The sequence below is a fragment of the Rattus norvegicus genome, chromosome 1 (genome assembly GCF_036323735.1).
Source record: "Rattus norvegicus strain BN/NHsdMcwi chromosome 1, GRCr8, whole genome shotgun sequence".
In the NCBI taxonomy this organism is placed as follows: Eukaryota; Metazoa; Chordata; class Mammalia; order Rodentia; family Muridae; genus Rattus; species Rattus norvegicus.
In genome coordinates, this window is record NC_086019.1 from 253,647,694 (window position 1) to 253,930,721 (window position 283,028).

The 283,028-nt window shown below is 47.1% G+C and overlaps 9 protein-coding genes, 1 long non-coding RNA gene, 2 other non-coding genes and 1 pseudogene across 42 annotated transcripts; 8 read left to right on the forward strand and 5 right to left on the reverse strand.

Annotated features, from left to right (window-relative positions):
* Positions 1-23,223: 23,223 nt before the first annotated feature.
* Positions 23,224-23,485, reverse strand: Tmem258-ps1 (transmembrane protein 258, pseudogene 1; annotated as a pseudogene).
* Positions 23,486-40,588: 17,103 nt separating this feature from the next.
* On the reverse strand, positions 40,589-58,633 carry LOC120100041 (uncharacterized). Its single transcript, XR_005499701.2, has 3 exons — positions 58,505-58,633; positions 41,750-41,917; positions 40,589-41,141 (listed from the first exon to the last, which is right to left on the reverse strand). It is a non-coding gene; the product is annotated as an uncharacterized LOC120100041 (long non-coding RNA).
* Positions 58,634-62,521: 3,888 nt separating this feature from the next.
* LOC120100110 (5S ribosomal RNA) lies at positions 62,522-62,640 on the forward strand. The gene has a single exon (XR_005499910.1). It is a non-coding gene; the product is annotated as a 5S ribosomal RNA (ribosomal RNA).
* Positions 62,641-84,285: 21,645 nt separating this feature from the next.
* Slf2 (SMC5-SMC6 complex localization factor 2) lies at positions 84,286-146,884 on the forward strand. Of its 7 annotated transcripts, none has more exons than XM_017589590.3 (20): positions 84,286-84,619; positions 87,475-87,518; positions 88,158-88,891; positions 91,358-91,412; positions 95,804-96,771; positions 97,764-97,834; positions 102,252-102,374; positions 103,148-103,315; positions 105,800-105,902; positions 115,891-115,966; positions 122,052-122,196; positions 128,367-128,469; positions 128,898-129,074; positions 130,477-130,574; positions 134,928-135,015; positions 136,442-136,573; positions 136,913-136,990; positions 138,142-138,228; positions 141,760-141,828; positions 143,418-146,875. In XM_017589590.3, exons 1-20 carry the CDS (start codon positions 84,480-84,482, stop codon positions 143,445-143,447), a joined length of 3,489 nt encoding a protein of 1,162 aa, XP_017445079.1. In that variant the 5' UTR covers positions 84,286-84,479; the 3' UTR covers positions 143,448-146,875. The 7 variants fall into 7 exon arrangements, with proteins under 7 accessions (XP_017445079.1, XP_038944008.1, XP_063127836.1 ...); XM_006231550.5 differs by having other exon boundaries at positions 84,288-84,619; positions 143,412-146,875; XM_006231551.5 differs by having other exon boundaries at positions 84,289-84,619; positions 122,055-122,196; positions 143,412-146,875.
* On the forward strand, positions 99,478-99,584 carry Rnu6-588 (RNA, U6 small nuclear 588). The gene has a single exon (XR_005499966.1). It is a non-coding gene; the product is annotated as a U6 spliceosomal RNA (small nuclear RNA).
* On the reverse strand, positions 117,049-122,056 carry LOC134484062 (large ribosomal subunit protein eL21-like). The gene has a single exon (XM_063280436.1). The coding sequence runs from the start codon at positions 119,884-119,886 to the stop codon at positions 119,404-119,406; it is 483 nt and encodes a 160-aa protein (XP_063136506.1). The 5' UTR covers positions 119,887-122,056; the 3' UTR covers positions 117,049-119,403.
* A 4,974-nt stretch (positions 146,885-151,858) lies between the features above and the next one.
* Sema4g (semaphorin 4G) lies at positions 151,859-166,811 on the forward strand. Of its 3 annotated transcripts, XR_351089.5 has the most exons (16): positions 151,859-152,473; positions 155,325-155,811; positions 155,902-156,050; positions 156,281-156,343; positions 159,406-159,504; positions 159,617-159,710; positions 159,856-159,969; positions 160,230-160,393; positions 160,468-160,637; positions 160,903-161,047; positions 161,165-161,387; positions 161,618-161,733; positions 161,826-161,986; positions 162,127-162,188; positions 164,533-165,584; positions 165,712-166,811. XR_351089.5 is itself a non-coding variant. In XM_006231528.5 (15 exons), the coding sequence occupies exons 2-15, from the start codon at positions 155,688-155,690 to the stop codon at positions 165,360-165,362; spliced, it is 2,514 nt and encodes an 837-aa protein (XP_006231590.1). In that variant the 5' UTR covers positions 151,859-152,473; positions 155,325-155,687; the 3' UTR covers positions 165,363-166,811. The 3 variants fall into 3 exon arrangements, 2 of the variants coding, with proteins under 2 accessions (XP_006231590.1, NP_001101996.1); XM_006231528.5 differs by having other exon boundaries at positions 164,533-166,811; NM_001108526.1 differs by lacking the exon at positions 151,859-152,473 and having other exon boundaries at positions 155,323-155,811; positions 164,533-166,809.
* A 1,504-nt stretch (positions 166,812-168,315) lies between these two features.
* On the reverse strand, positions 168,316-169,748 carry Mrpl43 (mitochondrial ribosomal protein L43). Its single transcript, NM_001399464.1, is given in 3 exon segments — positions 168,316-169,278; positions 169,391-169,497; positions 169,591-169,748. Coding segments are annotated over 3 exon segments (471 nt in total). The 5' UTR covers positions 169,722-169,748; the 3' UTR covers positions 168,316-169,045.
* Positions 169,381-176,265, forward strand: Twnk (twinkle mtDNA helicase). Of its 5 annotated transcripts, none has more exons than XM_008760430.4 (6): positions 169,381-169,514; positions 172,943-173,183; positions 173,572-173,679; positions 173,940-174,081; positions 175,114-175,424; positions 176,074-176,265. In XM_008760430.4, exons 2-6 carry the CDS (start codon positions 173,062-173,064, stop codon positions 176,084-176,086), a joined length of 696 nt encoding a protein of 231 aa, XP_008758652.1. In that variant the 5' UTR covers positions 169,381-169,514; positions 172,943-173,061; the 3' UTR covers positions 176,087-176,265.
* A 114-nt stretch (positions 176,266-176,379) lies between these two features.
* Positions 176,380-189,921, forward strand: Lzts2 (leucine zipper tumor suppressor 2). 7 transcript variants are annotated; one of them, XM_063270009.1, is made up of 6 exons: positions 176,380-177,731; positions 178,622-178,761; positions 184,406-184,855; positions 186,404-187,066; positions 187,527-187,784; positions 188,654-189,921. In XM_063270009.1, exons 3-6 carry the CDS (start codon positions 184,448-184,450, stop codon positions 189,335-189,337), a joined length of 2,013 nt encoding a protein of 670 aa, XP_063126079.1. In that variant the 5' UTR covers positions 176,380-177,731; positions 178,622-178,761; positions 184,406-184,447; the 3' UTR covers positions 189,338-189,921. The 7 variants fall into 7 exon arrangements, with proteins under 7 accessions (XP_063126079.1, XP_017444998.1, XP_017444997.1 ...); XM_017589509.3 differs by having other exon boundaries at positions 178,622-178,751; XM_017589508.3 differs by lacking the exon at positions 176,380-177,731 and having other exon boundaries at positions 178,588-178,761.
* Pdzd7 (PDZ domain containing 7) lies at positions 189,761-209,226 on the reverse strand. 7 transcript variants are annotated; one of them, XM_006231449.5, is made up of 17 exons: positions 209,093-209,223; positions 207,950-208,430; positions 202,970-203,110; positions 202,585-202,759; positions 200,966-201,142; positions 200,561-200,708; positions 199,710-199,770; positions 198,965-199,363; positions 198,281-198,478; positions 196,293-196,343; positions 195,711-195,886; positions 192,938-193,029; positions 192,732-192,823; positions 192,484-192,555; positions 191,438-192,064; positions 191,162-191,262; positions 189,761-190,805 (listed from the first exon to the last, which is right to left on the reverse strand). In XM_006231449.5, exons 2-17 carry the CDS (start codon positions 208,173-208,175, stop codon positions 190,446-190,448), a joined length of 3,096 nt encoding a protein of 1,031 aa, XP_006231511.1. In that variant the 5' UTR covers positions 208,176-208,430; positions 209,093-209,223; the 3' UTR covers positions 189,761-190,445. The 7 variants fall into 7 exon arrangements, 4 of the variants coding, with proteins under 4 accessions (XP_006231511.1, NP_001099832.2, XP_038964984.1 ...); NM_001106362.2 differs by lacking the exon at positions 209,093-209,223 and having other exon boundaries at positions 189,766-190,805; positions 207,950-208,306; XM_039109056.2 differs by lacking the exons at positions 189,761-190,805; positions 191,162-191,262 and having other exon boundaries at positions 191,885-192,060; positions 209,093-209,226.
* A 15-nt stretch (positions 209,227-209,241) lies between these two features.
* Sfxn3 (sideroflexin 3) lies at positions 209,242-218,526 on the forward strand. Of its 6 annotated transcripts, none has more exons than XM_039089867.2 (11): positions 209,242-209,562; positions 211,675-211,838; positions 212,324-212,494; positions 212,791-212,889; positions 213,188-213,263; positions 213,419-213,504; positions 214,480-214,607; positions 214,784-214,833; positions 216,035-216,084; positions 216,698-216,745; positions 216,947-218,526. In XM_039089867.2, exons 1-11 carry the CDS (start codon positions 209,554-209,556, stop codon positions 217,041-217,043), a joined length of 978 nt encoding a protein of 325 aa, XP_038945795.1. In that variant the 5' UTR covers positions 209,242-209,553; the 3' UTR covers positions 217,044-218,526.
* Positions 218,527-240,945: 22,419 nt separating this feature from the next.
* Kazald1 (Kazal-type serine peptidase inhibitor domain 1) lies at positions 240,946-244,518 on the forward strand. 2 transcript variants are annotated; one of them, NM_001033064.1, is made up of 5 exons: positions 241,105-241,207; positions 241,665-242,193; positions 243,261-243,421; positions 243,507-243,654; positions 243,837-244,518. In NM_001033064.1, the coding sequence occupies exons 2-5, from the start codon at positions 241,683-241,685 to the stop codon at positions 243,929-243,931; spliced, it is 915 nt and encodes a 304-aa protein (NP_001028236.1). In that variant the 5' UTR covers positions 241,105-241,207; positions 241,665-241,682; the 3' UTR covers positions 243,932-244,518. The 2 variants fall into 2 exon arrangements, with proteins under 2 accessions (XP_038964996.1, NP_001028236.1); XM_039109068.2 differs by lacking the exon at positions 243,507-243,654 and having other exon boundaries at positions 240,946-241,207; positions 243,837-244,231.
* The last annotated feature ends 38,510 nt before the right edge of the window (positions 244,519-283,028 follow it).

Genomic DNA, 283,028 nt, shown 5'->3' on the forward strand with positions numbered 1-283,028 from the left:
TTTAACCTTCCAGGATCTGATGTACAGCTGCAAGCAGGGTCTGGAAGCAGACTAAAGGGACACACACACACACACACACACACACACACACACACACCTGCCCTGGCTGGGGCAGTGTCTTCCAGATACTTCCTCCCCACCAGCATACCTTGTACTACAGCAGTTTACCTATCTCCTTATTGTGTCACTCACCAATGTCCCTATTCTCCTGCCTGTTGCTTCCCTTCTTGGCCTCCAGTCTCTGAAGAAAAAAAAAGTCCTTCAAAGTCTTTGGCTGTACTAAGACATCTGTAAAAGAATTCTGGAAGTTCACTCCAATCTAAGCATATCTATTTATTACCCTTCCCATAAAGGTACTATTACATTATGAATGAAAATGGAAGGCATTTTGAGCTTTTTAGAAGATATGCACTCAGCATTAGAATGCCTGCAGAGCTTCCAAACATCCAGCACAGAACTTCTGCTGATCATCTGATGCTCAACAAGAGGATTCCTGAAAGCTGACAGGACACTGGGTTAGACTGAGGCTTAGTGGGTTTATCAGATGCTGCCCTAGCCAGACATAACAGGTACTTGATCTTAGAAACCTGCTTTTGCCTAACCAACATCAAACTGAAAGCAAAAGGCATTTTCATGAACATCCTCAGAGTCTCTTGTCTTCTTATTTACTTCTGGTCTCCCTCCCACTGACATAGACAGTGGAGGTCATACTGTTTACAACAGCTGTTTCCAGGGAGAACTTACCTTCCTAGAGTATTGGTTTCATCTTGAAATCAGCCTGAAAGCCCCCAAACAGGCTCTGGAGTTTCTGCCAGCTGCTTAGTCTAACCATAACCATTTCCCCATCCAAACACCAAAAGGATCCAGTCTCCAGCTTCGATTTGCTTTCCCTAAAATTCTGTCTGCTAGTCCTGTCCCATCTTATTGGCATAGATTCCCAAGTGAGGCAACCAAATATAACAGTTTAATAGAGAGAAAAAAGTGCCCCAAGCTAAGCAAACAGTTGGGGGACAAAGGCATGAAAGTATCCAAGAATGGCTAGAGTATCAGGTGCCTGGAGAGGAACAAGGAGAGAGAATGTCAGATGAAGCTTAAAAGCAGTTTAGTTGGTACCCAGGACACTGGTGAGAATGTCAAAATGGCACCTGCCATTTAAAGAAAGCGGAGTCACCTACAGTCACATCCTGCCCATGTACACAGCATACACTGAGCCAATCTTTCTTACTTTCTCACAAAGCAGAGGTAGGCAGTACAGAGAATATGATGCCGTTTCCAAGAAGTGGCAAAGCCCCATGAAGGCCCAGAGAGGAACCCCTGATTTTCATTGGTTCAGTAAAGAATATATCCATTCTATAAGGTGCTCAAGGCTAAAGCCCAACTCTTCCCAGACGCCAATCTTTTTCATCCCACATTCATTTACTCCACCGGCAAAATCAGTCTCCATTAAAAACAAGCCCAGAGTTGGGAGTTGGTGGTGCATGCCTTTAACGCCAGCACTTGGGAGGCATAGGCAGTCAGATCTACAGAACAAGTTCCAGGACAGTCAGGGCTACATAGTGAGACCCTGTCTGGGGGGGGGGAGGCCCAGAATATGTCCATTTCCTACTCTCTGCTCTGTACCATACTGTCCAAGCCACCAGAACTTGCAAAGAAATAAAAGAAGAAGGAAGGAAGGAAGGAAGGAAGGAAGGAAGGAAGGGAGGAAGGGAGGAAGGGAGGAAGGGAGGGAGGAAGGGAGGAAGGAAGGGAGGAAGGAAGGAAGGAAGGGAGGAAGGAAGGAAGGGAGGAAGGAAGGAAGGGAGGAAGGAAGGAAGGAAGGGATGAAGGAAGGAAGGAAGGAAGGGAGGAAGGGAGGAAGGAAGGAAGGGAAGGAAAAAGCCCTAGTTGGTCTTCCATCCCCCATGTTCACCTCCCAGTGCAGCCAGAGCGACCCTCCCAACTGCACTCAGACCATGACTCTGCTCTCTCAAACCCCTCAGCTTCTTCTCTGTCCCACTCAGAGTGAACCCCGACTGAGCTCCAGGCTCTCCACTCTAGCTGTTCACCAATGCTCCACCTTCACAGCCACCAAAGGTCACCTCCTATTGCAGGCCTCTCAGCTCGCTGCTCTCTCAGCTGGCCTTGGGGCTGTGCGTCAGTCATACCAAACATGTACCTCCTGTCTGCCAAAGACACACTTGACTGCCTGGAAAATTCTTCCCCGGATAAGCCCATGACTGACTCTCTCATTTCCTGTTTTCTACCCTAGTGTTACCCATCAGAGAGACTTCCTAGTCTCCTTAAATAAATAAAACCGCACACAGAGACCGGGGATGTAGTTTGATAGTTGAGTTCTTGCCTAATACACATAACCAAAGGTTTAATCTGCTGTACTGAGATAAATAAAGCAGTTATACAATGCTACATGTTCCCTATCTGCTTCTAGGTTTCCTCAGATTGTTTCAGTAGGACCTGGGAGGTCAGATTTTTGTTTCTTTGCTTTTGAGACACCAGTGGCCTTAAATTCTCCCAGTAAACCGCCTTTGCCTCGAAGTCACAGACCCCACCTGCCTCCTGAATGCTGGGATTAAAGGTGTGCAGCACCACACCCACCAGGCTACAGTATGTTTGTCTATCTCCTATCATCTGCAAATAGCATACAAGCACAAGGGGATACGGCAGCTTTGCGCTTATTATAGGACAGTTGTACGCTGGGGTGCTGAGGACAGTGTTTGACGCACAATGGCTGTTTGACAAACGTGACAGAAAAACAAGAATGAGGGAGCGTGGTAAAATGGTGCATAAACAAGAGCCTTGAAATAAAGGGGCAGGCGCAAGGACTGGGTGAGAGAAGGGAGAGAATGGCCAAAGGAGGAGTGGTTGCGTTGCTAAAAAGAAGGTTCCAGAAGATAGTTGCTGCTCCGGCCGCAGCCCAGTGGTTTGAGACTGATAAGTACCAAACTTCTCAAATAACTGTTCTACACAACTCAAAGCACCAATCACAGTTCCTGTGGGAGCCACTGGGGTGCACCACTCCTTCCACGGAAGGCTAGCCATGCAGGAACCTGTGTAGCTCTTGTGGCACTGACAGAGTGCCACATCCGCTCCTGAGCATACATGGGGTTCTGAGAGTCCCATTCGATAATGAAGACCTCATGTCTCTGGCTACAGAGCATACACCTCGAGTTAGAAACAGGTGGGAAAAGGAAGAGAGTGACCAAAGAGGGAGTAGCTGAGATGCTAAAAGAAGGTTCCAGAAGACAGCACCTTTAATCGCAGCACTGAGGAGGCAGAGGCAGGCCGATCTCTGTGAGTTCAAGACCAGCCTGGTGTACAGAGTGAGTTCCAGGACATGCAGATCCTGTCAAGAGGAAGAGGAGAAAGAAGAGGAGGAAGGGGAAGAGGAGGAAGAAAGAAGAGTAGTTTTTCTCTCAGCAGGGCTGTTACTGGGTCGTGGAGGAATGAGGGTCTCCACCTGGACTGTGGGCTGGAATGATGAGGGTGCCAGAGCCATAAGAAGCCCCTCCAATGTGTTACTGTGCAGGGACTGCCTGTCTGTACGTGAGGCCCACTCGACCAGGCAGAGATTAGCAGAGCTAAGGGGGGGGGGAACCCCATAGAGCCGTGGCAATGTAATTCAAGCCTCTGGATCCAGCTGGATCTGAAATGGGGCCTACTTTGGGGGTGTCTATGGCCAGAAGCTAATACAGCTTCCATTCGGGGGGCTTAAACAAATGTATCTGGGTCTGTCATTTGCAACCATGAAGCTCGGGCCATGAAGTTCTGGGAACATGAAACCCTGTTAAGGGTTTTAGAATTTTCTTCCCCTACAAGCAAAGAGAGAAGAGCTGCATGTGTCTGCTCTTTGGAAGAGTGATCTGCCAATAACATGGACTGGGACATAAGGAGGGACCACGGACGGAGAAAGAGTATGTGAAAGTGTTAATGCAGTGAAGCCAGAAGGGATGGGTACAACCGGAACATTGAGATGAGCTCTCCAAGGAAGCTGGGGTGGAGATAAGACACGGACGGCTAAATGTACTTTTATTTGTTTATTTATTTATTTATTATTTTAATTTTTATTTTTAAGTGTGAGTGCCTATATGTACATTATGTGACAGCAGAGGCACTGGACTTCCTGGAGCTGGAGTTATAAGCAGTTGTGAGCTACCTGATGGGTGTACTGGAAACCAGGGTCCTCCACAAGAAAAGCAAGTGCTCTCAACTGCTGGGCCATCTCTCCAGGCCCTGATGAGCTTACATTATATGAAATAGAAGGCGAGTTTAATGGTTTGTATATGCTTGGCCCAGGGAGTGGCACTATCAGAAGGTGTCGCCTTGTTAAAGTAGGTGTGTCACTGTGTGCTTGGGCTTTAAGACCCTCATCCTGGCTGCCTGGAAACCAATATTTTAGCAGCCTTCAGATGAAGATGTGGAATTCTCAGCTCCTCCTGCACCATGCCTGCCTGGACGTTGCCATGTTCCCGCCTTGATGATACTGGACTGAACCTCGGAAAGCCAGTTCAAATTAAACGTTGCCCTTATGGGAGTTGCCTTGGTCATGATGTCTGCTCACAGCACTAAAACCCTAACTGAGACAGCAGGAAACTTTAATGTATGCGTATATATGAAAGCAAAATAACGCTCATTGCTCTGAAAGAGAGCAGTGTTGGTGAGGACAAAGCAAGAGTTAGACTTGCATGTACTTTTTTAAAGTCTAGTTTTGAGTCTATTAAAATAAATAAAATGAAAATCAAGAGACAACCAGATCCTTGACACAGAAGCATAAAGAAGTCAAATGTAGTTCTTTTGATTCCTCAGAGGTTGAAAGGCCATTGGGCTTGTTTCAAGGACACATCTGGTGACCTTCTGAGAGCACAGACCTCTGACTGTGTTCTCAAAGGGTAGAGGGCAGTGGTTCTCAACCTTCCTAATACTGAGACCCTTTAATAGGGTTCCTCATGTTGTGGGGACCAGCAGTAATAAAATTATTTTCTTTGCTACTTCATAATTGTCATTTTGCTACTGTTGTGAATCATGTATTTTCTGGTAGTCTTAGGCAGCCTCTGTGACAGGGTCTTTTGACCCCCCCAAAGGGGTCACCACCACAAGTTGAGAACCGCTGGTGTAGGGTAAGGAGCTACAGGACATAGGGAGATGAATGTAAGGGATCTTTAGAAAAGTGGGAAGGGAGCCCAGGATTGACCAGTTTATGTGGTCAGTGAGCTCAGGAAATGGGCTTTTCTGCAGCTTAGGACTATGTGGACAAACTTGCAGACATGGATATGAGGGATGGGTGGAAAGAAGCTTGAATGAATGATGTGAGGTGTATAGCCAAGTGGGTAGGACCTACAGAATATTGCTGGGGGAGGAAAGGCAGCACATTAAGGGGATAGACTATTAGGAGATACATAATTTTCTCTCAGATGAGGAGAACAAAGCCTTGAAGAAGGCAGAGGATTATGGGAATTCTCTTGTAGAGATTGGGAAGGAAATCTGCAAGGGCAGAAGAACCATGAGTCTGATAGCTTGCTGAGGTACCATCCTTGATGACACAACGTCTACCCTCCCAAGATTATATTTCATTCCCTTCCCATGCCCTGCCCCCACCCTCCCACCATGTCCCCATCCTTTATGTGACCCCCTTAATGAATTGAATCCCAGCATCATCTTGGACCTATCATTGTCCAATGGTCACTGGGACTGTCCATTGCCAAGAGCCCAGACGTGGCCTCTGCTCCCATGTGTAGAAGAAGAATTTCACATAGAATTTCCCATCCATACATGTTACCCTAGAAGCAGAGCAGAAACCATGTGTAAGTGCCAAGCCAAGGGTGGAAGAGACTCAGAAGTTGACCCACAAGGTCAGTACAGGTGTTAACAAGTTCCTTCCTCTCTATATCCCTCCAATTCCTTAGAAGCTGACAACTTCTAGGTCTTCCTCCCACTTTCCCATTTTAGTCTTTAGTCATTGTACATTGTGGATGTTCTAGCAATTTCTTTGGCCAGAAGTAGTTCTGGTATGTCCTGGTGGCTTCACACAGGTCAGGTAAGCCAAGTGCTCTAAAGGACAGAAGGAGACTGAATTGTTCATTCCCATTTTCCAGCCACTTTTTCCTACCTCACTCCTTATGTCTGCCTAGAGGTCTTTGGGATCAAGAACATAAGTATTAAGGAAAATGAGAGTGGCCTGAAGGGACCTTTAAGGTACAAAGTAGGGTCTATAGGGAGGAGGACAAAGGAAGCAGCTCTTTGGGGCCAACTGCATTTCCACCCTCTCCCCACTACTTGCCTGCCCATAATACCCTAATTAGCTAGTCCCTCTGGTCCCTGTTAGCCAGGCCGGCTGAGCGCCCAACTCCCTGGGGACAAGCCTGCTAACCCGGAGACTAATCAGTCCTTGGCTACTTAAGTGCATAAGAATGTTTAACTCTCTCTGTCTCTCTCTCTCTGTCTCTCTCTCTCTCTCTCTCTCTCTCACACACACACACACACACACACACACACACACACGTCAAGAGCCCCACTGCATACATTAGGGTTAGTATGGGTTAATACCAAGTTCTCCCAATGTAAAACACCCAAACTTTGAGTGGTGGAAGGCTTGAAGAGAAGTCAAAGTTTGAGGGTTCCTCTCCAATTTGGGGTTTTCTTTCAAGCTTGTGGGACCAAGATGTGTAACAAAGGATGGAGCCATGACTGGGGTGCTCTATGGTACCCCAAGCCCTTAGACTTGTGCCTCTCGGGCCCTAACGTATAGCCAATATTTATCCAGACCCAGAACCTCCTTCCCCATCTCAGTCCCCTTCCCAGTCTATCTCCCCACCCCCTAACCCCCGACACCAGCACTGTCAGCCCAAACACATGATAAATTGCCCTGTCAACAGAATTCATTCAGGGACCAATTAATTCCACAGAAATGAACCAGGAGCCATCAGTTGCTGAAAAACTCAGAGTGCAAAGAGCAGAGGGAGGGGGTGCAGGCAGGGGGTGGGTGGCAGGGGAGGGGATGGGGAGGCTGGGGAAGTTAGTCTGACAGAAATTGGTCATTTAATGCTTAAGTGCACGCTAGACAGCCCTGTCATCGCCCGCGGCCCCCGCGCGGGATTAATTATCAGAGGAGGAGAGGGCAGCCTGGCCTAGCCCAGCCGTCTGTCACCAATGAAGGCTGGAGTCACCCAGGCCTTGGGCCACCCTGGGTCCACTTCCAAGTCTCTAGATTTCCTGATTCTCCAGCTTCCAGGCCCCTCCTATCTCACTCAAGGCCCAATCACATTCAGTCATGGCCTTGCCCTCAGCTGGCCCAACCAGAAAGACCTTCTTAACCACTTAACTGAGTTAGACACCAGAACTCCTTCTACCTCTATGTTGTTATCCTCAGCCATCTTAGGTGACTGTGTGTAACCCAAAGCACAATCGTCCCATTCATTGATCCTAATCCGAGGGAATGGTACCATCCATTCATCTACACAAGTCAGCATTCTGCCAGTCATCTTGACTCCTTCCTCTCACTCATCCCTCTTATCCAATCAGAAGTCAAATCTTAGGAGTCCAGTGCCCTCCCTACCAATCTAACAAATCTATTTCACTTCCTTCTAGCTCTCTTCTACCACAGGCTGAACCCTCGTGGCCTCTGCCTAAAATCCAGACTTAGAAATACTCATCAAAAATGCAAGTAATATCCTGCCAAGTCCTTCTACCACACGGACACACACGCGCACGCGCGCATGCACACATATTAATCCTCTTTGGTATACTACCATGAGCCTGCACATCTCATCCTAACCTTTAAACAACTTACAACCATGTGCACTAGTTTCCTTCACCAGCCAAACACATCTCTAGCAAGCTTTCCTGTGCTTTCTGCCTCCAGCCCCACTGACCTTCCCCGATGGCATTTGTAAGCCCTGTTCTCCTAGCATGAAATACTCCTTCCGCCCTTGGACCCTTCCCCCACACACACCATTCAGTGAACTAACTCCTAGCTATTTTTCCAAACTCTGATTAAACGTCTCGTAGGCAGGAAGCCTTTTTCTGAGCCCTTTGGTTGCACTTTTAAAGCTCTTCAAACTTCCATGATTCATTCATGCACTCGTTGGTCACCCTAGTAACTGTACATCTGTTCTTTCTTTTATGTGTAGGTGTGTGTGTCTATATGACTATGTGCCTTGTATAGGTAGGTGCCTACAGAAGCCAGACGAGAGCATCATATCGCGTGGATCTGGAGTTACGGGTGGTTGCAAGTGCCTAGTGCAGGTGCTGGGAACAGAATTTGGGTTCTCTGGAAGAGCAAGCAAGCCTTGGTCCCGTAGAGCAATCTCTTTGGCATCTTGTTTAGTCTTCTTACCAAAATGTTAAGTTGCGTGAGAATGAGGTCCATGTCTTTATTCTCAGAACCTAGCACTTAATAGATATTAGAAGACACTTAGATGAATAAATCTTTGACCCTGCCTTGGTTCAGCCTCCAGTCTGACTTCAGAGTCTGGCACCTCTGAATCAGGAGTTTATTTGTAACCCTGGACAACCTAGGGAGCTAGAGAGATGAGAACATTTTGGAGACTTTTCAGCCAACTTGTGATTCCATGACACATTGATCCAAACAGTTGTGTTGAATAGGATCAGACTGATTGGGGAGGAAGTTATAGTCTCAGGTTAAAGGGCCAGGGTTGGAGGTAGATGGGTTGGGGGTAGTCAAATTGAGGGTAGTCAGGTTGGGGATTCTTCTTCCTAGAAGAGCAAAAATAGGGTCTGTGTAGCACTGACTCTACTCAGACCCTCTGTCAGCTGAAACTATGTGTTGTCAGGGGACACAGTTGAAATGTTCCTAAACTGATGACAGAGTTATCAAATGTTGAGCTCATGGGACTTGAATACTAACTGGGTGACAGAAGGGAGGTGTAATTTATTAAGGAGATGAGTACACAGGCTGTGTTTGGCCTTCTCCCTACCTATTTCTTAGGATGATCAAATGTGAAGTGTTATTTGAAAAGCTAATTCTGGCTACTAGACAGAGTGGTTGAAGGGAGACCATTAGGAGGCTAGCACATCATGGGTGTTGTGATTAACATCTGAAATGACCCCCATAGGCTGGTGTGTGTGTGTGTCTGTGTGTGTCTGTGTGTGTGTCTATGTGTGTGTGTGTGTCTGTGTGTGTGTCTATGTGTGTGTGTGTCTGTGTGTTTGTCTATCTGTGTGTGTGTGTGAGAGTGAGTGTGTGTGTGTTCAGGAGGCTGTGGAAATTTTAGCAGTGGGACTTAGCTAGTACAAGTAGATGACAAGGGGGTGATTCCTTAGTTCCTTGCTCTGGTCTAGCGCTTTGCTTCCTGATCTATGATGTGAGCAGCCCTCAGCATGTTTTTGCCATCGTGAAGCATGGTGAGCTGCCAGAATTTCCAACCCGTGATGGACTAAATGCCCCTGAAGCTGTGAGTTAAAGTGAATCTCTTCTCCCCTAAGTTGTTCCTGTGGAGTTTTGTGGACACAGTGGCACAGAAGTGATCTATACAATGAGCAAGGAGGGGAGAGAGAGGGGGGAGAGAGAGAGAGAGAGAGAGAGAGAGAGAGAGAGAGAGAGAGAGAGAGAGAAATAAAATTGAAGTTGGCCTGAGATGGAGAAGAGGGGTAGAGCAGATTGAAGTACCTGGATGGGCTCTGACACCAAATATCTGGGTCCAAGAAGGTCTTAGGGCAGACTCACTGGAGTAACATGGCTGGGCTCTTGGTTACCAGTTAGACGAAGATGAAGACAAAGATGAAGAAATGAGGCACAGCAACAGTGACTACCTCCAAGGCTGTGTTCCGTGAGACTGGATCCTGGTAGAGCCATCCACAGAGATTAAAAAAAGAAGGGCTGACTAGGGACTGGAGAAAAATGAGCACAACTTTGTGTATTGAGAATGCCATGCCTGAGTTGGATGTGCCTGGGTGAGATGCCACATAAACAGAGTTACAGGAAAGCAGCTCGGGGAATTGGGAGATACATTCTCCTGCCCCAGTCTTCTACTCATTACATTTGTATTTCGGTGTGATTGGTCCCTGTAGTTCTTCAACTGAATAATAGTAAAATACCAAAGCACAATAATCCCATGATACAGCAAAGATGTTTCCCCATAAAGGGGAAAGTGAAAGTGCAGGGGTAATGATATATTCTAGAAAAAAGATAACCATGCGATAATTTACTAGTATTAACAGGGAAATGATGGGCCAGTGCGCTACAAGCAAACAACTGACAGCGTCATGGTGTAGTTCAGTGATGACGTGCTTGCTGATACAAAGACATGATGAACAATACAGGCAGTACTAATGTCACCTGATGAGAGTCTCAATGACAGTGGAAGGAAGGGGTTGGATACATTAGACCAAGGCCCCAGAATCCTAGAAGAAAGCATTGGTAACTTTGGAAAGATGCTTTCTCGGGATGCAACAAAGGCCTAAAAGTAGTTGCTGGAAGGATTCTGCATCCTGGGACAGAAAGAGCTGAGCCAAGGAGAGGAGAGGAGGTAAGAAATGATGGCAGCATTGAAAGACAGGACACAGCACTGTGCGCTGACTGGGATGGAGGCGGGGCTTAAGTCAGAAGGACCATCTCTGCTGACCAGCATCTAAACATCCTTGACGGGCAGCCACTGAGAGATAAAAGAAAGGGAAAATCAGAGTCAGTATTTGTAAGATCCTTGTAATCATCAAATTGACTAGAAGAAGAAAGAAAATCCAGCTCTCATCACAAACATGCTTGAAAACTGACATTTACCGAACCTACCACGCCATCAACTGTGTTAAGTGCTCTTCCTGACTCAGTAATGATAAATACCCGGTAAGGAGAGTTTTATCATTTCCACTTTACAGATGAGGATAAAGGCACCCAGAGAGATGAACCTATTTTCTCAAATTACATAGCAAGAAAGGAGTAGCACCTCTTGGACATTGTTTGCTTTAGGAAGTGTGTGATCAACCAGCATTAGTAAAATCAGGGGGGACGTTGAGCCACAATATAAATATATAACATATTCTTATACATAAATGTTATTAAAGGGCAAATGTTGAGATAGATAAGTTGTATATGATAGAAACCATTTATCTAAAAAGGAGAAATATGAATATACTTATTTACTTACAATTTATGAATTGAAGATCTAAACAAAAAAATTTTTAATTATTATTAGGGAAGCGAAGATACAAGGAGGAGAGAGGACAGCGTAGAAGAGAGAGATCACCGGGTGCGGCTTATTTTATAGATCTGGATTTAAAAGAATGGAAATACTTTACGTGATGGCACAATAAAAATCAAGCAAATAAATAAATAAATAAACTCCAAAGCAAAATGAAATAAATGAACCTAACTGTCTATTGAGTTGGTGTCATCATCACGTAGAGAGAAACTATTTCAAGTAATTTAAAATCCAATAATTGACTCCACATACATCCCTGGTGGGGTATGCAGGGATAAAGCAAATACGTAACGATATTGATGTTCTTGGAGGCTTTGGGTGTGGGAGACAGAAACCGACAAAACCTGATGATAGCGAGGATTTATAAAATATACACAGACTTGGATTTGATTGGGGGTGATCAGTAGTAACTTATGACGCTCGTACTTCAGCCTTAGAAGTATCTCTTTTAGCGTCGGCTCCACGGCGAGGAAGGAGCAGAACAATCTAGCAGCAATAAAGACCTCCACTTTCAAGACTGTAGTCTTTAAATGAAGGAGCAAGAACTATCTAGGGGACGTGGAAGATTCCAGGTCTAAAGCAAAAGACGGACAAGATGGTTTTGGAAGTCTTGTCTCATCAGAAAGCAAAAAAAAACTTTTAGGAAGCACTAGGGTGGCGTCTAAAGGACTTACTCGCCAATTAAAGGCTCCCATTGGCCGAAATGAGGCAGGTGAGCATCGCCAAGAGCATTAACTGCAACTAATTGGAACACAGCTTCAGTAGTTAAATCTGAGTACATAATTATACTCAAAAGAAAGACTCTGTCGATCTCCCTTGAAGGATGGTAGAGAAGCAACTCCTAGCTTGGAACGCTGGTGAGGAAAGAAAGGACCACGAATCTTCATTGCCCTTCTTATAGGAATGGTGTCTCCAGTCAACAGCAGGTGAGAAGCTGCTCTTTGCAAAGGTTTTTCAACAGGTGAAAATTAAGCAGACAGAATTAGAACATCATCGCTTCGTACTTCCCAGTGAAACGACGGTGCTAACAGCTACCACTCAGCGCTGGGAATTCTGGGAAAAGAGAAACGAGAGACCATCAAGTTTCTTCTGCTGGAAGAAGAAACGCAAGACAAAATAGTTCTTCTGAAAAATCAGACCTTCTTTAATCGATTCAAGCCTCCAGGTGCAGCCACTGAATTACAGGAAATTCTATGGAAAAAGGAACCATAAGGATACAATTTCAAAACTCCAGAGGATGACGGTACACATAACCTGGCTTGTCCTTTTAGCAGAAACGAGGCAAATGGATAGATTAAAACATAGTAACGAGATATGGAAATTCCTCACCTTATTTTTGCATCCTGTCAGTGGTCGGGGTTGTTGATATGAAGTAATAAATATATAAGCCCTGCTTTAGTTGGGCACTATGAAGTACAAGCTGGGCTAGCGGTGTTACTTAAATGTTTTTATTTTAGAGATAAAACTGAAATCTTTACAGATTAAATGATACAGTGTCTAGAATCTGTTATAATGAGGGACTAGAACTTACTGAATAAATATATGGAATGGAAGTGGTCACAGTAGTCAGGTGTGGCTGTTCATGCCCATAATCCAAGCCCTTAAGAGGTGGAGATAAGAAGGCCAAGAGTTCAAACTCTTACTTGGCTACATAGTGAATTCAGGGCTAGCCTGGGCTTCATGATCCCTGCCTCAAAGCCAAAAGGAAAAAAATATAATCTAACTGGTTATAAGTTAATAATTGTTGGCTCTGGGATCACTGTACTATTCACTGGCTTTTATATATGCTTGAAGTTTTCAAAGACAACTTTTAAAACTCAGGCTATACTGAAATGAGCTGTTAAAATTTGGGGTATTCAGGCTGGAACTCAGTGATGGAGACCTTATCTAAGATGCTTAATGACCTAGGTTCAAATAGAAAGGGAGGGAGGGAGGAGAGAAAGAAGGAGGAAGCAAGGAGAAAGGAGAAAGGAGAGAGGTAAGGAAGGAGGGAGGAAGGGAAGCAAGGAAGGAAGGAAAAAGAAATTGGAGATAGACAACTTTCCAACATTGACTTTCAGAAAGTTGGCGGCTGCATCAGTTGATCAACCCTCAGAGCCAGAGACACTGAAGAGGTGGGGCAAGAGGAAAGATCCCTAGATGCTGACTGTGATGTCTCCTACACATTTGGGTCTTCCTCTGATCACTCTCCAATTATATACAGTAACTAGCAAGTCCCGTAGACAAAAAAAAAAACTCTCAAAGCAATCTTTACCTGCCTTACTTCTTTACATCCATAGTCAGAAAAGGATACAAATGATTTAAAAGGAATTTCTAGCATTAATGATAAAATCTAAAATTAAATACTGTAAAAGAAAGAGTTTGAAAGAATAAAGACCATTCAGGAAAAAAAAAGACTTTTAAAAATATGATATATATCATCAGGTAAAAGAAACTCACAGCCATGAAACAAACACAGGGCATAGTTTTGACTTTTGGTAGATTTAATATTTATTCAGAGAGGGTCTGGAGAGATGGCTCAGTGGTTAGGAGCACTAGCTGCTCTTCCAATGGACCTGGGCTCGAGTCCCAGCAAGCACATGGTGGCTCACAACCATCTGTAATTCCAGTCCTGGAGGAATCCTATGCCTCTTTCAACCTCCAAGGGCACCAGACATGCACATGGTATGCAGGAATACACAGGGACGGAACACCCATATGCACTAAATAAATAAATAAATAAATAAATAAATAAATAAATAATACTTTAAGAAGATCTATTCAGAAAAGAATGGTACCCTTTAAATTTCATGTGATCTATGTCAAAATTTTAAAAATAGAAAATTTTCAAAGTAGAAATCAAAAAATAATTTCTTAAAAGGAGAACAAGTAGACACAGAGATGAAAAGTGGGAAAAAGAAAAGAATTTAACTGTGGATGAGGAGACAATCAGTTGGTAAAGCCTTTGCCTCACAAGCACTAGAACATGCGTTTGATCTCAGTTGAACTCATGTAAAAAGAGTCTAAGTATTGTGGGGAACACTTATAACCCCATTACTGGGAAGGCAGAGGCCTACAAGTTGTGTAACCTAACCTTCTTGTAAGTTCCAGACCAGTAAGTCCCTGTCTGAAACAGCAACAAAGAAGAAGGACATTGCCTGAGGAAGAATGCATGAACTTGTGCTCGGTCTCCACACATGCACACATAAATGTTCCTCCATTAACATATGCACACACACACACACATACACACACAAACACACACACACACACATTAAACTAGAGTATAAACACAGAAAGTCTTGAACATATAACAAAAATATGTCAGGAAGAAAAACGAAAAATAGACGTGAGAAAATAAAATAGTAATTCCAGAGAATCTTCAGAAGTGAATGTATTTCTAAATTGAAAGGGCCAAAGAAAGCGAGTACAACAGATTTACAAATTCTTGCACTAAAGTATATTAGAATGAAATTGCAGAACATCAAAGAATAAATAGAAGCTTCCAGAATAAGAAGGAAGAAAAATAAGCTGGGTGTGGTGGCACATCCCTTTAATCCCAGAACTCTGGAGGTAGAGGCAGGTGGGTCTTTAAATTTGAGGCTAGCCTAGTCTACAGATGAAGTTTCAGAACAGCCAGGGCTGCACAGAGAAACCTTGTCTCAGAAATGGGGTTGGGGGAGGGGAGACTTCCATATGACAGTTTCAAATAAGAATGGCTTAAGGCTTCAATAACAACAACAGAAGGTATAATAAGGAAATAATGCCTTCAAAGTTCCTAGGATGTTTCTTTGGCCTTTGGTAAATATCAAGTGAAAGCTTCTTGGGAAACATTTCAAATTTAAAATTTTATACCCAGCCAAAATATCAATCAACAGTGAAACTAGCATAATGTCACTAACATATACCCAAAGTCTCCCCAAAGTTAGCTCTCATGAATGTTCTCTTGAAAATCTACTGGAGACAGTCCATCATTGACAGGGAATGGGTTTTCAGGCATAGTAGTGCACACTTGGAATCTCAATACCCGGGAGGCTGCCTAGGCAGATAGAAAGTTCACTTGGCTTAGACTACAGAGAAACTTTGTTACAAAAGAAAAAAATAAGAATTGATTAACCAAGAAAGAAGACTACTTAGGACCCAGTAAACAAATGACCTAACATAGGAGAGAGGTTATTTTTTTTAAGATTTGTTTTTTTATTTTTTATTTTATGAGTGTTTTGTCTTATGTAAGCACAATAGTGGTGTGCAGTACCTTTTGAGCCTGGAAAAGAGTAACCCCAAGAATTGTCACGTGCACTGAAGAACACATGTTTGTGGTGTATTATTATGTAAGTGATATTTAAAGGGTTGACTACCAAAGGCCATCAGGAACAAGGCAGAAGCAAGGGTGAAAAGGATGTTAAGAGTTAGAGGGTTGGAGTTGAGAACTGTACCTCTGAAACTGGAGTTACAGACAGTTGGGAGCCATCAGGTAAGTGCTGGGAACCACACTTGAGTCCTCAGCTAGAGTAACAAATGTTCTTAGCAACTGAGCCATTTCTCAACCCTTCTTTGAGTTGTTATGTATTTGGTTTTCTTGTTTGAAGTATTTTTTCTGCAGTGTAAAAGTCCTAGTTTCTCCAGTGAGATCTCAAAGTGGAATGTCTGTACATTCTAATTATTAATACCAAGGTTTTCTCTCTCAAATGTGTCCTGGTTTACGGTTATAAATTCTATAATTGCCTTAATCGTAAGAGGATGTTTAGAAACCTCACTACTGTCCTCCCTGGGGCTTGCTCTAACAAAGGGGTTTCAAGAGCTAGAAAGACAATCCAATGGACAAGAGAGTACATGCTGTTATTCCAGAGGACCTGGGCTCGATTCCCATCACCCGCATGGCTGCCCACAACTGTTACTCCAGATCCAGGTTATCTGATACCTCAGTCTGGCTTCCCAGACCACCAGGAACACACATGATGGCCAGACATTTGTGCAAACAAACACTTACACATGTATTTTTTGTTGTTTTTTGAGACAAGGTTTCTCAAGCCCTGGCTGTCCTGGAACTCACTCAGTAGACCAAGTAGACCTCTAACTCAGAGATCCTCCTGCTTCTGCCTCCCTAGTGCTGGGATTAAGGCATTTGCCACCATGCCTGGCTATAAATAAATCAATTTTTAAGGGAGGGGTTCTCATCTCTGAACACAGCAAGATATGGGGACCTTTCCTATTTCAGGACTGCTGCCCTATTGAAACCGTCTGGGATGTGTTTTGAATGAACTCAGTCTTTTCCCTGTGACCTTCAGCTCTACTTATGCACCTCTGATCTTCGTCTACCTGCAGGACTCCACATCTGCCCTCCCCACACATCATTTGCTCCTGTAGAACCATTTTTCTGGCTCGCTGAGATCATTTCAATCTAAGTTGTGTCATTCAGTCTATTAGAATCCTGTTGCTCTCGGCGTCATGTGAAAGTGCAGTGAACTGAACATCTACATCTTCATTTAGTCGCTGAGAGAAAACATCACGTGGCCGGGCCTGAATCCCAAGCTCAAACAGCTCCTACCAGCAAGACACAAGACACATCGTTATCCCTCTTCGAATTAGTTAAAGTCTTCTAGGCAGGGCTATCATGCAGCCCACACGCCTCAGATCTACCAGGACAACATGACAACAGACATATTTCTGCCCAGTTGAAAGAAAAACAGACACAAAAGAGGAAACCCCAAATTCTTTGTCCGCCATCAATATTTATTCATCTGTTATCCGCATCAATCATAGGATGTGATAATTCTTCCTTTGGTGTTTATCAGTGGAGGAACCATTCTGGCTTCAGCCAGACATCACATCACCCTTACCTGAGGATGATTCTGAGCTTCTGATCGATCATTTTGCCTTTGCCTCCAGTACCCAGTTTAAGCAGTAAACAGATGACTTCTTGCATGCTAGGCAAGCACTGTACCAACCGACCTGCATCTCTAGCCCCACATGGTTCCTGACGCACTACCAAATCTATTGGCAAGGTAACTTGGGATTCTTCTTATACACCACTGTGCTTAGAATATCAAATTGAGTGAGACGGGAGGATGCACATGCTGTGCCTACTTTTCCATAAACAATAATCATTTCAAGAATTCTTCCAGGAATCAACATCTTGATGATCCTATGTTCATGTGTTAGAGTTTGCATCTCTAAAGGCTGGTTGAAGATTTAGGTCCCAGACAACGGTACTAACGGGAGATGGTGAGAATTTGAGGGCTAGGATCCAGTTGGAGAAACTAAGTCTCAGGAAGCAAACCTTTGGAGAGTATTTTGAGGCTCAGCTCTTTCCTCTACTCTCCTTTTGCTTCCTGATTCCCACAATGTAAAGTGTATTCTTGCTTCACTTCCTACATGCTCCTCACCATGATGTTTTGCCTCACTGTGGCCCAGAAACAGTGGAACCAAGTGACCATGAACTGTGAGCCAATACTTGCCTCCTTTCCAGTTAAGTTTTTTAGATATTGCGTCACACCAATGAAAAGGTAGAACCATCTGTGCTGGCTGTGATGACTTTCCCATAAGATCCTTCCCATGAGTATGATGACTACTCTGTAGGATTCTTCCCATCATCCATGGGTCCCCAAAGGTCCCTGTTGCCAGACTTTCAGTATCATAGGCCTGAACTTTTTTTTTTTTGAGACAAGCTTTCTCTGGCTGTCCTGGAACTCCCTTTGTCTCACAAAGATCCTCCTGCCTCTACCTCCCAACTGCCAGGGTTAAAGGTCTCTGCCCCACCACACCCAGCTATGTCTGTGATTTGAAATCATTCACCTGAACACTCTGTAAACATAGAGAAAAGTTAAAGGGCTCTCTGTCTCGGTTAACCCTACACAATAACCTTCTGTAAAAGTAACTTACATTCACCAGATGTAACTGTCATCCCAAGGGCTTCCTGTTGAATAAGCTCATGTTTTCTAGTTCTTTCTGAACTCTGGCTGTCTGGTTTCAAGTCAGCTGTCCTGGCTCAAAACTCCTCTTCAAGCAGACTGATTCAAACTGGCTTCTCTCAGCTTCTTACTGAATTGCTCTGCTTGGCCTTATACTAACTTTGCCAATCTGTTCTCATCTTCTGGCTCCTTCTTATTCTCCGGCTCATTCTGTCTTCACCTGTGTCTAGCTTGTTCTCTCTGCAACCTGTCTCCATAAAACTGTCCCAGTAAACCTGCCTCTCGTTGCTCTCCATGAACTGAACTGATTGCACCAAATGGGACACGACTGAACTCACCTCAACTGCCCTGACTCTGCACTTAACTGAACTGCACTACACTGCCTAAACTCAACTGAATTGTGCTCCCTGAAATCCCCTCCATTCCTGACCCACTGTGCGCTGCTCTTAGGGAGCCTCTCTTTCCTGACTGCTCTGTGTGAGAGTTGGGTGTATCCTATCACTGATCCATTCTGTCAAATCTTTCTCTGGTTAGTCGTCTTATCTGCCCCTCAGTTAGACATCACTTTCAAACATGGCTGCTCCCTTCTACAAACTAACTTTACCTTCATTGTTTGGAATTAAAGGTGTGTGCTAAGAGTTTAATATCCTAAGTACACCAATATGCAGGAGGAATCGCGAGCCACATTTCCAATAGGTTTGGTTTGGTGTGGAACATGTATGGGGCTTGAGATGCAGCTCAGTCGTTAGAGTGCTTGGCTAGCATGCATGATGCCCTGTGATTACTGTTTAAACTAGGTGCGGGATACACACAGCTGTAATCCCAGCAAGCCAAAGGCGGAGGCAAAAGATCAGAAGTTCGAAATCATTTTCAGTCACATAGCAAGCAGCTACAGCCAAGCCTGGGTTATGTGAGATTCTGACTCAAAATAACAAGAATTGTTTGTGGACAAGTGAGTGTGAGCCCAGAGTGTGGCCAATTCTGAGGTCCTATTCCTGCCAACCATATTCACCAATTGGTACCCAGGAAGCCATGTGTTACACACTTCATATCCTTATGTAAGTCTTTGTGTATTGGGGCCAGTGAGATGGGTAAAGGCACCTGACAACTTGAGTTCAATTCCCAGAATCCACATGGTGGAAGGAGAGAACTGATTCCCATAAGTTGTCTTCTGACTTTCACATGGCTAGCACGTGTACACACACACACACACACACACACACACACACACACACACACACACACACGTTTTAAAAAAGAAGAAGGAGGAGGAGGAGGAGGAGGAGGAGGAGGAGGAGGAGGAGGAGAAGAAGAAGAAGAAGAAGAAGAAGAAGAAGAAGAAGAAGAAGAAGAAGAAGAAGAAGAAGAAGAAGAAGAAGAAGAAGAAGAAGCAGCTGTCTCTTTCTGGGGTTTAGTTACATCTCAAGAAGACAGCCCAGGGATTTGAGCTGACACACACACCGTGTTAACATTCTTCCCATTTGTAATAATGGAAAACAGACTCCCAGTTAGTACCTGCACACAGGACATCAATCTGGAGGAATAGATTTAAAGAAGGAAATGTCTCCACGTCAATAGATGATTGGAGAAAACAAAACATGGCTTAAATGTACAACAGGACGCTGCTCAGTTACAGAGGGAAAGGACACTGGGATACACACCTCTACAGGGATGAACCCTGATGGCTCCGGTGCAAAGGACAAGCACGAGTCCGTGCATACAAAGTTCATAGAGTACAAAAATTCAGACAGAGAGTGGAGCAGGGATTATCAGGCGCTGGGGGGAGGAACGGAGTGACAGTGTTTACTAGGTATGACATTCTTATTAGTGGTGATTAAAACATTTTAGATAGTTGTTGTGGTTGCACAACACACTGAATAATCAATGCTTCTGAACTGCACATTTAAAAGTTACTAAAATGTGGGCTGGAGAGATGGCTCAGTGGTCACCAGCTCCCAGAGAACCGCGGTTAGATTCCCAGCACCCACGTGGTGGCACACAGCCATCTGTAACTAGTTTCATGGGCTCTTCTGGCCTCTAAGGGTACCAGGCATGCAGATGGCGCACATGATGCACAGACATGCATGTAAGTAAAACATATATTTTTCATATAAATTATATGTGTGCTTTTAAAAACTAAAATACTACATTTCTTCTCTTTTATTTACCACAATGACATAATAAAAGGAAAGTTATTTTTTAATTATATTTAGCACTGAGAGTCTGTAAATAAGGAAAAAAATTCAAGGAGAATGTCTTTATCTTATTAAAAGAATTTAATTTCATCGGGGTGGTAATGGCACACGACTTTAAAACCAGCACTCTGAGACAGGAACAGGTGGCTCTCTTGAGTTCAAGGTCATCCTGGTCTACAAAGTGAGTTTCAGCACAGCCAGGATTACATAGAGAAACTCTGTCTTAAATTTTCTTAAATTAGTTTCCTTGAAAAAATGCATCTACGTAAACACACATATACATAACCATTGCTCTTTAATTCAGCAGTATACTTTGGCAAGCCCTCTAGGTACGGTCTGTCTGTACTTCTCTTCATGGCTGCTGTGGAGTCTTAACCAGGGTAGGTGCGGGTGCACATGGGGCTGGAGAGCATCCTCTGCTCCAGTCAGGCATCCCCCAACCTTGGTCATTTCTTCATTCCTCTCATAGTAGACTTAAAATCTCAGCCAGTCTGACCTCACTGGAAAACTTACCACACAGCCACATTAGTCACGGTGGCATCCTGCCATTCCTTTCTTAGATATAGGCATGCAGATTCAGAAATATTCCTTACACTAATGTTTATAAGAGGAGAAAGCATAGGTAAGAGCCCACTGACAAATATGACTCAATCCTTACATTAGTAATATTTACTACAGAGCTGTATTCACTGACATGAAAAAGTTTCCCTAATATGTTACTAAGTGAGAAATAAAGATTCCAAAATCCTGTATGTTGTATCACTCTATTTTTGTTTTTTTATTTTAATATTTTAACTTTTTATTGATACTTTGAGAATTTCCCATCATGCATCCTAATCTCACTCATTTCCCCGACCCAGAGTACAGATGTCCTAAAGATGTCTGGTATCTCTCCATTTTTTGTCAGTTGACCACCCTGTTCTCAGTTACACAGTAGCCAACTGAAGTCCAGAGATGGGAAATAGTTTGCCTACTGGCAACAGTAAGTTTCCCCCAAAATAGACAGCTGTCTGGTATATAAATGAATGAATGAACGTGAATAGGGTTAAAGTTCATGGAGAGGCAATGTGAGACTAGAGGTAGCCGGTTCATCTTCTTGGAGGCACCAAAAGGAAATTGATTAAAGTACTTCCTATTAACCGCTCACAGATCTTCTGCAGTCAATACACAATGGAGTGTGCCCTCACCGCGCCCCAAATCCTCTGCCTTCACTCCACCAACTCTCCTCTCTTCCCCAGGCTGGTTCAGGAGGCAGTGAGGAAAGCATTGATCCCCTCGTGCCTACCTGAGTCCCTCCTAGAGGACCTGGAGTTCCTTCCCAAAGCCCTCCTCCCAGAAGTCCTTCAAGCAGGAAAACAGTTATGGCTGCCTCCCTCCTGCCCAGTTAGAGTCACACCAGCTATGGCAACCCTTGGGAGTCTGGTCAGTTATTCCATATCAGACAAGAGCTATCACTCCACACCTTTTTACAGAGACCCTTGGCCTTGCATCCTCTTACCCTGGCTCGGATCCCTAACCTCAACACGCTCAGCTTCGCGGCTCCTAGGACCTCAGGTCCCAGGTCTAGCTCCTCCCCTGAGATTCTCTGTCATTATCTTTGGATAGTAAGGCTTGTGCATCATCATTAATGGGCTAAACAGCGAGGTCAGCGAGGCAGGTAGCAGTAAACGCGCCAATTACGGCCGCGCCTCCATCCCAGCGCCTTCGCTCCCAATCCATCTCCCCTCATCACCGGGTGGTGCTGAGCCGGCCCTGCCTTCATTACATTAATCAGGCTAATTCTAACTTAGACTCTACATTCTAATCAAAAGGCAGTGGGGGGAGAGGGAAAAGCTGTCCTCCCAAGGAATAGGGTTGACAGCAAGGCATAGCCATGGACTCCTGACAACCTGGCCTGCGGGGCCCGATCTTTTTTAGGGTCTGTTCCCTCTGCCAGGGCCTTTGCACCTAAGATTGCTTTTGATTTCTTGATTCCAAGCAAGGCTGAGACTCTGTATTCAGAAGGAGTCAAGGAAAAATCCTGTTCTATCTCTCTAAACAAAGCAAACACAGCATATACGCTTTCCCCTGTACCGTTGGCAAGGCTGTACCATTGGCAAGGCTGTGCGCACTGGAACTCTAAGAAAGAACCGTCAGTATTCATATCGCAGAGTATGTGAGTAACACATCAGAGTCGTGCAACTTACAACTGCTCTAACAGGGCAAAGAGGCTCTGCAGGCCACCTCCAATAAAACCAAGTGCCTGGGGACAGTGAGGAGACCGTGAAGGAGAGAGACAGAGGCCACAGAGCTTATTTAGAGGTCAACAGAGATCAACAGGGCCAGCCTCCACCCACTTCTCCATCAGCCCTAACACCCTTCCCTGCCCCTCCCCACCCAGTTCTGCCCTCAACCTGTGCTGAGCAGCCCCCTTGCTTCGTATTTTCAGAATCACCGTGTTAGGGTGGAGCTCTGGATAGCTCAGACTGTCACTACAACGAAATTCCTGTGGCCAGGCTCTGTGTGTGTGTGTGTGTGTGTGTGTGTGTGTGTGTGTGTGTGTGTGTGTGTGTGTGTGTGTACATATTATATATAATTTATATAAATTTGTTTATTTATTTCTGAGACAGGGTTTCTCTGTGTAGCTCTGGTTGTCTTGAAACTTGCTTTGTAGACCAGACTGGCCTGGGATTCAGAGATCTGCATGCCTTTGCCTCCTAAGCGTTGGGATTAAAGGTGTGCACCACTAAACCCACATGCCCAGCTATTCTTTCTTTCTCTCTTTCTTCCTTTCTTTCTTTCTTTTCTTTCCTTTTTTCTTTTTTCTTTTTCTTTTTTTTTTTTATTTTTCTTTTTTGGTGGGGAGGGGAGGTGTTGTTTTTGTTTGTTGGTTTTTTTTTTGTCACATATCTGCCTTTATTGTAAACAGCAGGTGGGACATGTAGCAATGGTAAAAATCTAATTTACAAAAGCAGAGACTTGGTGAGCAGCCTGGTAGGTGCCCTTGGTGACTCATACGTGGACACCAAACCAGAGCGGGAGGAAGAGGACTCCAAAGCCCATGAGAGTGAGGCCACCAAGGAGATGAGGAGCTCTTTGTAAATATCGCACATATACTTGGTAGAGGTGGCCTCATGAACGAAGAACCAGGCAGTGAAGAACATGCCGATGGCCAGAAGTACCACAGTCAGGTGAGGGAAGACAGCCGGGTTCACTGGGCTGGTATACCTACTCATGGCCTCGAGCTCCATTTTGCCCCGCACAGGATAAACCACTGGTCTTTGTTGGTTTTTGAGACAGGGTTCCTCTATGTAGCCCTGACTGTCCTGGAACTCATTCTGTAGACCAGGCTGAACTCAGAGATCTGCCTCCCAAATTTGGAGTTCTGGAATTAAAGATATGCATGTGCCTTAGTTGGAGGCTAAAAGAAGAAGAAGCAGGACTCTGGCAAAGGTTACTGTTACAATGGTGGCAGCACACTAGGGAAGAAGCAGTCATGTGGTAAGGCAAGAAGCCAGAGTGAAGGGAGGGCCTGTTCTTTTTATAACAAGCCTCCAGCAAGAGCCAACAGAGGGTTCTGGGAGAACTCCTTTGATCTGCTTACTAGTCTGTTCTTAGGGCACTGTCCCTGGGGCTGGAGAGATGGCTCAGCAGTTAAGAACACTGTCTGTTCTTCCAAAGGACATGGGTTCTATTCCTGGCACCCAGATGGTAGCTCACAGCTGTCTGTAACTCCAGCTCCAGGGGATCTTATTCCCTTTTCTAATCTACTCAAAAACGAGGCATGCATGTAGTACATGTACATACATATAGGATATAGGCAAAACACATAAAATAATATACATATTACATATAATATACATGAAATTTATTGGACTGATTTACAGGCCAACTAATCCAACAATGGCCAGCTATGACTGAAAAGCCCAAGAATCTGGTAGTCCCACAGAGCCCGGTGTCTCAGCTGCTCTTCTCTTCTGTATGAGGTGGAATCCTGAAGAAGTAGGCTCCATCAAAGGATGTGCTAGAAAAGTGAGTGCAAGCCGACAAGGAGAGCATCCCTCTCCTTCCTCCGTTTCCCTTACATATATAGGCCTCCAGCAGAAGGTACCCCAGATAAAAGTGTGCCTCAGGATCTGGATTAATGTGTGTGTTGATTCAGATTAAAAGCGTGTGTCATCTCACCTCAAGATCTGGATCAAAAACGTGTGTCTTCCAGCCTCAAGATCTGGGTCCCAGGTGTGACTTCTCTTTCTGGATTGCAATTCATTCCAGATTTAGTCAGGTTGACAACTGAGGGTAGCTATCACAGATTCCCTCTGAGTTTTTTAATCAATTTATTTATTATTATTTTGCTGCTGTAACAGATATCTGCCTGTTAATCACCACATGATTAGTGACTTACGACAGCCCCCATTCATTATCTTTCAGTGTGGAGCCAAAGATATAGCTAGGCCTCACCAAACTCAAGTCAGAATGTCAACAAGGCTAGTCTTTCTAGAAGGTTTTAAGAGAGAACTCATTCTCTGGTTCTTCAAAGCTCCAGGGGCCACCAGCCTCCCTCAGCTCATGGCTCCTTCTCCATTTCCAAAGCCAGTGAAGAAGCATCACAGGCCCCGAGACTCTGACTCTCCTGTCCCTATTTATAAGGGTTTCCGTGCACACGGTGACCCTCAGCAACCTTAATTCCCCCAGCTTTAAAGGTAATTGCAGGTTCTCAGGACTAGGCTATTGGCAGACCATTATTCTGCCTCTCACAAACGCTAACGTGGAGTTTGTCTCCCAGTGCAATCCATTTTATACTTTCAGGACAACCCTTCCTCCATCCAGTCCTTCTGTTCTTTATCTTCTTTTTTTAAACATTTATTTATTTATTTATTTTTATGTATGAGTACACTGTTGCTGTCTTCAGACACATCAGAAGAGAGTATTGGATCCTATTAAGATGGTTGTGAGCCACCATGTGGTTGCTGGGAATTGAACTCAGAACCTCTGGAAGAACAGTCAGTGCTCTTAACCACTGAGCCATCTCTCCAGCCCCTGTTCTTTATCTTCAATTGCCTAAATAGTACAGTCATCTTACCCTAGTCTGTCCTGCTCTAGTTCACTTATTTCTTAAATGTTTTAAAATTAATATATATTAATGTATTCATTATATAATGTATTACATATATTAATTTATATATTATTATATTTTGCGCATACACAGATATTTATACATACATATAGTGGTGCACGCCTTTGATCCTGACACTTGGGAGGCAGATTTCTGTCAGTTCAAGGCCAGCCTGGTCTGTATAGTGAGTTCTAGGACAACCAAGACTACATAGAAAGACCAGTCTCAAAAGTTTAACTTAATTAAGTGTATGTGTGTATTAGGGGTATGTAGATGTGACTGCATTGCTCAGACGGGACAGAGAGGACATGGGATCTTCTAGAGATGGAGTCACAGGCAGTTGTGAGCCACTTGACGTAGGAGCCGAGAACCAAACTCAGGTCCTCTGCAAGAGCAATGCATGCTCTTGATGACTGAGTTGTTTTTCCGGCCCCTCCAATCTACTTTTATGTGTCTGTCTCAGTATAGCAGTTCAGTGGGTCTCCCGACTCCTCCTCCCAGCCTACCTCAAGTGCCAGTACAACTGGCCCAGGAAAAGGTATGCCAAGGCTCTGACATCTACTTTCCAATGGGGACCTGACTCAGTAGGTAGAGGCCCAGATCCCTATCCTGTAAAGGGACAGTTCTGAGGTTCAGCCTGCATGCTTCCTCGGAGCATGTCTGCAATTGTGCTTCAGCTGTCTGAGGCGGCAACCAGCTCTCGTCTGTTTTGTTCTTTACCCCTGCTCCCTGGAGACACCTCCCAAAGACTCTGCCTTTACCCAAGTCCAAGTCTTCAGCTCTGACTTTACGGAGAACCAAGTGGAGAGTGATTGCTAAAATTGGGCCAATCGCTAGCCTTCTTGGAGACAAGTCACCAGCGCCTGGTCACAGGTTAAAGTACTAATAATGACTTGGTATTCCAAGCCCTGAACAGCCCAACTCACTTTGCAATCCCATCCTCACCCTACACACCACCAGCTGCGCCAGATTCCAGTATGAACTTGACCATCCTCAGGCCTTCATGCATACTGGGAATTCGGAGCTCCACCTCCTGCCATCCGGAACTGATTCAAGATCTCAGCAAACTCCAACCATAGAGCTCTATGGGAGTTACAACTGAGCCTAGCTCCCAGCTGTGCCACGCTCCTGTTTTCAGGTTGCCTCTGTGCTGTCTGATTCTGCAGCATCTTTCCTGGTCTCCTTTTCTTCTACTGCTCGAATATCCACGACTGGTCCAGGGTTCTGCCCTTGACGCCTCCTTTTATTTGTTTGTCTTCGAAACAAAGCCTCAGGTGGTCCAAGCTAGCCTAGAACTTGTTCTGTAGCTAAGGATGACCAGATGACCGTGAATGCCTTTATTTATTTATTTAGGGTCCTGGAAAGATGGTTCATCGGTTAACAGCACATGACTGTTCTTCCGTAGAAGAGTTCCAATTCCCAGCAACCACGGTGGCTCACAACCATCTGTAATGGGTTCTAGCGCCCTCTTCTGGCCTGCAGGTGTACATGCAGATAGAGCACTCCTACATAAAATAAAAATCATCAAAAAATTATTTACTTATTTTTATTATATGTGCATTGGTGGTTTTCGTGAATGTATGTCTGTGTGAGGGTGTCAGATATGGGAGTTACAGACAATTGTAAGCTGCCGTGTGGGTGCTGGGAATTTACCCAGGGCCTCTGGAAGAACCACTGAGCCATCTCTCCAGCCTTCGACCATGACCTTCTGATCTACCTGTTTCTACCTCTCAAGTGCTGGGATTATAGGCCTGTGCTACCACAACCCACTCACCCCCTCTTTTGTGAGGAGACAGAGATTAAAGCTAGGGCTTTGTGTGTACAAAGCAAGCAGGCTACAAGCTCAGCCTCTTTCTCTCTCTTTACTTCCTTTAAAGAGTTATGTAACATTTTAATTGTTATTTTTTTTAGTGTGTATGCATACCTGCATGAGTGTGTGTATATTAGAGCAAGGTGCCTTCAGAGGCCAGCAGAGGGCATCAGATTCCCTGGAAGTGGAGTTGCAGGCAGTCATAAATCACCCGGTGTGGGTTCTAGGCCCTGAACCCAGTTGTCTGCAAGAGCAATAAATGTTTTTAACCACTGAGCCATCTCTGCAGCCCCTCTTTTCTTCTTTAAATGTTTTTTAACATTGACGGACAGACTGACTGATTGTGTGCATGTCATAGTATGCATGTGGAGGTCAGAGGACAGCTCTCCAGAATTGGTTCTCTCCTTCCCCTGTATGGGTCCTGGGGATTGAACTCTGGTCATCAGACTTGGTAGCAAATGCTTTTACCCACCAAGCCATTTCTGTCCCTTTCTTTTCACCCTCTGACCCCCAGAAGTTCACAGTCCTCCTTCCTCAGCCTCTTCAGGAATACAGACATGTACTACCATGTACTGCGCTGGATGTGCTTGGGTTTGGGGCTTGGTTTGGGTTGGCTTTGGGCTTTTGCTTGGACTTTAGTTTTCGATTTGTTTGTTTTGTTTGCAGAGCTAGGGAAGGAACCCAGGGCCTCATATATGTCAGGCGTGAGCTCTGCCACAGAGCTACATGCCCGCCTTCCTTTTATTCCTTGGTCGGCACACACTCCCACACTCCTGATGCCAGCCGTGCTCTTGTGTTTCCACGCTGGTTCTCTCTGCCGAACTCCAGCCCTGTATTTAGCTGCTCAGTGGACACATCAACCCTAACGTCCTAGTAACTTAGACGACCCGTGTTCAAGACTGAGTTGTACTCAGCCTCCTGCCTGCTCTCAAGCCAGTGAGCTCCTTTAAGGAACCACTGACTGCTTCTCTGTTTAGAAACTCTAACATGCGTTTCATCCTTCTCCCCTTCCCAAATCCTGCTCATTCTATTTAATCTAGCCCCTCTTGCCTCTTAGCTCAGCCCACAGTTTCCTCTCCCCTGCATCCTCGAGAGATCTTGCCTCTGGCCTTGCTCCCCCAACCCTGCTCCACACATCAGCTCAACCCATCTTTTTAACATGCATATCTTAGAGTTATTTCCTATTTAAAGTTCACCTTTTTTTCAGCACCATCAAGAGCAGCGGTTCTCAAACTGTGGGTCACAACCCCCTTGGAACCCAGTGACCCTTTCACAGGAGTTACCTAAGGCCACTGGAAAACACAGGTTTTTCTTTTCGTAACAGTAGCAAAGTTCCAGTTATGAAGTAGCAACGAAAATAATTTTATGGTTGGCAGGTCACCACAACAGGAGGAACTATATCAAAGGGTCACAGCACTAGGAAGGTTGAGAACCATTGATCCAGAGTCTTGTCTGCTCCAGGATCTGCCCTCCTGAAAACCCCAGCTTCCTCTCAGGCTACATATACTGTTGGATCTGGCCACAGTGCCTACCTATCCTGTAGCCCATGTCCATAAATCCCTTCTCTGCACAGAAATTGTAGTGTCTTTGAAGCATCTCTTCTGAGAGCTTCCAGAATGGTGCCACCAGAGTAATCCGTACAGTCTATGGCATTATTTACCAGTCTCTTCTGTGGCACTTCGGACTTGCACATAAGGACCCCGACTCCTTCGTCTTCCTGCAGCTTTATGCCTGGTGCTGTCAGCAGTGCATTCAGTAGTATCTGTGCAGCTCCCTGACAGAGGGAAGCTCTTACCCACACGACGACACACATATAGTCACTCTGTTACTCATAGCTCCATGGGCTGTGACAGCCACCCTCTCGCACACCCCGGTTGCGGCATACGAGGAGTCTCTGACAGCCAATCACACGCCTCCAGCGTCGCATTCCTACAACAGATACCAGCCTTCACCCACATACCCACCTCCACATCAACCCACAGTCACACCCACGCAAACATGCCTCGTTACAAACTCCCACATAGCCAAATACACAAGCACACAGAGCCCTGCATCCACTGCTCCAAACACCTCGAGGGCACACTTCGTCTCCAATTGTGAGCAATTGCTGTTGGTTTTTATTAATCTGCAGACTCTGTGTTTGCCAGTCCTTCTGTCTCCCCCTCTCCCATTTCCTCTCTCTCTCTCTCTCTCTCTCTCTCTCTCTCTCTCTCTCTCTCTCTCTGTCTCCCTCTTTCTGCTCCAAGGCAGGTGAGCGCATCAATTTTCTCCTCGTCTGTGGCAGTTAAATTAAATGGAATCGGCCTGATTGCTGAAAATCAAAGGGAAGGCTGATAAAGCAATTAAATCCCTCTAATTCCTCGTCCTGAAAGGTGCAGTGGCTCTGAAGCTAATTAACTTCATAATGAAAATCCTTCTTCACCCTCTCAGGTTCTTCTCCCCGGGACTTCTCTCCTCTCCTTCTGGGGAAGAGCTGGCTACTGAGGAAGCGCTGGATCAGCAGCATTGAAAGTCAGAACCCTGGAGAGGTCTCCAAGGCCCTCTTCTGCTCCTGTATTCTCTGCTCGCCCCATCCTCACTTACCTGCCCCTAAACGCCTAGCACCCCTTTTCCTATACCTCGCTTGCCTCTTAAGATTCCATTCATTTCTAGCGTCACACCCAAGGCACCCAAAACTACCCCGACACCAACTCCACCCCTATTCTCAACCTACCTCCCCACCAGTCCTGCCCTTGCCCCAAACGCCGAGCCTCTTACATCAGCCAATCCCAGCCTAACACCCAGCCTCAACCAACTGAAGCCCATTCTCCCACCAGCCTGTGCTACTCTACCAACCATAACTCTGAGCACCTCTTATCTGGCAGGAGCTATAGAGAGGAGCAAACCTCAAGCCCTACCAGAAGGATTTCTTAGCCCAGAGGCAAAAACAGACTCACAGAAATGATAATCACTGTATGAGCTACTGGGGGCTTCCAAAGAGAAACTGTTCATTTATTCAGGGTAATATTACAAAAGGCCATAAACTCAGCGTCTTAGAAACAAAAATTGAGGGCTAGGGTTATAGCTCAATTGGTAGGGCATTTGCCTAGCATACACAAAGACTCGGGTTCAATTCCCAGCGCCATTTAAAAAAAAAACCCTAGGTGTGGTGGTAGTACATGCCTGAAATTGGTGGATGTAGGAGAATCAGGACAAGGTTAACCTAGTCTATATCAAATGTTTGAAGCCAGCCTGAGCAATGTGAGACCCCATCTAAACAAACAAACAAACACACCCTTAAAAAAAAAAAAAAGGCAAGACTGGAGAAATGGTTCAGAGGTTAAGAGCTCTGCTCTTCCAGAGGTCCTGAGTTCAATTCCCAGCAACCACACGGTGGCTCACAACCATCTATAATGTGATATGGTGCCCTCTTCTGACTTGCAGGCATATGTGCAGGAGGAACACTGCAAACACAATGGATAAATCTTTTTAAAAAGTAAATAAATAAAGCAGAAATTGATTCCTCATGGTTGTGAAAGCTGAAAGTTCATGCTCGAGGAACCAGCAGCTTGTGGCTAGTAAGGGTCTGTTTTTTCATAACTGGTAACGTCTTGCTGTGTCCTAAAATGGTGGGAGGGGCCAGCTAAGCGGGAGTTCCTCTCCTGAAGGTTTTCCCAAAGGAGCTCTACCTGCTCACACAATCTCTATAGGGGTCAAGATTCCCACATGAATGCCAGAAGGCACTCATATACAGTCGGACCAATGCACAAGACCAGCAGAGGGGCCGTGGAGGCTTCTGGAGGCACCTGGGGAGTCTACCACATGGGAGTCCCTAGAGTCAGGTCATTGGGTCCTCTGGGCTGATAGGAAGAAGGAGATGGTGTCAAGGGGAAGAATGGAAAAATCTGGGAGCTGGAGGGAGTGAGGCTGAAGAGGGCTTGGAAGTTGGTTTGGAAAGGAATCATGAGGCCCGAGAGGCCTCGCTGAGGAGAAAACAGGGGCCAGCCAGAGCCAGGTCATTGAGAGCTTCAAGGGCCCTACCCAGGAGCCTTGGTTTCCTTCAGTACCGGGAGTTAGAGAAGGATTCGTAAGTAGGAGCAGGGCAGCGGAGAATCAGGCCACCTCACAGGCAGTCAGGAGAGTCCATAGCGCACTGAAGGAGTAGAGCAGAAAGGAACTGGGAGGGGGGTTGGGGGGGAGGCAGTTATTCACCACAGCAACCTCCGACGATCTATCACATCTCTGTTGATTAATACAAAGAGAACTGGAACTCCCAAATCTGCACTCCCTGACCCAGAGCCTGAGATCCGCCACTGATCCAACATTTCCACGCGATGTCTCCCTGTCTCACCCAACATATTCAAAACCAAACGCAACATATTCAAAACTCAACCTTGGTCCTGATCCTTCTCCACCAAGTAATGAACAGGACCGTGTTTCTACTAAAGACCGAGGCTTCAGTCCTGTCTCTCTCTTCTCTTCTGCTAACCCCCACCCCCGCCCCCACTCCTTCCAGTCAGTTTCCGTTCCTCTTCATTCTGTCTTCCCTCCAGTTTCCCTCCCTCTTCCATTGCACAACCCCAGTCATTACCTTTCATTGTCTCACTCTGTGGGTTTTTTTAAAACTGATCTTCCTGCTTAGGTCCCGACCATCTCTCACCCACCCTTCAGAATCATCTGAAGAGGGGAATATGCCCACAGCAGTCACCTGCTTAATACCTCCCCTTCAAGATGGCCCATGCACACAGTTTCCTTGAAGAGTGAACTCTTCAGTCAGCAGGCAGGGCCCGCAGCCTTCAGCTACAGCAGCAGATTCTTACACTGGAACTCACAAAATGCTGTCTGGACCCATGGTCCTCTATCTCTACCTGGAATGGTCTCTCCAAACTCCACTGCATCTGGTCTCCTCCACGGTCACACTCAGCGCACAGCATTCTACTCTCTCTTGGTCAGTGTGGTGACATACACCTTTAGTCCCAGCATTTAGGAGGTAGAGGCAAGCAGATCTCTGTGAGTTCAAACCCAGCCTAGTCTAAAATCCCTTGCCAGCTGGGCTACATAGTGAGATTCTGTCTAAATAACAAATTAACAAGCAAATGAAAATGTAAAACTCTGGCGGCTGGAGAGAGGCCTCAGCGGTTAAGAGCACTGACTGCTCTTCCAGAGGTCCTGAGTTCAATTCTCAGCAAGCACATGGTGGTTCATAACTATCTATAATGAGGTCTGGCACCCTCTTCTGGTGTGCAGGCATACATTCAAGCAGAACGCTGTATATAATAAATAAATAAATAAATAAATAAATAAATAAATAAATAAATAAACCTACCTACCTTTAAAAAAATGTAAAACTCCACCATCTCTCAAGATTCTCTAAGACCTTTTTTTAACTTTGTAAACTTTATTTTTATTTTATGTATGTGTGTATTTTGCTTACATATGTATCTGCAATACCATGTACAGTGTGCCCAGGGAGGTCAGAAGAGGGTGTCTAATCCCCTGGGACCGGAGTCACAGTATTGAGCCAGTATGAGGCTGCTGGGAATCGAACCCCTGTCCTGCGGCAGATCAACCAGTGCTCGTAAACTCTAAGTCATCTCTTCCACTCCAATTGTTTCTTTAAAAGTTTTGCTTGAGTCAAGTATGACAGTGCATGCCTATAATCCCAACACTCCAAACGCTAAGGCAAGAGGATCCAGGGTTACTTGAATGACACAGAAGGTTCTAGGCCAGCCCGGGGAGCATGTTAAGACACCTGTCTCCAAAAACGAGCGATTTGGGGGTTTGGTTTGGTTTGGTTGGGTTTTTTTTTTTTTGTTTTTTGTTTTTATTGGTTTGTTGTTTGGTTTTTGGTTTTGGGTTTGTTTTGTTTTGTTTGTTTTTTGTTTTGGTTTGTTTTTTGTTGTTTGTTGTTTGTTTTTTGGTTTGGGGGTTTTTTTGTTTTGGTTTGGGGATTTGTTGTTGTTTGTTTGTTTGTTTTGCTTTCAGTTTTTTCGTGCCTTTTAAGCATTCTAGTTGAGCAAGTATTTGTTTGTAGAAAAAAATGCTTTAGGCTGGGATATAACTCAATTGCAGAGCACTTTCTTAGTATGTGCAAGGTCCTAGATCTGATCTCCAGTGAAATGGGACAAGAAGAAGAGAGGAATATATTTGGTGTTTGTTTCATTCTCCTTTTGTAAGAAAGAAAATTTTTTTATTATTTTTATTTATTTGAGTACACACTAGCTGTCTTCAGACGCACCAGAAGAGAGCATTGGATCCTATTTACAGATGGTTGTGAGCCACCATGTGGTTGCTGGGAATTGAACTCAGGTCCTCTGGAAGAGCAGTCGGAGCTCTTAACCTCTGAGCCATCTCTCCAGCTCCCAAAAGAAAATGTTTTAATGCAGCTGAGAACCCTCTTCTTCGAGGCTCTCAGCTCCCTTGCTGGTCCTCTCTCCCACCTCCAGGGTGAATGCCATCCTTACTCGCTTGCACACCTGTCTCCCTTACATAGTGAGGCCTTCCTGACGAGGACCTATAAGCACCATGTTCATGTTGCCTGGTACAGTGTTTGGCTCATCAAATGTGCCCTATGTTTTTCTTTTCCATTTGGTGCTGGGGTTCAAATCCAGGGCCTTTGGGAATTCTAGACCAGCCTCTACGACTGAGATACACTGCTATCCCATACCCACACACCCATGGCTACTGTGGGGGGGGGGGAGTTAATGAACAAGTGGCTTGAGAAGAAACTTGGAGTTTCTTTAAATCACAGCATCCTGTGGGGATTAGAGTGTTGGGGATACTTGCCCTTAGAGAAGAGGCCAGCAGCCACTGTGCCCACCCCAGCCCTGTCACACTCCCAGCCAACACCACTAGATCTTCCTGCCTCCTGATGGCTTGAAGGAATGATAAGAGGACTTCTCAAACATAGAGGGCTATCCTGGGGGCCTATGTCCCCACCCTAGCCCACCCCTGATATGCACCTCTAGGGACCCTCAGAAGTCAGACACAAGGAGAGGAAAGCACAGGGGTGAGAGAGTATGAGCAGGAGAGATGAAAAGAGGGAGAGAGGCAGGGAGGGAGGGAACATAAGAAATGAAAAGACTGAAAGACTGTCCAGGGCAAGGTACCACGAAGCCACAGAAGGAAAATGGGAACAGTGGCAGCGAGACCCAAAGGGAGATAGGCAGTAAGACCGTGAGGCTAACACAGTAGTCTCAGCACACAAAGCCAGGGCTGGAGGAGTTGTGGGATATGGATCATGAGGAGGCGGGAGAGGAAAGAGGGCTCCCAACCCTCTGCAGGTGCCAGCCCCTATTTCCAGAGCCAGCGGGCATCACCCAGCAGGGGGTAGATGAGGCTGCAAAGTGAGTGATGGGCGCTGATTTGGGCCCAGATTCTTTGCTTGTGGGGGCTGGCACAGCTTTAAGACTAGAAAGGCCCTGGGTAAGCAAATCAAGCAGGACTGGTGATGGGAAAGAGGCAGGTTATCTCTGTGGGAAAGGCCCTGGCACTTTTCTATGAAGCACAGGGCCTAGAACTGAGTTAACCAGTGATTTGTACCTAAAGCCAGGAGATCTGAGTAGGGACACCGTGTAAAGCCTAAAGAAAGTGCTTAACTATACATTCCGGCACACATACACACAGCATTCCCCCAGACCAGCGTTCTCACCTAGAACCTTTAGGAGATGGCTGGCTTCCCACACTCAGGAATACTGTTTGAGCATGCACTGTTGTGTACAACAATCTGAAACCTTTGAACACTCAGCCATCGCCCTGCACAGCCCTCACCTTGTGCCCCCACCCCCCAGATCCACTATATACACACAGCCACATCTGCCTCATCCCTACCTAAGCTTAGACCCATTCACACCCAGAATCACAGCCTCTCCAGACCCAAGACATTGCCACCAGCACCACTCAGACCCTCACAGCTGCTCAAAGTGAAAGGGGATCTGCACAGACGTAACTTGTCACACAGGCACATGACAGTTTCCAAGACATTCTCCCATGGACCCACAAGGAGACACACACACACACACACACACACACACACACACACACACACACACGAAGTTTAGCAAAAGTGACAGGATAGCCAGCCCCAGAGGTCTGGATCTTAGTTTTGAAAAGTACAAAAGTCACCACTGGGTTACTGAAGTCACAGGGTTAGCAGCATGAAGCGGTGATAGTGAAGGAGTCCGGGGCTCTTGGGGATAGTCCTTCTGTCCCCTTTGACTCAGGCCCCACCCACACTGTCTTCAGAAGTCTTCTACCCTGCCAGGGTCCGGTCCCCCCTTAGTCTGTACAGTCACCCCCTCCCTGGCCCCTTTCCTGTCAGCTCATTCTCTTTCCATCTGCAGCCTTTCTTCTCCCCCCCCCAAAGTCCCCCATCCCCACCCCTCCAGCCTTGGTGATAAAAGAGCCAGATTGGAGCGGGTGCCATGCAGCTTCATTCCCCACCATATGGGCCCAAAAGCCAAATCGTCAGCTAAGCGATTAAATCAAGTATGTCGAACAAAATGTTATGAACTGACATTATGGGTATATAATTTTATGCCATTTGTTGCCATCTGTTTATCTAAACGGCCCCCATTCCACACAGACGTACAGACTCACACCTTTCCTCCTACCCTGCATTCAGCAAATCCCCCACCCAACCAGGGCCAGAGGTCAGGGACAAGAAGACATGGCCACAGAAGTTAAAGAAGTGAGATGTTTAGGATTCTTGAGAATCCAATCGAATTGAGGGGGAGGAGGGCAGGTTCCCTGATTGTCTGGGGTAGAAGAGTGGGGGTCATTACTACTCGCTGACCTGAGGGGCAAGGCCCGTATATAGGTAGGGGTCGACATGTCAGAGGTTATGACCATAGAGACTACGACTGGGACCCCAGCTCGAGACTGTGGACAGAAGCCAGGGAATGTCATTGGCAAGCATCCAGCATGGCACGTGACACCTGTGTGGGAGTGTGTGTGTACAGGGCTGGCACAAGAGTAGCAGCTGTGCGGAGCCAAGGCTGTGGTCATTTCTCTGCCCTGCTTGCTCCGGACCGAGATTCCACCCAATACCAAAGCACAGCTAGGGGTCCCAAGAAACTTCAGCCAGATTCTTTAACTGCTCACCATGAGACCACAGGACAGGTGTCATGCCCCAAAACAGGCAGCACTTCCTGTACTCCCAGCCCCAAGTAGCTTTAATTAAATGGCCCCCTGATGACAGGTCTGTATTCTCTGTGAGCTTGAATTCCTAGTCACGGATATTCCACCACTTTCTCCTTCCAACTTCTCTGTCCTCCACTGGAGTTTTTTTGCTTATCTATCCTGGGTCTAACACCCCCTCTGTCCTAAGTGTCTTTGACCGCCTGGACTTCTCGTTGGGTTTCGTCGTTTCTCAGTCTGCTTCTGACTGACTCTATGTTGGTGTCTGGCTTGGTGCAGACACAGGCCTTAGAGGGGGTGAGGAGCCACGATAAAGTAAAATGTTACACACAGGGACACAAGTGGTGAGCGATCAGGTGGTTCTGGGGGCATTAAAAGTCGTGGAGCTGTGCCAAGAGTGAAAAGGAGGGGTGGCTGTGAACCAGGAAGTGTGAGGAAGGTGCTGGAACCTCACTGTCCATATTGAACTTGCCCAAAGAGATGGAGGATAAAATCTCGAGCTTACACCACATACCACACACACACACACACACACACACACACACACACACACACACACACACACACACGCAGAGCGGATCTCTGATGCACATCCATACCCACTCTGGAAGACCCATATAAGGACCCCCACAGCGATACCTTCCAGATTCACACTTCAGAGCCAAGGACAGAGTCACCAGTAAAAAGTAGCTCTGCTCTCTGACCCAAGCCCTGCCTCTCCAGGTCCGCCTTACAGGGAGGGCTATGTGCTGGTGTGTGAGCCCAGGCCTCCTGAACTCAGCCTCCACTTCCACACACAGGACCACAGGGTTACCCGGCATCAACAGAGACCTAAGTGTCCATCACCGCTATGGGAAGAGATTGGCATCAACCGGGAGAAAGCCAAAAGTGAGAGACAGAAGGCCAAGAATAAAGCAGATTCAGGCAAGAGAGGCCTGAGGCTGCACCCAAAGACTGAAAGAGAAAGAGTTGAGGAAGCAGAGGCACTGGCCAAAGGACAGAAGAACGAGAGAGACAAAGAGAAGAAAGAGACTCAAAGGCCAACCGGGAGAAAGAAGAACCGCAAGCCGTGCGAGGGACGCTGCGGGCGGGCGAGCGGGAGGGCGGGCGGGGGCGCCCGGGACGCGGGAGCCGGGCCTGCGCGGGTGGCGGCAGCGGCGGAGGCTGGAAAAGCTCATTTTGCCGGTAATTTACTCTCCTGCTTTTGGGCCGCTCCGCCTGCCGCTGCCGCCCGCCCGGGCTGCCTGTTCCAATATTAGATATAAACAAGTAAACTGTGTAATGGATCACATTAAGCAGGCCTTGCGTCTTGAGGCAGGATTTAATTTGCATGGCAGATTAGCTTGTCTTCCCAGCAAGGCACCCCGGGGCACCCCGAGCTGTAATAGGATCCCGCCTCTTAGAGCCCATTAAGTCAATTGAGAGCGCCTCCTAATCTCCCTCCCCGCCCTGCACCAGAATCCCCTCCTGCCGGACTGGGAGGGACTTGTGGTGGCCAGACCCCATCTTGTCACCCTGGGTGGTGCTCCATCACAGGCCCCACCTCGCCCTTAAAGTGACAACCCCAAATCCTATCCGCTGCCCCTTTCTAACCTCGTGCCTTGGCGCCTAACCTCCGAGAAGTTTCCCTCATCACATTCCCAACATACTTGAGCGAAGGGACCACTCTCCTCTCACTTGGTCCACACTCCTCCAAACCTGCCCAAACTTCAAGCCAGCACCCCGACTTTCTTCCTCCCCTCCCTCTCCCCCATCCCCCATCCCCGCCCCCGCATGGCTTCTAAACCTTCCACCAAAGAAAAACAAAAACAAAAACAAAAAACTTCTGAACTGATGTCAAAGTCTACAGTATGTCCTATCCTGCTCTTCGATTTCTCACAGAGCGTCTATCTGTTCGAGGAGGCGCCTTTGCCTCCAGCGATAGTTAGCTGTCAAGATGGAGGTCAGAGGAGGACTCTGAACCTGCTTGGAAGCCAATGCACGAGTCACAGTTTGGTTCCAAGCTGGGGCTAAAGCGAGTTGTGATGATAGCCCTCATCGGGGGCGGGAGGGGGGCGAAGGGCCTTTAAAGTTTAGAAGTAGGGCCCACACTTGACCATGAATCCTCAAAGGAATCCTTTTAAATCAACCCCACTTTGAAGATATGGCTACTAGCACTCGGAGGAGGGAAATGACTCGCTCGAGGTCACACAGATGGGAACGGACAATTCGGGACTCAACCAAGTCTCGAGACCCTAGTGCAGAACATTGTGATACACAGTGGTACAGGAATCAGCCCCGGGAGTCCAGAGAAGAACGGGCAAGTCTGAAGGACTGCATCAGGGTCTACACCAAGATCAAGCCGTCCACGGATGCCCCACTGTACAGCAAACCCACCCTTCCTACTGGATGGACTGGGCAAACAGCGCACCCCATGGACTCGGTTAACAAGAGATGCTTCTGAGTGGACTTATTGGACCAAACAGCTTGGGACTGGAGGCGTCAAAGGTGATTTGTGGTAGATGTCGAGAAGAACTTCCAGTCTGTGGGTGTACCCCACTGTCCCCACCCCTTAGTGCTAGAGAGATGCTGAGATGGATGGGCTGGGCTGAAGAGTAGGCTATGGAGACTAAGAGCAGGGAGTGATAGCCCAGGGTGTGTGGGATGGAGCCAGGCTCCAGGAGAAGGGTCAGCACGGCTCTGCTTGGCTCACAAAGGGTCCTTGTTGTGGGTAATGGGACTCCCCTGGCAGCTTTATTTGCTGTCAGTGGCTTTTATTAAAGTCTCCAGTTTCAGACCCTCCAACCTCCAACCATTGTATGCACTCCCCGTGGGCCCTGCCCCCCAGCCCCCAGTCCCTGGCTAAGCTGACTCCAAAAAGCCTCCTGCCCTGCCCTGCCCTGCCCTGCCCTGTCCTGCCCTGCCCTGCCTCCCACCTCTACCTCCCAGGGTGAGAGCAGAAAAGCTGTCCACTCAGAGGGAACATCTCAGCCTTTACCCTCAATACCGAAACTGTCTCCAGTCACCGTCTGTTGGGCTGGTACTAAAGGTAGAGGTGGCCGGAGAGAACTCACAGTGATATACTCATGCGTGCACATGTATGTGTGTCCTTGAGGGGTTGCGCACCCATGTGTTTCCTCAGCCTGAGTCTGCACGAAGTATGCTAGAATGTATACTGCTCAGGAATTGAGAAGGAAGTGAGCAGAGACGCTACAGTTTGATTCTCTTAGCATTTAGGGAGACCTGCTAGACATCTTGATTGGAGGAACCCACCAGACCCCAGATCAGTTCTGGAATAGAAACATTAAGGGTGTTCCAGTCCAGACTGCCATCTGGATCCCGTCTCCTGCTCCTTTCTTTCCTGTCATAGGGGTAGAAGGAAGCAGGAGGAGGTAGCCCCAGCCTTGACCTTGGGTAGGTAGGCTAGGCGTCTCAGATACACTGAACATCTGCCGGAAGTCTCCCAGCACTTCACCCAGACCCAGGAATGTAGTGTAGAACCCCAGGCTTGAATTCCCAGCCCAGAACCCAGGCAGCTGTGGGAGGCCTGGTCCTCAGTCTTCTAGACAATACACCTGGGATTTGAGAGTGAAGAGCCTTAGGCCAGGCTCTTCAGCAAAACCTCCTGAAGCAGAAGTTTGGGATGTACATGAGTCGTTGGTCCCAGAAAGTCTTTACAAAGCTGGAGAAACAGAAAAGTAACATGGAGGGAGACCCAAACAGTCCCAGGTGAGGCCTGGGGTGGGGGTGGGGTTAGAGTGGGGGTTGGGAGAGGTCTCGGGTCCCTACTGAGTTCCACTCTGCAGAACCAGATAGGGAGATGGCTATTTCTCTTTGTACCCCGCTATATGAGATATGAGGTGGACATTGTGCAAAGTCTCTTACTGTGTGTGCTGTGTGCTGCGAACCGTGGGCAATCTTGTAAGAATGTGCACGTGCATGCATGCACATCCGTGTGACTGTGAGTGTGTAGGTGGGAGTTTTGAGTGTTTGGAATGAGTCAGGATGTCAATTTGCACACTAGTGTGTGTCTCTTCTGGGGGGGTCCCGCTCCGGGAGGATCAGTGCTGTGTGTTTAAGTGGAAGGTATCTGTTTTGGAAGGTGAATACATGTGCTGTCAGCTGTCAGTTGTACATACGTTGGAGTGTGTCAGAGAGGGGGAGGGCCAGAGGATCTACAGCCCTCCCCAGGGTCTTCTAAGCTCCTGGCTCGACTTGTGCCAGGCCATTTGGGGAGCGCCCGTGCTTTATGGTGCGCGGGTGAAAAATGGAAATGCTAATAAGTAAGTCGTTAAGTTGTCTTGCAAAAATGTTAGATGATAAATTGGGTAATGTTATTGTTGAAATGAAATATGTAAAATAAATGAGTTATTTATTTCTAATAAATATTTTGTTTACGATATATTTGTAGGGATGTTAATTATTTTCCCCCTCAATCGGGGCAACTTATAAATTCTAATAAAGTGCAGGCTGTGGTGAGAACAGTGAGGGTAGTGTTGGCTCCTCCAGGCTGGGCTGGTCTTCCCCCTTGATAGATGTCATCAGGACTCTGCTGTCCCTGGCTTCTCCTCCGCAGAGCATAAGGGGGGGACAAAGAAGGAAGCCAGACTAGGTGAGGAACTCCTGTGAAGGAGCACTTGGGCTGCTGAGGCAGGAGGATAGTGAGTTTTAAAGACTGCCTATGTTACATAACAAGACCTTGTCTCAAAAAAAAAAAGAAAGAAAGAAAAGAAAAGAAAAAGAAGAAGGGGATGGAGAAGGAAGGAGAGGGACAGAGAAGCAAGACCGGGAAGAAGATATATAAACAGGGTCTCCATGAACAGATGATTAAATATCCCCAGGCTGGGTCCTGCTCCTTGACTAGTTGATCAGGCTCTGGGCTGTTCTGTCAGCATGGGAACAAGCCTCCTGCAAACAACAGTAAATACCAACAGAAATCAAACAGTAATCCATGTCACTTACACCTACCTGTCAACAGCACTGAGCCCTCACACTAGACTAGGTGCCCTCAGTGACCCTCACTCTCCCTTGTCCCTGTCGGGGATGCCCAAAGAGGCAGACACTTCATCCACACTGTTTCAGACCCCCACCTCTTCCCAATTAAACTTTCTCTTGTCTTCCTTGGAGGAAGCCTACCCTCCCCCTTGGTCCCGCCTCTCCTCCCTCAGCCCTTTTCTTTCCACCCCTCCGCCCGCCCCCCCATGCCAGACTGTCTAGGACTGAAGGTGTCGGTGGCTTCTTCAGGGTAATCCTAGCTGAGCCCCTTGGAGAGCCATCTGACCAGAAATCTAGCAAGACCCAGGCCTGGCCCCTAAGGCTGGCCCTTGGGCATGGGGGTGGGGTTGCACATTCTCCTTCAGAACAAGCTGGCCCCTGCAGGCATTATCTCCCTGTGGGTAATAAAACTGCTGAGGCAGGACCACCTGGTGGGCAGGGACAAGCAGCACAGGGACCCGGTGGAGGACTGTTCTGTCCCTGCCCTAGGGGCCATCCAACTTTCCCTCCAGTCTGCTCACCCAACTCCTGGGGCTCTTCAGTGAGTTCCCACGATGAGCCTCTAGGCTGACCGGATAGACTCAACCACTTAGAATGTCTTCCTCTGGGGTAGGGAAGACTTGGTGTTCCTGAGCGTTCTTTAAAGTTGGGCCGGGGATTCATGCTTCCTAGACTGAAGTCCCCAATGTCTGTCAGAAAGGAAGACCTGTCACTCTCTGCCCACCTACCTCTGTACAGCCTGTGTACATGTATGTGCACATGCAAATGTATGTGCCAGGAGCCAGGTTTGTGGGAGGATAGAGAGACCTTTGACCTTGATAAAGAGAAGGGAAAATAACGTCAATCAACAGGCACATGTCACACACATGGCCACATTCACAACTCCCACGCGCAGAGACAGGCTTGTACACAGGACAGCTTTGTGAGTAAGAGTACCAGTGTAGTATGCATTCAGTCACAAAGCCCCAGTCCCATATAACCAAAAGTCCTACAGATGCTCCTTGTGGAGAAACTTGAAACAGGTCCAGGAGTTGGGATGACCAAACGAAAAGGATATGAAATCATTGCCAATCCACCGACATAGAGGTAGGGGGTGTTGACACTGTGAGAGGGCGCCCCCTGCTGGACAGAATAGCCATGTGCGTTCCCTACCTCAACCTTTTTCCCTTAACTTCATCCCACTTAATACTGAAAGCATTTGTGTACTCAGTATACAAGTCCACCACACAATGGATGAGGTCCAAGCAGGCGCCATAACTCTAGGTTCTTTTCAAAATATGTAAAATGTTTGACCATCATGTGTTTAAACTGTATAAATAATCCACTGGGTTTTAATAGGACTCTTTTCTATGGATCGGCAACAAAGCATGAAATGTGGTATTTTCACCATGAGTAGCTGGGAAATTAGTCACCTCTGTCCATGAAGCTCCATGGCCAGAGACCCCCATGCCATCTTGCCTCTGCCTTCATTCCACCTCAAGCTACCCTGGGTTCTTCAGAATGCTACCCCTTCAGCTTCTGCCTTCCTTGGCTCTTAGAAGAGGGAAATTCCACGTAGCCCCTGACTGAGAGCAAAGGTAGGGAGCCTGTACTCCATTTCACACAGTCTCCGTCTGAGTTCAGAGCTCCTCGCGTCCTGAGTTCCAGGAAATCCTGGCCCCAAGTTTCAGATGAGCAGTTAGGGAAGTTCATCTGGGACAGGAGTGTTTGTTGGTTTAAGAATAGAAAGATTAAGGGGTTGGGGATTTAGCTCAGTGATAGAGCGCTTGCCTAGCAAGCGCAAGGCCCTGGGTTCAGTCCCCAGCTCCGGAAAAAAAGAAAAGGAAAAAAAAAAGAATAGAAAGATTAAACTAGTCGCCATTTTCTCCAGACAACCTAGGCTGTGGCACACCTAAGTCTAGGCACGGACAAGAATAAGACCCATGAACCTATAGAGGAGGCTTCTCAGCTCACTACCTCAGCTGACAGCAGAAGGTGCTGAGACAGGGGAACCACACTTGGATACAGGGGAGGTGGGCTCTGGGACCTAGAGAAGGCAGCCATCAAAGGCGGGCGCTCAGTAGATGTTACAGATGAAAGACTCAGAGAGGAAAGGTATGGGCCAGAAACTATCCAATGTCCAGGAAAGGCTTTCCAATCTACCTCCAGACATCTCCTGACTCCTGATCCTTGGCCCCACCTACCACCAAGCCCTACAACCCCAAAACATCTCTTCCCTGCCTCAGGGTCCTGTCTGGAAAATTGAACAGCCCATGCCAGTGACCAAGGACCTAGGAACAGAGCTAGTTGGCCCTGAGGCAATCAGTCAAAGCCTGGTGAAACTCAGCCTCCAAGTTGGGCATGGGCCATGGGGGAGGGGAGGTGGGCCTCCTTCCATCACCAAACCACTGTCCACGTGCTCCACATGGAGCAGGGCCCCTTCCTTTTCTGCCCCCCTGCCCCTAGCCCTAGTTGAATAAAACTCAGGGGGTTAGGGGAGCTATTCATGGAACCAGAGAATGTGTGAGCTGCCTAGCAGCCCCCTCTCATTAGGGGACCCCCGTCAGGTGGCGCTCATTAACTTCAAGTTGTCTCTTGTTTTAAAACTTGAGTGAGGGGGCAGGGTGGCGGGCACATTGTCTGGCTACTGCCCCAAAGAGATTAGGCACCCAGGGGGAGGGGGCAGGCAAAGGCCCTTTAATTAGTTACTTTGAAAGGTTCCCTGTCCTCTTTCTCTCAAGGTCCCCCTCCTAACACCCCCCACCACGGCTGGGCCCAGCTTCGAGGGGGGACAGTCTTTTCTGCTTGGTAGAGCTGCCTGGTCACTGGGCTTAAATCCGTAGTCTTTGTTCCTGCCTGGACAATGGGCCCAGGACATCAACCACAGAGGCCAGAGAAGAAGCAGGACCATCTCCTATGAGGTTGGACCGGGCTGAGGCACTGTATCCTGGCACCAGGGCACAGCAGGAGCTGGACATCATGGACCCTTTCTTGGCAGACAGGAAAAGAACAGGCGGGACGGTCGGACACACACACACACACACACACACACACACACACACACACACTCTTCAGTCTCAATGCCTAGCTTTGGCACAGAGTAATAGGACAGCCCTCAAGCCAGGGTCTTTTACATAAGGATTTTCCACGCAGGGCAGGATGGGGGTTCCTAGAACCAAGTTTGAAAATGGGGAAGTCCTCTTCCTTTCTATAAAACAGAAGCAATGGCCTGAGTCCGGCAGAGCTGTGTTCCAATTTTTCTCTGCTATCCCTTAAAAGGAGCTGCCCCAGCCTCTATTTCCCTCCCCATTAAATGAGAGCACTAGAGGCAGACACAGTGGCACACACCAGTAGTCCTAGCATACGGGATGCTAAGGGAAGGGTAGTGAGGCGAGGCTGGCCTGGAATATATAGTGATTTCCAGGACAAACAAACCAGGGGCTAGGAAGATGGCTCAGCAGGTGAAGGCACTTACCACTAAGCCTGACAACCTGATTTTGATCCCCAGTTTCGGGCTAGAAGAAGACCAATTCCTGTGAGTTGTCCTCTGACCTCCACGTGTCCACTGTGGCACATGACAAGGCCATCACGCAAAAAAAAAATGTAAATAAAACAAACAAACAAAAAAAACAGACAAGGGCGTGGGGTGTAGCTTAGTCAGCAGAGTAGCTGGCCCCTGGCACTCGGGAAGCCCGGGGTTCCATTGCCAGCACGGCATAAACCCAGATGTGGTAGCACACACCTGAGATCCTAGGACTCAGCGGTTGGAGGAAGAATCATTGGAAAGTCGAGGTCCTCAGCCTCAGTGTACATTTGAGAGTAGCGTGGGTGAAACGAAACTCTGTCTCAAAAACAACGTCAGTAGCAGCAGTTTTAAAAGATGTAGAGGAGGGGTTGGGGATTTAGCTCAGTGGTAGAGCGCTTGCCTAGGAAGCGCAAGGCCCTGGGTTCGGTCCCCAGCTCCGGAAAAAAAAGAACCAAAAAAAAAAAAAAAAAGATGTAGAGGAAATCACACCTTCCTCTTAGGTCCTGAATAAGCCGTGTAAAGGCATCTAGCCCAGTGACAACATTAATATTGGATCGCATCCATGTTTTCCCCATGTATGGTTCCCTAGCAGCCAGATTTTGACCCCATACCCTTGGCTTTAAGGGGCCACCTTATGGGACCCATTCTGCTTCTAGGCACTGGTGGCAAGCATGTACTAGACAGGCAAAATGCCACATTTGGAAAGGTTTGCAGGACAGGAGTAAAGGGGAAGGAGGAAGCAAGAGGGGGGTGAGCCAACAGAGGGGTGGATTGAACAGGAGAGTATTTCTGCCTGGTCAGGAGTTGTCTGGGGAGGGGTGAGGCTGAGTTGCAGGAAGAGACGGTGAATTGCCTGGGTCAGCAGATTAATGGTACTAACGAAGTTTCCAAGAGCATGGTGTGTTGGGGGGTTGGGGGCGCCCATGTGGAAAGGCACATGACAGGGGTTGATCAGGCTGTAGATGAAACAGAGAGAGCTTCCTGGGCAGCGGAGGTAGGAAATGCCAAACCCAATTATGCCCCAACCCTTCTGGCCTCCAGATCCCTCCTTCAGAGAGCCTGGAAGAGGCTGTGACCTCTCTCTGTGGGTGTGTGCTCTCCCTGACGCGCACACTACATAGATAACGTAGATAATAGATAACGCTGCTCAGGAGAGTCGGTTATGTTCTGTGTGCGCAGGGGCAGACGAGTAAGGGCAGACATCCGATAGGGAGGGATAGCCTCAGGATGTTGCTAGCGTTAGCTTGTGTGCTATCTGCGCGCGCACACACACACACACACACACACACACACACACACACACACACTTTCATATCCACATCATTTGCCTCTTCATTGTTATCCTCGTATTCCCCCCACCCCCACCCCCACCCTCCACCCCCCCACCCTCCCACCCCCACACTCCCCACCCCCCACCCCCCCGCTAAGCTAAGTGTCTTTGTCTGGCCAACCCCTGTGTCACAATGGAGGTAGCAGAAGAAATTGAGGAGTGGGGAGTCTCTCCTCCACACATCTACTTGGGGCCCAGCCCTAGGTTTTGTTCTGTCAAGCCATTTAGGTGACTAATTCTCCAAGCAGATAACTGAAAATCTATCAGCCTCTGGTTAATGGGAGTGTACCCTACTTTCGGGGAAGCCCTCGCTTACGGAAATCATCAATTATGCACTGGTTCCTTTCAACTGCCCAAGTTTGTTGAATGAATAAGTGTGGCAGGCTGGGCACCTGCTCCAGTCTAAAGACTCCACAAAGGATATCAAAGAAGCAGATCAAAGGGTGAACAAACATCCCTTACAGGACCTGGGGAAGCCCTTGGTTAAAAATCAACAGTTGAGAAGCGATTGAACATAAGATAAGGGCCTGAACTCATAACAGCAGCCGAGAGCAGTGGCCTGCACTCCGGGGTCCTTAGGGACGATCAGGTGAAATGGTGAACCACAGGCACATGAAGGCTTGGAACTGACTACCTCATGAAGAAGAGCAACTCCCTTACAAGGGGTGTGGGTGTGTGTGTGTGTGTGTGTGCGCGCCGTCAGCATCGGGACCTCCAGACACAGGACAGAATTCACATCCTCTGCCACGTGCTGAGTGGTGTTGTTATACTTATTAGCAGTTGTGTCTTATCATAAAGTTACTTTTCCTTAAATATGTAAGAAAGGCCGCTAATCTTAAGAGTGAGTTCTAGCCAGCCTATTCTCCTGGGAAATGAGTTCCAGTTTTATAGCAGAAGAGTGTAAGACAAGTGCATGATCGAAGAGCCCCAGACATGAACAGGAGGCCCTGTTGGAAGTTCATCTATGACACAAGGAGCTACCACCATACTGCTAGGATCCACACAGTGTCCTTTTGTGGGATCAAACTCCAAAGGTACCTCCATGGTCCCCTTTGGAGAATCTAGGCTACTCCCCTTCAACACCACTCTCACAGATTCAGTCACTGGGGCTCCTGACTCTAAGATGGCTCCCTCTTCCCATGACTCCCCCCATAGCTACCCTGTGCCCCCACCTCAGTATGTCCATGAGGGAGACAGCTCCTCTTGGGGCCAGCAAGCTTTTGTTAACGTTATGTGAGCCTCTAGTGACAAGGGCCCTGAAACCCAACTCGGGCCAAACTCATAAAAGGGGTCACTGTCTCTTTAATTAAAGTTACCTGTTTGGAGGTTAAAGACAAACCCGTTTGATGGTGCAGGTGTGTAGAGGTGGGGGTGGGGGAGAAGAGTGGAAAGGGCTGGAGGGAAATGGAATTCTATCCTTGGAGGGAAGCAAGGAGGGGCCTCTGGAGGGGCAGACTGGCTGACTGGACTGGAAGGTCTGATGGGAGAGCTGAGGGTCCCTGGTGTCGGGAGGACCAGGAGGGAGGAAAGCAAGCAGGAGCAGGGAGCCTAGGGGCCCCAGGGCAGCTGGCTCTGAGGCTCCTCAAGCATGCATGCAGTCCAGGCCCAGTGCCAAGCCTGTGCGTACCATGGCGCATACTGTGTGCCCTCAGCCACCCCGCCCAACATTATGCCTCGCTGACCACTCCCCTTGCCCGCTCTGGGATTCCCCCCTCTCCCACCCCAAAAGTTCTCCTTTAAATGAGGGCCCAGGGCCTAATCCCATCTCCACACAGAAGCAACTCCATCACAGTTTAACATAAAAAGATCAGCTGGTATCGACCCGTAATTTGGACCCATGCCACGCTATTGGCAGGAAGACAGAATAAGTTAGGGTGGCCATGTTTCAAAAATTCTCTGTGTGCACTCAATCACAGCCCAGGGAAGGCGGGCGGGTGCGTAATAACCCAGCCGCTCTCTCCATTTCCCCTGTAGATCAATGCTAATACCGGGAGGCCCCGGAAGATGGATGGAACCGACAGGAACCTTGAAATCCCGACACGGGGGCTGGTGCCTCAACCGATAAAGGATTTCATTGCCACTGGGGCAGGGACATCAAAACCCTTGGGGTTGTGAGGGGACAGTCTGGTGGGGGACAAAGAAGCTAGAGAGGGGGCAGCCTCTCTCACTCACTCACGCTTACCCCATCACTTTCAAGCAAGCACACCAGCACTGGATACGCCTTGGCTCCCCACTGCCTGCCCAAAGCGCTAACACCTCAAGAAGTCCTTGGCTCTGAGGGGGCACTCATGAGGGGTCTCAGACTCACTCACACACACAGGTAGATCTGCTGCAGTGAGACACATTCACTCAGAAGCATCCACACCTGTCAAGGAGAGACACCGAAACGGCAAATGCCCCCACGCTACCGCCTTTTCTTTCTTCCTTCCATCCCTGCCTTCTTTGTGTTTCCTTCTGGTGTTGTTCAGAAAACTGCTGGTGGATGAGAAAGTGGAGGCCTTTCTAAGAAGTAAACTAGGAAAACCAAGGCATCCGGGCAAAAGCTATCACATGCTGAGGTGAGGGCAGGGGTGCCAGCTCCACCGGACATCTCAGTTGCAGACCTCTGGACCTGTTTCCCCATCTGTAAACTCAGAGGTTTGGCTGAGTCGTTTCCTTGCCCACTCCTCTCGGCCTTCCTCTTTCATTTTAAAAAGTTTCATCCTGTAACCCCAGGCTAGCCTGGAGCTCCCTATGTAGTCCAGGCTAACCTCAAACTTCTGGTGATCCTCCTGCCTCAGCCTCCTGAGTGAAGGGATTATAGGATCATGGTCATATGTCAACACTGCCAACTTCGAACATTTCTAAGGCCTTCCAGATCTGACTTTGTCTATACAGACACAAATACAATATCACCCACAAATACAGGCAACCCCAAAGCTGGCAACTTTTTTTTTTCCGGAGCTGAGGACCAAACCCAGGGCCCTGCGCTTGCTAGGCAAGCGCTCTACCACTAAATCCCCAACCTCGGTTTTAATTTTTTTTAAGTGGTAGATTAAAACATAAAAGTTGTACCTATTAATGTGGGGTATTAATGTTCAGTACAAGCATTGCTGTAAAAATGTTTAAATGCACGTTTATTTCCTCAAAAAGTTATCATTTCTATATGATGAAAAGGTGTAAAAATTGTTCTAGTTTTTTTAATGGAACATATATATGTGTGTGTATATACGTATATTTACTGCTACACTCATTAACTTTTTAGAATGGCCTGAAGACACACGTGAATGTGCACACACACACACACACACACACACACACACACACACACACACACACAGTGGAGAGAGGGGATCCTTTTCCACAAGAGATGCTGGCTCCCTACCTTTCCCAGAGAAAGATGCCAATCCACCTCCACCCCTCAAGCCTTCTAGGCATCCGCCATCTGGGACAAAGAATCGGGAGCATGTAAGAGATACAAAGAATTGTCAAGAGTTGGAGAGAGAGGGAGGAGCCGAGGCTGAGACTGGTGCCCGACATTGGTGTCTCTGACTTGCTGTCTGATTTCCTTCCACCCTCTGCAGGACAGGAGCCATTTGTATGGCCTGGCACTGACATCTTGTGGCCACTCCTGAGGATTGCAGGCATCTCAATGAGGCCCTTGGTCACTGAGAGGGGAGCATGGTCACAGTTTGGTCAGGGCTGCAGGTCCCATCCCTAAGGGCTTTACCCCATGCTTAGCTCAGAAAACACACAGGGGCCTGGCAAGGACCTCCGGAGGGTCAGGTGACAGAACTGGAAGCTACAGTGAGGAAAGGCTTCACTTGGTAACAAAAGGGGCGGGCGGGAGGGAATGCTTATGGGAACTTCAATCTACGGCAGAGACAGAAACTGTGTCCTTCCGTAGCTGCCACGGAGCCAGGAGCGGAAGCTGAGGGAGTAGATGCGGCTTCCTCTGGGCAACCCCGCCAGAAAGAGAAGACTCAGCCCTGGCCTCATCCATGACCAGACTGCAGGGGAGTATTTACCCCACTTTCAGCCTTAACCTGTTGCAAAGTGAGACAGGAAGGCATGGCTTTCTCCTGGCAGTGCCTCTATTCCCGAGGAACAAAAAGACTCAGCTCCTTGCCAGTGCCTCATCCCTCTCTAAGAATAATGGAAGCCCCTGGCCATCACGGCCTTCCGCTCAAAGCACTAGTCTAGAAATCTAAAAGGAAGCTGGCTTCTATCATCAGCCTAAGGCTGATGAGAAGGTCGAGGCGGAAAGCTGGAGTACGAAGGTTCCCGGGAACCAGCCTCCTCCATTCAGTGGAGATCTAAAGTAGGGACACACAGAGGTAGCCATGATTGAAGCAAGGTCTGACTAGGGACTCCAGAAGTCATGCTTCCTCCTATTCCCCAGAGCCCCTACTGCCTCTGGAACCAAGGCTCAGGCACCTAAAAAGGTGACAAGCCATACCCAGGCAGAGGCCATGAGTTCCCGGCCACAGAACCCTGGAGGTGCTGGGGTGATGAGTTTGTTGTAAATTACAGACTCATTAAGAGAAGGTGTGAAGGGCTCAGTAACAGCTTTCGGGGGGCCACGTTTTCGATTTCTTGTTCAGTTTGTTTATTGCAATTGTTCCTGTCTCATAAGCTTATTGCAAAACCAATAAAAATGATCTATTCAGAGAGGGGAACTGCTCTTTTGACTAGTAAGCTGCCACTTAGCAGTAGACCCCACCCTTCCCCCTTCCCAATGGCTGCAGCCCTAGCCTGGTTGACCAGCTGTCTCCTGCCTCAGGGTCAGCAGAGGGTGCCAGATTCCTGCTCACCAGAAACTGTTTCCACCTGCCATGCAGCCACCCTGGGCTAACCTCGGGCCTCCAACCTGGCCCCATCACACCAATGACTGTGTACCCCAGCCCTGCAGCTCAGCTCAGTTACATGGGGGTGGGAGGTCAGAACAGGATCCAAGGACAGTCACGGGAGCTTAGAATTTCAAGTGGAATTTTGCTGCTTCCACACTGTGCCTCGGTGAACCTGTGCCGTTAGCATGAGCTTCAGTGCCATGAGCAGCCTTGGAAGCTAGTAGGGTTAGCTAGTAGGGTTCCGATGCTCCCTAAAATCAGAAGTTCCAGCTTTGACCTTGACAGAACCAAAGTCACAATTAAGGTAACGGATATAGAAACCTTCATCTCAGGGCTGGAGAGATGGTTCAGTGGTAAGAGCGCTGACTGCTTGTTCTTCCACAGGTCCTGAGTTCAATCCCAGCAACCACATGGTGGCTCACAACCATCTGCAATAGGATCTGATGCCCTCTTCTGGTATGTCTGAAGACAGTGACAGTGTACTCACACATATGAAATAAATCTTTAAAAAAAGAAAGAAAGAAAGAAAGAAAGAAGGAAGGAAGGAAGGAAAGAAAGAAAGAAAGAAAGAGAAAAAGAAAGAAAGAAAGAAGGAAACCTTCATCTGAGCCAGGCCGTAGTAAAGTAGGCCTTTAATCCCAGTTCTCAGGAGGCAAAGGCAACCTGGTCTACAGAGCAAGTTCAGGACACCCAGGGCTACACAGAGAAACAGAGAAAGCCTGTCTCAAAAAAAAAAAAAAAATCCAAACAAACAAACAGAAGAAAGAAACCTCCGTCCTAAGGTAATTGGTTCTCCCAGCTTCAGAAATGACATCTGTTGCAGTTGGTGACTATAATAGTCAGACACATCTCAGATTTCCCTGTATTGACGGTGGGGGTCGGGAGCGCCAGGGTACAGGAGGCTCAGAGAAAACCCAACAGACCTCTCCACCGCCTCACACAGAACTCTACTATGTCAGAGTGGGAGACTTGTACGTCCCCCCCCCCTCCATTCTGCTCTGTCTCAAGTTCAGAATCAAGGTCAGACCTGAAGTGACTTGGCCAAGGTCCCACAGTCAGTGGCAGAGTTAGGAGGGGACCCAAGGTAACCAACTTTTGCCTTGTTGTTCTTTACAAAACTCTGCTGTCTTCTACACCCTGCTTAGGTCAAAGAGTACGGTGTCTTTCCCCAGTCCCTGCAGCCACCACAGCCCCCGGACTGACCTTCCCTCCCACCAAGGAAGGACAAGCTTCTCACTAAAGCAAGATTGGTCTCTTTCCCCAAGGCCAATGCACTGTCTCTCTCCCAGGGCCTGGAAGAGGGAACAAACCTTGGGAGAAGCATTTGGACCGTCTCTACTACTCCAAGGAGATAGTAGACGTTGACCATTCTTTATCTCTCTGGTGGAGGAGGACATGGGGTGAAGGGGAGGCAATAGGCCACTGTTCTCAAAAAGCGAAGCATCTCAAGGACGTGGTATATCTTCAGAGTCCCAATAACATTGTCCCTTGACCTCTGTGGATTTGTTCATACCAACAAACACTTCAAATGGCCCTACTATGTTTCAGTGCTCATCTCAGCACATTACTTACCCATTTGTTAATTTCATCTTATGTGAACTGAAGCTGGGCGTGGTGCCACATGCCTGTAATAGCATCATAAGGAGGCAGAAGCAGGAGCATCAGGAGTTCAATACATGCCTTAACTACATGGAAAGTCCTAGGCCAACCCTGGGCTCCATGGCAACACCATGTCTCAAAAATAACTACTGTATGCACATTAAACCATTCAGTCCCCTGGAACTCAGTGTGGGGGGCAGTGGGGCAGGGACAGAGGACGATGGTGGGCCGCCTGTTCTATCTCTCTCTGCCTTATTCCCTGAGACAGGTCTCTCACTGACGCTCCACAGCTGGGCTGGTGGCCAGAAAGCCCTAGTTAAGACCAGAGGGGTTAAGAGTGCTTTCTACTCTTGTAGGGGACCTGAGTTCAATTTCTAGCACCCACGTGATGGTTCTACTTCAGCGGATGGGATGCCTCTGGATGTCTTCACGTGATGTCTTCAGCTGCCCTCCGCAGACACAAACATGGTACACACATGCATGTAGGTGAAACATTCACACACTCCTGCCTTGGCCATCTTCCTGTCTCTTTTCCCCACACACATACCTGAAGTGCTGGGGAGGCTTTTCATGTGGGCTCTGCGTATTTGAAATCATCAGTCTCTCCAACCCAATCTGCACCCCCCCACACACACACACCAAACCTTAGATTTTATGTGGCTCTTGTCCGTGTACCTCTAATACATCTGTATCTCTTCCGTTGGTGTTTAATGTTGGTTTACTTCCTAGACTAAAATATTGACCCTGCAGGGATGGGGTGAGGGAAATTCCCTCTGCCTCTTTATTAGCATGGTGGAGAAGAGACAGAGTGATTGGTTTTCAATTCCTGCTCAACCAGATCCTAGCTGTTAAGGCCTGGGGCGAGCTGTTTAGGCTCTCTGTGAGTCGGTGGGGCTAATAACAGTATCTGCTTAAAAGAGCAAGAGGCTTTAGTAACTCAATCAAATGATATAGCATTACTTAATAAATTAATATTTATCTCAATCCTCCTGTCTCAGTCTCCCTACTGATCAGGTTTCAGCAGAGTGCCCCCCCAACCCCTGTGCCCTTTTGAAATTTCTAGACTGTATAAAAGAATTGGGGCTCGGGGCTCCTGGTGGATGATGGAGTGAGCTACCCAAGAGTCAGGGAGGAAATGCTGACCGCTGATATGTTAAAAGGCAAGTAAAAATGTCTCAGGTAACAGCCCTCTCAAGAATGTGTGACATCCTGGGACCACAGGTCTCTGGGCAGGCCTGTAAACCACGACCTCTCCTTGAGCCAGATGAGGCAGATAAGGGAGTTTGTTTACTTTGCTAAGGGCTAATGTGGATTTCCTGTCTAGATGCAAAGTGCCCCAGAAAAGAACTGAAGTTCAGAGTTAATTCTCTGTCCTGCTAAGCCTCCAGAGAGCTGGTGGGAAGATATCTGCGTAGCAGGCTTTGGGAGGACACATTCCCATCGCCTGGGAACCTTCTCTTCACAGCCAGTACAAGGACTGGGGGCTGCCAGTGATAGGGAAGAAGGAAGATTCTGAACATTCCAGAGAGATACAATGTCTTTTGAGTCAGCACAATTCTTGTTTACCATAATCTGGGTCACCTCTGCCCTTGGCTTCTTCGAAACCCACATTTCCTACTTGAGATAGGCAGCCTGGACCTCAGATACCTCCCATTCCATTCCCATTTAGAGGAGGTTTTCTGCTTGGTTCTGGAAGCCAGGGGTGAGGGGATGTGGTGCCAAGAACCCACGGCCTCCTGGCTCCCTCCCACACAGCAGCCTGCACTGACGTCTCTGAGAAGGCCTTTGATTAAAGAGACAAGTGACTTTGCCCATTCTATTGATCAGAATAAATTACTAGGAACTAATTTATGGGCCTCCCCACTGCCGATGACATGGTGGATTGTGCGCTATTGGTCAGTAAATTGGATTGTCAGGCTAGATTATTGGTTCGTATACAGTTATCTCTCATAGCAATATCAGGCAGCTCAGGTAGAGGAGTGAAATCCTTTCTCTGCTGCCAGACGCCAAGATGTCAGGCAGGAGGCCTTCTCCTTGGCTGCCGGGGAGGGGCGGGGTGGGGCGGGGAGGGAGGGAAGAGGAGGAGAGGGGAGGAGAGTTGAGCGAGGCCTCTGTGCAGGATGCTTATTAATTAGTGCAGCATCACAGCATTAAAAGAACATTAGTGTGGAATCGTCTGCAGAGTGATGGGAAAATGACATTGTGGGCCTCCTCCTGATTCTCCAGCTACGGCTCTGCTGGGTAGAAGCAGGGAGGGGGTTGATGAGCAGACAGGGGGATGGGAAAGATAAAGGGTGAGGGGCAAAAAGGGCCACGGGGAGGGGAAGGGAGAGGAAAGGCCATATTTGCTGGGAGTTGCAAGCAGAGCGGATCTGCTAAGTGCCAGCGTCGCTGAGCCACGCTGGGGAAATGGAGCTGCCGTTCTGCTCAGTACATCACAGCCAACGATGAAAAGTTCTAGAGCTGGGATTTCTCAGGCAATTTGGCCAGTGATGCATGGGGCAGTAGATCCTCGCGCACTCTTCCGTGCTTCTGCCAAGCCAGCAATAACAAAAACTTATTTTTTGCCAGGGAAACGGGTATGAGTCAGGCAGCCCATCAGGAGTAAGGGGGGCTTTACCACGCCACTGCGATTTGTACCGCTCCACTGTTTCCCCGAGCTCTAAAGACCTGCCAGGAGGAGACAAAGGCGAGACAATTTCGAGTTCATAGTCCTGTGTCCTCGAAGCATAACAGCGTGCCATAGATGGGGACTTTCTGGGCCCGTAGGTTGCAAAGTCAGCGGTCTTTCCTTCAAGCCCACTGAGGAGGGAGAAAGTGGGGTGAGGGGGGTGAGCGGAGAGCTGGGGTGCGGCTACAGATTCCCCGGTAAAGGTTCACCCCCCAGCTCCAACCTCACAGGAGCGTGGCAGAAGGAGCCCAGAGTGCAAGAACGACCGGAAGAGGATGACAAGCAGGAAGGAATTTGGAGTATCAATCTAGCCATGATTGATGAAAGCATTACGATTTCTAGTTAAGACCATCTGTGCCCTCTCGTCACCACGGACTGCCAGGGTCTTTCCCACCCACCCAGACCCCTGAGCTATCCAGTCCCTGAAGGGCGGGATTGGAAACCCCACTTAGTTCTCTCTCTCTCTCTCTCTCTCTCTCTCTCTCTCTCTCTCTCTCTCTCTCTCTCTCTCTCTCTGTGTGTGTGTGTGTGTGTGTGTGTGTGTGTGTGTGTATGTGTGTGTGTGCATGAGCCCTGAGGAGGCCTGTACCTCCTCTGAGGCATGATGGGGAACACAAGCAACCTGTTCCCTGAGCTTCAAGCCTCAGGGCAAACGGTCCTGACTTTAACTATCCCTCATCTGACACTGCCAGTGACCCAGCAAGTAAACTCCTGTGGGGCAGGGACCCAGGGTTCCCAGCTTGCTTGAGACACCCCCTGAAAACCGCCCGGAGGAAGACTCATTATTATCTACAAAGGCATCACTATCATTCCTCTTCTTGGTGCTGTTGAGCATGCTGGTTTGAGTTTTGAGAAGAGACTCACACCTTGAACCAAAATACTCTTCAGTTTCCAAAAAGATAGAGGCTTCAAAGGTGAAACCTGCTGGCTAAGCCCTCTGGGTGTCTTTTATGCCTCCCCCCTGGTTACTCTGCTTTCTGAAAGTTAAACTGTGGAGCCTGCCTGATGGGATGGCTCACTGGGTAACTCGCTCTTGCTGCCAAGCCCGATGACCTGAGTTTGTTCCCCACACAGTAGAAGAGGACCAATTCCCACAAGTTGTTCTCTGACTTCTACATACATATGCACTGAGTACCTCCTCAAGACCCGTGTGCGTGAACACACACACACACACACACACACACACACACGTGCACATTAAACAAATACATTGATGTAAGTTTTTTGTTTTTTGTTTTTAAATTCAATTGTGGCCCTCAGTATCTCCAATATGAGTTCCTAGCCTAATTGTTCTCCTATTCTACCCTCTGGCGACAAACATGAAGCCAAAGAGGAAAGATCGTCTATGTCAGAAGAAACAGGAATAGATCCAGACTGGGACAACACCCCGTCCTCTTGCCTGACTCTGCTATATCTCAGCTTTCATTACAGCAGCCATACGGAAATGAGTTCACCAGGGCCCAGAGCACCCCAGCCTCCATGATGGAAGATTTTTACAAAGCTTGGAGAAAGAAAAGTAGGCCCACTGGCCGCTCTATAAATTAGAGACTCATTAAGAAGAGGCAGGAAGGGCTTTGGAGGCCTGAGCCTTTCGATTTCTTGTTGGGATAGTTTATTGCTATTGTTTCTATTTCATACGTTTATTGCAAAACCAATAAAAATTATCTATTAAGAGCAGGAACCTCATCTTTTGACTTCTTGGTGGAGGTTTCTACAGAATAAACTTTAACTGGTCCAGCATAGCTGCGGGAGAGAAGCAAACTCTGTGGAGCCACACCCTTCCAGAGGCCAGCCAGGCACAGAGCAGGAGTGTCCAGACCAGGGCTGAGGGAGGGGACAGACTGGGGAGGCCACACAATCAAGACTCTTCTACAGAGCCCCTGTCGGCCGGATATGTATTTACATCTGTTGCTTGGTGATCGCAACTCAACTCCGGATCTTCACAGTCCTACTCCCTCAGGAGAGGAAACCTCACTTGGAAGGAGGAGGTGGCCAAATGCTTAATTTATGGAACTCTTCTTGAAATGAAATTTTGTAGGGATGTTTCCAAACCAGATGAATAAGAAGATGTCCAAGGTTCCAGGAGGAAGTGAGAGCCGAGAGCTAGCGTCTGTTGTATCTTGCTCTGCCTTGCCAGGCTCTACGCTCCCACCCTTGCTTGGTTTACTTTCACACCCTTCATTAAGACCTTTATTTATTATTGGTGTGGATGTGTGTAGGCATGAACATATGGAGGTCGCAAGACAACTCTGTAGGGACGGTCCTCTTCCTCCACCTTTGTGTGAGTCCCAGGTAATAAACTGGTTCACCAGGGGTGTGAGTGCCTTTACCTGCTGGGTCATCTTGCTGGTCCCTGTACCTCCAATTTTTAAGAAAAAAAAATGTATTCTCTTGGGCTAGGGATGTAGTTCAGTTGGTAGAGAGCTTATGTAATATTCATAGAGGCTGAGTTTGATCCCCAGCGCTATATGAGCATACATGGTGGGGTGGCCTGAATCCCAGCACTTGGGAGGCTCAGGCAGGAGGATCAGAAGTTCAAGGTCATTCTTGATTAGGTAGGGAATTTGAGGACAGGGATATAGGAGACCTTGTGTCAAAATAAAAGTAAGACCTTTTTAAAATGTGTATGTTCTCTCCATGTTATTAAAAGGGACACTGAAGATGGCTGCATAAGAGATGTAACAAAAGACAATAGAACCCCCAGCCTGGGAACACTGGTTCTAGAAGTAGTGGCCACCTCTCTGTTGAAGGAAGGATAGGGCATAGGTATTGTCCCTGTGGGCCTCTAAGGATACCCTGGAAAAGGTTCACAATCAATTGAGGGGAAACCCACCCAACCATGACTCAAGTTCGAAGTGGCCTGCAGAGTTCCCAACACCCCTAAATCTAGTGTGAAAAAACCACAGAGGCCTTCAATAACTGCTCTGTCAGGTCACAGGATGGTGACTAATGGGCCTAGAGGAGGAGACTGTGAAAAACACTCTAGGAAATAAATTTGGGTGATTAAATTTCAAGGCAGTTCATGGAACAGCAACCTGAGGCCTAAACTAAGCCATCAAGTTACTAAGAGAATCAAGATTTCACTTCAACCACACAGCTGCCTGGGAACCAGACCTGAGCCTGCAGATTATTAGTGGGACATGAGAAAGGTCCTCCCACCAAACTCCTGGTAAACCGACACCTTCCAAACCTCCCTTCCAAAAGACCTGCTAGCAATAAGCCAAGTCCTTACCGCCTTCCATGGTTACCATGGTTACCGTGTCACCTTTAAAGTAAAAAAAAATTAAATAAATAAATAAACAGACAAATAAATAAATAAATAAAGTAAAAACGACTGCTCACCCGTGTAAGACAGTTAAAAGTGGGGAAGGAGGCTCCAAGTGGGCACATCCAGAGCCACATGCAAATTTCTGAGATACTCCCAGGTTACTAAAACAGCAGAGGAGGCCCACATTCTTCGACTTCTCTTCTGTTTCAACTGAATGCCTTGTACTCTGATTGGATCTAACCCCCCCCCCAAACAGTCATGGTCTAGCGGCAGGGATGTAATCCACCCCCACCCTCACTACAGCCCCAAGTGCTGTTAAGCCTTGCAAGTAAACATCGCCTGCCCTGCCCCAAGCTGAGAGTCCCACATCTGACGCTGTCCCCATCCAGTTTATAGCCCAGGGTGCTTCACTTTAAGTTATTTGCTGCTTTGTGAATAAAGCCAGGTGGGGAGAGCTGGAGCCCCAGCAGCCCCTGCGCTGGAAGGGCCCCAGCAGCCTCTGCGTGGACCGGTCCAGGCAGGAAGACCTTATCAACTGCAGCTGTTTCCATCTTTCTCTTTCTCAATTTTCTTCCTCTCTTGAGAGTTCACCTCTCTCTGCCCTGGCCCCACCAGCTGTTTCATGCAAATCCTGCTGAGACAGCTGCTAGCCCGGTCCTGCTAAATTTGCAGGGGCCCTGGAGCCCCCTCGGCTGTCTTGGCCCAAAGCTGGGCAAATCTCTGGCGTCCAGACAAGGTTGAGATTGTTCAGAAAGTACTTCAATAGGAAACCGGGAAGGGAAGGGGTGGGAGAGAGACAAAACCCCTGAATTACAAAAGGAGAGAAACAGACAGTGCACAGAGCACAGATTTTTTTTCTTCTTCTGAATAACTCTCATCGAGTCCCCGAAAAGTTTGCTGCAAGAAAAAGGAGGCTAGACTCCAAGAGTGGTGGCCCAGAACTGATATCCTGGTTACTCGGAAGGCCGAGGCAGGAGGAACACAAATTGAAGACCTGTCTGGGCTGAAGACTGAGTTCAAGGACAACGGCCTGGGAAAGAAACTTTTTCACAAGACATCAAAGAGGACTGGGATTATAGCTCAGCCATAAAGCAATGGCCTGGCACACACAAGGCACTCGGTTCAGTCTCCACCGCCAACCTCCACCTCTGCCCTACCCCAGAAAAGGAGGGAGGAAAGGAAGGAAAGAAGGAAGGAAGGAGGGAGGGAGGGAGGGGAGGAAGGAAGGAAGGAAGGAAGGAAGGAAGGAAGGAAGGAAGGAAGGAAGGAAGGAAAAACATAAGGGTAGGAAAGGAGAAAAAAGAAAGGTAAGGGGTTGGGGATTTAGCTCAGTGGTAGAGCGCTTGCCTAGCAAGCGCAAGGCCCTGGGTTCGGTCTCCAGCTCCAAAAAAAAGAAAAGAAAAGAAAAAAAAAAGAAAGAAAGTGGATGTGTCAAAGTGGCAACCAAGGCCCATTAGGGGAGAATTGGTGGAGAAATTTAAAATCTCTGGCCTGGCTAAGGGATCACCCCCCAAAGAGCAGGTCCACCTTAAGCCATGCTAAAGAGATAGGTGGAGTAATTTACTCTTTCAATAAAATAACAACATACTTTTCTTCCCCAGAATCCCTAACCACTACCACAGTAGCTTATGCAGGGCCACAATCATGAGGCTGTGTTAGCTTGCCTGCCTTTTGAAATTATTCAGGGGGACGGGGAAAGTATATTTTCTTTTCTTCTTTCTCCGTTCTAAGCATGCTTTCCCTAAGACTCTGGGTTTCCTTACTCTAAAGCCTCCTAGCGAGTGGCTGTCTGGCTGACCTCTGCTTGCCTTCAGGAGCACGGCCTCCACCCTCCCCCTTCTCTCCTCTGTTCTCCTCTTCCTGGCAACTGCTGAGATTACAGCTTGCCTGCCCGGGGCTTCTCTTTTGTCCTCAAGCTACTGTCTGAGTCTGTTCTAAGTGATTTTATTAAGAACCTTAAGAGAGAGACCCCCAAGTTCCCTGGTTGTCATCTGGCAACCCAGATGAGACTCCCCATAATTCCCAGTAACAGATATTTTTTGGATACCCAGAATTCCTTGCTCCCCACTTTCAGTTGTTTGCGGCTTGACTACAGAGCATGCTCATACTTTAGCTTCAGCTAGAGGTCAACTCGATTGCTAGAACCTGCCATGCAGGCTCTTCTGAGGATCTGGCCCCAGGTCTGGGATTTGCTACAAGCCTGCTCTGTAGCCTGGGTGGGAGTATTCTCCAGGCCTCTGTAGAGAAAGGTACTTCTTTGTCCCCTTTCTCTACAGGCTTCTGTGTGTCTCTTCCGGAGTTCAGTGAACCTAATCCAACTACGCTGGCCCCAAGGATTTGTGTACATTTCCTTCCAATTAAGACCTTGGGTTCACGGTCTGCTTGGGTGCTCTAAAGGCAGCCCCTCTAATGCCTGTGCTGTCCCATTCAAATGCCCACTGAGCCAGACCGAGCTTCCTATATTCTGCCAGTCTCCTGGACTCTAGTATTTACTCGCTGCTAACAAGAATCCAAAGCCCTCCTCTCAGAGAAGCTACAGAACAGTGAGGCATGCCGGGTAATACTCTTGTCATCTCTGGATAGAGGCTCAGTCAAGTTCTACTTCCACATGGCTCTTATTTCTAGGAAACACCTTGGCTGGCCAACCAGCACCTCGGTCTCCTTTAGCAAAATGTTCCCCAAACCTGTCACCTGTACATTCCCAGACAACTAGATTCTACGAAGCCAACTTTAGAGTCAAACCGTGGTTTCTCTCATGTCTTAGCTGAATAGCCCCAGTCAAACCATTTTGAGGGAATGAATGTTAACCAGATTCCCAATAAGCAGACAGGGAGATGGGCCACAGATAGAGAATAAAGATAAGATGGCCAACTTCTGGCTTCTTCTTGACCTTCGACGAAGGCTTGGCTGGGTTGTTTGTTTGTTTGTTTCTTTCTTTCTTTCTCTCTTTCTCTCTTTCTTTCTTTCTAGGCCTCCTTGCTGGCAGATTGATCTAATAAGTTCAAGGCCAGACCAGGATATGTTTGCCCAAAAGTTGTACCAGGCTCCCTGGCTTTGTTTAAATTGAACAAACCTAACTTAGAAGACAAAGATCCCCTCAAAGACCATTTAAAGTCCCCAACCCTTGAGGAGAGACCAGATTTCAGGATTCCCCCCTCCCCTTCTTTTCAGTGGCTCTTCCTGTGTGCCATATTGTCTGTTTCTTTGTTCCTAACAAAGACTTTTTCAACCGCTGATGTATGTTGTGTCTGAGATTTTTCTTGCTGCCACCTGTTACATTCCAGAGTTTTTCTGCCTTTTTATATGGGGGGTGGGGGTGAGATAGGATTTCTCTGTGTGTTCCTCGATATCCTAGACCAGACTGACCTCGAAAAGTGGACCCTATCAAGACCTCCAGATGGTAACAATTTAACCTAAACTGCTTATAAGAAAATGTTTCCAGTTATTTTGTGTGCGGGAGTCAGAACAAATCTCAGAAGCCATTTCTTTCCTTTCTCCAGTGGGTTCCTGTGATCAAACCTGGGGTGTCTGGCTTGGTGGTGAGCTGCTTTACACACTGAGCCATCCTGATGCCCCTGAACTAATATTTTAATGAAATGTGATTAAGTGTTCTGTCTTCCTCATAATTGATGTGGGAACTTAAATGCCATCTTGAAAAATCACCTAGCATTTTGCCTTACACATAACAGGAAGATTAAAAAAAAAGTTGATATAAATAATTTTTTTTTTTTTTGGAAACAGGGTTTCTTTGTGTAACAGCCCTTGCTGTCCTAGAATTCTCTTTATAGACCAGGCTGGCCTCAAAGTCAAAGATCCACCTGTCTCTGCCTCTGGAAAGCCGAGATTAAAGGTGTGTGCCACCAAACCTGGCCATAAATCTTTCTTAAACAAACTGGTGTCCACTGAAACTCGCTTATATTCTGTTTCCTGTAAACTCTGCCACCACAGAGCAAAGGCGATATCTTCATAGAATCATTGAGATCCAAGTGGTAGTCTCATGATAAGTCAGTAAATTCAGTGTTTCAAACTTGATTAATACTCTTTCACCCCTAGGACCGGGGCTGTTTCTTGTTGCCCATAAGATGCTTTCTGTCTATGGCCATACCACCTTGAGTGTGCCCGATCTCGTCTGATCTTGGAAGCTAAGCAGGGTCGGGCCTGGTTAGTACTTGGATGGGAGACCGCCTGGGAATATCGGGTGCTGTAGGCTTTTTGGACTCCCTTTAGGGGTTGGGGATTTAGCTCAGTGGTAGAGCGCTTGCCTAGCAAGCACAAGGCCCTGGGTTCGGTCCCCAGCTCCAAAAAAAAGAAAAAGAAAAAAAAAAAAAAAAAGATGTTTTCTGAGCGTAAGGTGGAAGATGTCAGACCTTGAACCAGAGAAAATTCTCTAAGTTCATGTAAAGGCTGAAGACGATTTTTCTTCTCTTCCAGCGACTATCTTGAGAGTTCACAGGGAGGCAAGTCCAGACCCTTGTCCAGAGAACCTTCCCAGATGGCTTGGCCACCATCCATATAGCATACTCGGTTTCCTCTAGAAGGAACATCCGGGATTTGCTGCCTGTTCTCCCGTTTGGAACTGATCTACACTGGGCACGGGGTTTACACATAGTGAAATTTAGGATCTACTCGTTTTGCTGCTGGGTGGGAGGTACAGGATTCAGTGGGTCACTGGAGATTTGCGTGTCTCTCCCAGGCTGGGGAGAAACAGCAGTGGCCTAGCAACCAGGGAATCTGCCTAGCAACCAGGGTGAGAGGCAGCCCCTGCTGGAATTGTTTGGAATGGCTGACAAATAAGCAGAGGGGAAGACTCTCCTGGATTTTGTCAAGCTGGGAGTCTGAAGCCAAGAGGAGAAGGGAGATCTCTGGGGATCCAAAGAGCTGTGGGGGAGGCGGGGCAAACATAGAATCCGCAAGTCTGGAGAGGTTACAGCCCCAAGCTAGAAAAAGCCGCAGTCTTTTCCTCGGTGTGCTTAGCAAAAAGGTGGCCTTCCCTCTGCTACCGGGAGGGAGGTGGCATCCGGCGTGGATACAGAAGAAGAGTCTCCATCTCCTCTGTGCTCTGCTTTGCGAGGGCACTTACGACGTGTTCACGTGCGCCGCTGACCTGGAATTGTTCGACTCGGAAAAAGCACACATCCTTGGAAAGTGTAGAGACCTACATTCCTTACAATGAGCCCACAGGCAGCTTAAAGGACTTTCCAAACAGTCTGTCTGGTGAGGAACCATTAAGAACTCGAGACGGCTCTGGCTTCAATCATTTTGCCCATTCCTCCCAATCCATCCCAGGACAAGGGGCTGGACATGCCCCACTGTGAACTCTCAAGACGCTCCCCTGAAGAGAAAAATTGTCATCAGCCTTTGACCTGATTAATAATTAAAACCGCTGAGTTTGAACTGCCCCTAACAGTGAGGTGCTCCAAAACCCCAGAAAACCTTAACAAATAACCAAGCTGCTGGGGGGAGAGGAAGCTCTTTTCACTAGACAAACTGACAATTAGCCGCTATTGAAAATCCCCCTCCAGCCTTAGCATATTGGTTCTCCTTTGAAAGTGGCTCGGCATGGGGTAGAATTTTTGGCCTTGAGTTGGGAACTACTGTGCATAAAATCAAAGAATGGAAGCCAGCAGTTGAGAGAATAGAGGCTATTTGGGGATTAGTGATTTCGGGAGTTAGACTTCTAATAACTTGGTGAGTGGTGGGTTAGGAATGTCCTCCAGGAGCATCAGGCCGTCAACTCGGTGGGACATGTCCTCACGTTGAACTGGAAAGCGTGAGTCACTCACTACCCCAGAGATCCGAAATACAAAATGGCAGGAAATAGTTGCAACTCAGCGGCACCACATGTCAAGCAGCATTCTCTAACAGCTGCGGGCCACGTCTCAACGCTTGCAGTCTTGGGGTTACGTGTGAGACCCCCAAGTTGGGCTCCAAGTTTTCTCCCCAAAGAGCCACAAATATAGAGCATCCCCCCCATTAGGGAACACACTGATGGAGAACAAAGGAGAGGGGATGAGATGGGAGAAGGGGAAGGAGGGAGCAGGCATCCAAACTGCTCATTTTCCCCTAGGAAGCATAAGGCCCAGCCACTACGGTGGGTGAGCAAAGCAAATTGGTAATGGGTGATCCAGATTGCATTGCGGAGTCTTGCCTGCTTTCCAGGCACTTACTGAACTTTTATAACTCTTTTGGGGGTAAGGCAGAAAAACCCCTCCTTTCTTATTGACCAGTTGGGGAGAGGGAGTCTAAGCTGGCTGGCCCTCGTCTGTTGCTTCTCCACAAGGCAGCTCGCCCAGAGATTCTTTTTAATAAATGTATTAAGGGAGGAGGGGGCTAGAAAAATCAGCGTGTGATTAACAGTTGCAGAAGCTTCGAAACTGCAAATGCCCAATCTAGAAAGCACTAGAAAATCTGCTTTGTTTTGTTTTTTTGTTTTGTTTTGTTCCCAGAGAGAGGGAAAGCAGAAGGCAGGGACCACAAAGACCACTCATCGTCCTTCCTGATGGTGAACTTCCTTTTTATTCTCATTTATCTTGATTGAAATACTGCTTAGAACAGTAAAACAAAAGTTCTCAAGTCTAAGACTTAAAAAAAATAAGATAGCATAGGCCATCCCAAAAGGGGCCCTTGTCCTCTCGTGGCCAAATATGTATTCACCTTGCCAAAGGAGGAACTATTTTACCCTACACAGAGCAGCGGGTCTGACTTTGAAATTGAATAAGGGCAGTTACTAACGACTCTTCTATCTACCTTCCTGTGCTCAGCCTACCCGTGAGACTCATGTATGCGGCTGCAGGTATCCAAAGCTCATTCCTTTCCATGGTCGTGTGATATCCCACAGTACAATAGATATACCACTGTTTACCCTGCTTCTATTGGGACAGTAGTTTTTGCTTACTGCATAAAGCTGCTGTGAGTGTTCTTGTAGTATCTTGTGGTGGATATCATTACTCATTCCTTATATATATATAATATATACATATATATTATATATATATATATACACACACACACACATATTCATGAAGTAAGTACTCAGCAAATATCTTTGGAAATAATAAAAGAATACTGATAGAAAAATCAATTTTACCAGAATTAATGTATATATTTGATGTGATTTTAATTGGATAACAAGAAGATTTTTATTGGGAGGAGACAATGAATTAAATGATCTCAACGTTACATAGCAGAATAAGTGCTTGAGAAAGGCAAATAAAAATCTGGGGGGTGGGGGGGAGAGAAGAGTGAGACTTGTCTGCCCAGACATCAGACTGAACTGTAAAACCTCTGTAATTAAATCAATTTGGTATTGGCATGGGAACAGATAAATGGATCTGTGGAATAAAACAGAGAGCCCAGAAATAGAGCAAGTATACATATGAGAATTTACTATATGACAAAGTTGGTATTTCAATTCCATGAAAAAGAATGGATTATTTAATAAATGGTGCCAAGTCAACTTCCATCTAGGAGAAAATAAAACTGGATTCCTATTTTATACTACTTACAAGTATGAACTCTGTATAGATTGAAGACAAATGGGAAAAAATAAGACAATAACAATCTTAAAAATTTAGGAAGCTTCAAGCTCAATACAGAGACAGGGAGGGGTACTTAATCAACCAGGATGGGAAAGCCAGAAGCTATAAAAAATAGACATGTTTTACCTTGTAACATTTTTTTTAAAGTTTTGTATGGTTAAAAAAAATAAATAAGGGGGTTGGGGATTTAGCTCAGTGGTAGAGCGCTTGCCTAGCAAGCGTAAGGCCCTGGGTTCGGTCCCCAGCTCCGAAAAAAAAGAAAAGAAAAAAAAATAAATAAAAACAATAGACAAGGGACTGGAGAGATAGCTCAGTGGTTAAGAGCCCTGGGTGCTCTTCCAGAGGTACTGGGTTTGATTCCCAGCATCCACATGGTGGCTCACAACCATCTGTAACTCCACTTCCAAGACATCTGATGCGTTCTGGCTTCTGTGGACAATGAATGCACACGTTGCACAGACCAACATACAGGTGAAATGTCCATACACATAAAGTAAAATAAGATAATGTTTTAGACAAACAAACGACAAACTTGTAAGGAGAGATGGGTAGTTAAAAGCAATAAGGAAGGAGGTTTTCTAAGTAGAAAAAAGGCAAACAAACAACACAGTTGACAAACGAGTATCAGGCAGCAGCAGCAGCAGCAGCAGCAGCAGCAGCAGCAGCAGCAGCGGGCGCAGCCTGAGAGAGCACACAGGTGATCGTGGCACACAGGAGGAGGAGCTCACAACTATTAATCCTCATGGAAATACGAATCAAAACAAGATGCTATTTCATCCGTTTCGGACTGAAATTAAAGCGAGGGGTGTTTCGTTGCCAGAAGGGACACGCAGTTCTCACACCGATAGTAGACATGCTCATTTCTATCGCCCTCTGTGAACTGGCAACAGCTTCAGAAAGTGAAAGCATGTATTCTTTTGATCCATCGATCCCACTCTTAGGTACCTAGAAATGAAAACACTGGTGTGAAAGTATATGTGTGTACATATGTACCTCAGTGTCTTGCATGCACACATGCACACACACACACACACACACACACATATGCACAATCAGTGTTAGTTGTATTAGTCATTTTTCTCACAACCAGGGCGACTGAACACCAATAGAGACTACGTAATCTGCTAACTAACGTTAAAAGAAAGTCCCCTTTAAAGATTTATCATTTTTTGTGTATGGGTGTTTTGCCTACGTGTTTGTGTACTGGGTGTACACAGCACCCACAGAGGCCAGAAGTGGGTGTCAGGTGCCCTGGAACTAGAATGCAGATGGTTATGAACTGTTGCTTGGATGCTGGGAGCTGAGGTCTTAACTGCTGCACCACCTCTGCAGTCCCCAGGATGCCATCTTTAACATCCAGAGATTTCTATGGTGTAAATCCTCCCATCATGCCTCGTGTCCCTGAAAACAAAACAAAACAAAACAACAGATTGAGACTAGATGTGACAATCAGTCCTAGGGTACTGAGACTCCAACACACCCATCCTGTGACTAAATTATACCCCAGCTGCATATGTGTTGGTCAGGCATTGAGAAGAATGAGCTAGTCCCTCAGAAGTCTTCTTGGTGACATCTCGAGGGGTCTGTTGAGTGAAAAAAGGCACAAAACATATACTGATAAAATTTGTATTTGTGTGCATATTCTCTTTGCACATACTTATGTGAATTGAGGAGGAGCTAAGAGAAAAGTTACAAAGAAGGCCATAGTTATGTATTACACAGGTGTTGTATACATTAAATTTTTTGTCTCAGAGAAGGTCTCTCTAGACAGCCCTCGATGGCCTGGAACTGGCTATACAGACTGTCACTAAGATCCGCCTCTGGGGTGCTGGTATTGAAGGCATGCACCACCGTACTCGTCTTATATAGAAATGTTGTGAGCTACGAAAGAGGGAAATAAACTATGTTGAGCCTCTTTCATCCGCCCAGTTCCTTATCAGCCTGTGATCGGCAGGCACTTCAGAATATAGGAACATGTGAGACATGGTTCCACACGTTGGTTCAGCTAGAAATATAAGAGCAAATTCTAGGAAATGTATTACCTGCAATTTGGTGTGAAGTAAATAGCAATATAGGGACAGATAAAATAAAGGTGGACATTTTGCAAACACTAAGCACACTGCTCCTCCTCAAGCCTCCTTTGCCCCAGGCTCGCTGTCAGGACGGACACACACACATACCCCGCTTCCAGAAAAACAGCTCTGGATCCAGCCCGCTTTCTTCTCACGAAGGAATGACCTTGCAGGCCTCTTTAGCTCCCTGTACCCTGCCTGCCCCTAAACATGTCTTTCGGCTGTTACTGCTTTGCCAGTAACTGATTGACTGCTAGTCACCATGGAAACGGGTAGAAAATGTGAAGGACAAAAACAGGAAGGCACACTGAGTAAAGAATTGTCCAGGTGGTGCAAGGCTTGGTCCTGGGGACTGGTTCTTCCTTTCTAGCATGGCTCCTGGAAGGTTTCTGTGGGTACTACCCCTCTCTGTCTCAGAGCCCCATGTTCCTCCCCATCTTCTCTCTCCTTAGGTGGTCTAGGGGAAGATCCATTATTTCAAGAGGGTTCAGTTCTTCTAGGCCTCTCTTTTACTGGGCTTTTCTCTTGGGATAGCACGTGGGAGAAAAAAAAGAAGAAGAAGAAGAAGGCAGACAGCAATCTGTGCCTCTGAGCCAGGGGCTATTAGCTAAATCCCTGTAAATCCCAGTTGGCCCCAGCAGCCTTTCTCCAGGAAGTCCCAGTCCCTGATGAATGCCCCACCCAGAGAAGCCTCTCAGCTGGTTAAAATTCCTCCTACCAATGAATAGCTCCATCATTTGAAAACTCTACTCTCCTCACTACTAGTAGGGGCTCACTGCCGGGGCTTAGCATTCAGTCACAAAACTGGTGAGCATCCTTGGCCAGAGAAAGGCTAGCTTACCTCCAAGTTTTTATTATTAATTATTTGTAATTATTGTTTATTGTTGTTGTTATTTATCTTTGTTTTGCTTAGCCTGTTTTTGAGACATGGCCTTATTATGTAGCCTTAGCTGGCCTGCGACTCACTCCGTAGAGCAGGCTGGCCTCAAACTCAGAGAACCACCTTCCTCTGCCTCCTGAGTGCTCCGATTAAAAGGCCTGTGCTGCCATACTGGGCTGTCTTGTTTTTAAGTCTTATTTATTTTTCTCTTATGTGTACGGGTGTTTTGCTTGTATACATGTCCTACACGCATTCAGTGCCCACGCAGGCAAAAAGATGGCATTGGGTCACCTGAAACCGGAGTTACAGATGGCTGTGAGCTGCCGTGTGGGTGCTGGGACCCGAGCTAGGGTCTTAGTGCTGATTCATCTCTCCAGTCCCCGATTTTGTTTTTGAGACAGAGTCTCATATAACTCAGGCTAACTTCACACTTAAGATGCTGTCAGGACTGGTCTTGAACTCCTAATTCTCTTGCCTCCACTTCAAGAGTGCTGGGATTAGAAGCAAGTACTATGATGCCTGGTGTTACCTCGAATTTAATCATGGCACTGTGTTTGGGGGTTGGGGGATGCACACAGTGTTTCACATGGGCTCCTGGGATTAAATTCAGGTCATCACGTTTTGAAGACAAACGCTTTTACCTCATGAGTCATCTCTCTGGCCCCCAGACTCACCTTTTTTTTTTAAACTGTCTGTGTTGCATATATTTCATTGGTTATTTCCAAAATGTACATTTATTTAGCTCCTTTAGGCATTTATATAAAGTACTAAATTGCACCAAAAAATATCCAGAAGGATTGTTGCTGTGGTCCCCACGCCACCCCCACCCTGCCTCGACAGGGTTTCCCAGTGTAGCCTTGGCTGCCCTAGAACTCTGGAGCCCAGGCTAACCTCAAACTCAAGAGCTCTTCCTGCCTCTGTTCCCCAAGTGCTGAAATTTAAGGTGTGCACACCTCCGCCTGGCAGAAGGATTGTTTACAGAGACAAAAGACAAGGTGTCCTTAGTAGGCCCAAGGCAGTGTCAATTCCATGGGATCGGAATATGGAAAAGTAAAACAGGGAAGGTTGTTTTCCCTTCCCACTTTCCTTTCTTTGTCTTCTTTTGAGATGGGGGTCTCTACGGTGCTTGGCATGCCAAACAATCCTCCTGCCTCTGCTTCCTGAGTAGTTGCAACTATGGGCAATTTTTTTTTCAACTCAGAGTTTATAGTCTTACTAACCAGAATGCCAACTGAACCCAGACGGACTGGGCTGAGGGTGGTGATGGAGCAGCGGTGAGGCCAGAGGTCAGAGGTCAGAGGCGGCTAGGGAGACAGTGTGAGAAAAAGATGCCATCCCTGGAGAAATAGTGTGAAAAAACGATGCCATCCCTGCACTTGAAGCCTGAAACGGAGGTTAAGACCACACATAGAACCTCGCCGTAGAGTGGGCTATTCCTGGGCAAGGCCTAACTACCCAACTGCTGGCCATTTGCTTTTATTTTAATCTTCAGTGTTCCTGCCTACAAATATTCATCATAAACATATCAGAAGTCAGAGAAATAGGCAGAGTTAAAGTAGCCCTCCCAGCCCTCAGAGCCGTAACTCAATGATGTCCGAATACGTGCATCCAGATTGGTTTCTCTGTAGAAATGGCCACCTTTATATGCACACATTTGTAAACTGTAAATTGTTACAAATTTCCTATAGTAAAACTGTGACCACTTAGAGCAGCGGTTCTCAGTCTGTGAGTTGCAACCCCTTTAGGGGTTAACGACCCTTTCACAGGGGTTACCTGAGACCATCGGATAACACAGATATTCACAGTATAATTCACAGCAGCAGCAAAGTTACAGTTACAAAGTACCAGTGAAATCATTTTACGGTTGGAAGTCACCAAAACATGAGGAACTGTATTAAAGGGTCGGAGGGCTGAGAGCCGCTGTTGTAGAGTCTAAGCAGTCTGATGCCTGCAGTTAACTGTGCTCCATCATCTCACCTATGTATGCATTAAACATGCTAAGTGGGGCTGGAGAGATGGCTCTGAGGTTTAGAGCACTGACTGCTCTTCCAGAGGACCCAGGTTCCCAGCACCCACATGGTGGCTCAGCAACTCCAGTTCCAGGGGCTATGACATCCTCCTCTGTTCTCCACTGACACTACATGTATTCGGTACACAGACATATATGCAGGCAAAACACCCATAACTATAAAATAAAAAGAAATATGTCTTTTTAGAAATTCTAAACAATAAACAAGCAAAATGCTCGAGTTTCCACTTTTCCTCGAGTGGTGACCTCAGCGAACTCTTAGAGGATGCATTCTCTCAGAACGATTGCTGTTCTTCCTCCAAATGGTAGCCTGTCTGGTGCAAGCCTGGGTTTATCCCCAGCATCACAAATAAGCAACAGCAAAAGCTGTGGCTCCTCCCACCTTTCTTGGTGCCTAACGTATGTGCAAAGTGGACACTGTACCAAAGCACACGATATACATTACCCTGGAGTTTGGCTGCTGCCGTGTCTGTGTTTGGAGTTTTGGTCTTTGTTTTTTTTTTTCCCCCCTCACATAAGATATCTTGGACATCTGTCCCTGTCAATATATAAGCCTTATTGTGACTGGCAGGTGTGGAACCTCTCCAGAGGAAAACAGGATTCTTCCGACGACGTCAGAGCCTGTAGCCTCGGATTAGGATCCTGGGGGAGTTTTTATGCTTTAGTAAATGTGCATTACAACCACCAGTGAGAGGGTTTCTTCAGATGCTGAACTGGACTCACAAGCAACCGAACCGCCTTCAGTCCTTCACGGAAAGAGGTAAGATGAAAATTGACTACTTGATCATTTATTCAGAGACATCAGAGATGTTTTAACACAAGAGCCATGAGTTCTGACACCACAATTAGAAGTGAAGGTTAAAAAACAAAACAAAAAAAAACACAGGAACAAAGAAAATTTACCAGTACAAATTCTTCCTTTGTTACCTCTGTTAAAAAGGTATTTAAACACTCGTTATTTAACTCTTACCTAACGTGATACATTTGCTTAATTACTAAATCTATCACATTATAGAATAGACAGCGTTCTTTGTTCTTTGCATGCTATCATCTTTGGGTTCTCTCTGAATCTTGCTACTTTAACTTTTTTTTTTTTTTTTGGCAAATATTCTGCATGGGCTTGAAAAGAATGTAAACTAAAACTGCAATTTTGTCTACTCTTCTCACTGAAGGAGGAAATCAGAAGAGTTTGTAACCTAGCTACAGTTAACATCTCAGGCTAGGGTAGTAGCTCAAGGGAAGAACCTTCACTCAGCTGGCATGTGTGAGGCCCGGGGCTCTGTCCTCAGCACTGCAGAGAGAGAGAGAGAGAGAGAGAGAGAGAGAGAGAGAGAGAGAGAGAGAGAGAGAGAGAGAGAGAGAGAGAGAGATCAAGGAGAGAGGGGAAGTGAGAGGAAAGGAGGAGGAAAAGAAGGAAGGAAATATTTTAAGATAAGTGGTTTCTCTAGATTCCACATCCACAGTTCAAGTCTCTTGTGCTTTTTGCACATAACACTTTAGGTCACTTCTAGAGGATCTGTAATACCTAATACAGTGTAAATGCTATATAATTAGTTGTAATATAGTTTAGAAGATGGCAAAAAGTCTGCATACATTTCCTCAAATATTTTCAATCCTCATAGAATTGATATTGTTATTTATCTTTATCTGATGCATATAAAGTGTTTCGCCTTCATGTAAGTATGGGGGTACTGTATGCATAACTGATGCTCAAAGAGGCCAGAGAGTGTTTTAGGCCCTCTAGAACTGGAGTTACAGCTGGTTATGAGCCACCATGAGAATGCTAGGCAGAACAGTCTGTGCTCTTAACCTCCGTCCCAACTTCATACAGTTGAACCAACTGAAATGGATGGCCCACTAAATATTGGACAACCTGAAATTCACCTTGTCGAAATCATCAAAGCCCTTTTAAAACAGAACTTTCTTCAACAGTAAAAAAAATGTTTAAATTTGTCAATCCAAGGTGCTGGAGAGTCGGCTCAGTGGTTAAGAGCTCCTGATGCTTGTGGTGGCTATTTCTGGTTGTCAACTTGACTACATCTGGAATGAACTACAATCTAGAAATGGAGGGCACACCTGTGATCCAGATCTTGAGGCTGGAAGATACAGGCTTCTGATCTGGATCTTGACATAGAGATCTTGAGGCATAGTGTCCATGAAGAGCTTAGGCCCAGGCAAGGTAGTACATGCTTTTAATCTCAGGAGACTGAGGCAAGCAGATCTCTGAGTTCAAGGTTAGCCTGGGACAAAGCAAGTCCCAGATCCAGGCGTGGTGGTACATACCTTCTACCAGAGGCCTACACAGGGACATTGGAAGAAGGAAGATTCACTTTTCAACTGCTTGCACTTACTTGTCAGCACATCTTCTACAGAAGAGCAGTTGAAACACCTAGCTTCATGGGACTGAGCAACTGCTAGATTCTTGGACGTCCCCATTCACAGTTACCCATTATTGGGGTAGTTGGACTGCAGACTATAGGTCATTACAATAAATTTCCTAATATATTGAGACATTCCATAAGTTCTGTGACTCTAGAGAAGCCCGACACTGCTCTTCTGGCTGACCCAGGGTCAATTCCCCACTCTCACATGGTTGGCTCACAGCCAGTTGGGAGAGACACCGAAGTCCTTTTCTGACCTTCTTGGATACTAAGGAAGCATTTACATGGTACACAGACACACATGTAGATATAATACCTGTGCACATTTTAAAAACTGGCAACGTTTGTAAATACTACAAAGTTGGAAGTAACAGCTGATTCCTCTCTTTTAGTCCAACCCTGGAGGGCAAAGTGGAGGTGCTGTCAACTAGGCTGTGTGCAAACAAATTCTGACTTAGGGTGGTTCTACTTCGTGGTTTTAGACTTTATGACAATGTCAAAGCAACACACATTCAGTGTTCACTGGGATTTTGACCTTTTCCCAGCCTAGCAAAATGCTACACGATACTCTCTGGCAGGAGCTGGGCAGGGGCTGTAAGCTGCAGCTCCTCATCAGCCAAAAGACACAAGCAGTGCTCTACACTGGACTGTGTTGCTAGACTGTGATGTATGAAATGCATTTCCCACTTTCTTTTTTTTAAGATTTTATTTTTATTTTATATAAGTGAGTACCCTGTCACTCTCTTCAGACACACCAGAAGAGGAAATCAGATTGTGTTGCAGATGGTTGTGAGCCACCATGTGGTTGCTGGGAATTGAACTCAGGACCTCTGGAAGAGCAGTCAGTGTTCTTAACCACTGAGCCATCTCTCCATCCCCATTTCCCACTTTCACTGGTTTCAATTCACCGAGTTTAGCAGGCTATGCCACCTCTGTCAGTCAAAGACATTACTTGTAGACACCACCCTTGTACATATAGAATATTTTAGTAATTATTACATGCCTGATCTTAAAGATAATACACAACATAGAAGGGAACTTCACTATGTGCATACTTTGGTACACTGTCTCTTCCCCCTTTTTCTCAAGGTATCTTTTATGTATCAGCACACTTGTACCTTCCCCGGTGTTTTTAATGGTTGTATGGCTGACGTTGTTCCATGAGGAACTTAACGATAGTCCTTTGATGGACATTTGAATGATTTCCAGCCAGCAGTTAGGAGTACTACCGCTACAGGCGGCTTTCCGTCACATGTGAACTTCATGGCTGCATTCCACCTTGCTCCAGCCTCTCCTACAGCGATCCTCATGCAAACCTTTCTTTCACTCTGCTGCAGACGGAGGTATTCAACCTGACTCCTTCCCTTTAGTGACTGCCACTTGTCCTTTGACGTCATCTACATCTAAGCATCACTGTCCCTAAGCTCTCCTGCCTGATGATCAATACGGGGGAGTGAAGGGGGGAACACCAGTTTTAAGTCGTCCATGCTGTCACTCCACAATGTAAGCAGGGACAGCAAAACTCATGAAGTATGATTTACCTAGTAGGCCCTGGCTCTGGTTTCTGTCCATTTTGGGCAAGGGTAATGGAAATACCTATTTTGCAGAGTTCACCAACCCAAATTCTACCTCTAATACTTGGGAGATATCAGATTGATTCTTCCTCCCATAATATGCCTGCCTGTTGAGCCTGAGAGTGCTGTATTTTCAGAGAAATCTTAGTGACTGAGCACCCTAGATGTGGGATCCCCATTGAACAGGCCTATGTCCTTCCCGTCAGTTCTGTTGGCTCTAACCATGTCTCAAGCCAAGAAGTCTCTCTTAACTACTGTGCAGCTAGATGCTGCAGTGTTCTATGACCAACAGACAGCCTGAAAATGTCGGAGCCCAGTCCTGAAGGGGGCTACTCCTGAGCGAGCCACACCTAACCTCCAAGTACCTGTGACCAAGGCTGGCAGAGGTAAAATACTCAGGAGGCAGAACTTCTGGAACTCCGTGTAGAACCAGCATGTGTCCAGGTGGGGGAGGGCGTCACAAAGAAGCCAATTCTTGAGACCAATTTCATGAGAATTCAGTCTCAACATGAGGTGTGGGTGCAAGTATGCCAAGGGTTTGTACGTCTGCGGACACCTGTTGTTTCCCCATTTGCTCTGCTGAACCAGAGAAGCTCAGAAGCCCCCAGGCTGATCCCTTGACTTTCACACCTGTCCATGTCTAAGTGTTTTGTTGTGATTGAAGCCAGCAGCCAGGGCCTCTAGAAAATCAGGCGTAGCATTTCTTGGCTCTGCTCTATCACACAAAAATCAAGCTAATTTTTCTGCTACTGGCAGCTCAGAAGGCTGCTTTCTGCCTAGGTCCTAAGAACACAAAGTCAAAATTTTGTGCTTGGAAGGGTTCTGAAAGAGAACGTTGTGGTAAGGAATGTGTGAACCTCTGACATGGGAAACTGGATTTTGGAGGAACATTAGCCCAGATGCTTGGAGCTTGCCGCCTCTCGAGAGTTCAGACTCGAAGCCTGCTTCAAGGGTGAAGGCAGACTTGGTGAGTGGGATGGAGAACTGGGTTGGGGACAGTCCAGAGTGGCTGAGCAGGGTTTTTCAAATACAAAAAATGTTCCCAAGTTCCTTTGATACAGTGTGTTTTCCTGTGCCTCTAACTGTCCCTGATAGAAGCTAAGTGACCGGGATGGAGGGTCAAGGGAAATAGGCAAAGAACAAAATCATCACTGTCAAGAACCCCAGCCAAGAGTAAGTGACTCCTGGGTGACTCCTGGACCTTCAGCTGGGGAGGCCCAGGTGTTTCCTAGACTAGCACAGCTTCTGCCTTGGGTACATCTTCCTGCCAAGTGTCATCCATAATGATATAAATAAATGATAGCTATTAGTAACTAGTTAATAACAGTGATCATCCGAATGAAGATTTATTGAGCACTTACTAGATGCTGCCAGGCGCTATTACGAGCCCTTTATGTGTATTAACTCAATTAATACAAACCAATGAAACTGGGACTACTGTTATGTTCATTTCATGAGCGAGATCTCTGGGGCATGAAGGGGTTAAGTGACTTCCAGAGTAAGGAAGGTGTTTCAAACCCAGGGAGGCTGGCTTCAGAGTGTACACTCCTAGACTCTCTGCCATTTTGTCTCTTGAGACAATCAGAGGGCCCTGTCCTCCTGAAGCTTTCAATCTGGAGAAACTATTTCAGTGTAAGGTCACACACAGCACAGTGAACCCAGTGCTTGTAAGACTTGAGCAAGGAACAACCAGGTCTCTTTTGAGATAGGACAGGTCGAAGCCAAATGGCTTGAACAAAAGACCAGAAGCAGGAGTGAGGGTGGCATGCTCAAAGGTGTTCAACACCATTCCTGTGAGTGGCTCAATCTGAGGAGCGCCAGGAAGAATGGTGGTCTCCACAGAAGATAGCAAGGGATCAGATGGTATGAGACCTGGCGAGGCAAATCTTAAAAGCTGGCAGGGAGGTAGGAGAGCCATGACTTGTATGATATTTCATTTTGTTTTCTTGAGCGTGATAACCGTACGTGATGAATTCTTGTACCTGAAAGGCATGGTCAGATGGCTTAGTAGATAGTGGAGGCTTCAGTGTGGAAAGTGGGTTAAAGCAAATCGAGAGCCAAGGAGGCCACTGTGAAGCTGTTACAAGAAACTCTGAGGACTGGTTGACCTGTCGTGGTGCACTAAGAGGCAGGATTTTTGAGTATTCAAAATCTGGATTCTTCTAAAGCAAATTAAAATATTAAACCATTTAAAAGAACACAGGCAAAATATAGAAATATGTAATTAACAAAAATATTAGTTTCCCCCAAATATATACATAGATATAAAACCAAATAATTAAGGTTAATGTAAAATAAAATAGTGAAACATTGGTGGCTACACCTGGAAAAGTGATACTCTGATATGTTTCTGGGGAATAGTAAATTAATCCAGCCATTTATGAAAAGTGGTTTGGAAGCATACTGTAAACTTGAAATACACTACCCCACCATAGTCTAGTAACCCACAGAGGTTCTTGTACATAGACAGAAAGACAGGTGGACAGACAGAAGCATGGTCTGTCATGGACAAATAAAAACGCAGACTACTGATATATAATTAAAATATATTTTTCTTTTCTTTTTTTCGGAGCTGGGGGCCGAACCCAGGGCCTTGTGCTTGCTAAGCAAACGCTCTACCACTGAGCTAAATCCCCAACCCCTAAAATATATTTTTAAAGATGTACAGAAAGTAACCCTAAATATTCTTGTTCACTAAAAATACACGAAAGAGAGCCTTTCGGTTGACATCAAAGCCACAACAGTGGGAAAGAAGGGAACTGAAAGGGGGTAGCAGTTTAAAAACAAACAAAAAGACCAGAAAAGAAGTAGCTAGAGAAATGATTAACAGTTGAGAATGAAAACTAGTGGCTGTGTGTGTATATTGTTATATACACACATTATATTATTCTGTGTGTATCTATAGATTGTACACTTGTAAAGAACAAGAGGCGTCTATAAAGGTACTTGAGGTGCCAAGTCAGTAAGACTTGCTGACTGGTAACACAGTAAGGCTAAGACAGGAAGGCTAGGCAGTCATGTCCGTGTTAACCACAACACATCCTGTGCATATTAACTAGCTGCCTGGCTGTGTACTGTGTAACTAGTCAGTTTCCCTTTCAATGTTTTGCTACTGATACATGGCAAGAAATGCCATCATACATTCATTGTTATGAATGTTCCAGTCTATCTGTAAAATGGGGTCAGAGAACGGGAACATTTTGTATTTTTGATGGATATCGGTCAGTGGTCCTTGTAGATGACCATAGGTGTTGGTGCATATGGTACATTCTTTAAACAAGAACTCTTGGGGTTGGGGATTTAGCTCAGTGGTAGAGCGCTTGGCTAGGAAGCGCAAGGCCCTGGGTTCGGTCCCCAGCTCCGAAAAAAAAAAAAGAACCAAAAAAAAAAAAAAAAAAAAAAAAAGAACTCTTGAGGAACGGGGATGTAGAATGCTCGTAGCATAGAAAACCCTGTGGATTCCAAGTACAAACCTGGTGTGGGAATGCATGTCACCTTTGTTTACATAGGAGTTCAAGGCCAGCCTGGGATGCATGAGACCTTATCTTTAAAAAACAATTCTTGAGTAAGAATCTTGCCTACTCTCTGGAGCGTTCCTCCAGGAACCAAAAGCACTCATTATTTCTTCTTCTTTTGGCCTGGGCTAAACAGCGAGGTGTATGTGGAAGGGTGAACATGATCTCCTAGAAATAAACAAGTATCGGGGTATATACGAAACCACTGCTAATTGCCTGCTTTGACAGCACGCCTGTCAAGTCTCACTCACGGTGAGTTCCCCAGGGTTTGGTGCTGAGAGGAGAGGCACCAGACCCACATTCCCATGCAGAAATTATGCTCTGGAGACACCGCCCTCATTTAGTTAGGAATGTGCCCTCCAATGCCCTCTGTCCCACCTCCTTCCACTCTGAGGCTGAATACCAGTTACCATTTATCATCATGTTGATAGGGACACTGGAAAAGGACACCTTTTCTAATTTGTAGGAATGTGGCGAGTAAATGGCTCAGAATTCAGAAACTGCTTAGAACAGGATCTGATCCACAACAGGTCCAATGAGTGCTTGCTGTGGGAATCACCAGTGTTAAGGAATATTCTAGGACTCCACGTTTCTATAAGAGGTAGAAAAATAGATCTGATTTGATTTTTTCTTAATTCCTTTTATTTTATTTATTTATTTAATATTTTTTCTTTTGAGACAGAGTCTCACTATGTAGTTCTAGCTGTCCTGGAAATCATTTTGTAGAGCAAGGTGGCCTTGAACTTACAAAGCTCTGCCTGCTTCTATCTCTATAATGCTGAGATTAAAGGCAGCCATCCAGAAAATGTCTTCATTACTTACCTAGTCCCTGCAGGGCTAAGTGTAAGAACCTTGACTGTGCTATATAAAACAAAATCTAGACGTTCGTATAGGATCCCTTGGATTTTAAATATTTCTGCATGTCTTTAAAAAAATCACCTGGGGCTTGATAAAGTAATATAGGACTACAATTCTAACCCTCATGATCCTGAGTTTTAAGTCCTAGCACCCACACCAAAGCTCATAACCATCTGTAATTTCAATTCCAGGTGATTTAGGGCTCTTCTGGCCTCTACATATGTGTGGTGCAGACATACATACAGGCAAAATACCCATACACCCACACACACAAATAAACCTAAACACACACACACACACACACACACACACACACACACACACACACACACACACAATTCCCAACATCACAGTTAGTGAGTTGAATTCAGGTAAGAGCATTGCAAAAGACTGAGATCGAATTATTATCCCAGAAAGTTCTCAACAGCTCCAGAGGAGTCAAGTTCTTCATGAAGGACAGCCTGAACAGGGGATAGATATAAGATCTCTTTCTGCCTGTCATTTTCCCTTCTCACCCATACCTTTCCTCCAGTCACTAGATTGCTTAAGACCCAGGACAGGTTACGTCAGCCTCCCCTCTGTCTAGAAGCTGTTACAGTATAGGAAGGAAAAGACACACTAACAGAAAACAAGACAGAATCAGTGTCTCCCAGTATATCCAGTGAATGTACTGTCAGCAAGTCAGCATTAACTCCAGGAAAGACAATCTGTGACTCAAATCAGTTCTGAGCTCATATGCCATGTGCACTGTACCAGCATTCTCTATGTCCCCATCCTCGGGTCATCGTTACTGTTTTAAGGTAGTCTGTGACTCATCACTCGGTTTCAAAACCCTCTGATGGCTCGCTAAGCATGTGTGAGGAATGCCTGACTGCAGGCTGTAGTCTCTAAAACCAATTAGTTCCCAATTTCTTTACATAGGTATATATTACAAAGGGAAAAAGGCCCATAGAAAACGTGTGTGTGTGTGTGTGTGTGTGTGTGTGTGCGCGCACGCGGTGGGCTATCTAGTAAGTGTTAGATGTCAAAAATCACATGTACGTTTTGAAACATTCCATGGTAGAATAAGATGAAGTTCGGGTCCTTGGCTTCAGACTTTGCTGTTTTACTTCTCAATTCCTAGGAAGTTTGGATTGCTTGGCATTGTATTAAACTTTGCATCTTCCAGGTAGCCAGCCCCTGAACCCAAACTGGTGCGTTTCCAACGCATTGCTCAGTACCACTGAGTGCAACATCTGTTTGTAAAGGTGGTTTCTCTCTTCCTTCCCTTCTTTCTTTCTTCCTTCCTTTCTTTCTTTCCTTCCTTTCTTCCTTTCTTTTTCTTTTTCTTTTGACTGAGTCTTGAGCCATGGTGAGCTCACCTTCCCTTCTTGAGACCCTCCTGTGGTCTGTTTTTCCTCTGTCAGGCTTTCAAGTTAATTATTTCCTGTTTCTCGGAGTCTGTTCCTTATCCCACCTCTCGGACCACCCTCTACACACTGCTACCCCCATCCACTCCCCAGCACATGGGCCTTTGTCTCTTGGCCTGCCCTAGGAGTACCCCCTGAGAGCCTTGGAGTTAATGTTGAAGAAGAGTAATCTCGACACAAAAGCATGCCACTCCTGTAAAAGCCAGAAGTTGCTTCGCATGTTTCCAGCTTTTTAGCAAGTCTTTGCTATGTACAGAGAGTCTCTTTATTCTCTTAACGTCTGAGTCCTGAGGTACTATGTGAGGTCACTTGCCCACAAAGTTTAGCAAGTCTTCATGACTGTTTGAGGTCTCTGGTATCCCTTATACAGTAAGCCTCTCAGGACTCCCACCCTGAGCCTGCCTGTCCTAGGGAAGTTGTTCCATTGTTTATGCAACAGTGTTTCCCTCAGTATCTCTCCCATTCCCTCTCATCAATACCAGAGCCTGATGGCTTTCTGTGGGCTGAGTTGTACCTCAAAATACATAAGCTACTGGGTGGGCAGGGCTAGAGATTTGGTTTAGAGCACTGGCTGTTCTTCCAGAGTTCAAGTCCCAGAACCCACATGGTGGCTGACAACTGTCTGTAACTCCAGGTCTATGGGACCCAGTGCTGCCTTCTAGCCTCTGTAAGCACCAACCTTATAAGTGATGCACAGACAAACTTGTGGACACAATACCCACATGTATAGTCCATAATTTTTAAAAAGCCACTCCAGGATCCCGGGACTTTGCTTCCTTTACCCATGCTCAGAAATCTCACCAAAGTAGCCTTTTACAGTGTGGCCTTCCTTTCTCCAAAGTCTTCTTCCAATACTGCCTGGGGATTTGTTTTAGCTCTCTCATGTCTTGCTGGTGCTGTTTATCATCATGTCTCTATCAGTACCTCAGGTTTTCTCTCCTGTCTTGTCACCCCAGGAGAGCACACATAAGCTCTTCTGGCAGCTTTTATAGTCTACGGTTTCCAGCCACCTATTTCCAGTCCACTAGGAAGTAAAGGAGGAAAAAACAAAAGAGCTCTCACAGAGCTGGGAAGAGCTTGCTTGCTTCACGTATATGAGACCCAGAACTCCAGTCTCGGTTCCTCGAAGAGGTACTGAATACAGGTTAGAATATAAGAGCTTGTGTATAGTGTATTGTATACATTTAAACTGAAAACACGAGTCTAAACACAGAGCAGAGGTTCAGTTCTCTCTGAGGGAAAGGAGAGTCTCAGGCAGCAGCCATTCTCTGTTCACTGTATCTCAGCCTGCAACCCAAATTTGATTGTTTTTCCTGTTCAGCCTAAGCAAAGAGAAGCCTTGATGGTTATTGAGGATTTAGGTAACTACTTCCCAGTTAAGAAGAGATTTTTTTTTAAATTGTGCTTTCATTATGACTCCATCTCTGTTTATCGATCAAGGGATTTCTTGCCTCACTTAACTCCATAATCTGCTGATCAGATTTAAGAAAATGTGAAAACTCTTGTTTGGCAGCAGGAGCAGAGACCTAACAGTGATACCTGGGAGGGAGAGACTCAGATACTGTAATCCAAGAAAAGTGACTAATTGATGATGCAGAACAGTTTTATGCTTTATTTATTTATTTATTTAATGAAGCGAATCAGATTACAAGTTCTGTGGATGTACTCTGTTATAAGACTGGGAGTTCCTAGTGTAGAAATATCCAACACAAAGTACTAAGTCAACAAAGGGATAGGAATTAACGCACATTAAAAGGCATAAACATATGTCTGTCATCATTCAGTGTATTTTTTGGCACTTACTGTATTCCTTTTAAATGCAAGGAATAATACATAAAAGCAGTCCAGCAAATTCTCAGTTATGAGATGCCCTTGATTTTGGTGTTTCTCTTCTTACATTGTTACTACCCAGTACGTAGCTAGCTGCGTTCTAGAGAGATCTGCGTTTACTCCTTACCTCCTGCCTGCCAGCCTATTGGTCACTTTATTCTCATTAATTCTTCCTCTTGAGGGAAACCAGGGAGGAGAAAAGAGGTGAACTTCAGGTCAGTCTAGCGTGCTTAGCAACAGAAGCAATTCGATCTCAGTACAATAAATTTGGAAGACCTGTTCAATTTTTTTTGAGTGTCATTTAGGAATTTGCTTTATCCAACTGAAGGAACATTCCTCTCAGTTAAAGCCTGGACGTTTTTGAGATTGATAAGATTTTTTTTTTTTTTTTTTTTTGTCTCTGGGAGATTTTATTTAGTTCCTTTGAGGCAGGATCTTGCTACACAGTCAAGACTGGACTCAATATCTATTTCTCAATATCTATTTCTCTCTTTAAAAATTATGTGTCTTTTATTACATTCATTTCATGTGTTTATATGCTGAGAGAAGTCATAGGATAACTCACTGAATGGAATCAGTTCTCTCCTTCAGCCATGTGGTCCCAAGTCATAAAAGCAAGTTCCTTTACACCTTGAACTATCAGCACAGCCACAGCCGCCATCTCTTGACCCTTCTACCTCAGCCTCCCAAGTGCTAGGAATACAGGCCTTCCCTAAAGCAACTGGCCAGTTACTGCAGGAAACCTGAAGACCAAAGGAAAGAGAACCATTTATACCAATTACATGAGAGAATCTAAACATTGCCGGGTTTTATTACTTAAAATTACCCAGAGAAGTGAGTAATTATACCCATTCTATACACATGGAAAGTGAGTTTTAAATTATTCTGACCAGTTTCTCAGTCTGCAAAGAAAATTTAGTCTAGGGCTGGAGAGCTAGCTCAGAGGTTAAGAGCATTAGTTACTCTTCCAGAGGTCCTGAGTTCAATTCCCAGCAACCCCATGGTGGCTCACAACCATCTGATGCTCTCTTGTCAACCAGGCATACATGCAAATTGAGCATCATATACATAAATAAATAAAATTTAAAAAAGAAACCCAACCTAACAGCCTTTAAAGCCCAAGTCCTTTACAAATATGGAGGGGGGGGGGGCGGAGAGGCTATTTGTAGGGACTTCATGGGAGACCCTTTACAGATATAACGCTTTTACAAAATAAAAAAAAAAATGTCTAATTCAAAGACTGAGTGCCCCCTCCCTTTAAAAAAAAAAAAGATGTAACAACGATATCACAGTATAAAAGATCCCTCACAGAACGGTCACATTGTAAAAGTAGGAACATAGATGAAATGGTGACAGGATCATGGCCTTTTGGCCTAAGATGCTAAAGTGACTACATTTTAGCGCAGCTGTACTTCTGTAGCACAATCGTGACAAGTGTTGGCCATCCTCACGCAGACAGCTGCAGGCTCGGATTTTCTTCTGCAAACCTCACTCCTAGCCCTCGATCAGGCAGGCGGGTGTCGCCAGCTGTCGTTGCACCCGCCACAGCCTCTTCTTTCCCACTCCCACGCACCCGCCAAGGCCGACGCGGCCCCGACCAGGAGGCGCGCGCCCCAGGCGCACGTGACGGGCCTGGGGAGGGCAGTTTTCATTCTCCCCTCCCCCTTCCAAAAAACCCGCCCCCTCCTAGCAGGCCGAGGCTTTCTATTGCGCTACCACCAGAGTGACCTCTACGTCAGCCAATTGAGACACGGCACCTCAAGTAAGGCCCGCCCCCTGATGGTCCTCAGGTTCCTTCCCGCTCACACCGGAGTCACTTCCGAAGAGAGAACCGCCATGAAGAGAGTAGGGGGTGCCGCCCACCTCTGCACCGACAGCCTCCCCGAGTCCCAGCAGCAAGACGGCAACCACGCAACCAGCTTCTCCAGCCACAGCTCATGCCGCCGTCGCCAGCGGCGCCGACATGACAAGGCGCTGCATGCCCGCTAGGCCAGGTTTCCCCTCATCCCCAGCCCCGGGGTCGTCGCCCCCGCGCTGCCATCTGAGACCCGGTAGTACCACCCCTGCTGCAGCGGGAAAAAGAACAGAGAGTCCTGGGGACAGGTACCGTGCAGAGGGCTTGAGAAGGGGCCGGGTCGCGGGGGCACGGGTATAAGGGAGGACTGCGGACGGCTGGTCTTCAGTTCCCGCCATCCTCAGCGAGCTCAGGCCTTGATGTTCTGGGGCCTGCAAGCCCTTGCCCCGCCTCCGCGCGGTGGCTTCTGGGAGTTGAAGTCTCCTTTTCTGTAGTTGGGGTGTTGCTTTTGGTCTAAGTGACCACCAGCCTAGATGGCTGCGGGAGAGGCAGCTTTAGGTAGAAGGTTGTATTTCTCCTTTTCGAAGCGCTTACCCTGGGGCCCTCCCTACTTGAAGCCTCTAGATCGTTCTGATCCTAGTGGTTTCTACAGAGTTTAATTATGTAAGATGTGATAAGGAAAACCCACGAATTACTTAATAGTACAGTGTACACTACCATTGATTCTAAAAAACATTTTTGGAATGCGCCTGTTTTCTCTTTGAGTGACTTTCTCCCTCACCAACAGACCTTTTTTTCCCTTTTTCCTTTTCCTTTCCTTTTTTTTTTTTTTTTAATATATAGTAAAGATTTTTTGGGAGCTATGTAATGATGGAGAATTTAATCAAATGACATCCTCTGACAATAAAACATTCAGATTATCTACGAACTTGGTACTGTCTTTTTATTTTTAATTTTAAGAAGTGGTAACAGACATTTAAAAGCAAATTTATGTTTTAGTACTGTAGCACAGACTCACAATCCTCTATCTTAATTCTGAAAGCCAGAGAGCTGTGGAAAGCAAATGTTTTCATTAATTTTCTGCCACAGCATACTTGGCAGCCCAGGCCAGGCTGACCAGAAATAATTAATATAAGGTTGTGGGTGGTCTTTATTCTACTGAGTGTTGATAAGCTTTGCTGGAGAAATATTACTATTTTGACTACAGGTTGCAGCACCAGATCCTGCTGGGGGCTGTACATAATACACTCAAGTTATTTCCTCTCCGAAATCCAATAAATTGAAATTCCTAACACATTTGTCCCCAGAACTTCCAGATAAAGGTTTGTGAAGCTGTCATAATTTTTTTTGAACCAGTTATACATAAGTAATGGACATTTCTGTGTGCTTGAACTTAGAAAACAGTTATTTTACCTCTTCAGAATTCATTTATATTTCATGGTTTACCCAAAGCCATTTTTTTCCTTTCAGATGCATTGAAGAGTGGCATTAGGTTTAGTACTTTGGGGAAGGAATATGGTGTTAATATTTAGTAAAAAGATATGAGTGGATCTTGGTTTTTATTTGCTGCTTCTGGGTTCTTTTGCCCCTCTCCACTACCAGTAATAGGGCATCATTTGTCCCCCCTTTGCAGGTTAGCATGTCTTCATTCGCTCAGTGGTGGAGTTACTTTACCTAATGTAATTTGCTTTCTGTAAACAAATGCATGTATTCTCCCATAAGCTGTCACTCATATTTCTTATAATCATTCACATTCTCTCAGCATACCCGTGGCGTCTAGGTAAACAGTAAAGATGTGCATTGCTCTTCTAATGTGACCAGTAAAACGTACAGATAGAAAAGGAGGTCAGCCTTGGGTTTGGGTTGCTTGGGTTTTCCCACAGAGTACTGGCCTCAGCGGGAGAGACAACAGTAGCCTTGTGCTTGTTTGTTCTCTTTCAAAAAAAATGGATACATTTCAGGAAAAAAATTTATTTACTCTTTTTTTTCTTCATGTAACATCTCAGCGTGCATGAACAGATCAGAGTATAGGTTCTGGTAATAATTGTATGCCCGCATTTGGGCATACAACCTGTACACATTATTAAAGCTGTTTGGTTTGGGTTTTTGCTTGTTAACTGTCTGATTCCCTTTTTATTTTACTTAGGCAGTGTGCTGCTTTTGTAAAAATATAAGTATTTTACTTATTTTTATTTTATGTAAATGAATGTTTTTGGCTGCATGTGTATGTGCACCATGTGTGTGTCTGATGAGAGGAGACCAGAAGATGGCATTACATATCCCTGGAAACTCGAGTTAGTCATTCGTGAATAGCCATGTAGGTGCTTCTTTGCAAGAGCCACAAGTGTTGTTAACCTTACTGAGCCATCTCCTCAGCCCCTTGAACTCTTTGCTTGTTTTTGTCCATTTTGTTTGTTTTGATTTGTTTTTCAAGACAGGGTCTCGTTGTGTAGCCCTTACTAGGCCTAGAATTCACTCTGTAGACCAGACTAGTCCTGAATTCACATAGACACACCTGCCTTGTCTCCTGAGTGCTGGAATTAAAAGGTGTGTGCCCCTGCACCTAGCTAATCTGAAGGAATCTTAGATTGAAAAAAAAAATTGAAACACAATTGTGGCTCCTTCTATTTTTGCTGTTAGTTTATAAAGAGATTAGTGTAAGATTCGTGAATGAACCTTTCTGCTTTTGCCTTGCACATTCCTTTTCAGATTTAATTGTTCATTATCCCATCTGCTGTTCTACTCCTGTTGCAAGTCTCTGTTAAGGTCTCTGATCTCTTACTTACCAGGTTTCTGTTTGAATGGTGTATCTCTCTAGTCATTGTTTATAACAAATACAATCAGATGTTTCTCCCCGGCATCTTCCGCCTTAGCTTGTTGTAGCCATACACAGGAGTCAGCACCCTGGATTCACACTTCATTTCGGCATTTTAGTACTCTAGATTTCATAAGTCTCAATTATGTTTATAAACTTAGTAAAAAATGGTTATATGTTTTAATTTCCTTGTGGTTTAGCAAACTAATGTTTTTAGAACCTGATTAGTTAAATTAGACGTTGGAATTCAGCCCACATTAAGTAAATCTAATTCACTACTTAATCTAAAACATTGAGGTTTTAATACTTGGTTTTGTGATGTCATATTAGTTGTGCTTTTATTTTCAGGAATCAATCAATCATAGATTTCTTCAAGCCAGCTTCAAAACAAGGTATGCATGTTAATGTATTTTTGATGGGTTGTTTTAGAGGTGAAGAGCCTCCAAACTTGATTGTGCTGTTCAGAATTGAGAAATGTCTTATAATGAAAATGTGCTAACAGTAAACCATCTCTTCTACGTTCTTTTTTTTTTTTTTAAGATTTATTCATTTATTATATATAAGTACACTGTAGCTGTCTTCAGATACACCAGAAGAGGGCATCGGATCTCTTTACAGATGATTGTGAGCCACCATGTGGTTGCTGGGAATTGAACTCAGGACCTCTGGAAGAGCAGTCAGGTGCTCTTAACCACTGAGCCATCTCTCCAGCCCTCTTCTACATTCTTAACATTAAAAATATTCCAGCTTATAGTCATTATGTCTATTCTCTGGTAAAGTAGCTCACAAATAAAGCCACAGGGAGCTTAGATGACATAGCAGAAGGGATTCATGAAACTTCATAAAAGATAAACCTATTTCTTAATTTCTCTCTTCCCCCCAAAATATTTTATCACCACTTACTAATTGGCTTGAATTTTTAGTAGCTTCAATACAGTTAAAAGTTAATAGTTAGTATAAATAATAATGGACACATCAGTTTGTTTTTAATAATGTATGATTTATATGTGTTTTAATTGTGGCTGTTTTAGACAAACATATGTTGGATTCCCAAAAATCAGACATCAAATACAGAGGAAATGGATTATCCATCACTGGGACAGAGCAATTTGAAAGGAAATTATCTTCACCAAAAAAACCTAAACCCAAAAGGATGTCATCAGAAGAAAGTCCTATTTTAGAAGCTTTCATGAAAGGCGGGAAAGAGCACCACAAAGACCGTGGCGTCCATGAGTCACGTCGGCCATGTATGTCTCTAAGCACCAAATATTTACCCAAAGGAGCGGGCATCTATGCTCCTTCCTCTTACCGATTGCCCAAAGAGATCAAGGCACGGAAGAAAAAACACCGGTCTCCTGAGAGAAGGAAGTCACTGTTCATTCATGAAAGTAACAGGGAGAAGAATGACAGAGATCGAGGCAAGAACAGTGAAGACTCCAGAAAGCAAGTCCCAGCCACAGAAGGTGACATCTTCAAGAACAGCTCCAGAAGTGTTAGTAGCAGAAGCAGCCTATCTAGACACCATCCAGGAGAAAGCCCACTGGGGGCTAGGTTCCAGTTGTCATTAGCTTCTTACTGCCGAGAACGAGAACAGAAGAAGTTGAGAAAGGAACAAATGGAGCAGAGAATCAACTCAGAAAATTCTTTCTCAGAAGCAAGCAACCTTTCCTTAAAGTCCTCTGGTGTAGGGAAAAAATGTAAGCCAAGGCATGAGCACAGCAAACACAATGAGGCTGTACCTGGGAAGAGTAATCTCTCCAATCTGGTATGTATAGTGATTACTGAGGTGGCTTTGTTACTACTGTACTGTGCTTAGACCTAAGTCTAAAGATACTTAGTAACCCATAACTTTTTTTTTTTTTTTTGATTCTTTTTTTCGGAGCTGGGGACCGAACCCAGGGCCTTGCGCTTCCTAGGTAAGCGCTCTACCATTGAGCTAAATCCCCAGCCCCAACCCATAACATTTAAGGGAATAACCAAGTGCTGGGATTAAAGCCTTGCACCACTACTGCTCAGCTGAATTCAGTCTTTACCATAATTTTTACAGACTAGGGGCAAAGATTTTTTTTCTTAACAATTTTTTTAATGATTCCTCTTCATTTTTTATATGCATTGGTGTTTTGCCTGCATGTTTGTCTGTGTGAGGGTGTCAGATACCCTGGAACTGGAATTACAGACAGTTGTGAGTGCCATGTGGTTTCTGTGAATTGAACCCAGGTCCTCTGGAAGAGCAGCCAGTGCTCTTACCCTCTGAGCTATCTCTCTGGTTCCACAAAGATCTTTTCTAATGAAACGTTAGAAAAGAATGAAACATTCTTTCAGGCAAGTGTTGTAATTTTTTTAAAGATTTGCCAAAAGGAGGTACTTAGGAATGGCAAATATAAAAGAGTAGGAAACAACTTAGAACAGTGCTTCTCAAAATGTCCTCAGAGCAGTATTAGCAGTGGCCCTTGGATTTGTCTAATATGCTCTCTGTCCCAGGAAGAAACAGAGGAGTCAGAGCACAGCCATCTTTCAGTTAAAAGGTCTCCAGATAACTGCCCTCGAAAAGTTCAAGAACCACTGTTTCAGATTATATGTAAATCTTCAATTTATTTACTTTATTTGAACCTATATGTAGAGGCCAAAAGAAGCCACCAGATCCCCTGGAGTTAGGATCACAGGTGGTTGTGAGCTGTGCCATGTGTGTGCCAGGAATTAATCTCAAGTTCTACAAGGGCACAATAACTCTTAACCCATGAACTTTTTCTCCCGCCTCATATGTAAATCTTAGGTAATTGATTAGGTATGGGTCTTAGAAACATACCTGATGACTTAGAAAATTGCACATAGTTTTTAATCCTATCATATTTTTCTCTTGAGTATACAGAATCAGATTAGCATTAACATCAGCTTCTTACTGCCGAGAGCGAGAACAGAAGTTCTCAAGTTGTTAATTTCAAATTTTATCTACCTAAAGAACAAGTAAGGTCAGATATAAAAAAGTACATACTTATAATTCTAGCACTTGAGAGGCTAAGGTAAAGGATTCTGAGTTAGAGATAACCCTGGCCTACATAGCCTAATCCTGTCTCAAAATCAAAAAGCACCAAGCTGGGAGTGCACCTAACTGGTTGAGTGCTTGCCAAGCATGTGAGAAGCCTTGGGTTGAGTCCCCAGCACTGCAAAGACGTGCTATATTGATTAAGCTACTATGAAAATTTCAAGGGCTAGAGAGATGGCTCAGCAGTTAAGAGCGCTGACTGCTCCTCCAGAGGTCCTGAGTTCAAATCCCAACAACCATGTGGTGGCTTGCAACCATCTGTAATGGGATCTGATGCCCCCTTCTGGTGTGTGTCTGAAGACAGCTACTGTGCACTCATATAAATAAAAATAAATAGTATTTTTAAAAAGAAAAAGGAAAATTTCAAATCAGGTAAATGAAAAATAAACTATAACATTCTAGGTGTGAAAAAAAGAAGTCTCAGAATTATATATTACTAGACAGTATTTGTAAATCTAGAGGCCTATTTGTAATAAAATTGTACCTTCTGAAGTTGCTGATGATAATAGATGTAATATTTGGCCCATATACCAGTAGTCTTTTTCTATTGTATTAATTTTTTTTTTTTTTGGTTCTTTTTTTCGGAGCTGGGGACCGAACCCAGGGCCTTGCGCTTCCTAAGTAAGCGCTCTACCACTGAGCTAAATCCCCAGCCCCTTATTAATTTTTTTTAAAAGATTTATGTGAGCACACTGTCACTATCTTGAGACACACCAGAAGAGAGCATCAGATCCCATTACAGATGGCTGTGAGCCACCATGTGGTTGCTGGGAATTGAACTCAGGACCTCTGGAAGAGCAGTCAGTGCTCTTAACCCCTGAGCCATCTCTCCAGCCCTACTGTATTAATTTTTGAGTTATAAATCACTGTTAGTTTATGAAACAGGGACTTCATTTTTGTGATTTTTTTTTTAAATGATAAGATGGCCTCATGAGTATGTGGTGTGGGGTATATATGTATGTGTATCTCCCTAATACTAGGTATTGCATTTGGGCCTTATGTGTCTAGGGAAGAACTCTACCCTGAGTCATAGCTCCAGCCCATACCCTTCATTTTAAGATTAAACTTTGTTTTTAAAGCTACCTCTGGATATAAGTGCTTGCTTTATTCATCTAGAAATCTGTTCAAGTGTAAGTTCATATTCTTTACTTCTCAGAATTCCTAATTTTCTTCTCCTTTTCCTCTTAGGAAAATGGACATCTCTCAAGAAAAAGATCATCTTCAGATTCGTGGGAACTTTCAGGTAGGTAGCATCAGACTTAAACAGAATTTCTAAGTGAGTTTGTATCTTTTTCATACCAGTTTTTAAAAAAAAATTTGTTCAAATATTCAGTTTCCTTCCTAGAATTAAATGTCTCTAATAGTTAAGCGTTTGATTAAAAACTACATCCCAAAAGAGTAATGTTCAGAGCTGGGTGTGGTGGCACACACCTGTAAGCTCAAGCAGTTGAGACAGGAGACTCTAGAGACTGAAGTCAGCCTGAACTACATAGAATAATACCTGACCTCAAAAAATAAACGCTTAATTTACTCTGCATAATCTGTTTTCTTGACCTCTCTGCCTTCTTCAGGAGTTCCTAATAGTGTGTTTTAACACTGCATTCTTTATACTGATATCTAGTATTTCACCTCTGAATCTTTGTCTATATCAAGAAACATAATCTTGATATTAGGCATGGTAGCACAAATCCACATCCTAACACTCAGTAGGCTGAGGGAAGAGGACTGCAGGTTTGGGGCTTGCTTGGGACAGTGGGATGCTGTCCTAGAACATATGAGCAAAAACATAATCTTGTAGTATTGGTGTACTGTTAAAGATGCTTTGCATTAAGTTAAAGCAAGATCCAAAGACTCCAAATACAAAGGTGCTTTTACATCTCAAGGACATCTCCAAGGTTTAATTGATACTTTAATCACAAATAGCTCTTAGCTCAGGAATTCTTTTTGGTTGGTTGTTTTGTTTTGTTTTGTTTGAGACAGGGTCTCTCTTTATAGCCCTGGCTGTCCTGGAACCCTGTGTACCCCAGGGTGGCCTCAAAGTCAACAAAATATATATGCCTCTGCTTGTCTCCCCAGTGCTGGGGTTAAAGGCATGCACAATCTCAATCAGCTAACTCAGTTCTTTAAGGTATCTTTTCTTAATCAAATAACAATATTAAATTGAACACCTCAAGAGAGCCTAGGAGAGCCTGGTTTATTGTTGTTCAAGAGTCTGGGAGCACCATTCATGTGTTAAATCTCTCTTGCCCACAGAAAGATTTGAAGCAACTTGAGGTTGTATAAAAAGATTTAAAGTAGGGATCCAGAACTAAAATATTAAAAATTGGGCTGGAGAGATGGCTCAGAGGTTGAGCGCTGACTGCTCTTCCAGAGGTCCTGAGTTCAATTCCCAGCAACCACATGGTGGCTCACAACCATCCGTAATGGAATCCGATGCCCTCTTCTGCTGTGTCTGAAGACAGCTACAGTGTACTCACATACATAAAATAAATAAATCTTTTAAAAAAAATATTAAAAATTAACACTGCAGAATGTTATTCCTGAGGAAAGGAAAGGCTTCTAGAAATAATCTTATTCATCTAGTGTGTCAGCATTTTCTGCCATAACCTCATATGAGAAATGAACTTCACGGATTATTCCTACATTTGGGAAGATGTAGTGAACACAGCAATAGTTAATACTTAATGTAAACTTACTGGGTTCCTTGTGTCATTTATGTGATAATTTAAAATCCCTCTGTATGTGGTAATATGTGCCTGTAATTTAGGCATGAATTTCCATGCCTAAAATTTAGGCTGCATAGCAAGACCCTGTCTCAGAAACAAGATTAAGGGGCTAGAGAAATGGCTTAATTGATAAAGCGCTTGTTGCACAAGGACCATAGTTCAGATCTGTATTATCTGTGTATAAAACATGGCAGTGCTCACCTATAATCAAAGTACTGTGAAACAAATATCCAGCCGATAGACTGTCTAGGAAGTATAAAAGAACTGAAAATTTTGCCATTCCTTTACTTCCTAGAAAGTTTAGGAGTCTCAGACTTGGGCTGGGGGGAGAGAGGAGCACCACATTTAGCTAGCTTCATTTTTAAAATTGCATTTTCCAGAGTATATGTTCATAAAAGTAACCCCTAAGGTTATTTATTTTGAGGGCCTTTTGTTTTATGTTTTGAGACAAGGTTTCACTATATAGCCATGGCTACTCTAGCAATTTATATAGACTAGACTGGCCTTGAACTCATGGAGATATATCTGACTGTGTCTCCTGCCGCCATGCTGAGCACTTAGTAGGTAGAGGCAGGAAGGTCAGGAGTACAAGGTCACTCTCAGCTACATAATGAGTTCCAGACCAACCTGGAGTTCATAGGACCCTGTTTACCCCTCCTCCCCATCCCAAAACAAGCAGGCTTGAAAACAATTTCTTTGTCTTCCTGACCCTTAAGCATGGGCTAGACAAGTATTTCATATATGCCTCCAGTCTTCATGAATTTTAAATGAATGATTAAAGTATGAGTTAATGATTTTTTTTTTCAAGACAGAATGTCTTGTCTAGCAGTCCCTATATAGACCAAGCTGGCCTTGAATTTAGAGATGGGCCTGCCTCTGCCTCCCAAATGCTGGGACTAAAGTCATATGCCACCACAACAGTCTCAGTGAATTTGTTTTTAGCATAATGTAAATTTTAAAGACTGATTAAGCACATATAAGTGCTGGGCAAGTGTAGCATACGGCCTGTAACCCAAGTGCTCTAGAGGAAGAGACAGCATCCCCAGAGTACATAGGCAAACTAGGCTAGGTTAATTGGTAAGATCCATGTTCAGCTAGAGACCCTGCTTAAGTAAATGAAGTGGAGGGCGATAAAGGATGACACCCAATGGGCTGGAGAGATGGCTCAGCGGTTAAGAGCACCCGACTGTTCTTCCAGAGGTCCTGAGTTCAATTCCCAGCAACCACATGGTGGCTCACAACCATCTGTAAAGAGATCCGATGCCCTCTTCTGGTGAGTCTGAAGACAGCTACAGTGTACTTATATATAATAAATGAATAAAAAAAATATTAAAAAAAGAAAAAAAGGATGACACCCAACAGCAACTTCCAGCCTCTACTCAAACACTCATATAAACCAGAACTCAAAAAACATAGCTTTGTTTGTTTGGGGGGATTAATGGGGGCTGGAGAGATGGCTCAGCAGCAAAGAGCAGTGACTTCTCTTCCCGAGGTCCTGAATTCAATTCCCAGCAACCACATGGTGGGTCACAACCATCCGTGATGGGATCTGATATCCTCTTCTGGTGTGTCTGAAGACAGCAACTGGTGTACTCATATACATACATTTAAAAAAAAAAAAAGCTCAGACTTGGGCAGTTCATGGGGTGTCAAGACAGGATTTCTCTGTGTAGCCGTAGCTGTCCTAGAAATTGTTCTATGGACCAGGTTGGCCTTGAACTCAAGAGATCTGCCTGCCTCTGCCTCCCAAGAGCTGGTATTAAAGGATTAAAGGCATGCACCACCACTACCCAGAAAATATATAGTTATTAAAATGTTTCTGGTTGTATTCATTAATAAATACAACATCTGTAACAAAGTACCCTAGCTAGGATAGCTTAAAACAACAGAAATTATTACCTCATAGTTCTAGAAAGCTGACATCTAAAATCAGAGCATTGGTAAGGCCCCTCTGATAACTCTAGGGAAAGAACATCTTTACATCTTACAGATTTGGGCGTTTGTTAATCTTCAGCATTCTTTGACTTGTAACTGTACCGCTCAGGCACATGGTGTCATCCTGTAGTGCTGAAGGTCAGTACTTGAACATATTTGTGAAGACACAGTTAGTTAAACCCATCACAGCTGAAAACTAGAGACATGTAAGAATTAGTGATGGTCACTAGATGGAAATACTTATTGATTTGTTTTGGGTTTTTTGTTTGTTTTTTGGTTTTGGTTTTGGTTGGTTAGTTGGCTAAGGTTGTTGTTGTATTGAGACTGTATTGTCCAACCTTCCTATCCTCTTCTGGGCCAGGCTAGCCTTATATTCATGATCCTCCTGCCTCAGACTCCTGACTGCTGGATAGGTATGCACCACCATGCAAGATAGAATTTATTTTTTTTATTTATTTAGAGATAGGATCTCTCTATGTAGCTTTGACTGTCCTGGAACTCTTTATGTAGACCAGGCCAGCTTTGAATTAAGTAAGATCCTCTTGCCTCTCTGCAGGGTACTAGGATTAAAGGCATGTGTTACCACCACCCAGCCCGATGAGTTTTTTTTTTAATGTTATTTATCTGCCTCTTTATTCCTATATTTGCTTATCATCTAAAACCTCTACACCTATGGATATTAAAGTATTTCTAGAACCAGGTAGTCCAGTGTGTGGTGTCTAATGTTTTAGGGAGTGATACCTTTCATAAGATAGTAATCTAATAGACTAGCAATAAAACTGAGCATAAGTCATTAGCTTTAAATTTCTTGGACATCATTGTCAGTTGGTGTAAATTCTTTTGTTTTCATTACATAAATAGTGGATAATCTCAACCTAACCTTAGAATTTAAACATTTCTTCAGAGTGTTCTGTGAATAACCTTGATGTAGACAGAAGAGTATACTCACTGATGTGACAAAAATTAATTTTAGGCTCTAAACAGAATAAATTCTCCGACAAAAGAAAAAGGAACTCTGTGGACTCAGACCTGAAAAGCACAAAAGAACCTGTCATACCTAAAGCAAAAGAGTCCTTCCTAGAGAAGCGCCCAGACACATCCCATCCGAGAGAAAAGTTTATAAGACACATCGCACTGAAGACTCCTGGTGGTGTTCTGCGCTTGGAAGATATAGCTAAGGAACCTGATGACGAAACAGATCGCTCTTCTGCAGACTTGGCACCTTCAAATTCTGGCCACCATTCTTCCAAGAATAGTGACCAAGTCCACGCAGCAAGTACCAAAGACACCAAAACACAGAAGCCCCACTTGCCTTTACCTCAGGAAAAATCCACAGCTAAAAGAGCTAGCAACCTTCAGAAAAGTAAACCGGCTGGTTCTGTGACATCAAAAGAGACAAAGCTACCTTTACTTTCCCATGTTCCAAGTGCTGTTTCCTCTCGAGTACCGCTAAATGCTAAAAATTGCACTCTTCCAGTTCTTAAAAAAGATAAAGAGCGTTCCTCCTCGAAAGAACGTTCTGGGCATTCTGCAGAATCCTCCAAACACAAGGAACACAAAGCAAAGACTATCAAGGCTGTTTCTAATGAATCTTCAGGGAAAAGTTCTGGGGGATCCTTGCATTCAGAGTACGCCCCTCCAACAGCATCTCCTCCGGCTGCCTTGGAAGTTGTGCCGTGTGTCCCAAGCCCAGCAGCTCCTTCAGATAAAGAGAGTTCAGGAAATTCCAATGCAGGTAGCAGTGCACTGAAAAGGAAATTCAGGGGTGATTTTGATAGTGATGAAGAAAGTTTAGGTTACAACTTAGAGAGTGATGAGGAAGAGGAAACACTAAAATCACTGGAAGAAATAATGGCTCTGAACTTCAGTCAGACTCCTACAGCTTCAGGAAAGCCTCCTGCGTTTTCCAAGGGGCTTAGACCCCAGTCGTCAGACTACATGGTAAGTGGTTCTGTGATAACGTGTCTTCACTTGATGGGGGAAAGATGGATTAATTAAAGAAGATAGATTGTTAACTTACTTTAAAATTCAGTGCTTACTACAACTCATATTAGACTGACATGAGTGTGAATTCTTGTTTGGTAATGAGTTCCCCGTATCTTCAATTTTATATTTGTTAATCAGTGGTCTCCAAACTTTTTTGATCACATGTACTTTTTTATTAAAAGGAAACTTTTAAGCATGTACCCCAGTATATATATGTGACTTATATATTCTATACATGTACCACTATAATACTGTGAACTTTTGAAATAAAGTATATACAGAAAACAGAAATAGAAGGAAAAAGAAAACTTAAGTATTTCCTGTGGCAGTTACATAGAAGTTACTATAGATTAAGTTCTACTGGAGTTTCTATAGAAGTTCCATATAAATAGAAGTTCTATTATTTTCTTCCTGCACCCCAATGGATCACCTTGCACACCCCCTGCTTTGGAGACCACTGCTGTAAATGAAGGTAGAGTGTAGAAATGTTGTTAATTGTGGTGTGCAATTTTATTTATAAAGTGCTTCATTCTATCTTGGGAGTAAACTGTATTAATTTTAAGATTTCTGTAAAGTTTGGTGGGGAAGGTGTAATATTCCATAGTAAAACCTAAAAATTAGTAGTAGTTTGACTTCACTAAAATAGAATGCAGAAGCAAAGATAGGGTCACCACAGAGCCCTTGGGTGTTTGCATTCAGATCCTAAGGCTAGCAGGGTTTATTGGCAGTGTCTCTCCTCCTAATGGATATTGAGGTCAAATTGCCTGCAGCATAGAGCGCTAGACTTAAAGCATGATGATGAAATTTTTCCTTTAAGAAGGGTGTCATCCAGACCCAGGTTACTGACATAGAAAATAGTCATTAGTACTCTGAACAACTTTAAAATATCCCAGTTCTTCTACTAAGGTAAGTTATAAAGTATTTTTTCAACTTTCTTTTTGTTTTAGGAATATGCTCAGAGTGGAACTTATACAAACACCTTAGAGCGACTGGTAAAGGAGAAGGAAGACACACAGAGGTTAGTTTAATCTGTTAACATGGAACAAACTGCTCTACTGTGTGGTTGGCTTTAACTTACCTTAGAATGGTGTATAAGTGTATATGGGGCTGGGGATTTAGCTCAGTGGTAAAGTGATTGCCAAGCAAGCACAAAGCTGTGACTTTGGTCCCCAGTACACCAAAAATCCCAAGAGAACTGGAAATTAACATGCATTTTGTAGGAGTGCCATTATTCTAATTCTCTTGTCAACTGTTTTAGAAATAAGGTGTGTTTTCTTGTTCAAGAGACATCAAAAGATACAGGTTTTTACAGTATGCTGTGTTTTACATTATTAATGTAAATTCCTCTTTGTTACAACAGTATCTTACTGATATCCTTGATGCAAAGCATGAGTAGAATATATTTTCATTATGTGTGTGCACGGACAGTGTGTGCATGAGAGTGCTAGTGCATGTTTGCTACGGCATGCATGTGAAGACCTGAGGAGCCTTGGGTGTCAGTCCTCACCTTCTGTTGTGTTTGAGGCAGGCTCCTCACTGCTATGTATGCTAGCCTTAACTGACCTATAAGCTACATCAGAGAGGCTCCCTTCTCTGCCTCTCATTTCCCTGTGGGAGCACTGGGATTACAGACGCTTGTGCTATGCATCCAGTGCCCTATTTTTAGTGATAGGATCTTGCTGTATACCTGTGGCTGGCCTCAAACTTTCAGAATCCTGCCTGCCTATGCTTACTGGGTTTTGGAACTAAAGGTATGCACTAATACACCGGGTGTATGCATACAGCTTTATGTGGGTTCTGAGACTTCACACTCAGGACCTGATTCTCGTGTAACGAGAGCTTTATGCACTGAGCCATCACCACAGCCTTACATCTTATTCTTGGTAGTACAGGTTAAATTAGCACACTGACATCACCACCACCTAGCTAGCTCCAGAGTTCTCAAACTGAACTCCATGCCTATTCCCATTCTGCTCTGCCTCCTTGCCTTTGGCAAACCACCATTTTTATTTTTCTTCCTGTTCCTATGAAGTTGACTCTTAGGTATTTCATGTGAGATCATTTCTTGGTTTCCTTATTATATCTAAAGTATTGTAATTAGCATATCTTCGTTGTTTGTAGTGAAGGTTGGGTCAGAATTTCCTTCTTGATGTTGACTGTCCCATCTTGTATACATACCACATTTTGTTCTTTTATCAATTAATGGCCACTTGGGCAGTACCTACTTTGCAACTGTTGTAGAAAAAAATCCTATGATGATTTGTGCATCTTTCAGTTATTTTGAGTCTGGACCCATACCAGGACTTAGTGAACTTGAGGTAATTGTTGGGGTTTGGGACAGCCACCAAACTGCCTTCTGCAGCAAGGGTAATATTTTCCATTACCATCTGCAGTGCATGAGGATCTCTCTTCTCCACATTCTTTCCAGCACTTGCTATTCATTCATATTCATAATCTCCACCTTCTCTCCCTCCCCATGGCCATCTTAAAGAACATGAAATGGTATGGTTTCTTATCATCGTTTTGATTGACATTTTTAATACATTTTTGTGTGGTTTTAGGCCTCTTGATAATTTTGGAGTAATGTCTATTGAGAGCCCTTGCCTGTTTTTTATTAGTTTTTATTGTTAGCACAAAAGTAGGACCTTGATTTTTATGTTTGTGCTCACTTTGGCAGCACACATAGGAAAATTGGAACAATACCAGGAAGATTAGCTTGACCCCTGTGCAAGGATGACAAGCAGACTCATGACGCGTTCCATAATTTTAAAAAATTAGCAGCATTTAACTCAAAAAACTCAGTTTTCATAGAATATGGATCTAAACTAAGCAAGGAACCATAGTTATTCATTGTTATAAATGATTTCACTTAAGGAAGTAAACGTTTTAAAATCCAACCTTTTCTTTAATGTTTACCAGTTTCAGACATTTTATACTATTTTCTTGGGCTGGGGAAGGGTTATTTGCTTAATTAAGCATGATTTCAGTATACTGCTATGGTTGGCCTCAAAGATTGGATTCTTCTGCTCCCAGCCTCTCCAATTTTAGGATTACAGGTATTTGCTACCATGCCCAACATTAAGAACAAGTTTTGAAACCAAGATAATCATACATGTTTTTTGTGTCATTTTACTCTTTGGAGGAAATAGTTCAAAATGATAAGCAGCCCACTTTATACACACCAAAAAAATTAAGGGTCATGATTTTCCTAATGACATTTATGTGACAAGCTGAATATATTGGCCATTGTTGTAATTCAGGAACTTGGGAGATTGAGTCAGAAAGAGTGCCATGAGTCTATCTCAGTAAGTAAATGGCCAGAGAGATGGTTCAGTGGGTAACAGCACTTGCTGAGCTTAACATCCAGAGTTAATCCCTAAGACTCCAATGGGAAAGGAAAGAACTGCCCCTTGTGTTACCTCTGACCACATACACACATACACACACGGAAGTTGATGCAGTTTTGTTTGTTTACTTTTGTTTTTTTGAGGTAGGGTCTCACTATGTAGTTCTGTCTATACTAGAACTCACTGTGTAAATCAGGCTGAACTCAAACTCACAGAGATCTACCTGCCTCTGCCTCCTGAGTTCTGGGGTGAAAGGCATACTCCACTATGCTTGGCTTAAATATAATTTTAAAAATTAAAGCAAATAAAAATTTTAAACAATGGGCCTAAGGATATGGCTCACTGGCTGAGAATGTTTGCTGTGCTTCAAAAGGACCTGAGTTTGTTTCCCAAAACCCAAGTCTGGTATCTCACAACCACCTGTGACTGTAGCTCCAGGAGCTTCAACACCCTCTTCTGGCTTCCATGTAAACACACACATATGTGGGGCACACATAATACACGTAAATTAAGCTTTGAGTCAAAAAATTATGTATGTGGTTGCAGACTTACTGTTAATGATACCAGAACAACATGTCTACTCATGTACTAGCCCAGAAAACTTCATTTAAAGTTTAGTTGTTGACTGGAGCAGGTGAGATGGCTCAGTGGGAAAAGCACTTGCCACCAAAACCTGATGACATGAGTTCAATCTTGAGAATCCCCGTGGAAGAAGGAGAAACATTCCTATAGGTTTCTGGCCTTCAAGCATGCACAGTGACACGTAGTTGCCAACTACCAACATGCTGTTTCTTTAGAAAGTTGTTTAGGAAGCTAGAGAAATGGCTCTTTGGTAAAGAATGCTTGCTGTTCTTGCAGGAGACTACAGTTGAGTTGCCAGCACCCACATTGGACAACTCACAACAGTTTATAGCAATAAACAGAGCGATCTGAAATCTTTTTCTAGCCACCACAGTCACACCTACATGAATATAAAAAAAAAATTAATTGTTAAGTAACTTTAAAAGGAAGATTAGATAACTGAATTACACAGAAGTTACAAATCTAACTTGTTAAACATATAACTATAGGAAATCTTCAGATGTTTATGTTAAAAGTTTTTCCCTCTGAATTTAGAGAAATTGTTTAAAATTAAGCCTTGCTACATGTGAAAATACACACACCAACACTTAAATTGAGGCATGAAGATTTCCGGTGTCAGGCCAGCTTAGAATACATCAAAAGACCTATTTCAACACACACACACACACAATGATATTGAGTGTTCTCAGACCAAAGTAATATTTGGTGTGATGATTGACCCGTTGTTAGTGAGAAAACAGTGAGTTTCTTGACCACTTATTTTCCTTTAATCTCACTAAGAGGTTGTGGTTTGGCATTCCATAGTAAGTGTTATATTTGGTGGTGATAATAATCATGTGACCATGATGAAAAAAAACCCCTAATTAACATTATCAGGGTATTGGTCTACAAGATATCAGTGAATATTAAAGATTAGAGAAGATAACCAAATTTGATCATTATTTATCATTTGATTTTTCTATTTCTGGTTTGGATAGGTCATTCTTAAATTTCTAGTTGTAAAGAAATATCCAAAGGGCTGGAGAGATGGCTCAGTGATTAAGAGCACCGGTTGCTCTTCCAGAGGGCCCATGTTTGAGTCTCAGCACCCACATGATTGCTCACAGTCATTTTTGACTCTTCTGCCAGGAGATCCAACACCCTCTTCTGGCCTCTGTGGGTACTGCACAAATATGCATTTAGGCAAAACACATGCATATAAAATAGAACTTTTAAAAAACTTTAATGTATTTTGGAGATATGATCTACCCTATATTATAACATAATTTGTTATATATAACAGTACTTGGTAATTGTTTTCCTTTTAGATCACAGCAGTTGTTTTTAAATAAATCATAAGCCTAGCCTGGTGTGCATGCCTTTATTCCCAATACTCAGAAGGTGGGTGAATCTCCGAATTTAAGGCGAGGCTGGTCTATATAGAGAGTTCCAGAACTACATAGAAAGACTCTGTCTCAAGAATGAATGAATGAGGATTATTTATATGGCATTCTTTTCAATTTTCAGGCTAGATGAACTACAGAAGCAGCTACAGGAAGACATAAGACAGGGCCGTGGCATTAAATCTCCTATCAGAATTGGCGACCAGGACAGTACAGATGATGAGGATGGCCTCTCAGAAGAACACAGGTAGCGTCTTTTTACACTATCTATAATCTTCTAGTACTTTTTAACCATTTTTCAAATTTGGTATTTATAAAACAGCTGGATCTTTGACTGGCTGTTCAATGACTGATACACACTTGAATTTTGTTGAAAGGCAAACATTAAAACCAAATTACATCCTAAGTCTTAACACTGAGAGACTCAGTGGTTTTCATTACTGAACATATGAAATGTGTAGCCATAAGGAGGACTGCAAAACATTCTATCTGTCTCAGTCAATCCCCCCACCTCCCTCTCTTTCTGAGACAGGATTTTTCTATGTAAGAGCACTGACTGGCCTGGAATTCTCTGTAGACCAGGCTGGACTGGAACTCACAGAGATCCACCTGCTGCTGCCTCTAGAATGCTGAGATCAAAGTTGTGTACCTGGCTAAAATACTCTTCAGTCAGTCTTACAGTCTGACTTAATACTTTACCTACTGAGCCATCTCCGTACCCTGAGTTAATCAATCTTTAAAATTTATAGTATACCAAAAAGATGTTCATTGGTTCTATCGCATTAGCACATGCCATTAATTCCAGCACCCAGGAGGCAGAGAGAGGCAGATCTCTGTGAGTTCGAGGCCAACCTAGTCTACAGAACAAGTTTCAGGACAGCCAGGACTTTACAGAGAAACCAAAAAAGTACACACAAAATGCTGTTTTGTAAGAGTTTGCCAAGTGTTATGTATTCATCTTTTAAGTACAGAATCATATATGTCCTAACTCTTTAATATTCAATGATCCTTGTATTTCAGGGAATTTCTAAAGAAATTTTCAGTTACAGTTGATGCTATTCCTGATCATCATCCAGGTGAAGAAATATTTAATTTCCTCAATTCTGGAAAAATTTTCAATCAGTATACCTTAGATTTAAGAGACTCTGGTTTTATCGGAGAAAGTGCTGTGGAAAAGCTTATTCTCAAGTAAGTAAATCATAAATATTTGGATTTTTTTTCCTGTATAAATATTTGTTCTAAGGGCTGGAATAGCTCAATGGTTAATAACACTTAACTGCTCTTGCAAAGGACCCAGGTTCAATTCCCAGCATCTACATGGTAGCTCAGAACTATACATAACTCTAGTTCCAGAGGTTCTGACCTTTGTGGACACCAGACATATATGTAGTACACATACATGCATGCAGGTATAGTAGTCAGGGTACACTAGAGCAGTGTAACCTGAGTCATGACCCCTTTAGGGATTGCCTAAGGCCATTGGATAACAGATATTTACAATACATAAAGTTGTAAAACTACAGTTAGGAAGAATATATAAGAATAATTTTATGGTTGGGATCACCACAACATGAGGCACTGTATTAAACGGTCACAGCACTAGGAAGGTTGAGAACCATTGAACCATACAAAGTGAATTTGTATATATAGAAAGAGGGGATTTAGTAGAATGGTTTACAGGCTATGGTCCAGGTACTCTGGCAGTGGCCAGAAGAAAGGCCAGAAGTCCAGTTATTCAGTCAAAGAGGTTGGATGTCTCAGCTGGTCTTTAGTATACTCTGGAATCCTGAAGAAGTAAACTCTAATGCCAGTGAATGAATGAACTTCCTAGGAAAACGAGCCAAAGCAGGGGCAGGGGCAGGTAATCATTCATCTTCTATGTCCTTTATATAGGCTGGAGGTAGGGAGTGCCTGAACCTTTAATCCCAGCACTGGGAAAGCAGAAACAGGCAGATCTCTTGAGTTTTGAGGCCAGGTCTACAGAGCGAGGTGCAGGTCAGGCAGGGTTGCAAAGAGAAACCCTGTCTCAAAAAACATAAGAAAAAGAAATGGGTCTTCCTACTTCAAATGGTTTTGTTAAGGGGAAAAAAAAATCCCAAACAGGTGTAGAGAGATGGCTCAGCAGCTAAGAGCATTGGCTGTTCTTTCAGAGAACCCAGGTTCAATTCCCAGTACCCATGTGGTAGCTCATGACTGTCTGAATTCCAGTTCTAGGGGATCTGGCACCTCTATGTAGACATATACATGTAGGCAAAACACCAATGCACATGAAAATAAATCTTTAAAAAGAAATGAAAAGAAAAAACCCTTATGGGTGTGCCCACCTATTTGCATTTTATAGTCAGACTGACAATCAAGAATATCCATCATGGAAGCAAAATACCCATATACATAAAATAAAATCTGATTTTCAAAAGTTGCTCTTAAAAGTTTGTGACTGGGGCCCAGTAAGACTCTGCTGCTGCCTTAGATGAATGTGGACTGTCTGGGACTGTGGCCTGGTTGGTGAGTGATTATGTAGAGTATCCAGAGCCCTGTTTTGCTTCTTACACCACATGAACCAAAAGTGGTAGCCTACGGCTGGGTAAGTAAAGGTGAAAACTTTCCAAGTTGTCTTCAGTTTGCAAGTTTTAAGCCTGCTGGGCCATAAGAGATATTATCTCAAAGTGGAGAACTGATTATGTAAAATCCAGCCATGGCAGTTCACAGCTGTAATCCTAGAATTGCTGGGGCAGGAAGATCGCAAGTTTGGTGTCACTCTGAGCCTACAGAGCAGGACCTTTTCTCCAAAAACATATTCCCAGTACCACAAAAGGAAAGGGTCACCGGTGACAACAGTAATAACAGTGGCTGTCAGAAGCTGGAGTTTGACCAAGGTTTGTTTTGGTTTTTTTTTTTTTTTTTTTTTTTTTTTTGGTTCTTTTTTTCGGAGCTGGGGACCGAACCCCGGGCCTTGCACTTCCTAGGCAAGCGCTCTACCACTGAGCTGGGGACCGAACCCAGGGCCTTGCGCTTCCTAGGCAAGCGCTCTACCACTGAGCTAAATCCCCAACCCCTGTTTGTTTTATTCATGGCTAGAGAGTCCTGGCTCTGGTCTCTTGTTTTGCTGTGTTTTTCCTCCACTAGTACTGTCTACTGCTCCATTGTATTGCAGTGCTCGCTTCCCGCTCAGATTCGCAGAAAGCACATAGAGCTGGAGCTTGCCTTTGCTTGTGGCTGATTGGGTGAACTGTCAGCAGTAGCACATATAGCAAGTGATTTTGCGCAGCTAAAAATCAGAACTTCAGTACCACTGAGAAAGACAAAAAGAGATATTGGGATAGATAGTTCTTAGGCTCGCTCTGTCCAATGCCTGACTAGGATAATTGTTCTGAGTGTGTGGCATTTCAAGTCTGTAAAGACCATGTGGACTCTGGTGCTGAGTTTTAGGAAAGTTCACCCCTAAAATGGCAAAAGCTCGTGTCCTCAGACTTGGTAGTCTGAGCACTGCATACAAATGTGCCTCTGCCCACAGAGGAGTCAGATGGGCATCAGTTACGTGGGAACCTGCTCCATGTTAGTGTGGAATCCACCCCATCAGCTGAAGTTTGCTTCCTCATTTCTCTGATTATGCCCAGTGTGTGTGCAAGAGGTTTTTTCCATGGGTAACCATCACTGATTTTCTGTTTCCAGATCAGGAAAAACAGATCAGATTTTTTTGACAACACAAGGCTTCCTTACCACTGCATACCACTACGTCCAATGTCCTGTACCTGTGTTAAAGTGGCTGTTTCGGGTAAGAGAATTGTTTGGGGCTTATAGTGGGTACCTACTGTATTTCCTACTCAGTAAACTCCTAGGGTCTAGCAAAATAGCTCAGGAGTGAAGGCGTTTACCACCAAGCCTCACTACCTGAGTTCAGTGCCCCGGCCCTACACGGTAGAAGCAAAGAACCACCTCAAGAAAGCTGCACTCCGGCTTCTAGAGATGATGCGCACCCCATGCACACTATTAAGTGGATAAATGAATTGTTCTCACTTTAAGCAGAAAAAAAAATCCATATTAAACCCATGGTTCCTAGGGGAATAAAATGAGGCAGGAAGAGCCAGTGCTCCTTCTCAAGTTACAGCAGTGCTTGTGCCTGTGTCCCTATTCACACGTATCTACGTGGGAGTCTGTGCATGTGATGCAGGCCTGTGGAGGCCAGAGGTGTCAGGTTCCTTGAAGCTGGCATTGTAGTGACTGAGTCACCAGACATGTGTGCCAGGCACTGAATTCTAGTTCTCTATAAGAGCAGTACAAGCTCTCACTCTGAACCACTCAGCCATGTCGGCAGCCCCATGTATGTTTTTATGCAAACTCAGCTGGCTGTTTCTCTTCCATGTCCATATTAATGCTTAATTCATTTATATGTCCTTGTTTCTGTTTAAATGATGTAGATTTTATATAGTGCTTTGGTGTTCCTCTAGATATGTTAGACATGAGTGTAGGTGTTTATTGCTCTGGGCATATCGAGAAGACAGTAATTTAGTATATAATACAGTGGATTTTGGCCCTCTCTAGGGCTCTTGATGTTACGCTAGGTTCCCTGTTAGTAGTGCCCAGTTAAGGTAGTATTCTCCTTCCAAGGACACAGTTCATGGCAAGTTTTGTTGCTTGTTTGTTTGGTTTTGGATTTTGAAGACAGGGTTTCTCTGTATAGCCCTGGCCAGCCTGGAACGCTGTAGACCAGGTTGTCCTCCACCTCAAAAAGATCCAGGTGTCTCTGCCTCCCAAGTGCTGGGGCTGCAGGCATGTGCCACCACTGCCCAACTCCTGTCAAGTTTTTCTTAAAACTACTGGAGTGTTCTATTTTAATAAAATTCTGGATTTATAGAAAATAGTGGTTAAACCTTTTTTAAGTATAAAAGGATATTTTGTACTATGCAAAAATCTGCCCTGTAGGCAGGGGAGATGTTTTTGTGTAAAATGCTTACTGCACAAGTACAAGGGGCCTAAGTTCAGATTCTGAGGACCCATCTGCAGGCTCGGAGTGGCAACACATCTTGGCAACTCCTGTATATAGCTGAAAGTATATATGGGAAGATCATAGGGGCTCACTGGCCAGTGATTGTAGCTCCAGGTTCAGGAAGACCCTTTCTTAAAGAGTAAGATGAAATGGGCTAGGCAAGATGTCCAGTTGGAAAGGGTGCTTGTCACCAAGCCTGACAATCCAGATTCCGTCTCCAGGAACCAGATGGTAGGAGACAGCAGACTCCTGAGGTTGTCCTCTGACCTCCACTGGCTTGCTATGGATGTGTTCTCTTCCACAGCCAATAAGTAAATACGGTCATAGTGATACAGGAAGACTACCAGTGTTTACCTTCGCCTTAGCAGGGGCCTATGTGAGTGATTATGCCTTCATGTACATATATACAATAGTCTTGCCCTAGAAATCCTGTCTCCTTTTAAACAGTCTCATTATATAGCCCTTACTGGCCTGGAACTCACTGTGTAGACCAGGCCTCAAAGATCTACCAGCCTGTTCTTAGATGGTCTGGGTAGGATGACTCAGCAGATAAGAGCGCCAGCTGCTTTTGCAGAGGACCCAGGTTTTATTGGTATCAGAAAACTCTATTACATGTTGTCTTAGTCAGTGGTATTTTGCTGTGATGAGATACCATAACTACAGCAACTCTTATAAAGGAAAATGTTTAACTGAGGCTTACTTATAGTTGAAAGTCTGGTGTGGAAGTGGCAGCATGCAGGCAGCTAGAATGCTGGAGAGGTAGCCAAGAGTTCTACACCTGGATTGGCAGGCAGCAAGGAGAAGTGACCCGGGCCTGGCTGGAGCATGTGAAACCTCAAAGCCCACCCCCACTGACACATTTTCTCCAACGAAGCCACATGTCACACCTAATAGTGCTACTCTCTATGAGCCTGTGAGGATCATCATACTTGTGAACTAAGATTTAGGGCAAAATATGGCATTTCTACTCTTGACTTTGGGAGTATATCAGGAAACCTGTTTAAAAGACTTTAGAGACAATCTTCATTATTGTCATGTGGTTTACTTTCTAGTATTCTTTCATTATTGTCATGTGGCGGCAGGTGGAGGGTGTTTTGGGTTTTGTTTTTTCCAGACTGGTTCTCTGTATAACAGCCCTGACTGTCCTGGAATTCTCTCTGTAGACCAGGCTGGCCTCAAACTCACAGAGATCTGCCCCTGCCCCTGCCCCTGCCCCTGCCCCTGCCCCTGCCCCTGCCCCCCAAGTGCTGGGATTGATTAAAGGTGACACCATGCCCAACTAGTGGTTGGCATTTTTAGTGTCACTGTGCAAGGTACTAGATGAAACACCACAAGAAGCCTACTTTCTAACACAGAAGAGGTAGGAAAATGTAGGAATGTACAGTAGTTTTTTTTTTTTTTTTTTTTTTTTTTTCTAAAGAGTCAAGTACTGTGAAGAAAAGTGAGGGAGGCCAGCATGGGCGTGGGAAGTAGAAGAGGTAAGAGGGATTCTTGTTTTACCTTAATGTGGTGGATTGGGGTTTTTCTTTTGTTTTCTTGGCTTTTTTGAGACAGGGCTTCTCTCTGTGGCCCTGGCTGTCCTGGAACTTCCTCTATAGACTAAGCTGGCCTCCATCCACCTGCCTCAGCCTCCCACCACCACCCTGCAGTGAGATATTTCTATTAAGGTGAAATCAAAAGAATGAAGTTGGTTGGGACTGGAGAGATGGCTCAGTGGTTAAGAGCACCTGACTGCTCTTCCAGAGGTCCTGAGTTCAATTCCCGGCAACCACATGGTGGCTCACAACCATCTGTAAAGAGATCCAGTGCCCTCTTCTAGTGTGTCAGAAGACAGCTACAGTGTACTTATATATAATAAATGAATAAATCTTAAAAAAAAAAATGAAGTTGGTTGAATGGGCCCCCACTTGTCCCCATATAAAAAGATATAGGTTCCAAGTAAGGTGTTTTCAGCACAACTCCTACCAAAGAAATTGATGAGTAAGCTTCATGCTGTGTGGGAGAGGAACTTTGTCCACAGTAACAGTGGTAGTAGAAAGACCACGGAGCAGCACTTGCTGGAAATGGTTAACAATTTTGATCTGCTGGTATTAATTATCTTTTGTATTGCTCCCACAAGAAACTTCATCTGCCTCAAGTTATTTTAAAGTAACTCATTCTCCTCCTCCTCCTCCTCCTCCTCCTCCTCCTCCTCCTCCTCCTCCTCCTCCTCCTCCTCCTCCTCAGTCTTTCCCGTCGGTCTCCTTGATGCCTGGGTGCTAGCCCTGAACAGGCTTTAGCTTGCTAGTGTCACCTTACAGTGTGCCTCTCATCAAAATAACTGTACATATCTGAAGATAACTCTGTCTGCCCAGCAGTTTTCAGCGACACTTCTACACATCTACCTCGCCTGCATATTTGTATTTCTAATTTTATTTATTTATTTATTATTTTTTGGTTCTTTTTTTCCGGAGCTGGGGACCGAACCCAGGGCCTTGCGCTTCCTAGGCAAGCACTCTACCACTGAGCTAAATCCCCAACCCCCGTATTTCTAATTTTAAACTTGACTGTCATACTGGGGTTTCTGTAGTCCCTGATTACATATTTTTCTTTATTTTTATGTCGTTGATGTGGACTGTCGCACATAACAAAAATACCTTTTTGCTAAGCAGATTTTTATACCTTTCTGAATCATTCTTTGAAATTAAGGTACTTTCTCTGTGTAAGCCATATTTTCTCATCTCTAGAAAAACCTTGACTTTTACTATTGGCAAATTAGATAAATTTTAATGTTAATAATTCTAACTGTATTGGATTTTTTTTTTTTTTTTTGAAGACAAGGGTCAGGTTGTATAGCTCAGTGCTGGGTTATACATTTGTGCCACCATACTCCACCTAGCTTTGTTTGCTAAAATGTAATAAAAATGAGCTGAGCCAGGCATACTGTTTTGTACTTCTAATAATGGCGACTGCAGAGCCTGAGGCAGGAACATCTCAAGTTCAAAACCTTTTCATGCTGTCTAAAGAGTTTGAAACCAGCCTGAGCTAAACATTGTGAGATCCTGAAGGAAGGAAGGAAGGAAAGAAGGGAGGGAGGGAGGGAGGGAGGGAGGAAGGAAGGAAGGAAGGAAGGAAAGAAGGAAGGAAGGGTGCGGTGTGAAGAGGTGACCTAGTGGTTAAGAGCACTGCCTGTTCTTCCAGAGGATAAAAGAAAAAAATTAAAAATTTGCTTTTTATTTATAGAGGCAGGGTCTTATTCGCTCTGGCTGTCCAGGAATTCTATATATATATAGACAGGCTGCCCTCAAACTACAGGTCCAACTTTCTCTGCCTTATGAGGACTGAGATTAAAGGCATGTTCCATCCCTGCCCAGCTTGGCTTTTTTTGTAGTATCATGTATGTTCAAATGTCGTAGAAAGAGTTCACTACTTAAGTTTTATTTTTTTGTTTTTTTCATTTCAGAGAGAATGTTTTGTTGTATAAGATTCAAGTTATAAAAAGCAGACTAAATTTATTCCAAGTCTTTATTTCCACCTGCTATTGACATTGTGGTCAATGTTTTCTCGGTGGTTGTCTGCATACAAAATTAATTAATGACTTGCCTAGAAAGCATATTTGATCCAGCCTTGAATAAATTGAACATAGTGCCACATGCCTGTAATTCCTGTGTTCAGTACCCAGAATCATGTTCATTGAGCATAGAGCATGTGCCTCTCATCCCAGCACTTTGAAGAGGTAAAGAGTCAGAATTACAAGGTCATGCTTAGATACAGGCCAGTTGTAATTATCTGAAACCCTGTCTCAAAACAAACAAATTGACTATGAGCCGGGTCTGATGGAATATGTCTGTGATCCCAGTTACCCCCGGGGTCAGGCAGGAGGTCATAAGTTCAAGCCAATTGAAAATGAATGTGAGCTGGAGATGCAGTTTGGAGTACTTTACTAAATGGATAGGTCCTGTCCTAGGTTCAGTCCCCAATACTGCAAAAGAAAAAAAACCAAGTCAGTAAGCATAAATGGAACAAGTCCATTTGCTCTGTAGATTATTCTGATAATAAATAAGTGAGTATCTTCCTTTCAATATACAACTATCGTCCTTTTTAATAGCTTTGTTGTATTTTTTTGGTTTCTATATTTTGATTTGTTTAAACCAGCCTCTAACCATAGGCAGTCTTATTGTATATGTGCTTTTCTTTTTTAAATTCACTTTATATCCAGATCACCGCATCCCTTCCCCCATCCCCTACTCCCACTCTCCTCTGAGAGGTGGAAGTCCCTCTGGGTATCCTCCCACCCTGGTACATGAGATCTCTGGGGTCCTAGACACATTCTCTCTCACTGAGGCCAGAAGGCAGCCAGCTAGAACATATCTCACAGACAGGCAACAGGTTTTGGGATAGCCCTCATTCCAGTTGTTAGGGACCCACATGAAGGCCAAGCTGCACATCTGCTACATATGGGCAGGGGGCCTACGTCCAGCCTGTGTATGCCCTTTGGTTGATGGTTCACTCTCTGAGAACCCCAAGGGTCCAAGTTAGTTGAGACTGTTTGCCTTCCTATAGAGTTCCTTCAGGACCCTCTTCAGGACTCCCCTTCAGGGCCCTCAATCCTTCCTCCTATTCCTTCCTAAGAGTCCTCAAGCTCTATCCATTGTTTGGCTGTGGGTGTCTGAATCAGCTTCTGGGTGGAGCCTCTCAGAGGACAGCCTTACTAGACTTCTATCTACACACGTAACAGAGTATTATTAATACTGTCAGGGATTGGTGCTTGCCCAAGGGAGGGATCTCCAGTTGGGCCGGTTATTGGCTGTCCATTCTCTCAGTCTCTGCTCCATCCCCGTCCCTGAATTTGTTGTAAACAGGGTAAATTTTGAGCCGAAAGTTTTGTGAGTAGGTTGGATTCCCTCTCACTCACTCCACTGAGGTTCCTGACTACAGGAGTTGGACTCTTCTTTCTCCAATGTTGTGAGTCACAGCTAAGGTCATCCTCATTGGTTCTAAAGCACCTCTCCTATCCCAGGTCTCTGGCACCTCCTCGAGATGCACCCCACATCTCCACCTATGTAGAACATGTCTTTGAGTATTACATTCTCCTGGTAGGAGAGCTTAACACAGATACAGCCAAGACGTTCTTAAAGTAGATTATTTTTTACATTAAGCTATGTATCTGGCTGAGCAGAATTTGGGTTATTCCTTATAGTTTAGATTTAAATTTATTGTGGTTAGTCTGTGGTTCTGGGTAGAAGAAAAGGATAGCAGTTGAAGTAGTGTATGTTCTACAAACATTTTTACAGTTGGGTTTTTTGTTTTTGTTTTAGTGTGTGTGTGTGTGTGTGTGTGTGTGTGTGTGTGTGTGTGTGTGTCTCCATGCGTGTCCATGCGCGCGTGCCTTCTGGGTTCCAAAGAACCAGTTAGGCCCTTGTGAATTTTCTGAGACAGGAGTTTCACTACATAGACTAAGCTGCCCTCAGTACTGGTCCTGAGAATGTGTACCACCATCCTCATCCAATTTTTTTAGCTTGGATTATTTGTCTTGGGATTTAAATTCCTATATTTTGTTAAAAGGTTGACTAGATCAATGGTTCTCAACCTGTGGGTTATGACCCCTTTAGGGGTCCTTTTCACAGAAGTCGTTGCCTATGACCATCTGCATATCATATTTACATTCAGATTCCTAACAGCAAAATCATAGTTATAAAGTAGCAAGAAAATAATCGTATGATTGGGAATCACCACAACATGGGGAACTGTATTAAGTGATCGCAGCATTAGGAAGATTGAGAAGCACTGGACTAGATAAAAGTACAATGATTTCACCTAAGTATCAATAGACTTTAAATTTTTACTGAGTTACTAGTCATTCTGAACGTAAGACTCTTCGCTTTTCTAATACCCTGATTATTAGAATAAAACAGTACCTTGGCTGGTGGCAACCAAGGAATGCCACAGTCACATTATGCACCATACCTAGTGCAGGAGGAGGAGGAGCAAAAGGCTATTTCAGATTGGGGGCATCAGACAGAGAGGGAATGAGAGAGGGAGTGCCCCTTGATACCCAGAAGGACTTTGGGAGCAATAGTAGAAATGCTCCAAATGTATTGTACCTGGCAGCCATTGGGCGATGGCATAAGCTCCTGCCGTTGGAAGACAGGTTAGAGGAGCACCCAGTTTATACTACTAATGAACATTGATTGTTCTATCTTTTGTGCGGGGTTGGGAGTGGGTGTTTAAACACTGGCTGTCCTAGAGCTTACTCTGTAGATTGGGCTAGCTTTGAACTCAAGAGGTCTGCTGGTCTCTGCCTCCAGAGTGCTGTTTAAATGAGTACGCCACTATCATCTGGCTTTCCTATCCTGTCCTTGAAGGCAGCTAATACCTAATTACTGTTCTTCCTTTGTCTCTGGTGACAAATAAACATCTTTGGTACCTTAGTTGTGCCTGGGGAGATGGTTTAGTGGGTAAAGTGCTTCCTTCACAAGCATGCGGACTTGAGTTCAGATCCCAGCAGTCACCTAAAAGCTGTGCAGAGTGGTGTATGTCTGTGATCCCAACAGTGTCAGCAGGAGGGCAGGGGCCAGTAGATAGCTGACTACTCAATCTAGGGGGATAGTGAGCTCCTGGTTCAGTGAGAGCGCGAGCCTGGCCTCTCACTAGGATGATTTCAGCATGCGAATTTGAACTAGAAAACACGAGACCCTGTCTCAAAAAGTAAATGACTGCGTGCTGTTTCATGAGTGTAGGTGCAGTGTGACCAACCAGCTGACCTGCTTCAATGCCTTCTCTAGTGATGGGATGATCTCCTAAAACTGTAAGCCAAGATAAGCCCTTCCTTAAAAGAAAATTGGAAGGTGGCTAGGTATGGCAGTTCTACCTATAAACATATCCTTAGGAGATGGAAGCAGGAGGCTCAAGAGTTAATCAGTTTTAGATGCATAGCTAGCTGGAGTCCAGCTGGGGCTATATGTACCCAGATTCTTCAAGTCCCCTCACCTAATTAAAAATGTATGGGTATATTATTTATCTGTAAGTCAGTTTCTATTTTGTGTATGAGTGCTTACATGTAGTGACAACTGTAAAAAAGGAAACCATCTCATTGGAGCTGACTTAACAAGTTCAGAGTTTAGTCCATCGTGGCAGGAAGCATGACAGCTGTCTGGAGAAGAAACACTTCTCCATCTGAATTGGAAATTCTATATTTAGATTGGCAGGCAGCTGGAAGAGAATGACTCTGGAGCTGACTTGAGCTTCTGAAACCTCAAAACGCACCCCCAATGACACACTTCATCCAAAAGGCACCTCCTAACTACACTATTCCCTATAGGCCTTTGGGGTCCATTTTCATTAAAATCACCATATTCAGCAAGTTATAGGAATTCACCTCTTTCAGCCTTACTAGTATCGTGATTAAATACACATAATACCGCACCTGGCTTCTTTTTTTTTAAACATAAGTTCTAGAGATTGAACTCAGGTTCTCTTCTTGAACAGCAAACACCTTACCAATTATGATCATCATAGAAGCACTCTTTATTTATTCTTTTTCTATTAGGTCAGATGGGCATGTGTATGCATGTGTTGGCTTGGGATTAACAAGCGTGTCATCAGTTGCTCTCCACTTTATGTTTTTTGAGACAGAGTCTTTACACTATTATCTAGTGTGAGCTCCAGGATTTCTTCTGTCTCTGTTTCCCCAAAGCTGGGAATTAGAAACGCACGCGCGCGCACACACACACACACACACACACACACACACACACACACACACACACACACCTACCAGGCTGAAAGACAGCCCACTGGTTAAGAGCACTGGGTGCTCTTCTACAGGACGCAGATTCAATTCCCAGCGTATACATGGCAAAACACAACAACCTGTGGCTGGCCCAGGAGATCTGATGCACTCTTGGCTTTCATGGGAACTGCATGTGTGTCATACACAGACATAAATGCAAATACTCATACACAGGAAAATAAAGTCTTTTGAGATGATGTTTCACTATATAGCCCTAGATGGCCTGAACTCTGTAAACCAGGCTAGCCTCCACTCAGAAGAGATCTGCCTACCTTTGCTTCCCAAATTCTGGGATTAAAGACATGCACACCATGACCAGCCATACTTGGGTTTTTGTTGGATACTAAGGATGGAGCTCAGGTCCTCATACTTGTTACTAACACGGTAACAACTCAGTCATCTTCCAAGCCCCTCCTTTACATTTAATTTTGAGTGGTGCTGTTGTTTCAAGTGTTATTTACTTATTAATTACAGGTAGAAGTTGTAAAAATAGGAAACAACAGAAACCAGGTAGCCTGTTAGAATGGAAAGAGGCTTGCAACTAGACCTGTGCTCAACCCCCTGTTTATCTACTTTTGTATACCCATTGGTAAGGGGTTGGTCTGCTTGCTTGCCCATGTAATGAAAGCCCTTTTTAGTGGAGTGTATGAGAAACCCTTTGGGGAGTGGGATGTCGCTGCTTTGCCCGGGCTGGACTTGAATTCACAATTTTCCTGTGTTAGGCACCTAAGGAGCTAGAATTAAAAATATTTAAAACTGCATGTGGTGGCGCATGCCTTTAATCCCAGCACTTGGGAGGCAGAGGCAACCAGATCCTGATCTACAAGACAGGACAGCCAGAGCTACACAGAGAAACTCTGTTTTGAAAAACCCAAAATGGAAGGAAGGAAGGAAAGAAGGAAGAAAAAAGAAAAGGAAAGTTCTCATGACAAGACTCAAAATAGCTTCACATGGACCTAGCAAATACTAAACTTTCCTTTCTAATACCTATTTTGTTTTTGACAGATGATGTCGGTTCACACAGATTGTATTGTGTCAGTGCAGATTTTAAGTACATTGATGGAAATCACTATTAGAAATGGTGAGTATGAGTTTCGGAGTATGCACTGTTGCTTGTTACATACTCTCATTTGGTTGATGTTAAAGTTGTGATTTTGTTTGCTTTGATTTTTGTTGGTACTTGGGATTGAACACAATATTAACAGATGACAACCCTTCATCTTTAACACGTGAAGACTGGAGAAATGGATCAATGGTTAAGGACCCGGGTTCAATTCCACATGGCAGTTCACAACTCTCTGAAACTCAAGTTGCTGGGGGTTCATGGCACCAGGCACTCATGTGGTTCTAACCCTCAAAAAATATATAACGGGTTATTTTATAGGGCCAGTAGAAATAGTTGAAAATATATCTATGTGTTAAACTACCCAATTAAATTATTATTATTTATACTTAAGTTTTCTTATTGTTTAACATAGTCTTGTGTAGTTATCCTCAAACTAATTTTGTCACCTGAGTTGGCTTGAATTCTTAATCCTCTTCCCATCATGCCTCCAAGTGCTGCTGGGATTGTAAGGATACACTACTGGGCTCAGCTTCAGCCAACTGATGTTAATTGGCATTAATTGGATGAGCCAAGCATATTTAAGCCACCACATTCCATTCCCTGGCCCTCATAGACTTCTTTAAACACATGAGTCTATGGGGGCCATACCTAAACATAGCATAATTCAAATTGCATTTAGTCCAGCGCCCAAAGTCCCCATAGTCTATAGCAGTCTCAACAATGTTAAAAGTCCAAAGTGATTCATCCAGTCACTTAACTGTAATCCCCAAAGCAAGACAGGAACCCAGCAGGACAAACTCCAGACTCTGCATCTCCATGGCTGATGTCAAAGTGGTCTTCAGATCTCCAGCTCCTTTTTCATCTTTGTGGACTGCAACAAACTTCTTTCTCCTGGACTCATTCCACTCCCCGACAGCAGCCTTCCTTGGCAGATGTCCCACGGCTCTGAAATCTCTAACATCTTGGGGTCCCCAAGGCAACTTCAGCTTCACAGCTTCTTGTTTCAATGTCTGGGATCCACACATGATCTTCTGGGCTCTTCCAGAGGGCTGGCCATCACTTCTCCAGCTCTGCCCTCTGTAGCGCTCTAAGTCAGGTTGATCCACTCCACTGCTGCTGCTGTCCTTGGTGATCATCCCATGGTACTGGCATCTCCAATACTCTGGGGTCTTTAACTGCATCTAGGCTTCACCAGTAGCCTCTCATAGGCTCCCTTCATGGTGCCAAGCCTCAACTCCTCTGCATGACCCCTTTAGTCCTGGGCCACCTACTGCAACTCAGGCTGCACCTTCACCAATGGCCTTCCATGGCCTCTCTCAATCCTCAGCTGGTCTTCACGACGCCTCATGCCTTCAAAACCAGTATCACCTGGGTGACTCTTAACATTACCAAGTCCAGCTGCAGCATGAGGTAAATCTTGGAATATGAACACAACTTCTTTGTGCTCTCAAAAAACACTTCCCAGAGTTTACTTCAGTGTTGTTGTAAAAATATAAAAATAATATAAGTATTGTTTTACCTCGCTAGATCCAGCACCGCGGTGCCCCGAGATATCTGCTAGATATCTTGGCGGAAATACATCCCAACTCCATGGAGGCCCAGTGTCTCCTGCCACCTCACACTTTCCTACACTCAAACCGTCACATAAAAGAACACACAGCACAATAATCTTAGATCCAATTGGTAAGATATAATTGCCCACCTAAACATACATAGCCCAGTACCATCCATCTCTTAAGAACATTAATAACAACCTGTAAATACACAGAGCAGAATCTTAACATCCCCTGCCATGGCTTCTTTCCCTCTCCCTCTTGTCTCTTCCTCCTTTCTGTCCCAGTCTCCTCCCCTTCCTTCAAATCTCTTTGCGGCCCATCCTTCCTTCTCATCCAGTGACAGGCCTCCTTCTATCTTGTGCCTGCCTCACCTATGACATCATCCTACATTTCACCCTTTTTGTCTAATTAAAAAAAAAAAACTTTTCTCTCAAATATAAGCTGAGCACAACTATTATCATTTTGTAATTAAGAGCACAAACTATATCTAACACCCAGTCCAACACTATATCAGTTAAACAGAGCATTTAGTTATCCATTCCAGGTTAAGAAGGGCTTAAAATCTGTATTATAATCCAATAAAATATGTATATTTAGAGTTAAACAGCCTGATAGACTATGAGACTATAATGTCTTCAACCCCGTCAGAAATCTGGGAATGACCAAATATCTATACACATAGAAAGCCTAACATGGCTTCCAGAACTGAGAGGTTGTAGAGACAAAACTCCACTAGCACAGTCCACTGTTAGCAACACGTAAGCACAAGTCTTCAGCCTTCTGGCCCAAAATCAACTGACAGACTCTTGAAATGCAGATTTCGAAGGGCTGATCACCCTGTTTTGGCAGGGTTTATCAGTCAACTATTCTGCATAATTTGTCCTTTCCTGGACAGTATTAGTCTGCAGATGAAACAGGCAGTTTTGTCCAGTGGCTGCCTAGTCACAAAGTATCACCTCACCTGGAGGTAGAGATGTTCACATTCTTCATTAAATCCGCCAAAGGGGAACTGTTAGGAGCAGATATGTCTCAACAAAAGATAAATAACTTGGGGTTGGGTAGAGCGCTTGCCTAGCAAACGCAAGGCCCTGGTTCAGTCCCCAGCTTCCAAAAAAAAAGATAAATAACTCTTAAAGTCTCAAATTTTGTGAATACCTGACATTTTAAAAAAACATCTATCTATATAAGGTAATCTGAACTGTTGTCTCCATATCCTAAATTTTATCTTGAAAGTACTCTCCCAAACTCAGAACCATGACTTTGCTATTTGAATCTTAACTCACAGGTGTAATCATCTCAGAAGTTTGTAATGACAACAACAGAAGGACTGGCTTGTACTTTTAAACTTTTTTGACAAATAAATTCTGTACCCAAACAAAGATATGATTTAAGCTTAGTTACCAAATGAGATTATGGCTGTACAATTCAATCTAGCTAATTCCTCCCTGTTAAATTGCAACCAATTTTAAATTCCTCATAAAAACTTTAGAATAACCACTTTCAGCCCCCCCCCCCCCCCAAAGTCCAGGGAATTGGGGCGACGACTCCTCCATAACTTCTTCAAGCTGTACATGGGCGTTGAGATATCCTTGGGGGTAGGAGGTAGGAAGAATGAAGCAAATTCTGTAGCTGATGTGTCCTGACTGAACCCAGCTGAAAGTCCTTGGGATCAGGAATCCAAGTAGGCACATTCTGCAAAATACAACTCTCAAGACAAAAGTTTAGAATTGAGATATCTTTTTGTTTGATTCTCCTGAATCAGTTTTTCAGGCGGTCTATCAAATCTTATTGGTATGACTCTGTGAGGTTTCCAGAGCCTAATCACACTTTTTTTTTTTTTTTTTTTTTTTTTTTTTTTTTTTTTGCAGTCCGGGTCCTTTATTTCCTTTGTGTCCATTAGGCCATGAGTCCGTATGGACTGGGCTCCAGCAGCTCAGGCTCCTTCCCGTTAGTCCTCACAAAGTGCGCTTCTCTGGGTGGCGCCGGCTGGCACTTCAGCTGAACCCAGGTGCCCTTCTCTTTGGCTTCCTCTTTCTTCTGATCGTTCTCCTTCACCCGATTCAGGAAGCTGTCTCTGCTCTTCGACTGCTTGATGTGCTCAATCCGCACATTGATCATCTTGGCCAGAATCTTGCCTTTAACTTGCTTGTTTACAATGATGCCCACGGCATGCTGGGTGACATTGTAGACTCTTCCAGTTTTGCCGTGGTAACACTTCTGGGGCATTCCTTTTTGAACAGTGCCCATTCCCTTGATGTCTACAATATCACCCTTCTTGTAGATTCGCATGTATGTGGCCAAAGGAACGACTCCATGTTTCCTAAAAGGTCTAGAGAACATATACCGAGTACCCCTCCTCTTTCCTTTTGTGTTCGTCATTTTGGCGACTTACTGGAAGATGGCTGCCCCGGCGGAAAGGCCCTAAGCACACTTTTTAAAAACACAAAGACAAAATCTTTCTTCCAAAATACTGTGTTCCTTAGTATGAAACCAGAAAAGTTTGTATCTTGAACTCTCTCCCAGAGTAATAATATAACCATAAAACTCAAAGTCACACCCATTATGAAGACTAAACAATTTTTTAAAAAGGAAGTAAGCTAAACAATGAGCCTGATAGGCTTTTGTACTCTGTGTTATCAGGAAATGAACCCAAAATTCCCGTGGAGCCCACATTAAGAGAATCTGAGCTTCCTGTTGTGGCAAATATCAAAAGTAACCACAAACCCTCGCTAGCCGGCATCAACCATATGGCCTTTAGCAGGGTAATTCATAAAACAAACCAAATACCTTCTATCAATTCCAATATCAATAAGCAACATATCAAACCAGGACTTTTGCCCAAAATATCTCAATCTGTTAAGCTCTCTACCCGGAGCCACATTTTTTCTTTAACCTTAATAACTTCTACAATATATGCCTGCATTCACTCTCCCTGGTGTTACAGACATTCATCACAACTCTCTACTTGGAGGTAGTGACTAATTTTTCCCTATCTGAGTTCTGAACCGTGGATGAAAATCCCCACCTGATTCAGGTAATCTCTTTACTCTCTTCTTTCTAAAAACAAACTTACTCACCTTTTAATACCTGTGATTAAGAGATAGCTTGTCTAACTAGGATTTCAACCCAAAATTCCCGTGAAGCCCACGTTAAAAAGAATATGAGTATCCTGAAAGACTTTCTAAACAACTTTCTTTAAAAAGCAGCTTTTAATCTCTAACTCTCTGAGCTGCCATTACTTAATACACAGTAGGGGACCTACAGCCTGCCAGCCCAGGCGGCTTCCTCATGAAGTTGGGCGCCATCTGTTGTTGTAAAAATATAAAAATAAATAAAGTAGGGTTGTCTTTTATCCCGCTAGGTCCGGCACCGTGGTACCCCAAGGTATGTGCCAGATATCTTGGCGGAAACACATTCCAACTCTGAGGCGGCCCAGTGTCTCCTGCTGCTGCACACTTTGTTACACTCAAATCGTCATATAAAAGAACACATGGGGTTGGGGATTTAGCTCAGTGGTAGAGCACTTGCCTAGCAAGTGCAAGGCCCTGGGTTCGGTCCCCAGCTCTGAAAAAAAGGAAAAAAAACCACACACACACACACACACACACACACATCTTTGACCCAATTGATAAGATTGCCCACCTAAACATATAAAGATACCATCCATCCCTTAGGAACATTGATAACAACCTGTAAATACACAGAGCAGAATCTTAACGTCACCTGCCATATTGTCCTGCCACAGCTTCTCTCTTTCCCTCTCTCCTGTCTCTACCTTTCTGTCCTAGTCTCCTCCTCTTCCTTCAAACTTCTCTCCCGCCCTTCCTTCCAATGACAGGTTCGTCATCCAATGACAGGCCTCCTTCTATCTTGTGCCTGCCTCACCTGTGACATCATCCTACACCTCAGTGATAGTGGTCTCTTCTTAATCACCACTAATTTCTTAGCTACAGCTAACCAGCATCCATTGTCCCAGTAGTCTCTTCTATTCTGGACTCTAAAGCCAGAGCCTCATGGCTAAAGCTGCCAAGTTCTGCTGTTTGCTGAGGCTGCAACATGCCCCTCACCACATCCCTGCATTCTGTTATCAGCTTTCCATTTTTCAATTCCCTCACTGCCTAACCTTGGCTGTCCTGGAACTTGCTCTGTACATAGACCTTGAACTCAGAAAACTGTATGGCTCTGGGATTAAAGGTGTGAACCACCATTCGTGGACCTAAACTTAGCTGGGTGAGGTCTTGCCCCAAAGTCAACTCCCTTAATCTGCAATCTCCTTGAACATAGGATTCAGCTCCATTCTACTTCTTGGTGCCCTTTAATACTTGAACCATATATTTTGTATTTCTTCTTTCTCAGATTGCTCCTTTTCATTAAAGTAAGAGTGCCACTCTAATAGTGCCACTCTAATAGTGCCACTCTAATAGTGCCACTCTAATAGTGCCACTCCCTAGGACAAGCGTATTCAACTACCTCAGATGGATTTTCACTATTCAATGTGGCTTTAAGACTGTATGGTTTGAATAAAAATAATTCCTTGTGTTAAGCAGATACGTTCAGTGACTCTCCCGTTTGGCCCTGGATCCCATCACTGTCTGATATAGCAGCTGTATTCTTCAACATGGGTGTTGGTTTTGGAGCTTTGTTTCCTCTGGAGACTCTTCAGCCAGACTTTAATGAGGACAGTCTAATGTAAGTTTTCTTCACATTGTAAATACCAAAAAGATCTTTTGGGTATTTTTTGTTTTTGTTTTTTTGAGATAGTATCTTAATCTGTAGTCCTCCCTGTCCCGGAACATGCTCTGTAGAACAGGTTGGCTTGAATTAACAGAAACCTACCTGCCTCTGCGCCCCTCTGCCCCTCTCTGTGCCCCTCTCTGTGCCCCTCTGTGTCCCTCTGCCTCTGCAGTGCTGAGATTAAAGGTGTATGCCACAAAGCTGGGCTCAGAAAGATTTGTAATGGTTGCTATTCTTTCATTGTCATTATAATTGATTTAATAAATTCAGTATTCATTCTCAACTTAATAAATTCAAAGCTGAAATCAGTCTTGAAATAGCCTACATTCTTAGTACCTGCACTAATGTAAAAGTCACCATCATGTTTAATGAGGAAATAGTAGAAACAATCCTATAAGGAGTTTTAAAGGCTTCTCGTTGTTATTTAACCTTGTTTTGCTAGGCCAGCAAGATATAGTTCCCATGCAAGCCTGATAACCTTGCCCCAATAGATAACCTATACCTACGAGTATTACCTGACTCCCAAAGCTGTCTATATCAGGGCCTTGGCACATATATCCAGACTCACTCACTGCCCACCTACATACCCTACTGCACTCTCAATAAATTTAATTTTTTAAAAAATCATATGTAGATATTTATTGGTCAAAGCAGTTAGTAAGAGAGTAGGAAAGCCATAAAAATTGGAAAGAACTTGGTAAAAAAATAACTTGATAAATGATTCAGTCTATGCATAAAGGCCTAAGAACCAGCTGAGAGACTATGACAAATAGACTTTGTATGGATACGAGGGTATAAAATTTAGAAAGCCAAGCCAATAAATAACCTTTCTGTATCTGATCAGGAACTAGTTAAAAGTATGCCACAGAAAGGGACTTTCTTAGTGACAGGAGGGGAAAACTTTCTAGAAATAAACCTAACTAGAAATGTGTATATATAAATCACTAAAGGCAAAACGATGGCAAAGGAAAGTCTGCTGTGCATTCCAACATGGGTGCTCAGGTCTGGGGCAGAGCGTCAGCAGGGTTTGAGGTTACTGGAAGGAATTGGACTGTGCAACTGATTGGAAATGCATAAAAATCAGAATTATGAGGGAAAACTGTCCTCAGCAGATTTTTACCAAATGGGAAAAATATTTCCCAATGATAAAGGTCTAAAGAAGTCACAAATACACACCGGTGCTTAGTATATACTAAAGTTGTAGCTTAGGAGAGGGTGTTTTCCAGGGCCTTCAAAAGCTCAGTAGCCATTTAGGGGGGAAATGGACTCATTCCTCAAGTTGACAGATCATGGATTTCAACATACTCAGTGAAAGTAAGTAATAGAAGAAACTGCAGAATTGTTTTATTCTAGAAGAGAAGATGGTTTTATGTGTAAAGTAAAACCCTCTATGAAAGGAAATGAGAATTTGATTACATTTTTTGAGGTTTTGATGGCAAAGATGATTTTAAGTAATGTCAAAGAAAACTTTCAAAATGGAGGGGAACAAAAAGATATGGAGTGTGGACACAAGTAAGAGCAAGAACCAGACTGGTCACAGACAAGGGCCAAAAGTAAATACCAGCATTCACTCTAAGATGGGCAGAAGAATGAACTGACTGCAGGAAATGAAGGAAAAGCAAATCTTTTTTTTTTTTTTTTTTTTTTTTTTTTTTGGTTCTTTTTTTCGGAGCTGGGGACCGAACCCAGGGCCTTGCGCTTCCTAGGTAAGCGCTCTACCACTGAGCTAAATCCCCAGCCCCAGGAAAAGCAAATCTTAAATTACAAGCACGCACTCATCTTTGCTCATAAGGAAAACACAAATTATTATAACATGGTGTGTCCAAAATTAAATTTATTTCTGCATGTTTTTTTTCCCCACCAAAAGTGGACCCCCTTGTTACTTAGGTGAACTTCATATCAAAAAATTTGTTCAACAGCAAAATTGGACATACTCCAATAATTTAAATAGAAGAAACAGTGCCTTCCTCACCTATCCAAAAATCTCCTTATATTATTAGAACTTTCTATTTGTGGTTTGAAACAATAGGGCTTGATCAAATCCTCCTGCCTTTGACTCCTGAGTTATGGGGTTGTAGGTATGTCCCACTACACCCAACCACCTAAATACCTCTTTCCACGCACCCACCAACCCCCCACTAACCTCCGTAGACAGGGTTTTACTCTGAGGACACTGGCTGACCTTGAACTTGCTGGGTTGACCAACTGACCTTGAAATCACACAAGATTTGTTGGTCTCTTTGTTTCCCAAGTGCTGGGTTCAAAGGCATGCACCATCACCACACCCAGGTAACTACCTATTTAAAAATACTTAATCCTTCCAAATAATACAAACAATTAAAGTGCTGAAGTGATGTTAAGAGTCTGTACTGCTCTTATAGAGGATCGAAGTTTGGTTTCCAGGACCCATGGTCATTGACTGACAGCTGTAACTCCAGCTCAAAGGGAATCGATGTATCTCATTCCTGTGACATATTTACACAGGGATACACTCATCCGCACAACAATAAATACATATATAAACATTTTAAATATCAACTACATTGTTTTTAGTAAACTGAACAGTATGTAGTAATTTTATATATCATATACATATGAATTTTTAATTAATTGTAGTAAGCATGTACAATAGTACAATTGAATAATTGCATTAATATAAAAACGTGAATAATACTTAGCCATGTAATTTGGAGGGGTTTCTAGAGATCTGGCTCTGTGGTTAGGAGCACTTGCTGCTCTTACAGAGTTCCTAGGTTGAGTTGCCAACCTTACGTGAAGCTCTTTACAGCCACTGCTCCAGCTCCACACGATCTAGTGCTCTCTTCTTGACTTTGGGCACTGCGCCCACATATACACGTAACTAAAAACAACTTCAAAAGTACAGTCTTGATTGTTTGACTGTGGTTGAGGAACTAGACAACGGTTCGTCGTGGTTGGGGAGATGGAAGCAGGTGAAAAGCATGCAGTGTAATGAAGAGCCAGCATGGCGCTCAGAGGACTTTGAAAAGCTGGCTGTTCTGCCTGAGCCTTCTACATACAAACTTAAAACCTGAGTCCTGAGAGCATTCTACCCCGAGCACTGATGGATACACCTTTAATCCCAGCACTTGGGAGACAGGCAGCCTGGTCTACAGAGCTAGCTCCAGGATAGCCAGGGCTAACCTGGGGGATGGGAGAGGATATATCTGCCATTTTCAATTAATTGTCTCATAGCTATTTCTTCTCTAGCATTTTTCTCCAAAATTCTTCACTGTTAGAAGAAATGTCTGTGCATATACATCATATATTTGAGTTTACAGTGTTACTGATCTATTTTTATTTTTCCTATTCTTCCCCGTCTCGAGACAAGAATCATTGTTACCTCAGTCTAAGCTCACACTGAGGTATTCCAACGTAAACTTAAGAGCTGGAATTACTAGGCCAATGACCAATTTTTTATGTTGTCCTCTAGCCTTTTGTTGTTACCAAATTGATCTGCCTATTTTTCCCATCATTGCATCACTGGGAAGTCTTATATTGTACCTGCTGTATGTCAGACAGCTGAGGGTTTGATACAGTATCTTTCTTTTTTCTTTTCTCTTTTTTTTTTTTAAGATTTATTTATTTATTTAATGTATATGATTACACTGTAGCTGTCTTCAGACACCAGAAAAAGGCATCGGATCCCATTACAGATGGTTGTGAGCCACCATGTGGTTGCTGGGAATTGAACTCAGGACCTCTGGAAGAGCAGGCAGTGCTCTTAACCGCTGAGCCATCTCTCCAGCCCCAGTATCTTTCTTTAGTTAACTACAGATATTACTAGTAGTTCATTCCCATTTTACAAGTGAGTTAGGAATAGAAAAATGAAGCAATTCTTGAAAGTTATATAGAGTTGGGGAGGTGTTTAAGTCCAGCTTAGATAAATAGTAATTTCCGGGATAGCCACTGCTATAGTTAACCCTGTTTGCTTTCTGGTTGTTTTGTTTATTCTTTTTTGTTTCTCTCTTTTTAAAGTTAACATGGTGCTTCATGTTTGTAATCCTAGCATGTGAGAGAGTAAGGCAGGGGGATCACCACAAAGTATAGAGACTAGCCTGAACTACAGAATAAAACTATCTCAAAACCAAAAAGTGCTCCAAAGCCCAAGGACTGTGGCAGATAGAGGACAGGAGTGTGAGAACTAGAGCTTGGGAAGAACCACTGAATCGCTGTCTTCTGGGCTTGCTGTGGTTGTCGTAGCTGTAAACGTAGCAGTGCTCTTGCCTGTGCAGGACTCACAAGGACCTGCCTCTCCTGGGGAGTGGTAGGCAGTGTATGATTGCAAGGAGACTCCTCTCCTTTGTCATCTTACTCTGTGTGGCCGCTGGTAACGGCTTTGCCCAGGAAGTAAACCCTGACTCATGCACATGCAAGTAGCCTCTATTAAATAAAGTTAATGGGTCACAGAAGAAAAGAAAGAGAAATTGTTTACACTAGGGTGTGGAAGGGGATTAAAGGTACATTGCTAACAGGTAAGTGGCATTGTGAAAGGATGAATGAACGTCCTATTCTGACACCAGATATGTTGAGTTTGCCACCTACACAGAGGCCTGAATTAGAGGTCTGATCTCCTGGAGCTGGAGTAAGAGGTCGTTGTGAGCCACCTACTATGGGTGCTGGGAAACAAACTCCAGTCCTTTCTTAGAGCAGTATGCACCGAGCCATCACTCCAGTCCAACTTAAGACTTCGAAGTAGCATTATACAAGGATGGTGGATGAAAACATTGGCCATTTGATGATCAATTTGATCTCTAGACTCTCTGGATGGAACTTAATTTTTAAACCTCTAATCACAGATTAAGTTATGGTTATCTTCATGAGTCACCTTATCTGCATGAAGAGAGTTTCATTTGTTAAGAGCACTTGTCGGGACCTAGTCACAAAGACAAGATACATGTTCTCAAAGCACAGGGTCATGTTCACATTTGCTTTTTATACATAAAATGTTCATGGAAGGAAGGACTGAAGCCAGTCCTTTCACAGTAGTAGCTGTGGAAAGAGGAAGCAAGTGGCTAAAAGAACCCACTTGGGAGGTCAAAACTTTTAATACATTTTAATGGGTTTTTTCTTTCTTTCTTTCTTTTTTTTTTTTTTTTCCTAGCCCAATGAATGTTGTTGGGTAGTGATGGTGGTTGTTGAGGGTTTTTTTGTTTTTGTTTTTTAGCAAAAATATGTCACATAGTCAAATGCAGAGTCTACAGAGATGGCTCAGTGGTTAAGAAAGAGCACATAATCTTATAAAAGACCTGAGTTTGGTTCCCTATAGTCTGCAATTTTATCTCCAGGAGTTTCTATGCCCCTTCTGGCCTTCATTGGCATTGTACCTGTGTGAACAAACCCACACATACACAAATAACTAAAATAAAAAAGCCATGTTCATGCATTTTCTTTTTTTAGGAACCTTTACTAAATTCAGATGTGTAAAATTAGTACGTGTGTGTACTCAAAAGTGTATGTATTATTCTTTGTGTACACATGCACATTAAGTGTGCCTGGACCTACTCCTCTGTGCATGTGCATGCAGAGGCCAGAGCAGGAGCTTTAGTATCTTCCTCTGTAACTTCCCATTGTGTTGCCTTAAGGAACCACTGAACCAGAAGCTCATCCTTGAGCTAGGCTGGCTAGTGAGCTCCTGGCATATGCCTGTTCTCATCTCTCAGTGTTGGAATTTCAAACACGGCATGCCTGGATTTTTACATGGTTGTTGGAGATTTGAACTCAGGTCTTCTTGCATAGCACTGACCCATCTCCTATACTTGTTTCCCTATATCACTTTGGTAGTTTATTTAGGTCACTCATAGGATCTGTAGTAATCATAAGGTTATTACTGTTATATTCACGCAGTTTTACATAGTTTTCTGACACCCAGAACATTAAGGAACATAACCTTTTCAAATGACAACTAAGCTAGGTACAGTGACATGCATCTGTAATCCCAGTTTCTCCAGAGGCTGAGGCAGGGCGAATGTAAGTTTGGGCCTTGCCTGGGCTGCATTGTTAGAACATGACTCAGTGTAGCTGTGCAGAGTTTCCTACAGTGAGTATTGACTCCATACTGCTTTCTCAATGATCCTGAAATACATGCTTTATTTTCTTCTCAATAGTTCTGAAACACAGAAAACACTGGGGGGAAAAGGAAGTGAAGATTCATCTTATAATCCAGTATTTTCAGCTCTTCCTGAAACCAACATTTTAAATGTGGTTAAGGTAGGAGAGAATTTGTATATACTTAGCAAGGGGCCAGAACCAGTTTTGTGGTTAATTGTTTGAAACTCCACTGGTTTCTTACCAGGTGAAATGTCTTTGCAATTATTTTTCCATTATACATGCATTTTTCTCTTATTTTTGTTTTAATACAACAAAAGTGACCTTCGGGTCAGAATTTTACAGTTAAAGTGTTAGAATGTAGTTTAGTAACCAAGTAATTGCAGCGTGCAACATTTTAGTTGCTGAATTCAGTCAATAATACTGAAAATGGAGAAGAAAATGCTAATCCTTTCATTGTTTTATTTATGTTTTATTCGTGCCTTTTGTAGACATCTGATACTTGTTATCTGTGTGATCCTTTTTTGAATTTCTGTCAAGAATATAATCTAACTCCTGAGGTAATTTTGTTCTTTGTCCATTTCTGGCAGTTCCTAGGCTTATGTACATCTATACATCCAGAAGGTTACCAAGATGGAGAAATAATGTTGCTGATTTTAATGCTGTTTAAAATGAGTTTGGAAAAAGAGCTTAAACAGATTCCATTAGTAGACTTTCAGAGCCTCCTGATAAATCTCATGAAAAATATCAGAGATTGGAACACAAAGGTAATGTCTCTCAAAATTTAGATGTTGCAGCCAAGATGGTGGTGTGGTGCATACCTTAGATTCTAGCACTTAGGAGTAAAGACAGGAAGTTGAAGAGCTAATGGGGTCACCTTCAGCTACACGGTGGCTACAGGACGATCTACAAAGCCCTGGGTGTTAGGGTCTTGTACTGCATCACAGTGTTTTCATATGCATTCAGAATTCAGGGATTCTAAGCTCAGTTAAGAACGATAGTGAGGAAGGCCCTGTTGGCCAGAACTGTTTCCCATTAAATTAATAACTGGGTTCTTTTTGTTTGTTTGTTTGTTTTTTTGTTTTCTAAAAGCAGCTATTTTTGTTTTTCAAGACAGTTTCTCTCTGTGTAGCCCTAGCTGTCCTGGATCTGATCTAAAGACCAGGCTGGACTTGGAACTCACAGAGATCCACCTGTCTCTTCGTCCCAAGTGCTGGGATTGAAGGTGTGACCCACTACCACCCATCAAGTAACTGTCATTGCAACATTTTTGGAGGGATTTACTGTGTCTCAGCATTTACAGGTTCTAGCAACCCAATCAATACCTTTGTCCATGTTGGGCTGCCTTATCATTCACTGTAGATGTGGTAACACTTCAGGTTCTAATTAACTATTTCAAATTAAGATAAAGGGTGGCCAGGGAGGCATGACTAGCATAGCAGGGCTACAGTGATATCATCTGAGGCCTTCAAGGATGGCCTTTCTGAAACAGCCTCTAAGCATGACCGACATGATTGCCATACCTGCAGCCAGGATTGAGTTGGACATAATTAGCCATGTGGGGGCTGCACATAGATAATTTATTAGGCCTTTTTGTAGGTACATTTTTAGACCAAGGTTTGGTTACACTAGAGCCCAGAAAAGTGCTGACCAGGCTCCAGAGATTACCAGGAGATAACGTATCTTGTCTGACTACATCCAGTGCTTACTTCCCTTATCATTAGCTTATTTTGAAGCAGCTGTTGTTTCTCATAATTAAGAGAGAGTTCGGTGGTTGCATACTTGCCCAGCAGGTATAAGGCTGGGCTTTGTCACTAGAAGAAAAGAAAAATACTATAACAGGATCCAAGAGTGCAAGAATTTTCAGGTCATGAACATATCTGGTCTTGTGTATATGTTATTATATACACATGGGAAAACTGGGATTAGAATACTTAATTCTTTCAAGAAATACTACCAAGTACAAACGAAGACAAGGTTTGGCAACAACATGGGAGTGACATGGCGTGCTAGTAGAACATACTACCAGTTTACAGTATTATGTATTATGGTCACTGTAGTAGGTTCTAAATGACCTGTGTTTTTAAAACTCAGAAATCTTTTTTAGTGATTTATATTAAGGCAAGAAGTTATGTAGATCTGATTCTGAGCTGGTTCTCTTTTTTTCAGGTTCATGAACTCTGTTTGGGCATAAATGAACTTTCCAGCCATCCCCATAACCTTCTGTGGTTGGTACAGCTAGTCCCTAACTGGACATCTCGTGGAAGGTATTGAAAAGTGAGATAAATGTTAAACTGTTTTATAATGCTGACCCTAGTTAAATGAGTTCTTACTTTGAGTCAGGTTCTTACTATGTAGCCCAGTCTGGCCTCAAACTCAACAGTCTTTCTTCCTCAGCCTCCCACGAATGTTAAGTTTACCAGCCTAGGCTACCATGTGCACCTTGGGACTTTTGTTTCTATTCATCATCTTTTCTTTTTTTTTTTTAAGATTGATTGATTTGATTGATTGATTGATTGATTGATTGATTTTTGGTATGTGAGTACAGTGTAGCTGTCCTCAGACACACCAGAAGAGGGTATCAAATCCCTTTACAGATGGTTGTGAGCCACCACGTGGTTACTGAGAATTGAACTCAGGACCTCTGGAAGAATAGTCAGTGCTCTTAACCTCTGAACCATTTCTCCAGCCCCTATTCATCATTTCTTTGAATGTTCTTTTATTGAGGGAAAGGTGTAGAAATCCTGATTGTGATGGTTTGTATATGCTCAGCCCAGAGAACGGCACTATTAGGAGATATGGCCTTGTTGGAGTAGGTGTGTGTGAGTGAGTGGGCTTTAAGACCCTCATCCACTAGCAGCCTTCAGACGAAGATGTAGAACTCTGAGCTCTGCCTGCACCATGCCTGCCTGAATACTGTCATGCTCCCACCTTACTGATAATGAACTGATCCTCTGAACCTGTAAGCCAGCCCCAATTAAATGTTGTCCTTTATAGGACTTGACTTGGTCATGGTATATATTCACAGCTGTAAAACCCTAATAAAGGAAGACAGAAGTTGGTACCAGGAACTGGGGTATTGCTGTGATAGGCCTGTCCATGCTTTTGTTTGGAAGAATGTGGACTTTGGGACTTTGGATATGAAAAGCAGTAGAATGCTTTAAGTGGGGCTTAATGGGCCATCCTAGTAAGAATAAGGAAGACTTTGTTTCTGGGGGTGATTTGAACTGTGGAAGCCTAGTTTTAGAGATTTCAGAGAAGAATTTTAGTATATGGCCAAGAGACTGTTCTTGTGGCTGAGGAATTCTTTGGTGAAGAATGTGGCTGCTTTTTGCCATTGTCCAAAGAATCTACCCGAGGCTGAAGTGAAGAGACTCAGATTTATTGCATTAACAAAGGAAGTCTCAGAAATGCCCATCATAGACTTTTTTCTCTGGTTCAGTCTCATACAAAGCATTTTAAACAAGCATGGCAAGCTAAGAAAGGAAAGATATAAAGTACCAAGGAGTAAAATGGAGCTGAATCCTGTGTTCAAGGATATTAAATTGAATTAAGGCAGTAATGACCTTGGGGCAAGATTCTACACAGCTAAGTTTAGATCTAGACGTGGAAGTATGTCGCGCGCCCAATGTCCCGCCAGCAAGAACGACGCGCGGCAACAGGATTCTTCTGCGAGCAAGCCTTTACTGTGTTACAGCTCTTCTCAGTGTTACAGCTCTTCTGAACAGGGACTCCGAGCAGCAAAATCGCTCGGCTTATATAGACAACATTATGCTAATTATCTCTCAGGGATTGGTGGGGCTTGGATCACCCCACTACTTGTCCTCCAGGGATTGGCGGAGAATGAATCACCTCATTAGCATATTAACGGTCAACTGACACCTGGTGCATAAACTGCACATGTGCAGTACCGCTGTTCACCACTAGAGGGAGCCCTAGCAAGGGGACAAGCCTGCACATGCGCAGTAAGTCGTTTATATCCAGACAAGGCTGGATGTTGGCGCCATCTTTGTTTCGCCGCGCCGCTCTCTACAGTAGTACAAGCCTTTAATCCCAGGATACAAAGACAAGATCTCTGATTTTAAGGCCAGCCTAGAACAGAACAAATTCTAGGTGAAGAAAAACTTAAATCTAGGTTTGGTTGACCACAGCTTTAATCCCAGTGCTTAGGAGACAGGCCTATAGATCTCTGAGTTCAAAGTCAGTCTGCAGAGCAAGTTCTAGAACAGACAAGCTTAGGCAGTGAGAGAGTTGGAAAACAGAAAGTGATAATGTAATAGAACAAGGAAGCCATGTTCCAGCCCCAAAAAGCAGCAGAACTTTGCAGCTTTGGCCATGTGGTTTTGGCTTTAGAGTCCAGAATAGAAGAGACTACTTGGGACAATGGATGTTGGTTAGCTGTAGCTAAGAAATTAGTGGTGATTAAGAAGAGACCAGTATCACTGAAGTAAACTCTGGGAAGTGTTTTTTGAGAGCACAAAGAAGTTGTGTTCATATTCCAAGATTTACCTCATGCTGCAGCTGGACTTGGTAATGTTAAGAGTCACCCAGGTGGTACTGGTTTTGAAGGCATGAGGCGTCGTGAAGACCAGCTGAGGATTGAGAGAGGCCATGGAAGGCCATTGGTGAAGGTGCAGCCTGAGTTGCAGTAGGTGGCCCAAGACTAAAGGGGTCATGCAGAGGAGTTGAGGCTTGGCACCATGAAGGGAGCCTATGAGAGGCTACTGGTGAAGCCTAGATGCAGTTAAAGACCCCAGAGTATTGGAGATGCCAGTACCATGGGATGATCACCAAGGACAGCAGCAGCAGTGGAGTGGATCAACCTGACTTAGAGCGCTACAGAGGGCAGAGCTGGAGAAGTGATGGCCAGCCCTCTGGAAGAGCCCAGAAGATCATGTGTGGATCCCAGACATTGAAACAAGAAGCTGTGAAGCTGAAGTTGCCTTGGGGACCCCAAGATGTTAGAGATTTCAGAGCCGTGGGACATCTGCCAAGGAAGGCTGCTGTCGGGGAGTGGAATGAGTCCAGGAGAAAGAAGTTTGTTGCAGTCCACAAAGATGAAAAAGGAGCTGGAGATCTGAAGACCACTTTGACATCAGCCATGGAGATGCAGAGTCTGGAGTTTGTCCTGCTGGGTTCCTGTCTTGCTTTGGGGATTACAGTTAAGTGACTGGATGAATCACTTTGGACTTTTAACATTGTTGAGACTGCTATAGACTATGGGGACTTTGGGCGCTGGACTAAATGCAATTTGAATTATGCTATGTTTAGGTATGGCCCCCATAAACTCATGTGTTTGAGCAAGCCTATGGAGCCAGAGTGTAGAAAGGGACGGTTTGTATATGCTCAGCCCAGGGAGTGGCACTACTAGGAGGTGCGGCCTTGTTGGAATAGGTGTGTTATTGCGGGTGTGGGTTTTAAAACCCTCATTGTCTAGCAGCCTTCAGATAAAGAGGTAGCACTCTCAACTCTGCTTGCACCTTGCCTGCCTGTTGTTGCCATGCTCCCACCTTGATGATAATGAACCTGTAAGCCAGCCCCAGTTAAATGTTGTCCTTTGTAAGACTTGACTTAGTTGTGGTGTCTGTTCGCAGTAGTAAAACCCTAAGTAAGGAACTGATTATTTCAGTTCACAACATGATTATTGTTGTCTTGATACTTTTAGTATATAAATCAGTATTGACCGGTGCTTCTCAACTTTCCAAATGCAGTGACCACTTAATACAGTTTCTATTTCTGGTGACCCCCACCATAAAATTATTTTTGTTGCTACTTCATAACTAAATTTTTACTGTTATGAATTGTTATGCAAATGTCGGATATGCAGGCTCTCTGATCCGTGATCCCTGTGAAAGGGGTGGTAAACCACAGGTTGAAAACTGCTGGTAGATGATCCATAACACAAAAATGAATTCACTTTTATCCTTTAATAAGATTATTTATTTCAAATAGGTTGGTTTTCTCTCAGTAAGTCAACAAGATTAGCAACAGAGGCTCTTAGTGAGCTTTAGGCAGTTTCTTTCGTGGTGGTGGTGGTGGTGGTGGTGGTGGTGGTGGTGGTGGTGGTGGTGGTGATGATAGTGGTAGTGGTAGTGGTGGTAGTGGTGGTGGTGGTGTTTGGTGGTGTTTGGTGGAGGGAGCTGGAGGAAAGTTGAAATAGTTTCTTTGAGTAGCTCTGTCTATCCTAGAACTCTGTCCTCCAACTGGGCTGGCCTCAGATTTGAGATACCCGCCTGCCCTGCCTCCCAAATGCTAGGATTAAGGTCGTTAGCCATCACACTCAACTTTCTTTTCTGTTTGTTCTCAGTAGCTCAAGCTAAGTCTAGACTCGGCCTGCGGTGGCAGCTGCTCTTGCGCTCCTGGTGTTCCCGTGAGCACCAAGATCACAGGCATGCACCACACCACTTGTGCCTGCTAGCCAGCCATGCTACCAACTGAACTGTAGCCCCTCCAGAGGCAGTTCTAACTTGGTGTGTATGTTTCCTACATGAGTATACTGCAGCTCTTAATAGTTGTTTCTTCTATAACCCTGGGAGATGAAGACTTCTCTGGACTTAACTACGTGCCTGTCAGCGGTATTGCTTAAACACACTATAAATGCTTTTCATTTCTAATTCCAGGCAGCTGAGGCAGTGCCTCAGTCTGGTGATTATTTCAAAGCTTTTGGATGAAAAACATGAAGATATTCCTAATGCCAATAATCTTCAGGTAAAAATAAATATATTTTTGTTTCTAATGGGAGAGTTAGTGAGATGTTGGGAAAAATAAATTTATGAATTCTGAATCAGATGTCCTGATTAGCTGGGTGTGGTGGCTCATGCTTTTAATCCTAGCACTATGAAGGCAGAACTAGCCAGACCTCCAAGTTCGAGGGCAACCTGGTCTACAGAATTCTAGGACAGTCAGTGCCACACAGAGAAACCTGCCTCAAAAATGTCCTTATTAAATTCAGCTTTCAAGCATGATACTGTTGTTATAATCTTTAGCATGATACCTAATAAAAAAGTTTCAGTTTATTTTTTTTAATCTGTAATGGAGATGGTATAGCCGCTACCCTATAGGACAGTTATAGACTGATGAATTAATCTGTAAATAAACTATTTAGCAGTTATGACATTGAGAATTTATCTACTGTCCCAAGATTAGCAGTGTGATGATCGATTAGAAGTTTCCGAGCTGTTAACCACATCTTATACCTGTTTATACAGGTGGCCTTTATAGATCCCAGAGCTTAATGTGGTTTGCCACCACTTGTCAGTAGAGATGTATATGAATATGCAGAAGTAGATCATACAGAAATTTCACTCAGTTCTGGTGACTTTGCAAAGAGTGGTAGCAGCGATAGCGCTACCTATCGTTGGATCTGAAAAATTACAAAACTTCATCTGGGTATGTCTGTATTGTTTGAATTGCAATTCACTGTAAGGTAATAGGTTATGTCCTAGAAATAAATGAAGATATCCTAATGCCAATATTCTTCATGTATGATACTCTACTCTTGGAAACGTAATCTAGTCATATAAATCAACGTATAAGAATATGCACAGGATGCTATGGGATAAAACTGACTCCCACCCTAGTCAGGTGGACATGGATATGATTATGGCTCCATTCCTGAACCATTAGGATAATTAAAAGACCTCAGTGCATTAGTGATTATTTATAGCCATTAAAGGATCCAGGATAGCATTTCTGCTGTTGGTTTTACTAACATCTGTCTTGACTATTACATTTTTCTTTTAAATCTGTATAAAAGAGAACCAAATGAATACCCATCAGGCTTAGTGCTCAGTGTCAGCCAGACTGCCACTCACTAATAGCCCAGTCAGCCTTAAACTCGCAGTGATAACTTCCTGTTTCAGCCTCAAGGGTTGAGATTGCAAGTCTGAGCCACCACATTGGATAGTGCTTCCTTTTTAGAACTCAGTGACCGCTACTATAATGTCATTTGATCTTGTCCTGGGCATTTATGTCCCGTTTCTAAATGTAACATAAAATACCTTAAACATTTAAGGACTTTAAAGTAAACAGAAAAATGGGTAATCATAGAACTATCAAGCCAGGAAAAGGAGCGGGAATGAGAGTGGGCACACTGGAATTAGCTCAAGAGTTGACTGGTCTCTTCTCTTCATAGATCCCAGTCCTACATCGCTATCTAGTACAGATGAAGCCTTCTGATTTGTTGAAGAAAATGATCTTGAAGAAAAAGGCCGAACAGCCCAATGAAACCATCGATGACAGTCTTCATTTAGACCTTGAAAAGCAGGTATCCAGAACAGAAGCTCGGAGTATAATACAAAGGGCATCCAGTAAATCCTGTTTTATAGTTTATTGCTTTCTGACACTTGTTAAAACAGAGTGAGAGTTGGGGTGTGAGGGTTGTTGTTACTAATGTAATACGCTCTACTGCAGACCAGGGCTAAGCAGCTGTAAAAAGAAAGCACTTAGTTTAGAAATCAGAAAGTCTGGTTTAAATACACAGCTTTCCTTCCTCCCAGACTAAGTGAAATCCTTTCTTTCCTGAGTAGCTTTGCTACTCTGTAAACTGGGATGGTATTTCTACTAGCCTTTTCATGGGTAGTAATTTCCTTCTTCTCTCTAACAGGCATATTACCTGACCTACATTCTTCTCCATTTAATTGGGGAAGTTAGTTGTTCTCATTCTTTTTCTTCTGGACAACGGGTAGGTAATATTTAGTATTATTATAAGTAGGTGATTTCACTTGTGAAATGGATGAGCATGTGTGTATTAGAAGAAAACTTACAAGTTAACTGGTTTTGCTCTAGAAGTCAGAGTGTGCTCTGGAAACTGGAGAGTCATGGTACCCTTCAACTATTTCTTAGTGACAAGAATTATTTGTCAGAGATGGCTCAGCGGTTAAGATGGAGATAATTTTTTTTTAAGATTTATTTATTTTATGTACATGAGTACACTGTAGCTGTCTTCAGACATACCAGAAGAGGGCATCAGATCCCATTACAGATGGTTGTGAGCCACCATGTGGTTGCTGGGAATTGAACTCAAGACCTCTGGAAGAGCAGTCAGTGCTCTTAACTGCTGAGCATCTCTCCAGCTTGAGCCTTGCCTGTTCTCCATAATGAGTTCCAAGATAGCCAGGGCTATATAGTGAGACCCTTCTTAAATAATGCAGTTAAAAGCATAAGAGACTGGCAAGGTGTTTTAGCAGGTAAAGGGCTTGCTAAATAAGCAAGCCTGATAACCTGAGTTCACATCTTAGAATCCATGGAAAGGGAGGAGAGAACCAACTTATAAAGTTGTCTTCTGACCTCAACCCATGCACCATGGTATACACACACATGCACACACATACATTCCTTCATGGAAGTGTGCACACATGAGTGCACATGCCCTTGAAGACCCCAAATCCATTGAAGCTATAGTTAACATGATTATAAGATGCCTAACATGGATTCTAGAATCAAAATCTACTGAACCATCTCTCCAAACGCAGTAAAGGGCAAGCATGCAGGTATTCTTCTGAGGGAAGAGCAGAGAGCACTGGCACAGGCCTGTAGCTGCACTGTTCTCTGCAGTCAGGAGGTGGAGAAAAGGGATAATGAATTAAATTGTGAGCACACGAGTGCTAAAGCCCATGCGACAGTCAGTGCTCATTCCACCTTATGAGGGCTCAAGTTTAAATTAACTAGCAGTGAATCATAACCATTATGTTCTTATGGAAGTCAACACCTTTCATAGATGGGACTCTGTTAAGTAAGTTTTAAGCAATTTAGTTTTTCTTTAACTGCATAGTTTGTTGATTTGCAAGACTTCAGAATTGTTTTCATCTATTGCATTTGTTTTGTTTCGTGTAGAAACACTTCGTGCTGCTTTGTGGGGCTTTGGAAAAGCATGTTAAGTGTGATATTAGGGAAGATGCAAGACTTTTCTACAGAACTAAAGTAAGTATATTATTTGTGGTAGGTGTGTAGGCATACACGTGATGTGGTGCACATGGGAGGCCTTGGGACAGTTATGAGCATCAATCACTGCTTTCTTTTTTTTTTTTTTGTTTTTGTTTTTGTTTTTTGTTTTTGTTTTTCACTTTTATTAACAAAGTTTGTTGCTCCAACTTCTCAGGATTTGCTTGATCACACCTAGAATCACTGCTTTCTTTATACCTGATTTAAAACACAGTCCATTGGCCTTAGAGCTTCCAGTCATTACAGATGTGTGCTGCGACAGCTGGTCTACCCTGATTCTGTGATTCACACTCCAGTCTCAGGCTTACACACACTTTGTCCACTGAGTGCCCAGTCAGTATATTGATGGTGATCCCAGCACTTGGGAGACTCTCTTGGAGTGGGGCGAGGGAAATTGTCTCTGTGTGTGTGTGTGTGTGTGTGTGTGTGTGTGTGTGTGTGTGAGAGAGAGAGAGAGAGAGAGAGAGAGAGAGAATAGCTTAAAGCCTACTTAATTGGAAACTCAGCCAGATATGCTTATTTCAGAAGAACATAAAAGGCCTTTTTAAAGTAAGGACAGTTTCATTATATGGCCTAGGCTTGGTTTAAGCTCCTTCTTGTTGTTGTTTTTGAGGCAGGGTCTCACTTTGTAACCCTGCTGACCTGGAATTCGTTGTATAGAGCAGGCTGTCTCTGAACTCACACAAATCCACATGCCTCTGCCTTCCAAGTATTTATCACAGGTTTCTACTACTGTGCCTGACTTTCCTCGAGCTTTTTTGTTTTGTTTTGTTTTTTAACATTCATTCCTTCATTTCCTGGGTGGGGGTGGGTATGCACAAATTCCAGTGTATGCATATTGGTTGGGGTATATCAGTCACAGGAAAACTTGTAGGTCTTGGTCCTTTTATTCAGCCATGTGGATCCTGAGAGCCAAACGTGGTTATTAGACGTCATGGCAAATACCTTTAATTGTTGCTGTCTTGCCTCAGGCTCCTGAGTATCAGGTAAGTCACTCACCGCTCTGAGTTAGGAGGTGGGTAGCGAGTCAGCCTCTGCTGAGTGCTTTGCCAGCTCTGTTGAAAGCACAGGTAACAAGTAATCTCAAGGCAAATATATTCTTTACTTTACTCTTTGTTCTAAAATTTCAGACACTCAAAGAAAATTTCTTTAGCACTATAGGGACTTTTGTCTTTGTCATTATACAAGTTAAAGCCCTTACACAGGGTATAGTCAAGTGCCTGCTGTACTAGCATGAGCACCCACATAAATAGGGGTGGAGCCTGGTGCTGGGGCAGGGGCAGAGACAAGCGGGGCCCTGCTCACCAGTCAGCATCTAACCAGTCTGTGGATGCTGTGAGTGCTGTTGTCTCAAAGACTGTGGTTGAGAATGATGAGGACACACTGCTCCACACACATTTGGTCTCAGACACAAAGCCCAAGTGTCAGAAGTATATTCTGGAGTGTGACACGTTGGCAGCCTACACACGCAGCGCTGTTGGCTGTTGCTGACAGACATCCTCGCAGGGACCACTAAGGCTTAGATGTCATTCTTTTTTTTCCGTATTTAGGAGATTGGTGTGTTTGCCACATTGCTCATGCAGGGGTCATAGGACAACTCACAAGAATGGGTTCACTATTTCCATGATGTGGGTTCCACAAGTGGAACTCAGGCCACCAGACTTTTACTCAGCAAGTGCTTTTATCCACTGAGCCATCTCACTGACCTGGGTTTTGTTAAAGCTGTCCCGGCAAGGCTGGCCCAGAGCCTCTCTTAGAGAGAAGCAACTGGCCCTGTAAACTGCTGCAGACATGGTCTTCTTGAAATCGGTTAGTAGCTTCCTGCTTCTCCAGACCTTCTGTAGACAAGTTATTATTCTGTAGACATTGTTATTAAGACAGTTTTCTAAACTTTACATAGTGAGAAAAAGTGGAAATTTTAACTTTGGTTTTGAGGCAGGGTTTCTCTGTGTAGCACTGGCTATCTCAAGAATTCCTCTGTAGACCAGGCTTGCCTCAAACTCAAGAGATCCACTTGACTCTGCCTCCTTGTCTTCCTGACTTATGGCCAGGAATGGTGGATCACTTCTTTCAAATCAGCATTTGGGAGACAGGTAAACAGTTCTCAGTGAGTTCAAGACCAGCCTGGTCTACATTAACCAGTTTTAGGCCACAGACCTACATAGTGAAAATATGTCTCATTTTTTCTGGCTATTTTAACTAGCTTATTCTAGGTGAGGTAGAGCATGCCTGCAATCCCAGCACTTAACAAGTGGAGGTAATAGGGGAAGCCAGTCAGCCACAGCTACGTGGGGAAATGTCTTTGAAGGCAGATTTGTGGTTCTCTGGACCATCTTTAGTAACAGGAAATCAGGCATGGTAGTGCATTGCTATAGCCCCTGTACTCAGGAGGCTAAAACTGCTTTAAATTAAATGTTAGCTGGGCTGGCGATGGCTCAGCAGGTAAGAACACTGACTTCAATTCCAGACGTCCTGAGTTCAATTCCCAGCAACCACATGGTGGCTCACAAGTATCTGTGTGTGATAGATACAGATTCCATCTGTAATGGGATCCGATGCCCTCTTCTGGTGTGTGTACAGTATACCCGTATACATTAAATAAATAATTTTTTTTTCTTTTTTTCGGAGCCGGGGACGGAACCCAGGGCCTTGCGCTTGCTAGGCAAGCGCCCTACCACTGAGCTAAATCCCCAACCCCAATAATTTTTTTTAAATGTAATGTTAACCAAGGCTACATAGAACAACCCTATCTCATAAAATAATTTTTAAAAAGGAAATTTAGTACTGGAGAGGTGGCTTACTGTTAAGAGAACTGACTGACCTTCCAGAGGACCGGATTAGATTTCTAGCACTAACATGGTGGCTCACAAGTATCTGTATGTGATAGATAACTCCAGTTCTAGGAGATCTGAAGCTCTTTTCTGGCCTCAGTGAGCAATGAACAGATGTACTTGGGGGTAAAACTCCCATACACATAAAATAAAAGAAAATTAAGGATGAGTGAGATGGCTCAAACCTTTAATCCTAGCACTAAGGAGGCAGGAGAAGGTTGATATCTTGAGTTTGAGGCCAGCCTAATCTATATACAGAGTTCCAGAATAGCCACAATTATATTGAGAGACTGTCTCAAAAAGCAAACAAGAAAATTAAGTAATATTTCACATTTTAGATTATAAAAAATATAAATTATGGTAATAAAGAAAATATCATTTTGACAGCCTCCCCAAAAAGATGCTGCCTTTTACTGACAGCAATCAAACAGAATTGTTGGGTACAGGCCTGTGATAGCTCTGGGATATGTGTGGGTTTGTATTTAACTTTGCTGTTTTGTTTGGTTGGAGCAGGGTCTCCCGCAGCTGAGACTGCCCTTGGACTTGCAGTCCTGCTGAGTGCCAGTGCACAGCCTGCACCTCCACAGTAGGGCTGCCACTGCTTTATGTCATGCTAGATTGATTGTACTTAAGTGCAGATACTTTGATCTGATACCTCTTTCTCTTTGTTATTTTTAAGGTAAAAGACTTGGTTGCCAGGATACATGGAAAATGGCAGGAAATAATCCAGAACTGTCGGCCTACTCAGGTATCATTTTATTTATTTACGTTTTATTTATTATGAAAACTCCTGCATGATGTATGATTTGTGTCTGAATTTTAGAGTTTGTTTTCTTTCTGTCCATTATTTTCAGAAATGGCTTGCACACATCTAAAAGTGTCACAGAGAATCAAACACAGGAGCTGTCTCACGAGTACTTCTAATAGTTGTTAAGATAAACACACAGGGCACATTTCACCACACTTTTTCTGTAGTCGCTCCCTGTTCCTCCACCACCTTAAGGCCTCTGCTCCCCTTAAGATGCCTGTCTGTCTTCTGTGGAGGTTTTCCTCTTGTGGATATTTCCTGCATGTGAATAAATGATGTGGTCTTTCGTGATCAGCCTCTCTTACCGGACAGTGACAAATCTATATTGTAATGTGTATACCCTTTCTGTTGCTAAATGACATAACATTTCATTTATCCACTTACAAAATGAGCACAAGGTGGTCCTGCTTTCTGACCATTAATAATGATTTCCCCATGAACATTTATGTACAAGTATGTGTGAGTGAGGAAAACATCTTGAGCATATTCTCTGGTAGAATCCTTTTTTTTACCGAATGTCAGTGGTGTTTTGCTTACAGGGTGGTCTGTAGCCAGGTGTAGTAGAGCGCAGTGTTACCTCTTCCTCCACTGCTAGCGTTAGAGGCGTGCACCACCGCCATTCACTCTGAACTGAGGAGCAAAGCCAGGGCCCTGTGCATGCTTGGAGGACTCCTATCAGCTGAGCTTGGGGATGTCCTCGAGCTCTCTGCAGTGTGGAGCCTTTTGTTGTTGTTTATTAAGTATTTTATTTTGTGTGTGCGGATGGTTTATGTTCATGTTTGCCTGTGCCACTTCTATGCCCAGTAACCTTGGTGGCCAGAGTAGTATGTCAGGTCTCCTAAGATGGGAGTGAAGACATTTGTTGACTGTCACTCAGTGCTGGGAGTTAAATTCAGATCCTCTGGGAGAGTAGTCAGTGCTCTTAATTACTGACTCATCTGTCCAGTTCCTTCAGTAAAATTTTAAGGCTAATTTGCTGTGCCAGTGTGGCATTAATAGCAAAACTTGATCATCAGTCTAACACATTAATCTTCTTAAATACATCCCCTTGTGGGTGTGCCCATGAGAGAAAATACCCTCTACTTGTATTATACTTGTATTATGCATTTTTACTGGTAGGTCACAATATAAAGGTTATAAAATCAGAAGAAATTTTCAGCTGCACATGGTTGCTTCATGCTTTGAGTCCTAGCACTTGAAAGGCAGATGCAGGCAGGTGTCTGTGAGTTCAGGGTCAGCCAAAGCTACATAGTAAGACCCTGTCCCAAGAAAGAAGAAAGAAAGAAAGAAAGAAAGGAAGGAAGGAAGGAAGGAAGGAAGGAAGGAAGGTAGGTTTGTTTTCAGAGAGATAGAGAGATAGATAGATAGATAGATAGATAGATAGATAGATAGATAGATAGATAGATAGATTTTATCAACTTTCATTATCAAATCCTGCTGTCCAGTGATTAGTAGTTTTAGAAGGATTAATTTATAATCTAATTAAAATTTTCCTTTTTTCTTTTTTTCCCCCCTTCTCTAAGGGGCAGCTTCATGACTTCTGGGTGCCAGATTCTTAACAGAAGTTACAGCAGCAAAAATACAAAACGAGAAGGGCCTTTCCAAGGGGATTACTGTGGGATCCAGCAGATGCTAAGGAACACGGCTGTGTGCATATGCAGTGTGAGGCTGGTGATGAAGACTTTCCCGTTTCTGAAGGAGATACGAAGTGCCATCTGCAGCTGCCTGTAGAGGAAAGGGGGGAGGGTGGAAGCAGCTGGTAGCTGCGGACCCAGCCTGCCCCTCCTAGCACCTCCACCTCCTGCTAAGTCTTCAGCAGTTATCGTGTAAGGGGCTGCATAGCACTTGGATCATCAGAAAGTCAGGAAGAAAAGTGCGGGCCAGCCTGAGATGGACGCAGAACGGAAGGTTCAGCTGCTTTTCATTTTCCTTTTGGTTATTCTAGGGTGGAAAGGGAAGGCTCAGAACAGAGCCCTATAATTAGAAGTGTTGGTCTCTTCTAAAAACCCATAAACCATAGGCAGTTTCAGCCCATATATATCCTTTAGTATTCAAGATTATAAATCTGAGATTTTTAAATATATTTAAAATCAAGGAACAGACATCTGGTATATTGTCAGACTGCCCTTAGAGGAAGAGATTAAGCTACAACATAGTGACTGTTTTTAAAATGCCAGAACATTCACAGGCAGTTTGTTTAGGGTTTCTTGTAATGCATATATTTTTAAATACTGGTTTAATCATAAAATCTCAGCTAAGCTAGAATTCTGGCCATTGGTAACTATATTACAGAAGTCTCTATATAAAGGCTTAACAATCTGGAAGTTTCCAAAATCCTTGTTTCCACAAGTATATAATTTAGCAGAGGCCTTGATGGTGTTTATTTTGGGGACGTGTGTGTGTGTGTGTGTGTGTGTGTGTGTGTGTGTGTGTGTGTACAGGTGCACGTGTATGCGTGCTCATGGCACACTCAAGTCTGTATCTTGAAGTTGTTGCACTTGAAAACCACAGCTGCTCTAAATTCTTTGAAACACTGGAAAGCCATCCTTTAGTTTAGATGTAGAGGTTAGCAGAGGCGCACATGCTAGGTTGAGCCTTACTCCCTTTGAAGACTTTGGTAGCGACACTCCTGCCGACTGCTGTCAGTTTGCAGAGTTTGCTTCCTAAAAAGGATGCCAACTGCTTATTCTTTGAATGTTGGCTGGAGCGGCTTGCTGTCTCCTGAGCATGCTAATGTCTGTGTGGGTCCAGGGGAGAGGGGTGGAGAAGGGAACTGGGCTCAGTGTTATGGTTTGAGAGGAGAAAATAAGTTCTGAGAGCTAACTTTCTACCTCTAAACTGAGGCTTAGGAATAAAAACCATTTTATCTTAAATCCATCATTTAAAATAGCGTTAGCAACTTTAGAGCTCGTGTCAAGCATTGGGCAGTTAGAGATTCTATAGGGAAAACTACACAAATCACATTTTCAAGAATTAAGGCTGATCCAGGCTCCAAGAGTCAGACCAACAAAAGTTTTATTCTGTGTTGAGTTTACTGGTAAGAATATTGTCTTGATGCTACCTCTCAAGGGTATTGTTACAAATGCCACTATGGTTAAAGAGATAGATACGAAGAGTTATATTTGACTGAAGCTTGAAACTCTGGCATCTATCTGCCCAACAGTGGGGCTTTCACTCTGTAATTTAATACCTTGTAGATACATTATTTGTGTGTAATTTTATAAGTGTTCATATTTTTCTCATTTTGCATTGTGTAAAGTGTACAAAATCTCAAAGTATAAAAATCTGCTTATATTGCTTGTAATTACAGTGTGTAAATATTTTCTATTGTGTACATTGACGGGGACAAGTGGGTTATTCAGGTTTTTAAGTGATCCTTTTATATTGCAGTTTCAACCAATAACCACCCATCAAATTTAAAACCACTTTGATACATTCTTATTTAGCAGTTCCAATAAGAATAAAATCTCTATTTTCAATTGTCTTTCTCCATTAGAGAAAATTACTTTATCTGTCCCTTTAAAATAAATGGCCAGACATCAGTTCAGGCCTTTGTATTTATGACTCTGGTAGCAGTCTTCAGTCTCCAGGTCATAGTCCAGTCAGTATTTACATTTAGGTTCTCGTAGAAATGTTGTGATTCTATTTTAGCACAAGTAGCTCATGGTTTCTCCCAAATCAAGTATTTTCCATCTCCTTCTGAGTCCCCATGCGTTGTCTCCCTCTGCCTGTTGTTGCCCAGAAAATGGGACGGTGAGGAGGGAGGAGATGCTTGTTGCACAGAGACTGTCAGGCCATGTGTGGGACTTGGCAAACAAAGCTTGCACTGAGTGGTGGTGTGTTTGGCAATATTACTGTGCCAAAAATAATCCTTGTCTACTTTTCTGGATGTGTATGTCAAACTTTTTACCCTTACTGCAAGCTGAAAATTAAAGTTCTTGTGTTTATGCTTTTGTGTGTAACTGCCTTTTCTGACCTGCTTTTCTTGTTACCTGAAAATACAGTTCTGTAATTCGTGTTAAATGAAGAGGCTTTTTGTGCACAAAATCACCTGTGTAGCACTGAAGTCAGTGTTTGTGCATTGTTTTGTCTGTGTCCTGATGGCAACGGTGCCTTTGTCACCTTTCAGAAGGTTGGCTTTTTTTTTTTTTTAATGCAAGTAGTAGCTTGCTTTTGACTTCACAAAAAAAAGAAAGAAAGAAAAAGAAAGAAAGAAAGAAAGAAAGAAAGAAAGAAAGAAAGAAAGAAAGAAAGAAGGAAAGAAAGAAGGAAAGAAAGAAGGAAAGAAAGAAAGAGGAACAAAGAAATATATACATATCTCCCTGGTAATGATAGATAAGATAGTTACCACCCAGGCGCTGTTGAAGCATTTGGGGGTTTTTTGTTTGTTTTTTGTTTTGTATTTTTTTCTCCCCCTCTCCCTCCAATCAGAATAGATAGAGTTGGTGGGGTCAGTAATAATGTGTGGAGTCTTGAAACCAGGAGGATTTTTAAATTTAAAACCTGACTCATTGACAAGCAGCTGAGTTGGAGGACTTACTTGGCTTGTCTCTCAGGAGGCAGGGGTAAGGTATAGTTGGGTGCGAGAGTCAGCAAAATTCGATCTTTTGAGGACGCCTACTCTATGGTGCAGGTGCACCTCATCTGTGCCTCAGTTTCCCCGGGGCATTCTTGTCAGCCAGTTAATCTACTAGCTCTTAGGCAGTAAATGCAATGGTTTTTTCTTTCCTTTAAAATTTTATACTGTCTTGTTTAAAAGTCTTCTGAATGTATGTGTATGTGTTATTAAAACTTTTTCTCAGCTTAAACGTGTCTTGTAACATTTGATTGAGTAGTAGAGGTGGTTGAGTATCGAAAATACCCTGTTTGAAGCTTTTTTCCCTTTAGCTTGATGCCTTTTTTGTATCTGTGGAAAACAAAGCCACAGTTCTCCACAGTTCATGTTTACATAACGCAATTAATAAATTTACTGTGTACTTTACAGTCAGGAATTTAATCATCTCATTCTTTTTTTTTTTTTTTTTTTTTTTTTTTTTTTTTTTTTTGGTTCTTTTTTTCGGAGCTGGGGACCGAACCCAGGGCCTTGCGCTTCCTAGGCAAGCGCTCTACCACTGAGCTAAATCCCCAGCCCCTAATCATCTCATTCTTACCTCATTCTACACATCCATTTGGCTGCTCTTACCCACCTCCATGTTAGGGTTTAGTAGTGAACAACGCAAAATCATGACTCTTACCTGCTGGTATCCGGGAAAAACAGACAGGATAGGAAAAAATACCCTTGACCTGGGTGTCTCACAAAAATCCAGAACCCAGAATCAAGGAAGGTGATGTCACGAAGTGCAGGAGGGTTCCAAGCCACCTGTGACCTGGCAGGCAGGCAGGCCTGCGCCATGCCAGTCATGGAAAGGAGAGACTTAGGACCTCCTAGTGGACTTAGGTGTAGCTGCCAGAGCCATGGTGCTACGGCTGTTTTCTCCTCTATGGCAGACTAGGTTGGAAAGGTGGATGCCGAAATACTAGGAATAGTCACTGTTAAGGAAAGGACCTAGGCTTGCCTCAGACCTCAAGATTCACAAAACTGGCCATTTGGCCTTTGTTGGCATCTGAGTCTCTTCTATCTGTTGAAAGAAATAACTCACGTTTTGTGAGGAGCCACATGCATGGCAGCCCCTCGGCAAAATGCCTGGCATGGAACATGAACAGAACAAAGGAAGACAAGGAATGTCGTGATCGCCTTTATCCCAGCACTCAGGGAGGCAGAGGCAGACAGAGCTCTGAGTTCCAGGACAGCCAGGGCTTCATGGAGAAACCCTGTCGCAAATAGATAGTAATTTTTTTTTAAGGCAAACTTAATGGAGCTGTAGAAGATAGTTCAACAGTTACTGTGGCTGCTCTTCCAGGTGACCTGGGTTCAATTCCCATCACCCATGTGAGGCTAACAACCGTAACTAGTTCCAAGGGCTCCTATGCCCTCTTCTAGCCATTACGGGCAAAAACACCCATGCACATAAAATATTAAGTTAATTTTTAAAAGAAAATTGACCAGAAGCAGGCACCTGTGGGTGTGCTTCTAAATCAGGCCTTATCTCCCAGCACCTATAGCTGGAGAGTACTGTCCCTTCAGACTCTGGGGACTTTGGGTGCTTCCCTGTTGCTACTACCAAAAATACATTAAATAAATAAACCAAGCATGCTGGCCTAGTGTAATAACTCATACCTATGATTCCAGCACATGGCAGGCAGAAGGATCACAGATTTGAGGCCATCCTTACCTACAGTGTGAGACATCGTTTTAACCACCACGCATGCGTGGTGGTGGTAGATGGGTTCCCAGCATCTGCAGACCAGACCTGACACTGCCATCTAGCTAACCAGGGCTGGAGTCGGGAGAAGGCAAACCAGAAGGTCCAGCTTTGGTTCTCACTTCAAGACAAGTGGCTAGGATTCTGGAAAACTTAACAAGCCAAACAGGCTTCTAGGGCACAGTAAGACTACAGCATTGTTGGACAGGTGTCATTCGCTACCTTGTGGCCAAAAGCTCACACTCTCCATAAGGAATGTGCTGGGCAACCAGAGGTGACAAAGTAGAAGCAAAGACCACCGCAGCGAACAGGAGACAGGACATCTTGACTAGGCCAGGATTCTTGTGCCTTGGGGACCTCTGTCTGAGATCTTTCCTCTTCCTGGGTCACCAACACAACATAACTTTTGTGTGCATTCCTAGAGCCAAACCAGCCCTGACACGAGTGTCAGACACTCAGATGCTTTATCTGACAGCAGAACTGGGGAAGACAGGTTGGCAAAAGTGAAGTTTGTGTTCTCCAAACGATATTATTCTGGCACAGCTGCCCTGTGAAGCAACTGGCAGTGACTTGGAGGACAGGTAACACCCATTTAACAAATGTTCTGCCTTGTGTCCCAGGGAAGAAAGTCAAGAGTGTGTTAGAACTAATTTTTTAAATTTTGTTTTGTTTTACTTTTTAGATGAAATCTTAAAGCCCAGGCTGGTCTTGTTATATAGCAGAGGGTGACCTTGAACTGATCCTCCTGCCTCCACAGCTGAGATCAGGTGTGTCCACCAAACCTGTTTAAATTAGTGCTGGCTTATTTGTTTTGGCTTCAAATCTTATCTCTTTCACAGAAAAGAATTTTCCTTTTATCAGCGTGTTGCACTGAGTAAGGGTTGTCTGTTAAGGGAGTCTCCTATAGAAAGGTGGGATGCTGAGATCACGTGGGAGGAGAACAGAAGGGAATAGATTGTGTACCGAGTCTGTCTTGCCAGCAGACTTGACATGAACGCCCATGGCAGTTTCACAAGTGCCGTCCTAGAACTTGGCTTCGAAACCACACAGTTTACTTATTTCAAAAGAACCCCAATGCTGTTGTGTTTAGCATCCCTTGGACCTGGAAACCTGTCTCGGGTAAAGAAAGAATGAAGAAAGGATATAGACACTCAGAAGAGCTGGGATTGGGTAGGCTGTGCTCACTCTTAAGATTTATTTATTTGGGCTGAAGAGATGGCTCAGTGGTTAAGAACAATGACTGCTCTTCCACAGGTCCTGAGTTCAACTCCCAGCAACCACATGGTGGCTCACAACCATCTGTAAAGAGATCTAATGCCCTCTTCTGGTGTGTCTGAGGACAACTACAGTGTACTTATACATAATAAATGAATGAATCTTTTTTTTAAAAGATTTATTTATTTATTATAAGTACACTGTAGCTGTCTCCAGATACACCAGAAGAGGGCATCAGATATCTTTTTTTTTTTTTTTTTTTGGTTCTTTTTTTTTTCGGAGCTGGGGACCGAACCCAGGGCCTTGCGCTTCCTAGGTAAGCGCTCTACCACTGAGCTAAATCCCCAGCCCCGGCATCAGATATCTTTACAGATGGTTGTGAGCCACCATGTGGTTGCTGGGAATTGAACTCAGGACCTCTGGAAGAGCAGTCATTGTTCTTAACCACTGAGCCATCTCTCCAGCCTGGCTGTGCTCACTCTTATGGAGCAGCGCCAGGCACCAACAACTGGATCCTCAGTGGGTGTATCATGCTCAGGACAGAGGGGAGTACGATCATCTCTGTAGGCAGCCTCTGTTGGGGAGCAAACTCAGATCCCAGTCATGCAGGAGGAGGGAACTGCAGTTGCTCGCTCTTGCACACACCAGTCAATTATTCTTAGTTGCACACACACTATTGTACTTGCACAAGCTCCCAACATCTGCTCTGGACCAGCTGAAGGCTCAGGTCACCCAAGGGCATCTGAGGTATTCGGGGGTCCTTGATACACCGTGCCCGTGCCAAATGGTGCACAATCACTGAGGACTTGGTCTGCACTTTACACATTCACTGAAGGCTTCCTCAGCTCCCTCCAGCTCAGTGAGCTGCAGAACCTGCCACACTGGCCTACTTGCTTCCTCCTGAGGGATGTGCAGTCAGCATTGCAAGTGCTGACTTGGGGAGCCAGGCTTCTTAGCCTAGTGGTCCCTATAGTTTCTCCACAATTCGAGGTACCAAGGCTGGCAGTCTTCTGTCCTCTTCCTTCCAACCTACCCTACTTTCTGGAAAAGCCTACAGGTGTCCTTTAGCCATGGCTTGATTCAACTTGTACTGAAGCTCTCAGCTTTTCTGAAGTTTTTCTAAGCCATTAGCTGACTGCCACTAAGAACCTCCCCCACCCCGTCCCCACCCCTCCCGTCTCACCAGATCAAACCCACCAACCTTTTGTATGCCACCTCTCTTCCACCAAACAAGCCTGCCTATTCTAGTCATTTTCCCAGGCTTGCCTGGCCAGCCCTTCTTAGACTTCTCCAATCCTGTCCTCCATAAGCTTAACAGAGTTCAAGGCAAGTTCCAATCTGCTTAGAACCTGTTTTCCCAGCTATAAAAATGAAACTACTACTTCCTCAAAATGAAATGGGGGCACAGAAAAAGAAGTGAACCGGAGCAGTCTATAAAGTGTGTACTTGGCTTGGGCAGGTGAGATGGTCTGTCAGATAAAAGGTGTCTTGTCACCAAGCCTGACAACCTCTGAGTTTGATACCTAGGCCCCATGTGATGGAAAGAGAACAGACTCCCTGCAATTTATCCTCCCAGATATCACACAAGGTGGCATTGTACATGCATACATGCACCTTCACACAAAATAAATATAATAAACATTTAAAAAGTGTGTGCACTTTTTAATATAAGCATTTCTCCCAGTCTCCCCTGCTGCACCACACACTATCCTGTTTGCAGAGTGCCAGGAGACATTCCAACGGAGGTGGGAGTGTGATGTGGGCCCTTCTGTCTAGCAGTCTGCAGCCACACACACAGTGCAAACTCTGAGACTGTATGGGATCGAGTGCCAAACTGTATGAGCTTTGGGGAATCCTGGAAGAGAAATGAAGTTTCTTCCCAGGCTCTCATCAGTTTCAGATGCTACTAGAAGCCAACTCAAACTCCTAGGCACACTCAAGAGTCTTACTTTGGTCTTCCTTGCCCATCATTATTGTCATGGATATTTATTTATTTATTTGTTTGTTTGTTTGTTTGTTTGTTTATTGAAAGGTGGAGAGCTCGCGGCCAGAGGTCAGGTTTCACTAGGATGTATAGCTGAATACACTGTTGCTTTTGTTTTTCTTTTTCTGTGGTGCTGAGGATGAAACCAGAGTGTCCTACATGCTAGGGAAGCACTGTGCCCTTGAGCCCCAACCCCAGCCCTAGATTCACTCTAACAGCCCTTGGAAAGGAGGAGTTTTCAGGGAAGACCATCCTAAAGGACTTAGGGAAGGAGGCTGAACCTGGCAAGCACGGACTATTTGGTGGCCTGGGAACACTGAAAGTTTGGAAATAAGATGACGGATGGAAAATGAGAACACAGTCCCTGAGGTGAGCCCGGGTTTGGACTAAGATTTGTTGAGTGATCACGGGTAACGGCATGGCTTACTTGTGCATAAGAGCATTCTCTGTGTGCTGTTCTTTCACCCCTCCAGATCCCCATCTCACCCACTCAGACCTCAAGCTGAATAGCCTGGAGGGAGTGGGGAGCGAGGACTCACACCTTGAACTGGGAACCGAGAGCTACGCAGAAATCTGATACTGTCGTCCCCAACCGCACATAGACCAAAGGCAGGAGGGCATGGCAAACATGTTTTGCAAGAAGTGAGGTGCAGGTTAGAGAGCAGAGTACAAGACTCCAGGACCCAAGGTTTACGCGTCCCTGCAGTAGGTAAATGGGAGGGGTCTTAGGACCAGAGCAGACCTGCAGGACCAGCCTGTTTTAGGGCGCACACGGTGGTGAGCCCCCCCCACCAGGGGGCGGGCGATACCCAGACAGACTGAGCCTGGAAGAAAGGGGACGCCAGGAGCAGTGGGCCTCGAGCATCTCCCACAAATCGGGTCTATTGTGCGTGTTGGGGGGCGCAAAGGAGGGCGGACGCCCTTCCCCGCCCCCGCCTCCGGCCCGCCTCCGGCCCCCGCCCCACCCTCGGCTCCGCCTCCACCCCGCCTCGCTCCGGCCGCGGCCCCTTCCTCCCGCAGCTGGTGCCGTGGGGCCGCGGAGCCGCACATCGCTGTCTTCATGGGCCCGGATCCCAGCGCAAAGGTGAGGGAGGCGGGGAGTGCGGGCGGTGGCAGGGCCGGGGGCTGCGGCCGGGCAAAACCTTGTCCACGTCCATTCCATCCTCCAAGCTAGGCTAGGCCTTTTTCACCGCCGAGACCCCAATCCTGCATAAAAGGTTCTAAAGGGGCACGGGCGAGGCCTCGGGTCGTGTAGGGCGCAAACCGGCCTTCGCGGAGTCCGGAGACCCCAGTGGGGCAGGATCCGCGTGGAGAACAGTGTTCCCCTGGATCTGGGTCATGTCTCCTGGCGTCCGGCGGGATCGAAGGAGAGCTTGTCCTCGAGCCGCAGCAGTAGATACTGAGGTTAGATCTGATCAAAGGAGAGAACCGCGGACTGTCCAGGATGGTGGAGGGAGGGGAACACGAGGGAGAGGCGTCCTCAAACCTGAAGACACCTCCATCCTACTGGACAGAGGCAAATACCGCTAACCCCAGGTAGACATCAGGGATGAAGGTTGAGAGCCTATTGATCCTATTGGGGGGATCCTCCCCTCCCCAGTTTTCTCCACCCTAGGATCTAACAGAAGATGAACAGAGTTCAGTGGGCAAGCCCTGGGAAGGAACCCAAACTTGGAATGAAGTGTGGGGTGTGAACTGGAGACCTTGAACCCTCAGTGCTGGGGGGGGGGGGGTGTGTGGCATGCTCCACCCCCTGGCCATTAACCTGGCCTCCCAACAGGTTAAGTGGGGCTGAACGCTTCAGCCCAGTTTTCCAGATCTAGAAATGCAATCAATCTGTAGGGGAAAGAGGGCTGCTAAGGTAGCATTTCGCTAAATTCGAGGACCTCCTCCTCCCTGGGTTAGTTAGGCAGGCATTCTCCTTTATAGGCACTTACCCCAGGTCAGAACACACACACACACACACACACACACACACACACACACACACACACACACTGGGGGTGGGGGCACAGACCAGAGAGAGAGAGAGAGAGAGAGAGAGAGAGAGAGAGAAGAGAAGAGAAGAGAAGAGAAGAGAAGAGAAGAGAAGAGAAGAGAAGAGAAGAGAAGAGGAGAACTGGCCTTATGACCAGGATTCTCAGGAAAGGAGAAAGAATTCTGCTGTGCCTCTCACCCCAGTAGACGCTGTCAGCCACCAAGCCTGCAGCAAAAGTCAGATCCCTGTATGCATTTCGTGAATACTTATCTGTGCCTGCATGTAATTGTGTTTGAGGACTCAGGATACATGTGTGCGCTATGCCTGGCTCACTATCAACAATTGTGTGTGTGTGTGTGTGTGTGTGTGTGTGTGTGTGTGTGTGTGTACAAGACCCTCCTGTTGAATAGGAAGCCAGCTATCTGACCCTGAGCCAGCTATGTTCACCTCTGAGGTTATATGATTCACTAAATAGATGACAGGTAAACACAACTTTATATGGCCCCTTGTGTGCCCTTGGGTACATGTGTGCACACACTTGTGCTCGCGCATGACTCCTATAAATGCATGTGTTCTCAGCCCTACTTGAACATGTGTGCACACTGTGTGCAACTGTGTCCCAGTCTTTGAGACCCACGTGACTCAAAATAAATGCATGCGTGTGCCATTCTCTCCACACTGAGTGCTTCCTCTGACCTAGGATGTGTTCCTCCTGCCCTGACCCGGACACTGACTTCCCTAGCCATAGGGCTCACCCTTCAGTGCTGAGCAAATAGGAGGCCCCAATGTAAACAGGTGTGCTTCACGGTGAGGGTGGGGCTTCGGCAGCATGAAACTTCCTGTCACCCTAGCCCTCAAAATAAGAACTTGATGCCCTTTCTGTGGCTCAAAGACTCTCTCTCTCTCTCTCTCTCTCTCTCTCTCTCTCTCTCTCTCTCTCTCTCTCTCTTTCGATCCCCCCACCCCCCGCCCAGTGCTAACCTTTACCTCTTGAACAAAACCTCCAAATTCTTGCTATTCCTCTGACCAGCTCCAGTTTCCTCCCCTCTCTTTATGGCCAGATGGTTAATATTTGACCCAGAAGGAAAAGGAGAGGCCAACAACACCCTCTGACCCTGCCTATGGCTGTCTGATGACATTGGGTAGATCAGGCATCCTCCACACCTCACCCAGCTGAGGAAATCTGCGGAAGTCCCCTGGAGATAAGGGGGAGGTCTATCAGTCACCCTCACCTCATGAAAGGTGGCCACGAGTTTCAGGATCCTGTGGCTCACCGGCTCCCTATTGCCTAAGTCTTAACTGGTCTTTCACACCGCAGTCTCCCGCACAGATCTGTGTAGCTCAGGGACCCAAATACCTGCACCTCACCCCCAGCCCCTCATGCCTGTGCTTCCTGCCAGCAGGTAGGTCTAGCAGGTAGGGACTCGAGTAGATGCCCAGGCAGAGAGTGCAGTGTGGACTCGCACGGGCAAGGCAGAGATGTGTACCCCTTAGAGAAAAATGCCAGAGAGAAGTGTCTAATTAAAGAGAAATTCCAGAGGGAGCTCTTAGGCCAAGGGAAAGAAAAAACAAAGGGAAAACAGAACAAAATCAACAAAGGCCCATTAACTGACTGCCCAGGCCTTCAGCAGACGGCTCCCCCGCAGGCAGCATTGTTGGAGCAGTCTCCTGACTGCAAGAGAGCAGTTCCCATGGTAGAGGTTAGAGCTGGTCTAGGGTCTTTTGAAGACAGTGAGTTTGCCACAGCCTTCGGCATCAGAGCAGAGCTGGGCGGAATGCTGTCAGTCTTCCCTGGTGTGGGGGTTCTGTGAACGTCTGGCCTCTGTCTTTCAGTGCCACCTGAAGTCTGGGCAGTACTGTCCATCTCATGCCCACACACGGATCAAAGGCTTTTCATTTTGGAAGGTTTGTTTGTTTGTTTGTTTATTGTTTTGGTTTGTTTTTTTTCCTCCTTCAGAGAACAGAGAACTGGAACTTGCCCTGAAGTTGGGGGCAAGGTGACCCCTTCAGTACCCTACAATTCTGCTGGGATCCTACAATTCCCACTCTCCATGGATTTGATACAGAAAGGCACGTGACCCACCCCTCCCTCCGACTTCTCACCTGTGATTCCATGGCCACACAACCCTGTGGCTCCATGTCCCCGCCATTCCAGGATCCTCCATGGCCCCATGACTACTTGACCCCCATGACCTCATGACCCCTCACCTCCATGTGATCACACCCTGGACTTTGAACCCAGTGACTGATCTTCCCCTCCCCTCCTGTGACTCTTCCGGGCTGCCCTTGGGGTCTTGTTGGTCTGAACTTCCCCAGGAAGATGTGGGGGAGGCTCTGGCCCCTCCTCTTCAGCTTCCTCACAGCAACAGCAGTGCCTGGACCCTCACTGCGGAGACCATCCCGAGAGCTAGATGCCACCCCACGGATGACCATCTCCTATGAAGGTTAGACCCCCAACCTGGAAAGATTATGGCTGCCAGAGCTGGGGACAGGAAGTAGCCCCCAGGGGGGCTCACTGCCTCTCTTCTTCCTAGAGCTCTCCTGGATCAGGCACTTCAAGGGCCAAGCCCAGAACTATTCAACACTGCTGCTGGAGGAGGCTTCCCAAAGGCTGTTGGTGGGAGCTCGAGGTGCCCTGTTCTCTCTCAGTGCCCGTGACATAGGAGATGGGACTCACAAAGAGGTCAGCCCCTGGCATCTGGGCCAACCACAGGGTCTCCAGCTTCCTGGGACCTCAGTTACCTGGACACCTGCCCCTCAGCCTTCCAACCTCAGGACAGCACTGTCCTTTCTAGCCCAGGGCTCCTTTTGAAATCCACCACACTTCCCCCGTACTCTGGAGCAACACTGTTTGATTCTCCGGGTGGTGGATATTGAGGTCAACTTAGCAGTCTGTCCCTTTACTCTCACTAGATCCACTGGGAGGCCTCCCCAGAGATGCAAAGCAAGTGTCATCAGAAAGGGAAAAACAACCAGGTATGTGATCTCCCTGTCCCCAGTTCTCCTTTCTTCCTCCTCAACCAGGGGTGCCAGAATTAGAGGGACACAGGTAGAGCGGGACAGATGTGCATCCAAGTGTACAACCACAATGAGTGGTGTGAGCGGCTGGCCTAGGGTAACCCTTCTACCCCAAATATCCATGGTCTACAGCTTAGCCTGTACAGTAACTTAATCCTCTTCCCAGGGCATCTCAAATTATAATCGTAACCGTAAGTAACTGCTGTAAGTGACAACTAGATCTGGTTGTAAAATAATCTGATAAAACATTGTTGTACGGGGTTGGGGATTTAGCTCAGTGGTAGAGCGCTTGCCTAGGAAGCACAAGGCCCTGGGTTCGGTCCCCAGCTCCGAAAAAACAAAACAAAAAAAAAAACATTGTTGTACACATTTCAGTCAGTCTAAGTACCTGGTGTTCTTGGAAAGACAGTAGTCAAATATTAGTCCTTTCTAGCTAAAAGGCAGAGTGTCTGTAAGAGGCTGGGGGACCATGTCTGGTTAAGTAACAACCATTTAGAGAGTGTTTTAGGTTTTTTGCATCTACTTTTTTTTTTTTTTTTTGGAGTTTTTGAGACAGTGTCTTACTGTGTAGCCTTGACTGGCCTGCAACTCACTCTGTAGACCAGACTGGCCTCCAACTCACAGAAATTTGCCTGCCTATGCCTCCCAAGTGCTGGGGTTAAAGGTGTGTAACACCACTCCTGCTTGGAGAGATGTCTAAGAATACACATTCTTGGACCAGCGACATGGCTCAGCCTAGGCACACACATAAACACACAAAATAAACAGATAGAAAAATAAAAATGCATATTCTAAGCTAGTTATAGTGGCATATGCCTATAATTCCAGGCCTTGGGAGTTTGCAGATAGATAGACAGATAGATAGATAGATAGATGTGTGTGTGTGTGTGTGTGTGTGTGTGTGTGTGTGTGTGTGTGTGTGTCTGGTGTGAAACCAAAAGGGCACATTCATACTGGACATGATGGTAGCATGTGCCTATGATCCCAGCAGTTGGGAGTTAGAGGTAAGAAGATTAGAAGTTCAAGGAAAGCCTTGGCCTCAAACAAGTTTGAGGCTAGCCTGGGCTATAAGAGATTTTTATTTCAAACCAAAAGCAATATACATCCAAGGCCCACCAATGTAGAAATTCTGACTCAACAAGTCTGTGGTGTGTCCCTCTAAAATTTTCTATGAGAGCCTCCCTCAGTGCATTGTGGGTAATAGACAGAGCTAGTGGGGTAGGTGAACCAAGGTCATAAAGTCTCATAAATGTCCAGTGAAGGGTTGGACTTCATTGTGACACCGATACTCATACTGCTGGGTGCCTTCGAGGCCCTCATTGTGAATCACAGGTTCCGGATCAGTTGGTCTGAAAAGGCCCCCAGATGCTGCTACTCTAGAGAGCCAAGTAAAGCTGCTATCTCTGGTTCCCAGGCCACTCTGAGCAGCAAGGTATCGGAGAACATTTCTCAAAGCATTGTCCTGAAGGATATTCATTTTCAAAAGAGGGACTGAAGTGGTCTGGCGCGTTTGGAAAGGGAGACATTTCTACCCCACAGTGCACAGCGACATCCTTAAGGCTGTGAAAAGTCACCCAGTAGAGATAGCCTGCAGCCCAGTCTCCCTGACTACACAGTTCTCCCCAATCTGCCTTTTTTCTGTCTTAGAGAGCTACTCCAGGAATGTCTGACTCACCCCACATGCCAGATGAGTTAAAATAGACTGAGTCTAGAGGCAGGAAGGAGGGTTGAAGTTGGGGGCATGCTAGGGCTGAGGAAAAGACCTGAGCAGACCAGTACAAGGAACAAACATAGGTGACAGAGCAAGTAACAGCATATAAGAAGATAAGAAGTCTTCCATGGATTCTACCTCTGGATGAGCAGGATGATCAGAGAGAGTTGGACAGCAACCTAGGGCACCTGAGGGACAGAGGAAGCCAGTGTGGCTGGCATAGATAGCGTGAGCAGACGGGGAAGACCAGGGGCACGTGGTGAGAGCATTGGTAAGTTGCAGCCATGCCATGGTCTGTTGTACATCTGGGATGCTTTGGAGAGTCAACTGAATGGGCGCAAGAGGGCATTGACAGATGGACTATCTCTGGAGGGAAACTTTAGACGTGGTGTCTACAGTCCCCTTCTCCAGCCACCTAGGAGACAGGAACACATGACAGGCTGTCGACAACAGATCCCCTTGTCTGTTTGAATTTTACACTCTGAGTACCTTTCACTTATACTTGCCGAGTAAATAGTTGTTATAAAGAGTAGCGTAGCAGGTTAGGAGGGGGTCAGGTGGCTGCTAGGCTGAGGTAATGGTTGTCTAGACCGGATGAGAATAGTGAAGTGGACAAGTTCAAGAACCACTTGGCACAGTGACTCATGGAGAAGGACTGAGTGTGAGGAAGAGAGAGTGGGCCACAGTAAAGATGCTTCCGGATCAGAGCAAGGTGGATGGAGGCAGAGGAGGGAAAGACGAGATAAACAGGTTTAAGAGTTAAGGTTTGGGTCAGGGAAAAGGGGACTTTCCTTTAGGACAACATGAAATTAGCATTGCTTGTGAGATAATAGAAAGAGGATTTGTGGGAGCTCCAGGGTTAGGGGGGAGCATTGCTCAAAAGTAACTTTTTCCCAGTGCGCATTAGTGTTTTGCCCTACATGTCTATCTGTGTGAGGGGGTCATGTCTTGGGGTGACAGGCGGTTGTGATCTGGTAACTGAGACTGGTTCCTCTGGAAGAACAGTCAATGTTCTTAACTGCTGAGCCATCTCTCCAGCTCCTCACAAGTAATACTTGAGCTCATGTCAAGCCCCCATTCTCCTGAAACGCTCTTCTATCTTTGAACTCTGACAGAGCCTGAAAGTTAGGTGGAGGGGATTGCAAGAGGCAGAGGCAGGAGACGCAGGAAGAGTGGTGTCAGGTAACCAGAGGCATCTTGGAAAGTGTATGCTATAGGTGGGGGCAGGAATCAGACTACAAAGCTAGACTAATGGAGGTGGCTTATATCTGGGCGGACGAGTTACTTCTCTGCCTCCCTCTGTCTGTAGACGGAGTGTTTCAACCATGTGCGATTTCTACAGCGGCTCAATGCCTCCCACTTCTATGCATGTGGGACCCACGCCTTCCAGCCCCTCTGTGCAGCCATTGTGAGTATCCCTGCCCCTAGCCCTGACTCCTAACCCCAGACTGGCCTGACGTTGAGCTGCAGCCCTTGCCTGTCCTCAGGACCACTGACCCATTGGGACCCTTATTCTCCAGGATGCTGAGGCCTTCATCTTGCCTACTAGCTTCGAGGAGGGAAAGGAGAAATGTCCTTACGACCCAGCCCGTGGCTTCACGGGCCTTATCATTGGTGAGCAGACACTCCTGCAGTCAGTCCTCAGCCGCAAGACTCTATGATCTGAATGTGAATCCTGTTGCTAGGACTTGCCATTTGTGCATGCCATGTTTCCTATTGCACACAACATGTATCTCATGCCTGGATGTCTCTGCCCCAGATGGAGGCCTCTACACAGCCACGCGGTATGAATTCCGGAGCATTCCTGATATCCGCCGGAGCCGCCACCCACACTCTCTGAGAACCGAGGAGGCACCCATGCACTGGCTCAATGGTTAGGAGATTGAGGTGCAGGATGACGGGTTGGGGGGAGTCTATTTCTTACTGTTTGTTCGTTTGGGCAGCTGACCATCCCATTTCCAAGCCTGCAGGTGAGCCTGTCCATTCCACACGTGTATTTTGGAAGACGGTTGGGGGGGGGGGGGCTGTGAGGAGGCGGGGTGTGTGGCTGTGAGGGGGCGAGGCTTGGGGCGAGGTTGTGGGAGAGAGCTTGACCTGTTTCATAAGCCACCTAAATAAATACTCAACCCACAGATGCTGAGTTTGTGTTCTCTGTGCTGGTGCGGGAGAGCAAGACCAGTGTAGTGGGTGACGATGACAAGATTTACTACTTCTTCATGGAGCGTGAGGAAGGTTCCAGCAGCTTCACTCAGAGTCGCAGCAGCCACCGTGTGGCTAGAGTAGCCCGTGTGTGCAAGGTGCATATGATGCAGTCAGGGTATGGGAGAGAGGCTAGACCTCTGATCCTGATCCTGTGTCCCTATCTCCCCAGGGAGATCTGGGAGGGAAGAAGATCCTACAGAAGAAGTGGACATCCTTCCTGAAGGCTCGCCTCATCTGCCACATCCCACAGTATGAGACACTTCGTGGGGTCTGCAGCCTGGATGCTGATACGTCATCCCACACACACTTCTATGCAGTCTTCACACTGACGACACAGTGGTAAGCACAGACGTGGGAAAGGAAAGGAACTGAGGAGTCTTAAGGACCGGAGCTGACATCATTGATAAGCTGGGGAGAGGGAGGGCTGGCTGCAAAATGAGGTCAGGCATGTCAAGCTATCATAGGGCCAGAGGGCATTGTGGTCCACTCATGCACAAGACAGGCCCATAGGCCTACAGTGGAGATGAACCATGGTAAAGTGGTTCCAGATGGAGCACAGGGTTGGGGCAGGCTCTACTTAGTCCTCCACTATTTCCATTCCTAGGAAGACTCTGGAGGCTTCAGCCATCTGCCGCTATGACCTGGCTGAGATTCAGGCTGTCTTCACAGGCCCTTTTATGGAGTACCAGGATGGTGCCCGGCGCTGGGGCCGCTACGAGGGTGGAGTCCCTGAACCCAGGCCTGGCTCGGTGAGCATCCAGGCCTGGACCCTGTGATGAATAGACAAAGCTGGGAGTGGGGTTCGGCCTTGTAAGAGGGAGGCAGGTGGTGGAGTCCTGAGTCTCATCACCAATCCCCCCACCCAGTGCATCACAGATTCATTGCGCAGCCGAGGCTACAACTCATCTCAAGACTTGCCATCCCTCGTTCTGGACTTTGTGAAGTTGCACCCACTGATGGCTCGGCCTGTGGTACCCACACGTGGGCGGCCCCTGCTGCTGAAGCGCAATGTACGCTACACACATCTCACAGGAACACACGTCAGCATACCTGCTGGACCCACCTATGACCTGCTCTTTCTAGGCACAGGTGCTTCTGACCCAAATCCCTGATCCTTAATGGCCTTGGTTACTGACGCTTCTGAACTCAGTAGTTCCTGCCACATTGGCTTGGAGTGCCCCGTGTCCTGAGGGACCACTGCTGGTGGCCGGTTCCTTGTCTCTAACCTTATGATTCCTGAGTTGTTCCCATAGGCCTCCTGTCGGGTACTGAGACTGTCGGGTACCACACTGTTCTGACCTTTGCCCTTTCTACATCAGCTGATGGCTGGATCCACAAGGCCGTAGTCCTGGGCTCTGGGATGCACATTATCGAAGAGATACAAGTGTTCAGGGAGTCCCAGTCTGTGGACAATCTAGTTATCTCACCGATGCAGGTAGTCTGGCCTCAATATGCTAACAGAAAAGGGGACTGGGGAGCTGGGCAGAGACTCAGGGGTTGCTGACCGACTGTCTTCTCTGGTTTCAGCACAGCCTCTATGTGGGGGCTGCGAGTGGAGTCATCCAGTTTCCTCTGTCCAGTTGCTCACGCTACCGTTCCTGCTATGACTGCATCCTGGCACGGGACCCCTACTGTGGCTGGGACTCCAGCACCCATGCCTGCATGGTGGCCACCACCATAGCCAACAGGTCCCATGGGACAGGTTGGGAATAGGGATGGGGTACATGGGTCTTAAGTGGAAGAAGAAAGCCCACCAGCCCGTAAGGTATTATTAGTAATCCTGATGCCCAACTCCCGTTGTTCGTGAATCTTGATTTTCTGTCTGCAGGACAGCATTGATACAGGACATAGAGAGAGGAAATCGAGGCTGTGAGGGCAGCAGGGATGCAGGTAGGTGGAACTCAGGGACTTGTGCGGATGTTTTAGAGTTGCTGTGCTTGGGTCGTTTTGGTGAGGATGACCCAGCACAGGGTGCTTGACGGATATTTATTTCTCAAGTACAGTGTAAGCAAGGAAATGGGCGCAAGACTAGGAGACAGGTGGGGGCGTGGCTCATTGGTAGAGAACTCTCCTTGTCTTTCATGTGTAAAGGCTCTGGGATTGCTCTCTAGAACCACACACCACACCACACACAGACACACACACACACCACACACACACACACACACACACACACACACACACACACACGGGGGGGAGGAGTTAATGAGTTCATTATGGTCATGTGATCATATCTAAAGTGTATGCCTACATGGGGGAGGTGTAAGCACAAACAACTGTGATTATTAATCATTTCGACTACAAGATGCAGACGGTTAATGTGTTTCTCTCCAAACAAAATCATGTGGCAGAGCCGATATCTAAAGGAAGAACAAAGTCAGCGTCATGGACTGAGAACTTAGGTGCCAAGCACTGGTCTAAATACTGCCGTGTGTTTATTTTCACAACACTCGGTGTGAGCGGCACCATTATCATCCCCATGAGAGACCGCCCCTCTGAGGCATGGGGAACGTAAGGAGCCAGCTCAGTTACTCAGCTACTGAGCAGCAGGTGCAGAATCGGCATGGCTGAAGCAGTCAGACGAAGTTTGTGCTTCTGATCACTAAGCTGTGCCAAGTCCAAGCTTGTCCGGCAGGTGGAAGGCTTGAGGCAGGCAATGGCACTCAAGCAGGGGGTTAGAGAACTCAGGTAGAAGAGGCTGTCGAGGTGAGCAGGGACCATGTTCACACTGTCTGTCCTTACAGGAAACCTCTCAAGAGTTTTACACCAAGTAGTATGATCAGATTTAGATTGTTTTTGTTTTTGTTTAATCTAGACAGGGTTTCTTTGGGTAGCCTTGGCTGTCCTGGAACTAGCACTGTAGACCAGGCTGGCCTTGAACTCAGAGATCTGCCTGCCTCTGCCTCTCAAGAGTTGGCATCAAGGGACTGGAGAGATGGCTCAGTGGTTAAGAGCATCGGCTGCTCTTCCAGAGGTCCTGAGTTCTATTCCCAGCAACCACATGGTGGCTCACAACCATCTGTAATGAGGTCCTCTGGTCTTCAGGCACACATGCAGGCAGAAAGCTGTATGATGTATACTAAATAAATAATTAGTCAAATAATTAAATAAATATTTAAAAAAAGAGTTGGCATTAAAGGCCTCCCTGCCCTTATTTTTAAAAAATATTTTGAGTGCATTTTGCCTACATGTACGTATGTGCACATCTGTGCCCGATGTCCGTGGAACCACCCCATGGATGCTGGGAGCCAAACACAGGTCCTCTGCAAGGGCAACAACTGCTCTTAACCACTGCGGGCCATCTTTCTAGCTCCTGTGTTCAAAAAATTTTTTTTAAAGATTTATTCATTTATTATATATAAGTACACTGTAGCTGTCTTCAGATACACCAGAAGAGGGCATCGGATCTCTTTACAGATGGTTGTGAGCCACCATGTGGTTGCTGGGAATTGAACTCAGGACCTCTGGAAGAGTAGTCGGGTGCTCTTAACCACTGAGCCATCTCTCCAGCCCCTCAAATTTTTAAAACTGTATTTATTTTGCTCACAAGCCTGTGTGATGCGGATGCGCACGTATAAGACACCTTATGAGAGTCCATTTTCTCCTTCCTACATGTGGATCCCAGGGCTTGAAATCAGTGGTCAAGCTTAGCAGCTAGCACCTACACTCATTGGCCTGTCTCCTCAGTCTAGATTTGTTTCCAAGGATTACCTTTAGTTGCAAGAAGAGATTAAACGAGGGCCCTAGAGGGCAGGCAGCCATGGAAGGAGAGAAAGGAACAGGCCTGAGTCTCATGAGGATAGACATAAAAATGAGGCAGAGAGGCAAGGGAGCCTCCCAGGTTCCTGATGCAAACTGCTGAGCAGGTGGTGGTAGCAAAGAAAGGACCTGTGTGGGTGATGAATGAGATTCTGGCCTTATGGAGATGCCCGCAAATGGTAACGGTCAAGTCTCAGGAAAGGAAGCTGTGCGGAAGGTAAGATTAGGAGTCCTTTGGTAAACGGTAGGAACTGAAAGCACAGGAAAGAGGAGCTGCTAGAGAAGGAAAAAAAGGCCCAAGGCACTGCTGACTCCTGATGAAGCCCATATGAGTCCTGGGAAGCATACACAGGCTTGCTTAGATGTCACTAATTCTAGACTTTGTGCTTCTAGACAGCTGTCTACAGACTATCTTGCCATTCCCAATGCTGTCTGGGATGGGCAGGTATTGATCTTCCCTCCCCATCCTCCCCAGGACCACCACCGCCATTCAAGACCCGATCTGTGCTCCGGGGTGATGATGTCCTCTTGCCCTGTGACCAGCCATCTAACCTGGCCCGGGCTTTGTGGCTCCTCAACGGGAGCAAGAGCCTGAGTGATGGGCAGGATGGCTACCGCGTGGGAGTGGATGGGCTGCTGGTAACAGACACACAACTGGAGCATAGTGGCAACTATGGCTGCTATGCTGAGGAGAACGGCCTCCGTATGCTGCTGGCTTCCTACAGCCTCATAGTCCGGCCAGCCACCCCTGCCCCAGCTCCACAAGCCCCTGCCACACCTGGGGCACAGCTGGCACATGACATGAGATTGTTCTATGTGGTAGCCATTGCTATACTTGGTGGCCTCTGCCTTATCTTGGCATCTTCCCTCCTCTATGTGGCTTGTCTGCGGGGAGGCAGACGAGGTCGAAGACGAAAATACTCATTGGGTCGGGCTGGCCGGGCAGGGGGCTCAGCCGTGCAGCTGCAGACTGTCTCAGGCCAGTGTCCCGGAGAGGAAGATGACGGTGATGATGGAGAAGGCGCTGGCAGTCTGGAGAGTGGCTGCCTCCAGATCATCCCTGGGGAAGGAGCCCCAGCCCCACCACCCCCACCACCTCCACCCCCACCTGCTGAGCTGACCAATGGACTGGTGGCCCTGCCCAGCCGGCTGCGAAGGATGAATGGCAACAGTTACGTGCTCCTGAGGCAGAGCAACAATGGAGTGCCAGCAGGTCCCTGCTCCTTTGCAGAGGAGCTCAGCCGCATCCTGGAGAAGAGGAAGCACACGCAGCTTGTAGAGCAGCTAGATGAGAGCTCTGTTTGAACCTAGCCTCCTAAACAAATGCTCTTCCAAGCCAGCCTGTCTGCCCTAGGCGGGGCCACTGCCTCCCCAAACATCCACTCTCCTTCTTGCTCCCAACTCCATTTCCTTCTTCCAACTTTTTGATGTCTCTGTAGGGCTGGCCAGAGTCATGGTTAGCCAAAGTCCCCTCTTCAGTCTCCAAGACACATGTGAGCAGCCCAGACCCACCGGTGCTCCTCAAAGGTAGGTGCTCCCCAGAACCAAGTACTCCGCAAACCCAGACCCAGTTTCTGTCCCTTGACCTAAAGACTTGGGAGGAGAGGATTGTCTTCTTATCCCATTATCTGTCCAACCTTCCTCTTCTTCTCAGGTAGGGCTCTGCAGGTCCAGATGGCCTCAATGTCACCACCCTCTGCACAGCTGTGTGCTGGGTAGTCCTGAATTCAGACAAGACCTCTCTCTACCAGCCACCTGAGTCCTGCTTCCATTCCCATGTGCACATGGAAGAATGTTTATCAGCTGGGCTGCAGTGTCCCGCTCCTCCTCTTGGGGCATCCTTGTCTCACTCCTCCTAGATTCAGGGCACCTTCCAATTGTCACCTTCCTATCTAGTCCTCTTCAGTCCCAGCCCCATGTGGTAACCCTTTGGCAGGAGTCAGGGAACAGGCCGGCTTGGGAGGAAAGAAGCATCACTCCTCTCTTCTTTCCTCTGTAACCCTTGTGAGTCAGCCTCCCTCCTCCTCTCATTCACATGCAAGGGTGCCAGAGCTCCAGGCATGTCCTTTTCTTGTGCATATGTGGCAACACATCCACGTCATGTGCTGACATTTCCACCCACATGTACATTCTGAACCTCCCCTTGCTGCCTCAGTCAGACCTCTGTCTACTGGGCTTGGTCCATGGATATTTCAAAGGGAGATTTCCCTTCCCATTTAGCTGTCCTCACTGAACTAGGACAAGTGGCCAACACTGCACTCAATGAGCCAGCCTCCCTCTTAGGGACCAAGCAATTGCTTCTCCTAGACCAGAGCAGGAGGAAGTGATCTGTTATCTCACCTGGCACATGAAGCCCATTCCTGGAACTATGCAAAGGGCAGAGGCTGGGAGTTTGGATGCTTGGCTCCCATTCCTGTCCTACCTCACCAGGGCACTTTCAAGGTCCAGGGCCTCAGATGTCTCCAGGCCCATATGGGACAATCAACCCTGACTGAGCTCTCCCATTCCCCTTGGGTGAGGATGACTGTTATTTTTGTAGCTGAGAACGTGGAACCCCACGAGTTTTTACTGCCCTTCACCCATACCTCTCCCACCTCCACCCCACAATGAATGTATTTATTGTGAGAATGGCTGTACTTCTTCAGGAATGCCCCCCACTCATCACCCAGGTGGGTGGAGCAGGCATGTGATGGAATGGGGAGCCTGGGCTCTGCTCCTCCTGATGTTGGCTAATAAATGCCCTCTTTCCCCACAGCTCTGAGTGTCTGCTTGGTCTAGACTGCTTTTACCAGGGGCAGGTTTCTGGCTTAGAGAGAAGGTGCTCCATTGTTTTCTTCATCTAGGGTTGGCCTTGCTCCCCATAAGAATATTTACATAACATCCTCTGCCACTGCCTTTGCTGAGCTGGGCAGGCACAGAGGCCACGGGTCAGGGGCTCATTTTATTCACTGATGATGTTAAGGGGCACAAAATCAGAGCAGCTTAAGAAGTCACAGGACTCCTAGCATTTGCTCCTGTCCCTCTTCCTTTGGCTTTATCTTTGCAGATAGGGGATCTCACTGTTGCTCAAGCTGGTCACCAACTCCTGGATATGTGCAGCTATTGAGACATACTAACAGCTCCTTGCTTTAAAAAAATGTTGCATGTATGCACATGTGCTTGAGCATGCCAGGGTGCACATGTAGAGGGCAGATGACAGCTGGGAGAATCTGTTGCTGCTTCCACTACGTGAGTCCTGGGAATCCAACTCAAGTCAGCAGGCTTGGCAGTGATGGCCTTTACACACTGAGCCATCTAGCCAGCCCTGCCTTTCTTATTTTTTAAAGACATGGTCTTTCTGTGTCGCCCTCGATGGCTTGGAACCCTCTATGTAGACTAGGCTGGCCTTGAACTCATCTATCTGGCTGCCTCTGCCTTCCGAGTGCTGCCACATGACAGCCTTTCCCTTCCCTTCCCTGCTCCACTCCCCGCTGCTGGGTGCCCTTAGAGATCAAAGGAACCATCACTGACAGTTGTTGGTTGCCTTGTGGTTGCCGAGGACTGAACCTGAGGCCTCTGAAGAGCAGCAAGTGCCCTGAACTCCTAACATCTCTGCAGCCCCTGCCTTGATTAGAGTAAGCCTAGAAGATACTTCTTACCAGCCCGTGTGCTCCTCAACCTTTTCAGCACTTCCCACTCTTCGAGCCAGGGAAAGACATGGGCTCATTTCTGTACAAGCACTTGGGGCTAGCAGTGTGGTCTGCTTGTGATCTGGGACCTACTCTGAGACTCTGAGTCACACTGCCCTTGACACTTAACCACTGAAAGGTTTTATGTTCTGCTTCCGGTTTTAGAGTCAAAAGTATGGCTTATGCTTAAAATATGCATACATTTTGAGCCAAGCACAGTGGAACACACCTTTAATCCCAGCATTGGGAAGCAGAGGCAAACAGATCTCTGTGAGTTTGAAGCCAGCCTGGTCTATATAGAGATCCAGGACAGCCAGAACTACATAGTGAGATCCTACTTCTTGGGGGAAAAAAAGTATAGATTTTTGAATTGTGACTTTGAGATGCTGGAGAGATGGCTCAGGTGGTTAAAAGCACTGACTGTTCTTTCAAAAGACACAAGTTCAATTCCCAGCACCAACATGGTGGCTCACAACTGCCTGTAACTCCAGGAGACCCCTGTCTTTTGGCCTTTGTGGGCACTGCATGTGCACGGTGCACAGAAATACATACAGGCAAAACACTTATACACATGATAATCAATCTTTGAATATGGTCTTAGGTGAGTTTAATGACTTCGGCTTCCTTTCTTTCTTTTTCTTCTTTGAGACAGGGTTTTTTGGACCAAGTGAGGTAAAAGACAGCCATACTTTTTTTTTATTTTTTATGTTTTTACAACAACAAATGACTTTGGTTTCCTTTCTTTTTCTTCTTTGAAACAGGGTTTTTCTGTGTAGCTCTGGTTGTCCTGGAACTCACTCTGTAGACCAAGCTGGCCTTGAACTTAGAGATTTACCTGTCTCTGCCAACCAAATGTTGGCACCACCAATGCCAGGCTCGACTTCGGTTTCCCAAACTGCACACAAACACGGATATGAGGTGCTTTGCCCAATGCCATACTATAGTAAGGGCAACAGGACATCCCATGTCCTTCAGAAGACAGCCTTCAACCCTTCACTGTGTTTTGAAATCATTATATTTCAGAAAACAAGGTCCTGAAGTGTTGTACACTTCTCACATCTCAGTTTGCAAGGAGGCCACATGAATCAGAATTAGGGTATCCCCAAGGTCACTAAACCTGGGTAGACGTGGGCAATGGAACTCTTCTTTTCTTTTCTTCCCCCCCCCCCCCCCCCCCCCCCCGCCCCGGAGCTGAGGACCGAACCCAGCTCTACCACTGAGCTAAATCCCCAACCCCGGAACTCTTCTTTATTCCAGGACACTCCCCCGCTGGTAGGCTCCACCTACTCGGCCTGTCCAAAGCCTGGTTCTCTACTGTGCTCATATTGAAGCTGGAGCAGAATCCTGGAGTTCTCTGGGCCGCAGCCCGTGGAAGGTAGTCCGTTTGTTGGTGAAGGGGTGCCACTGGCCCTGGATGCTAGGGTTGTCCGTGTGGAAGGGCTTGCGGATGCGGATCACATCCAAGCCGGACTGGTCTGCCAGCTTCTGCACCAGCGATGTGATCTCCTCCACCGACTTGCTGTTGACATTTTCCTCGCGCACAGCCCCGTTAACTGGCAGAGGGACGTGGGAATGAGTGGAAGCCGCCAGGTCGGAAGTCAAACAAGTAGAATCCAGCGGGCAAGCAGGGATCCCACCCTCCCGCCCTAGCCCGGCCCCACTCACGGTATTCGGCCACTATTCTCGGCACAGCGCACGGGCGAGGGTTCAAGTATATTACGACTCCTGGGTTCCGTCGGGCGAAGTCCGTCACTTCGCGTTCCACGAACTCCCTGGGGACCCAACGAAGGTGAGTACGGTGACCCGAACCCAGTCCCGTCGTTCCCCGAACCCCTTTCCGGTCCTCCGGCTTCCGCATGCCTCACCTGGCGCCGCGGGACGAGGGCGCATCCCGACTGAGGGTGAGGCTGAGACGCTGCAGCTGCTGCACGTAGCGACCTAGCCCATTATGGAGGACGCTGGTCAGAAAGCGGCTTGGAGTACCGCGCGCGGTCATGGCTACCGCCAGACAGCCAGGAGAGCTGGAAGGCGGGACTAACCGGTGACTTCCGCTTCCGGGGGCATGGGCGCCCTGGAGAGTTTTGCTTCCGGAGTCACAGCGAGCGGCGCGTGCGGGCAACCCACGTTTTGGACAGAACACTAGAGAGGAGAGTGGTGACGCGAAGCTGGGGGCGGGAGCGTGGAGCTTCTGAAGCCGAGGGTAGAGCCCTGGAGCCTGTAAGGGAGCCGGGTAGGAGCGCGTGACCTCCAGCTGTGTGGAGGGTCCCTGTGACTGCTAAGAGCTAAGAGCGCCTGGAGTTGGGGTTCAGACAGGATGCAGAGAGCTATAGAGATGAGGTTGGCGAGAAGAGTCCGTAGAGGGGTAGTAGACGTGAAGAGATGATACAGAGAAGCCTTTTAGATTGAGGGGCCGTAGAAGGCTTTAGAAGTGAGCTGGTGGAGAGAAATCGTAAAGGACCTACAAGTATGAGAGTCTTCAGAGAGGGGCGTAGACGCGAAAGGGTAGTATAGGTGTGTGGGGTTGAAGTAACAATATACAGGCAACCAAGGGGATTAAGAATTGTGTTCGTGGGGCTGGGGATTTAGCTCAGTGGTAGAGCGCTTACCTAGGAAGCGCAAGGCCCTGGGTTCGGTCCCCAGCTCCGAAAAAAAAAAAGAACAAAAAAAAAAAAAAAAAAAACAAAAAAAACCCAAAAAACAAGAATTGTGTTCGTAAAGAAATTTGAGGAGAAATAGAGAAAAGGTAGCAATAGTGAGTTCTGTGAGTTCTTGTGAAGGGCTCCTAGGGTCTGGCCTATTAAAGGTACAAAACCAGACACCAAAAGTTTTTGCAGTAGTGGCATCCCACTCCATTAGGAATGTGGCTCCTTCTCCGGCGTGCTTATCCCCTCCGGATCTTGCTGCCACTGCGTGGGGAGTGGATGGGTAGGAGAGGCCTGCCCCGAAGCTTGGCTCCAGGCCCTCCCCGAAGAAGGTACAGAAAAGAAGCGCTTCCAGCCTTAGAGGTACCAGTATCACCTGTGACTACAACTGAAATCCGCCAATATTTACGAGCACATGGGATCCCCTTCCAGGATGGCCACAGCTGCCTTCGAGCACCAAGTCCCTTTGTGGCACCCTCAGACATCAAAAATCAGAAGAAGGATGCTACCACTTCCTTCTGCCTCTTCATCGACAAGACCACAGGACACTTTCTCTGCATGACCAGCCTAGCAGAAGGGAGCTGGGAAGACCTCCAGGCCAGTGTGGAGGGACGAGGCGATGGGGCCAAAGAGGGAATCCTACTTGGGGAGGGCCCAGAAGCTGAGGACAGGGAGGAGGTCTTGAGAATCTGGAACCGAGCCATACCTCTTTGGGAGCTGCCTGATCCCCAGGAAACCCAGCTAGCTCGTGTGATGTTTGGCCTTACCAAGGTGACAGATGACACACTCAGGAGATTCAATGTCCGCTATCTTCGATCTACTCGAAGTCTGGTCTTCCCTTGGTTCACCCCTGGGAGCTCAGGATTACGTGGCCTGAAGCTACTAGGGGTTGAGGGTCAGGAAAATGGAGTACAGTATGTAGAGACCACCATTCCCCGGCCTGGTGTCTATCACAACCTATTTGGATTACCCCTGATCGGCCGTAGAGACACTGAGGTGGTCCTGACAAGTCGAGAGCTGGACAGCCTGGCCTTGAGCCAGTCCACGGGGCTGCCAACCCTTTCCCTACCCCGAGGAACGGTCTGCTTACCCCCAGCCCTACTCCCTTACCTCGAACAGTTCCGGAGGATTGTGTTCTGGCTAGGGGATGACCTTCGATCGTGGGAAGCTGCCAAACTGTTTGCCCGAAAACTGAACCCCAAGCGATGCTCTTTGGTGAGGCCTGGGAACCAACAACCTCGTCCCCTGGAGGCCTTAAACCAAGGCTTAAGTCTTCCCCGTATTCTCCGTACTGCCCTCCCTGCCTGGCACAAGTCTATTGTGTCTTTTCGCCAGCTCCGAGAAGAGGTTTTAGGAGAGCTATCAAATGTGGACCAAGCAGCCGGTGTCCGTTGGAGCCGATTCCCAGACCTTAATCGGCTGCTGAAGGGTCATCGGAAGGGCGAGCTGACGGTCTTTACAGGTGACTCTATAAAAATCACTGGGGGGCTGGAGAGATGGCTCAGTGGTTAAGAGCACTGGCTGCTCTTACAGAGGACTTCGAGTTTAATTCCCAGGACCCATACAGTGGCTCAAAGTCATCTGTAGCTCCAGTTCCAAGGGGATCTGATGACCTCTTCTGACCTCAAAGGACACAGGCATGCATATGATGCATAGACATACATCAGATAAACATTCATACCCATAAAATAGTATAAAAATAGTTTTAGTAAAGGATTAGACAATTTGGTGACAGTGTGTGGGTTTAGTATGTGCATGAATGCTTTGCCTAGGCGTGTATGTGCACAACACAGTCCCCTGGAACTGGACTTGGAGATGGTTGGGAGCCATCGTGTGGGTGCAAGGAATCAAATCCAGGTCTTCTGCAAGACAAGTGCTCTTACTTACTATTTCATCTCTCCAGCCCACTGCTGTGTTAAAAGGAGGCTGGAATCTTGCTTCAAAGATAAGACTTTCGGGCTGGAGCGATGGCTCAGAGGTTAAGAGCACCGACTGCTCTCCCAGAGGTCCTGAGTTCAATTCCCAGCAACCACACGGCTCACAACCATCTGTAATGGGATCTGATGCCCTCTTCTAGTGTGTCTGAAGACAGTGACAGTGTATTCATATACATCAAATAAATAAAATTTAAAAAAAAAAGACAAGACTTTCATCTCTTTTTGTTTTTTTTAAGATTTATTTATTGTATGTATATGAGTATACTGTCACACTCTTCAGACACACCAGAAGAGGGCATCAGATCTCATTACAGATGGTTGTGAGCCACCATGTGGTTGCTGGGATTTGAACTCAGGACCTCTGGAAGAGCTGTTAGTGCTCTTAACCACTGAGCCACCTCTCCAGCCCCTCTTTTTTTTTTTTGTTTTTGTTTTTGTTTGTTTTGTTTTGTTTTTTTGGTTGTTCAAGACAGGGTCTCTTTGTGTAGCCCTGGCTGTCCCAGAACTCACTGTATAGACCAGGCTGGCATTGAACTGAGAGACAACACACCCCACCCCAACCCCCAATCCCCACCCCTGTGCTTCTGCCTCTCATGTGTTGCCAGACTCTCCTGTTAACTCAGAGCTTTGTCCTATAGGGCCAACAGGCAGTGGCAAGACAACATTCATCAGTGAGTATGCCCTGGACTTGTGTACCCAGGGAGTGAACACACTGTGGGGTAGCTTTGAGATCAGCAATGTGAGACTAGCCCGGGTCATGCTGACTCAGTTTGCTGTGACACGGCTAGAAGAACAACTGGACAAGTATGAAGAGTGGGCAGACCGTTTTGAGGACCTGCCTCTCTATTTCATGACTTTCCACGGACAACAGAGCATCAGGTAAGATCTTCAAAGCCCAGTTACTTTTAAGGAGATAATTAATTAATTAGAGGCAGGTCTCTTGATAGCTCTAGCTGTCCTGGATCTCATTATGTAGACCAGGTTGCCCTTGAGTCACAGAGATCCACCTGGCTCTGTCTTCAGTGTGTTGGTATTAAAAGGTGTGTCTCACCATTCCTGGCCCTTCCTTTCATTTTTGAGAGATCACATCATATTTTCGATTCCGTTTCCCCCAGTGAGAGTGCCACCCAGTCTCTTTAGACAGGCCTGGGGTTTTCAGAGAACAGGAAGTCGGAAGAGCAGGTCTTCATCACTGTGTTCAGGATGTAAGCTCTAGAGTGTCCTGGGCTACTTGTTGACTATTTAAACGGCTGCTTCTCTTTCCCAGGTCTGTCATAGACACAATGCAACATGCTGTCTACGTCTATGACGTTTGTCATGTAGTCATCGACAACTTGCAGTTCATGATGGGTCATGAGCAGCTCTCTACTGACAGGTGAATTCTTCTTGTCTAACTCTAACACACTTGTCTTCTCTTGAAGCTGTGCCGGGACTTGAGTGTGAATTCTTAAGTAGAAAGTGTAATAAGAGGGTTGGGGATTTAGCTCAGTGGTAGAGTGCTTGCCTAGCAAGCACAAGGCCATGGGTAATAAGTGTAATAAGGCTGGGACAGTTTATACAGAGTGGTGTGCTTGAGGGTCTGGGTATGTTCCACCCAATCAATAACCCCCTTTCCTGCTGAACTTCGTGTTGCAGGATCGCAGCTCAAGACTACATTGTTGGAGCCTTTCGGAAGTTTGCCACAGACAATAGCTGCCACGTGACTCTGGTTATTCACCCACGGAAAGAAGATGACGACAAGGAACTACAGACAGCATCCATTTTTGGCTCAGCCAAAGTGAGTTGGCTTTAAGGCACTCAAGCTTTGAGGAGTTAGCGAGGTATAACTAGAAAAAGTCCTCATTTGACTGGCATGGGGCTCTGGGGCCATGGCATGAGAGGTACCAGGGATGGAAGTTGGTTCTTTGCAGTTAGGAACTCAGATCTGCTAGCAGTAGAAGGCGAGAGCTGGTGATTGCAGCTCCGTGAGTCAAGCTGTGATGGGCAGCACAAGTACTCAAGTGGTCTGTGAGTCCTCCTGACATCTGGGGGACTTCCAGCAGACATAACAACAAAAATTATACTGAGGTTTCCAGACAGTAGGTATCAGGTTATCAAATAGATGGGAAGGCCGTCTGGACCACAGGACCAGCGCCATCCTGATATCTCCAGTGGTTTACTGAATTCCTTTTACATGCAAGGCCTCAGCTAGGAAAGGGGAGTTCAGGTTGAGTTGCAAAAATTATATCACTTTGAAACAAACATGGAACAAGAATAACACAGAAGTTTTAAAAAAAAATGGTGGTATTGTAGAGGATCAAAGGTGGTCCCTAGAGAAGTGACACATGAACGGTAATAAGGTGGGCAGATAGGAGGGACTACCATGGAGGAGAGGCACCGAAGCAGGAGCAGCAGCACAAAGTCTGAGACAGTGGTGAGTTTGTTACAGCTGGGAGATTAAGCGGCTCTAGCCTCAATTATGATTAGTTTAAAGAGCATGGTGATGAGGGGGTACTTTTTCCTTTTTTAAAAAATATAATTTATTTCTTTCATGTATATGGATGTTTTGCCTGCATGTATGTCTGTGTACCTCATGCATATTGGTGCCCACAAAGGCCAGAAGAAAGTATTGGATCTCTGGAACTGGAGTTACAGACATTTGCAAGCTACCCTGGAGGTGCTGGGAATTGAACCTAGGTCCTCTGAAAGCAGCCAGTGCTCTTAAACTGCCAGGCCATCTCTCCAGTCTATCCTTTCCCATTCTTGCCATTCTTCCCTGCACTCACATCCTTTCACTCATGTCTTTTTTCTCCTGCCCCCTCTCCCTTAGGCCAGCCAAGAAGCAGACAATGTTCTGATCTTGCAGGACAGGAAGCTGGTGACTGGGCCTGGGAAACGGTATCTGCAGGTGTCCAAAAATCGCTTTGATGGAGACGTAGGCGTCTTCCCACTTGAGTTCAACAAGAGTTCCCTTACCTTCTCCATCCCACCTAAGAGCAAAGCCCGACTCAAGAAGATTAAGGATGACAATGGACTAGTGGCCAAGAAGTCCTCCTCTGGAAAAAAAGGGTCTGCGCACCAGAACTCTGAGACTTGCATAGGCCAGGACCCCTGCCAGCCAGATACCTCCCCGTCCTCAAGGTGAATGCAGTCAGAGCTGCTTGCTGAAGTGACCCTGGTGAACCAGGCTGACACAGACTCTTGGCCTTCTGCTGGGGCTCGTCCCGAGTGAGCCTTTCCCAGCCCAGGGCTCGGTTCCATGGTGAAAAGTTTAATTCAGCAGCTACTAAGGCTCTCCTATATGCTGGTTCAGGTTTTTTCCCCATAGGTTTTCATGTATAGCACTGAAAAGACAAAGTCTGTTTCCAAAGAACCAGCATCTTGGGGTTGGGGATTTAGCTCAGTGGTAGAGCGCTTGCCTAGGAAGCGCAAGGCCCTGGGTTCAATCCCCAGCTCCGAAAAAAAAGAACCAAAAAAAAAAAAAAAAAAAGAACCAGCATCTTGGTGAAAGGAACAAAGCTAAGTGGGACTGCTCAGCTAGTTTTGATCAGTCACCCTAAAAAGATGGCTGATCAGAGTGCATGTGAGAACCATGGTCTGGTGAACCTCTGGAGAAAGGGATCCAGGTGGAGAAACACCAAAATCACAGGGGGGAATGAGCAAGTCAGATAAAGAGGGCGGACCCTGAACCTGCCACGAAACAGGAGGCTTGCTGGGACTCCAGCATGTTGGCATTCGGAGCGGAAGAGTAATGCAGTGGGCACCTCTCTGCTCTGCTTTGTCGAGCCAGGCATAAGAATTGATCTGAGGTGCTTATCCTGTGCTGTCAGAGCCTCAAAGCTGGACCATGGAGAGAAGCTGTGAGCCTGCAGTGCCTGCCCCCTTGATGCCGATTCCACTGTGTGCTGCTGCCTTGGACAGCGGGAGCTAGGACTCTTGGTGGAGCCTTTTCCAGTTGAATGAAGCATTTCTATGGCCTCTGTTTCTGTGTTTTTTCTTATTTGTCCACCAGGTGTCTCCCCACACTAATTGGATTTCTTCTCTGAATTGGGAGTAAATGGGTCCTTTTCCTCCCACTTCAACCATAGGCTCCCGAATAGCAGGGAGCAGTTCAGGGCCTTCACATCCATCCACCCTCCCCCCTATGTACACCTTCCTTGGCAGAGGGGAAATAGGGTGGTGTGTTAACTTACCTGAGGACTCCATAAAATTCCTGACAGAGGTGTGGGTCAACGGCCACATACCCATGCCTTGCCTGACCAGCTGTCCCTCTTCACCTGTGAGGTGAGCCATTCACATTTCTCACTGTAGACTCAAGAGTCAGCCCTGGCTGGGTGTGGTGGCGAATGCTTTTAATTCCAGCACCTGGGAGGTAGAGGTAGGAAGATCAGGAGTTCAAAGTATCCCAAGCTATAGAATTTAGGCCAGATTGGGCCTCTCAAAACCTTGTCTCAAAAATAGTCATCTTATTATCTCTTTTCCATCCATTTCCTCTTTCCTCTGGAATCCTCCCATTTCTCCTTAACCTGTGCTAGGGCTCCTGGGAGTTTGTTACAGATGCAGACCTTAAGGCCCTCTCTCCCCAGCCTTTACCTACTCTGATTTTTGGAGTTTGATATGGGGTCTGGATGCCTCAGTTTAACAAGCACTCCAGAAGATTGTAGAAGAAATGATCCAGGGACTGCTAGGCACATTGCTAAATGTTGTAATTTCACTTCCTTTGGTACCCTAAAGTACCGACTTCAAGATGTTCAGATTGGGGGTGTTAGCCACTGCTATAGGTAGAGGGGTGTTTTGTTTTTTTTTTTTTTTAAACTCCCTAGAGGAAGAGCAACCTTTTCAAATCAACCCAAGAGGAAGCTTTTAGAACCGGATGATAGAGTCCTGTGTTTCCGAGAACTCTAGCCACAAAGACTTGAAACAAATAGCTTGGGAAGCTGTTGGTGGGAGAGAAGAACCTAGGGTGGGGGTAGCTCCTCCAGGGTCTGCCTTCTTGGGGGTCTCTCCCAGACTGGCTGGAGCCAGGCCTCTCTAATCCTGCAGTAATCATTACCAGCAGTTGGCTGCTCTAGGCCTCATCCAGCGTCTGAAATATTTAAGTCAGCCATGCCTTCCAGATGTACACAGAGAGATCATTTCTATCTATAAGGGCATGGATTCTATATTCTACTCTCCCTAAAATGCCTGCTGTGTTCTCAGAAAATCCTTTAGTTTTCTAGTTTGGAGCTTGTGAAGCCTGTACAATCCGCATGGAGAAATAGATACACATTTGCCTGTTTGTCTTGTTCCACCCCCACACGGCGCAAACCAGAATGATGAGGAGGAGGAGGGGAAGCTAACACACCCCCTACACAAACACATTCCACTTCGTACCTGCCCTAAACTCCCCACAGCAAGATCTAGCACAAAGTATGCTCAGTAGCCACTGGAGCCTAGAAGCCAGGAAAGGTAAGTCCCTACATTTTTAACATAATGAGTCCGGAGGCTTGAAGCAAGTCACCTGGGATGAGTCGTGTGACCCTGCGTTCAGCTTAATGTCCCAGAACAGGGTCAGATTAGATCTGCAGCCCTGTTTTCAGACTGACATGTCTCATATAGCTGTGAGGAGGCAGCTTTAAGTCTTCAACTGCTGTACTGTGGGTGAGTCAAGCAGAGACCAATTTCACCTTGGTCTCCTGCAGCCCAACTACTCAGGCAGTGGGTCTGCCTCAGAGAGCTGTAAAAGTAAGCCTTTCCACAATATACCTGGTAAGCCAAAGAGGAAGGGAGCATTTGGTACCTCCCTGAAATACAGGCCAACTTCCTGTTTGCTCCTGTGGGTGGGACTTTATGAGTCTAAGGGAAGCCTAGCCATGGCCTATGGGGGGCCAGGACAAGCAGTTTTCTCACCTGGGTTGGTAACTACTCCAGGGAAGGAGGCGGTACTAGGTCTGCCAGGACAGCCCCAGACAGCCCAAGCCCTAATGAGTGTGTGTGGTGTGTTTTTATGAAACGCGACACTTCTTTGTCTCCTTAGTAGGGATTTTCCCTCTTCTGGTTGTGAGCAGAGTGGTCTGCATTGAGTTCCCTACATAGCAGGAGAGAGTTAAGCTCTATACCGCCTAAATTAAAGCTGCCAGGTAGCTTAACCGTCAGTTACATCTACCCTCCCCTTAGGTCAAAAGTCAATATGCTGTGAGAGACAGCCTTAGGCCGTCATCAGGCTACTTTTGGACTCGGGACTGGGTCGGATTACTTTTGGGTTGGGTACTTGGTTGACTGTTCGGAGGTGCGGGACAGACCACTCCCCTCTCTGGGTGGGGGGGCGCGGCTTCAGCCGCCCCGCCCCACTCTTCCAGGGCCGGCCTGGCGGGAGCGGGGAGCCGGGAGCGCTGAGCCCCGAGCCCGCTGAAGAACCAGAGTTCTATCGCAGTGAGGAAGCAGGCACGCTGGAGCAGGAGTCGAGCCAAAAAGGGAGCAGCGGCGCAGGTGACGCTGGGTGAGTGCTGGGGCGGATCGGGTGCAGGAACTTCGGCCTCCCACACATCTTCACTTTGGAGAGAACTTTACGCGTCTTAAACCGGATTGGGATGAGAAAGGGGTCCACACTTTTTAGAGCGCAGGCGAAACTTGCATAAACGCACCTACGCGGGTGGGAGAACACACACACACACACACACAGAGAGAGAGAGAGAGAGAGAGAGAGAGAGAGAGAGAGAGAGAGAGAGAGAGAGAGAGAGAGCCATGCATTCACTTAAGACATGAACACTCGTGTGTTCAGGAAAAGACAAGCACAGCGAGGTACCCTAGCTGTCCCAGAGGCAGTGCCACCAGCTCGTGCGACACCCTCACCCCCACCCCACCATGTGAGATGGACGCTGAGTTTTTCTGCTGGAGGCTGAGGGAAAGGGGACGCCCTGAGACTGTCGGCGGGGGCGGGCGGGGTTTGTCGCACCAGGCGGTTCCTGCTTCCCTGCGTGCTGCCTGCAGGTGAAGACCCAGACGTAAACAGGCGTTGAACACGTGATTGCTTCGCAGACCGGTGGGCAGTGCTCCCCAACTCCTGTCTAGGCAGGGACACCCCTCTCATCCACCTCCCCGCTGGTCCTAGCTAGTTCGTTTCGCCCTGTACAAGGCATTCCACATTTCACCTGGAATGGTGGTAAATCCTCTCACCCAGAATGGGAGCTCAACGCCCCTGGAGGCATGGATGGCCGGGAGGCCCGGAGAGAGTTGGGGTTAACTTGGGCTCCTTGCCTTGAAGCTCATTAGCACGTTCTTGGAACCCATATCCTTGGAAAGGTATCCCAGAGTGGATCTTGATGGCCCGGGACAGCTGCCCGGGTCTCATACACCCAATCCCAGGAGCAGCTGTCTATAGGTCCTCTTCCTACCGCCACCTCCACCCCTTGCAGGACTGGGCACAAATAGTCCACCTTTGCAAGAACAGTCTCCCCTCATCCCTCCTCACGGGGAATGCACAAAGAGTAAACCTTAAACCTAAGGGGAGTTTGCCTCCTCTAGTTGAAAGAAGAACCAGAATGCCCTCTCAGAAAATGAAAGAGGGGCTGCAGCCCTAGGCCTCTCTCCCCCTCCAGCCCCCACCCCTCACCCTGCCACACGCTGAGCCCAGCTGCTGCCTGAGCTTCTGGGCTGGAGGCCAGAAAGGGGAGGAGGCTCTCGGTGCCCCAGGAGGCAGGGATCAGGGCAAGGCCAGAGGAGGGGGTTTCTGTTGGGGAGAGGGGTTCAGTCTGTTCAGTCTGAAGCTGAGGAGCTGGAGTGAACCTGAGGGTGGCTAGGCTGTGTTTTCCTTTCCAGGGAAAAAGAAAGAAAAACAACCCTTTCCATGGAGCTAAAAATAGAGCTGAGAGCCGGCCAGGCTGTGGCCTGGAAGGAGGGGGGATGCTTCTTCCTGGGGCTGAGCCCAGCCCTGGCAGGCCTTGGCCCTGGAGGGTGGGGGGCATCGAGGAAGGGAGGATGACCTTGCCAGAAGATGTGAATGTCAGCTGACCTGACTAGGTCACAGAGACCCCTTCAGGGAAAGTGGGTGGTTTGTGAATGTGATGTAAGAAGTTGCCTGAGTGGCTGAATACGGCTGTCATTGCGTGGAAGAGAGTTGGGAGACTAAGTGTATTTAAAGAATGTGACTGGATGCAAAGGACTGTTGTGCACTTTCACATGCGCGAAACACCGAGTCTTCTGTGAGTTGGCCTGAAGGATTATGGAATGAAGGAATATGGAACCACGTGATGGATGAGACTGATTGTGGCTGCCTGAGACAGAATGTGGGAAAGGTCGTGTGGGTGTAAAGACTGTTGTTTTCAAGAGGGTAAAAATATTTGTGACCCTGAGAAAGACTTTGGGATGTCTGCTGCGAAGCCAGTGTAGGTTCGAGCTGTTTGTTCTTGCGATTATTGGGGATCGGGTACCCCCTCTTTGAATAGCGACCTTTCTCATAGCAGATGACCCCGAAGTTAGGCTGGGGAGCCTGGAGCCATGCCAGGGACAAGCCTGGGCTCGCGGCCCGAGCACGCTGCGCTGGAAAGGGAGTGGGATTGGTGGGGGTGCTTTGGGGGGCTGGGGTGGCTGATAAATTGCTGGAAGGGGCCGCCAGGTGGCGCCAGTTCGGAAAAATCCTAGTGTGTGACCTCCAGCCTGTTGAGGGTGGGACAGAGGGACAGACTGCGACCGAGCCAGTCCCTCAGCTTGTGCCTGGGAGCCAGCAACCGGAGCTGACCCCCCTCGGCCTCCCTTTGGACCGGGAAGCTAGACACTGAGGAGGAAAGCTTCTCCTAGAGGAGCTGTGGGGGAGGGGCAGGCGCCGCGCTTTGGTTCTTTGTGCTGGAACAATGACCAGCTGCCGCCGGCCCTTGGGCTCCGGCAGGGATAAACGATGACCCGCTCGACAAGTCTCGAGCCAGCTGAACCTCCTAACACACGCAGTCTCTAGGCCACTCTGGGAGGAATCCCAAGCGCCGCCGTGCAACCCCCGCGTGCGCCCTGGCGGGCACTCGTGACGTGGGTTGCTTGCGCGTGTCCGCGCCCCGGGGCGGGGACGCCCCTCGGACCCCTCCCCCGTTTGGCGTGCACCGCCCACTCGGGCCGGGCGGGGGCTGGTCAGGGCCGGGGGCGCCGGCTAGGCGGAGGCGGGGCCGAGCTGGGCAGCTCCGAGTGGCCGCGCGCGCGGGCTGGAGCGGGCGGCGCGCCTGTGGAGTGCTGGGGCGGCCCGGGGCTGAGCATGGAGCAGCGCGGCGGAGGTGAGGGGTCCAGGGCTGAGGGTGCCCCAACTTCTAAGCGATGCGGTCCGGTGGGGAGGTGGCATTCCATAGACGCCCCCAATTCATGGAAGGAGAGGACTATTATGGGTGGGCCGGGGACTCTGGGCTTCAGTCTCGGAATGAAAACTCGTGATCCCAGACTGGATCCTGCTTGACTGGTCTCTGGAGTTTGAGTGTATGTGTTAGGGGGACTTTCCCCAACTCTCCAACCCCAGCCCTGAGGTCAGAGAGTTGGAACGTGGGCCAGACTTATCTCAGGCCCTGGCGCGGCCCCAGATTCTAGAACCCCCAGCCCACTTGCTAGGGTGAGGGCATAGGGGTCTTTATACCATAGTGATAGGTCAGGGAGTGCTAGGGAGAGCCAGGGGTTTCTTTTTCCCACAGCTACAAACGCATTTCTCAAAATGGAGCCGCTTGCCCCTCCTTCTCTCTTGGGCCTCAAGAGCGGGAGCCAGGCTGGCTAGGCCTGGCTTTCCAGACGCCTGGCCCTCAGAGCCCTCAGGGCCCAGTTTTACGTTCCCTTGGCTTGCAGGGTCCTTGCCTGTGTAGCTTCAGCGACCCTAACTCAGGGGTCTGCCTGGGGCTCCTCGTGTCTGAGTCTCTTGGCCTCTTTGTCTCTTCTGTCTTGTCTCTGAGTGCCTTGCCCTTCCTTCTGGGTCTTTCTGTCTACCCCGGAGTAGGGACAGGAGTGCCAGCTCTTTCTCACTCTTCTCTCTATACTGTGGAGCAGTCTCTATCCCTAGGCTGGACCTGATGGGGGCGATCTCAGTACCTAGCCCGACAGAGAAGTATGTAGTTGCTTCTTGTACCCATTTCACTTCCTACCCTAGCTCTCAGCAACTCTGTCCTCAAGCTGGACTCCTGTGACTCTGAGCTGTGTCTTAACACTGAGGGCACTTAATGGAGAACAATATAGAAAGATTAGATGGGGCAAGAACTTCCAACACTGTGATCTCACCTTTCCTCGAACTCTTAGGTTTAAAAAAAGAAAAAGTTTTAGGGAGGAGCTCCCAGTCACTCCCGGTGGCCTTGAATGTCAAGAAGGTCCCAAGGCACTCCCAGAATACTCACACGTACAGATTACTCCAAATAAGCTTTCACGCCCTTTCCTTGTGTAAAATACATACATTGGAGTCCATGTAACTGTCCTGGGAGAAATGAAGACGTTCTGTAGAGATTTGCCTCTCAATCTGAGAGGCTTGACTCAATGGACCCCAGAAAAATGAGGATTACCCTAGGAATTCCACGCTGAAAGGAGAAAATAAATGGCTTATTGAGGATGGCTGGTTGAAACCAACTCGGGGCTCACATTTGGTGATATTTACACAAAACTCACATATATGTAGACAAACGTATATCCAACCATTTTCTTGTCATATAGTGACATTCAGAGCCCACAGATTCATTTGTTACATACACATTAACAACATCTGTTGCTTCCTAAGTTATGAAACTCGTAGTCTTGTAAAACATAAGAACTCACACATCTAGCACTCAGGAGGCAGAGGCAGGTGGATCTCTGAGTTCAAGGCCAGCCTGGTCTACAGAGCAAGTTCCAGGGCAGCCAGGGCTACATGGAGAAACCCTGTCTTGGAAAAGCAAACAAACAAAACAAAAGAATTCACATGTACAGCTGAGCATAGGAGCACAAGGTTAGAATCCCAGCTGTCTGAGGCAAGAGGATCCCTGAGTTTGAGGCCCACTTGTGGTGCATGGCACAACCCTGTTTGTTTTTGTCATGTCCCCCTACATCTCGTGTGTGTGTGTGTGTGTGTGTGTGTGTGTGTGTGTGTGTGCACGAACTATCTGCCTAAACTCATACTGCATATTTTCATGTACGTTTTCACAGATTCTCTTCATTTTTATGGTCCTGTCTATGTACTCACACCACAAGTGTACACATACACACTCTCTCATGGAGGCCTCTGTCCACTTCTTGGCCCCTGAGCTACATGATGACTTCAGCAGATGCCTAAGTCTTGGTCATCGGCAGCCTTGGGACTGGGAGGGAGTTCCGGGTGCAGGCTTGCTATCCTTCCCAGGAAGGAGCAAGACTGAGGATGGGGGGTGGGGGTGGAGCCATCTTCCTTGAGATCCTACCAGATGTGGTAATGGGCTCCTGCTCAAATTCCATAGGAGTTATTCCGAAGATCAACTAAAGCAGGAAGGTTTATAAAGGTTGACAGTGGGACAGGGCCTGTGTAGGCTACCTTAGTCCCAAGTGATGGCAGAAGCTAAGAGTTGACATAGAAACAAGCACAGCCTATATCGACCTCTGGGAAGTAGGAGACCCCAGAGGGCATCTGTGGGTTCCTAAGACCTGTGAGGTTTCCTGTTTGGCCAGCTCCACCCTCAACGCCGCCTGAGTGTCTGGGAGAAACTGAGGCCTAGCAGTGGGAGGCTGGACAGTGCCTGGCTTTGGTTCTTTGTTCCCTAATTACCATCTGAGTTACTGATTGTATCCCTGACTTGTCCTCTGCCCAAATAGCCCAGGAATGAGGCCACCTGTCCCAAGAGAGTAGGGACATGTACTGGGAGCTAGTAGTTAGGGATCTCTGCCCAATCTGAGACTTCGCTATATAGGGGATACAGGTTTGGGCTTAACTGGGTCTCCTCTGTCAAGGAACCCTGCATAACCTCTTAGTTCTCCCATTCTTTCATCTCTGTTTGGTTGAGTTGTTCCTTATCCTTGTTCCAGACTAGAGTTGAGGCCCAGAGGGACTTGAGGTTCATTGCCAGTTCTTGGGAGGTGAAGCTGTTTCACTATATGGGGAATGTTCTATCTGGAAGAGGGGGTCAGGAGAAGGCTAATAGGGGGAGGATCCTCAAGGTGCAGGGACTCTGACGCCAATGCCTTGCTCGCAGGTTGCCCTGGAGGCCCCTGGCCAGGCCTGAACCTCTGCCACCATGGCCATTGTGCACACTCTGCCAGTGCCACTGGAGCCCGCACGTGAGACAGCCACTGCCCCACAAACTCCAGCAATGGGCAGCGTGAGCAGTCTTATCTCAGGCCGGCCCTGTCCTGGGGGACCTGCTCCTCAACGCCACCATGGTGTCCCTGGGCCTACCTTCTTCCGCCAGCAGGATGGGCTGCTCCGGGGTGGCTATGAGGCCCAGGAACCACTCTGCCCAGCTGTGCCACCCAGGAAGACTGTCCCAGGCAACAGCTTTACCTATGTCAATGAGGACTTCCGGACAGAGTCACCTCCCAGCCCAAGCAGTGATGTCGAAGATCCCCGAGAACATCAGGCACACAATGCCCACCTCCGTGGGCCCCCACCAAAGCTCATCCCTGTCTCTGGAAGGCTGGAGAAGGTAACGGGCAGCCCTCTTGGGAGGATCTGGGTGGGGTCGAGCTCCCCGCTGGGGAAGCTAGAATTTGGAGGCATGGACTCTGTCTTATCTCTCTTTCTGGCTCAGGGAGATAACCTGTCTGAGCCCCATTTTCTGTGTCTTTACAGTTAAGGTTAGAGGATAATCTTTATAGGCTCCTGTTAGAATTAATACTCCCAAATGAACAATATAGTAGTTCGTGTTTCTCTCTCTCTCTCTCTCTCTCTCTCTCTCTCTCTCTCTCTCTCTCTCTCTTTTGGTGTTTGAGACAGGGTTTTTCTCTGTAGCTTGACTGTCTTGGAACTCACTATGTAGACCAGGCTGGCCTTGAACTCACAGAGATCTGCTTGCTTCTGCCTCCCAAGTACTGGGATTAAAGGCATTTGTTACCACTTCCAGCCAAGTTGCTTTAGTTATTATAGAGGTGTGTGGTGTGGTATGGTGTGGTGTTGTGTGTGTGTGTGTGTGTGTGTGTGTGTGTGTGTGTGTGTGCGTGCGCGTGCGTGTGTGTGTTTGGGCGAAGCCTTTGTTTACCTTTATTCTGGGACTGACTCTATCCTGTTTTTAGTAGGAGAGGAGGATAATGTTTTGCTTGCGTGGCTATTATCATGATTAAAAATAAGCATTTTGAATTACTTAACATAAGTAGACGTTTAGAAACGGTGCCGCCGGGGTTGGGGATTTAGCTCAGTGGTAGAGCACTTGCCTAGCAAGCACAAGGCCCTGGGTTTGGTCCCCAGCTCCAAAAAGAAAGAGAGAGAGAGAGAGAGAGAGAGAAAGAAAGAAAGAAAGAAACGGTGGGAACCATTGTTTTTCATTTATAGGGGTGAGAACCCTGTATGGGAAAGCCAAGTAGTATGATGATTTTGTAAGATCAAGGTGGGCCAGAGAGATGGCTCAGAGGTTAAGAGCACTGACTGCTCTTCCAGAGGTCCTGAGTTCAAATCCTAGCAACCACATGGTAGCTCACAACCATCTGTAATGGGATCCGATGCCCTCTTCTGGTGTGTCTGAAGACAGTGACAGTGTACTCATACACGTTCCTAAGTTCAGATCCAGTACCCATATAAAAAGGTGGCCGTTGTGGCAAAGGACTGGAATCTCAGCACTTGTCAGGCAGAGACAGGCAGATCCCTGGGGCTTGCTAGCCAGTCAAGACTAGCTGGATTGATGAAATCCAGGTCCAGAGATTGTGTAAAAACTTAGGTGGGAAGTGATTGAGGAAAGCTCCTAACTTTGACACTTTGACATTTGATCTTCACACATAGGCACCACGTATCCATACTCATACATATGCACCCCCCTCTGTGTGTGTGTGTGTGTGTGTGTGTGTGTTTTGAAAGATCAAGTAAGCAAAGTGGGCTTGGTATCACACACCTGTAATCTTGAAGGGCTTGTGTTCAAGGGGATACATAGTGAGTGGACCCAGGCCAATAGAGTAAAACCCTGTCTCACAACAATACTAAATTTTTTAAAAAGAAAGGGGTCGGGCAGATCATCCTCACAGTGTCACATGCTACCTCATTTCAGAATATGGAGAAGATCCTGATCCGACCAACAGCCTTCAAGCCAGTGCTACCCAAACCTCGAGGGGCGCCATCCCTACCTGGCTTCCTTGGTCCTCGAGCTGCTGGGCTATCTGGGAGCCAGGGCAGCCTGACACAGCTGTTTGGGGGGCCAGCCTCTTCCTCCTCCTCTTCCTCTTCCTCCTCTGCTACTGACAAACCCTTGGCACTCAGCGGTTGGGCCAGTGGCTGCCCTTCAGGAACACTGTCAGACTCTGGCCGAAATTCTTTATCAAGCTTGCCCACCTACAGCACCGGAGGTGCCGAGCCAACTGCCAACTCCCCAGGTGGGCACCTGCCCTCCCACGGCCCTGGCCGAGGGCCACTGCCTGGTCCAGCCCGAGGGGTCCCTACTGGGCCCTCCCATTCAGACAGTGGCCGGTCCTCCTCCAGCAAAAGCACAGGTTCCTTGGGGGCTCGTGTAGCTGGGGGGCTCTTGGGCAGTGGGGCCCGGGCCTCCCCTGGCAGCAGTTCGGGTGGAGACCGCTCCCCACCCCCTCCACCACCTCCACCCCCTTCGGATGAGGCCTTGCTACACTGTGTCCTGGAAGGGAAGCTTCGAGACCGAGAGGCAGAGCTGCAGCAGCTGCGGGACAGTGTGGATGAGAGTGAGGCCGCCGTGTGTCAGGTGCGGCCAGTGGCAGTCCTGGGGCGGTGTGGCTGAATACCCAGGGCCTAGGGACAATTCCTGTTGGGGAGGAAGAGGGTAAAGACTCATGATGTGACACCCCCAAGGCTATGAGCATAACCTTCAAAGCAGTGAGGAGGCAAGGTATGTGAATTGGATCCAGCACTGGCTTGTAGGATGTTAGATTTGAGCAAGTTGCTTAACCTCACCCAGCCCCAGTTTCCCTGTCTAAATGGGGATAGCTGTTACTCCCTAAAGGGGTTATGAAGATTAAATAAGACGAAAGGGATAAAGTACTTAGAATAATGCCTGTCACCTAGGAAATGCCATATAAGTGCCTGCTTTTATGGTTGTCCTAATTCACTGGATTCAGGCCAGGCAGGGAGCCACCCAAGCAGAAGATGCTAGAACTCACGATTTGGGGGGACCCAACCGTTTCTAGCCTTCTGTCTTTGTCTAGGCATTCGGGGCACGGCAGCGGCGCTGGCCAGGAGAACGAGAGGACTGTGCCTCTCACGCACAGCAGGCCACACAGCGTGTCCAGCGGGCTCAACAGCTGCTACAACTGCAAGTGTTCCAGCTGCAGCAAGAGAAGCGCCAGTTGCAGGATGACTTCGCCCAGCTGCTGCAGGAGCGAGAGCAGCTGGAGCGCCGCTGTGCTACTTTTGAAAGGGAGCAGCAGGAACTTGGGCCACGGCTAGAGGAGACCAAATGGGAGGTATGCAAGATGGGCACTGGGTGGGCTGGAGGGATGGCTCAACGCTTAAGAGCACTGACTGCTCTTCCAGAGGTCCTGAGTTCAATTCCCAGCAACCACATGGTGGCTCACAACCATCTGTAAACTTCTGGTGTGTCTGAAGACAGCTACAATGTTCTGATATACATAAAAAATAAATATATTAAAAATAAAGATGGGTACTGGGCAGGCTGAAGGGGTTACACTAAGATACACAGAGGTGTGGCCAGTGTTTAGCTACCTTCCAGGGTCTGTCCTTCCTATTCTTTCTGTGTTGGGGGTTTCCCTGTTCCTCTGTTGTTCTCAGAGTTGTGATCTAGCACCCACATAGCTAGTGGTGTTTCCTTCTATGATAGATGGGTACTGTTAATCCCTCTGTTTCCACTCCTGCAGCCTCCGTCTCCAGGCCTGGGCCTTGTTTATACAGCATCTGGTATAAGGATCCCAGCACTGAAAAGAAATGACCTGGGTCTCTGTTCCCCTATCACCTCTTTTTTTTTTTTTTTTTAACATTTATTTATTATGTATAGTCATACAGCTTTCTACCTGCATGTATGCCTGCAGGCCAGAAGAGGGCACCAGACCTGATTATAGATGGTTATGAGCCACCATGTGGTTGCTGGGAATTGAACTCAGGACCTCTGGAAGAGCAGACAGTGCTCTTAACCTCTGAGCCATCTCTCCAGCCCCCCCCCCCCTTTCACCTCTTAATAGAAGTATAACCATGGACGTATCACTAGGCTCTCCTGCTGGGCTTCTGTGTGTAAACTCCTGAGACAGCATTTCCTTGAATGCCCGGTGCCCAACACCCAGAGGCCTCACCATCTTCCCTCAATACTTTTCACCTACAGGTGTGTCAGAAATCAGGTGAGATCTCCCTTCTGAAGCAGCAACTGAAGGAATCTCAGGCAGAGCTGGTCCAGAAGGGTAGTGAGCTGGTGGCGCTGCGGGTGGCCCTTCGAGAGGCCCGGGCTGCCTTGCGGGTCAGTGAGGGCCGTGCCCGGGGCCTGCAGGAGGCAGCCCGAGCTCGGGAGCTGGAGCTGGAGGCCTGCTCACAGGAGCTACAGCGGTACCGCCAGGAGGCTGAGCAGCTCCGGGAGAAGGCTAGGCATTTGGATGCTGAAGCAGCAGGACTCCGGGAGCCCCCTGTACCCCCGGCTACCACCGACCCGTTCCTCCTGGCGGAGAGTGATGAGGCTAAGGTGCAGCGGGCAGCCGCTGGGACAGGGGGTAGCCTGCGGGCTCAGGTGGAACGGTTGCGCCAAGAACTGCAGCGGGAGCAGCGGCGGGGAGATGAACAACGGAACAGCTTTGAGGGGGAGCGGCTGGCCTGGCAGGCGGAGAAGGAACAGGTGATCCGCTACCAGAAGCAGCTGCAGCACAACTATGTCCAGATGTACCGGCGTAACCGACAGCTGGAGCAGGAACTGCAGCAACTGAGCCTAGAGCTGGAGGCCCGGGAGCTTGCTGATTTGGGCTTGTCGGAGCCGGCCCCTTGCATCTGTCTGGAGGAGATCACTGCCACTGAAATCTAGGACTTTGCAAGGGGTGCGAGCCACCGCACCACCTGCACCGGGATCCATCGAGCAAGCGCTCCAGGTCTCAGAGCCAAAAGGCCTCTGCCGAGCATTCGGGTGGCCCCATAACTTGGAGAAGCAGAATCAACCCCCCTGCAGTTCAGTGTCACTGTCACCCAGAGGCTCCTGCCTACGCTGCCATTTCACTCCCCACCGCCGCCACTGCCAGTCCACTCCAGCTGGGAAAGGAAAGGGGGCTAACCTGTCCCCACATTCTACCTGCCTGAAGCCAGAGAGAACCAGATGGCACCAGCTGCCCCAGATGTGCCTGCCCTCAATATGCCCACGTGGAGGGGCGGGACTAGGAATGGGGCTGATCCCCATGTCCCAGCTCCGCAAGCCTCTTGTGGGCTGAGGGGGCTGAAGTCAGACCAAAGGAAGAACTCAGCAATGTCTTGTTTATTTGTGTTCGTGACCAAGCCGCCCTCCCTAGTTCCAGGGTTATGGCCTCGTTCCCACTTGTATATTTTTCACACTGTAAATTTCTTGTACAAACCCAAAGGGGAAAAAAATTAAAAAAAAAAAGTTTTGTTAAAAAAAAAGGCTTGATGGATAAACTCTAGGGGAATTTGTTTGACATCCTGTCTCCTCTGCTTGCTGGCTACCCACCTACCTGTGATGGAGTTCTTAGGACTAATCCAGTAGGAATCCCGGGCCCTGGTGGACGACACCATGAGTCGTGAGGAACTAGAAAAGCCTTTCCTTCTGTCCTTTGCACTGAACACTGCTTGAGGCTGGGGGATGAATGCAGTGACCTTGACGACTCAGTTTAAGCCCCTCAGATTATGGTGAGCCAGGTCCATCGTGAAAAACCTCACACCAGTTACAGGCTTCAGACTTGAGTGTCTGTCTCCTCACTGGGAGGCAGTTCCAGGATTAGGGAATGCAACTGGCTTAGGTTGCCCACTAGTACACCTTGTAATTGGATATCCAGCTTATCTTGAAAGGCCAGAGCCCTTTTGACAGCCCAGTGGATCAGAGCCACCCAAGTATGGCAGTGCTCTCGGTGGTCAAATGGATAGGACAGGTATATGGAACCTGGAGGCAGTAGTTGGACTTGAGGTCCCTAGGAAGGGTTGTGGGGATCCTTATGGATAGGGAAGAGTTTAGGGGTACTTTGAGGGACCTTTTGGACAGAGCTGAGAGCATGCCGTAGTTGCCTAGCCTCCGTGGGAGGTAGTTGTGTGAGAATCGGAGTATCTTCAATGGGTCCATGGGCGGAAGAACTGTCGGCAGCAAGGCCCTGGCCCTTAATGGCTCGTAGGTTAGAGGATAGGGGCAGGAGGCCAGGCCCAGGGACCCTGACAACAAGTTCCATAGGTTCCCGAGCCTTGTTTCGGTAGGCCCTGCGGATGGTGTCCACGGCTCTCTGGTGGGTTACCTGCTCCAGGCTTTCTCCATCCACTGCCACCAGCTCAAAGCCAGCCTGGCATAGAGATAGAATATTCAGTTCTCCGCTCATTCCCACCTACCACCCGACCTGAAGGCAGCGGCCTTTCACCTCCACTTAGCTAGGACACTCCTACCCCATCTGGGTGCTGAGAATGGACAATGGGACTTTTGTGCCTGGAGTTGCTGGGGGCAGGGTGGGGCACAGACAATAGCCCTTTGTCCCTTGGGGCTTGAGGTGGAACAGGATGGGCCATTCTTAGGCCAAGGCTAGCATGAGGGGACACATTCTTCTCTAGGGCTGCCCATCTCACCGGCCTGAGCCCCATACCCCCCAAGCCGCCTCCTATGACCTCGGCTGGAATTGCCTAGAGAGGCTGGCACTTCACCCACCTGCAGAGCCCTGCAGAGGAAAGCAGCACCTCCAGGAAAGATCTTCTCTATCTTCACCATGGGCTGCACCTTGGACTCGATGCCCCCTGAGATGCTGATGCCTGGGGAAGATCCAAAGCAGAGTGACAGACAGCCATACCCCAAACCTTGAGCTCCCCGGAGGAGCCTAGAATCCCAGCCCCAAATCTAGCCCGCCCTTCAGGTTCCTTTCATGGCCCACCAACCTTGCTCAAACCCAGGAGTCCACCCTGCTTAACCAGTGCTCCCAAGACTCACCCAAAGACTGCTTCATCTTGGATAGTGTGACGGTCCTCAGCTCTCCAGTGGTGGCATTCCCAGCTTCGTCCTCAGCTGTCTGATCAATCCCATTCTCCAAGGGCTCTTGCCTGACTCCCACTTTGGCCACCTGCCCATCTAGGGGTCGTGGAAGCAGGGGCCTTGCCTTTCGAGGCCTGTGGTAACGCCCGTTGGCTGAGGTGGCAGTGGTGATGGGTGCCGGGGAAGGGGAGCGCCTGCATCCAGCAGACTTGCCTCGACCTTGGCTGCGACTGCGGCTGCGGCTGCCGCTGCGACTGCGGCTGTGACTGCGACTGCGGCTGCAGCTTTGGCCTGGGGTCTGGTTCTGGTTCTGCTGAGTGTCCTCTCTGCTTGGGGGTTCTGTCAGTAGCCAGTTAGGCCTGGGAGGCCGGGGAGCCACAGGAGGTGGCTGGGGAGGAGGTGCGCATGCGCCTCGGCGAAGAGAAAAGGCATCCACTGGCACGTCTTGTAGAGGAGGGATTCCCTTGTGGTGAGGGGCAGAGGCACCGAGGGAAACCTTAAGGCCCCCAAGCCTCTCCCTTATTTCTCCATCTTCATCCTCTGAGCAGCTGTTCACTGGCAGCAAGTAAAAACCTCCACGGCTATCTGGGGAACATGGTCAAGGCTAACTGGCTCTTCTGAACCATCAATCCCAGGACACCTCTCCAGACCCTGGCTCTCCCATAGAATGCCCAAGTGTGCGCAGACAAGGCCTAGATTTGCTCAGGTTCATTGTAAAGTGCCCCACAGTAACAGAACACTGGGTCAGGTGGACAGACCTATTATTAATAGTATTTTGTATTTTAATACAGTTCTACTTTGGCAGAGCCAAGGGACCAGATTTAAAAACATGTAGTTTTAAAAGGTCCTGTACAGGTATGCGTGAGTAACAGTGGCCTGGAGGACAGCACTTTCCTTCCTGATTACGGTGACCCTGCTTGGAGGCAAGGACAGAAGGCCTGTTCTCCCTGTTTCAATGTCCCCAGGGTTGTCCCATTTCCCCAGGTTATAGGACTCTGACTGACCAGGAACAGGGGTGATGAGATGACGCTTGGGTGGCGTGTCTTGCCTGGTAGGTCTCAAAGCAGAAGGCCCCACTGATTGGAGAAGAGAGCAGGTCAGAGGTCAGACACCCCTGCCAGGCTCCCAGATAGCTCTGCCAATGAGCTCAACCACCTAAGTACACCCCCTACTCCCACCCCACCCCCGACTGGAGCTCAGGAGCCAGGTGCCCCCCCCCCTTCCCTGCCCCCATCCCACACACACTGCTGACCTGCCCTGCTCTTAAGAGCCTCAAAAGCTTCCATCTCCACAGGCATCACCATGCTGTCAAAGCGGCCAAGGTCTGTGGGGGCCACCACGCTCCTGGGAACAAGGCAGGGATGCAGGGTAAGCAGGGTTTGGTTCTAGGGGGTGAGATCATGGAGAAGCTTCAGCCCTAGGGTCACTGGGGCTCCCCGCGCCCCAGCCTCTCCTAACCTGATGTCCCTCAGCAGCAGCAGCTTCGCGGGCCTGTCCAGGATGGCCAGCAGGGGGCGCACTAGGTCCTCCACACCACCCTCATGGACGTACTGCATTTAGAGACATCATAGCAACTCTATAGAGTTGGGTGTGGGGAAACAACAGGGCACACACGGACCCTGGGGCCCATCTAGCCATCTTCGCTCAAAGATAGGGAGGGTCACCCTATCCAAGGTTCAAGTTGATGTGGCAATGACCTTGTGGATGCTCGTAAAGGTCAGTAGATCTGTGACAATTACCAACATCAAGAGCGGCATCTGGACGGGCAAAGTCTAAGCCTTTTACATGCAGCCTCTCACTTGGCAGCCACTCTGAGATGATTCCTATTTTACAGTCGAGGAACTGAAGCTCGGGGAGAATTTGCTCAAAGCCACACAGAAAAAGAAATACGAGGGAAAAGCAAGAACCCAAGACGTCTACCTCTTGCTTGCTCTGGTGCAGTATAAGAATGTTCAGGGAGTGGACTCCCCACGCCCTACCCCCGCCCCCAACGCCTTTGTTCAGGGCTAGAATGGGGATCTTGGCAAACGGGTGGCTCTACAGCCTCTCTAGTGAGTACTCTTCTGCCTGGTACGGCCTGGATGCCACCAGCCCGGATGCCACACCCCATGGATTCTAGAAAGCTGAATACCGAGAGCTTAGTTACTTGGACAGCACACCGCCCCCTGGTGGTGAAAGGGAGAAAACTTCAGAGAGCTCCTCGAATAGTTACCACGCATGGACATAGACACAGAAATAGCTGGCACTCTGGACATTAGAATGAATCATCAATAAATATTAGGAATAAATGAAAAAGTGTGTGTGTATGTCCCTAACCTAAACATATGCTTACAGTGACTCATATCAACAAGACGCTGCCATATACGTGCATGTCCCTCAGTCCACAAACACGAATTCAGTATTACTGCTGGACCTTGAGTGGCAAAAGAGACAAAATGATAAGATCCTCTCCCACAGCCTCAGGGACTCTGGTGGGAACATGGACAGATGAGCCTCATACAATAGTCAACCACAAGCCAATGCAATGGGACATTGCTAGTTTCAGAGAAGGGTGCAGGATCATAATGGGTGCCTCAGAAGCAGAGACCACTCCACTGATTCCGGGAGGAAACTGTTCTGCGGGAAGGTAGAATAGCAAGTAAACGAAGGTTTAATGCAGCGCGAAGGGCCCACGGAGACACCCCTGTAGAGTGGCAGGGGTTGAGAATCACCTGACTAGCATCCCAAAAGCTATTCAGTTCACAATTTACATCAGCTATGTGGTGGCCCTGGAAGATCCCAGAAAAACTGGGGATGGCAGATTGGGTGCCACCTCAGGGAAGGCCTAAAACGTGGGAGAAAGCAACCTGTACTGTGTTCTGCCTCATGAGGGAAGTGCAAATCAATACGAAAGGTATGTGAAATTCCTGGTCTGAGGGATGTGGAAAGGATGGTTCACAAGAGAGGGGAGATCTGAGCATGTCATCGTCGTCATAATTGCTAGGGAACTTTGCCTCTCCCTCGGGCCTGGGCTCTGTTTCAGAGGGTGTGGGGTGGGGCATTGTGTTGGTGGTGAACAGTAGGTTCAGTCTACAGGGTAAATAGAACCACAGTGAAATGACGTCCTGTTTTGAAGAAGGCTGGGGAATAGAGGGGTGTGGGAAAGGGGCTGGTCAAAGATACAGACACAGAGCTCCTCCTAGTGGCCGTATCTTGGAGTTGCAAGCTCGCCGGAGCTGGAACACACAGCTCACTTAAAGTTCAGAACTGAGAAAGACAAGAGCCCTTGGCAGGACCCTCCATCTACATTTCTGTTGTAAACCAGACCTTGGAAAAGAAAATGTGTGAATGACCCCATCTTAGCCTTTGATTGACACTACATAGTATATGGGCATGGGTGCATACGTGAGTGCTATGCAATACAAATGCATGTGGGCATGTCAACACAACACCTCACAGACATGACAGTGTACACATCACAACAACCACAACCACAACACACATACACACACACACACACACACACACACACACACACACACACACACACACAGAGTCCCGTCCCAAACCAGGTGAAGGTAGGGATAAATGACTTTCTCAAACTTCCCAGCTTGGCCACAGTGTGCACGGATGCATGCTCCCTCCAGGGGACCCACCACAGGACCCTTGGGGTCCCAGAAACAAAATTATCGTAAAGGACTTTATAGTTCTCCTGGAGGGGTGAGCAGTGCCCTGCAGCCTCCCCAACACTTAGACTCCAGGAAGTCCTGCAAAACTGACTCCCTCTGGTACTGATCGAAGAGAAAGGAGAGAGAAGAGTGTGGGTACTGGGGACGGTTAAGATGGGAACAAAGCTAACCAACTTGGGAAACAGAAACAGACCCTTGACATAAAGCCATGCCTGCTGGGTGTCCCAGGCACAGAGCAGGAGATGGGAGACAAGACTGGGGGCAGGAGAGGGCACAATCACTTGCCTACAAGGACTTTCTCCTGTTTATCACTGGATTTCCTTTTTTCCTCAACTTAAATGTCACCTCCTCTGAGAGACCTTCCCAGATCTCCTGGGCTGCCCACATCTGTCTTTCATGGGCTCTGTATGACTGGTCACTAGAATGACTTAGATACTAGATATTGGTTTACCTTCACTTCCTGTCTGGGAGCTAACTGATCATTGGCCTCCTGGCAACAAGCCCAGGTTCTGGTCACTGGACAGTAGCCTGACATGAGGACCAGGCCTTGGTCAGAGACTTACCCGGGAGCAGTGGCGAGTGACTGCTAGTACCTCGTCGTCTGTCAGCAGCCTCCGGGCCAGGTCCTGAATGAGCGGCCGTCGACTTTCCCAGGCCTGCATCTGCTCATCCACATTGGGCCCCTGGCCAGAGGGGCTTCCAGACCTGGCAGAGAGCAGAGCCCGGCCCCTCTCCCGGTCTGCAGGGCAGGGCCAAGAGGATGCGATAAAAGTGATGAGAGCTGTTAGGGTAGAAGCCTGAGAGACTGAACATGCTGGGCAGAATCCCACTGGATCCCTGTTCCCAAATATGTTCTTTCCTAACAAGCTGCCATCAAGGGAGAGCCAACTCCAGCCTCCTTCACTGTCACACTAATCCCCCCCAATTGGAGTACAGACAAGCTCTCTCACTCCCAAATCCCTTTGGGGATCCCAACACAAGCCCCGTTTTCTGTCTTCCTTATACGTTCTAGTAAGCTAGCCAAGTTCTCTGTCTGACTCCTCAGACTCAGCTCTAAATGAGTTTTGTTCAAAGCCGCTAAGCTGGTCGCAGGCTGTACCCCCATCTGCTGCTTTACCGTGGAGCCCTTGGGATACTGCATTTACCTCGTCTGAGTCTCCAGGTGACAAACTTCTGCACAGGCCCCACACTCCCTGCTGTAAAGAAGAAAGGTCCAGTTCAGCAGGATCAAGAGTTCCAGTTAGAAGTACTCAGGGTAGAGACCAGAGCCCTCAAGGGCCTTCCTAGTCATACCCAGCTAGGGACTGCTTTCACAGGCAATGGGGAGTCAGTGGAGGATGTGACAGAGGAGGCAGCATGAACACTGCTTGTGGAGTTTATTTGAAAATGAATGGGGCTGGGGATTTAGCTCAGTGGTAGAGCGCTTACCTAGGAAGCGCAAGGCCCTGGGTTCGGTCCCCAGCTCCAAAAAAAAGAACCAAAAAAAAAAAAAAAGAAAGAAAATGAATGAGGACAGCTTAGTGGTACCTACCTTCAAGAAACAGAGAAGGAAAGAGGAGCCTTGGAAGGAGAGAGGACAGCCAGAGAAGTAGGCTGAGAACCTTGAGAAACCAGCATCCTGGGAACTGAGAGATGAGAAAGCGGTTCAGGAAAGGGGTTCCCTTGACTGGAGAAACATCTCTCCTACTGGCCTGTCACTGGAGGCCTCCAGACACTCGATTCTAAAGCAGAGCAACATCGGATCTCTCACCGTCTGCTTGCTTCCACCTACCCAGCGATCGCTCCCACTTCCGGAAGCAGCACCCTGCTTGTCTGCTGGGTGACCCCCTCCATTCTTAGCCCATGTGTTCTGGTGGGCACATGGCCCAGGGGAAGCTGTGACATCACCTGTCTCTCGTGTTTGGCTCCTGCCTTGTCTTTCTCTCACGTCACAGTGGTTTGCTCAGCATGATAGATAAACCCAGGAGGGCCCTGACTGACCCCTTCAGCTGGAACTGTTTAAAAATATTCCTTTAGGCCAGGTGTGGTAGCCTATGCCTTTAATCCCAGCACTCAGGAGACAGAGACACATCTGAGAGTTTGAGGCCAGCCTCAAACAAAGAGACCACATCTCGAAAACAAGCGAACAAACAAAAAGTCCCCAACAATAACAATAAAAACTCTCTACCCCCAGGGTTGCTAAGGAACCGTGACTCCTGCACTGTACCAATGCATTCGTGTTGGTTCTGGACTCTAAGCCTCAACAGGGTTGACAGGCTTCTTGTGAAGAGCCTTAGGAAACCTATACCTGGGGCTGGGTCTACAACCCAGTGCTTGCTAGCATGCCTGAGGTCCGAAGATTCAATTATCATGACGCACTCGGGGGAGGCGGGTGGTGGTGGTGGTGGTGGTGGTGGTGGTGGTGGTGTGTGTGTGTGTATATGAGAGAGGGGGAGAGAGAGAGAGAGAGAGAGAGAGAGAGAATGGTGTGTGGTGTGTGATATATATGTAATGTGTGTGGTGTGTGTGTGTGGCATGTTTGTATGTGTGTGGCACGTGTGTGGTATGTGTGTGGTGTGGTGTGTATGTGTGAGTGTGTATGGTGTGTGGTGTGGCATGTGTGATGTGTGTGGCGTGTGTGTGGTATGTGTGTGGTGTGGTGTGTATATGTGAGTGTACAGTGTGTGGTGCGGTATGTGTGTCTGGGTGTGGTATGTGTGTGGCATGCGTGTATGAGTTTGTGCACGCGCACGTGTCTCCACCTGAGTCCCTCCATCTGAGCCCTGATTGAGAAATGGCTCTCCTCAGGGCTAGTTCTAGAGCTGCCTGGGGCGTCTGGAGCTCTGGATGTAGGATGCGAAGCCCGGGTCCCTACCAAAGGTGCCTTCCACTGCCACCGCTGCCGAGAGCACATGACTCCAAGCTGAGCTCAATCACTTCTCTCTGTGCTTGAGTCGGTCGCTTTGCCTTTCTGAGGAGGACAGTGCGACAGTGGCCACCCCATTTTCAGAGCACCGTCTAGGAGTCAAAGTGTTGGCTTATACTCCCGTTTCATTTGGTCTCCATATACCTAACGAAGTGGTTTTTAATCCTTGTGAGGAACAGGGCAGGGTGGGATTTCAACCTGGACTGTCAGATGGACCCCAGCACCTACCTTTCTCCAGGTCCAGGCGAGGACGGACTTTGGTGGGGCTTCTGCTGTCCAGTGTCCAGGCCTCTCTGTGCCCGTCCCCTGCTGGTCGCCCCTGCCGCCCTCCCTTGAAGAAGAGGTTCATCAGCGTCTTGGAGCGCTGCAAGGCCCCCTTCTCCCCAGAGGATCCTGACTTCTCCTTCTTCCGCTGTTTCTTCTCCTCTGTAGATACGAGGGAGCCCCCAGGAGGGCTGGAGGGTGCGCAGAAGAGGAGGGGGCGGGGCACAGGGAAGGGCAGAGAGAAGGAAGGGAGGCAGGAGGGGTCTGCGACTGTTCGAGAGTGGGAGTGGGTGGGGTGGAGTCTTCTTCCTGCCTTCCACCTCCCCCCACCACACAGCTCCAGGGATGTAGGAAGTCTCTATCTGTAACGAAACAGGCCTGGGCATCCCAAGATGGAAAAAGTGGACTTAGGGCTGGTTTGGGGCCCAGAGCCTATCAGTTTGGGGCCTGCGACTGAGGTGGGCTTGGAGCCCAGGCCTGTTTGTTGAAGTAAAGCCTAGAACAGGATCTGGGAATATTCTGGAACTGCACCTGGGACCTGGCCTAGGCCCTGGGACAAAGGCAGATTTGGGATTACTCCTCGGAGTGTGAGGCGGGTTCGTTTGGACTAGAACCTGTGGGAAAAGTGGCACGCCCCAGCCAACATACCCCACAGTGTCAGGTGGCTCTGGGATCTTGTGATGGGGGGCCTGGGTCGGCTGAGGGCCAGGAGCAGAGCAGTCTTGGGGGACTCTGAAAGTGCAGAATCAAGATGTCGGGTAGAAGAGGGACCATCGGAGCGGATGGCTGTGTCCCTGAGGATGACGGTTGGCCTTACGCTGCACCAAGTTTCCACACGGCTGCCGCCCATATCAGGTTCCGTCTGCATGGCTGTGTCTGCCCGCCCCCAACCTGGGCCCTGGCTAGTGGGATCCTCTGGTCCCAGGCAAACATCCATGCGGTCAGAGGGCAGCGAGCCCGAGCTGCAGGGGGCGCTGGAGGCATAAGAGGAGACACTGGAGCTGCTCTCAGAGGCCGGTGACAGCTGCTGCAGGACCCCATTGCTCACTGCAAGGGAAAGGAGGCAGGGTAGCTCCAGGCTCTGCTTTTCTCCCTTGGGGCCCTGCCGTGCTCACAGACTACTACCCTTGGGCTTTGGGGTAGAGGAAAGAACCAGTGGTAACAGCAGAGGTCAGAGCTGCCAGCTGGGCTTGCCACCTACATTAGGGAGACCCTGGGATGTCATTTCTCTCCTCCCCACCGGGGCTTGAGGCCTAGAAGACTCTGGCATCCTCAGGGGAGGTTATCTCTGGCTGTGAGAAGGTCCTGGGGGCATCCTGATACTCCCCATCCCCTAGCAAGCCCAGTCCCACCCTTGGGCCTTAACTTTTCCCTTTCATCTCCCCAGACTTACATCTATCTAGCCAGCAGTACTCGGAAACCATCTCTTTGTAGGCAGGGTATCGGCCGGTCTCCTGAAGAAGACATGGCAGGCATGGGAGGAGTGGGGGAGGAGTAGGGTAGAATGGGACAGGGGATAGGAGTTCTTTGCAGCTCCATTTCTCTCTACTGGGTCTAGCAGGCTTACTTCCTAAACATACTAATTTCCTTTGTAGTTCAGCCTTTGCTCTAAGCTTGTCACGTGGACAGTTTGGTCCGTCTTTGACTGTCACTGCCCGCTTGCCTTACGTACAAGGCCCTGCCTCAATTGCCCCACTCTCTTGCTGATTTCCTGGCATTTGTCAAGAACTGATGGTTGCAGAGAGGTCCTGTCCTAATCTCTGGGCATCCCAGCACCTGGCCTCAGAGGGACTCAAAAATACTGTTGAATAGCCAGGCAGGGTGGCTCATACCTAGAATTCTAGTGTTTGAGTGCTTGAGGCAGGAGGATTTAGAGTTTGAGGCCATGGCTACATAGGAAAACCTAGCCTGGGCTACATAGGGAGAATCTACAAGGACAGAGTTAACAAATGAATTGGGGAAGAACTGGAGTTAAGAATGCTCAAGAACAGGGTCTGGAGAGATGGCTCAGAGGTTAAGAGCACTAGCTGCTCTTCCAGAGGTCCTGAGTTTAATTCCCAGCAACTACATGGTAGCTCACAACCATCTGTAATGGGATCCGATGCCCTCTTCTGGTGTATCTGAAGACAGCTACAGTGTATTCATATAAATAAAAATAAATCTTTAGGAAAAAATAAAAAAGAACTTGGTGTTCCGAGTCCTTCCCTGGTCTGGCCTCTCCCTTACTCCCATATAATGGCGCACCTTGATGGTCAACATTATGTGTGTTTGGCCCTTCAACACCTCCACGGCCTGGCTGTGGCTGATGTCATCGAACCTGACACCGTTGGCCGCCAGGACCTGGTCCCCCACTTTGATGCCGTTCTCCTCAGCCAGTCCACCATGGTCCACTCTGGGGATAGATGGGTGTTGGTTGAGAAGACCTTGACCTGCCTCCTTCCCTGTCATCCAGACCCCTTCACCTGGCTATGGGTGTGCCCTCCTACATTCCTTGGCCCTCTTCTGTTGACAACACCCTCTCCCCAGACCCTATCCTGAAGGGGCCCTCATTTCGGCATCAGTTGGCCAAACCTCATGTGTTGATCCATCCCCAAACTCCACTTCCAGCCCTGCCCCAGCCTGGTTTTTCCATTTTACCCCAGCACTCACTTGGACACATAGATGCCCAGGCCAAACTCCTTGCCTCCTCGGATGTTGAAGCCTAGGCAGAAGTCATCGGAGGTTGTATAGAGATGGACAATGCGGCGTACACCGTCTTCTGAGCTGCTGTCCGACGGTGTTGAACTGCACTTCTCTACCACCAGTCGCCGGTTCACTACATCCACCCTGCCACAGCACAAGACGCCCTGATCCCAGCTCCTCCAGGAACACCTAGTCTAAAATCCCTGGCAACTAACTGGGAAAAGGATGATTCCTTTGTGAGAAGGAGGCATCAGGGGTGAAGGGGAACCTTCTCCTGGTGTGGGACTACGAAAGGCAAACTGGTTCCTGGGTGAGCCAAGGTTAGAAACCCCAGAGACCATGAAGGGACGGTAGGAGTTTCTCCTGACTCCTGGGTACCAGGCCCCTGTCCTTAGCTGCTGCCCCCTCTCCCGCCAATAGATTTGTGGCCATTAGTCAAGTAAGGGCAACGCCCCCAGCCCCTTCACATATAGAGAGTCATGTAGGCTCAACACAGATCTCCACTTTATGAGGTACCTAAAGGCCTGAAGAGTTTAGCCAATAAACATTTCTTCCCAAACACTCCTCCCTGCAAAAGGTATTTAACCTCAGGCCTGTCCTGAGAAGGGTGTGTGTGTGTGTGTGTGTGTGTGTGTGTGTGTGTGTGTGTGTGTGTGTGTGGTTTTACTCATCCATTTTCTGCCATGACAATAAATGCCTTAAAACCATGGACTATCTCCTTTTATCAGAATCTGCTGTGGGGAGTCATGGAGAAGGCCTTCACCTATAGAGCCGCCATCTAATCTCCCATAGAAGGCCCCTCTGTGCTCCCAGCCAGGACCACCAAGCCTAAACTCAAGACTGACAGCTGTCAAGCCAGGAACTTCCCATCTTTTCCTCCTAACCCCAGGCTAGGTCCAGCCTGAGGGCCCTAACTCTGTTCTCAGCTCTTCTGTGGCATCCAGCAGCACCTGGATGCCCAAGAGCCCAAGAACCAGACACCCCGGCCTCATTACAGATCCTTACCCCCTACCCCCACCGCCAGCTCTAGCTGTTCTGTGCCTCAGGCTGTGCTTCCTCACCCCCCAGAGCGGTGTCCCGTGGCTTCCCTATGGTTTGACACCCACCCAGCGACAGCATGGGGAAATCGAGGTCAACTCCCCGTGTCCCACCTCCCCAGCAGCTGTGCCCTGTGGTGGAGTAAGGCAGGACCCACACCCTACAACTGGCGCCCAACATGGGGCAGGAACCCACAACCCTGAGATTAAGTCTCATTCTCAGAGTGAATGAATGAAGTTCCGTCAAACATATGAAACACTCTGAACCACTCATCACCTGGCTCTATTAAGCAGCCACAACAGGCTGAACCTGTTTCCCTTTTCTATTCTGTTTTAGATGCTGTGAATGAAACCCAAGGCCTTCACGGGCGATAACACACCCCCAACTCTACCACTACCTCTGCACCCAAGTCCCAGAGCCCCATTTCTGCTCCCATGGGGAGATAGATGCCCAGAGGGGTACATGGCTCAGAACTCAGATTGCGAGCTTCTGGGCAGGGGCAGGAAGTCACTGAGCAGGGAGTCTGGGCAAGGCCAGGTGCTACTCACCATGTGGTCTTCTCCTTGGAGAACTTGATGCCAGGCACACGGCCCATGCGCCGCACCATCATGTGCAGGCGGCTGCTGCTGGTCAGCAGTCTTACAGCGCTGCCCATTGTGGTGCTCTCTAGACTCAGCCCGTTCACCTCGGTGATCTTGTCTCCCACACACAGGCCAGCCCGCTCTGCGCAGGAGCAGAGAAGGCTGAACCCTCAAAGTAGGATCTCTCTAGGCTCTGTCCCCAAATCCACTCAGCTAGAGTGGGCTTTACCTCCCATCAATCCCTGCCCTCTGGGCAGAGGTGATTCCTCTCCTTGGACATCTAGCTTCTGCTACCCACCAAAGAGGGAGACACATCCCAAGCCGTGCTCACCTTAAGGGGGCCCCTGCTCACCTGCGCTGCTTCCCTCCTCCACCTTGCTGACAAAGATGCCCAAGCCATGCTCAGAGCCGCCTCTCACGCTGAAACCCAGCCTCCCCGACGGACTCTTCTCCACACAAACTGCGTGGATGATGTCACTTTCATCACTGTTGGCTGTGAGGATAACCACAGAGGAGTGACCTCCATGTTAGTTCTGGCCACTGAGCATCTGAGGTCCCCAGCTTGGTGTCCCCAAAGGCTAAGCTTCTGTGCAGAGCCACCCAGATGATACTCAGGGCCCTACATGGAGATGGTATACATGTTCCCTCTGGGTAATTCTGAAACCACAGGCCACTGACTGGCAGTGTGGGAACAGGCGAGAACAGCCTGATTAGATTCCATGTGGCGTGTGTGTGTGTGTGTGTGTGTGTGTGTGTGTGTGTGTGTGTGTTTTCTGAATTCTCATGTGCAATCTCTGAAAATCTGCCATTCGGAGTGGCAGATGGCAAAAGGAAGATTCAAGATTCCATTGTGGAGAGTCTGGGCTCTCAGCTTGCAACAGAATGAACTCCAACTCCAAACAGCCGAGGAGCTATCCACGGACAGCATTAGATGCTCAGTGTGCAACTTAAGGGCAGTACCAAGCTAGCACGGGGGAGTTAGACAGAGACAGATGTTCTTTTGTGCTGGGACAGATGGTGGGCTTTCTATCTGGAGGCATGAAAACTGAAACTTGGTAAATTCTTGACCAGGACCTAATGGCAGAACTGCTGAAGTCACTTCCATCCCATAGACTGTGATTCTAGGGTTAGAGCGGTAGGAACTGCCCGGCTACCTGAGGAAGATCCTCTAATTCAGCATGCTGCAGTGTGTCCTTAAAAGCCCACAGCAGGGGCCAGGGAAGAGGCTGGGGAGCTAGTTCTTTAGGGAAATAAAATGGGAGAGATTTTGGCAGTGAAAAAAGGGAGGTCACGTGTGGGGCTCAGAGACCACATACTCTCTGAAAATTGACAAGCTGGTCCCACATAAGAAGGGGAATTTATTTTTCCTTCAGGCAAGGTTTATTCCAGAGGTGTTTGAAAGGGAGAGAACACACACACACACACACACACACACACACACACACACACACACACACTTCGATTTGGTCTATCAAGTTCCAATGTGTGTCCAGGACAGATGGGGCTGAAACCTCCAAGGACAGTCTGGACAGGGGTGTACAGAACAAAGACAGGGACCCTGGGGTTTCCTAACCAGTTGTCATCACACAGTTCTCAGGCCCCATCAAGTCTTAGCTAAAAAGCCATTAGCTTTCTGCCCACTTCCTTCTCAGTTCTTCCTTGGGGAACCTCTATGTCTTGGGCCATCAGGATGTTACATCTGAGCTTTTGTTTGTTTTAGTTTTTGTTTTCCTGTGTGACAGTCTCTACGTGTATCTCCAGCTGTCCTGGAACTCACTATGTAGAGAAGGCTGGCCTCAAACTCAGAGTCTGCCTCTCAGGTGCTGGGACTAAATGGATGGGCTCCAGGCCCTGCCACATCTGAGCTTTCAGAATAGGGATATAGATTCTCCCAGGATGGAATCTTCTCTTCCTCATCTGACAGACTAGGTTACTGGACCTCCCTGCAGCTCTTTAACAACCTGCTTACTTTCCATTGGTATACAAGAATTGTGTGTGTACTTTATCAGTGGTTCCTGTTTGTTTTAGAGGAACTCTAGGCTACCCTTGGCTCTGTATGGCTCTCCAACCATGTCTTCCTTGAGGCTTTCTCCTCCATCAGTCGCCTTCAGACATTCTGACCTTTGTGTGTGTGTGTGTGTGTGTGTGTGTGTGTGTGTGTGTGTGTCTAGAAACCATCACTTTGGCTTTGATGTGGGGGGGGCATTGGGAGGGCTGGCTCCTTTGTTCATCCCCTCTCATCTTAGACATCACTTTCTCAGAGAAACTTGGCCCAGTACATGGTGTTAATAGCAGACACAACATCACTGGAAAACGTGTTAAAATGAGAATCCTGAAGGGCTCCCAGGCAGACTCGTAGTCCCGAGGGTGAGGAACTTGGGTCCTTGTGAGTTAGGTGAGCACACTGCTATATTGAGAAGAGTCACTATGAGGCAATTCTATTGTGTAGGTCATGTTGACCTTGAAGCCTGGCTATAATTTTTGGTTGTTTTGCTTTTTGTTTTAAGTCTAAGAACTAGGAACAGTAGTCCCAATATAACATCTTATCACCTAGAAGACTGAAGCCCGTGGGTGGAGAATTCAAGGTCAGCTGTAGTGAAACTTTGTCTCAAAGCAAAGAAGGCAGGTTTAGCGCCTGGGCGGGTAATCTCAACACTCCAAGCTGAGACAGAGTTGCCACAGGCTTGAGGCTGATTTGGCCTACATAGCAAGTTCTGGAAACAACAAGCAAAACCCATAAAAGTTAAAGGGGAAAAAAAAGCAAGCTAAAAGAGACAAACCACTCACACCACAGCTTAAATCCTGGATGCCAATAATATAAAATAAGAAAACCCAAACATGGTGGCTCACACCTTTAGCCCCAGCACTCCGGAGGCAGAGGCCAGCATGGTCTGAACTGTGAATTCCAGGACAGTCAGGGGTAGTCAGAGAAACATTATCTCAAGATTTCTTATGTATTTCATGTATATGAATGCTCTGTCTGCACACAGAGAAGGGAGCTGATCCTATAGGGATGGTTAGGAGCCACCATGTGTGTGCTGGGAATTGAACTCAGCACCTCTGGAAGAGCAGCCAGTGCTTTTTAACTGCTGAGCCATCTCTCCAGCCCACTCCTAACCAATCTTCTAGAAGATGACACATGTTTACTTGTTTATTTAGTGTGTGTATGTATCTGCACATGTGTATGTCATGGGACATGTATGGAGGTCAGAGGACAACTTTAAAGAATCAGTTCTTTCCTACAGAGTGGGGCCTGGGGTCTCGGGTCATCAGGTTTAGCAGCAGATGCCCCTACTCATTGAAGTGTCTCACCAGCCCCCTCAATCTGTCTTCTAGGGCATTTCTGGTCCATTCTGCCTTGAAAGTTTTAGGAACACTCTCATGTCTATTAGACGTCATGATTTTTCCTTTCAGAATTGTTCTATCTTGTGTCTTACTGTATATTTGTGCATTGTTTACTGTCTTTTGGAAGTCTGCAAGCTTAATCATGGGACTTTGCAGTTCTTTGCCACCAATACATCACTCGTTCTCACACAGTGCATAGTATCTCACAGGTAGTTTTGGATAAATGAACAGACGAGTGAATGAATGGAAAAAATTAACAAACAAATAAGGAGAGGGGAAAGGAGTGGTTAGAAAGGGTCATGCCAGGGGTTGGGGATTTAGCTCAGTGGTAGAGCGCTCGCCTAGCAAGCACAAGGCCCTGGGTTCGGTCCCCAGCTCCGAAAAAAAGAAAAGAAAAAAAAAAGAAAGAAAAAAGAAAGGGTCATGCCATCCAGGTGATGGTAGCACACACCTTTAACGACAGCACTAAAAACAGAGGCAGGAGAATCTCTGAGCTCAAAGCCAGCCTGGTCTACAGATCAAGTTCTAGGACAATCTACACAGACAAACCCTATCTCAAACAAACAAACAAACAAACAAAAACCCCCAAAATCAAAAAAGAGAGAAAGAAAGAAAGAAAGAAAGAAAGAAAGAAAGAAAGAAAGAAAGAGAGAGAGAGAGAGAGAGAAAGAGTGAATCATCTTTCTTGCCTTCTAGCTCCTCTGGGGGTTTCTGTTTCTTGGTCAGAATGGCATTGGTGACCTCAACAGTGTCTTGGGCTGGAGAGATGGCTCAGTGGTTAAGAGCACTGACTCCTCTTCCAGAGGTCCTGAGTTCAATTCCCAGCAACCACATGGTGGCTCACAACCATTTCTAATGGGATCCCATGCCCTCTTCTGGTGTGTCTGAAGACAGCTACAGTGTACTCATATAAATAAAAAGAAATAAATCTTTAAATAAGAAAACAGTGCCTTGATGCTCGCCCGAGGGCGGGGCCTATAGCGATTGATAGTGATGGAAGTGAGCATGCCAACCATATCCTGGGCAACTGCCTTTGGAGGGGAACAGAGGCTTGTAGCTGCATTGGAAGAAACACCAGACCTGAAAAGTCCAGTTTGGGATCCAGCCAGGGGAACAGTGCTGGCTCAGAAAGAGGAGAGGAGGTTGGAGATACTGATCTGGTTCTGTCCACAGAGAGCCTGTCCCACAGAGCCTCACTCCCCTCCTGGCATTCAAGGCTCTGTCGTGCTCACAGGCTCTTTGCCGTCTCACATCTGTCACTTAGTCCGAGCACCTGCCTGATCATACTTCATGCTGTTCAATTCTGACTTTTGTCGGGCAATAGCTGCAAATCTCCCCCAACCCCCTCCACACCAGCTGTTCTTGTTTCTGTGTCTTGAAGTTGGACTATGCTTCCTATTCCTGTAAGGTGAAAACTTGGGTAGATACAGAATTGTGACACAGTGCCAGGCAGACATACGGTCATTCTCTCCTAAGGACCCAGCTCTGGGACCCTCACTCCCTGCCTCTGCTTCGCATTCCTCCTGTTGGTCCCCGCTCCCTTTCCATGGGCATTGGCTGCTGCATTTCGGCCCCTCCCCCACACTCTGAAGACTGGGCACGGAACTCTCTACAGTCTCCCCACAGAACTGCTGACACAGCTGACTGTTTGGGGGAAGATCTCCTCCATCCTGCTCCATTCCTTAAGATGAATGGCTTAGGAGAAAGAGTTCAAGGGACGGAGGGGCTGACTCAGCACGCTGCCTTGTGAATCCCAGGGCGTCATGTACACCATTTCCTTAGACTACGTTTCCATCTCCCACCTCCGATCCTTCTACAGCCCTGACGCCCTAAAATGGTGGCTGCGGGGTAGATGCAAGATGATCCTGTTCCCCCAAGACTCCCGGCTCTTGAGTTCCCCCAACCACACTGGCTCTGCTTCACAGCCTAATTGGTTCCTGTTGTCCCCAGTACTCCCATCCAAGCCACTCCTGGGCCCCACACCCACCTTCGATGGGGGAATTGATGAGGATGACACGGCCCATGGGTGAGGAGGCTCGAATTCCTCGGGAGGGCCCATTCAGCAGGCGCTGCTGCTTTCTCAGCAAGTATCGTGTTGCTGTGGAGGCCGAGTCGCTGCCCAGGTGGCCTCGGGAGGAGAGGGAGCTCAGGGAGGCAGAGCTGAGTTCTCCTAGACCCAGTGGGTCAAAGCCTACTGTGAAACCACGCGCCATGGTGGTGAGGCTAAGGCAGTGCCCTACAGATCCTGTTGGAGTCTGCCTGTCCTCCAAAGGTTGGCGCTTGGTGTTCCGGGTTCCATGAGCTTTCTCTGTGGGGCTGGAGTCTTGCTTGATAGGGCAGATCTTACTGAGTCGAAAAAAATGTTTCTCTGGCCCACCTGTTCTGTCTGCAAGACAGAGCGGCTGATCTCAGGACACTTTCTGATGCAATGTCAGTCTGAATGCTTCTTAGCAGTATGGGTTCCAAATCTGTGTAAGGAGAACAGGGTTTGGGGGAGAGGGATGAGTGCTGTCCCACTGCCCCAGCTTCCACACTTCCTCCTGCCTTGAGAATCTGGTCCTCTTATATCTTGGGACCCTCGCCTCTCCTACCCTGGGACCAGAGGAGATCCGCCCATTTCTACACCATCTTGGATTTAGGGAGCTGTTTCTACAAGGCCATTGGGGAGCTTTCCTTCATCCCTCTATCCCTCCATTGCTGGTCTCAACTGAGTCATCTACCCAGTCTCCAGTCTGCATCTGACACTCAGAGAGTAGCGATGGGGTTACAGCAGGCTCTTGAATTTTAAGCAGAGAGAGGAAAATGAGTGTCACGACAGTTTATTAACAGCATCTTTCCTTGTGTATATGTATATAGGTAGGGGCTAGCCTCCAGAGATGGACTTCAGGACCTGGGACAGCTGCAGTCGAGCTTGCCCCCCACCGCCACCCCCAGATGATCGTCAGGCTCCAGGCTGCAGCTGTGGGTCTAAAGTCACTGAAAGACTCTCTCCCTTGACTGGGTGATCTTCCCATAAATAGCTAAGGCAAAACCAGGGGTCACGCCCTCTAGAATATTTCTGTGAACCAAAAAGCAGACTCCCCCAGGTAGGACCTCCTGCCCCGCTACCTCTAGGACTTGGCCCTCTCACCTGGTCGCGTGTGCCGCTGCCCTTGTCGCCTGCCGGCGGGTGCGAGACAGTGAACTAAGGACCCCGCCCACGCTCGGTGCGGCTGCTGGAATAGGGCTGCCCTGCGCGGCCTTGAGATCCCATTGGCTGCTGAGACTGCCAGTCATTCTCTTCGGGCACCTCTGGTAGTCTGTCGGGATTGTGGCTCCTCACCTGCCTGATACCTCCGGGTTCTGCCCGCCCTAATTCTGAACCTCCACTGGTCGTTGGAACCTAGGAGTTGGCTCTGGAATCCTGCACTGGCTACTAGAATTACTAGAATTCTCCGGGCCACGCTAGCTTCCTGGTCTCGTGAAATTGCGGTCCTTTCCGTAGTCACTCTTGAGGGAGAATGTCACAAACGAAAGAGCTGAACGTTAGCTCGAGATGAGCAAGAACGAAAGCTGGAACCTGGCTGTGTCGCGGCCGTGCTCTGGGTGCTAATGGATAAGGTGTGTGTGTGTGTGTGTGTGTGTGTGTGTGTGTAATGCCTTTTTCACCTTCTGAGTTGGAAAAAAAAATGTTCCTCTGGGCACCCTGTTCTGGAAAGGCCTCATGATAGAGTAGCTGATTTCAGGATACTAGGAGAGGAATCTCTCTGATGCGACTGCTTGGATGCAGGCATCACGAGAAACTCTGGCCGTGCACATCCCAGGGACCCGGGCGTCAGTCTGTGTACGGATAAGTGTTGGGGGTGCAAAGAAACTGCTAGCACACTAGAGCTGAGGATTAGGTGGCAAAGGGGACTGGGAACACAAAAGGGGCACAGGCACCATAACAATGTGGCTGGGAAGGGATGCGAATGATGAGGCTCTGCAAGAGGAGCCTCTAGGACCTGGAGTAGCAGACGGGGGTGCAAGCAAGGAGAGTCCACTGCCAAGTAAACAAGCAGTAATCCGAGTCCCTCCGGGCGGCGCACCATCAGAGGCCCGCCCTCCACGCCGCTCACCCGCACCCAGTGCACCTAGACTGGGTGCTGCCCGGTCGGCTGCCTCCGGAGGCAAGCTAAGGGACTGCAAGCGAAGGAGGCAAGTGGGGCGGCTCCTCCCCTTTTCTCCCAGGTTGGGAAGGCTGCCAGGACTGCTTCCCACGACTGGGTCGGGTCTGGTCTCAACAGCCTGGTCTGGGGGAGTCACTCCAGATGACATCCACTGTCCCGGAACTCTGCCAAGAGGGGGGTGGGTCAGGCGAACCAGTTTAGGGAGCCCCCGCCCTTCCCTGCTGCTCAGCGTCACGCGTGACGTCCGGGTGATGGCTGGGAGGAAAGCGGAGAGCTGTGAGGAAGGCGGGTCTGAGAGCTGCTAGAGGCTGTAAATCCCCGGAAAGCGTGAGTGCTGGCTGCCTTGGAAATCAACAAAGTGTCGGGATGAGGGCTTGGGGTCAGAAGAGGAGGCTTGCCTTGAAAGGATCTCTCTCTCTCTCTCTCTCTCTCTCTCTCTCTCTCTCTCTCTCTCTCTCGTGGGATTCCATATTACGAAGTCTGTTAGGATCTGTAGGGCACAAGGAGGGGTTGATTGGGTGAGGCCGTGTGTTTGGAATGCTTTCAAATGTCTGCAACTGGAGATATGGCAGAGAGAGAGAGAGAGAGAGAGAGAGAGAGAGAGAGAGAGAGAGAGAGAGAGAGAGAGAGAGAGAGAGAGAGAGAGAGAGAAACGGTATTCTGTCTGGTTAGCGTACTGCGTGGATCTAACCTGTTTGTGTGCCGGGGAGGGCGTGCCTGTCCTTGTGTATAAGTATGTGAGAGTCGGGTGGGGACTGTGTCTACTGTGAGGAAGGAAGTGGGGTTGGAGGGAATTAGTCATTCTGCAGGATTTTTGCCTAACACAGCCAGATGGCTGTTGTTGGCATTCCTTTTTGTGCTGGGCGGAGGGGCACCCTTTGAATCTTGCCCTTTCCTGAGGTTTTTCTAAGGCTCAGAGAGAGCTGGGTGGGTGTCTGTGTCAGCTCTATTCAACCCGGGACGAGGGAGAGCCCCGGCTATTGTGCAGGAGTCTAAGCTAATGAGTTTGAGGGGGAAATGTGCATGCTCACAAATGGCTACCTTTCCAGTGCTGTTTGAGATCTGGTTCCGATCAGCCCTCAGGTGCCTAATGACCCTTGTCTCCTCCAGTCAGACGTTTGAGTGTGGGATGTCTTTTGTCTTTTTTCCAAACAGCCTTGAGAGTTTTTATCTAAGACTTGGGGCAGCTGGGGCCTGAAACTGAAATGGGCTTGGGTGTGTTAGCCATGCTCTATGCTTCTACGGCAGGAGCTCAAGATAGCTGCCCTGGATTAGTTGCTGCCGGTGAATCAACCACACACATGTAAATCCTGCATCAGGCCGCAGCGTGAGGGAAGCTATATTCCAGGTTCTGCTCTTCCTACTCGCCCTTCGGTGGCCATAGGTCCCCAACTAAAATACTACCTAGGGATCAACTCCTCCCCCCACCCTTGTTTATGGATCTGGGGTCACCTTGAGCATCTGCAAGCACTGGTCAGTTTCAGGGACGGAGGCAGAACCACCAAAGTTTCTCCCAAGTGAATGAAGTCCTTGGACCTCATCCTTATTCTTGCTGCCCTTGCAGAAGATGGGCGACTTGCCCTTAAATATCAACATCCAGGAACCTCGATGGGACCAAAGCACATTCCTAGGCAGAGCCCGGCACTTCTTCACAGTTACTGATCCCCGAAATCTCCTGCTGTCCGGGAAACAGTTGGAAGCTTCTCGGAACATCGTGCAGAATTACAGGTGAACCTGCTTCAAATCCTGTCACCGTGACACAATCAATCAAACAGATTGGAGGACATTTAGGCTGAGGACACAGCACTAGTGTTATGGGTCGACAGGAGCTCTGCAATCCACAGATCCTCAGTCATGACACTTCCCAGTGCTGTCCACTCTGCAAGGACAAAGAGAGCCCCACGCAGATAGAAAGGCAATCTCTTTCTTCGGGAGTTTTAACTCTTGGAATGTCCTCCAGTCATTCTAAACCCATTGAACACCACCATCACTGTGACCCTGGAGAAAATGCAGGACCACCAAGGATGTAGAAATAGGAAAAGCACACTTATGAGAAGCTTTGACCTCCCCGGGGACGCGGAGGTCCTTTAGTCTTAGGTTGGGTGCTAAACTTCCTGATCCCTTGTCCAGAGTTCCCTGAGGCAAGCAGCAGAGACAAGAAAGGCAGGTCTGACCCCTACAACAACCTGCTGGTTTCTTGCCAATTTCTACAGGGCTGGTGTGGTAACTCCTGGGCTCACTGAGGACCAGCTATGGAGAGCCAAATACGTGTATGACTCAGCATTCCACCCGGACACAGGGGAGAAGGTGGTCTTGATTGGTCGCATGTCGGCCCAGGTGCCCATGAACATGACCATTACTGGCTGCATGCTCACCTTCTACAGGTAAGTCTTATCCCATGTCCCCTTCCTGAGTGCTGTGTCCCACAGCATGGCTGGGTGACTAGAAGTCTCCTTGTCAGTGGGTGGCAGAATACGTGAGAATTCTTTCCATTTCTCAGAACCCAGCCTCCGTTTGTGTAAGAGGTGCCTGCAAGGCCGATGAGGGCAAGTTTGGGGACCATCAGCTAAAACTCCCACTTGAGGAGTTAAGGGACCTTGAGGGTTTTAATATTGGGGGTTCAAGGATGGGGGAATATTGTGGAGGGGCAGATATAACTGGTCTGTCTTTGTACCCCCAGGAAGACTCCAACTATGGTGTTCTGGCAGTGGGTGAATCAGTCCTTCAATGCTATTGTGAATTACTCTAATCGCAGTGGGGACGCTCCTATCACTGTGCAGTGAGTGTCCCACCTCCACAGCCATTCCTGATGGATCCCTGTGCCACCAGCTGGGCTCTCCTTTCAGCTGCATTTCTGTTCGCCTCCCACCTGAGGGCACTCAGTCCTTTTCTATCTGTTTTGGGGATCCACTGCCCTTTTAAAGGAGGAAGATTTTCACAGAAGTTTACTGGAGCAGGGGAGGGCTTTCAATGAGGCTACCCTCTCACACCTCCTGCACTGGAAACACATAAAGTCACTAAAGGAAATGCAGGCTGGACTCTTCTCTCTCCCTGTGACTTAGCCTTTTCCTCCACAGGCAGCTGGGAACGGCCTATGTGAGTGCCACCACTGGGGCTGTGGCTACTGCTCTGGGACTCAAGTCTCTCACCAAGGTAAAGTCTCCCTACCACTATTGGTCTCTCACAAGTCCTTTATCCATGTTCTTCTTCCCTGTTACCCTCTCAAAAGGCTCCCCATATCCATCCTGAGTTCCTCCCTACCCACGGTCCTCAGAGCTACTGAACCACTCTCCCCTTTCCTCCCCCAGCACCTACCCCCACTAGTGGGTCGATTCGTACCCTTTGCAGCTGTGGCTGCCGCCAACTGCATCAACATCCCCCTGATGAGGCAGAGGTGAGTGGTCCTGGCTCCTGGCACAGCAATGTCCAATGCCCAGGACATACATGACGGACCCTTCAACTCCTGCAGACTAGCCAGGTTCAGGGCCAGTCTTCTACATCACTCGATGTGAGCTGCAGGCCCTGGCTTATACTGACCCTGTGTTGAGAACAACCAGTTCCTGCTCTGTGAGAACTTGCCCTGAGGTGTGGTGAGACTGAAGGGTGCAGGCCAATGTAGGGTTTTAGAAAGGGCACTTCACTGGGAACTTGCTGATAGGACTGGGGTGTTGGGCAGCAGCAAAACCAGCTCCCCAAGGTCAGGTTTGATACTCAGGTTGAAGGTGACTTTCAAATAAACCAAAATGTACCTTGAGGTATCTCATGCCACCATCAAGAAAAATCACATTTCCAGTAGTAAGAACATCAGTGTGTTGGTTACAAAACTCTACGTGCCTTTTTGTTTGTTTGTTTGAGTTTTGTTTTGAGACAGAGTTTCTCTGTGTAGGCCTGGAACTCACTATGTAGACCAGGCTGGCCTTGAATTCAGAGATCCTGCCTGCCTTTGCTGTCTGTGTGCTGGGATTAAATACTTGGCCCACACAACATTCCTAATAGTTTTGTTTGTTTGTGTTAATCCGGGATGCTGTGTGGAGAAACCCCACCTGGGCTACCCAGGGGTATTCTTGGTAGTTAGGACTCAAGATTGTTGTTTCTGTCATGCTAGATCCCAGTACTTTGGAAATTACCCTACCCCCTGGCTCCTCTCCAAACTCATCTTCTTCAACCAACTGAATGACCCAAAACTTACTCCCCACCCCCCCCCCCCATCCCCTAGTTGGCCAGGACTAGCACAGGCATCTAGCTACTCTCTCTGGGATCTACCCTCCACCCTGGGAGCTGTTCAGAACCAACCTTTGGGTGGGGAAGGTAAACACTCTCCAGAGATCTGCTGGCCTATAATCTGACCCCAGCCTCTTTCTCCTCTTAGGGAGCTGCAGGTGGGCATCCCAGTGACTGATGAAGCTGGTCAGAGACTTGGCCACTCGGTGACTGCTGCCAAACAGGGCATCTTCCAGGTGGTGGTATCAAGAATCGGCATGGCGATCCCCGCCATGGGTGAGGCTGGGTGGGGCTCAGGAGGCTCCGAGAGAAGAGCGCTCGGGGGGTCTCAGGGTTTTCTGATAACTCAGTCAGCAAGGCTGGGAAGAAGGGGAGGAGCTGGGAGGGAGGCCTTCCTTCAGGCTCCTGGAGTTTGCCCCACTATCTTTCTTCCTGCCCTGCTCTCTCCTCAGCCATTCCCCCGGTGATCATGAACACTCTGGAGAAGAAAGACTTCCTCAAGGTAAAGAACTCACCTTTTAGCTGTTCTGCCCCAGAAGGGTTGGTGTTGGGGAGAAATGACCTGTCCCCAATCCTCTCTCCATCATGGCCAAGATGATGGCATCATGGCAAAGAGAGTAGCTAGAGTCAGGTAAGACTTGTGGTCCTCCCTGCCTCCATACCTTCATTCATTTATGGAGAAAGACTGGGCTGGAGGGAAGGAACAGTGAGAAGGAAGGAGATGGAGTCCATCCTGAGGAAACTAGGTTAGCTAGAGCTCTCCGACATACACAAGGTGACTGTCATCCACAGAATTGATAGCATACTTGTGATGTCATTCACTGTGTCTTCATTAGCAGATACTCACACCTGCTCAGGAACGCACCAACAAGATAGGGAAGCAAGGCTCAGGAATAGAGTCTCCAGCTCATTTATCAAACTGCTTATTTACCAGTCGGTACTAAGCACCGACTGTGCACCAGACATGCAAACAACAGGACTGGATGTGGTGGCACACATCTTTAATCCAGGTGCTCTGGAAGCAGAGGCAGGTGGATCTCTGTGAGTTTGAGGCTAGCCTGGTCTACATAGCAAGTTCCAGGCCAGCCAGAGCTACACAGTGAGACCTTTTCTCAAAAAAGCAAAATGAACGAAACAAACAAAAACCAAACATACTGTTGTAAGTTATGAAGTATGCTTCGTAAGTGGGGCAGTGTAATTGAGACTACGTGGGGAACGGTTTAGACAAGCACAGGCTTTGGAGGATCCAAGGAATGAGGTGAGTCAGGTAAAGAGTGTTTCAGATAGGGAGAAAGCTAGTGCAAAGGCCCAGGGGCAGGATAGCCCGATACATTGAAGAATAGAACAATGATTACCGTGGCTGAAGAGGATGTAGGAGAGGTGTGCAGAGGGACATATTTATGAGACCGGGATGACAGGAAGTGAGTGGAGGCTCAAGGGAGGCTCCCTGAAGAAAGTAGCTCCCAGAGAAAGTGAAGCGAGAGAAAGATGGTCAGAGTACCATGGGAAGTGATTCTGAGAGGCGAGAATGTACAACGAGATAGGCAGCAGGTCTGGTTGGGGTGGGAGGTTGCTGTGTGCAGGTCCAAGCTCTTCACTGGCTGTGGAGAAACAAGGGCTGACAAGCTAGAACCATGGTGCAGAGTAGAGAGAGTTAGGGAAAATGGGACACAAACCATTCTGTTGTCTCTGTCTCCCCACAGCGCCGCCCCTGGCTGGGGGCCCCCCTGCAGGTGGGACTGGTAGGCTTCTGGTAAGTGTGCAAAGGGTTCAACAGGGACCATGGGAGAGCTTTTATCATTTTGAGTGTGGGTGGGTGTGCACTGTCTTTGAGATGCTTCCATACATTGCTCAACCGTACATCTGGTTCCAATGGATACCCATAATGCAAAATATGCCTGTGTGTGGTGTGCCTGCGTGTGTGTGTGTGTGTGTGTGTGTGTGTGTGTGTGTGTGTGTGTGTGTGTTGGGGGGGCTCTAGGGGATCTTGCCTTTTAAAGTCAAGAGTTTAGTTGGGGGATTCAGTCTTCACTCACCAGAGGACACCATACAAATAAACTCTTCAGTACAATCCAAGGGTTGCATCCCATTTTATCCCTGGCCCTGTTCTCTGATCACGGGGCTTCGGATCAGTGCTTGAGAGGCTCTTTCCTCAGACAGAATCTAATATCAGGACTGAGTTTAACATCCCTGAATGGTCCTTTGACTCTATTTTCCAACCTTTATGGCTGGAATAGAGCTCAAAAAAATAAAATTAAATTAAATTAAAAAGCCTTCGCTCCTGGGGCTATTTCTATGAGGTGGGGTACAGGGAGGGGGACGCTCAAGCCGGTGTCACAGACATTTCCTGTGCTCCTCTTCTCTAGCTTGGTATTTGCCACACCTCTGTGCTGCGCTCTTTTTCCCCAGAGAAGGTGAGTGATGCTCCTGGACCTGATCAGAATCTCTGCAGAGGATTCTCCACCTTGGGCCCTGAGTGTGTTCCAGGGAGGTCTGGGAGCCAGCCCTTCTGAAAGCAGGGAGAATTCTTCACTGGGAGCGGAGGGAAGCCAGATCCTGGGTCTGAGACGCTGAGCCCAGAGTGTATTCATCTAGCCTGTGCTGTTCTGTTGCAGCTCTATACATGTGACCAGGCTGGAGCCGGAGCTGAGAGCTCAGATCCAAGCACAAAACCCCAGCATCGATGTGGTTTACTACAACAAGGGGCTTTGAGGGGAATCGGCCTCTGTCCCTGTCCTTACCTCCTTAGGCTGCTTCTTTGGTGCCACTTCTCAATGCTACCACCTGTTTAATCTTCCGGGTACTGGGCAGGGGGGCTTGATGTGGGGAGCAGCCACTGAGACCAGCAACCTTAGACTGGGGGAGGCACCCCTATAAGCCTCTTCTCTCCTCTCTGGTTTCAAAGAGCAAGTCACAAAGCCCATCCCTCCTGTGTCTGTGTGCGTGCGTGCAGACATACCTAGGCAGTGCATGGAACTGTTCGTTCATTTGCTCCTGAATGCTAAGGCAGAAGTGCTGTTCTAGGATGTCCTGATGTTTGTCTTCTCTCTCGGTCTCCTGCCCACCTCACAGCAAGCCAGGTGATAGGCGAGAATCCTTTCCCTAAGCTATTCCTCTGGCCAAGTCATTTCTGATAGCATCTTAGCCTTCTGACCCCAAGATAAGCGCCAGGATCCCAGAACACAGACTGAAGGACATCTGCAGATCTTAACCCTTCCAGTTTTGAATAGCTGGCTCTGAAAGCTGGTTCAGGAGCTGGGCTGGCAGAGGAAGCAGGGTGGGATCAGGGAGGCAGGGGGCTCATACTTGCTGGACTCCACATCCTGGGATGGCTCCACTCCTCTCTTCTCTTCCTATGGAACATGAGGATGTCTCTGTAGCCTGCAGTGCCCCTACCCTGCTTTTAGAGATAGTCTTGGGCATTCTTGGTCTGTTCTGATGACTCATGTCATGACTCAGAAAGAAATCCCACAATCCCAATTCCTTCCCCAATTAGAAAGCCACACAGGCAGAGCAAGCATTCTCTTCAGGAACTGCCACCCCCTGTACCCACTTATAGGGGGACCGGTGTGGGAACGGTGCTTAAACACAGGCCTCAAGCGTACAATATCAAGACAGGTAATTCTGTGTTTCATTGACTCCTCTTAGACACACCCACCTCAGCTCCTTCCTTTCCATCTACCCCGTCTCTGAAAGAACCCAGGGCTTCACAATGCTAGGCAAGTGCTCTACCACTGAGCTACATCCCCAGTGCCCCCTCTTCCTTCCTTCCTGTCTCTTTCTTTCTTTTTTGTTTTTGTTTTTCAAATATGGTTTCTCTATGTAGCCCTGGCTGTCCTGGAACTCAGAGATCTGATTGCCTAAGACAGTGAGTTCTGGGATTAAAGGCATATACCACCATTGCCAGCAGCCCTTCTTGTTCCTAAGACATGGATGGCCCTGTGCTCCCTCTGCCCTTCAAAAAGAGGAGGGACCCAGGCCTTCATAGCTGGACCAAATGGAAGATGGGTTTAGGAATGGCATGAGTGGTAATGACTCCAGTGTGTAGAATTATATCTGCACTCTAAATCCATGACCTCTAGCTAAAAGGCGAATGGGGTCCCCAGTGATATCCACGGAGACCACTTTCACTCACCCCCTCCTCCAGTGACAACAGGTGTCATGTCATGGTGTCAATAAACTGCAGTCCTGTCTAGTTCTTGATCTTCAGTTATTCCATGTCGTACTTGTCTAAGTAAGTGTCCAGGAGATTCTCCTACCTTCAGCTTCTCCCCAAACCCTTCCCTGCTGTCTGTAGGGAGTCTCATCTCCCAGCAGAGGGCTCTCTGAGCTTACAAAATGGGTCCTCCGGCTAGCACCTATTCCCTTGGAAGCTGGAGCCTTGGCTTCATTTCTTCTTCTTCTTCTTCTTCTTCTTCTTTTTTTTTTTTTTTTTTTTTTTTTTTTGGAGCTGGGGACCGAACCCAGGGCCTTGCGCTTGCTAGGCAAGCGCTCTACCACTGAGCTAAATCCCCAACCCGGCTTCATTTCTTCTTACTAAGAAGGCTGATCACATACATAGTCGTTGAAGCTCTTGGCCTTTTGGTTTCTTTGAAGAATCTGGCATAGGGTGGTGACCTCAGTCTCTAGGAAACCTTTAGAAAGGGGAGAGGCCAACAAGTGCCTTCTCCATCAGAGCGAAGCTGGCAGGGAACCAGCACCAGGTCACTGTGATCCCATCAGCCAGGGTTCTTCATTCCGTGTGTGTGTGTGTGTGTGTGTGTGTGTGTGTGTGTGTGTGTGTGTGAGAGAGAGAGAGAGAGAACTCTCAGGAATCAATTCTCCAGTTGTCAGCTTGGTAGAAAGTACCTTTAATCCACTGAGCCATCTCACCAGCCTCCTTACTTTTATAACCTTTTCCTGCCCCGGAGAAGATGAGCTAGATTTGTGCTTGTATACAGGAGGTGCGAGCTATTAAAGGTCACTCTCCACCGCATAACACGCTCGAGGCCATCCTGGGTTATATGAGACCCTGTTTCAAATAACGAACAAAAATAGCAACAAGATGCTGGGCACACCATTAATCCCAGCCCTTGGGAAGCATGGCAGGCCGATCTCTGTGTTCAAGGCCAGCCTGCTCTGCAGAGTGAGTTGTAGTATATGCAGGGCTACAGAAACACTGTCTCCAAAAAACCAAAAGAGAGAAAGCACCAAGACAAACAAGACTGGAGGGCCATGATGATGCTTGATTCCAGCTGAGCTGTGACTCCCTAGCCACTGTGCTTCCTTTCATTCACCAGCTAAACTCAGTTCCTCTGGCATTCAGGAACACCTTCTCTTTGGACCCAGTTTGTTTACAGACCAGCATTCCTGACAGGTCCACAACTACACACAGACCTTTTCCTAAAGCCATTAAGAAAGCTAGACCAGAAGCCCGGCTATTCAGTAGCACGGAGAGCCTTGGTCACAAACAGGCTCATGGTCAGTCTGGGCAACTCCATGAGACATCCTCTTGAAGTAAACAGTAAAAAGACAGAGAGAGCCCAGTGGTGGAGTGCTTGCCTAACACAAGCAAAGCCCTAGGTTCAGTCGTCAATAACCTATCAAAAATAAGCCCCAGCCACTACAGGGTTTCCAAATTTGAGTTTTATAGGTTGCACACATAAGCAAAAAACCTCATTCTTGAGTATATATGGGACATTTAGGTGGCCGGTTTCAATTTCATTCCACCCTGCCAATCACACCAAGGCCTCGTTCCAAGCCCCGGAGCCCTGGGCCAATTCTAGCTCCTTTTAGCAGTTAAGCTTTGGCCTTTGGGCACTGCCCTGAAAAGAGGTCTGGAACTTTTACGGTGAATCCGTGAAAGATAAACTCATTTGTGGAAGCAATCTGTGCATGACGAAATTAGTAAGAACGTTTTATAACAACTATCTATGCTCTGCAGACAACACTTCGCCTCCTCAAACACTGGTAGATCACCTGAGGAAGGCTTCTTTTCTTGTTTCCCTTCTATTTCCACACCAGTTTTTCAAACGCTGTTGAGAATTAGCAATAGGGCCTATCACGGGTTCTCTCAGGACAAATCCTAGCTAGGTACACTCCCTAAACTTCTCCACACGAAGGCAATTGAGCGGCGGGGGGTGGGGGTAGGGAGGTTGGGTGGGGAAGAAGTGGAAGGCAGTACTCTACTTGCTCCAGGACTCCTTGTTTAAGGGCCTGAGCAAAATCCCTTTGTTGCCTATGTAAGCCAATCGGTCTCTTGCTCTGCCCTCAAGAGCTATCAATCAAAGGGAAGCCACGCCTCATTACATAGCCCGTCCGGAAATACTACCGCCCCTGGTGTGGTACCTGTCACTCAAAAGTTAGGCTCGACTCCACCTACTTCCGTTTTCCCTGGATTTAGCACTCCAGGCCCCTTTCCGGCCGGAACCCTGAGCCTCCTCCCTCCCTTACTCTTGATGCTGGAACGCTCAATCCTCCAAATCCCCTCCTTCCTCTCCAGTTTCTAAACCCTGGGGCCACAGTGCGCCCGCCCCCTGACTTCCTGCTCGGAAATCCCGAGGTTTTCGAGGAATCACGCGAGGTCTCTTATTTTCCGCTGCCGAGGATGTTTTAGGCTCTTCTTCTCCCGGGCCGCTCTCCATCCTCCCCAGCCACCCTGATCCTCGAAACTGACAGTACCTGGGCCGTTTTCTGAACGTCATGGCTTTGCGCCCCATGAGAAGTAGAAAGTGATCTCACAGAGAACAGAATAGCTGCCTTCCCACCTACAAGGATAGTTCCCGTACCAGACCGGCATCCAGGCACCTAGCTGGATCGCCTCTTTGTTAATCTTGTAATTACACGTACAGACCTTCAGGCTCGGGGTTCGGGGTGGAAAGCGAGAAAACTCACTTTAGAGATAGAAGCTTCAAAAACAAAAGCTTTATTTTCTGACTATTCAGGGAGGTGGCTAGTTCTGGGTCTGAACCTCCTGCGTCCCAGAGAGGAGGCTGTGTTGCATTTTTTTAAAGGGTGAAACTGCAAGAGAGGTGGGGCTTGGGTGAGCTGCGGTGTTATTTTATATATTTTAACTTTATGGGGTAAGCAAGAGAGTACCCGTGAGAGACTCGGCCTTATACAGGCTTTAAGGTCCTTAATTCATTCTCCTAGATATTAGGCCTGGAGCTCAGAGTGAAACGGAAACAAAAGGTTTAGTTAGGACATATGTATCTATATGTTATATATATGTTACATATATATATATGTATATATAACAAGCTTGGTATAGATAACAACAATTTCTATGTTCTCTACTAGTTAACAGACAATTAAGAAGAAGTGGGATAGGAGCTTGTTCCTAGGCCTGAGAACATAAACTTGTTTGACCCTGCCAGCAAGATGGAGAAGTTGTCCCTGAGATGTCTGGACTCAGACAACTGTTTACAGTAGAAGCTATTGGGAAGTCCTCAGCTCTCCTAGGGTCTGGGACCTTGAATGTAGTTTCTCCCTATGATTAAAAGGTGCCAAGGACTAGCCTCTGCTTAGAGAGGGGTTCCTGAGAGAAGGAGTGTTTGGGAGCCAGACAAACGACTCAAAGTCAAATCATGGGTTCAAGCTGACAGCCTGTGTTCTGCTTGAGACAACTTTTCAGGTGTGTGTGTGTGTGTGTGTGTGTGTGAGAGAGAGAGAGAGAGAGAGAGAGAGAGAGAGAGAGAGAGAGAGAGAGAGAAGAGAGAGAAGAGAGAGAGAGAGGGAGAGAGAGAGAGAGTATTTCAGGTTTGTGTGTGTATGTGTGTTCTGCTTGAGGCTGGACCTAGACTCTGTCCCAGGCTGACCTTGATCGCAGGAATCTACCTGCCTTTATAAGCATAAACAAAAAACTTAGCTGGGTGGGATCTTCCCCTATGATCGCCATTTCCTAAATCTGGATCTCCTTCCTTAGTATCTTTCTGACAAGCTGGCTCATAGTGCAGAGCTGCCTCTGTTCCTTTAGATTTGTGAAGCTCCTGCTACAATTCATATCGCTTCCTTACATTTTGCATAGTTGAGAAATTATATATTTTTGAACTCATGCTTTCAGTGTTCATTCCCACAGCCTTAAGGGCTGGCCTGAAGGTCACAGTGTTCTACCATTCTGCTGAGACATTAGCCACACTCTTGCCTCCAGGACTTGTGCTGTCTCTGATTATCATGGAGTCATTAACCTTGGAAGAAAGGAATGAAATAAATATATCACAAGCCTTATGCCCACAGCAACCATCGACACTCAGTGGAGGCCTACACCCTGCTGGCTCTGTTCTAGGGTAGGAACCATGTCACGCTTTCCCTGCCATGGCCAAGCATGAGTTGGCAAAAAGGAATCTGAAAACAAAATGGCAGTATTTAGAATAAGTTTCTTTTGCTTGTTTTCAATCAAATATGCAGCTAAGGATGACTTTGAATTCCTGATCTTCCTGCCTCTACCTCCCAAATGCTGGGATTATAGGCATGAGCCACCATGAAAGTGAAATCCAATGTTCTTTAGGGATAAGTAAATATGGAATCCCAAAGCACTCTCAAACCTTACCTACATGTTGACTCTAGGTATGGTCATGAACACTGTGGTTCTCAGTCTAGTTCACATCTCAGCAAACCTAAAAGAATGACACACTCACAAGAGGAAACACGGTTCACAGCCCTGGTGGTTTCAGGATGGAACAGCATCTCCCTTCAGGTTATTTGAAAAGTCCCTTGGACAACATGAAGCTCATACCTGGATAAGACAGCCATTAAATGGATGAATTCAGCTCTCTTCATGGATGCCTAGAATCAAGTGCAGGATTAGGTGGAGTGGGTGTCATATATGGAAAAGCCATGAGTGTTTTGTTTAACTTCTCTCCTACATCCCATCATACCTATCTCTTTGGCGGTTCCCTGGGGCTAACTACTCTCTCTATATATACCTGCATTTTCCCCAAGTTACTTGCACTTACAGCAAGCTTGCAAGGGGATACTTCACATCATTGTCTGTTCCTTTAGAGTGGCCTACTGCTGGAGCATGTTTGATTTACTGAAGTTAAAACTACTAACTGACTATCTCCCCATGGCCAGCAGTTGCCAATAGCTTCTTGGCTAGGGACAGGACTTTTTGCCCACTAGGATTTGATATTGTTAGAGCATTACACAGAACTCACTGTCAGGATTGTTGTGATTTGGGGGGGGGGGAGTGTTGTTGTTGTTTGAGACAGGGTTTCTCTGTGTAGCCCTGGCTGGCCTCAGTCTCAGAGATCTGCCTGCCTCTGCCTCCCGAGTGCTGGGATTAAAGGCTTGCACTACCACTGCCTGTCTTGTCATGTGTTTTTTTTTTTTTTTTTTGGTTCTTTTTTTTTTTTCGGAGCTGGGGACCGAACCCAGGGCCTTGCGCTTCCTAGGTAAGCGCTCTACCACTGAGCTAAATCCCCAGCCCTTGTCATGTGTTTTTAAATTCTATTTTTGTGTCTAAGTGCTTTGCTTGAATGTTGATACCTGCATCACATGCATGTCTAGTGCCTGAGGAGTCCAGAAGAGGGCACCTGATTCCCTGAAATTGGAGTAAGGAAAGGTTGTGAGGCACCATGTGGGCGCTGGGAACTGAATCCACATCCTTTACAAGAACAGCAGGTACTGTTGAGGGCTAAGCCATCTCTCCATCCTTCTTAAATTTTTTATTTAAAAAATGTTAAAGATGGGGCTGGAGAGATGGCTCAGAGGTTAAGAGCACTGACTGCTCTTCCAGAGGTCCTGAGTTCAATTCCCAGCAACCACATAGTGGCTCAAAAAAAAAACCATCTGCAATGGGGTCTGATGCTGTCTTCTGGTGTGTCTGAAGACAGTGACAATGTACTCACATAAAATAAATAAATCTTTTTTTTTTTTTGGTTCTTTTTTCGGAGCTGGGGACCGAACCCAGGGCCTTGCGCTTCCTAGGTAAGCGCTCTACCACTGAGCTAAATCCCCAGCCCCATAAATAAATCTTTTAAAAAATGTTAAAGGTGTGTGTGTGTGTGTGTGTGTGTGTGTGTGTGTGTGTATGCATGTGTGCCTAGAGGACAGAAGAGGACATGGGGTATCCTATTCTCTCACTCTCCACCCGTTCTTTTGAGGCAAGGTCTCTCCTTGAACCTAGGCTCACACCTTTTTGGCTAGGCTGAGGTTACAGTCATTTTGGGAGATGCTCAGCTTGTTATGTGGGTTCTGAGTTCTAAACTTCTGTCCCTGTGACCATAAAGCAATCATTTGTAACCATGCAGCTACCTACCTAGTCCCTTGTTTGTTTGTTTTTTTTTAGATTAGCATACAAAGTAACATTCCATTACCACATTTTTATACATACTCTTTCTGGGCTCTCCCTACCGCTCATCTGTCACCCTGCTCTGCCTTGGACCCCTCGCTCTGCTCCACTTCCTTGTCCTGTTACCCTTTCCTTCCTCTTCCTTAAGACCTCTTTTTCCCTTCTCGTGATTTCCGTTCTTGTTTCATGACCTGCCATGCACTCCCCACATGTATGCACACAGACAAAAATGAAATCCCAGGATCTGATGATGAGAGGCGCTGTGTGATCCTTGTCTTTCTGAGTTGGGGTTACTTTACCGCATACAGTAATTTTCAGATCCATCCACTTTGCTTCAAATTTCATGACAATTTTTCTGTATGGCTGAATAAAATTCCACTGTGTATATGTACCGTATTTCTTCATTCTTTCATGTACTGATGGATGTTTAGGCTGGTTCTATTTTTTGATATTGTGATCAGTGCCTCAGTGACCATGTATGTGCAAATATATGTATAGTAGGACTTAAGAGTCTTTCAGTCCATACTAGCAGTGGAATAATTTTCATAGTAGCTGTACCAGTTTAAATCCCACCAGCAGTAAATAATGGTTCCTTTCTCAACAGATTAGCATTTGTTGTCATTTTTTTAAAGATTTATTTATTTATTATATATGAGTACACTGTAGCTGTCTTCAGATACACCAGAAGAGGTTATCGGATCTCTTTACAGATGGTTGTGAGCCACCATGTGGTTGCTGGGAATTGAACTCAGGACCTCTGGAAGAGTAGTTGGGTGCTCTTAACCGCTGAGCCATCTCTCCAGCCCCCTGTCATTTGTTTTTTAAAAAAGATTTTAGTGTGCATAGCAGACCTCAAAAGTAGAAAGTGGTTGGTTATCTCCATAATAATGATCCGTTTCTGCACCAGGGAGCACATCTTGCCACCCAGGTTAATATTGTAGCGTCGAATGGCCACCTCTGGGTGAGAAATCGTGACTTTTCTCCTGTAGCAGCCTGTCAAGGACCTTTGGGTACTCCAAAAGCTCGACAGCAGAGAGAAAGTTTGTAGGCAAGTTCCAGTTTAAGTTCTTTATTCTTTGCGTCCAAAGTGTGTGGTGTTTTCAACATTAGGCTCTTACCATCTAGTCATGGTGGGCAGCCAAGAGCAAAGGCAACAGCTGCATTGTTATGAGAATACCTCATATCTCCCTGACCCATATGGATAGGGAGTTAAACTACACCTAGCAGTAAGACAGGGCTTCTGGGAGCAGCCTTATTTATGCATTCTGGGTATTTGCATTCAAATTCCTTTAAAAGTCGTCGTCGTGTGTGTGTGTGTGTGTGTGTGTGTGTGTGTGTGTGTGTGTGTGTGTGTATGTGTTCATGTACATATATGTTTGTGTGTATGAATGCACATATATATGCATGCCCCAGTATGCATGTGGAAGCCAGGCACATTTCAGGAGTTAATTCTCTCCTACCATGTGGATTCCAGAGTTGGACTCAGGTCGTGAAGCTTTTAAGCAAGAACCTTTACCTGCTGAGTCTCCTCACTTTCCTCTTGCATTCCTTTCTTGCTCTCTTTACTAAGTGTGTCCTAGGGAGGGCTTGATGGCAAGGGCGCCAAATGGCTGAGCCATCCTGCCAATCCTTTAATTATGTTTTTAAATTAGCTGGCAAAGTGGTGGGTTTTCATAAGGCTTTTCAGGCCTCTTCATTTCTGATTACTTTCCCTTCTGTTCCCATCCCCCTTCCCCATCCCCTCTAAAGCCTTTCTGCCCTTTATTCTATTCCTCTATTTTTATATCTCTGTCTTCTCCCATCCCCTTCCCCTCTTAAGGCCATTCTTAGGCCCCACAGGGTGGAAAGAGAGAACCAACTCTTGTAAATTGTTAGAATTCTGATCTCTACACCTATGTTAAAGATCTCATGTGATCACACATGTACATGCATGTAAAAGAAATGTAAAAAATTAAAGAGCTAGGGTGGCTCAAAGGTTAGAGCACTGGCTACTCTTCCAGAGGTCCTGAGTTCATTTCCCAGCAACTACATGGTGGCTCACAACCATCTGTAATGGGATCTGATGCCCTCTTCTGGTGTGTCTGAAGACAGCTACAGTGTACTCACATAAATAAAATAAATAACTCTTTAAAAAAAATTAAAGAGTGAAACAAAACTCAGCAAGCAGGAAGTGAAATAGCAATACTAAAAGTGTACAGGTTTTGAAGTTCAGTAGAACTCAGTAGGTGCACACATTCCTTTAAAAAGTTAAGTAGGGTTGTCTTGTGATAAAAAAAAACATTCTTGGGGAAATGCAACACACACTGTTATGGGCCTGGGGTCGTTCAGAGATTCACCAGTCTGACCATTAAGATATTTTAGCAATGAAGAGGTTTTACTCATCTACTGGCACCAGGTCTATACCCTGGACTCAGGATCCCTCAGGATGACAGTCACACCAGTCAGAGATTTTAAAGACAAAGAACACAGGGTTGGGGATTTAGCTCAGCGGTAGAGCCCTTGCCTAGGGAGCGCAAGGCCCTGGGTTCGGTCCCCAGCTCCAGGGGGAAAAAAAAAGACAAAAAAAAAAAAAAAGACAAAGAACACAAAGTTACAATTTGTCTATCTGCAAGCAGAAGGTCATCTCCTGTAAAGGAAGCTTCAGTTTTGTTAAAGTGGTACAAGACAAGGGGGAGGAGTGTGTTTATAAAATAAACCCTTAGCAACCATGAATATTTGAAAGTCCAATTTTGCTTTATAGTTCTCATAAGCACAGAAAAAGGGCCATCATCATCATCACAACAATAGTCTATTCACCCCAAATAGAGAGCCCACAGCCAACCAGGCAGACCAAAATACATATAATACCAGAATCCACCTTGGTGAACCATGAGTTTTATTAAGGTTACTTAATGAATACAGATGAGGGGTTATTTATGGGAACGGAAATGATTCAGAGACAGTTGCATTGTCAAAGTCCACCCCAGCATGGTGACAGCTTATAAGCTGGAGCTCACTGCACACAACCTGCAGACAGCTCAACCTGGAGAGTGCCTTTTTCAGGTACCTAGAAACCTCTTTTAGGCAGCTCGGCTGGTTTCTGCTTCTTTAGGCAGCTGTTCTGGTTTCAGAGTCTTCTTTGTAATTTTTCTCCTGTGAGGCAGACTCTTAGCTTTTATTGCTTACTCTGGCAGGGAGGGGTCTAGTGAATCTTGTAAAGTTCAGGGACTTCCTGAAGCTATTTTGAGTTGTTTATCTTCTTTTTCACAAAGCTTCCTGCAGAATAGAATATTTCAATCTTCTGAGGAAACTGTTACACAACAAGGGAACAAAGGTTAAGAATATGTAGGCTTTTTAAAAACCTACTTTAATTTAGTTAGGGTTCTTAAACCGTTCAACTTCCCTTATGTAGCCTACCAACCAAAGGTAGCAGAGGAAGATGGCTAATAGGACAAGGGGGACATGGACCTGTTTAGAAGTAGTTCTTTGGGGCAATTCCACTCTACACTGCCAGCATTCCAGTCCACTAGCAAAACACCAAACACAAGTCAACAGCAGCGGCTGAATCCTGAAGAAACCTTGAGACCACTGATCAGCACAAGTCTGCTGAAGCACAAGAAGCAGCCAGACCACCACCAGCAGTTCTTTGGTGCATTTCTCTCTACAAAGTCATAACAAGGGAAGATCAGCGAGAGCATTGTTCACTGCCTGTTGAGTTTTCTGTGTCCTCTCAAGTCAGCTCCAGGAAAACGTCACACGTCCTTTCACCAGGCAGCCTCCAGACAAACACCACCTGTCTGTTCTCAGCAAAACATCCTCTCATAAGACAGTTTCCAAAAAACATCACATGACACAATTGAGTCTCCAAGAAAACCTTAACTTACCACTTCAAGAATGAATATTTTTTTTTGTTCTTTGTTTTTTTTTTTGTTTTTTTTTTCTATCTTTTTTTGTTTGGACAGAGTTTTTCCATGTAGTACTGGCTGCCTTGGAACTTACTTAGTATACTAGGCTGGCTTCAAACTCAGTGATCCTCCTGCCTCTGCCTCCTGAGTAATGGGATTAAAGGCATGCACCACCACACCCTGCAAGAATGAATTTTAAAATATTTATTTGGGGGGCTGGGGATTTAGCTCAGTGGTAGAGCGCTTGCCTAGGAAGCGCAAGGCCCTGGGTTCGGTCCCCAGCTCCGAAAAAAAGAACCAAAAAAAAATATTTATTTGGAAGGCCAAGGAATGACTAGTTGTGCTCAAGTCCAATTCCCACGTGAAAATGCCAGGTGCTTGCAATTTCAGCACAACAGGTATAAACCAGGGTTGTGCTCGGCGCCCACTGGTCAGGCAGCCTAATTTAACTGATGAATTTTGGACCAACAAGAGCCACTGTGTCAAAGAGGGTGGATAGTGTTCTCGACACGGTGGCACTGGAGGTTGTCCTCAGGACCCCATACACACATACATGAGCATGTATACAAGGGATTAAACATGTATACATGCATGAACATGTACACATAGGGATTAAAAATCCATTTTTTTATCCCCAATCTACCTACGTTAGTTTTTCAAACAGCTACAGAGTTATTTATGTATAGGAATTTAGGGTTTTTGGCCTTATATAATGGCTAGTATTTTTAATATTTAAGAGAACTTTTGGGGACCTTTCCTAAATAATTGTAGGAAGGAACATCACTGTAATGGTTTTCCAGTCTCAGGACTGTGGAATTATCCAAAGTTGTCTTTGTACAAAATGCTCCCTTCCTGGACTCCTTTTTCCTTCGTGTGTTGCTAGCAAAGAGTCTTTCTGCTTGCTCGACAAGGGCTCTCCATTGGGCTTCACCTCCAGCTAATTCACTGGATTCTTACCTCCATCTGGGACATCGAACCCTTGCTTTATTGGTTCACACTGTGATCTGAAGGTATGGGGGTGGGAGGATTGGCTCTAAGGACTGGTTGTGGATAGCGATGGAAATAGGAAGTCAGAGCTTCACTGCCCAGGCCAGTTCCAGCCTCCAGAATCGGAACTGAAAAGAGAGATCAAGGGCAGAGGGGCCCCTCTTCGCTCTGCATCTCCCTCCTAGCTACACTGGTATCCTTGGCAATCTGCTTTGCAGTGCGCCCCCTGGAGGCTACAACCAGTCTGATGGACTGGACAGATTAGCATAATCTTCCAACCACTGGACATCTGAGAGGAAGGGAGACAATGGGTGCCCCTGGGCCTCACTAGATCCACGGTCCTCCCCCCTCCACCACCAGCATCCTCAGGTGGCTAGCAGGCGCCGTTAGGGCGCGAACACTCCAGGACCCGCGGGCCCCTAGCTCCCTGCCTCATACATTAAAGATGCGGAGGCGCCAAGCCTGCAGTGCCACAAACATGAAGACAAATTTTTAATCCCGAGCAAGAAGATGTCTGGAGATTGGGGGCGCGGGAGAAAAATGAATTAGGTTTTTATTATGTGTTTTATTATGCTGCAATTGAACAGGATTAGGTGAGAATACAATATATTTCTGATGCTGCAGAAAGATGCGGGAGAGAGGCTGACAGCAGGCCTGAGGAGGTGAAGCTCTCAGAGGAGGAGTTGGGGGTTCCTGGATGCAGCAGTCCCGAGGGAGGGCCAAAGAGGGATTAAATGGCTGAATGTGCTATCCCTCGTGCCCCTAGGACAGTTTGACTCTGGATAGGGGGGTTACTCCTTTGAGAAGATGGTATTACAGCTTACTAAAGGAAGAATAGGCTTTGAAGTGTGTGTGTGTGTGTGTGTGTGTGTGAGAGAGAGAGAGAGAGAGAGAGAGAGAGAGAGAGAGAGAGAGAGAGATGCTTCAGAAGGGAAACTGAGTCACAGATGGGGATGTGGGCCAGCTATGAAAAGACTGGACCCTCTAGGACACTGGGGCCTGAAGGCTAGGGATTTACACTGGCTCTTTTGAGATTCAGTCTCTAGATTCAGGCCCTGTGAGTCATTTTTCTTCCCCATCTCTTCTTTTTGCTCACGCTTACGTTTTTACCTTCCGTTTGTCATAGCACAGTCCGGGCGCCTTTGTACCTTTAATGTATGAGCCAGGGAGCTAGGGAATCTGCAGGTTTTATTGAGTTTAGGAGTGCCCACTGTGTGCTGAGTCCATGCTTATTGAAGGGCTACCTTGTTCTGGGTTCCTTCCCCCCAAATCCCACCCAACGGCTATCACCACCCTATCCCTCTCAACCCTGCGCAGCGCTCCAAGAAGACCTCCTGGGATGAAAGATACCCCAGCTGAACCCCGGAGCTGGGCTTTCAGCTGGGGGTGGAACAACCCCTTCTCAGCTGGAACCGCCCTCCCCTGGATCTTCCCTCTGAGCATCCCAGCCCAGGCAGCTTCATTAAAGGGCCGTCGGCCCCATCTCACCTGCTGCAGCGCCCTCGCGCTCCGCCAGGGACCTGTTCCTGGCGGTGATGAAGAGGCCCATTAGCCGCTTCTACCTTTAGGGCGGACTGAGCCGCTCCCTCCACCTCCCAATTAGGACGTGAGAAACCGTCAACCAAGATTAATAGTTGCCCGGCCCCGGGGCAGGGAGATGAGCCCAGACTCCGGGCCGCTGCTGCTTGCTCTGTTCGGGGCCAAGCCGGTGCAGGCCGGGCGCACCACCTGGCCACACTCCCCTTTCCCCAGCCCTTTGGGCATCTTAGACACTCAGGTGAGTCCAAACCAGGGAGGCCAGTGTCAGTGTTCCCCCACTGTGACCCGGTCAGCTCCAAAGAAAGACGTTGTCGGAGCACGGGAGAGGCAAGTGGCTCTCTGCAGAGGACTTCCTCAGTTCTTCCAGACACTCAAATCTTAAATCAAGAACTGACTGTACAATTTCTAACTATTACTCTGGCAGTTTTTCATGATAGATACTGTATTTGTGCCATAACAGCTTTGGCGTCTGTCTCCTCGACCAGACTGGGGGTTTGGGGAGAAGGGAGAGTGGTTTTGCACACCATGTCCCATCAGAAACCGGGTGTTGAATGGGCTTATCGGAACATCTGCTTCCTGTGCACACCGGCCCAACGGTCACAGCACCTGCGGTCTTGTGACTCAATAGTGTGATGATAATTTAGTATTTCTTTCTTAAAGTCACCTTTGTTTAAAAAATTACCGCCCCCCCGCCCCCAGGGTTTCTCTGTGTAGACCAGGCTGGCCTTAAACTTACAGAGATCTGCCTGCCTCTGCCTTCCCAGTGCTGGGATCAAAGGCATGCGCCGCCATCCCCCGACCAAAACATATACTTTTTAATTTATGTGTATGGATGTCCCCCTATGTGGGATATTCATAGAGGCCAGAAGAGGGAGTGGGACCCCCTGGAACTGGAGTTACAAATGGTTGGGAGGTACCCCATGTAGGTGCTGAGAACTGAACTTGGGTCCCCTGGGAGAACAGCAGTACTCTCAGCCCCTTATTTTTTATTTCTGTGATTATCAGTTCTGTATCTGCTCTCCGGCAAGGTCAGAAGCTCTCGAGAGCACATTGCTGCATCTCTCAGTGCCAGCAAACTGGAGTCCTGGGCACTTTGACAGACTGTATAGTGTCCAAAGCCCAAGAGCCTCAGGATTCTTCCAGCCCCATCTTTTAAGTCACCCGAACTTGCCTAAGGCTTACAATTAACTTTATCTTCAACACTTATTTTTCTTTCTGATTTTGGAAAGCCCTGGGGAGTCTGTAGGCAGCTCCCAGGGATACTTTGACCATGACTGTCATCAAGAACTAAGTCTTTTTTTTTTCTCCCCCCTCCCACATTAGGATTTGGGTCCTGGAAATGCCTTGTATTTTGTATTAAGAGAAAATTCTTTCCATTAAGTCTCAGGCTCTGGTGGCCAGTACCTATATTATCAGATGAGGCAGGAGGATGACTTAAAGCAAGAGGTTGGAAGTTAGTCAGGGAAACAAAGGAAGATCAGGTCAATAAAAAAATAAACAGGGGTTGGGGATTTAGCTCAGTGGTAGAGCGCTTGCTAGCAAGCGCAAGGCCCTGGGTTCGGTCCCCAGCTCTGGAAATAAAATAAAATAAACAAATAGATAAATAAAGTCAGCCAGCCAGCTTCAACTCTGGTTTCTCTTCCTTGGATGTAAAACCTAGGACATCTGTCTAGAGGTATGTGACCTGTCGCTGCCCAGACTCGCAAAAGTATCAAGAAGGAAACGAGGCGGGAACTGAAGAGACCGTACTCAGGTGCGCGCGCGCGCCCAGTGTTCTTTTCCATCTCATCACGCCCCTGGTGTCATCTCTCTAGAACCTACTTATTCTATAAAGGAGGGTCGGGGATGGATTTGGGGCGAGATCGATACTTCTCTGGATGTTGATGACCACAGGCTTTCACCTTGCAGATAATGGGGTGAGCAGCGGTAAATTCACTCCGACAGAGCGGGCTCCCCCGGCCTTAATGAGATAATCAATACTTGTTCTCGGCTTAATTTCCATCTAATTGCTCTTTAACGACGCCGGATAATGGGCCGCCTCCTGTGAGGTGGGAGCTGGCTGGGAATCCGACCCGACTTGGACTCCCTCCTTTTCACCCCCCGGATGGGGTGCCCTAACGCAGGTGGAAAGGGGGCGCACTGCCTGGCTTGCAACTAGAGCTCTAGTCGGGCTTCCCCACCGGCCCGCCCGTGCTACAGGCCTTGAGCACAACAGGCCTTTTGATTCAGGATGCCAGAAAAGGATCAGTTTGGGCCTAGGAGTCACCCACCTGATGGGCAGCCTCTGGACAAGTCCTTTCTTCCTTTTGCTTCCCACCCTAAGGAAATCGTTGACTTCCTCAGGTCTTAGGTGTTGTTTCTGTCCTGAGGGAAAACCCCAATCATCTATTTTTCCTGTGAGTAGGCTGAGCCCCGCTGCAAAAGAATCTGGCTGGTCTAGAAGCCTTTATCACCAGGCCCAGCTAGAGATAATGTAGGCCCAGCTACCTACATTTTGTTTGAATTTTTTGTAGTTCTGAGGATCAAAATCCAAGGCCTTGAGGAAACTATATCACTGAACCACACCCTGGCCTCTCTTGGTTCCGGTCCTGAAGCACCTTAGTATCAGTGCTAAGAGACTGTGACACACAAAGTTCCCTACCACCTTCTTTCCTCTTGTCTCCTATCTTCTGGACCAGAGGTTCTCCATCTCCCTAATGCTGGGAACCTTTAATACAGTTCCTCATGTAGTGGTGACCCCCAACCATAAAGTTATATTGTTCTTACTTCATAACTGTAATTCTGCTACTGTTACGAATCATGATGTAATATCTTTGGCGACCCCTGTAAAAGGGTTGTCTGACCCCCCGAAGGGCTCGCTCCACACGGGTTGAAGATGGTTGATCTGGGTTCATGCATCCCTGCATCTCCACAGCAGGGCAGTTTGGAGTCTTTATAAACATCTACTCTGAGCTGCGGGGAGGGCTCAGAGGTTAAGAGTATGGCTGCTCTTCCAGAGGACCAGAGTTTGGTTCCCAGCCCCACACATTGGCAGGCCCGGAACTGTTTATAACTCCAGCTCCAGAGAATCTAACCTCTTCGGTTTCTGTGGGTAACTGCACTCACATGCATGGCCCCCCCACATGGATACACACTACACATAACAAATATTTGTTTAAAATGTACTGCAGTGTAAGCCAGAGTGGTGGTCCATGCCTTTAGTCCCAATACTTTTAAGGCAGATGCAGACACATATTTAAGTTTGAGGCTATCCTGGTCTACAGAGTGACCCCAGGACAGCTCGGACTACACAGACAGCAGTAAAAAACTAAAATAAAGAAACCTTAAAAATGCATGCAGGTCTGATTCCAGTTGCAGGTTGACAATATCGGGAGAGTGAGGTGGTTGGCGAGCGTCATGTCGTAGACCTGGGCAGCTCCAAGATCGTCTTAGCTTCATTGGTCTCTAGGCAGGGCTGACATTGGGCAGACGTTTCCAGGAATCAGGACCTTGGTTTTCATCTAAAAAAGTAAAGTTAATAATCTTACTTTGCAGGTTTTTTTTTACAAGTCTGAGGCAAGATAACATATGTAATTTATATGTTACATGTAACATATTAATTTATATGTAATGTATGTGTACTGTGCTTGACCCCCTGGATCTATTTGCTAAGTGATAGCTACTATTCCCATTGTGTTGTTATAGCAGAGGGAACCAAGCAGCCCAAGGAACACAACAGCAAGGCTACAGGGGCAGGCAGGAATCTTTAATGAGGGAAGCACGCCAGGAAGAGACCACTGCAGGCTAGAGACGGCCAGCTTTATCCAAAAGAGCCTGCGGTATCTGGGTGGATTTGTAGGCCAGGAAGTACATGTGGATCAGACATCATTCTTAGGTGTTATTTCTCAAGAACTACTCTTTTCTTTTCTCTTTTCTGACTGTCTATCCATCCTGCCCTAGATAGACTCTCTCCATGGCACCTGGTGCTTGCCAGTTAGACTAAGCTGGATGGCCAGAGTGCTGCCCCAGGAGATCCATCATGCCTGATCTTTCTTTTTCTTGAGTGCTGGGGATTTAATTCAGCTCTTCTCGTTTTTTTGCAAAAAGCAATTTTACCAACAGAGCTTTCTTCCTGTATCCCTGGGACTCTCCTTTGCTGTTGCTGGATGGGACCAAGTCTCTTGTTTTTTGTTTGTTGTTGATCCTTAAAATAGGCAGGGACTGGAGAGATGGTTCAGCAGTTAAGATCACTTGCTGTTCTTCCAGAGGACCTGGGTTCAATTCCCAGCATGCAGATGATGGTTCACAGTTGTCTGTAACTCCAACATCAGAGGATCTAACATCCTCATACACACACATGCTCAGGGAAGACACCAGTGCAAATGAAATAAAAGTAAATAAGTCATATATTTTAAGAAAACACTGTGACCAATTCAGTGTCTGAAGGCTGAATTCACCCCGACTTTTTCCAAAGAAACAGTCCAGAGAAGTGACAGTGACTAGCAAAGCTGATTCCGGTAGTCTAGACCTTTTTTCCTACACCTATTTTTAATCTCATTCACGCACATGCACCTGAATGCAGTTGTCCATGGAGGCCAGAGGAGGGCATTCGATTCCCCAGAAGTGGAGTCACAGGTAGTCATGAGTGGTCTGACAAGAGGGCTGGGAACCAGCTCTGGTCCTCTGTGAGGACCCCAAGTGTGGAACCACTGAGTAACCTCTGTAGCCCCAAGGAAGCTCACATTCTAAGTCAAAGTAACTTCTCCTAAGAGGTCCTTCCTAGACTCTGGGGCCTCTTCACCCAGTGCAGAGGTGAGGCTCCATTGTCTGGTGGCTGGGCTTGCAGGAGCTTAGCTCCCTAAGCACTAGATATGGGTCACAGCAGCCTTGTCTCTTGTCTGTCCACCTTGCTTTTAAAATCTGTAGAGAATCAAGCCCCATGTCCCAGGAGGCTTCAGTCCCCTTTTCAAAGCTCTTTGTGAGGACAACTTTGATGTGAGGTCACATGTTCGTCACTTGGACTATAAAGAGCAGGAAACACAGCAAGCAGTTTTACCTGAGCATAGTTTGGATTGCCTCCTTCTGTTACCTCTTTTCCTATGTCTTGCCTTTGGGAAAAGTGACAGAAAAGGTACAAAGTAACACTGGGTTGTGTGAGGCTCAGAATAATCCTATGGATGGTCTACAAACTTGTGAAAGGGCTCGGTGTTTTAAGTTATAGTAAGGGGCTCTGTGGCTCAGGATTCTCCATGGGTTTGGCTGCCTACAACTCTTAGATGACATGATCAGTTCTTAGCCCTTGAGAAGGCACCGCCGTTTCCTGTTAGGAGTTCTGAGTACAGTTTGCAGTGTGTTTTTTTTTTTTTTTGTTTCAGGAAGCTGGGCAGTGCCTGGGAAGCTTGCATGCTAACTTATGCTCCAGTTCTCCTCAGAAACCAAATATATCATATATATATGTATATATATGTATATATATGCATCAGATCCAATTACAGATGCTTGTGAGCAACCGTGTGGTTGCTATGAATTGAACTCATGACCTTTGGAAGAGCAGTCAGTGCTCTTAACCGCTGAGCCATCTCTCCAGCTTTTATATATATATATATATATATATATATATATATATATATATGTATATGTATATATATATATATACACACACACACACACATATATATATATATATATATTGAATGAGGGAATTATGAACCCAACATGGCAACTGTCATCTGTCTGGTGTGAGTTTGTCACCCCATCATGGTCCTTTCCCACCATTTTCAGCCCCTCCAGGGTTTAGCAGACCCTGTGGGCCAGTCTTAGAGCCTTTGCTGAGGTGGCTTGCCCTGACAGCATTTCTCTGTATCCTCCATAGATCCTGGTCACGGAGCCAGTCCTTTGTGGTGCTCTTGATGTCCAGATGCCACACTGTAAAAGCAGCACACATGTAGAACCTGTGCTCATCGTGGGGAGCAAGCTCTTTACACTTGGCCAGCATGACAGTGTGTATCCATTTGGTGACTTTTGGGCTTCTGGGACTCTTTGAGGAAGGCTACTTGATGGGTCTTCTCCCATAACTCCAGGGTTGAGTAGCTTGTGTGCTGACAGCCAGAGTAGGATGTAAGCCTGGGTATTGTTACAAACATATGTGGAGCGTAAGATTTCTCACTGGCCCCTGTGGTCTTGGTAGGGGTTTCAGGGGCAGAGAATCTAATTTTCAGTGCCAGGGATAAATCAAGGGTACATTAAGGAATGAGTTGTCACTGTCTATGAGTTTGAGGCAAGCCTGTTCTACAGGTCATCCAGGACTACAAGGGTGCTAGAATAGCAGATGCAGGAGGGTGGGCTGGTGAGATGGTCCAGCGGGTAAAACACTTGCTGGACAGGGCTGACATTTGGAGTTCAATCCTCACATCTGATGGCAGGAGAAAGGAAGCCAACTCCCCAGAGCTGATCTTTGGCTTCCACTACTCAACTAAGACGTGCGAATCTGCACTTACAGAAGACATTGCACACAACCATAGTAATCGTAACACCTAGGAAATGCAGAATATTTTAAATATCCCTTCTACCGTTATTCTTATGATTGGTCATCAGGTGGTCAAAAGCAGAAGAGACATTAAAGGCCGGGTGTGGGTGACAGAAAGAAACTGCCCTGGGAAGGAGGAAGAAGGACAGAGTAAGGAAACTATATTGGCCTGGTGTCTGTCTAAGATGTCTTGGAATCCATTCAGCTTGCCTCAGTGCCTAGGAATTCCAGTTCCTGGCTAGTCTAGTTCCACTTTGTAATATTATTTGTAGACAAATTACACTATTTATCTTCCTATCTGGCTGACCCTGATTTCTATATTTATTTCAACATTTTAATTTACCTAAAAAAATAGTCTCTATTCATTTTTTTGGGGTGGTATGGGAGATTGGCCTCTACTCATTTATTATGAAAATAATTTTACAAAGTAAAAGAGTGAGCATTACACTCAACCTCATTCCAAATTCTCTCAGAGCGTTTACTGATATTTATGATATATATCTCTATACAGTTGTGGTATCTATATACTTATCTTAATCTTATTTTCTACTTTAATGAGAACATCTATTTATCATAGTAGACCATTATAAAGCATTTCATCTTAATTATCGATTGTGAGCCTTTCTGACTTAATTGATTCTAATATTCATGGGAAACAGAGTTCATCTGTTTCCACTGTCCATGTGCTTCATTTCTCCTTAAAAGGACACCCCACTATTCTCAATAACTGTGCCAGACCAAAGTCTACGGCATCGGGGCTGTAAAGTGAGTCCTCCCAAGTCATCCTCAGGGTTTTTCCTGATGCTTGGCTTTTGGAGCCAGAGCACTGTGCTGGCTTTAAACTCCCGAGGTAGTCAGAAATGACCTTTGAACTCCTGATTCTCCTGCCTACACCTCCTGAGGTCTGGGATTACAGACATGTCTCACCATTCCTGGCTTCCACCATATTTAATTAAGGGGTGTGTGTGTGTGTGTGTGTGTGGAGAGATGGCTCAGTGGTTAAGAACATCAGTTGCTCTTCCAGAGGATCTGAGTTCAATTCCCAGCACCCACAACACGGCAGCCAACAACTGTCTGTAATTCCAGTTCCAGGGGATCTGATATGCTCACACAGGGTGATGCCCACAGGTTGCTCTCTGACTTCCATTCATGTGCACATAGTGTGTACAATGCACCCAGACATGCCCAAAACTAACTAATTAATGTAGAAAAATATTTGGGAGCGGCAGCAGGTAAGGGTGCTTGCTTTGCAAGTCTGATGATGACTTCAAGACGGAAGATGATCTCAGTCCTCAAAATCATCCTGGGCTCAAAACACGAATGTGCCTGCACTCGTACACACATGCCATATACACAACACAATAATAGATGTTTTTGGAAAAGATTAACTATCAGGAGTTCATCTGAATCTCACCTCACTCACTGATATATAAAGGTAGAAACCATATCATCTGGACTAGAAATAATTTCCTTTGGCTCAATAGTAGGAAGCTCGCCAAACCAACGTCTTAAAGTGTAACTCGCTCTTTTTCTGTTTCTGAGGCACGCGGTTGTTACATAACATGTTTTAGAGCTTCAACGGATGAAGTGCCAGATTATGAGCATATGGAAACACGAGTAGCTAGGCTTTCAAATTGTCTCATGCGAACAAACTCCCTTCTAAAATATTATTATAGGGCTGGAGATACAGCTCGGTGACACAGTGCTGGCTTAACTGTAAAAACCCCCGGTTTAATCAGCAGCAACGCAAGACTACTGTAAGAACTTTTTCAAAGTTACAGTGGATCGCTAGTATAGACAGTATGCAGTCATTAATCTCAGCTGCTGCAAACCCACCAGAGGGCGCTCGTTCTCCGTCGATTTAATCCCTAGCCTCTCATTAGTGACAGAAAAGTCAAGTAAAAGTCGTCTGTCAGAGTCGGGGAGTCTTTCAGTTTTAATGCACAAATGCTTCCCAAGAACTTACTTAGCAGCCGGTCGCGGGGGTACAGAGACATAAAATACAGTGGTGAGTTAGTCGTGATTCCTACGAGAGGCGCGAAGTATAGCAAAGACTAAAAGTAAACGCTAGCAACGATTAAGACGGAAGGAGTGCCTAGGACCCTGACGCTGGGGATTTTGATGGTGGCTCCTAGGGCTGGAAGCTCACAGTTCCTCATTTAGATCTGGACAGCTCCCACTCTACCTCTGGTGACGATCACCGCCCACCCAGGCGCGCTGTCAGTCATAGCTAGAGACCTCCCCTAAAGTGCCTCCATTCTTCCAATAGGCAAGCCCTCCTCACGCCTTTTCCAGAACATTCTGCAATCCTCGGTTCACTTCCGCCCCCCTGGCAACACTTCAAATTTGTCCTTCAACCAAGGGATTGCCTAGCACTATCATCAGTATCTGCCTGCCCTCGTTCTTTCCTGGCTTAAAAGCCGCGGGATTTTCCTTTTGGACGTCTAGCTCGCCGTTCTGATTCTCGCGACAGTCCCGAAACCTCGCGTGAAATTCGCTTCCTGTCTCCTCGGAGTTTGGGATTGTCTGTGTACAGCTCTCGTCCAAGTCGTCAGAACCCCTCTAGCAGGAGCAGCGTCTCTGCTGACTGAATGCTCCTTTGAGGATGGCTCGGTCAAAGTCAGAACTGCATGACGACCGTAGTATAGCCCGTCGCAGTGGAGAGCGGAACCGCCGCGGGCGCACGCGCAGTCAGAACTTATGGCGCCTCCTGGGCGGGGCCTATATAAACCCCTCCTCTCCCTTGCCTCAAAGCTGGATTTCCTCCTGCTCCTCCTCATCCTAGGATCTTGGATTGCGGTTTTCTGGTAGCTGTTTGGGGGCCGGCAGGGGCGGGGCCTCCGGGGATGCTTTGCTTCCTGCCCCAAGTCCAAAGTGCCACGGTGGCGTTGGTGGAGGTCTCCAGACTGAACAGTTTTGGCCCAGACATGCTCGAATTTGCAACCTGTAATCCGGACCCCAGAGACACCCTACGGGGAGTCACCCGCCTGCCTCGCTGCGGCCGCTAGTCAGTTCCGACCTCTAATCACCAGGCTCCTCTGCCGGTTCAAGCACCTGCCCTATAGTGGGAGGGAGGTAGCCAGATGTGGATAGCAGCTGGAAACGGTTATGTCTAGTCTGCGCCCCAGTGCCGGGAGGAAGCTGGCCCTGAGCCTGCCCTCCAGAAATGTCCATACTGTTGAAGTAAATTTTACATCGAGTAAAATGTCTTAACTCTAGATCTCCTTCCTTCTTTCTATACTGCAGCTGTTTGCCTCTCTCCGGAACTAAATCAGATGAGACAGGCCTGGGGTTCAGCCAACAGTTTGAGCTCCTCGGCCATTCCCACCCCTACTCTCTTCTCACATCCTTGCTTTCCCAGCTGGCGTCTGGTTACGACGGCTGCTCTGTACACTCATTGTGACTCTGGGCTAGGGTTGAAGTGAAAGGCCCAAGAGGGTCCTTGTGAGACTGGATAAAATTATCGGCCTCAGGGCCTGGGAAGAAGGCGGGTGTTCAACATCTAGGGGCGGGGAGAAGGGGCGGAGGAGCTTCTCTTTGAATCTTAAGTCTGTGGGCAGCCAGCGATCCCCTGGCAGAAGCAGAGGCGGCCTGCGGGTCTGGCTGGCCGTGCATGCGACTCTTTTTGTTCCCCTACCGGTCCTTTAGGATTGGAAATAACAGCTGTTAAGGGCCTAGTCCAAGGCACTAGGTGAGTCGCTGGGATGCTCCCAGCACCATCACCCCAGCTCGAAGTTTTTACTTCAGGTGTAGTTTTATCCATCTCTGGGGCAAAGGTGCATCAAAGTTGGGGGTGGTTTCTGGAGGTGGTGCTGATGTGTGTGTGTGTGTGTGTGTGTGTCCGCGCGCGCGCGTGCATGTATGTATGTATGCATGTGTGTATACGCGTATGTGTGTGTATGGGTGCATGCATACGTGCATGGGTGTTAGTGATCCTACCCCAAGAGACTCTCTGCCTCTTTACTCCCTAGTCCCCAAGACCAGCCTAATCAATTACCAACTGGCATAAACCCCAGGGAGTCCCCAGGCCTCTTTGTAGGTTGGCTCTAGGGTAGCAGAGGAAAGGTCAGTGTTAGAATCAAGTTTTTATACAGGGAGTGGTGAGGCTGGATCTCTGACCTCCTGACCTGGCTTCCCTCTCCTGGCAGGGTGCCACCTACGCGCTGATGCCCCGAGTGTTCACAGGGCTTCCAGCTAACCATGCTGCACCTTCCTTGGCGCTGCCTTTGGTACTATTGTTGCTGATGGTTAGCGCGAGGCCATCCACAGGCCCTGATTACCTGAGGAGAGGCTGGCTGCGGCTGCTAGCCGAGGGCGAGGGTTGTGCTCCCTGCCGGCCAGAAGAGTGCGCCGCGCCGCGGGGCTGCCTAGCAGGCCGGGTGCGGGATGCGTGCGGCTGCTGCTGGGAATGCGCCAACCTGGAGGGCCAGCTCTGCGATCTGGACCCCAGCGCTAACTTCTACGGGCGCTGCGGCGAGCAGCTCGAATGCAGGCTGGACGCGGGCGGTGACCTGAGCCGAGGAGAGGTTCCGGAGCCGCTGTGTGTCTGCCGCTCGCAGCGCCCGCTCTGTGGTTCCGACGGCCGTACCTACGCACAGGTCTGCCGACTGCAGGAGGTCGCCCGCGCTCGGCCGGACGCTAACCTCACTGTGGTGCATCCGGGGCCCTGCGAATCGGGTACGCAAGCCCAGGGTTCTTAGTGCCGGGACCCTGGCTTCCCAAAGACACTGCTCCCGGATCTCCAACAGCGTTGGTTTATGGTCAACAGAATGAATAGATGAGGGAGACCAAGAGCCTCAAAGGTTGCCACTAAAGCACAGGTTGAGATTTGTTGGCAGGTTTGAGCTGCCTGAGCGCTCTACCCAGACTTTCAGGGACCAGCTTTCCCAAGGATAGGCACAAAGCCAATAGCTGGGACACCCCCCTCCCGCCCCCAAGACTTCGCCCAGACTGCTGTAGCCCAGGCAGAGAGAGTCCTGTGAGACGCATCCTGTTAACCCTGGCTCCCGCCTATCCTTTTTCTCTCGAATGTAGGACTTAGTGAATGGGAGATGGCTTTTTGCCTCTTTTGCTCCTCATCCTTTGGGTTGGGATTGGGGATGTTCGAGCTTGAGGTTTTCTTTGGCCACCCTCACTTCCTCAGTTTCTGCCTATTCTATCCGGGCTAGAGTTGCAACGAAAACAAACGCAGAAGGGGGCTGGGGCAACAGTTTTCTGCCCTGAAACAAGGTGGTTTCAGGTTCCTCTGCCTCCGTACTAGTCCCACCTCCTCCTCTGAAAGAGCCCAGGTCGTGTCGCATTCTCATGGCATTGGGAATGTGGCTGCTCTTGAAGCCTTTGGGAACTGGGCCTAGTTAGAAAAGGGGGAAGGAGGGAGGGAGGTGTTGGTTACATGGCCCGCAGGAAAGGGGCCCTAGGGTAGAATGAGGACAGCAGAGCAGTCCAGGACAGACACGGTTGTTCAGCTAAGCTAAGGGCCTGTAAGCATGTTTGTGTAATTTATACTGCTGTGTGCCTGTGCATCTCCCAGCTTGCTTTTGTGCCCTTGTTGTGTGTGTGTGCGCGCGCCCGCGCGTGCACCTTCACTTGTGTGTATCCAGGCTCGAGGCACATTTTGTTTGCAGAAGCATGTTGACCTTGGCATGCTTTGTGTCCTGCCCCAGACGCGTCCAGATTAATTTGTAAATTGTGTTCCTGCTGAGCTTCCTGGTGTCAAGCCTCATATTTCCATCCCCCTGCCTCAGAGCCCCAGATCCTGTCGCAGCCTCACAATATTTGGAACGTGACTGGACAGGATGTGATCTTTGGCTGTGAGGTGTTTGCCTACCCCATGGCCTCGATTGAGTGGAGGAAAGACGGCTTGGACATCCAGCTGCCGGGGGATGACCCTCATATCTCTGTGCAGGTAGGGACAGGAGCAGGGGCATACCCCTGAAAGACCCAGGACTTCCCCATATGAGCTTGCTGACAGTAAGTACATCTGTCTCCAGTTTAGGGGTGGACCTCAGAAGTTTGAGGTAACTGGCTGGCTACAGATTCAGGCTTTGCGCCCTAGTGATGAGGGCACCTATCGCTGCCTTGCCAGGAATGCTTTGGGCCAGGCTGAGGCCTCTGCTACCCTCACAGTACTCACACCGGGTAAGGAAGCCCTGAGCTCTGGGCACCAGGAAGATGGGGTGCATTAGGACCCTTGAATGCCTGTAAGGAACAGTCTGCATGTGACACACACACACACACACACACACACACACACACACACACGCTTTCCCATACACCAAGTCTCTTCCCTGACCCTTTCCCTTTATCACATATGTTTGCAGACCAGCTGAATGCCACAGGATTCTCCCAGCTGCAATCCCAGGGTTTGATTCCTGAGGAGGAAGCAGAAGATGAAGAGTTGGAAGATTACTACTAGGTTCAGATCTCTGGCTTGTGGGTATGGGCAGGGTGGATATAGCACCCCAACCCTGCTGTGGAGAAGGCCTGGAGAAGACTGGAAGGGACGAGCAGGGTCCTTTCATGGATTATTTAATGCTTGTTGTAGCCTCAGTGCCCCTTTCCTCAAAACTCATCTTCCAGAAGCTTCTGTGGTAGAGATGAGCGCAGTGGAACTGATTTGGTCCAGTATAGGGAGAGAGGTGGGGGTAGCTCCATGTCTTACACCTTCTAGGGGACAACTAGACACAGTGAGCACCAATAAAGAATTAGAAACGAACCGAGCCGTACTGCTTCAGACAATTCTTACCAATGTGCACATAGAGACCAGACAATCCTGAGTGTCTCTAACAGACTCTGGCTTCTAGTGATTGCAGGCCCTAAACGAAGGCCTGCTGTGTGAGAGAAGGCTTGACTCGGGCCTATACTGCCCTCTCCTGTCCTCTAGTGAGGGAGCCTAGAGCAAATCTGACTGGAGAAAGGAAGGAAGTTATTCCAACCCCCACCCTGGCAGAGTGGGGAACCAGGCCTGTGTGGTTGGGACCCCAAAATAAATGCTCAAACTGAGTGGTGGGTGCGCCTGTGTTAGCCACACCCTTCCTCTTCTCCCTCTCTTTTTCCATTTTCCAGCTGAACGTAAAGTAACCCTGTTTTAACTGTCCCAGTTGTGAGCCGTCTCTTCTGACTTGATTCTTCACCAACACACTCTTTGGCCTAGATCTCTCCCTACACTCACACTCTCTGTATCTCGCCCGGGGACACTGAGGAGTTTATGAAATTGTTAAAGGGTAGGGTTAAGTTAGTCACCAGGCCAAGATGCTGTGTGTGGAAAGCGACAACCTCCTACGCGCCGGGACTGCGCCCTGAGCTGGCGCCACCGCGGGGAGGGACGGCTCTTGGCTCAGCGTCTGTGTTTGCCGCGGGAGACCCAACACAGGCTGCTGGGCCCCTTGGAAGGGGCGTGGCCGCGAACCCCAAGCTCCAGGCCTGGCCACCCCTTCTGCCTGTATGAACTACATCTCCAACTGCCTCTGCCTGGCGGTGGCCACTTCTCCAATAGGATTCTGACAGTGATCCCCGGTAGCCGCGCTGTAGCCGAGTATTGGCAGCTAATTGCAAGGCGCGAGCAGAAAGCAGGGCAGTGGGAGAGCCTGGGCCAAGTAGGGGTGGGGAGCGTCCTGCTGCACGATTTCAAGATCCTCTCCACCCTGTGAGAGGGGACCTGGCTCTGGGTCCCTGTGTCCATCATAGCATGTTCTCTGCTCTGCGGGGCTCCAAGATGTCCTGTGCCCTGCCTGTCCCTTTGCACCTACCTGCAGAGCACAGGCTGGCTCTCGCCCAAACCCGAATCTGTCGCGTCTGGAGACTCTGTAGGGAGTAACCTCCTCGACCCCTCAGTTTCCCCCTCTGCAGCCATGACGGTTTGGGCCCCCGCAGCCTGGAGTGGAAGGACGCTCTGCCGCCCACTGCCTGCACCCTCCCCGCACCCCGCCTCTGCTGCAGCGGACGGGGTTTAATAATGTCGCCGGAAAGTGACACGCGATTTATTATTAAAGTAATGCGGGCGCGGGGACGGGAAAGGTTTAATAAACGCGCTGAGATGCCTAGGATTATTCACCGCAAATAAATGAGAGCGCGGGCGGTGTTTTAATAAATAATTTCCCGCCGCTCCCGAGGGAGGAGAGGGGGAGGAGGAAGGCGGGGAAACTGTGCGGCGGGCACTCTCGGCTCCTCACCCCCACGGGTTTTAAAGCCTTTTTCACTAAACGGCTCATAGCCGAGGTGTGTGGTTTCTGGAGAGCCGAACCAGAGAGGCCCAGGCCTGGCGGTGGGACATTTCTCTGTGCACCGCCACTCCACCCCCAGCGCCCACCTCTGGGACTTTAATTCGTTTGCATAAGATGTAGCAAATGGGTTCCTTTTTGCTCCCACTCGGAGGCTGCGAGTCAGGAAGAGAGGACCAACTGGATTTATACGAATCAACCCCCTCCCAAACTTGTAGTCCCTGTCTCTGACCTTCGACCTTCTGGAAGGGCTGCTCTCTTGCTTTTGGCTGACCTGACTCTGTTTCTCCTCCATTCAGAGCAGAATGTGTGGAGAAAAACCAAAGGGGACTGTGTGCACAGGTGTGTATGACGCGGTATGCTATAAAGGCACCCATCACTCCATCACTCTCTTTGGAGTGATAGTAACACGAACTCTGCTGCTTCTGACCACTTCTGCTTAAGGTTTTAGGATGTTCTCATCCACGCTGGTCGGAATCGAGGGTGTGGGGCTAAGCCAAGCCACATCCGCCCCATAGGGGTCATCAGAGGACTGAACAGAACCGAAGACCCCATGGGGAGTCCACCCATCCAATAGAAGCCTGGAGGATTAAGAGGAGAGGGAGAACTTGATTTTGAAGAGGCCAAAATTGCAGACTTTGGGGACCAAGGATGCACTCGCCATACCAGGGATGCTGATGGGGGCTGAGTCTGTGCAACCACTAAGAATGGTGCCTTTAGTGGGGGGGAAAGGCGACCCCTCTGGCAATTCTTAGGAGTACAGGCTCTGGGGAAAGGCTGCCATCTGGCGGATACTTCTGGTAGTAGCAGCCGGGCCTGGGCTAGGGGGCCAAGATTCCCTCAAGGGAAACTGGAGAGATGGCTCAGCGGTAAGAACACTCTTTATTCTTCCAGAGGACCAGGGTTAAATTCCCAGCACTGATATGTCTTTTACAACTGTCTGTAACCCCAGAGGATCTGACACTCTCACATAGACACATGCAGGCAAAACACCAGAATTTATAAATAAATTCTATATAAGAGACTTTTAAAAAGAGATTATTTTATTAGGGGTGTGGTGCAGCATGCCTTTAATCCCAGCATAGGTCCTGGCCCAGGCCTGGTTCCCACAGAGGTCAGAAATGGGGCATCAGATTCCCTGAGTTGCAGTTACAGATGATTGTGAGCCACTGTTGATTGTGGGTACTGACTGAATCAAACCCAGTTTCCTCTGGAAGAGCAGTCAGTGCTTCTAACTGCTGAGCCATCTCCCCAGCACACACCCCTCATTCTTTCTTAAAGCAAATACCCTTTTAAGAAAGGGTCACGGGAAGGAAACGGGTTGGCCGGACCTTAAGGGGTCTCTTAGAGACCGACAGGGGTCTCGTCTGAATGGTATTGAACTCTGGGAGTCAGTTGTAGATCAGGAAGGGAACACTTAGGATGTGGTGGTTGAATCAAGAAGGGCCCGAGGAAAGAAATGAAGCCGGGTTCATGAATAGAATTAAATTAGGGGACCAGACAGACAGGGATTAAGTTAGGGGTCCAGACAGATGTTCAATACGTGAGTATTGAGCAGAGCCCAGAAACCAGCTCAGACAAGTCACTCTCCCCTCTTCTCTCGACAGGGGGACCCTAACCCTCTCTAGGCTTTTCTGTGTTTAAGCTGGGTTCCAGATGTGCTGTGGGAGAAGAGGAGAGCTTTAAAAGCTTCAGGGCTTGGCCTAGCTTGAGGTGACTCATTGGTGGGTAAGGTGGGGCAGGTTCACAACACCAATGTTCCATGAAACATTGTTCCCAAATCCCAGGTCATTTTCTACCATGCTGTCATTAAAGTTTTGGTTTAAACTCAGTACAGAGGACTCAAACGAGGGTGGGGCATGGCTCTGGAGGAGAACATAATCCCCATAAGCATACTCCTAGGGCTGGAAAGACGCTTCCTGGTTACTTCTTCCCTCTTCCCTTGTTTGCTATACGGATGCTGTTAAGGCCCACTTAGCAGACTACTACTACCTGGGCCTGTCTGTGGAAACAGACATGTCCCCTTTCTTCTCGCCTGTTTTTGCTGAGTTTCTTTTCCTCACTGGTTCCCTTTTCTGAAGTCCTCCCCTCTTCCTAGGGTTGAGGTCTTTGGGGGAGCAGGGAGAGAGGATGGGGAGAAGGACAAGGTCTCACTATGTAGCCTTGGTTATTCTGGAACTCACTATGTAGACCAGACTGGCCTTGACTCATCAAGATCTGCCCACTTCTGTCTGCAATATGCTGGGATTACAGGCAATTAAAATTGAGATTTTAGCCAGGCTTTTCCCTCAAAGGTGAGGGGAGGTTACAGAGGCAGGACGAATTTATTTTTGACATTTTCTCTGCCATCTAGGTCTCCCTGGACAGAGTAGATAGATGTAAAACACAAGCTCTAGAGAGAGGATAGACTTTGAGGAACTTAAAAAGCACCCAGAGTTCCCTAGGAGGAAAAGAAAGAACCCCTAAGAGAAGCAGGGAGGGACTGAGGGGCTGGATGGATCTTCTGGGGTTGATGGCTGAGGATTCTAGGGCCAATGGCTTCCTGTCTCTCATCCACTCCTGGTCCTAGGTAAGTGAACCAGGGCAGAAGTTCCCTTCCATCTCCTTTGGCTGAATTGGTATCCAAGTAATCCAGGCTCTAACATAGGTTTCTCTAGATCTCCTGCCCCTCCTCACTGTGCACTAGCATCAGAGGGCTGGCTTCTGGGGGCAGTAGCAAGATCTCCAAGGGCATCAGCTCTGAGGAGTAAAGTTAGGTCCTAAGAGCAGAACTGAGGGCTCTACAAAAGAGCTCCACAAGTGGACATGGGATTCATATAATGGGTCCAAGACTCAGCTCAGTTCTGCTCCTTTTTAGTTCATACCTTGGGACAGCTTTTTTTTTTTCTTAAAACCTTGAGGGTATCAGATTCCATGGAGCTGGAGTTACAGGCAGTTGTGAGCCTTCTCATGGGTGCCAGGAGCTGAAGTCAGGTGCTCTGGAAGAGCAACAAGTACTCTCCAGGGCTGAGCCAATCTCCCCAGCCTCCAGGACTGGTTTCTGCACCTTCCTTTTTCTGTGCCATCTTCTGCAAGATAATAATAACAGTTCACAGGCACCAGAGCTCTCTATAAATGGTCTGTCTAGAGCAAATAAGTGCTCAGCTAGTGGTCACAATCTTACCAAGATTATTTCGGCCATGATTGGCCGAAAAGGAGCAGGGTACCCAGTGCAGGATCTCCTTTGAAGTACAATGCAACATGCCTGCCTGGAAGAGTCCTTAAAACTGAGCCTTCAGAAGAAGAGGACTGAGGCAGGATGGAGGTGCTCAGGGACCTGACTTCTGGAGAGCTTAGCTGTGTCACCCCTACCCCAGTCATCTACAGGGAGCCCCTGTCAGAACTCAGGGCTCTAGCTCTGGCTTGTGGGGAGGGGCATCCCCCCAAACTCACATCCATCCATCTCTTTTATCTGGGCTGCTGAGTGGCCTGAGTTCCAATGAGGCCTCTGATGGGGAACAGATACAGCCAGGGCGGAAGTTGCCAGATCTACACTGTGCTGGGGCCGAGGACAGGGCCAGGGGTCAGTGAAGACAGATAAAGCTCAGAGCAGCTGGGGGCTCAGGGGACCCTTGAGGAGGCCTAGCAGGGACCGTGGGCTGGTTTCATCCTGGGAGGAGGCAGGGCTGGAAACCTCTGATGATGGCCATCAAGGGCCTCAGATAGCCAGACAAGGCCTTTGATGACTCTGGGAGGAGGGGAGGGATAAAGTCCCCTCCTGAAGAAAGGGTTCAGGAAAGCCAGGGTGCCCATGAGGAATGAGGGTGGCTCCTGCAGAAGTTAAAACAAGCTGGGGCAGCTTCCAGGGGCAGGCCTGGAATTAAGGGTTCTGGGGCTGCCTTACCTTGAAGGCAGAGATGGGGAAAGGATTGCTAAGTGAATCTGTGATTTTTTAGTTCCTGTTTTAATTAACTTTGAAGGGCTTGGGAACCCCCTGAACACCAGGGAGGGGAGTGGAGAGGATGTTCATTTTCCTCTTCTCCTTTCTAAAGACATTTTTATTAAATCACTTTGTTTTCATTCTGGCTTGAACATGGGGCGTTTAAATGGAAAAGTAATTATTTCACCTCGTTTGCTTACGGAGGGAGAAGACCAGGGAAGGAGAGGGCCACCGGCAAGAGGCCACAGCCTTAGATTAGTACTGCACACATGTGTGTATGTCTGCAGCACACCACGTTCATACACCAACACCCACATACCCTCTTGTAGTGACACACTTGGCATGCTCCCCACCCCCAATAAAGGTTCCTCGATGCTTGCAAACCCTCCTCCACATTCTTCCGATGACATACCTTCACGGTTGTACCAGTTTTCTGACCCACACTGACACAGTGTGTATTCTCTCTCTCTCTCTCTCTCTCTCTCTCTCTCTCTCTCTCTCTCTCTCTCTCTCTCCCTCCCTCCCCCCTCCCTCCCTCCCTTCCCTCTCCCTCTCTCCTTGTACTATCAAGCTTATAGAGTTACATCACCATAAGAACACCTGGGTTCAGCCACATAGCCACACAACCACACACTCTTTCTGAAACACACATCCTGATCAGGACCCTTGGGGACAGACTCGTAGGACAGGAGAAAGCAGAAGTGTATCCTTAGACTCCCAAACTACGCAGGGTTCTCCAGATATCCAGGCTCAGACTCTGCTGCAAGCTCCTCTCAATGGCTTTGTGGCCTTGATTCTAGAGTCTTTAGCAGAGCCCTTCCTATACATTAACATCCAACCTGATGACTGAGGCAGGCAAGAGGAGGCCCTACAGGCTTCCGGGCCTCAGATGGCTCTTGCCAGGTTTCAACCCTAGCTTCCCTCATGCTCATCAGCTATGCACCACACCGGCACCAGAGGGGTTAAAACTTCGGTAGTCCCCCCCCCCCCCACCTCAACCAGGCTGGTACACACGGAAGGCCGGGTTCGCAGGAGCCGTACCTGTACTTTGTCTTCATCTGTCACCCCTTCTGACAGTCAGATACATCTTGTGGGGGGCGTGGGGGGCGGGGGAGCAATAATTAACCTCTCCCGCCTCAGCCCCCAAATGCTGCTGCTTGTGTGCGGGTTGTAGCTGGGTCTGCAGGCTGTGGTGGAGGGAGGGAGAGGAGGAGATGGAGGGGCGAGGGAGGACTCGGAAGCGGAGAGCAGCCAGCACACTGGAAAGGCCCTGACTCCTTTATTGCAGGGGCGTGGAGGGGGGGGGACATATTGCGGGGCCAACCACTACTCTCCTCTCCCTTACTCGTCTCTGAGAATCAATGGCAGATGGGAGAAGACAAGAAGGATGGGGAAAGTGTGTGACCAGACTCCTCCACTCTTCCTCCCAGAGGCCTCTGCTGAAGAGGGCAGATGGGGGTCAGTGGGTGCCAAGGGAGAGCATTCAGGTATTATCGGGGCATGCAGCGCCTCTGGAAAGAGACTTGCATTGGCCTTGTGTAGAGGAGGTTGGGGACACCGTGCTGGTGTTGATGACAAGTGACTAGAGCTTGTGTTAAGGACCAGTGTCTCTTCCAAGCAGGAAAGGGGGAAGTGCGGATCAAAGAGCTTTCAGACTTAGGTAGTACACAAAGGGCGCTGTCAAAGCAAACCAAGCCTCTGGGAGGTGGCTAGAATGGCAGAGGAAGAGGACAGGTTTGTCACGGGCCAGGTCTTGGAAGAGACACATGGGGCCAGAAGTGCAGAGTTACCCTCAGCCTTCCTGAGCTGGCCTCCAGAGAGGGAGTCCAAGAGTCTTCTCTGCAGGGGAGAATGGCAAACAGAGGTGCTCTTGCCGCTGGGGTTGGAAGAGAGGTATCCCCTGCCCTGTGCAGCCCAAAGGCCACAGCATCTGGCATTTTCTACTCTTTGAGAACTTGTTAGTCAAATTTGTCTTTTTGATATTTAAGAAGGGAGAGATGGCTCAGCAGTTAAGAGCACTGGCTGCTCTTCCAGAGGTCCTGAGTTCAACTCCCAGCAACCACATGGTGGCTCACAACCATCTGTAATGGGTCCCGATGCCCCTTCTGGTGTGTCTGAAGACAGTTACAGTGTACTCATATATTTGAGAAAGGAACCCAGCAGCTTTGTAGTTACAATCTCAGCCATGAGTTGGGTTCTTTGGGTTCTAATTCTGGTTTGGCCACTAACTGACTCTGTTACAGGAATAGGTCCCTTAACCTCTCTGGACCTCAGAGGAGGTGGGGGTGCTGATAAGATACAATCTTTAGATACTGCACACAAACATGTTCTGAAATCAAACCAAGACACAAACCAACTCGAGCTCACTGGTACTCTCCGCCCCTCATCTACACTCCTTATACATCGTCTGTAAAATTTACTGGGCACCCCAACAAGAGAGAGCTGGCCCTATGCCTTCTCTTTAAAATAGAAGAAAATAGCCTGGGAGCTGGGGAGTGGTGCAGAGTAACAGAAGTTAGCACTGGAGGGCTGGAGAGATGGCTCAGCGGTTAAGAGCACTGACTGCTCTTCCAGAGGTCCTGAGTTCAATTCCCAGCAACCACATGGTGGCTCACAACCCTCTGTAATGGGATCTGATGCCCTCTTACGGTGTGTCTGAAGATAGCTATAGTGTACCCATATACATTAAATAAATAATAAATAATTAAAAAAAAGAAGTTAGCACTGGGAAGGGCTTGCCATGGGGAGTGAGGGAGAGAGGGGAGGATAGTGGAAAAAGTGAAGAGACTCAGTCTTGGAGAGGCAGCCTTGAGAGAGAAGGCATAAGGAATTGCAGAGAGGCTGCAGAGGACTGGCTGAGAGCTGGCAGACCTGTCAGGAACTCACCTCGGTTAAGGAGCCCCATGCTCTCTGGTGTCTACCTGGTTCCATCTCCTGAGGAAAGGATGGAACTTCTGGGAGTCAAGAGGCTTGCTGCCTGGCACCCCACATCCAGCACCCCACATCCAGCACCCCACATCCCACACACAGGCTTTCTCTGAAGATGCAGCTCATTACGGGCTGGGCTAGTATTTTCTTCACCTGGAGGAACAATGGGACTCTTGACAGCAACAGGGAGAGGTGTGGAGAGACATTAAGACTGCCTGGGGCGGGGCTTCCTAGCTGCGGCTGGGTCACCAGTGCAGCGTGATGGCTAGGACTGGGCTAGTCTTCTGGGCTATGACAATAAAAGGCGGGGTTTCTCCTGGCAGCTGGAGTCAAATCCAGGACACAGTGGGACCCTATGGATAAAGCTGGGCTCTTGTGGAGAACCAGAGCCCAGGAAGGGAAGGCAATGATGGGGCCCCATTCATTTGTGGAGTAGACTTTGCATAGCTCCTGCCTAAAGGGTCTGAAGTCCGCTCTCTTCTGGCCACACTGGCCTTTTGGTCTACCTACTTCTCCTAGCCTCCCCCTCTAGGAGAGTGAATCTCAGGTTTGAGCTCCATCTTTGCTTTTTCCTCCAACCATTATTTAACAAGATGATCTCTTAGTCTGTCTTTTAAAAAAATTACTTTTTGATTGCCCTTAACTTTTTTAATTGTTATTTTATTTTATTTTATTTTATTTTATTTTATTTTATTTTATTTTATTTTGAGACAGGGTTTCTCTGTGTAATCCTGGCTGTCCTGGAACTCAGTTCACAGACCAAACTTTACCATATTGTCTTTTACTTTAAAAAATGTACTCTGTGAGCATACGCCTACAACGGTTCAAAACTGCATGTAGAAACAGGACCTTTGTGCCTGCGGGCATGGTCCTGTTTTTTCTTTTTTATGGATCGTTAGATTGTTTCCAAGTGGTACAAATAATGCTACTCTGGCATCCTTAGTATGTTATTTAGCACAAGGATGAGTATTTCTGTGCTTCTGTGTTCTAGAAATGGCGTTAGTGAGCCAAGAGATTGGCCACGAGACTAGGTATATGGCTCAGCATTTGGCCCCAAAAACACAACAAAACAAAACAGAGGAAACAAAAAAGGTATTTTGCAAAGCCTGACTTAACTCGTGAGTTCGTTTCCTTGTTCTGATTCTGTCCCCTCCTGAGGACTGAGTCAAGGGTCCTGCTCTTGCTAACCAGACGGCAGCACTGAGCTAAACCCACACCTCCTCTCTCAAATTTTGTTTGTTTTACTTTTCAAGACAAGGTTTCTCTGTGTAGCTCTGGCTGTCCTAGAGCTTGCTCTGTAGACCAAGCTGGCCTGAATTTCAGAGAGGTATTTGCCTGCCTCTGCCTCCCGAGTGCTGGGATTAAAGGCGTGTGCCACCATGCCTGGCTCTCTCTCAAGTTTTAAGTACATTCTTTCTCTCTGAATGTCTTTCATTTATCTTTTGACAACTTCAAGCCTGTGCACAGTGTATCTGAAACACAGATGTTAAAGCAAGCACCCGTGGATGCCCGGAGGAGGGCAGCCTGACAGCGATTTGTTGGGGAATGGCGCTGAGCATTCATTTTAGCAAGTTCACCACCTCCTTCCCTCGCTTTGCCTCCCTGCTTTGGCTCCCAGCATTTGGTGCAAATGCTGTTAACAACACCAGAGTACGCTGTTACCATACTTGTTGCTGTCTTTAGAAAGAAAAGATTCATTTGTTCATTGTATCTTGTTTGTGTGTATTTGTGCCTGAGTGTGTGTGTGTGTGTGTGTGTGTGTGTGTGTGTGCATTGCATGGATGTGGTTCTCTTGAAGGCCAGAAGAGGGCAGGTCCCTTGGGACTGGAATTACAGGTGGCTGTGAGCCTTCTAATTGGGTGCTGGGATCCAAAACCCAGGTCTTCTACAAGAGCAGTAAGCACTCTTAACCTCTGAGCCATCTCTTCAAATCCTCCCCCTTTAAAGCATTTACGTAAGCTGGGAAGTCATGGCACGTGCCTTTGATCCCAGCACTCCAAGAGGCAGAGGCAGGCAGATCTACAGAGAGTTCCAGGTCAGAGCTACACAAAGAAACCCTGTCTTAAAAACAAACAAACAAACAAACAAACAAACAAACAAACAAACAAAAAACAAAGCCCCAACCCCCTGTATATTTAATTCTATCTGTCTGTCTATCCGTCCATCTGTCCAACCATCCATCCATCTCCTGCATGTTCATAGTCATGCACTTGCCATGGTATGCATGTGGAGGTCAGAGGACAGTTTGCAGGATTGGATTCTCTCCTTCTGCCATGAAACATCAAATCATCAGCCTTGTGGATAAACACCTTTAACCACTGAGAGGTGGCTTGGTGTCTCTCTGAATCCACCTTAGAGAGAGGCCTGGTAGGGCAGTGTGCCTTCCAGCCATGCTTTCTCTCCTGCTTGTCTGTTTTGCCCCCTGATTCCAACACAATCTTAGCTAGCCTCAGTCTCCTTTGACCCTGTTCCAGGGCAGGAGTCTCCAACCATGTCCTTTTGTGGCAGGGGGTTCCCAGCTGGATCCGGTTTGACTGTTGACTGTCCCCTGCACTGCACACGGATTCTGAGCAGTGTTAGAAGCCATCAAATCCAGGAACACCCAATCTGTGATCAAGGGAGGGGAGGTAAAGTAGAACCACTTGACGTTGTAAGGACTGGCCCTCAAGTCACTCCCAGCCACACCCAGGGAGCCCACTGCAGGGGCTATTCAGGGAGGGCCTGGCACGAGGTTCCTATCTTCCCTCAAGTTGCCCCCACCTGCCTGAGTCATTAGGACAAGACTCTGGAGTTCTTTATCCAGCCCAAGGGCACCTGAAGCCTCTCCACTCCTTTCCTGGCATTTCTTCTCTCACTTGGAGGTTGCCAAATGGGTAGATAGTGAGTTTGGATGGGTCTTGGTGGCCAAACTCCAAACAGAGGGGGAGGCATCCTGGCCTCTCGCCAGCATTCTGTCCATGGTAATTTGGCAGCAAAGCAGCAGCTGCATATATCTGCACATCTGTTTATGCCTCTGGCTTGTTATTTATTCTCTGCCTTTCGCAGGCAGCAGAGCCAGAACACACCTCAACTCTTCCCAAGTTAGATTAACTGGGAGAGAAAGCTAGGACACTCACTCACAGCAATCGCTGAGCCTCATGAAGGGTCGGCCTCCTCCAGCAGCTGCTGCCACTTTTCAAAGAAACGCAGAGGAGAGGGGAGGAGGGGAGGCGGAAAGAAGGGGAAGAGTGTGCGGAGAAGGGAGAGGAAGAGAGGGCTGTGAGTTAGAGCCTTGGACCTGCTGGGAATGGTCAGGTAGCCTGGCCCTAGGCCCCACTGAATGCAGCGCTGTCTAGCCTTTTGAAAAACAGCCACCCTAACCTTCTTTCCTGCTCAACATTTGAAACCTTGATTTCGATGTGTGTGTGTTCTTGCGAGGTTTCCAGGATTCAGTCATGGGAATGACGTTTTTAACAGACACTTCTGGGGGAGCCTGGTTAACTGAGCTTGAGGGGTTTCTGGGGTGAAGAATTAAGGCACTAGGTCCTGTCCCTGCGATTAGGGACAAGAAGTGAGTAGAGGGATGGCAGGAGGAAGAGGAAAAGGAATAACGGGAGGAGAAGACATAGCTAGCAAACTGGAAAATGTATTTTCCGGAGAAGGAAGAGGACTGAGTTGGAGAACCTTGAACTGCGAGTGACGCTGTCCTTGGTCCTGACAAAGGCCTCTGCGTGAACCGGAACACCAGCCTATATGGACACCCCCAAACTTCTTTTGAAGGCGACTGAAGAACAAAGGGTTGAAGCTTTGGGTACTCATGGGTACTCAATCCCAAACTGGGCTCCTCCCCTACACCACCTCCCTTTTCTCAAAGCAACTCCCTGTCCAATCAATGTTCCCCGAAGAAAGCAGACTGGTGTGGACTCAAGAATAACCTGGACAGAGCTCCTGGAGAAAGATAAGGATTCCTCAGGTACCAGAAGACTTTGGCCTGAGGAGTCTCAGGAGATACATGGACTGGAATGAGGGGGGTGGAGCTCTATGGTGGGAAGTGCTGGCCCAGTCCAACTAAAAGCAATGTGGTGCACATGCTTTAATCACAGCACTGGATGTCACGGGGCTGAGCTGGTGGTAGGCAAAAGCAGGCAGTCTCTCTTGAGTTCCAGGCCAAGTGGTCTGCAAAGTGAACTCCAGGTTGGCCAAGTCTATTTAGTGAAACCCTGTCTCAAAAAACAAACCACAAACAAACAAAACAAAACAAACAAACATTTTTTTCTTTGAGTTGTACTCCCATTCTTTTGTATAAGTCAAACACCAGCGTTTGGGTTCAGTGGTAGAGCACTTACCTAGTCATCACAAGACACTGGGTTCAGCCCCCAGCACTGGTGGTGGGGCGGGGATGTTAAACCAAAAACCAAAAGCAGGTCTGGCAAGATGGCTCAGTGGGTAAAAGAACATACTGTTCTTCCAGAGGACCTGAGTTCAGTACCCAGTACCCAAGTCAGGTGGCTCACGACCACTTGGAACTCTACTTCCAGGGATCTCAGGCCCTCTTTTGGACTTCACTGGTACCCACACACAAGCGTACATAGTCACATATGTATACAAATAAGCAAGAACACACACACACACACACACACAGAGGCACACAGGTGGTAGTTCGAATATGCTTGGCACACAGAAAGTGATGCTATTAGGAGGTGTGTTTCTGTTGGAGGAAGTGTGTCACTGTGGGTATGGGCTTAGCCAGTTTTCTCTTGTCTTTGGAACAAGATGTAGAGCTCTTAGCTCCTCCAGGACCATGCCTGCCTGGATGCTGTCATGCTTCCTGCCTTGATGATACTGGACTGAACCTCTGAACCTGTAAGCCAGCCCCAGTTAAATATTGTCCTTTATAAGAGTTGCCTTTGGTCGTGGTATATTTTCACAGTCATGGAAACCCTATCTAAGACAATATACATAAGTAAAAATAAAATAAACATTTAAAATAAAGATAAATAAACAGCAGCAACAAAAGAAAATCAACAGTAACATTACTTTGCGTCCTTTAAAAATTTGTATGTGCACATACACAAGACTGAACAACAACACCAGTTGACATTTTAATGTGTGTGTGTGTGTGTGTGTGTGTGTGTGTGTGTGTGTGTGTGTGTAATCTTACAAGGCCCTGCTCCTAGACTTGGAGCTATAGAGAAGGAAATCTACCTTCCTCAAGGATGAGCCCCCACCCGTAGGTTATCAAACCCTAAATGGTCAGCTAGAAACACGTATACCTATGTGAAATACTAGCTGGAGTAAGTGGGTGGTATTTCTATGCACACACGGATCCATATGTACCCATGGGTAACAATTAAGGAAGAGGATGTCATGAATTTTAGTGAGCATCAGGACACTGAAAGAGTTGCAGGGGACAGAGGTGGAAATGATACAAATACACTGCTCATGTGTGGAATTCTAAAAAAAAAAATCCATATGAGGAACTGTAATCCACTAATGATAACAACTAAGCCAGCTAAACAAATTCACTATGTAATAGTTTTACAGAAACATATAAAGATGACAAAAAAGAAGTAAGAATTAGATGTAATGAGCTATTCCCAGGCAGGCCTCGGGCAGATGGGGGTTTAATCAGTGAGCATCTAAGCACACGGGCATTCCAGCTAATTCAATTCCTACCCATTCATTAGGGGAAATATTCATCATCCAGAGATTACGGCAGGGCCAAAACTCTGAATGGATTCTAAAGAGCTGTCAACGGACTGGTAGCTACAGCAGTCAGGCAGGGGCTCCAACTGACATGGCCATGCCCAAGCCTTTGCTCCTACCAGGTCCTTTGGGGACTTCTGGTTTGCACACCTCAGGGTCATAGACTGGGGAGAAAGAGGTAACATCAAGTCCCTGTTTATTTGTTTATTTGGGTACGTCTGAACCAAAAGCTGGGCATTCGTAGGGCTAGACTTTGGCCTCAATGTCCATAGCACTTCCTGACAGTCCTGTCTTTGGGCTTTAATCCTAGCTGTGATCCTGAGAGCCAATGAACCATGCATGCTTTAAAGGGAAAAGCCAGTGCCTTGGAGGCGCATCATAGATTTCAGGCACTCTCTGCTTCCTGTCTATAGACAGGAAGCAGGAAGCAGCAAGAGAACGGGAGGTTGCTGGACTGTTTGGGACGGCAAAATCCAGAGTGGAGATGAGACTGACCTGAACCACAGGGTCACTTAGTTCCCTGCTGCCTGAATGTTATTTGTCTCATGGCTATGGTAGAACTTAGGAGGCTGGAAAGATGGCTCAGTTAGGAGTGTGTACTGCTCTTGCCGAGGACCTGACCTCAGTTCCTAGTGCCCACGTCGGGCAGCTCACAACTGCCTGTAACTTCAGTCTCCGGGAATCCTACGCCCTCTTCTGGACTCTGAGGGTACTTCTCATGTGCACACACCCACTCTCATATACTCATAATTAAAAATAACTTTGAAAAAAGGAAGCTAATTTAAAGGAAAGGTCGGGTTGGCAGGGATTTCAGGAGGCTAGTCCTGCCTGTTGTATTTGCACAGTAAAGCACAAGAGGGATGAATGCCAGTGGATAGCTAGTGTACTCCTTCTTACTCACTTGGAGACCAGTCCGTGAATTGGCACCTCCACATGCGGGCTAAGTCTTCCCACCTCAGTTAACCCAATCTAGATAATCCCACACAAATGTTCTCAGAAGCTGACCTAATCTGCATAATCTCTCAAAACACGCCCAGAGGCTTATCTCCTGGATGATTCTAGATCCTGTCAAGTTGACATCGTTAAACATCACACTGGTATAGGCTACCTTGGACTTGCCACCGAATAGTCAGGAGTAATATGACTGGTGGACCGGTTTCCAACCTCATTTCTCCACTCCCTGGCTCTGGAACCTGCTTAGTGATGGAATCTGTTTTAGATCTGATTCCGGTTTCCTGGTTTCTAAATAGGAATGTTAACAGTCAGTCTGAGAACAAGAACAGATATGTATTACAAGGGATAACACGATCATGGAAGTTACATGATTGTTGCCCTGCCTCCTTCCTTTGGAGGCGGGCCTCACAGGATGGAACCCAGACATGAAATACCAACCAATGAACCAACAAGACATACTTCATACTGTAAGGGGCAGGGATGTGGCCCTGTGGTAGAACGTTTGCCAATATGTGCAAGGTCTTGAGTTCAATCTCCAGCACCGCCAAAAACAGCAATTAAAATATTAACAAAATCTTCTCAAAGAGTTGACTTACTCAATGGTTAGCTAAGTCAGTCTGACAGGCACACGGTAGAGAATGAAAAAGAAACGATCAGGGACAAGATAGAACCTCCTGGGCACTGACAAAGGTACTACTGTTCACAAACAGCCGGGCTGGGAATTTAACACGGAGAGCCCTGGTAGACGTTCCTCTTCTTTGGAATTTGCTTGATGAGGAAGAGCCCAGACCCTTCAAGGGCTCGTCTGAATGGGCCAGACTCATGGAAAACAATCTCCCCAGTTTAAAGTCAACTGATTAAGGACTTAGATTACATTTTCTAAATCCCTTTACAGAGGACATAGATTAGTGTAGGCTGAATAGCCAGGAACTGTCCGTAAGCTACAGAATGTCTCTGCAACTCCTGCGTTTATCTCGAGGCTTTGTCTAATCTGCTTGACAACGAAACAAAACAACAAACCGCCAGGGGAAATTTTGTGTGACCATTAGCAGACTAGACTGTCTTTGAGGAAGTTCCTGATACACAAGAATCGTTCAGTGGAGGTCGTGCAAACCTTTCTGTCAGGAATTCTACTCCCACAGGAAGCTGAGAAACCTCTTAGAGAGGAGAGGCTACAGAAGGGTTGGTCTTTGTTTATCTTTGATCAGAAATCAGGGCATCTTGATGGGACTCCTAGAGTTGGTGGACTTGGAGAGATCTTGAGATTAACCAGCACTCTGAGGACCCCTTGCTCTGGCATTGGGGCCACCAGAGCAGAGCTATAGTAGCAGGTCTGAGAGAGGTCTCAGTGACCAGTAGGGCTTCAGTAGGCAATTACCCAGCAGAAGCTGGGAACTGACAGGGTAATTATTAGCTTCTAATTGCAGGGCAAATTCAGGCCGGGATCCTCCTCTCCAAAGCAGAGGGCATTACCATTTGCATAGCAATTAATTACTTTGGGAGCTACAGAATTTAATTACCCACTAGTCCGCAGGAGCCAATAATTAAATTACTCTCGGAAACAGGGTATTTATTTCCCAGTTAGCTGAGCAGGTAGCGGCTACCTTGGGGAGTGTGCCTGGGTGAGGACCTCTGGCCCGATGGCAGGGCCTTGGCTTGAGGAGCATAGAACAGCAACCTCGGTGCCCAGCAGATGGAGACCCAAGCATCCACAGTTAGATGGCCTCTAGAAGCCTGAGAGCGTATGGCACCATGCACCTACTACAACCCATAGTGGGCAACCACACCAGTGGTAAAGAAGTGGGAATCGAGACTAAAGAGGATACTTGGGCTTGCTTCATCTAGCATTTCCGAATGTGTAAGGTTGTCAATGTCTTTTTAGGACTATGTACTTCGGTCGTCTATGACTCTGAGTCCATCTGGAATCTCTTCACGGCCGATGCCTCCCTGGCACGGGCTTTGGACTGAGGTGTGCTTAGGACAAGTTTGGATTCTAGAGCCGCCTGAGGAGTGTCTGTTTGGACAGCACTTGCTAATGCAATTTTTTTTAAAAACCTTGAACTGGGGGGTTGGGGATTTAGCTCAGTGGTAGAGCACTTGTCTAGCAAGCACAAGGCCCTGGGTTCGGTCCCCAGCTCCGGAAAAAAAAAAACAAAAAAAATATCAAAAAACCTTGAACTGAGTTGAATGTCTCTGAATCAGAGCTCCCATGTTAAAATGCCGAGAACATTATGAGCTAGTGAAGAGCCTGGAGGTTTCCTGATTGACAGGGACCCACTGGGGCTGGGCTGTATTGGCTCTACCCTAGTTTCTCCTTAAAAAAAAATTGGGGCTGTAGAGATGGCTTAGTGGTTAAGAGCACTGACTGCTCTTCCAGAGGTCCTGAGTTCAAATCCCAGCAACCACATGGTGGCTCACAACCATCTGTAATGGGATCCGATGCCCTCTTCTGGTGTGTCTGAAGACAGCGACAGTGTACTCATATACATGAAATAAATAAAATAAAAATTAAAAAAAAAGTTAAAGAGAGGCGTAGAGGAAAGGAGGAGCTGAGGGGATGGGAAGCCATCAGCAAGTGTTTGGTTGGCTGACTGTCCACGGACGAGGACCTCCTGTCCCCTCAGCCTAAGCAAACTGAGCAGCTAAGCGTGTCTGACTCCCAGTCCCTCAGACGCCTCCTCCACCTCATGGGTCACATCACTGGCCTTCCGAGGGTTAGGATCAAGGAGCCAGGAGGCGGCTGAGGTGAGACAATTTTCTCCTCCATCCTAGAGCCTTCAGCCTGGGGGTTCTGGGATCCCAAGGTTGGAGGTGACGTCCACTCAATCTCTGGGCTAGCAAAGCTGGTGTCATGGCCCATGGGTCCCTCTCTGAGGAAGGATGGGAGAGGGGACCTTCGCCCTGATGAGGGTCTCAGGCAGATCATCAACTTCAAGGCGCCATTTTCTTTCTTCTGTCTAGTTTTAGATGGAACTGTCTGACTTGCAGCTCCAGAACCCCGCCACCACACTCTCTCTTGCGTCACCTGTCTGCATATGAACTCTCAACCAACATTGGCTCCAAGGGCTGACACCTTGGAACATGCCCTCTCCCAAGCCTCAAGCCTCAAGCTGAGCTCCTGTCCCCTACCTCAGGCGGGATCTGTGGATGCTTCTAATGAAGTTCTCTCTGACTATGTCTGAGCACCCACCACACGAGGAAAGGAACTGTGGCCGCCCGGCCCTCAGCCCAGGCTGCTGACAGCGGTGATTCATCTCCATCACAGTAATGGCGTCCCCATTAATCGGCCATAAACTAATAAAGCAAGCACTTTCCACCCCTCAGCCCCCCCTCCAACTTCATTAAGTCTTTAGTACATTAATATGTCTTACTTAGTGTCAGCTAAGACTCTTTCTCTGTTTGGGGTGGAGTTTGATAGGGTAGGTATCTCACCCAATGGATGGGAGACAGGACCTGGCTTTACGGAGGGGCTGCTGACTCAGGGCCACCCTCTCCTCCCCACCCCTTTCCTGCTCTGATTGCTGCCCCTTGGATGTGCCTGATAACTTGAGGAAGGAGGAAGGGCATGAAGAATAGAAAACACAGGCGGTAGGCAGTAAACTGAGGACGAGAGTCAGAACAGGAAGAAGGCCTGAAGAGGGAGGAAGGAAGAATGGGGGCATGTCGGGGATGGGGGGCGGGGGTGGGGAGAAAGAGGAGGAGACGGGATGGGGGAGGAGCTGCACACCTCCAAATTAAATTTGTGATTCAGGCATCAGATGGGCCGACAGCCAGAGATTAATTCGAATGATCGAGTTATAAAGAGCGGGAGGCCTGGGTAATCAATCTTACAGCTGTCAGGCTGACAGGCAGGAGTATTAACCTGGCGAGACGGCATGTACAGAGGACTTCATTTCCTTCGCCCCAACCACGTCCCTGACCACCTCTGGCCCATCTCTCTAAATAATAATAATTGTGGCTGTTAACGATGACAGAGACGGGGTGAAGCCTTCCCTCCTGGACCTCCTATCCTTTGCTCAGCTCATCCCTCCCAGGAAGTAGGGCTGGTCCTGTAGGATGATGTCATGTCCTAGCTCTTGGCTTCCTTTTGAAGGAGGAGACTCCAAGGAGACCTTCAGACAGGTCTGAAAAGGGGTGAGGAAGGTCCTCTAGGATAAAGGGTATCACAGATCTCTTGGGAAGAGTTGCCCCCACCCAGCACCTTCCCAGCCAACCAGATGTCTTAGCCTCTTAGCACTGGACAAGCAAACCGGGGTTCAGAGGTCTGAGCAAATCAGGGTGCTAACCCTTCTGACCATGAATCCAGGCTCTGGGTAGAGGTAGCTGGGGGCCCCATCCCTGGCACGATCCCCTGGGCTGCAGCTCTGTTCTTACCAGCAAGCCACCGCCTCCCTCCACTTTACTTCAGCCTGACAGTTTCAGCCCACACCTGGGGGCGGGGTGGTGGTCCCCCTGCAGAGACTTGTGGAAACACCATCCCTAGGGCAGAGGAGGGCTGGGGTGGGATGGGGGTGCCGCCTTGAAGTTGACACCTCTCTCAGCTCCAGCTAATTTTCACATCCTTCAAAGCTGATGTCTCTTTCTCCTAGCTCCAGGGAAAGGAAGAGGGAGAGAGAAGGAGGGAGGGAAGCAAGGAGGGAGAGAGGAAGGGAGGAATGAGGGGAAGAAAAGAGGGGAGGGAAGAACGAACATGAATCCATGTTTGGGAGTGGGCCAGGGCCTGGTCAGCTGCCTGACATGGTTGGCTATAGGTAGGCATATGTGTGGGGGTGGGGAGGCTCAAAGGGGGAAATGGGGCTAGAGCAGAGGTGAGCTGATATGAGCCCCTCCCTTGTCACTAAGAACCAGGCACAGGGCTGTGGTTCCCTGTAATAGTCTAACAGTGCTATATCTGCATTTTTACAAATTAAATATAACAATCTGTTTTGAGGCAAACTAGCCTTGGGCTCATAGCCCAGTGTTGTCATGGTTACTGGGATTACAGACACGTGCCGCTGTGTCAGGACCTAACAATACTTCTTACTCATTTATTGTCACTATTGTTACTGATCCAGGGACCCCTGACTCCTGACAGACAGAAGTTCTGTAACACTAACTCCAGCTGATCGTGTTTCAAGGGCCAGAGTCCCGTCAAGGGCTTGTTGTATACTACTGTTATTGGATTAGTATCACCAAAAAACCTTATGAAGCTGGTTCTATTTTTACCCCCATTTTACAGATGAAAACCTCAGGTTCAGTAAGGTTGGGAAATCCACACAGTCAAAACACAGTGAAGCCACCGTAAGCTCCCCAACTGGAGTCCCAAGGTAACCCAACTTTCCCGGAGACCCCCAATTTCACCCACTTGCCACCAGAGTTTCTCGCTGCTTGATTCGTCTCCATTTGAGGTCACCCAGACATCTGCTCATTCTTTTAAGTAGTTGGGTAGGGGGTGCTTCTGTTTGTCTAGAGAGTGGACTAGGGGACCTAGCGGCAGGGAACGCTTACCTGGGCAAAGAGTAGGGGGCCGTGCCCCAGGAGACTCGCCAGTGCGTAGTCCTAGAGTAACTTCAGGGAGTAGCATTTGACCCCTGTTCAAGCCTTGGCCTCCTGGGAAAGGAGAGGATGCTACACAGAAAGGCATGTGCCTGCATCGCCCACCTCCTCCAGGTTGGAGGGATGCCACACTTTGTAGGTCAGGGTTCAGCTGGATCCGGATGTGGACAAGCCTAGGGTGGGTGTGTGTGTGTGGGGACTCAGTTCCACCCTTGACCCCCTGCTGGGACTGTACTGGAGGGGGAACTGTAGAAGTTGCTTTGCTGAGGTGGTAGCAGTAGGAGGCTGGAGCCAGGCCAGCCCCTCTCCCTGTTTTCCGGGGGCTCATTTCAAGTGGCTTCTTCCAGGACTGGCCTGCCTGGGGAAGGGAATTGGGAATGGAGAGCCTTTTTCCAAGCAAGGGTTCAAAGTCTCTTTTCCCAGGCCTGCCCCCTTGCTCAGGGCAGACACTGATGTTTCCCTGCCAATCTTAATGTTTACTCCTTATCTAGGGCCACGGCCAACCAAAAGGCCCAAGTTCCTGGAGACGTTGTCGGCATCACCAGTGCTCTGAGTTAGTTCTTTTTCATTTCTTAAAAACCTTATGTATACATGAGTGCTCTATCTACATGTACACCTGCACACCAGAAGAGAGGAGCATCAAATCCCAGTAGAGATGGTTGTGAGGCACCATGTGGTTGCTGGGAACTGAACTTAGGGCCTTTGGAAGAACAGACAGTGCTCTTAACCACTGAGCCATCTCTCCAGTTAGGGGATGTTCTTGAGCCTAAAGAGGAGGTGATGAAGACTCTCAGCCCCGCCAGTTAAGGTGTTTTGTTTTGTTTTGTTTTGTTTTGTTTTGTTTTGTTTTGTTTTGTTTTGGGCAGTGCTGGGGTCAAGCCCAGCCAGGGCCTAGCTCATGTCATACAAAAATTCTACTGATGAACTGCAACCCCACCAAGCCCTAGTGTTCGGGTTTCCTTTCTTTTCAAACATTTTAATTAATTTAAAATTTCTCTTTGGGGGTTGGGGATTTAGCTCAGTGGTAGAGCGCTTGCCTAGCAAGTACAAGGCCCTGGGTTCAGTCCCCAGCTCCGGAAAAAAAATTTATCTTTGATTATGTGTTGGGGGGGGAGCAGTGTGGGTGGAGAGGTGGGTATGTGCAGGTGAGAGTAGGTACCTGCATGGACCAGAGCTGCTGGAGTTGCAGGAAGCCACCTGACATAAGTGGTGGGAATTGAACTTGACATTTCTGTTTTTTTTTTTTTTTTTGGTTCTTTTTTTCGGAGCTGGGGACCGAACCCAGGGCCTTGTGCTTCCTAGGTAAGCGCTCTACCACTGAGCTAAATCCCCAGCCCCGAACTTGACATTTCTGGAAGAACTGTATGTACTCTTAACCACAGAGCCATCCTTCCAACCCCATGTTCATTATTTATTTTATTTACTTACTTATTTTTGTTTTGTTTTGTTTTGAGATAGGGTCTCTCTATCCCTGGCTATCCTAGAACTCACTGTGTAGACCATGCTGACCTTGAAATCACAAAGATCTGCCTGCTTCTGCCTCTGCTTCCTGAGTGCTGGGGTTAAAGGCATGTGCTACCACACCTGGCTTATTAGTGTGTGTGTGTGCGAGCGTGCGTGTGTGTGTGTGTGTGTGTGTGTGTGTGTGTGTGTGTGTGTACGTTGTTTTGTTTTAGAGCCTCACTATGTAACCCTGACTGGCCTTGAATTCACAAAGATCCACTTACCCCTGCCTCAAGGGAAAATCCTTAAGGTAAATCACAGAAAGCACCTACTTCATGAGCCAGGAAGATGGTTCAGTGGGTAAAATGCTTTGAGGGACAAGTGTAAGGAGCTGAGTTAGGCTACCCAGAATGGAGATTTAAAAACTAGATGCAGGCCTAGTGTGCTGATGCTTGCCATTAATCAGAACCCTCAGGAGACACAGGCTAGTGAGGCTAACCTGGTCTACAGTAAGTTCCAGATAAACCGGGCTGGGGTGGGGAATGGTTGTGTCTGTTTGCATCTGCAATTGCTGCACTGGGGACAGGAGACAGGCAGATCACTAGAGCTCTCTGAGCAGCCAGTATAACTGAATTTGGGAGGTGGGAGCTCCAGATTCAGTGAAAGGCTCTGTCTTGGGTCTCCCTGGTAAGCTGGTTGATAATAACTAGTTGAATTAGTAAGCTCTGGGTTCATCCAGGGACTCTGCCTAGGTTTAAAAAATAAGTAGAGAGAGCACTTGAAAAGGACATCCAACATCAACCTCTGTCTGCCACACACAATCATGTGAACCCATATATGTACAAATACATACACATATACACATTTTTAAAAAGAGCCTTTGTCTCAGAAACTACAATGGAGAGCAGTTGCAGAAGACACCAGATGTTGACCTCTGGTCTCCACATGCTCATGTGCACATGAACACACACACACACACGCACACACACACACACACACACACACACACACACACACACACACGCACGCAATCACGCACAAGACTGGTTATCTTCCTGTGACTCTGTTTCTTCATCTGAAAATTGGGAGAAGGACACCTGCTTCCTTGAGCTGTGGTAGTGGGAAGCGCCAAAGAAATGTTAGTAATGATTGGCAAAATCGGGCAAAGCCGGGGGTGTCAGGAGGGTGTGGGCTCGGGGGGACACCCCCATCTCTCCCGTCTCTCTCCGTTGTTTTTTCTCTCGTCCTAGCTCTCCCAACCTACACTCTGGGGCAAGCCCAGGCAGAGACCTTCAACTTGAACATTCTCTGCTCTGAAGTGCTACTGGACAAGGAGAACATCGAGTGCTGGACGTGGGTATGCTTGAGGAATGAGGGTGCTTCATGTCTCTGTTTTGAGAGAGGAGCTATTTGGATATCAGCCAGGCTGTGGTGGTGTGTGTGTGTGTGTGTGTGTGTGTGTGTGTGTGTGTGTGTGTATAGGCAGTGGCTGGCACCAAAATACTTGCTGATTAATCTTTGTCTTCAGCATGCCCGGCTTCAGTCCCTGGGAAGCTCCAGGCCCGAGCTGGTGTCCAATGGGCCTGAGGGGGCAGAATCAGACCCAGGAAGATGGATTTCCCTGTCCCTTTGGCTTGTGCCCAGCAGGGAAAGGGGGAAAGGCTGTTTCATTATGTTTAATGGGATTATTGGGGGGGGGGACAGTAGTCATGGGGCATTAGCTGCTAATTGGGTCCATAATAAAGTTAATAAAGCTCTTATGGTCTTTGCCATTAAGTATAATTAAGGGGGTGCTTCGTGGTGAGGAGGGGGTGTTCGCTCGGAGTGGGCACAGGGCTCTTGATGGCAGAAAGGTGCTAGAGGATCAAGGCTGGGGAAACTGGCAACTATGTCAGAGCTGGAATCCGTGGTGGCTTCCAGAGCCACCCCTGGCTGGGGCCCCCAACACATCTTCTGGGATCTGGAGTGGGCGAGGTGGACAGGAGGAAGGGTGCCCACATGTGCTGCCCACACGAGTCCAGAGTGGAATTTATTAACTCCAGTCCGAGACACTCCCGTAAAGAAGCTCAGGACAGGGAAGAAATTATATCTCTGCAGACAGAGGGCAGAAAGAACATGACTCTGGCCTGTGATGTCGTGTGAGCTGCCTCAGTTTCCCCTTCTCGAACATGAGAGCAATGCTATGGTTGCAAGGACTCCAGATGCTCTGTGATGGGAGCAAACCATAGATCTCTCCTCTGTTCTCCTGCTTTTTTTTTTTTTTTTTTTTTTTTTTTTTTGGTTCTTTTTTTCGGAGCTGGGGACCGAACCCAGGGCCTTGCGCTTCCTAGGTAAGCGCTCTACCACTGAGCTAAATCCCCAGCCCTGTTCTCCTGCTTTTTTCCCACCTCACTTTGTGGTCATGCAGGGGTGCGGGGATACTAGACGCCCTCCTGCTGGGTGTGCAGAGGCACAGAGACTCTCCCAGCCAGCGAGTCCCTGCTCTTGAATTGGGGGTTATTTGAGAGATGCATTTATATTCTTGCACATGGAGTAATGCTTTCTTTCGTCCTTCCTTCCTCAGATAGGATGGAGTTTTTTATATGATTTATACATTTCTCTTTTCACTTATATTTGTCTTTGTAGTCTTTTCTAGGGACCACCATAGCCCCCCTCTAGTCTTTGGTCATTCAGTGTTGTTTGTTTTTGTTTGGGACAAGATCTTGATATGTAGCCCAGTCTAGCCTTGAACTCAAGATCTTCTTGCTATATTACAGGCTTATTACAGGCTTATTACAGTAGAGATGAACAGACGTTTATTTCAACAGTTTTCCAGGAATAAGCACACAGGTTGCTTCCAGAATTTTCCCGTTTGGACATCCCATCACTCTTGTATTATCTTTGCGTGTTTTTGTATTTCTGCGAGCTAGAAAACTGAATAGTTGAGTAAATGGGTGTATGTAGTTTGTCTTTCTATACACAGTAAACTTGGTTTTGAAGGCAAACCTCCTAAAGTACAAAGGCATATAACGAATCGGAGAACTAAGCTTGCATCTAACGCACACCCCAGTTCTTCCCACCGGCCACCACTGCCAGACGTGGTAGGATTTGTTTCCTCAAAGATATTTTCAAGGGCTGAGGATGTAGCTCAGGTGAGTGCTTGCCTAGCACTCATGAAGTTTTGGGTTCCATCCTCCAAACCACATAAGCCTGGCTTGGTGGCTCTACATACCCGTGTTCAGGAAGAGGAGCCAAGAAGGTCAGGAAGTCCAAAGTTTTCTGTGGCTACATAGAGAGAATAATGAGTTTGAGGACAACTTGGGATATATAAGACTCTGTCACAAGAGACAGGGGTGAGGTGGGGATGGAGGCATGGCACAGAGGTTAAGAGAGCTGGATGTTTATTCAGACAACCCAGGGCCCAATTTCCAGTCCCCTTAGGGCGGCTCACATCCATCTGTTACTCCAGTTCCAGAGGGCCCGAGGTTCTGCTCTCACCTCCATGGGCATTGCATGCAAGTGATTCGGAGACATCCATGTAAACAAGGCACCATATTCATAACGTGTGTTTAAAATGATTTTATTTACTTACATCCCGGCCATTGTTCCCCCTCCTGGTCCCTCTCCCACAGTTCCTCATCCTATTCCTCCTCCCCATTGCTCTGAGAGGGTGTTCCCCTCCACCAGGCATCCCCCTTCCCTTGCCCACTGAGGCCAGACCAGACAGTCCTCTGTTATATATGTGTGTTCGGGGGTTCGGGGATGGGACATAGTATGTTTATAAAAAGGAACTTAACAATAACAACAGAAATCAAAGGTATTTGAGTGCTTTTTTGCATAATTTCTTTCCACTCACAAAAGGTGGCATTCTGACCTCTGTTCTGTATCTTTTTTTAAAATCTACAATTTGCTATTTAGATATTTTTTAGATATTTTTTTAAAAAAGATTTATGGATTTTAGTTACTTTTATGGGTATGCATGAGACTGCATGAGGTTATGTATATCACACTCAGCAGGAGCCTGTGGTAGCCAGAAGGGGGCACCAGATTCCCTGGAGTTGTATATATAGCCTGCCTGATGTGGGCCCTCGGTGCTGGACTTGTGCCCTCTGTAAGAGCAGTAAGTGCTCTTTTTATTTTTTTAAGATTTATTTATTTTATTTATATGTTAGTACACTGTAGTTCTCTTCAGACACTTCAGAAGAGAGCATCCCATTACAGATGGTTGTGAGCCACCATGTGGTTGCTGGGAATTGAACTCAGGACCTCTGGAAGAGCAGTCAGTGCTCTTAACCACTGAGCCATCTCTCCAGCCCCCAGTAAGTGCTCTTAAAGGCCAAGCCATTGCTCTAGCGCAATGGCCCTCAACGTTTTTGCTCTCACTTTGTAACTGTAATTTTGCTACTGTTATCAATCATAATGTAAATATCTTATACAGGATATTTGATATATGACCCCAAAGGAGTCACAACCCACTGCTGGTCCTCATAGCTAGATCATTCTATGTGAAAAAACAACTCTCTCTCTCTCTCTCTCTCTCTCTCTCTCTCTGTGTGTGTGTGTGTGTGTGTTTGTGTGTGTGTGTTTGTGTGTGTGTGTGTGTGTAGAGACAGGGTTTCTCTGTGTAGCCATGGCTGTCCTAGGACTTACTCTATAAACCAGGCTAGCCTCGAACTCATAGAGATCCACCTGCCTCTGCCTTCTGCGTGCGGGGATTAAAGCCTGTTCTCTTAAATGGCTGCATAGTGTTCAATCCGAGGTTGTTTTGTTGGGTCTGTCCCATAGCTGCACTCCTAAGTTTTTCCAGTCCTCAGCCCTTACCACAGGGCAATGAATATATATACACAAATTTGTAGAAATGCAGTTTTCGGGTCAAAATTCGTACGTTTAGTTCTAGCACTTGCGAGGCAGAGACAGGTGGATCTCTTGAGTTTGAGGCCAGCCGGGTCTATAGGAGTTAGGTGTGTGGCTCAATGGTAGGACATTAGCTTAGCATGTTTGAGTTGTGCCTCTAGTATGAGAGACAGAGATCATGAGCCAATTTGCTCTTCTTTCAGGCCGCCTTGAAAAGTTGGTATTGGCGCCCTGAATTCTGAGTAAGGACTGGTCCCCCTTGCTCCGGAGATTGCTGGAGTCTCAAGAAAAGCACACCAGCAAGAACAAAACTGGGGGATGGGGGAGTAAGGGGGAAGGAGTGAGGGGCAGGAGGGAAATGCATCAGAGAAAGCCACCGGGTAAACAAAATTGCCAGAGGGGAGGGAGAGTTACAGTTGGGGTCAAGGGTTAATGCCGACAGAGCTACTGGGACGCGCTGAGCAAAGCAAACAAGTTGGGGGGGAGGGGAGCGGGGAGGAGCCCGTTGTCTGCTGGGGAGCGGATGTGCCTCTAGCCTGGGCTTGGCGCTGCCATTTCGAGGCGCAGGCTCCGAGGTTCTGAGGACCCTGCGGCCAGCTGTTGGGACCTGAGCAAAGCGGGGTGGGATGGGGGACATCTTTCTGCTGCCTAAGGCCTCCCCACCCCAGGGCTGGCAGGGTGGGCCTGCCCGGAGACCTGCACTATACACTTCCAGGGCCCCTGGGGTAATCCCCCTGTAGCCTGTCTGAAGGCTTTGTGAGGAATTAGAGGTGAGCCGAGTGGCTGCCCTGGAGCCAGGCACAGCTTTTAGAGCATTCCTGGGCATTAGGCTTCTGTTCCAGCCAAGCCTCACCCACACCCCACTGAGCCCCCAGTGTGCAGCGGCTCGGGGCCTAATTACAGGTGTCCATGTCAGGGTCAGCAGCAGGGTTAATTTGGGACTTGTCCTGGGGTGGCCAGGGCTCATTAATGGAGCCCGAGAAGTCCAGGGGATGAGCCAACCAAGCAGGGGATTAGAGATTGACTAGTGTCGTGAAGGAGGCCGGGTCAATCAGGCCTGGGTGCTGAGACCAGCCTTAGGTATGTTCGTACACTGGTCAGAGAGATACAAATATAGTCACATTCGCCCAGGCAGACACACTATGGGGACTTAGAACTGGCTTCACAGTTCTTTCGGGTACCCGAAGATGGTCTTGGGAGAAACGCCCCCACCCCCCATCCTGGCCCCTAGCCTTTTAAGCCTCGCAGGCTGCTCTTACTAGCCCCTTTTCTTGTCCCCTCAGGCTCCAGCCAGGTCCGTGATAGTCCCCTTTCCAGCACCTAGAATCCAATCCTGGGATTCTAAAAAAGCGGTTTGCCAGCACAGTAGCTCAGAGCAGTCTCTAGGGCTGTCTTTAGCGGTGGGCCGCCATATCTGAGTGGTGTGACCCATATCCTGCAATCTAACCTGGACCAGAGGGCCCCTGAGCCCAACCGGAGCCCAACTCCCAGAATTCCCATATCCACACTGAGCCTCGAGACAACCCTGGATGTTGAGGGGAGACAAAGCCTTACTGTCCAGAGGTCACCAAAGAGGAGGGGGAGGAGGAAGAGGAAGCTGCTGGCAGCCAGGACAAGGAGGGGAAGGGAGAAATCACTTAACCCCAAAGCCACCATTCATCTTTGGAACCCAGGCACTGATGGGGGCCATCTGGAGCTGGCTGAAGACCCAGAGGCTCAAGTGTGGGAATTTGGGAATGTGGCCTCCCAGAGCTTCCTAGGTCAACTGGGAGGAAAGCAGTGGGAACCTCCTTCCCCAGCCTGCCCAAGTGGCCATCCCTCCCTGAGATGTGAAGACAGGACTCATCTCCTTGGCTGTGCTGCCTGCAGAAATGTTTTCCCAGCATTGGGTTAGCCCTCAGCCTCCAAGTTGACCTTCCGAAACTATTTCACTTCTAGCCTGTGAGGACAGCATGGAGGTGGGGTGAGCATGGGAGCTCAGAAACCCATGCTCTAACTGTGGAAGAGCCGTGTTCCTAACAATGACTTCTATTCCTGTGCTCCCTTCCCTAAGCACCGCCGTGACTAATATTTACAAGTGACCATAGGAACCAAATGATCCCTCTCCCCATTATATAATCAGCCACTACTCCACCCCAGCAATTTAACTTCTCATGGTAAAACACTCCCCTCCTCAGGACCAGGCTGCCACCTGTGGTCACCTCACTTTTGATCCAAGGCCTCTAAGATTCCCTCCTCACACTTCCAGCCTTGCCTGTGCCGCAGCGAGGACCCCACACACACTCCAAGTCCATAATTGAATATAAAGGCCCAGAAGCAAATGCAAACGGTAGCATCAATCACCAGCAACCTGGCAGCCTCCTGCCATATATCTTTCTCACACATAAAATAGCTCATGTTAATCATTGCTGCTGATTTATTGTCTTTTCCACCTTGTACATAAATTATTCACCGTGGCCAGGATGCTCGCAGAAATCTGTAATGACGACTTCTACTTGCCCATCTCGGATCCTGAGGCCTCTCGGTCCACCCATCTGTGGAAGCTCATTGGCTGAAGAAAGAAGAGGGGCAAAAGGATTACTGATGGTGTGTGTGTGTGTGTGTGTGTGTGTGTGTGTGTGTGTGTGTTAACATTCAAGCGGTTTCGCTTTTAGAAACTCCCCAGCTGTAGACGAGGAGTGCAGGTAGAACGGTGGGTGTGCTTCTGGGTGCCTCTGGGGGTTTTCTAAGGCTCTGGCAAACAGCAAGAGGAGCCTTTCTCTGCAGGTTCCTGCCCTCCACCTGTCAATCAAACCTAGCTCCTGAGAGTTCTGGATCCTGCACAGGATACGAGCATGCTAGTGCAGTTAGGAAACCTGCACACGTGTATCTCCTGCCCAATGCCCCTGCCCTGGCCTAGGGTATTGATTGCCTAGGGTCTCCAGCTAAGTTTGTCCTAGAGAAGGCCACCAGGGCCTCAGAAGATGGTGGCAGTAGTTATGGCAATGTCCACCAGAGGGCAGTCCTAAAACCCAAGACACTGGCAGAAGACCTTGAGGAAAAGCTACGCAGGAACTGTGTCTGAAGAGGTCAGCTCTCAGAGCAGTAGGGGGGATATTAGGGTAATAGAAGACTGGTGGAGATGGGGGTCTTACTGAAGCGACAGGTCTTAACAGCTTCAGTGGGACCACAGGGCAAACCATGTCGTCTCATACATTAAAACACGTATAATGTCCTCATCAAGTGGGATCATCTCAGAGTATCTGGGGGCAGAAAGTCTGTGTAGATAGTGGGACCAAGGAACCAAGGAGTCACTCGTGCCAGTCTAACTCTCCTGGACAGCGTCTTCTCCTGGGACTCCGTTCTATTGGTTCCCAGATCTCCTCACTGGCCTGGAAACCCCTGGAGCTAGTGCAGCGGTCAGTGGAGCCCAGTAAAGCCCATAGCTTAGCATCTGGAGCGTCAGTTGTCTCATAGAAAGCAGCATAACCCATGAGGATCCAGCCAGGTCCCAAAGGCCCATTCCTTCATTCTTTCCCTGATTGGGGAATGGCGAGCTTCCCAAAGATTCCCGAAAGTCCCACTGGATCCAGGAGGCTTGTTGCTTCAACGTGAGATTGCCCAAACCCTGACATTTCTCCAGCCCTTATCTCCCAGATACACTCGAATTGCATGATCTTCTACCTTCCAAGGAGGCTACGACCAGCACAATAGTTAGACGGTGCATAGAGCATTGCATGGCTACCTAGCAAAAGTTTGTTTGCCCTGTGGTCCCACTAAAGCTGTTAAGACCTGTCGATTCAGTAAGACCGCCATCTCCACCAGTCTTCTATTTCCCTAATATCCCCCTACTGCCCTGAGAGCTGACCTCTTCAAGATGCAAGACTCTGATCGTCACAGTACTGGAACCTTGGTGTACGTAGCTGGCTCTGAAGAAGTCAAGATGTCTCCTATAGCTCCCGCTGCCTCAGTCCTGGGCAAACGTCTGAACTTTACAATCTGTTGGTCAGACTCGCCTACATGCCCATTCTCTAAGCTCTTTCCCCAAGCTCTCTGAGTATATTAATTGAGCTATGGGACATTCCCTTGACTCCTAGCAGGGCTTTGGAGTCTTGAATCCAGTCCAATCAGGATGCTTTCTCCTGCTCTCAGAATCCTTGAAGCTAAGATTGAATTGAATCATCCCTTCAATGAGGACCAACGTTTCTCCAGATATGATTTCTATGCCTGCTTCAAGACTATTAAGTTTGAGAGTGTGGGTTTGGGGATCTAGGGGAAGTGAGTGAGTTTGGGAACCAAAGCACAAAGGACCACAGGACCAGGCTAAAGATGTCTTAGACCTACTGTAGCTTGCAGAGGGCAGCCCAGAACTGTGACTGGAGGCTTTTGAACCTGGTTTCAGAGTGCTGACCTCCCACAGCAGCTGCTCTGGGCCTGGGCATCTTCCTGGCCTTTCATCAGGGTCCCTCCTTCTCTGCCATCCTCTGGTCTTTCCTTACCAGCTTGTCTGTCTGCCCAGCCCCGCTGTCTTCACGTCTTTCTTCACATTTGCTTCAAGGCTGCCCCAGGCCAACTTGTTTATCCATCAGGGGGTCCGAGTGTGTATTTCAGCCCCAATTATGCTTTGACCACAGCCACCACAGATACCCAAACAAACAGCCTGGGCGTCAGAGGTGGAGGAGGCTCAGACAGGCTGGTGCCAGGGGGCCTGATAAAGGGGGATCCGCTTGGGCTTGGAGGTGATGAGAGCTGTTCCTAATGACGGGGCCCCAGGGATTAGAGGCTCATGGGTAATTGGTCTCCTTGGCTAGCCCACAGAGGGGATAGTGTCTTGGTCTCAGTGATTTCTTTGCCATTTCCAGTGTCCCCGTGGTCTCATCTAACAGAGGCTTGGGAGTGTGGTGACTTGGAAGAAGCTGGCCTCACTTCTGCAGAACAAAAAGTTTGACTCCTGAACCCAGGCCAGCCCTTAGAGACCGTTTACCCCATTCTCGGACTGTAGTCTGTGTCTGTGGAAAGAAGAGTGAGGAAGCTCCTTTTCCCACTTCCCTTCATCTCTGCTCAGAGCTCAACAGCTCCCTGAGGGACAGAGTCAGAACTATGGAGCCAGAGCTGTGGATGTTTGTGGGCCTTCCCTCAATATCTCTTATTCTTAGCTATGCTTCTCTCTTTGGCTAATGAACACGCGCAGTTGTGCGGACCCACAGGTCTGACATGGGAGGAAGTCCACCCTCATTATGGGAGAGCTCCAGTCTCCTCTGCTTACCTAGTACTTGTGGTATGGACTGTGGTCCTTCAGACTGTGCCTGTTTCCCACTGGTAGGTCAGTGAACGGGAGATGACCTCATTTTGACTGTATGTATACAGGGAGAAAAAAACCTGATTTGCACCAAGCTCTCTGAGAACGTACAAGGAAGGAAGGAACAGCAACAGGAAGCAGGGATAGAGCCACTGTGACAAGACACAGAGGAGAATTGGGGGGTACTTGATATGTGCATCCTGTCTTCTAGCTAGAATTTCTCTCTCTCTCTCCCTCCCTCCCTCCCTCCCTTTTTCCCTCCCTCCCTCTCTCTCTCTCAAACATTTTTAAAATTTATTTTATGTATGTGAGTACACTGTAGCTGTCTTCAGACACACCAGAAGAGGCATCGGATCCCATTACAGATGATTGTGAGCTACCATGTGGTTGCTGGGAATTGAACTCAGGACCTCTGGAAGAATAGTCAGTGTTCTTAACTGCTCAGCTATCTCTCCAGCCCCCTTTTCCTTTTTTCTTTTTCTTTTTTCTTTTGAGACCGGGTCTCACTATGTGCCTCTGACTGGCCCAGAACTCACTCTGTAGACCAGACTGGTCCTTGAACTCACAGAGATCTGCTTGTCGCTGTCTCCTGAGAACTGGGATTAAAGCTGTGTGCTACCACACAGGGCCTTCCTAGGGTTTCTGAGGCTAGGCTAGCTGGCATCTAAGAATCATGAAGAAACCCTGACTCCATTGGAAATTGTGATGGGACACCAGGGATTCTTACTCACCACTCCCTAGCTGTGCTGTACCCCAGGCAGGAGACCCCCCCTCTCCAATTACCTTTGCCCTCTAAATTCTCATCCAGTCCTTACATTTACCCCACCCTGGGCCTTCTGCTCTATCCTGGAAAGGCCTGCTGAGCCGCATCGCCCATTGACCTGTCTGTCCCACAGGACACACCTGGGACATCTTGCACAAAAGCTGGCACTGGGGAGATGGCTCAGTGGATAACCTACTTGCTGTGCAGACATGGGAACCCACGCAGGACACCATCTATGGCAGCAGGTGTGTGTAAGGGGGACAGACAGAAGGATCCCTAATGCTTGATGTCCAGCTACCCTGATCAAATTGATGGACTCCAGATTCAGTGACGGGCTCTACCTCAAAAAATAAGGCAGAGAGTGATTAGGGAGGATAACTGGTATTGAACTAATGAGAGACAAAAAGTCTGAGTACACACAGGTAACGCTAACACACACACACACACACACACACACACACACACACACACACACACACACACACGCCACCAGTGAGGAGAGGCAGTGAAAATGGCCTCTGGGAAGTGGGTGGGGGAAACACCAGTAGAGCAAATGTAGATGCGGTGGTGCACTTCGGAGATGGTGTTTGTCATGACTGTGAGGAGATTCATGCCCATGAGGGAACTGAGCTGACCATGTGCACCAGTGAGAGTGTAGAAGAGTGGCTCTTTGGAAAAATCACATTACCAGGGCTGAAGAGATGGCTCCGTGGTTAAGAGCACTTGCTGCTGCTCTAGCAGACCTGGGTTCAATTCCCAGCACCCGAGTGGCAGCCCATACCTACCTGTAACTACATTTCCAAGGGATCCAACACCCTCACACCGACACAGACATGTAGGCAAAACACCAATGCACATAAAATAGAAATAAATAATCTGGAAAAAAAGAAAACATAGGGTGGCCAAGCAGATGCTGGTACGATTGATTGTGTGGGACACGAGGGCTTAGTAGTGTAACTGAGGTGCTTGACTATGAGTGTGAAAACAAGAGTGCAATGGGGGATTGCTCTCAGTGTGTCTTAGAAGGGAAATTCCAGAAGGTCTAGAGACCAGGCAACAGACACGAAGGGTTCCCCTCCCGGAGCAGCACTGCAGACTAAGAACAGATGTGTCCTGGGAAACACTTCATAACGGGTTATAGTAATTACTTCATCTCAGTTAGGGGTTTATACCCTGGCTTTGGCTATTCAGTTCCCTGATAAAAAGACACAAAACCTTTATATCTGTGATAAGCCTTAGATGGCCCTGAAGCTGGGCAGATGGCCACCCTCTAAGCCATTAGTGTCTCCTTCCCCACCAATAACCCCGAGTTAGACTGCCATGTTCCATCTGGCCAATTGGCCAGCCCTCATGGCCATGTTTTCATGACTTACCCACCCCATCACATGTTCTCTTCTCTCCCCGTTCCCGGTCCACTTCAGAACCCAACCAAAACTCCACCTCCCTCTCTTCTGCCCAGCTATAGGCTGCCAACATCTTTAGTCAACCAATAGTTTTAAACTAAGGAGATTCTTCTCACCAAGAATCAAGGAACAAGATCACATAGCACCACTTGGTGTACAGGAGGCTCTCCTCATCTGTGAGGCAACCAGGGACAGTGTTTAGCATTACAGTACGTAGCTACGTAGCCAACAGACCCCATCTCAACAACATGTCCAATCTCTGTCGCCGAGAAGGCCAATGTCCTTGACCACATCACAATGGTATCTCCACCTGGAATAGAGTGGTTGCTCTCAAATTGCAGTTCACGAAGCAGAGCTAGGGGTTCCAGGCTCAGGGTGAGCTGCTGGGGATAGGGAGAGTGAGCAGGTGTAGCCGCTGTACCTGTTCTCTTCAGCTCCATGGGTGATCTTGACCCAAAGACGGCATCAGCCTCCCTGCACCTCCTTGCTCTGCTCAAGATTCGAGGAGAATCTCCGTCTCTTCACCCAGACTATCCTCTGAGTTCTGATGCCTTCTTTATAGAGTGGAGGTCAAGGGGCGAAGTAGCCTATTCGGTAAGATACCAGATTTCAGGCGACATCTCCCTGCCTCCTGCAGCTCCTTGGAGGTTCCCAGATGGTCTGGTGCACGTGTGTTCTGAAACCTTCTCCACACGGTAGCTCTTAACTCTGTCTGAACTTCTACAGGAGCCTCCCACAGCCCCGGGAGGCTAAAGACATCCCCTGCTGAGGACACATCCCTGGGCTGTGATCTGAGACTAAGCCTAAAGCTCCCGAAGGTTCCGGTGTGCACACAAGTTAGGGAAGCACTGCTCGAGTTTTCCAAACTTACCTGGAAAGAGAATGACATGGGATACTTGTTAAATACCCCTCCTCTGGAGAGGTCTAATACAGGTCCTATGTGTTTGCAATCTTTAATCGTGTGTGTGTGCGTGTGTGTGTGACATATATGTATGGATGCACATGTACAATGTGCATATGGAATCAGAAGGTGACAGTCCTTAGGCACAACAGGACTTTTGGTATAGTCTGAGTTGGTGGCCTGCAAGCTTCCGGGGATTCCTCCTCCTTCCACCCTACCACATCCTGCTTCTTATCCTGGGGATCTGAAGTCAGGTCCTTACACTTGTAAGGCAAGTACTTTACTGGCTAAGCCATTTTCCCAGCCCCAGGAATTTTCGTTTTCAATAAATAGCCCAGATGAGTCCAATCATCAAGGAGTACTGGAGATATACCACTCAGACATAGACCACATGCACAGGCACACGCACACACACACGCGCACACACACACAGACACACCCACTCACGAGTTCAGGAGTTCTGAGACAGGAGCCTAAAACTGTAAGATGTTTGATTCAGCCAGAGTGTAAATGAGTTGATTTCCTCTCTGCTGTTTTCTTCCTTGGGTTCTTCGAGTCTGTCTGATTGCCCTGGCTGCTGGCTCAACACCCTTTAATCCTTTTGGTCCTCCAGAGACTCCAGACAGACCCATCCCTTCTTTTAACTATACCTCCTTTCATGATGCAAGTGCTCAGCAAAGGAGAAGTTCACCAAACCCAGAGGCCTCCGCCGTCTAGATTGACCAGTCCCAGCTTTCGTGTCACTGAGAGCTTAGCCATGTGTCAGGCACCCACTAAAGACTTTACCTGCATTGTCTCAGTGCACGTTCACCACATTGTTCAAGAGAGGGAGATTCTCTTGCTATTTCCATTTTATAAAGAAAAAAAAAAAACAGAGGCAAAGAAGCTAACCAACCTGCCAATGTCACTGTATTAGGAGATGGGGTTGGAGCTCTGGTTTACAGGACAGCAGAAGGTTTGGGTTTTGGTTTTTGGTTTTTCTGCCACTGATTTACTGTGCCTCTCACGACTTTCACTATGGATTCAAGGTCTTGATTAAGTCCTGTACCTGAGACAACATCACTGGCTTTGTCAGGCTGTGCCCAGAAAACCTGCAGGGAGGGGTGTGTGGTCAGAAACCTTGAGGGATTTCGCTGAGGTGACGAACAGACTGGGATTTGAGTCTTATTCTGCCTGTCATCATCTGAGTGAATTTAATCACAAGTCTTGATCTCTTGGAGCCTCAGTTTCCTCATCTGTGTCATGGGCATAGCATCAGAATCTACATCTCATGAGACTTGAAGAACAAGGGAAGAGACCAGCTTCCCACTTGGCTTTTCATTAGCCCTTTGCAATCTGTCTGTGCCCTGCCTTGTGCTCCAACCCTCTTAGCTCTTCTGTAAAACCCTGGCTCCTCAGTTTACATATTCCAGCAGCAGGAAGGAAGGAAAGTTCTTGTGACACTTGTCAAAAGAGGATTGCTACCAAGGAGGATCTTTTTCTTCCTGTAGCAGGAAAAAAAAAAAAGCCTTGCTCTCTGTGTCATATCTATCTGTGTGAAGTCTCACTGCCTTATTTGGTTGGCATTTGCAATTATTTAAATGTCTTTAAAACTTCGAAATGAGTCACCCGTGAGTCCTTGTTAAGAAATACAGATAAGGCCTTGTGGTGATGGCACATGCCTTTAATCCCAGCACTCAGGAGGCAGAGGCAGGTAGATCTCTGAGAGTTCAAGGCCAGCCTGGTCTACGGAGTGATTTCCAGGACACCCAAGGCTACACAGAGAAATTCTGTCTTGAAAAAAACCAAATAAATAAATAAATAAATAAATAAATAAATAAATAAATAAATAAGGAAGGATATATGTGTGTGTGTGTGTCTGAGAGAGAGAAAGAGAGAGAGAGAGAGAGAGAGAGAGAGAGAGAGAGAGAGAGAGAACTGAGTGTGATGGCATATGCTTTTAATCCCAGCACTCAGGAGAGGCAGGTGGATCTCTATAAATTCAAGGCCAGCCTGGTCTACAGACTGAGGCCCTGGCCAGCTAGGGCTACATAATGAGGCCCTGTCTCAGAAAGGAAATAAAAAGAAGTACAGATGAGCCAGTCAGGCAGTGGTGGCACACACCTCTAATCCCAGGACCAAGAACAAACCGGAGTTTTTTTAAAAATTAATATCTCTGGTTACGATGATCTTTCCCTTATGGGGAGGTTGTTTTTCCTTAAGTCCATCGGGCATCTCATACTTCTCTTTCTATAAATGACCTGTTCATAAATGTGCCCCTTGTTTGACGGTGTTTCTAATTTGGTGGGGAGGGTGTGAGGAGCTGAATCAAGGTCTTGCATGTGCGAGACGAGTGCTCCATCATCCATTTACTGAGACGGGGGTTGATGCGTAGCTTAAACTGGCCTTGAACTTGGAATCTGGCCTCAGCCTCCCAGCTCCTGGGGTTGTGGTTGGGAACCATCATGCCCAGTTTAAAATCTTTTCCTTGTTAGTGTGCTGGAAACCGATGTTTGTTATATTTTAGTTGCTTATCTGTCGATGTCACTCGCGATCGTTCAAGACATGACAGTTATAAGTGTAGATGGTTTTAGGTGTCTATGGTTACCATCTTAGTTTAAAAGAGTCTTCTCGGGGCTGGAGAAATGGCTCAGCGGTTAAGAGCACTGACTGCTCTTCCAGAGTTCCTGAGTTCAATTCCCAGCAACGACATGGTGGCTCACAACCATCTGTAATGAGATCTGATACCCTCTTCTGGTGTGTCTGAATACAGCAATAGTGTACTTACATATAATAAATAAATAATTCTTTAAAAAAATTGAATAGTCTTCTCTAATCTGAACTTAATTAACTTTAACTCATATTTTCTCCTACTATTTTTAGAGCCATTATTTAGCTCTCCAAGAGTCTACTTTATGAACAGCGGGAGGTCAGAATAATGCATTTGTAATGTTCAAAGGTCTTTCTCTACATATGCAGGCTATGCCGCATGTGTATGACATGCTGTTCAGATATAGGCCCACAGACTGCCCGTCATGTACAAGCTCAACATAGGCAAGCCTGCAGCACCAGGTCTAGCCCGCAGAAGCATGGACCCATGTCTGCACACAGTCGGCCAAGGTGACGCTGATCTGTTCATAGCAAGGCCTTTGCCTTCCTCACTTAGAGTGAGAGCGTTTGTAAGCCCTGGAAAGTATCAGTGAGGTGACAGAAGCGTACTGTGGCATAGGAGTGATTCAGGGGACTCTCTGGTAATAGTCTGTGCCGCACACTAGCCCTGGCTCTGGGTTCCCACCCCTCAGTATGAAGACAATCCTAGGCAGAGCGAGTGATAGGTGATTTCCCTAGAGGATTCTATATAACGTAGGCCCCATTATATGGATGTTTTGATCCTCAGCTCACCCCCATCCCCAACAAAAATGTGAGCCCATCGAAGGCACAGAGAAAGAGATGGGGTCCTCTTCATTTTCGTTTCTCTTACACCTCAATACAAAACTAGCAACCTTGGGTGTCTGTGTGCAGACGTGTCCACACTTCTGTGTGCTAGGACGACTGTCCCATGATGTGCCTCTGGGCAAGCACATGCATGGCACACGTTGGGTGTATATACACGCATGCAGTCTGTGGTTCTCTGGACAGTGTGGTCATAGACATGCAGTGTAGCACACTTGT

Coding starts and splice junctions, on each gene's coding strand:
- Slf2 (XM_006231550.5), top strand. CDS start 84,480: ATGACAAGGCGCTGCATGCCCGCTAGGCCAGGTTTCCCCTCATCCCCA. Junction 88,892..91,357: donor AGAGTAATCTCTCCAATCTG/GTATGTATAGTG, acceptor TTTTCCTCTTAG/GAAAATGGACATCTCTCAAG. Junction 136,991..138,141: donor CTTTTTCTTCTGGACAACGG/GTAGGTAATATT, acceptor TGTTTCGTGTAG/AAACACTTCGTGCTGCTTTG.
- LOC134484062 (XM_063280436.1), bottom strand. CDS start 119,886: ATGACGAACACAAAAGGAAAGAGGAGGGGTACTCGGTATATGTTCTCT.
- Sema4g (XM_006231528.5), top strand. CDS start 155,688: ATGTGGGGGAGGCTCTGGCCCCTCCTCTTCAGCTTCCTCACAGCAACA. Junction 156,344..159,405: donor AGAAAGGGAAAAACAACCAG/GTATGTGATCTC, acceptor CTCTGTCTGTAG/ACGGAGTGTTTCAACCATGT. Junction 162,189..164,532: donor TGAGGGCAGCAGGGATGCAG/GTAGGTGGAACT, acceptor CATCCTCCCCAG/GACCACCACCGCCATTCAAG.
- Twnk (XM_008760429.4), top strand. CDS start 170,584: ATGTGGCTCCTTCTCCGGCGTGCTTATCCCCTCCGGATCTTGCTGCCA. Junction 171,830..172,942: donor CGAGCTGACGGTCTTTACAG/GTGACTCTATAA, acceptor TTTGTCCTATAG/GGCCAACAGGCAGTGGCAAG. Junction 174,082..175,113: donor CCATTTTTGGCTCAGCCAAA/GTGAGTTGGCTT, acceptor CCTCTCCCTTAG/GCCAGCCAAGAAGCAGACAA.
- Lzts2 (XM_063270009.1), top strand. CDS start 184,448: ATGGCCATTGTGCACACTCTGCCAGTGCCACTGGAGCCCGCACGTGAG. Junction 187,067..187,526: donor GTGAGGCCGCCGTGTGTCAG/GTGCGGCCAGTG, acceptor GTCTTTGTCTAG/GCATTCGGGGCACGGCAGCG. Junction 187,785..188,653: donor TAGAGGAGACCAAATGGGAG/GTATGCAAGATG, acceptor TTTCACCTACAG/GTGTGTCAGAAATCAGGTGA.
- Pdzd7 (XM_006231449.5), bottom strand. CDS start 208,175: ATGGCGCGTGGTTTCACAGTAGGCTTTGACCCACTGGGTCTAGGAGAA. Junction 192,824..192,937: donor CTGCTGCTGAGGGACATCAG/GTTAGGAGAGGC, acceptor CCTTGTTCCCAG/GAGCGTGGTGGCCCCCACAG. Junction 192,556..192,731: donor GGCTCTTAAGAGCAGGGCAG/GTCAGCAGTGTG, acceptor TTCTCCAATCAG/TGGGGCCTTCTGCTTTGAGA.
- Sfxn3 (XM_039089867.2), top strand. Junction 212,890..213,187: donor GACGCTCCTATCACTGTGCA/GTGAGTGTCCCA, acceptor TTTCCTCCACAG/GCAGCTGGGAACGGCCTATG. Junction 214,608..214,783: donor CATGGCGATCCCCGCCATGG/GTGAGGCTGGGT, acceptor CTCTCTCCTCAG/CCATTCCCCCGGTGATCATG.
- Kazald1 (NM_001033064.1), top strand. CDS start 241,683: ATGCCCCGAGTGTTCACAGGGCTTCCAGCTAACCATGCTGCACCTTCC. Junction 242,194..243,260: donor TCCGGGGCCCTGCGAATCGG/GTACGCAAGCCC, acceptor CCCCTGCCTCAG/AGCCCCAGATCCTGTCGCAG. Junction 243,422..243,506: donor ACCCTCATATCTCTGTGCAG/GTAGGGACAGGA, acceptor ATCTGTCTCCAG/TTTAGGGGTGGACCTCAGAA.